The sequence below is a fragment of the Dermacentor variabilis genome, chromosome 9, assembly GCF_050947875.1.
Source record: "Dermacentor variabilis isolate Ectoservices chromosome 9, ASM5094787v1, whole genome shotgun sequence".
NCBI classification, from domain to species: domain Eukaryota; kingdom Metazoa; phylum Arthropoda; class Arachnida; order Ixodida; family Ixodidae; genus Dermacentor; species Dermacentor variabilis.
The window spans coordinates 62,813,251-63,039,755 of record NC_134576.1 but is presented as its reverse complement, the minus strand read 5'-3'; the positions used below and the strand labels follow the sequence as shown (position 1 = coordinate 63,039,755).

General features: G+C 48.3%; 3 protein-coding genes across 9 annotated transcripts; 1 reads left to right on the top strand and 2 right to left on the bottom strand.

Moving 5' to 3' along the window:
* The first annotated feature begins 13,924 nt into the window (after positions 1–13,924).
* On the top strand, positions 13,925–54,890 carry LOC142592747 (sentrin-specific protease 1-like). Of its 4 annotated transcripts, XM_075704397.1 has the most exons (8): positions 13,925–14,155; positions 14,469–14,602; positions 15,916–16,054; positions 18,701–18,849; positions 20,242–20,365; positions 23,083–23,270; positions 28,737–28,857; positions 54,522–54,839. In XM_075704397.1, exons 3-8 carry the CDS (start codon positions 15,972–15,974, stop codon positions 54,706–54,708), a joined length of 852 nt encoding a protein of 283 aa, XP_075560512.1. In that variant the 5' UTR covers positions 13,925–14,155; positions 14,469–14,602; positions 15,916–15,971; the 3' UTR covers positions 54,709–54,839. The 4 variants fall into 4 exon arrangements, with proteins under 4 accessions (XP_075560512.1, XP_075560510.1, XP_075560511.1 ...); XM_075704395.1 differs by lacking the exons at positions 13,925–14,155; positions 14,469–14,602 and having other exon boundaries at positions 15,505–16,054; XM_075704396.1 differs by lacking the exons at positions 13,925–14,155; positions 14,469–14,602; positions 23,083–23,270 and having other exon boundaries at positions 15,505–16,054; positions 54,522–54,890.
* An 8,482-nt stretch (positions 54,891–63,372) lies between these two features.
* On the bottom strand, positions 63,373–93,053 carry LOC142558031 (uncharacterized). Of its 3 annotated transcripts, none has more exons than XM_075670199.1 (7): positions 92,847–93,053; positions 91,603–91,825; positions 85,857–85,926; positions 81,046–81,179; positions 75,466–75,528; positions 69,702–69,915; positions 63,373–63,508 (listed from the first exon to the last, which is right to left on the bottom strand). In XM_075670199.1, the coding sequence occupies exons 1-6, from the start codon at positions 92,847–92,849 to the stop codon at positions 69,737–69,739; spliced, it is 672 nt and encodes a 223-aa protein (XP_075526314.1). In that variant the 5' UTR covers positions 92,850–93,053; the 3' UTR covers positions 63,373–63,508; positions 69,702–69,736. The 3 variants fall into 3 exon arrangements, with proteins under 3 accessions (XP_075526314.1, XP_075526313.1, XP_075526315.1); XM_075670198.1 differs by having other exon boundaries at positions 63,373–63,511; positions 92,847–93,046; XM_075670200.1 differs by lacking the exon at positions 92,847–93,053 and adding an exon at positions 92,693–92,839 and having other exon boundaries at positions 63,373–63,511.
* Positions 93,054–97,931: 4,878 nt separating this feature from the next.
* On the bottom strand, positions 97,932–196,377 carry LOC142592742 (ATP-binding cassette sub-family C member 4-like). Of its 2 annotated transcripts, XM_075704359.1 has the most exons (27): positions 196,050–196,375; positions 191,601–191,750; positions 187,854–187,988; positions 184,583–184,726; positions 182,024–182,164; positions 179,359–179,426; positions 176,013–176,135; positions 173,213–173,341; positions 167,937–168,093; positions 165,114–165,371; positions 162,180–162,383; positions 161,139–161,285; positions 158,026–158,119; positions 145,831–146,024; positions 143,743–143,919; positions 136,025–136,192; positions 134,422–134,609; positions 132,097–132,172; positions 128,246–128,462; positions 125,335–125,645; positions 121,124–121,456; positions 120,171–120,272; positions 118,155–118,346; positions 115,068–115,226; positions 111,810–111,976; positions 109,346–109,540; positions 97,932–99,512 (listed from the first exon to the last, which is right to left on the bottom strand). In XM_075704359.1, the coding sequence occupies exons 1-27, from the start codon at positions 196,068–196,070 to the stop codon at positions 99,281–99,283; spliced, it is 4,482 nt and encodes a 1,493-aa protein (XP_075560474.1). In that variant the 5' UTR covers positions 196,071–196,375; the 3' UTR covers positions 97,932–99,280. The 2 variants fall into 2 exon arrangements, 1 of the variants encoding a protein (XP_075560474.1); XR_012830793.1 differs by lacking the exon at positions 97,932–99,512 and having other exon boundaries at positions 109,405–109,540; positions 115,064–115,226; positions 196,050–196,377.
* Between the last annotated feature and the right edge of the window lie 30,128 nt (positions 196,378–226,505).

The window sequence follows — 226,505 nt, the reverse complement described above, 5'->3', positions numbered from 1 at the left end:
TGGTGGTCCCGTTTCTTCCTGGCTTTGCCAAGTATTCTTCACAAGAACAAATCACAACATATAAAGTCACCGCTTCGTTGAAACACAGATAAATGCGTGTGCGCGACACAATCTAGAGATCAGCTCAATACTTTTTTATCCACAAGCTTTAGCATCACAGTAAAGAAATTCAATATCTCGGACATCTATGAATAACTGTAAAGCGCTAATGACACGGAGGGGGGGTTGCTTTATCTATTGGCGCATTGTCTTCGTATCTGCGATTTCATTTCTATTATTATATAAGTGTCCTCTAACGAACGTCGTTGAAAACATCTACCATGCTAACTTTTCGCCGGCATTTTTTTGGAGTCGCCATTTTGGTGGTAGATGCGCCACTACTAAGCTGCACTCTCCCATGCGGCGATGTTCACAGCAGTGAAACGACGCCGTCAACAGCAGCAGCCGTGCAGGAAAACGGGGCACGCCGGCTGCCGATTCAGGCAATTCCGTGCCCGACACCCCGCCGCATCGACCATCTGCCTCTCCTCCTTTCCATCGCACCACCACCATGATTGTGTTTATTTAACCGGCCGGGGTTGCCCTTTCACTCACATTCTGCAGGCCAAAGGCTCGCTTTCAATGGCGGGAGAGGGCTGCCACCGAGCCCCGCCTATTTCCGGACGTGGAGAGGGGACCCGACGCCGCCCGGAGATTGTCGCAGGGGTACTGTGAGGCAAAACGGAGCGGCCGTACACCGGATTAAGCCTAAAATGAAAACACAGCACATATAACCCTCACAAACATGCTATAACCGCTTTCACACCACTAATTCAACGCTCAACATGCAATTCGCGCTGAACATCGCCTGTATATACTATATATGACCGAAAAAAATTATATTGCGGCGTTCTTTGTTGCGAGAACGGCAATGTTTACGTCGTGTGACAGCACAGGCACGCGTGCCATGAGTCATCCGAATTCGTCGTTGCGTCCGTAAATGTACACAGTTGCGACAAAACGCACACAGTTGCGTGTTCTCAGGTTACTGCTGATTGTGAGAAACGAAAAATCGCCCGCAAGAAAGCCGAGTGTTGTGCGGACAAAATTTGCAAACAAAGTGTTGTCTTAGGCGTAGCCGGGTGTGAAAAGCTTGGTGCAGCTCCGTTTGCGCGCGTCACCGCAGTCGCGGAGGGTTGACGTCACCATCCGCGAAGCGTCCCCTCCCTCGAATCCTCGCCCACATACAGCGCCATACCGTGCGTTGAATGGTCCCTAAATTCTTTAAAAAACGGGTTTTTCAAACTGCATTGTAACGTTAAGCAATATGTCAAGGTATGCTTATAAATTAAACTGATCATTGCATAAATTACGAGCGTGTGCTGAAATGATTGTTTTAAATAAGACCACGGGTATCACCAATTTGGAGGATCGTGGCAACCTGGCGGCATCTATCGCGAGGACTCACAACCACTTTCACATTGCTGCTTGGCGGCACTTGGTCGCGTGTCTTGAACCCGTGCAGAATCGGCATAAATTTCTTGGCACATTACTGGGCCCTCTTGATTTGTTCCCGCGCTTTCACACTGGAAACAGGTTCTCAAGAACTCTGTTATCGAGAGCTAGCGGTCGAAATCCAGCGCTTACTTCCGGAGACAGCGCGTACGCCTCTGTCGTTCCCGTGATGCACAACTCGCATGTTGCCACGTCCCCATCTATGCTTCTTCACCTCCGTTTTTATAGGATGCTGTTCGACGTTATTTCGCCATTTAGGATACACGTACGCGATGAATTAGGTGCCGTAGAGATGGAAAACATGAAGGGAGAATGTTGAACATGTGATAACTCAATAACTTCGTAATTACATCGCATTTCCCGGCCTATATATACTCCTCACCAGGTGTGCAGACCTTTCACTGAGACACTACATGGGTGTGCCATCTTTATACATTTGTCCGCACTGCCATTGAGCGCCTTCTGGCTTCCCCTTCCCGATAGCGGCAGGAGTTGCTGGGTAAAGTGCGCTGTTCTCCCTTTCTGGGTCAATTTGATAAAAATGCAACGCTTCGAACTGAGAGCGGGGAGGGGGGGGGGGGCAGACGGAGCGTTAGAGCTGGCGATAATTTACGTGCAGCCTTATTATAGCCTAACATTGGTGTGAGAATGTTCCCATGACGAAGCGAGACGACAAACACGGCGTGTTCACCCCACTGATCTTGTTCTTGTTCCCTAGTGAAATGGCGCAACCCACTGTAGGGGAATGGCCATGAGTCGTCCGGTGAAAATAACTGCCATCAAATTTTGTTTTTAGACTAAATTAAGGTGAAATGAAATAACCATCTTGCAAATGGGATTTAAAGTATCTACTGTTACAGATAATTACCTAATTATTACATAAAAAAGAATTATGTGAGCATAATAAGTATCAAGAGGAATATATGCTAGCATGCATTTCTTCTTGTTTCACGGAAAAAAATGCAGAGGGCTTCACAGACGTTCCTGTGGCTGTAACCCAGTACGGTAGCCCCAAAGCAAAGAATTACATGAAGAGCCAAAGTCAAGCCATGCTTTCGGAAGGATTCTCATAAAAATGTTTTCCTTTGAATAATGAAAGGACGGCATGTCAAAAAGAAGTGTTCCAGATATTCATTCTCATTGCATAACAAACGTGATATGGTCAGACCAGACCTGTGGAGGTAAGTGTTCAGTTGAGGGACTCGGCACCGTATACTCTCGTAATCGATACTTCAATTTTTCTAGTGGAGCGCCATTTGATCCAAGGAAAATTGCGACGCTGGAAATCAGACGTTGACAAGGATGATTTCGCGAAGTTATTTGCAGTAGTATGTTTTCTGAATCGCGCCGCAGTGATGAAAGCTAATGTAGGTAAAATGTGGATTATAGCAGCATCGCGGCGTGCTATACTTCGAATGCATCTGCACATTCGTTTAAGCCTAGACCATTGTGGCCTGGCACCCACACTAAACGAACGAGACGCAAGTGTCTTGAGAGAAGAGCATAGACAGTTTCTAATCAATCTGATATTTTGGGTGTGGTTAGTGAAGAGCAGACAGACACACAGTCAGTGAAGATTACGGCTGATGACAGAGATGATGGTAAAGCTGAAGCGATACCCGATTGCGCGTACTTCTTTTTCTTTAAGAAAACAGTAGTCTCGCCTGGTTAGTTTATTGCTCTCAAAAACCGTTTGAGAAAAAAGTTGGCGTCGGTCTGTGTTTTCTGTGTGATTCCTGTTACTCCTGTCCTCTTTGTTCCGCGTCGTTTACGTATTCATTAGTTCCTTTCTTCTATTTTCTGGTAACAACAAATAACAGTTACCACCTCAGCACTGTGTAATCGGGGATGACGGTGGCTGCGTGCGAGCAATCTGTCCACATATTTCTTTCAGTGCCAACAAAAATGTCTTTCCGTCGTTTTCGTGGCCTCTCGCAACCAAATTGGTTGTGTGAACACGCAAGAAACTGATAGTAGTCCTCGGCGATGCATAATCAGCAAGAACACTTAATCAGCGCTACACATACGTGAAGGTTCGCCCGCTCACCTACGCTTTTGTTTATTGGTTTATCAGCCACCGAGCTAGTCACTCCGTTAAAAAATAAAACGACAGATATGATTAAAGTTTGAAGTTCAGTCGGTTTTGAGGACGTTTCGTAACGCTTTACGAGCTCAAACTAACATTTGCAGCGAGACCCTTTTTACCTCCTAGTTGTACTTGCCACACTGTAGGAAAATGCATTCACATGGATGACGTTCCCGGTTTGTCATCGTAACTGATACGAAGATCTCGGCACTTTCACGATCATCTTAGCTTCAGACCCAATTTTGGATGCATCAGCGCTTTCAGTTCATCAGTCTTGCTGAAAATGAGTTTACCGTCCGTGACCCTGTAAGCTACGATACGAATTAACTGGTATGCTCTCATGAGAACTTGTTCTTATTCTTGTTTTATATTGTTACTTGTTTATCCCGTACTTTCCGCTCGCTAACTGCAGTTATAAGCTCGCTGCTTTCGTATATCGATTCGCATATTATAACCATTTGTTTACGTCTGCGTGCAGGCTTTGTTATTATGTAACTGTATAACGCGTCTACTTTTAAATATATACATTGTACTCACGTAAATACTGCTGCTGGGCCTACGAGGCTTACGAAACGATAAATAAATAAATAAATAAATAAATAAATAAATAAATAAATAAATAAATAAATAAATAAATAAATCTTTGCTGCACAGTCACGAACATTATTCCTCCCTCCCTCTCTCCTATTGAGCATGCAGTACTGGCTTGTTTCGCGATGTCTAACGGGCAGCACCCAACGATTCCGCGAGACATGCAAACACATGGCAGAGGCGTGTCTACCTACCGGAAGAGGTTTTGCTAACCCTGCCCTGTGTAACTCTCTTTGCCGATTCAACTAGTCTGCGCTATAGGTAACTGAGGGACGAACCATGCCAAGATGGCCTCTCTCACAACTTGGAAAAATCTGGTCGCACAGGTCGCACAGATGCCTTAGAACGGCAGAAATCTGAGCTAGTCGGTAAGGATTCATAGTGCAAAAAAAGAAGTGAAGCGTGCAGACAGGACACAAGAGTATAGAGAAGTGGCATTCGTGTTGGTCCACTTCGCTACTCTTGTGTCCTGTCTGCACGCCTCACTTCTTTTTTGCAAGATGCCTTGTGTACACATGAGCCTTTGCCTTAATATAGGGCAATTACATCGGCTTCGTCCAAAAGAGATTCAGAGCCTTATTGCCATGCAATGCGCCTGTCGCCGGAGACCTATCCGCGATTATCTGGATCCACGTGAGCGTCTGGCAAGTATAGAAGATTGTGTGAAATTTTCAGAGGTGGGTTCAACGGCGTAGCCCCTTTTTTTGTGAGGCCTTCGAGAGGCTGATGCATTGACGATTTCTAGGCAAGGGTTGCCAGGCCCAGCATATCCGACTCTATCTCGCTTGTCATATTTCTAGAATGTATACAATTGTCGCGAGATGACTCATGTGTTTTGTATTTTCTGTGGAAGTGCTGGACGCTTTCAGTTGCTGCGTGACAGAGCTCTTCAACGCAATGAACCCGATGATCGAAGTCACGCATTCCGCGCTTGGAAACCTTGGTACGAAGGTCCGAAATTACCGTCTCGACATCAAAGCGCGAACCATTGTTCCCTCGTGAAGGAAATAACAAGCCTACTTGTTTGACTTCTCAAGCCTAGCGCGTCTCCATTGGAACCAACATCCCAGTAATGCCCAGTCGCATCGACCGGATGTGTTGTAAATGAGATGATGTCAAAATATATCCGTGACTACACGCTGTTTGAATCCCACCGATGGCAACGGTTGTTGTGGTCGCACCGATGGTACGACCTGTTGGGAACTCGGCGCTGACGCCCGTTGTTGCACCTGGGTCGCAAGCCCCAAGGGTAGCGTTGGCCTGGCGGCCTGGGGTACAACTGGAAGCATCCGAAGGTCCCGGCAAAGCATGAGTCGACTGGTAACAACAAAACAACTTGTTTATTTTAACATCGCAAAGAGTTGGCGGTCAGGTTGACCGAAGTAGAGAGACGGGAGAGCACTTTACTCAACAGAAGAAATCGGAGCCCTCCTTTTGCGTCCGGGGGCAGCTGTTTTTATACTCTCGCAGTTGAGGGCAAGAAGGAACCCCTCAATAGACGAGCACGTGATTGTACAATGAGATAAGGTGACGCATACTGTCGTGGCGCCGCCGGTCGGGCACAAAGAGGAGAAGGTAACTCCTACTGTCGTATCGCCGCCGGTCGGGCACAATGGCTGGGAGGAGAAGGTAACTCCTACTGTCGTATCGCCTCCGGTCGGGCACAATGGCTGGGAGGAGAAGGTGACCCCTACTGTCGTATCGCCGCCGGTCGGGCACAATGGCACATACACTCACACACGCACATGAAGACACGTGGCATCGGAACATGCCTGGACGCGCTTGGCGGGGAGCGTAGCGGCGACGCCGAACGGGCCAAAATGTCTGCCGCTTTGTTGCAGTCGCGCCGGCTAAACCGCGCGTCGTAGGCGAAACGTAAAAACGCGTACAATACCTAGAAAGCTACAACGGCGATGCAGAAGCTCTGGCTAGCTTTTGACACGGTCAGGTCCATTGGCAATGTACTATAACCAATATTTCGACGAATGTGCAACACCGGAAGTGCCACCCGAAACGACCCACCACGGCACTCTTTCCACCCGTGGAGTGCGTACATGGCTTCGATACTCAACAGGCCAAATTGTACCCATTGGGAGCTGGAGCCATTGGCGGCTACACGTGTCTTGTGATACGCACCTACTGAAAGTTTGAAAGTTTATTTGGCATATAAGTAAGTTGCACGATTACAAAGTGAACGCTTTTGGGACATAACAAATTTGTTAAAGGGTCCCTACCAATCGTTATTAAAATAACGAACACTTCATGACATCTAGCTGCTATTTCTAAAGCTTCTATTTCTAAAGCACAAAACAAAATCAGGTAAGGTAAGTAAAACGAAAAAGGCACAGTAGCAGAAAACATTTTGCACACAATTTTTCTTGATGGTGCGAGAGGACTCTGGCTATGAAATTGAACTGTCTCCTACTATGAGGTCTTGTAAGTACTCACAGAAGGCCGCCACTTCCGTGAACAATTCTTCCAGGTCACACGAAGTTTCTTGAAGTGCAACTGTTATTGAAGATTATATATATATATATATGGGGTTAGAAAAGCTGGTCGCTCCCCCCCCCCCCCGGAAAAATGAGAACTTTCCGCCCATGGCAGACGGTGCGCCGCAACAAAGCTTCAAGTTTTATATCTACCGGACTGTGTTGCTGTGGATACTACACTGCTTCATTTTCATTCACACAGATCTGGTTCGGGTTCTTCCATTCAATCTTATTATCGCGGGGAACCTGAAGCTGCGGAGATCTTTTTTTAAACCTAACCGGTTTAGAGTTGAAAGGAAACGACTTTTAGGGACCCGCTTCGCCATCTTGCACGGCTGAGCCTTACGCTTGCCTTACTATACTCACTCTATCGGGGCGTCGGCACTGTAGGTGGCTGCAACAGCAACGTATGAGACGCCATATTTGTTTCCATAAGCGAAACAAACAGGTGGCCACGCTAATTTTCCTTATTTACTTCACTACAAATGACTAAATAGGTAAAGTATCTCCTCTCTAATATATCCCTTTAAGTTGCTATAACAGAAACCATAGAATTGAGCTCCTTTACTGTGATTACTCGTTAATGTATATTATCAATATTTCAATATCAATATCACTAAATATCAATTTAACCACTATCTAATTCATAAAATTACTTTTTTTTTTTTACTACTGCCCGATTGGTGGCATATCGCCCGCAGTGGGACCGGGCCATATCACTTACGATCGACCAAAGCTAGGATCGACCAACCAACCAGAAGAAGAAGTGAAAGAAAGCGACCATTTTCAGTCGCCAGGTACGGAGTGCTTATAGCAGAAGCGTTCTCCGGCGCGTCTGATCGTGTTTTGCTCTTTCTTCCGCAGATCGAACGACACCGGAACGCCATCGCGACGAGACGATGAAGGCTCTGCTGTGTCAACTCTGCATCTTAACGGCACTCCTGGCTTTGCCGTGCGCAGGTAAACGAGCGCGTGGATTCCTTAACACCGCGTAGTAAAAAAAATAATAAAAAACATAAAACCTCATCAAAGAGACTCGAGCTCTCGTAACACTTAAATGCAGTCATTCCATACGCTTTAGGGCAATATATATATATATATATATATATGGGGGGATGTTTACACAGCAACACTTATGTATGATATAGGAGTTATGCGAGGCATGAATGCGATAGGCAGGCCATCATCGGCTGCGCGAACTACATTTCTCGATGTGAAGCATTTTAAACGCCACGGAGACACGACTGGGGATGCATTTATTCTGTGTGTGCTGAACAGGCATGTTAATGAAATCATCTATGAAGAAAATTTCATCGAATTTATTGACGCAGCTATAGTAGATGCCCTTTTTTGATTGCCACTGAAGCAAGCTAAAGGTGCGACAATGACCGCAGATCGTGTGACAGTGCAAGCTATACTGGCTCCATCGAGCCGCTGACTACCGTATTCGCGGTCACTATCGCTGCCGTTTAACTATTTTTGATCACTTTGTGAGCATAGTATACACCCAACAAAACAGTTTGTCTTCTTTCAAGTTCGTGGCCTCTCTTAGGGCTCGGCTGTCTGCATGTCTGCCGTTGCAATGTCGTGAATGTGTATTTTTAGGCTGAGGAATTACAGCTTCACGTAAGCTACCTCACCCCGTCCTTAACACATGCGTAGTTGCGCTGACGGCGCCATGATGCCGGTTCTCGTCGCATTTTGGATTGGATTGCATTGGATTTCCTTCTTCTATGGCGCGTGCCCACTGCGGGGGATCGGCCAACATTTGGATGGTATTAGGAACATTTTGGTGTTACAAAAACTGGTTATAGTGTCATGTGGAAACGGATAAAAATAATGTTTGAAGAACCTAAGGAAAACATCTTGAAACAACTATGGATTCCTCCAAGGCTGAGCAGACATCCCTGAGCTAGTTGCCAAGAGAGATGGCTCCTAGAGAAAGGATATTTAAAATGGATAAATTTAAACCAAGTTGCGTGGATTCTGTGCACTTATATTCCTCCTCCTCCTCCTCCTCCCCCTCCCCCTCCTCCTCCTCCTCCTCCTCCTCCTCCTCCTCATCATCATCATCATCATCATCATCATCATCATCATCCTATATTAATATCCCAGTGCAGGACAAAGGCCTCTTCCAGCAATCACGATCATCATCACCATTCATTAGAACCTTAAAAAGCGCCTTGAGGGGCATTACATAAGGGGGCGGTGGGCCATCGGCGATCTTCACTTATCCCTGTCTTGCTCTAGCTGATTCCAACTTGCGCCTGGAAATTTCCTCATTTCATCACCCCACCCAAAATTCCGCCGTCCTTGACTGCGCTTCCCTTCTCGTGGCGCCCATTCTGTAATGTTGACGGACCACCGGTTATCTTCCCAGCGCATTACGTAACCTGCCCAGTTCCATTATTTACTGTTAATGTCAACTACAGTATATCAGCTAACCCGTTTACTCTTTTATCTATACCGTTATCTTCCTGTTTCCTAAAGTTATTCCTAACGTCTTAAAGTTATGCCCTGCGTCTTACCGCACTTCGCACTCCCTCAAATTAAGAAGAAGAAAACAAACTTAAAAGAGCTGTGAAACATGCACGGTTGCTGCGGCTCCTCCAAGGATAACGCTATCGGCATCCTTGGCGGCAATGGTGACCTAGTAAAACTGACCTTGAGATCGGTTAGGTTTATGTAAGCTGTGTTCATGCGATTGAGTAAGCTATTAGTAACGACAGTTCGTTTGTGAGTAAAACAGTTGTATTTACATGGTGTGGGCGGTGTGCTCTGTCGCGCGGTAATGATTCACCCATTGAATTTGTTCGCCGGTTTTTGGTCTCGCAGGATTTCTTTGTAACGGCGAAAGTTATCCAGGACTGAGGAGACAGTGCTTGAAAGGCCTGCAACAAAAGGTCAAAGCGGTGCTGGGCGACCTTACGGAAAACTGCAAGTAAGTGATCACCCAGTGAAGCTAACTGCAAAAGTATATATTCTGTATGTTTTACTTCCATCTGTAAGCTAGCTTACACATTAAACTTAAAAGGCGGTGGCGACATGTGAATTTCCAGCCGCTGACCAAAACGTTTTGACGGCCTACAGGCAGCGTCACCCGAACACCGATAACCGCTACATTTAACAAGTGGTGCGCTGGGACAATGTTTAGCGCGATCAGGTTTTTGAAACGGGAGTAGGAACCATTTTTTTTTTCTCTAGTGGTGCAGCTGGAGTAGTAACTTTGAGGGTGGCTCATGCGTGTTTACAAGCTCAAATGTGCTACGACGGCGCCCAGGGACGACTTTACCATTGCTAGTAAGTACAGCGGGGCGTGGAATTTCCGGAGGCGCCGGACGTTTGTACGCATGCGCGAGTAAGAGCGTGTGCAAGAGAGAAAACGTGGGAGTTTTTGCTCCTTGAATATCTGACTCTGCCTACGTGCACTATGGAGAAGTTTCTTTGCTCGTGCTGTGTGCGTTTGTCCCCAGCCAATGTGGAGTGGAGTCGAGTTTGTTTACACTCCGACACTGGCTGCTGGCGCAGTGAAGCAGGTGAAGCAAAAGAAGCAGTGAGCACCCTTTGGTGATCGCTGTGTCTAAAGGTACAGCGGACGTACGCGACTCCCAGAAGCTAAATGTACGTCGGACAGACTTTCTCGCGCCTACGGCGCTGGTGCTGAGTTATTCATGCAGGATTAAACCTATGTCGCGCCTTACGGCCCTCTACCAAAAAAAAAAAAAAAAAAAAAGAGAGACGTCACCGATTTTCTCGAGAGAGCAGCGGGGGCCTTAGTAGAGGCCGGGCCGCATATTTAGCAAATCTAGAAGGCACAGCTACCGCGCCTTAGCAACCGCGGCTGAACGCGACTGGCTGAAAGGCCGCCGCTGACGCTCGACGTCCTTGCCTTTTACGCTAACCTATATATATATATATATGTATATAGCCTACTAACGTGGGGCAGGATGCAATGCAATAATCACGGCGTAACGGCTACACTCTAAGAAGAAAAGGAGGAAATGGGGTATTGAGGTTACTCCTTTAGGGGAGCAACTGATCCGCCACAACCATTCCTCCCTTTAGGGGGTAAGTGCGAGGGGATGAACTGTTACTCCCCATGCCGTTACTCCTCCGAGGACCAACAGTCGCTCTTTTCCGATGCTCCTCAAAGGAGTAACGGTCATTATTTCCGATGCTCCGCAAAGGTGGAATTAATGAAATTAGGCATTTATACGCTAATAAAAAAGATTACTGAGCTAAAAAAAAACAAAAAAAAGGGGGCCCGAAAGCAGGATTCGAACTCACGTCCTCGCGCTCCCACGTTAGCTACTCTAACCACTGCACCACGGCAGATTGCTTGACGAGACTAGGAAATTGAGACAGGTTAAGCATCGGAACGCAGGTGCGGCAATGTAAAAGCGACTGGGCATATTGTGTATGTTCTGCGGGGAGAGTGTAACGTTGAGTGTACTTGCAACCATCAGTGAGTGCGAAAAGAAATATGCCCGAGTATTCTTAGGGTGCTTTAAACTGAGGCACTACACGATGTAAACGTGTAGCGAGCTCAAACGGGGCACCTAAGACGACAGAGACGGACAATTGCTCTGTGGCTTAGTGTGTCCCGTTTGAGCTACACATCGCTTCACTCAAGTTCGTAATCTCCGTGGAACGGAAGGAACGTAGGTACTATTGACCAGCAAAATCTGGCAGTCTATCAATGACTTGCGCGTTTAATTTCTATCGCTCACTTATGGGGTGCGCACGAAGGGCATGGCTCTTCAATTCCAACTTTAACTTTCACGCAATTTTCTCACGAAGAGGCAAAGTGCTGCTTTGCATATAGTTCAATGGACAGTGCACGAACTTCGAACTATTCACGATTTATAGACAATACAGTTTTTGCCGCATCACTGCACGACACGGACGAAAACAGCGGAGCGCATGGGGAGTAACTGTTGCCGTTCGTCCTCCCGTTCCTCTCTTTCCGACCAGGGACTAAACACTTACTCTCCAAAATTTGCACACGGCACGCACATCCATGCAGTTACTCCCTTGAGGGACGAAAGCGCCCTTTTTGGGACGAACTGCGCAGTTACTCCCGTTTTCCCCGGAATTCTTCTTAGAGTGTATGAGAGTACCTAACCTAACCCAACCTAACGTGTGTGAGACTCAAAGCGAATAATCCTCACGGCGTGACATAAAGGCGTCGCCTGCGGCGTTTCAGCCAGTCGCGTTCAACCGTGGTTGCTAAGGCGCTGTGCGGTTTCTTCACTGGAAAGGGACCACTTAAAGATGCTACTGAAATGTAGCGGACAGCAGCATACAAAAAGCCTGCCAAGAGCGAAGATACTGCTCCAGGAGAGCAGGCCCGGCCTCTACTAGTGCCTCTGCTGCCCCGGGGAAACCAGTGATGTTTTTTCGAAGGTAGAGCGCCATAAGCCACGAGAAATGTTCAATCCGGCATGACTGACTCAGCACAACCGCGCAAGCGCAGGAAAGTCTGTCCGACATACATTTAGCTTCTGGTAATCGCGTACGTCAGACGTAGCTTTAAACACACGGATCACCGAATGGGGCGTCCGTGCCCACTGCTTAACGTGCTTCAAAGCGCCGGCAGGCAGCGTCGCAGAGTAACTCGACCCCCCTCCTCAATGCCACCACGCCTACACTCTTAAACAAATGTACACCCCTTGGGTTGAATCTTGCCACACAACGATAATCGTCATCTGTCATCTGTCAACGACACGAGCAAAGAAACTTCCCCTCGGTAGTGCCTAGTGTTGTGCCACACTACGTGCACCACGTGCCTATCATCGAGGCGACGGGAGCTCCCACTTCTCCGCGACGAATCAAGAATCGACGCGAGTCGCCCAGTCGGTCTGTTGCGCTTTTACTGCTGCATGTACGCTATCATCCACTATCTGTAAATATTGTAAAAAATTTTTCGTTTCTTCTTCGTCTGCGGAAAGAGTCAGTCTTTCGTCATCCACCCCGAAGTCACAACACTATGCAAAGTCAGATATTCAAGGAGCAAAATCTCCCAGATTTTCTCTCTCGCAGCGTCCCTTCCTCGCGCCCGCGCATAAACATCGGGCGCCTCGAGAAATGCCACGCCTCGCTATACTTGCTAGCAATTGTAAATACGCCGCTCAGGGAATACCATTGGGAATGTTCATAGATAGAGTATAGGATAGCAAGATGATATGGACACGGTGTAAATATCGTATGCAAGACAATATCGTGAGTCACGTTATATATAGCATGGTACAGGTTTTGTTTTAGGGTATAGGTAAGCTCTTATCTTGAGGACATGTTTGTCATTGTCACGTTTTAGTAGTGCGACGCGACTTCCACATAGCCACGAAGTACAGACTGCACAGTGCCTCAAGGCACCAGCGAGCATGCGTGGCAGGAAAGGATGGCGTCTCGAGCCCGAAAGTGTCAGAGAAGAAAGACCAGGCGCGACCGCTAACGGCCCAAGTGGGTTGGGGTCGACGGAGAAACATGCCCGCTCCGCTTCCGTTCCAAAGGGTAATCACCACGTGACCACGACGTCACATCTTCGTCAGGCGGTGCGGCTCCGGGGATTTCCCCGCGGGGACCGGATAGCGTTTCTGCGAGTTCCTACCGCGCTGGAAGTACTCGTCGACGGCCGGGCAAGGAGAAGCGCCGAACCTTCGGGCGTGTATCTGATCAGCTGCGGTTATAACCCTTCCACCAACGCGCCACCGCCGCGTCGAGCGACCTTGGCGCTCGCGGGGGGGAGAGAGCTGGCTCGCCGGAAACGGATGTCACAGATGATCCTGTGCCTCGTCTCGAGGAGATATAGTCCCCTATGTGAATAACCCTCTACGGGCACGCCGAGGTACGCACTTGGCGAGCCGACGGAGTTATCCAATATCCGCAACGATGTGCAGGCCTGCCTCGCCTATCGAACGCTCTAGCTGTGTGCGCACGCGATCAGTCCGCCCCGACCCGTGACCCGGCAGGCAAGTGTACTGAGCCCTTTCTTCCCAGAGTGCCTTCCGTGAGGAGGGTTCCCTTCAGGACGTCGTCATCTACGCGGACGACGTCGCGCTGTATAGCACTAGGTGCGAGGTGCCACGCGGCGCATCAGTGACGTTTGTGACCGCGTGTAAGCTGCCCTCGATGCCGTCTCCACTTGACCTCGGACTGATGATATTGCCTATGTAAACGAGGAGCTTGCGATGCACCCCCCACCCCTCGACGCGCCAGCCGCGGAACGGCGGGACGGGGAGGACGGCATTGGTGGCGTTGCGGGAAGGACTCGCCGAGACTTTGCCCACTTCCCTCCTGGTCACGACCCATCCCGGCCACGCTCCGGACAGCGGCGTCAAGTCGCCCCTTCGGCCGCGCTTCGAAGGCCCCAGCAGATTCGTCCCCATGACGACCCGACACTTAACGACGCTTCAAGTATAGTTTGGACTTTCTTTCATGTCCTTAAACATTAGTGCAATGGAGTGCAATGCTTATTCACCTGTCAACTCAGACAGTAAGTGTCCAGTTTGTGGTTTGTACTTTTGATTTCTGTGTGTCCTTAAGTCTATAAGCCAAGTATTAAAAGTTGTTTTGTGTTTGCTACGGATGTGCATCTGCCTAGCCTAATTCACTGTGTGGACGTAAGGTAACCACTACTACATTTAAACGACGGTAACCATGGTCACGGCGATCCCTGTCAAGAAGCGAGCCTCTGTAGTCTCCGAGGGGATCGCTTTCTGTTGTGCAGCTTGCTCTTGCCTACTAACATTAGCTCTTGACGTCACTATACCGCGACCTACATGCGTCATGCTGCCCTTTTCTCGCAGAGACTTCGCCGATTTCGCGACCTGCCTGAGAGACAGCTGGAAGTACTCGCACTGTGGTAACGTGGCGGGGGCAGCTCGGCACAACGATACGCTGCTGAAGAGAATTGAGAAGACGTACTTCCCCGACTGCCTCAGTGAGCAATCACTTTTGAGATCGCGCGCACACACACACACACACACACACACACACACGCACGCACACACACACACACACACACACACACACACACACACACACACACACACACACACACACACACACACACACACACACACACACACACACACACACACACACACACACACACACACACACACACACGACCAGCTAAATGTTTCGCACAAAAAACAATATTGTTCAACAACGTGTGCCCATTGCTCAACCAGTGCATTCTCGGCATATCAACGGTCTAGTTAAAACATGTTAGTTTCGAACTGTCACCCAAACACACGACAAAGAGACAGCGAGCACTGGCTAACTGCCACGCCTTCGCTAACTGCAGAACACACACACACACACACACACACACACACACACACACACACACACACACACACACACACACACACACACACACACACACACACACACACACACACACACACACACACAGACACACACACACACACACACACGACCAGCTAAATGTTTCGCACAAAAAACAATATTGTTCAACAACGTGTGCCCATTGCTCAACCAGTGCATTCTCGACATCAACGGTCTAGTCAGAACACGTTAGTTTCGAACTGTCACCCAAACACACGACAAAGATACAGCGAGCACTGGCTAACTGCCACGCCTTCGCTAACTGCAGAACACACACACACACACACACACACACACACACACACACACACACACACACACACACACACACACACACACACACACACACACACACACACACACACACACACACACAATTCAATTGACTCAAAATTAGCATTAATAGTATTAATGAGAATTTTCTCGCTATTACGAAATCAGCCAATAACTGTGGGTGGGCTTAGCTGCTTGCGACTAGCTGCAAGACATTGCGATCAAAGGATCAAGCGGTTTCTCACTGTTCTAGAGCTGAGGCTGTAGATTCCCTGCTGCATGTAGTGAAATAATAGTGGGCTGACATGTTCACGGGAGCCTAGTTTACAGACCGGCAACGTTTACAGGCTATGCTAAAAAAAAAGTGTTTCAGTGGCCCTTTGAGTGAACTGATACAGCTAATAAATTGTACCCTGGTAATAAAACGTCATGACGGGATCTTAATTCAACACTGACCCAACTTAAGCTTTATATGGCATGTACGTAGCAACAACTCTGATAACCAGGAGGCGCGTGAGCGTAACTTTCGGGGAAGCAAGCGCACGTCCAATCTCGGAGGACATGCTATGATCCGGAGTCTAGGCCTCGTTGGGGGGTACCTCCTTTCGAGAATGCATCCACCTGCAGACAGTTCTGGTGGACCCGAAAAGGACTGCCACCCGGGCAAGGCCCTCCAGAAATTCATGAGCTGCGGAAACCGGTTCTACGACAGCGCGGTGCGCGTGTTCCGGAACCACGCCACCGTGTCTCTCACCTCCATTTGCCCGTAAGTTGAGCACCGTCGTGTCTCTGTTAAATCAAGATTAAATTACGGGGTTTTACTTGCCAAAACTACGATCTCATTATGAGGCACACCGTAGCGGGGGACTACGGAAATTTGGACCACATTGAGTGTTTTAACGTGCACCTAAATCTAAGTACTACATGGGTGTTCTCGCATTTCGATCGGCCTCTTCCCGGCCCGGCCACGGCGGCCCAACGAAATGCGGCCGCGGTGGCCGGGATTCGATCTCGCGACCTCGAGCTTAGCAACGCAACAGCATAGCTACTAAACAACCGCGATGGGTCATTGTGTCTCTGTACAATCACTGTACTACAGGGAGGCAATTCTCACTTGCAGTCATTCTGATAGAGCAGTATTCAAGGCCGCCTATAGAATCCGTTAAGAACTGCCGCGATATGCACGGTTAGTACCCGTCGCGAAAAAAAAAAAGATTACCGAAAAAAAAGTTCGTCAACGATCACGATACTCTACGACGCTTGAGCGCAGCTCTATACGTGTTTTTATTTCTGCGATATATTGGCGCGGACAATCTGTCTCCTGCGGCACGCTGCAAACGGAGCGAAGCGTCGCAAAGCAAATAACACTCAAGCACAACGGTAGCGGCGAGCAAAGTCGGCGATCGTCGAAAGAGTCTGATCTGCGCGGCATAGCGCGTCGGTTTTTTTTATACGACTCGTCGAAGGTTCCAGTTTAATCGCTGGTGCCCGCGTAGCTTCCAGAAAGTATTACACAGTTCGCGTCGCGCATACAATCAGATTACAAATGCTATGGCGCCATCTCGTAGTCTCGTGCAGCACTCTTCTTTCCTCCTTCCTCTTTCGCCATCCTCCGCTTTCCGCCTCACGCTTTTACTGCAGCCTCCTCCTCCGCTTTCCTCATCGCGCTCACTTCTTTCATCTCCCACTGCGCTCCGCGTTCGCTTTCATCTTTCGCTGTGTTCCTTCGCTCGGTTACGCCGAGGGACGCCGACGCTCGCCGCAGCAACGGGCGCCCAAGAGCTGCGCTATCAAAAAAAAAAAGACGGAATATATCAACAAGGAAGGACAACACAACAAGGAAGGACGCAGGACCAGCGCTGTCTAACCGCTGAAGCCTTTCTTCGATAGAACTACGATAATCGTCAAGCACAAATACGAAAAAAAAAGCTCGTGAACTTGGCAGAAGCCTTTCATATATTACAAAAGATGCGCGATAATTGCGTATCGGAGCCGTCTATCTCTTTGTCACATTGCGAGGCGCGAATGCTTGGCGATCGTGTGACCTAATGACACGCGCACGCAGATGATGCGTTCCTTTTTTTTTGCGCTTTTTTCTTTTTCTCAATAAACTTCATTTGCTAGACAGCGCTCGTCCCGCGCCCTTCCTTTGGGCGCTGCCGCAGCTTTCCGCGCCGATTCAAAGAATGCATCAATTGCAATCGCCCAGCTTCGACATTACTGCATAAATACTCAAGAAACTATAGAAAGGATTATCTGAAGCACCAAATCTCTATGGTATATGATATCTGCCGGCGTCGACGGCAAACCACTTACATTAAATAATGATAACATAATCCGTTACTTCATGGAGCAGAACGTACTAAAAAAAAATTCTCTCTGATGCCGTCTTTCACCATAACGTGCACGCGATATATAGAACAACAAACGCACCTCAACTACGTCTTCTTCATTCTCCTGCTCCAATGTTATGATCACTGTACTACGGTCTCCCTCAGCGACCTACAATTATCCCTGTCCGGAGTCAGCCTACCCTTTCCACTATCGGCAAATTTGCTATTGTAGACATCGCTTAATCATTTGCAAGCACGTACTACGTTTTCCATCCGTGAAGACGAGTATATTGGTTACCTGCCTTATGCATATCTGTCCTGCACCGAACTCCCTTATTTCTATAAAGACATTTAGAAAATCTGCCATACCTGCGTCTTATTTCTAATCCACACCGTCACGTTCATAGAGATTAACAGCGCGAACACAGCGCCATATCGCGCCTATTGTCACGGTGTAGGGACAATAGGCGCGATATGACAAGTGAAAAGTGTGGGAAGACTACCAGAATGATTGATCAGATGATCGGCCATTTTATTGAGCTAACTTGTACCTAGACAGCAAAAGCGACACGAAGGTATATTATTGGCTGTTGACCAATGAATTACGATAAGCTTTCTTTTTTGTTGTAACATATCCATTTGGAGGTCATACGGAAGTTCATGTTCGTGTTTGGGCGGAGCTACGAGGAGCGGACCCTTAGGGAACGCACCGTATAAAGGGCTTCTCTTTAAACGAAGTCATTGAACACACTTGCGGGACTTCAACGACCTGTCTCGTATCATGTATGACCTGCCGTGGTGGCCAACGCGTTGGCGCTGCTAAGCCCGAGGTCGTGAGATCACATCGCAGCCGTGGCGGCCGCATTTCTACGGGGGCGAAATGAAGAAAAAATAAGAAGAAACAAAGAAGGAAATACGCCAGTGTGCCGTGGTTGCAGAAAATAGCGCCAGCCTTTTCTCCTTCCCCACAAGAACCACTTCTCTCCAAGGTGGTCGAAATTAATCCGAGTCCCCCACAATGTATGGCGCGCCTCATAACCAGAATTTATAATTTAAAATTTACCTCACTCTGCACACAGCGAGGTCGACGCGTACGACCAGTGTGCGCACGACACCCAGCAGGAGGCGCGATGTTCGTCGGGCTACGAGGTGGCGCCCCACATCAAGTTCATCGCGGACGGTGTCACGCAGAGGTACCACCTCCTGTGCAGCGCGCTGAAGAAAGCAGGTGAGCTTGCACGGCGGCGGAACGTGGCGAATGTGGCTCACGAGTGTCGACACGGACGAGGCTTTCGGTGGCTTTATTATAGGGAGTTATTTTGGCATACTGTGATTACCTGAGAATCGTGAGCGGAGATTAAAGCGCGGAGACAAACCGGACGAGCGCGCGCGCGCATTGGTATTCAATTCAGAAATATTTCTCTACAGAAATTATCAGAGGGAACTAACACACTATTACTGAGTCACCATGGGAATAATGTGCGTAAGGGGTAAAAGGATTGGTCCAATGTTCGCGCTTGTGGCTTCAAATGTTCATGTCGCGTTATTATGTTTCTGCACTCTAAAGTTCCGACTGATTATAAATTTCCACACTCATGACGCCAATTAGTTTATGTGCTCATAGTCACCGCGAATTATTGCGTTTAGAAATAGATATTTTGGTGAACATTAGCAATTTGAAAAGTCGCGAAGCCGTTAGAAGCCAGAAGGATTAAGTGTAGGCAAATCCATCTAATCGCTATGGCATGAATAGCCGTCATGACAGCGACAGAACTTCTCGCACAAATATGGTACCGCGAGCGTTTCACATCTCCGGAGCGTCAACAAAGAAAAAAAAAGTTCGCTAGTGGCGCTTATCAGAACCAGAATGCTTTGTGAAGCATGTTAACAGTGCTAAGAAGGACTAAGCATGATTTGCATAGGATGGGCGCTGTTAACATGCTTCATAAGGTTATACTAACCAATTCACAAAGTTTTCCGCAGCAATAACCGGAAAGCTCTTTTTTTTTTGACAATTCGTGTTTTCAGGCAGCTCCTTGTTAATTTATTGAAGGTTGGTCCTCTTCGTACCTTCTTCTATAATAGATTGATGTGTACTATTGCCTTCGTGAGCTGTTTCTTTTGTTTTTAGCTTACCTGGGATGTCCGTTTAAATACATATACGTGCATTCAGCCAGCCAGAAAGCGGTCACGAGTTGTTGGTGCAATAATATAGTGTTTTCTTGCATGCTTGTTGTCTGTGTATACCCAAGGAATTGCCTTGTCTTTGAAAAGATGCATGCGCAGTTCAGAGATAAAGACCATATCTTCACTCAGAGTGCGCCGTGTGTTCAAACGAATTATCCAGCTGTGACTGCTGGCTCGTTTTCGGCTGCATGTGTAGTGCGCCGAACCGCCGTTAGGGCTTGTATTGAGATGGCTATCAGCTTGGCAGCCCGACTTACTCTGGGCACTCTGAAATGAGCTGTAATTTGTCCACGGGTTCTAAAGCACCCGCGCTGGTGATATCACGCGAGTCCAAATGTTGCCAAAAACAGCGGCTGCGACCGCGCGCGTTTTGTGCTTCGCGAGATTAACGACTGAATAATAATAATAATAATAAACGCGGCTGTTGGTTCAGCTTTCCAGAAGAGCACGACAGCCTGCAACCGTCAGAGGTTCATCAACGACATGTTCCTGTGCGGATTCCACTTCGCCAACATCATGGACATCGCCCGAAAGGATTCCGGCATAAATCCGTGCACGTAAGTGTCCCATGCGAGATTACTCCTTATCGGCATTTGTAAAGAATTTAACTTGGAGCCAAGTGCGCCGCTGTCTCGGATGCGTCCAAATCTACTCTGCATGGTACGAAAGATTATTTCCTCATCAGTGCTCACATACCGCGACGCTGTCAGACTCTGCGCCCTAAGCTTGCATCTATATACGGACGATGCTTCGGTTCACGGACGCCGACTCACGGACGACGATTGGAGCGGTGTACTCGGATTTAGGTGCACGTTAATATAATCAACGCCTGGGCACGTAAACTCATTCTGAAGCCTTATAACCACTGAATCTGTCACTGTCTAGCGCAGTGTAAACTTTTGGCGCGACGAAATAAATAAATAAATAAATAAATAAATAAATAAATAATCTCAATCCTAGCTAGGCGGTCGCGAACAAATTAAACCAGAGCAGTCCAACACCGCACTTGTGCCGCTTTTGTAACAATATTATTTTTGTGCACAATGCACGTTAAGGAACCTCAGCTGGTCAAAATTAATCCGGGGTCCCTCACTACGGCGTGCCTCATAATCATATCGTGGTTTTCGCACGTAAAACCCCAGAACTTAATTTTTTTATCAACTTACTTCCTTGGTTATACGATTCTCTTACCATCGGTTGCACCGAATGGCTTTGGGTAGCTATAGATATATCGTTTACTCTGTGCTTCGAAATTACACAACGTGGGAGGTTAAGGCCGACAAATCATCTCGCATCGGGGCCACAACGTCGCACTTTGAGAACGCGCTGTCTTGGCGCTTTCGCAACAAAGCCCATGCTGGTGGCGTCTGTTAGCGTCTGACAAAACTGCCTACTATAGAACATGGCAGTGTAGTCTTGAATGTATTCTAATGTCGTGTGTTAGCGCTGACTAAAGAACAAGATGGAGCCTCTCTCTATATATATGTTCTCGCTGAGCAACAAAAAACGCGGTGCCAGCTTGCGCACTCCTCGGCGCTCACCTATCGCGCTATCTCCCACCCCCAGCACTCTATCGATCCCACCCTCAACTTCCGGTATCGAACGCAACTTCCGGGAACGCGTATATATGGCAGCCAACGGCGCAGCCCTCGCTTACGGATGACATTGCATACGGACGCGCACGGAACCGACGCGAGTCGCGAATTACGAGACGCACGCCAAGGTTTGGGTGGGTGCACTTTGCAGAAGCGAAGCTAGCGCCTGGTGTGAGCGCGTTCAGATATGTTGGTGATGGTCCGAGAACTTGGACGCGCGTTGAGGGTCGCCCTTGTTGGTATACGACACAAACACTTAAGAATGACTGAGCGCGTGGAAAGCCGGGGACAACAGGACGCACGGAAGCGTTTGTGCGTGTCCACTTGATTGTGCCCCTCTGTCATTGCAATGAAATTACATTATTACTCCAGTATGGCCAAGAATTGTTATTACATGCATAACAGCTATTGGGTGTGCGCTGAAAATTACCAGTGGTTCATAGCGTTTGGGAACGCAGCGCGACTCTGACGAATGGTGCAGAAACCTAATACATAGGACTCTAGCGCTGTCTTACAGATTCTTGCCCGTCAAACTCCTAATAAAAAAATAAAAACATGAAAAAAGGACGTTGAAAGTGTTGGAATTGTTGCACTTGGCAGAAATTGCTGCTGTAAACATAAACCAGTGGATTGTACTGGTGGCCCAGCGCTGTGGAGGATGTAGGGTTCCGACCTCTCCCTTTTCGAGACACGCCGGCACTTCTTTTGACACGTGGCTTTGTTTTGGTGCATATGCGGTGCAGAAAACTCATGTGGTGGCAAAACCGAGCGTGCGTCAACGGCAGCGTATACGAAGCTCCCCTCTCCCTTTATTCTACCCAGAACCGACCCCGTGTGCATGTGTGATTTTATGGCAGAAATGCATCTCGGGCCATGCTGCGCAATCGTCGCATCCGTTCTTCAATCGCTTGTTTCGCGTTCTCTTCAAATGCAGTACACAAAAATTGGAGGACGCTTAAGCTTCGCCTTCAAGAGTGGAACGCGACAGCGTTCCCGTCGACCCGCCAAGGGGTGGAAGACAATGGGCTACGGCGCAGCGACTACGCGCCCCGCATCGGACGCGGTGAGCGTCGGGCAACGCAGCGTTCGGCGCGACAACGAAATGTGCGCCTGAGCAAGCGACGCACGCCTGAGCCTTAGAAACAGCTCGTTTCTAAGGCAACATCGCGTTCACTAGAGGCGCTTTTGTACCGCTTTGAAGCATCGAACTCGTGGCTCAGTGGTAACGTCTCCGTCTCACACTCCGGAGACCCTTGTTTGATTCCCACCCAGCCCATCTTGGAAGTTGCTTTTTATTTATTAAGTGCCTGCCGTGATTTATCGCTCACGGCCAACGCCGCGGCCGCCGACGCCGACACCGACGCCGACGACACCGGCTTTTCTGCGACACGAGCTCCTTAACGCTATCGCGTTAATACCAGTGCATTGGTATCAGCAGGGCAGCCAGGCAGGCTGAGTATGGAGCATAGCCTTTATAGCGTCTCCTTCCAAGAGCGGCCGTCCCGTTAGCTTGGCGCTATAGTGACAAAGCATTACGGACTGCGCCACGGCGAGTGCGATTGTTACAACGGTCATTCTGTGGGACACTTACAACTTATATGGAATTAAGGGCGATCTCTCCGACGCTTTGCAAGGAGTCGCTGCGGATTCCCATAGAAATGATTTCGCCACGCCGACAGGTACATCGAGAGGTACAGGAAGTGTCAAAACACGTCCCTGGATACGTACGGCTGCGCTCCACCCGACCAGCTGTACAAGGACGCGGAGAAGTTCTTCGAGTTCCTCACGCAGAAGTTCACGGAAAAGTGCAGGGCGGACTCCAAGGCGGGTGGCGTCGCCATGGTGTCGCGCCTCACCGACAAGGACGGTGAGCTAGCACTCTCCATAAGCGCGAACAAGAGAAACGTTCGCAAGACGTCGAGTTTTGAGCCGGTCGAACAAGGAACGTCGCTGGTAGCCAACGTTGCGGCAAGGGGGCGCTTGTCCTCGCTCTGACAATCTCTCCTTTTGAAGGCGTTGGTTACAGCGACATTCTTTGTTCGAACACTGCTGACCACTCTATGTATGATCTATAAACACGGCAACCTTTATTAAAGCGGCACGTTTGAACTAGTCATCGCTATGGCAATTAATTGGACACTACAGGCGAATTTTCGTCGAAAGTGCAATAAGTAGTGCACCGCGCGCTCCCGTTGTGAGGGGAAGCGTGAGAGGGTGGCCAGAGAAGGATGGTGACTTCATCGATCTCGTGACTTCCAACAGAGGGCGCGCGGGAAGACCGTGCGCGTCAAGCCGGCACTCCCGTACACAGCTGTGTCCTGCGAGGTGTTGGCGAGGGTGTCGGCGAGGGTGCCGGCTTGACGCGCACCCGCTTTGGTCGCGCCCATTGTTGGAAGTCACGCGACCAAGAACGCGCCAGTGGGGAGTGGGCGTTTGCTCCTCTATCCCCGCCTTGGCTGCGCATGGCGGTCCGCGCGGCTGAGCGCATAGGTGGCTCGCGCCCCGTATTTTGGAGCTGATGTGCGGTGGGGGGCGCAAAAGCTTATAGGCCGAGCAGAGACGCCCGATGGCTTTGTAAGTTTGGGAAAGGCGGTGAAATATAGAAATGCATGGGCTCGGGCCTGCACGCGGGGCCCGAGCCCATGACCTTTGTGCTGCCTCTCGCTCCAGCACGAACTAAACGCACAGGTAGATATATATCAGCCCTCGGTGCGAATAGACTCTGTCTCCCGTCGCAGATCGCTTTCAAGAGAAAGCCCACATGGCAGTGCTCAGCCGCCGCCGGAGTAGAAACACCTTCGGTGCCTTGCGCGCAATGGAAGACGCGCTTCCTGATCCCCGCCTTGCTCCTTTCAGCGCGCGAGGTGTGCGCGCTTTCAGTCGCAAGCGCAGCACGGCGCGCGGCCACGATGTTGTCGCACTTGGATTTTATGCGGAACATTACACCGACGCCGACGGCGAAAATTCGTCTGGAGCGTCCGCATAACTGCTATCGCAATAAAACGAAAGGGATGCGCGGAGTCTCATGACGTAGATTCACCAGATAAACACTTTTTCTTTGTCCAGTGCTCTTATCACGTTTGCCAGGTGTCGTGTGACGCGCGATGGACACGCAGAGCTTGCTTCCGTGCGTGGTAAAGGCTGTGTGTGCGGAGAGGGGGGGAGGGGAGGCGCTACACTCCGTATGGGGCTACTCTCACGTGGCACATAATAAATTAGCGCTCTGCAGGGCTTCCTTGCTTCGAACATGAAATAGCTAACCGAGTGCACGTACAAGTGAGAAAACGTATGATCACTAGAAGGACGTGTGTCATGCTCGGGCGTCTACGCGCGCAACGCTGTTTTCGGGCAGCGTTACAACAACTAGGCCTTTATGAGCTTCAGTGAACACCGATCACGGATTGTGTTTCACGGAAATCGCAGTTCCCCATATCCAAGTTCCAAATGTATCGGCAACGAAGTCAACAAATGTGGCTTTCATCCTCTGCTTCTCTTGCTATGGCATACCCGCTACTAAAGTGAGAACAGGTACTATAACTCATTTTGCCTCCTACAAAATCTTCTCCAGGATGTCCTCTACGATTCCAACCGCCGTATTTGCAGAAAAATGAGTACAGTATATGCCGCAGCTCCTGGTACCCTGTATGTGTGGTCGTCTTTCTCCGTCCTCTTATTTAAAATAAACTAGTGAAGGTTAGAGTGGTAGTTAGCGACGCATGCGTCCACAGAATATCGATCGTCGCTATTTGAAGCACCTCGCTCTCTGTACTTTGCGGCCACGCGGTCGGGCCTTATTTGCGGTCCGACTGGGCTGGGTCGGCTGGTGAAATTTTCGGGTGGGCTTGAGATGGGCCGGGGTATTGCTTTGAGGCACTGGAACGGGCCTGGGCGGGCGAACATGCGCAATTTCCGGGCCCGGCCCGGGCCCGGACCTAGAGTCACGGCCCGTGCTGTGCTCCACGAGGAGGCAAGAGGCAACAATAAGAGCTTGCTACGCATTGCCGCCACTCAGCGTTGCGATAGCCAGTGAGATTGAATCTCGTTTGCTTGTGCGCGCGTGACACTACGCTCGGTAATGTAACTGGTAAGCGAGTGCTTACGGTAACTTATGCATGGTTGCTAAGATTAGGATCCTTAGTTCGTGCGGTTGTCTAATACATAATATAATAGTAAGCACAGCACAGTATCGCTATCTGTGCGTTGCCTTTCGGGCGAAAGTGCGATATTCTTTTTTCATATTTGTACGAGGTCTCCCACGTAGCTTGAGCCCGACCTTTAAAATATGCAAATGTCACATGTCTCGACAGAACCAAGGTAATGTTGTTTGCTGACAATTTTCCCATTGATACTTTTCATGGAATTATTAAAATTAAATTATTGCGTTTTACGTGCCAAAAGCACTTTATTCGATCCCGCGACCACGTACTCAGCAGCCCAACAACATAGCTTCATCGAATTATAATATTTGACAAGTTGATTAAATAATGAAGAATAATTATGACGTAGGTGAAATTTGGCGGAACGCTAGAAATGATTGGAGTATCTCCAATCGAGGGCAAACATCAGCTTGGTTCTGTCCAGTTACGTGTCATTTGCATAGATTTCAAGCGTGGCTGAAGTTACGTGGGACACCCTGAATAGGTAAGTGGCGTTTCTTTTCTTTTCTTTTATTTACCAGAAACAACCGCATGAACCGCGCGCATGGATAGTTTCGTCAGTTCTGGTTAGGTCCGAAAACAGGATAGACATTATTAAATAATGCTTGACATTATTGTCAGACGTCATGCCATACACGCTGTAACGGGACATCTGATGTTGCAGCCACACACTGTTATGTACTCACGTTAGCATTATAGCGCGGTTAAAATACTATAACTTAGGGCATACGACTAATATTTACAGCCGAGAGCGCCAGTTACCTCGAAAAATGTTAAAGCGGGGACACAATTATTTAGTTGCCCTGTTAGAGTAGGTTGGGAGCTGGCTATATTAGATGTACTCCGTTCTCGATAGTTCGCCTCGTACCGCACCGCAGCCTCCGGGATCGGGCGGCGCGCGTCGCCCAAGCTCGGAGGCCGTGACCGCACCGTTGAACGTCTTACAGAAATTACTTGAAAGCACTATATGGCGCTAGTGATAGCGCCATACAGTGATATGCAACGTCTGGCTAATATCTGTGGACAGGAAGGCGAGAATTTAGGATCGATATTTAGCGTTAAAGGATAAGGTTTTATGGTATTCAATTAAAACAGTGAATAGGCAGTGTCAACACATGGGCACGAAGTAGGACTTCGTGCCCCTGTGTTGACACTGTCTATTCGGGTTGACACACTATTCGGGTGAAAGAATGCAATTACCTTGGTTTTGGTAAAGTAATACCAGTGAATTTGGTAATAGTAGTGACATCGGTAAGCGAAGGCAATATATATAATGAAACAGGAAAAAACAATAATAGCTAAGGGGAAGATAATTGCGGCCATAATGAAACACATAGCGCTATGGGGATACAATAGGTACGAGTGGCTCTGAGGTGTCTGGGAAAGGGTAATGGTTTCAGGACTTACATTTGGAAACGCCATTGTTTGCTTGAAGTTAGGGGCACAACCAAGACTCGATGGCAACCAAAGGTCTGTGGGACGCCTCGCATTGGGCGCTCACGGGAAGACTACAAAGGAAGTTGTACCGGGTGGTATGGGCTGGACAAGTTCTGAAGTGACGGAAGCTCAGATTAAAATTGACTTCGAAGAAGGACTGAGGAATATGAAAGAAAGTTGCGAGAGTGTTGAGGTATTTGTACAGGAAAAACATTGACTCACTGTAGAGGAAAATAAATAGGAAGCTTACTAGCAAGAATGCGACCGCTATAGTAAGCAACATGGCAACAAAGAACGACGAACGCTAAGTCAGAGAGGTGCAGACAATCTCCTGAGTTGTGGAAATGCAAATGAGACCTGCCATGAGTAACTACCTAAGAGGAAAAAACAAACTCAAAAGGAAGCTCTTTACTTTTCGAAGTGGAGTGGATGCCTTATAGAACGCGTGCTTATTTATAATCTACAGCAATGAAGAAGAGGCATGTGCTTGCTGCGGTAAATTTAGGGAAACGATGGAACATGTTTCATTAGAATGTGAAAATATCTACCCAGCTTTCGGTTTAGGCTCCTCTGGCCTCCTTGAAGCCCTCAAGTTCAGGGACAGCAGGGGGAACGTAAACGTGTCCGCAGTAGAGATTAGTAAAATGCAACTAGAGGTTTGGTGCCAGAAAAGTAATGAGACCACAAACAACGGAGGCAAACAAAAACAAAGTTATCAGTAGGGGTTCAGAAAGTTTGATGCTAGAAATATTTTGTCTGTTAAGAAAAAGAAATGATAGGCAAAGCATTAGGCTAAAAAAAATTAAGGAAAGAAAAAGGCTGGTGGCGCAACGCACCGCGCCTTTTGAAAGGGAACGCTCAGAGCATCCATCCATCCATTCGTCTACGGGAAGTTCAAGGCGGTTCAATCAGCATGAAAACCATGGGCTAGATGGACTGTATACATCCATGCGATTTGCCTAAAGAAAACTATAATTGCCCGGAAATTAATAAATGTACACGTTCTTGCTAGCCTAACATTGGCCTCTAGAGCGGTCTTCGATTTATATTTAATTGTATTCTTAAATGAACTATTACAATGCGTATACGTTGCAACGAAGTGTTGTGCTGATGCATGATGCGGATGTACGTAAATGCATGACGCTCTGTGTAGGGCAGTATCTAGTGATGTATTTAATTTCATGGTTGCGTCAAAGTGCCTGAAAATGTTGTGTTTAATTTGACGTTTTTTTTTTAAGTGTACGACAATGCAAACAAAATGCTTGCGCCTCTGCTGCTGTCTCTGGCAGTATGGGGGCTAAGGACTCCCTCAAGCCATCCTTGAGAATGGCTTTTCCCTTCGCCTCCCATCACATGTATTGTGATAAACAAATAAGTGATCAATCAATCAATCAATCAATCAATCAATCAATCAATCAATCAATCAATCAATCAATCAATCAATCAATCAATCAATCAATCAATCAATCAATCAATCAATCAAGCACGTATGAAGCACAATAAATAACGCCACAAAGACGTTTCAGATCACAAACACCAAATCCATGTCCTAACCGAGAGACGGAGTTCCCTCTAGTAAACTTAGCAGGAAATCTCAACGTTGTAAAAGGGCAAGTGACCGCGGTTGCGTCAAGGTGCTTTCGTTTTCGGGTTATAGGTGGCCGCGCTCAAAAGTGACAGTTACGACTGATTTCATGCCAAGTGTATAGCACATGACACTTTTGTGTACCTTGTTCCAGGTCTCTCGGATGCGGAGAAGAGTTGCGACGGGTACAGGTTTATCGGACAGTTCTTCCGTTGCGCCAAAGCTTTCATGAATACGACGAGCGGCAGCCGCCAGGACACCGCTCACATTTGCAGGTAAATGGTGAACATTGAAAAAAAAAAAGTATGCAGAAGCGATCGACGAATATCCCGAACAAACGGACGAGCAAGTGAGCTCCGGTCCCTCTTCTTACCTCTGCCCGCCGTGGTTGCTCAGTGGCTACGGTGTTGGGCTGCTGAGCACGAGGTCGCGGGATCGAATCCCGGCTCTAGGTGCGATGCCTCGCTATATACCGCTAAATGAAAACACGTATCTCAAATTTCGCATTAAGGAGTATCGTCGGTGAACTTTTTTTGGCCACCCTAAATGAAAACTTGGAAATATATGCAAGAAACAATCACGAACGCGTTAAAAAAATGGACATGCGAAAGGACAGGACGGCACAGAGAAATTAACCAACTAGCCCAAATCGTATTTATTATTTACAGACGTCTGGTAACACCGCCAGAGCATCAAAATGTCTCGTGTTTCTTCCATGGAGGGAGAAAAAAAAAAAAAGCTAGGGGAGAACGTCACGTGACAAAAAAGAAATAGAAAAACAGGAGCAGTGAGGGAGAAAAAAGAAACTGAGAGGGCCCGACGTCACTTATTGCGAAGCTCAGTGACGCCGGAAGTTGGCGTTACTCCGCCATTTTGTCGGGGCAGATTCCTCCCTTTGCATTCTTCGGGGATTCGACTTGGGGGATTCTTTGCATTCCGGGGGACGAACGACCGAAGTCGTGGCCGGACCCCCTCGGGGTGATTTTGTGCGCGACGGCGACGAGCGACGAAACGGGCCGTCGCGCGACCAGATCGCTCGTTCTTGTCGCTCGATCGCTCGGTTCCGGAAATCTAGAATTCGTCGCCCGGTAGTGATATGAGCGACTGGACAATAGCGCGAAGGTGGAACTGGATACACAGTCTTGGTCGAAAGTTCCCAGGCCGCAGTGGCCGCGTACGGAGCAGCCGGGCTCCCCTATCGCGGCGCTAGGCGACGCTTGCCAGTTGCGGGAATAAACGGGTTTCAGAGGGAATATCGTTCTCGCTGTCATGCTGTGGTGCGGCAACAACTAGTGAGCTGTTCCGCATGCCCCTTTACGAGTCTTGCCCTCACTGAGGGCGCTCCGCGCGTTAGAGAGGAGCTTTACCAGGAGCGTTTTCTCAATATCTTCGTGCTCCCGACGGAGGGCTCCAAAGCCCACGTTCTTGGGTTCGAGGGTACATGAACAGCAAATTTCGATGCTTACATGATTCGGTAAACAAAATTTCAATTTTGGATGGTTAACGCACCAAGGCTACACCTGGGCTATGAGGCATGCCGTAGCGGAGGGCTACAAATTCAAATATCCGAGGATCCTGCCAGGATCATCCTGATGATCCTTAACGTGCGATGAAATCTCAACAAAATGGCGTTTTCGTTTTTCGCCTCCATCAGAAGAGCAGCCGCCGCAACCGGGATTGAATCCACGTCCTCGGGCTTACATCTCAACATCTTAGCCAACGAGCCACCGCGGCGGGTGCTTCGGTAAACAAATCCACGCGCTTTCAGGAGAACTAAAAAAAATAAATCCTGGGCACCACTACCTCACACGCGACGGGAACAGGCAGATGGACACAAACGCGGATGTTGGTTACCGTAACAATTGCGATTGCGTTTTAAACCCGAGACTTTACCTCGCCAGAACACCTGGTCGTTTGGCTAAGCTTCGCGGTATGAGACAGTATAGTTTACGGAGCATCGCGTCATAACCTTGGCGGCAGCTCTGGCTTCAGTTCCTTCTTGTCCGCAGCTCACTCGCGCGGCGGGAGCACGAAAGGTAAAAGCGCAGCTCAATGCCACACTAGCTGACGGGCCGCTCTATGATCACGGAGCGTATGACAGCGATAAAGCGAGAACGATGTTCCTTCTCGCTCGCTTTTAGCCCCGCAACCAGCGAGCGTCTGCGAGCGCCGTTGACGGCAGCGTCGCGATAGCTGAGCGTGGCTGCTCCGCGCACGGTCGCCGCGGCCTGGGAACTTTTAACGAAGACTGTACACCATACAAGTGCTACCGATTGTCGCACGGAACGAGCAAACGACTAAATGTTGACACGCGCACGGGTAACTTACTGCGAGACCCTTCGCCTGTTACAGACGAATACATACCCCTCCCTCACACGCTATCACACTACATACCCCGACATCTACCCGAGCCAGACGTGCAAGGTCTGTAAAACTGAATCAGCAACACTCCCCCACATGCTATGGGAGTGCAAACATCAATACCCAGACCTTAATTCAATTCACTGGTTTCCCGCTCACGTAGGATCGGTCGAGGGTGCTACCACGAACCTCAATGAGACTGCCCACGAGGCTGCGCGTGGCCTCACCGACCGCGCTTCCTCTTGTTACGACTTTGAGGTGGTCCCGTAGCGCTCGTCACCCGTTTCGTGACAGAGCGTTGGTAGCGAAGACTCCGAGTCAGGCGTCGGTGAGAATAACAAAAGGGACTTTATACACTATATACAGGTCATTATACAGGACATGAAGGGATCGGCACTGGGGCCGAGAGCTCACAGCAAACGCGACTGTTCCCGCACGGCGACGTCCGGCGAAAACGCGTGACACATCTCACTCCAGTCGAGAGCGGCACTCTGCTCCCGGTGGGTCGGCGGATCCGGTTTTCCAGGCGGCGCGCCGCGGCTTATAAGCCCCCAGAAACCATTGTCACTCAAACGGCCCAATACAAAGTGAGCACTCGACGGTCGTCGGAGAGGTCCAACCAGCGACCACGCTGGCCACCCCGTTCAAAGTTGGCGGGCGCGGTGACCTCCAGGCAAGGGGAGGTACGGCGCCGGGCTGTCTGGCACTTGGCGACACGTTTGAACATGTTGCCCGCCGATGCTTCTCCGGAGGACACCACTGCCTGACGGCTCAGCATCTTGACTTGTCAAGGGAGAATTAGGGCGCTGTGCCTTTCGGCGCAGCCCCGGGTTTGTCCAAAGGGCGCTCGCAGGATAAATTCTGCATCTTGCAGATTCGGAATCCGGGCTTGTGGTAATGGCACAACAGCATCCCCGCCCTCAGATAAGGCGCCGGGAAGACGAGCTGCCTCCACGTGGCTCGGATGCCAGGCGCGCACGTTCGTCAGGCTCGTCCAAGTTTACGTCCAGTGTCGGGACGCCAGGTCACTTCACGTGCCCAGGTCCCACTCGCCAGGACAGGAGCTCGGTTCACCGCGTTGTCGCCAAGGCACCTCAACCAGCTCCGCTCGGGTCGTTCCTAAGCCCTTGCTTCTCGCCACTGGTCCCGATTGGTCGTTCTGCAGCTTGCAAAACCGACCGGCAAAAGGCAACACCCAACACGAACAAGTGCCCTCTGTCTCCAGTCAAACACCAGACAAGGCTATAATCCAAATCAACCTAACTGAATTGCTATCCCCCTTTTTGCTCCCGCTGCAACAAGAGGCAGGTGTACGATCTAGTATACAAGGCTCAAACAACCCTTTTTCAAATGAACACACCAAAAGATCAGGAACAATTAATAATCAGCAATAACAATGACAAATAGAATGGTCCCCTTGAAATCACTTGGACCGAAAACATACTACTGAGGAAGCAAATGAGGTCATTCATTTTTCCCGGCGATATTTTCGCGGAATCCGAAGCGGCTTATATTTGCGACCCTGCTTATCCGGGTAGCGGCGGTACAATAAGCCAGATTCCTTGCCAAATGAAACCCACTTTTTTTTCACTCCCCGTTTGACGCTCTTCCTCAGATCGGCTAGTGAACAGTCTTCCTGTTGCTCGCGAATCAGAGTTTCTCTTTCAACTGCCGCCTGCTCCTGCCAGCTGGCGGAAACCGGAGCGAGTGTGGAGCCCGCGTCGCCTAATTGCGGCGTCGCGTCTATATCGCGGCTAGCACTGCACGCGTCACTCCCACTCACTTCCAGGACCCGCTCGCCTAGGCCAGCCTCCGAGCTCTGCCTCGCCCGTGACTGCTCGCCACTCATGTTACCTTGATCAGTCCGTGTGCCGCACCGCCTTTCGCTCACCGACGCAAAGTCAAGTTCCCTCGACAGCGGGAGCGCTTTGGATCGCGTGAGCGCCATGTACGCCACGTCGGCAAAGAATGATTTGCCCTGATCCTTCAGCAGCTGCTCCGAGTTATTTGAGAAGAGGTAGGAAAAGTGCTCCGGGAGGGCGGCTGACACAGCGGCTTCGGTGTTAAGTTTCCCAAACTCTCCTTCAATGATAACCGTTGCGATCGGTAAACAGACACTCTCCTCCTCGGCCACTTGCCGTATCCTAGCACACTCTCCCGTAAAATCACTCGAGGAGACGAAAGACGGGTGAACAACGTCCATAGTTGCTGCAGAGTCCCGAAGTGCACGGCACTTCTTACCGTTTATCTTAATTTCCTGCACATAGGGCTCCAATAGACGTATGTTTTTGTGAGTTTCCTGTATTGTTGCAAAAGCAATTCTCTCTGGGCAGCTTGCAGCGATGTGCCCTTGCTTTTTGCAATTGTAGCAGGTTAACGGTTTCCGTTTTTCAAAAGAACGCGTCGTATCGTTTCGCTGTTTTGTTGCAAAAGCAACTTTCTCTGGGCAGTTCGCAGCGATGTGCCCTTGCTTTTTGCTATTGTAACATTTCCGTTTTTCGGGCTTCCCGGAAAACCCATCTCTCCTATCTGCTTTTTCTACGCGCACTGCCTTGCTGTGCAATCTGCGGCGGGTGTAATACTCTTCCGCTAACTCTGCTGCCTTGTTTAGCTTAACCTCCTTTAGCCTATCTTACAGCCAGAGCCTGACATCCTCATCAATGCAACGGTAGAACTGCTCCAACGCGATGCATTCGACGATTTTGTCGCGGTCGTCGTAAACCTCTTCGCCCTTCAGCCATTCCACCAGATCGGCTTTTAGACGAAACGCGAAGTCAACATTCGACTCCTTGCCCTTTTTTGCATACCGGAACCTCTGCCGGAAAGCTTCGGGCGACAATTTGTACTTCCGCAGTAGCGCTTCCTTCACATCACTGTAGCTCTCAAACGCCTCTTTCGATAAGCAAGTTATTACGTCTGATGCCTCCCCAGGAAGCAAGGCTAACAGATTCTGTGCCCAGAGGGATCGCTCAATGCTATTCCGTTCGCACACGTGCTCAAATTTCACGAGGTATTTGGCCATATCCTCTCCGACGACAAAGGGTGGAAGTTGATCGCGTATTCTTGGAACGTTAGAAGTGAGACTAGGCGCCGGCGAGCTGTTTCGAGTCTCCAACTCTTTCATTTTAAGCTCGTGCTCGCGACGTTCCCTTTCTGCCTGCAACTCCCGACGTTCCTTTTCTTTCCTTTCCTCTTCGCAACGTTCCTTCTCCCTCTTTTCCTCCTCGCGACGTTCCTTTTCTTTCCTTTCCTCCTCGCAACGTTCCTTCTCCTCCCTTTCCCGACGTTCATTGATACCCGCCAAGGCCTTTGCGGCTTCCTCAGCCGTTACGTCCCCAGTCCTCATGACCTCAAGGATCGCATTCTTTCTTTTGGTTGAGCCCAACTCAATGCCCAACTCCTCACAATTAAATTTCGAGAAGTTCCTTCACCTTGTACTTCTCCATCGTTCACACTGTCCTCCTGCTGTTTACCCTTTTTGAATATACCTGCCGTACGCTACTATAATGCTACTAGTAAGACATATGCAAGTATTTCACACACTGCCCTGTTTACCCCCTCAGCATCCCCTGGTTTTCAAAACACTCTTACTAGGCTTGAAACACACAAGGTTATCACAATGCAATACCAAATCCTTCCCTAAGCTACTATAACCTGTGTCAGAGAAAGTCTGGTGTTTGAGGTAAACTTCAGGCACTCACCGCGCCGAGGTAGCTGATGCCGGTCAATCCCGTAGCTGCCATCCACTGTTACGACTTTGAGGTGGTCCCGTAGCGCTCGTCACCCGTTTCGTGACAGAGCGTTGGTAGCGAAGACTCCGAGTCAGGCGTCGGTGAGAATAACAAAAGGGACTTTATACACTATATACAGGTCATTATACAGGACATGAAGGGATCGGCACTGGGGCCGAGAGCTCACAGCAAACGCGACTGTTCCCGCACGGCGACGTCCGGCGAAAACGCGTGACACATCTCACTCCAGTCGAGAGCGGCACTCTGCTCCCGGTGGGTCGGCGGATCCGGTTTTCCAGGCGGCGCGCCGCGGCTTATAAGCCCCCAGAAACCATTGTCACTCAAACGGCCCAATACAAAGTGAGCACTCGACGGTCGTCGGAGAGGTCCAACCAGCGACCACGCTGGCCACCCCGTTCAAAGTTGGCGGGCGCGGTGACCTCCAGGCAAGGGGAGGTACGGCGCCGGGCTGTCTGGCACTTGGCGACACGTTTGAACATGTTGCCCGCCGATGCTTCTCCGGAGGACACCACTGCCTGACGGCTCACCATCTTGACTTGTCAAGGGAGAATTAGGGCGCTGTGCCTTTCGGCGCAGCCCCGGGTTTGTCCAAAGGACGCTCGCAGGATAAATTCTGCATCTTGCAGATTCGGAATCCGGGCTTGTGGTAATGGCACAACACTCTATAAGGAGCACTGACTCCCCTTCTCTCTACGGTCACAGGGACGCTCCCGCTACTCACAACGAGATTATTAAATATTTCTACATGTCCAGAAGGGTCTTTCCACCCCCTCACCCCAAGTTGAATAGGCCGCAAGCCGTTTCGCTTAGGCTTCTACAGACCAGCACATATCCGTGTCTGTCCGCTCTCCACGAGGCTTAGCCCTACGTGTATCGCGACGACGCCTGCCCGTCCTGTGCGGGCAGACCTCTACTCCAGACCTCTACTCACCTCACATGCTCTGGGAGTGCGGGTCGACATACCCCAAGTTCATCAAGGAGGAGTGGGACTCGCTTCTGCGTAGCCCCGGTCTAGAAAAGTAAACCCTGGCCGTCCGGCGTGCCCGCGACCCGGCCGGTGGGCTAGACCTGCCGGTCCCGACGTGGGACTAGCCGGTGTTTGGATCCGGACTGCTGGTACGATCTGTTGGGAACTCGGCGCTGACGCCCGTGGTTGTACCTGGGTCGCAAGCCCCAAGGGTAGCGTTGGCCTGGCGGCCTGGGGTACAACTGGAAGCATCCGAAGGTCCCGGCAAAGCATGAGTCGACTGGTAACAACGAAACAACTTGTTTATTTTAACATCGCAAAGAGTTGGCGGTCAGGTTTGACCGAAGTAGAGAGACGGGAGAGCACTTCACTCAACAGAAGAAATCGGAGCCCTCCTTTTGGCGTCCGGGGGCAGCTGTTTTTATACTCTCGCAGTTGAGGGCAAGAAGGAACCCCTCAAAAGACGAGCACGTGAATGTACAATGGGCTAATGGTGACGCACACTGTCGTAGCGATGCCGTAGCACCATGTCGAGCACGATCTCGTAGCACCCTGTCGTGGCGCTGCCGGTTGGACACAATGACTGTAATGAGAGGATGGTCCCTGCTTTGGCATCGCCTGTTTCGGGCACAATGACTGGAACGAGATCCCTGCTTTGGCATCGCCTGTTTCGGGCACAATGACTGGAATGAGATCCCTGCTTTGGCATCGCCTGTTTCGGGCACAATGACTGGAATGCGAGGATGATCCCTAGGCGGTCGCATCGCCGCAGTCGCGCCTGGAAACACCTGGCGATGAGTGTTGCGGCGACGACGATCGGGCCAAAATGTCTGCCGCCCCGCCGCAGTCGCGCCGGCAAAACCACGTGTCGCAGGCGAAACGCAACAGACCGCCCCGCCGGGGGAAGGAGATCCCGATGGACAGGGGACTGCATCCGCTGTCCGGAGGGATGTCGCTCGATGATGCTCATAACCGAAGTCGGGCGTCCCTCGACGTTTCTTGAGCGCAGCGCACAGAGAAGGCCTCGTTCTCTTGTTCAGGTTCGCACGGGACACTGCAAAGTGACTTCGGGAGAGTTCACATTTTTGTTCTCGTTCCCGGCAAGCGTTAGAACTACGCTGAAACTCAACCGCTCAGTCAGCAAGCACGGCACAACCCTCACTAAGCCCTGCCAGGCTCTTTCCCCTTTTTATACCACTGCCTAGTTCCTTACAGTAGTCTAGCATCACTCAGAACGCGTCCACAAATTGAAAAATTGCACTAGAAAGCATATCATCACTTTGAAACACTAAACAAAAGCAATATGTTAAAAAAAAAATCCTGCCTCAGGAAGAAAACATCAGTAACAAACAATTTTGAGGCTGATTCCTACGTTAGGGGCTTCGACTTAAGCCATCGGCGTTACCGTTGAGACTCCCCTTTTTGTAACGCACCTCAAAGGAATATTGTTGTAAAGCGAGGCTCCAGCGCAGGAGGCGGCCATTTTTGGGAGAGATGGTCTGCAGCCATTGGAGAGGGCAGTGATCCGTCTCAATGATAAACCTCGAGCCGGCTAGATAGCATGACAATTTCTGAACGGCCCACACGAGACATGCACACTCTTTCTCGGTGGCGCTATACGCCTGCTCACGACTGGTCAGCTTACGACTAGCATACAGGACGGGGTGTTCTACTTCTCCATTTTCCCGTTGGCACAGTACAACGCCCATGCCTCGCTCACTAGCATCGCACTGAACAACGAACCCTTTTGTATAGTCTGGCGATCGTAGCACAGGCTGGTTTGTTAGGGCACTCTTTAGGGCGCTAAAAGCTCTTTCCTTTGTCTCGTCCCAGACGACTGTTTGAGGCTCTGTTTTTCTTAGAGCATCCGTCAGGGGAGCCGCGATATCAGAGTACCTAGGGATGTACCTCTGATAGTAGCCGGCGACACCCAAGAACGACCGAATATCGGTCTTGGTGCGCGGTTGCGGAAAGTCTCGCACAGCGGCCACTTTTATTTCAGAGGGGCGGCGACGACCCTGACCAATCACGTGACCGAGGTAGACAACCTCGGCCTGTGCTAACTGGCACTTAGGAGCCTTGACTGTCAAGCCCGCTTCGCGCAGGCGGGTTAGCACTGCCCGCAAGTGTGCCATATGCTCAGACCAGGATGCGGAGAATATCGCTACGTCGTCTAGATACGGTAAAGCGAATTCTTGCTGTCCCCGCAACACTTTATCCATGAGACTTGAAAAACAGTATGGCGCGTTCCTCAAACCAAAACTCAACACTTTAGGACGGAATGTTCCCATTGGTGAAATGAACGCCGCATACCTACTAGCCTCTTCTGTAAGTGGAACCTGCCAATAACCCCTGACAAGATCTAGGGTGGAAATAAACTGAGCGTTACTAACTTTCTCAAGGCGCTCCTCGATGTTAGGGATCGGATAAATTTGATCCTTAGTGATGGAATTAAGCCTGCGGTAGTCGACGCAAGGACGAGGTTCCTTGCCCGGTACCTCAACTAAAATCAAAGGGGAGGTATAATCACTCTCACCTGCCTCAATAACACCGAGCTGTAGCATTTTCTTTACCTCAGCCTCCATAATATCGCTCTGGCGGGGTGACACCCGATACGCCTTGGATCGTACTGGCTCTGGGGAGGTAAGTTCTATATCATGAGTAAGTACAGAAGTCCTACCAGGCCTCTCAGAGAACAGACCTTGAAACTCTTGTAATAGCTGGTGTAGTTCGGTTTTCTGCTCGGGCGACAGCGGTGCTTTCCTGATAAGGTCACTAATGACTTGACCGGTGTCTTCCCTGTTCGTCACTGAGCCTAGTCCCGGAAGCTCGACCGGAAGCTCTTCAGGAACGTTTACCATCATGCACACCACTGCTTCCCTTTGTCTATAAGGTTTGAGCAGATTACAGTGGTAAACTTGCTGTGCTTTCCGCTTTCCTGGCAGACTTACCACGTAGTTAACGTCCGACAGTTTCTGAACAATTCGCGCTGGGCCCTCCCACTGCACGTCTAGTTTGTTGTTTAGCGATGTGCGCAATATCATGACCTCATCGCCAACCTCAAAACGACGGGCCCTGGCTGTCCGATCATAATAAACCTTGGCCCTCTGCTGGGCCTTTGTCATTGCTTCACCTGACAACTCCTGTGCCCTTCTTAAGCGTTCGAGGAGCTTAAGCACGTACTCCACCACGACTGGGTCGTCGCCCCTACCTTCCCATGATTCTCGAAGCATGCGAAGCGGAGATCGAAGCGAGCGACCGTACACCAGTTCAGCTGGCGAAAACCCCGTAGCCGCATGCGGCGCGGTCCTTAAAGCAAACATCACCCCAGGCAGACACAGCTCCCAGTCAGTTCGATGTTCAAAACACAACGCTCTCAACACGCGCTTCATGACGGAGTGGAGCTTCTCAACGGAATTCGACTGTGGGTGGTACACTGAGCTGTGTAACAGCTTTACCCCACACCTTTCGAGAAAAGTTGTCGTCAAAGCGCTAGTAAACACTGTGCCCTGATCTGATTGGATTTCCGCAGGAAAACCAACTCGCGCAAATATGGACAGTAGTGCATTAACTATCTCAACTGAGCTGAGTTCTTTAAGCGGCACTGCTTCAGGGAACTTTGTCGCTGGGCAGATCACAGTCAAAATGTGTCTGTACCCCGTGGCTGTTACCGGCAGAGGTCCCACTGTATCAATAACGAGCCGTCTAAAAGGCTCCGTAATGATAGGTACCAATTTCAACGGCGCCCTCGATTTGTCCCCTGGTTTGCCCACCCGCTGACAAGTGTCACATGTCCTCACGAAATGGTCTGCGTCCCGAAAACACCCTGGCCAATAGTACTCTTGCAAGAGACGGTCCTTAGTTTTCTTAACTCCTAGGTGTCCGGACCACGAACCCCCGTGTGACAAGCGCAACAGATCCTGACGATAGCATTGAGGCACGACCAGCTGATCGAACTCCACTCCTCTGCGGTCTAGATACTTCCGGTACAGGACTCCACCTCTTTCCACAAAACGCGCAGTTTTCCTGGCGATACCTTCTTTGACATTGCAGCGCACGTTTTCCAGGCTGCCATCCTTTTTTTGCTCGGCTATCAAAGCCGACCGGCTGACTTTTAGCAACCTATCAAGTCCATCTGACGTAGGCGCGATGAGCAAATCAGTAGATAGCTCTTCTAACTTTCCCGCGTCGGGCGTTTCCTCTCCAGTATCTGGCGCCTTTAACGTTACAGACTCAAGTTTATTCAGTTCGGGCGTGCTCTGAATATCAGCTTGCTGCGCCTCTGACCCTTTTTCGTTGTTTGATAACGTCGGCCCCGCAACTACCGCCTTTGCAGCGAGCTCCCGAACCTTCGATCTGGTTAAGGCCTGAACACTAGCTTCACCAAACAAAAGCCCCTTCTCGCGCAGGAGGTGATCGGACCTGTTTGAAAATAGGTACGGGTACTGGGGTGGCAGCATAGATGACACTGCCGCCTCTGTCTCAAGCGCTCCGAAAGGTCCTTCAATAAGCACCCTTGCTACTGGCAGACACACGCTATGAGCTTCCACGGCTTGCTTGATCCATGCGCTCTCGCCCGTGAACATATGGGGTTCTACGTAAGATGGGTGAACTACATCCATCGTTGCTGCGGAATCGCGAAGCACTCGGCACTCTTTCCCGTTCACGAGGAGGTCTCGCATGTAAGGCTCGAGAAGCTTCATGTTCTCGTCCGTGCTGCCTATTGAAAAAAACACAACTTTTGGTGTTGTTTCCGGACACTGCGCCGAAAAGTGACCCGGCTTCTGGCACGTATAACAAACGCCCGCTCGCCTCATCTCGAACCGCTTTCTGCGTTCGGCTTCGGCTGCCGTCTCTTTACGTTTGGTCGGATTGCTTTCACTCGCATCCTCACTACGCGTGTCCCCCTTAAATCTCATGGGCGTGAACCTTGGCCTCTCAGACTTGGAGCCAAATTCACCCTTTTGACCGTCCTTAGCTCCGCGAGCTCGACGCGTCACAAACTCCTCGGCTAGCTCAGCGGCTCTAGCCACCGTACTCACGTCTGGCCTATCCAAGACCCAGTATCGCACGTTCTCCGGTAACCGACTATAAAACTGTTCTAGCCCGAAGCACTGCAGAACTTTATCGTGGTCACCAAACGCTTTCTCTTCTTTGAGCCACTCCTGCATGTTCGACATAAGCCTATACGCAAACTCTGTATATGACTCACTTCTGCCTTTCTCATTTTCCCGAAACTTCCGACGGAACGCCTCCGCAGACAGCCGGTACTTTTTTAGCAGACTCGATTTTACTTTGTCGAAATCCTCTGCTTCCTCTCTATCCAAGCGAGCGACTACGTCGGCCGCCTCGCCGGGTAACAAAGTGAGCAAGCGCTGTGGCCACGTTTCCCGAGAGAACCCCTGCTTCTCGCACGTTCGCTCAAAGTTAACCAGGAACAAACAAATGTCCTCTCCAAGCTTAAACGGCCGCATCAGGTCAGTCATTTTGAACAATACGCGTTCTCCTGCACCGTGTGCCTGACTTCCATTACGAGCGCGTTCCATCTCTACCTCAAGACGCTTCATTTCCAAAGCGTGTTGACGGTCACGCTCTTGTTGCTCTCGCTCTTTCTGTTCTTTACGTTCACGCTCTTCTTTTTCTTTTTGCTCTTTAAGTTCGCGCTCCTGTCTTTTTGCAGTCTCTCTCTCTTCAATGGTCTCAAGGCATTCCGACAGCTCGTCATCCTCAGCCTCTAACTCAAGAATAGCCTTTATCAGTTCTGGTTTTCTGAGTTTGTCCGAGACATCCAGACCCAACTCTCTTGCAAGCTCCAACAATTTCGGTTTGCGCAACGACTTCAAATCCATGGCTGCTCTGAATGCTGCTTTCTCTACTGCTTACTATTGTCTTGCCGCAAACTAACCCGGCAGCAACGACAACCACAATTACCAGCTCTGTTTCTAACACTAACAAAAGCCTGGCAAAGCTCAGAAGAAGAAAGTCCCGCACTCACCAAACCTCGCAGGCAGGAATTCCGCGCAGTCGTTCCGCTGCAGGCAACCAGTCGTCACACAGGGCTCGTTGCACTGCTCCCGGATCGTCGTTGAGCTGCTCAGCATACAGTCAACTGCATCTCTTCGCTGCTGGCCTCCGTTGTCGCGATCTCACCGCTGGCAGACAGTTGTTTGAAGTCGGAGGCGATCTCACCGCTGGCAACCAGATGTTTGGGATCCGGACTGCTGGTACGATCTGTTGGGAACTCGGCGCTGACGCCCGTGGTTGTACCTGGGTCGCAAGCCCCAAGGGTAGCGTTGGCCTGGCGGCCTGGGGTACAACTGGAAGCATCCGAAGGTCCCGGCAAAGCATGAGTCGACTGGTAACAACGAAACAACTTGTTTATTTTAACATCGCAAAGAGTTGGCGGTCAGGTTTGACCGAAGTAGAGAGACGGGAGAGCACTTCACTCAACAGAAGAAATCGGAGCCCTCCTTTTGGCGTCCGGGGGCAGCTGTTTTTATACTCTCGCAGTTGAGGGCAAGAAGGAACCCCTCAAAAGACGAGCACGTGAATGTACAATGGGCTAATGGTGACGCACACTGTCGTAGCGATGCCGTAGCACCATGTCGAGCACGATCTCGTAGCACCCTGTCGTGGCGCTGCCGGTTGGACACAATGACTGTAATGAGAGGATGGTCCCTGCTTTGGCATCGCCTGTTTCGGGCACAATGACTGGAACGAGATCCCTGCTTTGGCATCGCCTGTTTCGGGCACAATGACTGGAATGAGATCCCTGCTTTGGCATCGCCTGTTTCGGGCACAATGACTGGAATGCGAGGATGATCCCTAGGCGGTCGCATCGCCGCAGTCGCGCCTGGAAACACCTGGCGATGAGTGTTGCGGCGACGACGATCGGGCCAAAATGTCTGCCGCCCCGCCGCAGTCGCGCCGGCAAAACCACGTGTCGCAGGCGAAACGCAACACCGGGTGCGCGACGAGTTCGCGTCCTCGCCGGACCTGCAATAAAGTTTATTCACTCACTCACTCACTCACTCACTCACTCACTCACTCACTTAATCCCATGACCCTCTCGTCGAGATGGCACGCCGCCCTACGCAGCTCCCATCTCGACGACCAACTCTGGGCGACTCAGTAGGCCTACCAAGCGGCGAAGAGGCAAGACCTCGACGTCCCATCGTGGGAGGCCTAGGCCCAGCCGACTGAACTGCTGGTGCTCATTAAAGTTCACTCTCTCTCTCTCTCTCTCCCTTACAGTAAAACACGTAAACTTAACAAGGCACGCGTCATACCAGTTTCGGCGCGTATTTGCTGCCATCATACCGGCAACACCGGGGAGTCGTCGCTCACATGGGGTACGACTCGGAGGCGACGAGCCATCTCGATCGCGTTGCTGTCGCGCGCAAGATCCCTGGCATGGGGTTTGTACTTGAACCCGCTACAAAGCTTCGTGCATGGCTCGATTCAGACCGTGAATCAGACATCGAGTGCAACGCTATGGAGGCTAGAGGTGCTTTTTGCGGTGGCTGCGTTCGCACTTGGAAATAGCTCGTTGTTTTGTACCACAATAGTCTGAAATTGTTCTATATATGGGCTCAGTATTGAACGAAAAACGCTGTAGCCCTTCGAAAAAAAAAAAAAAACTGCGGTACACGGCTGCTAATGCTTTCTTTTATATCTATTTGCTTTTCAGTATTTTTTTTCGTTCCTTTTTAGATATTATTTATTCGCAGCCCGTGGCGGCAGCCTCGCGTGCATGCTCACGCGAAATAACGCCGTTGGCGCACAGCAAAGCATGGACAGAACGCGCGGAGTGATGTATGAGTCTTACCGAACTTGCGTAGCTTCCACAGCGTTGCATCTGCAGCAGCGCGCCACGACTGACGGCCGGCGCTACTAAAAGCTACCTAGAACCAAAGAAGGTTCAGCTCCCAGCATGCAACGCACTGAACGGCCAGCGGGAAAGGAGAAAAGAGTGAGCGGCTGCGGAGGAGGTTGGCTTGTGGACGCAAGGCGCGCGCTCTCTTTTTTTCTTTCCTCCGTGGTTCTCTGTTTTCTTTCGATGTTTGTTCGCGTCTCGCCGTTTAGCCAATCACACATGCTGCAAAGCGCCGAAGTTGTCCACTGGCCTCGACCGTTGCGCGAGATCTGAGAGGAAGGACCGCTTGCTTGATGGTGCCACGAGTGGAAACGCTGCCTGCCGGAACGTCAGCTCGGGATGCGCTGGCGGGAACGCGCGGCGCGTACTACGAAAGTGCAGTGAAACTACGGCACGATCTTGGCTTTGTCGGCGCGGGTCGCGAAGACGTTCAAGAAGACAAGCACGTTGACTGGCAAGAATGGATCTCGAGCGTGACGGTGCGATACCGTACAGAAGCTTTGTACAGACGTAGCCGGCCCACTCGGCGCAATGAGAGCTGTCGCGGTAGGCCTTGCTTTCCGTGGAGGAAAGAGTGCGCGGGTTTGGTGACGGAGTTTGTGGATGAAAATCCGCGCGCCCCAAAGATGCGGACGAGGCAAAACGAGTGCTACGAGTATCTAGACTTCGAAACAAACGTCGGCGGCTGCCGTCGCATCACCCGGTCACTCAGCGGACGTGTGCTCCGGCGATCAACCCGGGAGAAAACCCTGAAGTCGATCCACGCTTCCGAACTCCCAGAGTCTGCAGCGTCGCGTCGCCACTCGGTTGGATCTGCGGACTGGTTCGTTGCCCTGAAAAAGCTGCTAACCGAGAAGTCTTGCGTTCCGAAACGCCAAACAAAATCGAACCTCGTTCACGATGTCGTCGAGACGCCCGGCATCACGCGGGCAATGCAGCTCGAGGTGGAGGCGGCCTTGGTGCCGACGCCGGCGGATGAGGTGCTCGTGTCGGCCTTCCGAATCCACATCCGCAGGGCCGACATGCGCACGCTCGCCGACGGCGAGTGGTTGAACGACGAAGTGATCAACTTCTACATGAATCTCCTCGCGGAGCGCTCCACGAAAGAAGGCTATCCCCGCGTGTACGCGTTCAACACGTTCTTCTATCCCAAGCTGATCGCCAGCGGCTACGCCGGCGTCAAGCGATGGACGCGCACCGTCGATTTGTTCTCCTTCGACATCGTGCTGGTGCCCCTGCATCTCGGCAACACGCACTGGTGTCTCGCTGCCGTGGACTTCCGCAAGCGCCACATCGCCTACTACGACAGCCTCGGCGCGGCGTCCAGCAGTCCGCCCTGCTTGTCCGTGCTGCGGCAGTACCTGGAGTGCGAGAGTCGGCAGAGGCGCGACCACGGGCTCGTCGGGTGCGACTGGGCCCTGAAAGTGGTGGACGTTCCTCTGCAGCAGAACGGCAACGACTGCGGCATGTTCGCCTGCCAGTACGCGGAGTGCGTCTCCCGGGACGCGCCCATCTCGTTCGGGCAGCACAACATGCCGTACTTCCGGAAACGCGTCGCCTACGAGATTCTGCACAAGACCATGCTCTCGGCGTGAGGCAGGTGCGGAGGCGTGCCTTTGTTTCCGTTTGCGATTCCCCCAACTTTATGCGTTCGAGTAACTTGCGCACTCCAGGATGATATGAACCGCCTTTCATTGCGGATGTGGTCATCTTACTTTGATAATGTCAACTGACTGAAGGATCATTGTGGACTGTACTGAAATTTGTTCCAAGAAGTGGCAATAATCACAGTTCCGTTGTCACAGGAGTACATAAATATTGCGTAAGGGGCTACATTCTTTCTTTTTTTTAGGCGTTACGTTTTGCCGCACAAAATTTTAAACAGTGCAAAAAGCAGCTAGACAGTGATGAAGCTTCTCACTCGTACCACTTGTATCAGTTCTTGATTTTGCTGTTCCTGCGTAAAAGAGAAGATCATTCACATTCTTACGATGATGTTTGGCACAATGCACACTGCCAAGTAACTGTTATTTGGAAACCAGTGATATTTTTAATTTGTTCTTCTTAGTGAAATAAGCTGTTTTTAACTAATTGTTTAAAATGGCAAAGGTATAGTAATGCAAAGCAGAAACACAATTCGTAAACGCACATTACTTAGTATATACCTGCAGTACGTGTTGAGGCTTTCTACATTTACCCATCTAATTATATACCCATTTGTTTGTGTGAAAGTGCGCCCCTTTGTCAACGTTCACATATTTTAACTGGGAATGTGTGAACAGTGAAATTTCCTAATCTAGTCGAATGCGAATATTCGAGGGGAACAGCTTTGAATATTGAATATCTTCACATTTATAAACAAACTGAAATGTAATGTTAACATAACTTTATCCCATATGAATAACGTCCCTTTAGTAAAAAAAGGGCTGGGCTAACTTATGTTATATTATACGTTGGGTGTAATGCCATCGATAACTGAACATTCGATGCTGCAAATATTGTAAACTATGAGCAACTTTTTTCGATTTATCTGGTGCACCACGCTGGTGACAGGAATAAAGCAAGAGAACAAGATGTCACAACATGTGCACAGAGTGTTGTACTTGTTGAAGGAGCCAAGTGTTGTGCTACAGTCCCACAGATTGTTCTAAAGGGATGGAAACACGGTGCGACTGGCCAGAAATGTATTTTTTGGTAGCCTTATTGGCTACCAAAAGAAAAGAACATTCATATGGAGGCTGCCTAAATACACCGAAACTCTTATTGAATGACTGTAAATTATTTATGAGGAAGTTAACTGGCCCCTTAAGTTCTCTTGCAAATTCCTGCCTCTGCGCACAACCGTGGATCTTGTGCATCAGAATAATTCTGAAGGGCTCTCACATCCACCATTCCTCCTTCCGTGAGACTGCAATGAGTGGTTTTGTTTCTTATATAGTATCTTGAATGTTTTGTGCTATTCTTAAATCGAGTAGCACAAAACTAGGAGACTCATGTTTGAAGTTTCAAATATTCGCACGCTCCTAGTTGTAACCTTCGCTTCACATAGGTGTCAAGTGTGATAGCACGGTCCGCAAACGCCATCTGGCATTTTGCTTTTGTGGCTGCATGTGAAGGAAACTAAAGGGGTTGAAATTATTCTCGAGTTTCCCATTAAAGTGTTTCTCATACCCTGTGTGTTCCTAAAACATCACGGTAAAACCCGTAGTTGGATTTTAATTAATTTATTCATTTATGTGCAAAGCTGTTAAACTGTTATGATCAAGAAGGCTTAAAAGGAATGGATAAATAATGGGCTGGGAATGGAGCGTGCAAAGCTACACGTGAATGAAGCCAACAAATTGCGTCCAACTCGGTTGTTCAGTGAGGACATGTTCTAGCATTTGTTTCAAGTAAGCGCTATATGTCATAGTTTAAATAGAGGAAGCACAATTTAGTTATTTTGCTCACCTACAGAGCACTTTGTTTTCTGCATTAAGTATTGTAATTGACCTATAATGTTGTTAGTAGCCAATACTTTTTCCTGGCACATTCACTGCCTGCCCATGCAGTAATATAGCACAAGTAATGTTTTATGAGGTAGCATAAATTTATCTGTATGCTTGGTATTTTCTGTGCACCTTGTGTTTATACTGAAATGAATACTGTGTTAACTGTAGTGTTAATTGCCTGTGCATGATGGAGATACAAGTTTTGTGCTAACTTTACATGTGCATTTTTTCAGAAACATGGATTCAAAAGCCACCTCTGTAACTGGCATCATTTTATTCTGATGTTGTTTGTGTTAATTTAAGATGTAATGAATCGGATGGATGGTATGTGTGTTCTTGGTATTACGTTCAAGAAAATGAAAATGAGCCATTTTCTCTTCAACAGTATGTTTGTTTATTTATTCATATACCCTAAGGCCTTTGCAGGCATTACCATTACATGGCGGGGGGGTGTTTATAGTGCAATGGGGTTATTTTCACAGACTAAAAAATTAAAAGCACAGCAAGTTCGCTTGCAGCGTGAACATGAAAATGCAACATAATGCAATGTAATATAAAGTACAATACTTATGTTAGTAAAGGGTTGAAATGAGATTGTGTGATTATACATTACATTACAGTACATTATACACATTGCGAAAACAAGGCATCAAATATTCGGGCTCTTTAAAAGTTGGAAAAAAAATTATTGCAACTCTGCATTGAAGAGGTGCTTCAATGTATTAACAAATGAGTCGTGAACATGCACAGTTGTTGCGCTTGGCAGTTAGTTGCAGTGATAGAGGGCAAGAAACAGTGGTGAGTTACGAAGCAGGTTAGTGCTTGCAAACATGTGCTGGATTTTATGTACATGATCCAAGCATGGAAAAATGAGATAGGCTGGCTGATCTGCAAATGCAGAAGCCACGAATTACTGAAATGAAGTCTGTGAAAGTGCGAGAGGAGCGTGATAAGCCTTCACCTTTCTAGTGCAGGTAGTTTCAATGAGACTTGGATAGCTGTCACACTATGGAAGTGTGAATTAATGCCATTGCAAACAAAACCTTCTTACAAAGTGCAAGCTTCTCACAGTCATCTGTAGAGAGATGGTCTGAGTACTGTAATGAGCTTTGTGGCTCTTGGAAAGAAAATTTTATGTTGATCATATGTATACTGTGTTCTATTAGACTAACTTTCCACATGAATAAGGATTGGTGGCATATTCATCCTTTGGAGATTACTGGCAACATTAATGCGATTAGAAATTGTTCCTATGATGGATGTGTAATTGGTGGGGGATAGGTTTTATATGTTATGATGAATATTGTGATGGTTATGATGATGGAAGTAACAAGATAGAGACAGAGTCGTGAAGTGCGGAAGTGCAGGGCACTTATTAGAGAGCTTGACATGCTTCCTATAATTATTACATACATACATACATACATACATACATACATACATACATGCATACATACATACATACATACATACATACATACATACATACATACATACATACATACATACATACATACATACATACATACATACATACATACATACATACATACATACATTCATTCATTCATGGCACTCATGGCCTTTTCTTTGCACAGTCCCTGTACTGGTAACCCCTTACATTAAGTTGTGGAATGCGCAAGTCAAGCAAGCCAGTATTCACGGTTATATAAGTGTCTGAAGCTTTTGCCCAATCTGCTGAACTGATGTAGCATGTCATTCTGCTATGTGTTTCACTGACGAGCACTTTAGCTGTGTACGTTTTTTACTGTAGCTGTTAGCTACGAGTAGAAGCATAGACTTGAGGACCTCTGACCCCTAACAGCAGATTTCTGTGCTATCGGGAGCTGCTCCATATTAACTCTTTCATTACTGCCAGAAATGTTCTCACTTTCAGTGCTTTTATGTGACAGCTAGTCAAGCTTTAATCGAAGGTCGGTTTGTAATCGACTGCGTGCTCTCGTGTGGGTGGAAACCCTACATAACAGGACGTATAGCTCATAATAATTTGTGCATACGCTGTCAAAGCGATGACTGATAAAAGCAACCCACGGGGGGTAAAATAAAGCTTCACTTGATATTTCTTGAACACAATTACCAAATTAATATGCACTCAATCATGAGTATCTACAGTTGTTTTAGACATCGTGAAAACAGCGTATACGTCTGACCAGAAAAGTGACAACCTGAATGAAGATTGTGTGTCTTTCTTCATGGCGGCTGTCATTTTAAAAGCTAGCCTGCCAAATCAACCGAAGCGCAAATTTCGAGTCTCTTTATTGAAGAAGGGCTAGTAGCACTGGAGGCCAATCTTGAGGATACTTTCAGTCGAAGTTTTTTTCCCGACTCCCCAATCTACCGAAAACGGCCAAACCTGACAAATAGCTAAAGTGCGGTTCTCATTTCAGAGGGTGCATGATGTTGCTAGTAGAAGAATTCCAAAAGAAGTATATAACAATGTGTAGAAAAGTTGCCGAAGAAATTTTATTTCCATAGGCGTGGTAGTGAAAGAGTTAATGTGGTACTTGGAGTAAGCTGTTATACAAGCAAAGGCTACTTTATTTCGCCAAAATGTTGTGTTTTAGAATGCTGACAAGAATTGCGATGGAATTTTTGAAGATGCAGTTTTCAGTTGATTCCAAATATTAAGATGGCAAAATAAATGATGCAGCACAACTTCATATAGCAAAGGAGAATTCCACTTTCACTGGAAATGCTGAAACTTAAATGATGTAGGGAGGTGTGCTTCCTTAAATAATTCAGGTGTGTTATATATATAAAAAGGAATATAGTCCCCCAAGTACCGTTAAAGACCTTTCATCCTCCGTTTCACCTATGAGGACTGTTTGCTTTTTTCACAAACACCACCTGGTTGTGTTGACATTGATGCTTGCTTTGCTAGCTCAGTCATGACAGGCTGCGCACTCTGAACCTGAAAGGTGAATATGAAAAATTGAAACATCGAAACTTGAAAAAAAAAAAAATATGAAGCATAGCCATGTTTATCTTGATGAGCTCGTCTAGTCACCTGACTTCCTCACTGGCTTGCTGCCTGCCATTCAGTGCTAGCTGTAGGAATTCAGCCAGTAACTCCGGATTCAATACTGAAACTCGGCAAAAAGAAAAGCAATCCTAGTCTGTTGCCTGTAGGCAACAGTTGCCCAAACAGGGTTACACGTGCAGTGCTATTATGTGCACTATTAAAAAAAAAGCACATGTTCTGTGTTCTTTTGCTTCTTGTCAAAAATGCTGCTGTTGAAGATGGATTGGTACTTGCTTGCCCAATTTGCTGTCTGAATAAATGAAAGTGGCCCTAAATGCACTAATTATTGCTAGGAAAAATAAGTGACGTAGCAAATGTCTAGCCAAGTTACGAAGGCTGGTTATCCCCAGTCATTAGTTGTTTGGTTTTAAGCTATCACATCACCATATATGTCTAATAAAATGTCATTCATTGGGTGATAGTGTGTTGATGTCTAGGAAGCGGTAGGCTTATGTCACTAGCGGTCACAAATAAGTCACTTTTCCAAGTTTACAATCAGTAACATTTTATTCTGCCATGTCATAATGGATTCCGTGAAGGTTTCATTAAATTAGTGATGATGTGATCAGTATTGGTAATAGGGCTATGTCACTAGTAATACTAGTGACTGTGCTCAGTTTGATGTACTTGTAATTTGGGGTAATAGATATCAAATTAAGTTTCCTGCAATGGGTGGTTCAATATTTTGCACCATGAAATGAGAGCTATGAGTCATTAGTGATCACAAATCACTCTTTCACGGTGTCATGGATAGCCTTCATCCAACCAAGTAGTCGTGAAATGAGTGAAAAAATGAGCTTAATGTTATCTATTCATTAGGGCCAAGCCAATAGTGATTGTTAGTGAACAGCTCAGTTCACGGAGATTAGGGCACCCTGTCTTGATGGAAAACCGTCATTCATTCTGATCAGTGGTTCTGGAAAATAAAATGCATTAGTCACTAGTGATTATGAATAACCATCTAGGACATGCCGCCTGCAGCTTCGATTATGCTGTCATGGGCCTAAGTAAAGTTTTCATGGAAATAACGATTATTTGACCACTGCTATTAAAGGGACAAACAGCCGCTCAGAACATAAATCGAGATAACTGCACTGATAGGAAGAGTGCCTATAGCATTGGTTAAAACAAGCCATGTTTTTCGCTTCGAACTTGGATTTATATTTTTAATTTTTCACTAAATGCTGCGACAAATAGCCTTTGGCACCCCACTCGGCAAAAACATGAAGATGCATAAGAGGTCTATAACTTTGCCGTCTACAAGTCTATGCAGTTCCTGGTCTTTCTATTAGTATTGAAATGCAGTACAATTTCCAGGCTATAACTTTTTATAACTTAGAATGTGCAGATAGGCCTTCATTTGAAGTGGGCAGAAAAGTGTCGCTGCCTTTGCCTTTTCTTTCAATGAGTTGGCTTGGCTCGTCTATCGACAGAATAACGACGACAGGGGCCAGCCAGCCATGACATAGGTGTACTTGGGGAAAAACGTGGTACAAATATAAGAGAGGTCTGTATAACAACAAAACATTTTTGTACCAGCTTTTTATTTTCAAATCAGGTTGAAAAGGTTGAAATGTAGGGGGTTAATCTCAGTTGCACTAACTCCTCCGAATGCGGAACGATGGGCGGCTTTCACAAATTGCAAGGTGGGCTATTGGTATCGCTCTCATTTTTACCGTTGCTAGAGGAGGGACTCTCTTAGAGGCTGCTCAGATTGAAAAATTCTGCTTACAAGATACTCACACGCTTTTGGAAGTAAACTCTGCAGGTGTAAACACTCCGAACGGTGAGCTTTGCGTTGCACCATAGAAAACTCGGCCCTTAAATATAGGCTGTCAGTCCCTTTTACCGATAAGGCCACATCATTAATAACCACCAGTGACTGTGCTGTAGTGCTTGAAATTTAACACGTCATCATAAATATCAAGCGAAACATAACTCAATGGATGATTCAATGGGTCGCACTAGGAAGCTATAGACTTGGGTAACTAGTGATTGCGAGTCACTTTTATACTACACCATTTAACGCCATCGTTCAGCCGTGTCACTGGTATCGGTGAAAGTGTAATTAAATGTGGGATTAGCTGATAAGCATACACGTGGTTGTTTCTGGCAACTGCTGTGTTAGCACTGCTTTCGATCTCTGTTGTCATTTAGAGCTGTTGCTAGGGCATGCGCTTAACAGCATGCAAACGGAGAGCCGCATTTCTTAACGATCTGTTTTCATTTGCAATTATTTTTGCCCTTCGTCATTGACTCGGTTATCAAAGCGCTGATGTTATCGCCAGAATCGACCTCTTGGTGCGACACATAATAAGACAGAAGAATGGGGACTGTCCGGATTGATGAAATGACACTGTATTGCAAAATAGATGGGGTCCAGTAAACGGTGGCCACATGACTTCACCGGTTCTTTTTGCCTCCCGCAGTACGGCAAAAGTGTAGCTTGTTCGTGGATTTGCTGGTTTTGGGTCATGCTGTAAGCTAACAGTGTGGCGCAGACGAAGACCAATAAGACGGGAAGGCGCCACACAGTGCCCATTTGTCGCTGTCTCGTCTTATTGGTCTTAGTCTGGTCCGCGCTGTTAAACGTTCTCAAATGTTCAGCGGGCATGGGTTTTGAGATTTGTTTTCATTACTCTACGGCCGCTACCTTTCTGTCGATATGCTACCTTGAGACCGGGCAGAACATGCCATCGCGATCACCTCCACTTTTCTCGCCGCGTTCACGACTCGGAACTGTAACGTAGCAGAATAACCATATTTCAGTATACACTCTAATCGAAGCGAAGCCGTGGTTTCAAGCGCAAGCATAACTGACCAGCTCTTCAAATCGGATGTGTTTGAAACCGCGAAGCAAGCGAACGAGGAAGGCGCTTGGAGGGGAAGAAAATCGTACGAGGGAACGCGCTGAGCGCGCGGCCAAGTACCGCCACCTAGAGGAATGTGGCGGTAACGTTGAGCGGAGTGGAGGAGGAAAGTAGGCGAATGCGCGCTGGGTTGACCTTAGCTAGACCTAAAGGTTGACCTCCCCTGGCAGTTGCTAGTGGGTTTCACTAGCAACTGCCAAACGTAGCGGGTTCGCCTCGGGTACTGTGTGTACGAGTGAAAGCGTGCGACGGTGAGGGCCGACGATGGCGGCGCAAGGGGAGGAAGCGCGCCGTATTCCGTCGCGCGGATTGCTCCATGGCACCGAAGTAACGTATGGAGCGGGATCATTGTACGTTGGCCGCGCGCGCTATATCTTGAAAGCGGTCTGCTTTGGGGGCAAAGTTTACGTGGGCCGACGGCTCGTAGCTTCGCGTGTACTGTGTTCTGACCGCTGAGTTTGCGTTGAAGTGATAGAAGCACGAAGGTCACTTCGCTCGCTGCTGCTGCCGCGATTCGTCACGCCAGCGTTTCACAGCGTGCCCGCGGTCAGTGTTTACGACGGGGCGTTCTACTCCGGCGGCTGCCGCGTGTTGCGCGGCCGCGCGAGCTCTGTGTTGAATACGATCTGTAATGCGGACAGCGTAGGCGTCAAGGCGCACCGAGGGCCTATATCGTCGTGCGCGCTACAGCGCCTATACACTTGCGCGTCACCAGCGTTCACGAAGTGAAACGTCACTGTAACTTTTTGATAACGTTTCGTCTCCTAATAAAGCTCGAGTTTCTCTGATGCGCTACACTTCTGGCGAACAAAAGCGCACATTTGCACGCGGAACAGAAACGCCAATAAGCGCGAGGGAGGAAGTTTGGCCACTCGAAAAATAGAGCGAAGTTACGACGACAATGCCAGTTAATGGTGTGTACAGGAGCTGCATCCGTGGAGTTAAAGCAGAGACATTTAGCATAGTGTGAAAGGCGGTGTGTTTCCAGAGCGAGTACGAGCGGGTCTAAAACTACGTATGCGCGGTAGTCCATGCAGAAACCCGTGGCGATAAAGCTCCTTTAACGGCATTCTGCACAATGGTGCCAAGTGCGCCGACAAAAACGGCGGTTAATTTTGTTATAGACAACAGATGGGGGTACACTGCGGTGGTGGAACGGACGCTTAGGCTGACAAGCCGTTAGATAAACGTGTTTTATTGTGGTTTGGTTCCTGTGAGTAAACGCGGCCATTGCGCCTAGTTGCACCCGCGCGGCGTGTGCTATTGAAAAGTTCTGCTTATCCGCATAGCATAGCTGCTAAGCGGGTGAGCTGGCTGCAGCTGGACGCGATGTGAATCTATTCGGGAATAATAATAATAATAATAATAATAATAATAATAATAATAATAATAATAATAATAATAATAATAATAATACTAATAATAATAATAATAATAATAATAATAATAATCGTGTCTCGCGTTATATCTGGAGCGTCGTAGCAAACAAAACTACTCTCTTAAACGTGCAGTTCCAAAAATGAATACATCAGGTCTTGCAAACCTGGCAAATGAAAGTTACGTGATTTCGAATTTGTAGGGCGGTGCGCAAGTACCAGCGATGCATAGACAGAGCCCGACAGGCCAGCCACTGCCAGGATACGGTGGAGCTGAACGGCCACCTGGACTCCATGGAGCAGCTTATGCTGGCGAGTCACGAGTCCCTGTGCTCCGCCAGGGGAAGCGAGGAGTCCGAGGGGAGCGGAAACGAGAAAGGGAGCCGCTAGGCTGGCGCCCTCTCGGCCACTGCTGCTACCTCCCCACGGTTTCCCCATCGAGGAAGAAGGAAGCGCACTGCTCGCATTGTTTACTGTTGGCCAGACACAAATTCTTTGCTGCATTAAAACAACGTCGCCTATGTTCTAAGAGAAAAACGGTCGTCCAATTATTAAGCATGTTGCAGTGAGAAAGAGAGAGAGCTTTATTAAGAAAGCCCGCAGATCCCACGCCCTCTGGGAATCAATGTTATGAGAAGCAGCGTGCTGGGAGCCTAGCAAGTTAACAAAACGACCACGAGAGCATCGAAACGTAGGCGGCTGTTTCATGATCTACACGAGACGCGTGTCATGACATTCATGTCATGACCTATCATTTATGTTCCTCATACACACTTGCCATACTACGAAAACTTCGGTACATAACAAGATGTAGGCGGCTGTTTCATGACCTACATGACGCGCATGTGATGACCTATCATTTATGTTCGTCATGTACTCTTGTCATGCTATATCACTTTTGGTACCTACTAAGTTAACGAAACGATCATCTGATAACCATGACCTAGGCGGCTGTTTCATAACCTGTTCTTGAGCTTGAAAATCAGGGATGTCTGAGGAACCCTTCAATTGACCCCCCACCACAGCCTCACCGACTGTAGCGCTATTCTTGGTCGATAAATTTCAGTGACATCACTTTGAGTGGAGGCTAATTGGCTAAGCGAGAGCACAAAACTCCCGTTGCTTCAGTGGGGCGTCGAGCCGGATGTTACATCACGCAAAAACTGAAAGTATCCCCCCAAATGTGATAGTCCTCGATGTCCGTAGAGTGGTTTCGGAAAATTCGACAAAGGCATATTAGCCTCGTTTACATGATTGCGACAGTAGCGCATCGCATCATGTCTTTATAGCCCCTCTCATTGACGTAAACGTGGACGGCGCGAGCTAAGCCCTAATGCAGCAGACGGAGGCAGTTTACGGAAGTAGAGCCACGTCCAGCGCACTCGTGTAATCGACTACCGTATCTCATGAGAGGGGAGAGAGAGAGAGAGAGCGAAGTCCGGCGTTGTCTCTTTTCCATTCGTAGCCCGAGACGCGTTCACTACGCAAGATCGTTTCGGACCTTTCGCACAAGGTAAGAGAGTGAGCCAAGCAGGCTTCTTCACACAAAGCCTCTTATAGTTGAGAAGCCGACTTTCAGAAACCGCAGTGTTCAAGAACGCAGACAAAAGCGTAGGGAAAAAAAAAAATATGGAGGAGCACGTAAATACGGCCGTATGTCGCCTCTACGTCCACGCGATGCCCATATATTTGCTTTGAACAAGTCTGCAAGACTGCCCGCATTCCGCGAACGGGCCAGATTTTCAAACCTGCCTGGCATTGGGTCTGATGGGAAAATCTGCGATTTTTTCCCGCACCTCTTGCTGACGATGGCACATGTGCCCATTTTGCGTGTGAGGCATGGCCTGGAAAATGCGAATACATTGCAACCGTAGCTGGCATACAAGACTCGCTTGTTTAGCTGGTGGAGGGTGTCGTCAGGAGCTGACAGAATATGAAACAACATTCAAAGAGGGAAGTATGGGATAATCTGCATTCATTTTATTGCTCTGGGCGCTTTTGATTTTTGGGTTACAAAAGGCTCTTTCTCTTGGTTACACATTCACGTTTTGCACTGTAATCTCTGCACTTCTTTTAACTACAGAGATTACATGCACGCTGTCACGAAGAGTTCCTCATTCTGTGCTGCTTTCTGCTCGGGAGTTTCGTTGCAAGGAATGATTTCTTCTCCCCTGGAGAGACTCTACCCGAGACAAAAAAAAAAAAAAAGTTCAGCAAGGTTGTGCCGCAGAATAGTAAATTGCTAAACTATAAGGTGCGGCGTTTGGGTAAACGTGAATGCTGCGGTAATACGGGAAAACGTAGAAGTTTACAGACTTTTGCGTCAGTATTTCTGCTCTTTCATGTTACCCTAGCGCGCACTTTTGCTCAACAGCTCGTGTTGATTTGCGCTCTTGTGAGACGTACCGCGTTTAAGGTCGGCATGCACCGCGCCTGCATTGCGAAGGAACAATCGGCTCCGAGCGTGGTAAGGCCGCACTTCTTGACAATCTAGACAGCTCCGAGATGGCAGGTCGGGGGTCTCGGAATTGTTTGATGAAATTCGCGGCAGTTGATCGAAATATATTGCGGTAGGCGACTCCAGTGGTATTGAGTATAAGCGACGATAGCCAGATAGGGCGGAGATTGGGCCTAACAGGGATGCGACACGAAGCAATGAAAACGAAAACGAGAGGAGTATCTTTAGTGCAATTAGTGAAATAATTTAAAACCGGAACTTCACGTCATAGTTTTCCTACCTCTGACTTCTTCATGATCACCCGTTACTGAATAATTGTATATGGAAAGGTGAGTACGAAAGAAGCGCCACGACAACAGGTAATTCTTCAGTAGAATGGAAGTACTCATTTAACTTTCTGTTGTTGTTGTTCCGCTCGCTGCGGTTTCCGTACGGCTGCCCAACAACCGCGATGTCTAGTTCAAGCTCGGGGAAGCAATGAATGACAACCACGTGTTACATCCGAAAATCATTTATTACGCTGGCTTCAAATCACACTTACAGAAGGCCAGCCAGCTGTAGTTAACATCACTGAGGGATTACCCGAAGAGAAGGCGCTAGGTGGAGAAGTGTCTCGCACTTGCCGACATGGGCGGCTACGCAGTCTGTCGCACGCTAGGATTCTTTCGCGGAGCGTCCAGCTCGGCACTCGAGGATTCTCGCACACTCACTTACAAAATGCGAATTTTGTTTTTCGAAACCATGCGTAACACCTTCAGTCACGGAGCGAGAGAGATACATTTGTCACGATAGAAAAGCCGAGAGATCGTCCTGAATCGAGGTTCTGTCTTCCAACTTTCTTATAGCAGGGGCTGGCCTACACGTCAGGTGTTTGTGACGCCTTTAGCCTGCTCACCCTAGGTTTAGAAAGCTCGTGTATTGGCAACCTGCATTCAAGAAAATAAATTATCAGTTCTAATGTTAACAGTAACCACTTGGGGAATGAAAGTTGGAGTAAAAACAGAGACAGTCTTAAGTGTTGATGATGGGGATGGGATTGAAATGGTGTACGCATGTGTACGTGACTTACTATTGCGTGTTTTGTTGACTGTAGAAAAAAAAAAACAACAGAGAACGCGGGCATTGAGCTGCAGGCCGATGCGCCAGAGTGGGTTGCGCCAGGTCACTAAGGAACAACAAAAACAACAAACACGAAAGTAAACCGAACCTTCTGAGTACGCATTCTGGCTCCATTCCACATCACTGTTCTAAGCATCACTCCGCACGATCACTTTGTTGAAGTCACTATACCACGTCTGACAGGATGTTCGACTTGCCGCTTTCGCTCAGTATAGTCACGAAATAATAATTCCTTTCTCTTGATGACTGCAGCCAATAATTAACCCTTTAACTGTCAGCCCAACAAGATTTTTTGACTTAAAAAAGAACATCTGCAAAAAAGAAGAGAAATCCAAATATTCGTCTATGCTTTTCAATTTACCTTTACTTATGTATACCTGCTGAAGAGTGGTATACTCAAAAAATGTCGACCGTGAGAAGCCGTAGATGTTTTGGGGACAAAACCGGAAGGCGGCCTCGGCCTCTTCTTAGCGCACGTGGTGGTCATATTCTCGCCAATGTTAAATTTTTAATGCGTAAGCAGTCTTTGGCGAGCACCCCTGTCCGTCACGCGAAAAAGTGTAACGTCTTGTATCTGCACGAGAATGCGCAATTTGCGAAGTAAAAAACATTCAATCGCTACAATGGTGTAAATTAATGTAGATGTTGAAAGCTTATCGGCGATACGGCACAATCGACATTAAATAAATAAATAAAAATTGATCAGAGAGAATTATCATAGGCATACATAGGGCTCCATAAAAAATGCGCCGTGATGTCTGAGTAAGGGTGGGCCAAGTGAAATTTGGGGATGGACCAACTGAAATGTGGAGGTGGGCCAACTGAATTGTGGAGATGGGCCAACTGAAATTTGGGGGGTGAACCAATTGAAACTGTTGGCTATGCTTACGCATACTTAGACAGCTGCAGTGGAGTTTCTGCATTCAGACAGACAGACAGCGAACTTTAAGGTTGTTTCACTCACTCACTCACTCACTCACCCTGAGGAGCTGCTGTCAGGACCCCCCAACGGGAGACCGTTGTAGCCGCTGGCCGCGCCCACGTAGAGGACAGAACGCCGTGGCGCTCCGCCCTGGGCCCTCTAGATAGCCTGGGCTTGCTTTTGGAGTACCGCGCTTCTGATGGTCTCCTCCCATTCGGCTTCGCTGGAGAGAAGGTCGTTAGCCGACGCGGGGCATCGCCAGAGCATGCGAGCCATAGAGCAAAAGGTTTCACTGCAGTGGGGACAACCAGGGTCCACAACCGAGTACATCCTACTGAGGAAGCCCCGCGACGGCAAAGATTCCGTCTGCAACTTGATAAGACTAGCTCACTGACCTCTACTGAGTTTCGCGAGAGGAAGAGGATAGACTCTCCTGCCATGTTGGTAATGTTTAGTAATTTCATTGGAGTTTCTGCATGCTTTATTTCATCCACATAGAGGTGCATCTCATCATCACACATTTACCTTGTCAAAGTAAGTACCAAGCACCAGTTTTGGACCAACTGGTCAAAAATATTTTTGACCTACTGCATCTTGCTTAGATTTTAAAGAAATCCATTAATATTTCATTTGAGCATGAATATGTATTTGAGCAGTATAAAGAAGAAATAAAGCAATAAAAGCAATCTAGGCCCAATCTTCTTTATCTTGCCACTTAAAGGTAAAGGTCAAATGAAACGAAATTTTGAATTGCTATATCGGTTATAAGAGAACAGTATATTCCACTGAAGCAGTCATGGCAAAGCCGCAAGGCTGGTAATCATATCATGTTCATATTAACTGCCTCTAAACAGCACGTAAGCAGACGACGCGTGCCCCTGGTGGTTAGCGGCTATGACGTAAGTTCCAGCACGTCACTTGCGATATTTTTTCAGTGCGTGGCGGGCAGCCACGGGCTCTGCCTTATCTCGGAGGTCATGCCGACGACTCACGCGTTCTACGTCATGCGTCACTTCCGGCGATAGGTAAGGGTGGCACTCTTTCTTCTTTTATTGAATTTCGATTAAAAAAAATGGCTGTGGCTTAGCTAAGGTTAAGCCCAGGATGCGAAGCATACTAGCCTTTATTTTAGCTGTTGAACCACTGTTTAGCCTGGTGAACTGCTGTTGCTTGGGTATATTTGGTTCGGCTAGACGAAGAAACAACTCATGCGTTACTCTGCTTCGCCTTCAAGTGTGGAACGCGACAGCGTTCCCGTCGACCCGCCAAGGGGTGTAAGACAATGGGCTACGGCGCAGCGACTACGCGCCCCGCATTGGACGCGGTGAGCGTCGAGCAACGCAGCGTTCGGCGCGGCAACGAAATGTGCGCCTGAGCAAGCGACGCACGCCTGAGCCTTAGAAACAGCTAGTTTCTAAGGCAACACCGCATTCACTAGAGGCGCTTTTGTACCGCTTTGAAGCATCGTACTCGTGGCTCAGTGGTAGCGTCTCCGTCTCACACTCCGGAGACCCTGGTTCTATTCCCACCCAGCCCATCTTGTAAGAGTTGAGCCAAAGCCACCTAGAAACAAGCGCAGCTGCTTATATACCGCCGCGACGCCGCGAGCGACGGCGAGAGTTGGAGCTACGTTTCTCCTCTGTCGTGACGTCACGGTGTCACGTGGTCAGCCTTGAAGGCGACACCGCCGCGCCTGAGGAGCTGGGTTGAGCTCTAGTAATATGCTTCGCATAAAAGGCTATTGAGAGATTTTAGCGACGCTTCCACTCGTATTCCGAGCGTAAACTTTTGCGCGGAGACTCTTCTGTGTTTACGATATCTTAAACTATGCTTTCTTTACTCGATCGAAAATTTCGGTACCGTTCTATTTTAACTCGAGCACCCTTTAACTCGAACATGTGCTCTGAGCAGGTGATTCAATTCTTTGCATTAAAAAGGAAGCGCGACAAGTCTGATCGGTCAACATTCAGGTTATTCTGTAATTGTTACGACTCACTACAAAAATGAACAAAGGATCGACCCACTACATCGATTTCTCTTTCTTTTTTTGTCAATGGAGTCTGCAGTGATTTGGAATAAAATTATGTATCTTTGGTGCATTCATTGATGAGTCATAATTGGTGACCGTAGGCGATAGTCGTCAACATCGGTAAAGTTGGCTTATACAAACGACGATGGAACACTACGGCGCGGGACAAATCGTACTCTACGGGAGACCCTCACGTAGGGGCCTTTAGCAAGAAAAACTGCTTCTTGTGTCAAACTCGTTAAATAGGTCATGCATGAGAACGGGCGCCGTATTGCGGCGGTTTCTCGAGTATTACGAGGATCCCGAATATGTGCCCAACACCTTGCACCGCCTTAAAAAAAAAAAAAAAAAGAAATGCCGCCAATAAATTTACCTTTGACCCTGCTTTTTCCTTCTTCTTTTTTTTGTCTGCACCTCTGAACTTGGAAAGGTGAGTCGTTCCGTTAGCAGAAGAGCCGCAACAAGGAAAAAGTGCAGAAAACCTGGGTGCGAAGTGAAACGCGGAAGCAGCTTTGCGCCTTCCAGATGTGGCGAGCATGTTACAGTACCGCCGTCTCGTGGCAGGCATAGTGTGCGGACCAGAGTGGCTACGCGTTGCTGTGAATGCAGGCACGCTCCAGTACTAACTGACACACCTGTGAAATAAAGTAAGGCGATTGCTTTGAAGCCGTCAGTTCCTCGCACTCCGAACATCGACATCGACGGTATCGTGTGAAAATACTTAGTGGACGTTGGGTGTACAGTTCGTGGACTGTATACCTTTAATGGTACCCAAATGTATGGGATTTCGGGGCATAACGTGCAGGAAGGATAAAAGAAAATTTGCGGGCTGCGAAGGAGCAGAAAATATCATTGCAGTTTTAGCTTGTACAGCTATTAAACCAGTAGGGCACGCTACTGGTCGCGCACGCTTGTAGGTGGTGGTGGTAACAACTTTATTGAGACTCTGCTCAGTGATGACCTGGCAGGCCCGAGTCCTAGAATGGCCCCTCACGAGGAGCGACCCTTTCGGCCCAGGCAAAGCTTGTAGCAGATGCGAAATCCATGCTGAATGCCGCATAGGCTCAGAAAACGCACTTCTAAATAAAGATATCAACGAGATCATTTTGAGTGTGCATGCTTTATTCATCAACGTCGCAACGCTCTTTAAACCATGTGCGCGTACAGTCGCGTCCAATATTTAGCTGCAACGCGCTGCCCGTGGGCGAACACGTCGCGGGACTGCATACGTCCACGCCGACTGAGAAATGTCGCAGAACTGGACGCCGTTCCAATCGATGGTATTTATTATGCAAACTTTTCGAATGTCGGAGCCACCGTGCTGTCTTGGAGACCCTTCGGCCGAAGGCACCGTGTTTTCAGCTCATATTGAACGCGACTGCTACGTGTTGAGAGCACATGTTGCCGACACTATACTTGCCGTACGCCACGCGCTCGGCGTCAGCTTGTCCCTCAGCAGGTCGAATCTGCTCGCTTCCGTGTCGTGGCTCCCACTTCTTTTTCTCGGCTCGGTATTTCCTTCACGCGTTCAGCGAAATGCTGCGTGTCATTTGCGCGCTGCAGTTCAAGATCTTTCTGCTACCTTAGCACGTTCTATAGCCAGGACCTCGTCCCGTGTGTGATCGGAACACAGTTTCAAGTGTACACTGTGCAGGCACGTTGTCCGACCGTGTATTCGGGATCACGTTCGAAACGGCGCCACCTCGCGTACAACGTCGATCGCGCAGCGTACACACGCGTGCTTCCAAAGAGGTGACAGAGCTTCGCAGGAAGGCGGAGCGGCCGAACGAGGGATGCCTCAAGCTGGAGCCACAAAGGGCGCTTGCCCCGCTTCTGTGAGCGTCAGGTCGGCAGGCTCGCTCACTCATAGTCGCTGTGCACAAGTTTCAGAGGCGTGGCGCGCGCGTCAGTGAGTGACGAAATGCGCGATCGGACTGAGCATGCATGAACGGTAACGAGGGGGCCGGTGAGTGTGAATGTGTGCGAACACGAAGAGGGAGCTAATGTTGGTCAACGCGAGTGTCAACGAAAGTCGGTGAAAGTTGGCGTGAGCCTGACTGGGCGAGTGTGGGCATTAGCGAACGCCGGCAAGTGTGAATGAAAGCGATTATGAACGCGAGTGAGTGTTGGCGAGAGTGTGTGGGCGTGCGTAGCAGCGTGAGAGTGAGTGTCGACGAGTGGGAGTACACACGAGTGTGATTACGCACGTAGCATGTGAAACAATTAGTGAGTGTGGGCGAACGAGTATCACGTAACTGTGGCCAACCTACGCATCTGTCCCCTTGTCGAAGTGCTAACCCCTCACTGGGACACCCGTTGTTGGACTAATGCTGATCTCGTGCATACATGTCAATTTTGATTCCGTAGTGAAAAAAAAATAAAAATAAAGGAGTGGGGTAGGGGTTAGAGTCCGTTGTTTGTTTGCGAAGTTATCACGAGCCACTTGACGAGGGCAGAAGGGTTGAGGGTTCAACGTGTCAGCCGGAAGAGAAAGAGAGAGAGAGAGAGACAGAAAATTATGTAGATTTTGGTGAACGTTGTATTTCGTTCGAGTGGCGGGAAAGACCGATCTTTCTTTAGCTTTTTTTTCTTTGGCCGGAATTAGCGTCCTTCCATCTTCTCGACGGGAAATCCGAGGGCTTTCCGAGTCATGCGGCGCCCTCTGCTGCGGGGGAAATAACGAGAAAGAAAAGTGAAGAAGGGCAAATGAGAAAAACAAATGCTTTGACGTCACAGCAAAATAACGCACGCAGGTTCTACGGAGTGTGCAAAGGCGTCGAGACGAACGCGGCAAGTTCTCAGGGTAACAGTCAAGACGCTTCTACAACAAAAGAACCTGTGTAACGAATTACTAATTACGTTCCGGACGGATTCCCGTTTGTCATGCGTACTCTGAATGTCTCTACAACGAAAGCAAATACGACCAATCTGCCTGCACAACGAAGGAATTTCGGCTGCCCGACAGCTGGCGCGTCGCCCTGCAACCAACGCCACGTTCTCTGCCCTCCGCAGACGTCACATAGCTGCGCATCGTGGGCACGCTCTGCGCTAGCACTAATGGCAGCGCTGGTGGCGCTCTTAGCGAGCATGCCGATGTTAGTGAGTGTCACAGGCGCGCTGTACTGCTTCAGATTTTTTTTTAAATTTACGTGAACGGTGCCATCTCAGCGCCAGACATTGCAGGGGTGTACAAAGTTGCTTCTGTAAGTAATGAATCAAACATGACACAGCATAGATAAGCATGAATAAACGCGAAACCGCATGAGTGTGCCAGTAACAGAAGGGCATGTTGTGTATACGCGTAGGTCCTTACAAAAGAATATTACGTAGAAACAAAAAAGCACGTATTGAAGGGTGCATACATCTGAATAGAAAATCAGTGCACAGACCGGTCTTAGAACTAATGAGACAAATGATCATGGATTGTTGATTGATCAGTGCGGGAGGTAATTGCCGAAATGAGCCGTCGGAACCACTCCAGAGTTCAACCGTGGAAAAGGTTTAAGTGGGTGAGTGCTTCGAGTTGCACGGGCAGGGCATTTCACAAATGAAACCGGTCCTAGCAGTAACCGATGACCCGTGTATGATATGATGCAAGGTGACACGGCGTTCACACGTGGTTTGTGCGCAACTGTATCAAGTGATAGGTCATGGGCATATGATGAAGTTTAAAAAGTGATGGTCATATCTGTCATATATAAATTGCTTTCTCTTTGCAGAAATTCCAATTTGTTTAGCGTCACAATGAGCGCAGAGAGACTAGACAACGGACGCACACTGAAAAATTTGCCCGACTAGTGTTTTGTATGCAGTTAGTTTGCAATCCTTAGTAGCGTCCTTTAGCGTTCACTTTAAATATGTTAGTTTGCGGATTTGGTCTGTGTGCTTCTGTCACCCCGAGGTATTCAAACTCGTCTACATGTGCGATGTTAGTCCGGCCGAAACCACAGAAAAACGGAAATGTGAAGTCTTATCCGTGAAGGTCATCGAGGCTGTCTTCGTTAGGTTAGTTGTTAATTGCCAAGAATTACTCCGGGCGCATAACCTTAAAAAAGATACACCATTTTATAGTAACTGGAACTTGCATTCGAGGCTTCATAATACAATACGCAATCGTCGGCGGCTCATTGTACTTTAACTGGCGTGTTTTTAAGCCACCTTCACGACGTCCTTGGGAGGAAGCTTTAGCTCAGGCCCAGCTCCGACGCGGCCGGTTCAATTACGTGTAAAAAGGAAACTTTTTTGAGGTAACCTCGCGACTGATTTTGATGAAATTGGTTGCATTGGAGAGATAAAAGTAAATTCTAGTGTCTGTTGAAAGCGGAATTTCGATTTAGGGCCTCAATTTTGTACAAAGAATTTTCAAAAATTCGGAAGTTCGAAAAAAATAGAAGCACGAAGTTAACAAGTTAATAGTTCTGCATCAAAAACAGATACCGCGGTTCTGTAAACGGCATCCATTAGAGCATTCAAAGCGGAGAAATTTGATATGTCAATTTGTATATTACCTGAATTTTTTACGTTATGTACAAGGGTTCTGCAAAAGCTGTATTTCGATATTACTAAATTTTTTAAGATTTATGTTGAACATATCAGTTTTGTCCGCTTTAGATGTACTATTAGAGCCAATTCAAAGAATTGTGATATCATTTTTTACTGCTGAGTTACAGAGTTGTTAACTTGATAGTATTGGTTACTGAAAATTTTTTAGTGTTGCGAATTTTTAATAAAAAATGGACAACCTAAATAAAAGAGCCGGAACGAACAGTCACTAGATTTAAAGTTTATTTTTTTTTAAATGCGACGAACCTCTTCAAATTTGGTGCTGTGGTTGCCGAGGAAAGCGAATTCTCCTTTTACATGCATTCAGATAAGAGCACCCGAGCTAAAGCTTCCTCTTAATATACATTACAATTAAAGTGAGCCTAACGCAGATCGTCGAGGCACACCGTATTTAACTTTGATGGTATTGGACGTAATTTTGGTAAAGGAAACGTACTGGCTTCTGTAATGCAAGTAATCAGCAATCCAAGTAATTAGTTTGTCGTTTTAATTAACCTCACGAAGATTGAGAACAAGTTTCCTACGACAATTCGAGTCGAAAGCTTTGGCGTAGTCCATAAATATAGCATCCAGTTGGCCTCGACTATTTACCACCGTTGCAATATCATGCGAGAACTCAATGAGTTATGTTATTGTCTAGTAACCAGGCTGAAAACTCTGCTGACACGATGAAATAACGTTATTCTTTGTTAAGTAATTAGGAATGTGTTTGTGAATAATGTGTTCAAGTAATTTACGAGTAGTAGATAACAAGGAAATTGGGCTGTATTTTGTAATTATTTGCTTTTTACCAGGCTTAAAGACTGGGACCACGTAAGCTGTTTTCCAAATGCACGAAACTGTAGATGCCTCAAATGAGTTCCTAAAAATAATTGGTAGGTAACGTGTGTTCAACTCGAAGTATCGCTTAAGAAACGTGTTCGGAATCTCGTCTGGACAACTGCTTTTAGTTGTGTTAATGTTTAGTATATTTTACATGAGCACCTCCGTAAGTTACGGTAATGTCGGGAAGTGCCGGAAGGGCGAGACTGTTGATATGTGGATTAAAGCTGTCGTCAGTGCCAACAATGGATTTAAAGAAATTATTGAAAGCCTCTGAGATGCTGGAAGGTTGAGGGCAGGGGATACTCTCGATAATAAATGACGAATGACTAGAATCATTAGAACTGATTGTTTTCCAACACCGCGAAGTATTTTTTTAGAACAGTTGCTAGTGTCACGTTGTCGTAAAAGTGTTTCGCCTCGTACATTTAAGCTTTTAGTGTAGCCTACAATGAACTTATTAGGCTGACGGAAGAGTGGTCTTTCAACTTGTACGCTGATTGTTGAAACACAGCAGTGCATAGGTGTGATGGCAGACGAATACGTCCCAGTTGATGACGACGTGATGATGTCATCGTGACTGACGACCGACGAAGTCTTCAAATCCCTCTAGCACGGAAATGACGCGAACGCGAGCGAAGGCAAAGTGACGATGAGCCTGTCACCGGACGAAAAGGTTTGACGACAAGGAAGTCGATACAGCTGCGTTCGACTATCTGCAGCTTTGCCTGGGTCCGCTCCCACGCTGCGCCGCGGAGCACGCCGTGAACCTCGGTGTTGGCTGATGTTGCACTTGGCGCCAGACAAAATGTGAAAAAAAAAATGGCTGCTTATTTCGTTAAGTCTTTCTTCGAATTCATGTTAACGGTTTCCTTATACTGAACGTGTCTTGTCGGGCACATACAGAGAGCGGTATGGTGCGCGACCTTTAGAACGAAGTGACCTGTACAACAAAGTATTTTTGAGGTCTAAGCACTTCGTTATAAAGGTGTTTGACCGCATAGGTATGCGAATACCAGAGATCAAACGCCTCTTGTACAGTCCCTCGATGTCCTCCTCGATCGCCGCTCCGTGCAGGGTGGAGACAACCGCGGCGTCCACTACGGCGTTGGGCACACGAATGGCGGATACACACGAGAGCCGGCAACGCGTCCCTATGGCGTCCGCCAAAGGCATCTACTACGGCGCACGCCATTCGCGTGCCCAACGCCGTAGTAGACGCCGCGGTTGTCTCCACTCTGTACGGAGCGGCGGGCGAGGAGGACATCGAGGCATAGCCGTGGGCCAACAGCAGCGCCGTAACAGCGTAGCGAGCGGAGAAAACAGTTTTCGGTGGCACGTGCGGCTATTTTGCATTAGTAACCGAACCGCTTATATTGAGGCGCACGTGCCTGCAGCTCCTGACCTGACTCAGCACCGGCGTGCTAGGACGTCAGAGCGCGCGTGCCTGTAGTAACGCGCATCGCCATGGACAGAACTTGGCTCGACCTATCGAGCTAAAGGAAACGTTGGCACGAAGATACTTTCAACTACTTCAAGGCCACAGAAACCCTACAAGAACTGTAACGCACTTCTTGCTTCTATACTTTTTATTAGGCCTTACACACCAGTCTGTTTATGCTCAATCTCAATTAACTAAGCTATTTCTGCAAACATGTGTCTGACGCGCGATAATAGCCTGCAAGCCGGCCGCCCCATAACATACCACATTGTTCGTTGGCATGACAACACGACGCTGCAAACGGTGCAAGCACAAGACAAAACATTAAGGGAACAAACGACACGCCTGCCTTCTGTTCCCTTAACCTTTTGACCCGTTCTTGTGCTGTTTACCGTATAGGCCGCCGCGGTAGCGCAGTAACTGCGGCGTTGCGCAAGCTTACGCTTGAGGAAGCAGGTTCAATCCCGACCGCGGCGGCCGCATGTCGATGGAAGCTAAATACGAAATCGGTCGTGTACTTAGATTTAGGTGCACGGTGAAGAACCCAAGAGGGTCAAAATTAATCCGGAGTAGCCCACTACGGCATGCCTCATAATTAAATCGTGATTTTGACAAGTGAAAATTGGGAATTGATTATTTTCCCACGCAACACTTACGTATCTAAGGAATAAAAAAATTTTAATTCAGCGATGACTTAGCGGTAAATGCAGTAACATTACCTCGCGCCTCTTTGAGGTCCCGGATCCATGACAGAAACCACGTTCATCACATTGCAAAGTGTTCTTCAGCAGCCTACTCGACACACGTCCTGACTTTTCAAAGAGCGAAGTGCAACTGACGGTGTTCCAGAGCAGACCAATGTCAGTTGCGCTATATATACCCCTGCCACGTGACCGGGTTCCCACACTTTAGATACACTTCTTAGAGCGCAGTACTTAGGCGCCCGTTCCTGCGCCTCGCGCCGGCGTCATCCCTCGGCGTAACTGAGCGAACTACCACAGCGAAGGATGAAAGAGCGAACGGGGAGCACAGCGGGGTATGAAAGACAGTGATAGCAAAGAGAGCGCGCGGAGGAAAGTGGAGGAGGAGGGTATGGTGAAAGCGTGAGAAGAAAAGCGTAGTGCCGCGCAAGGCGGGCTCTGCGGTGACGATCGCTACTAGATGGCGCCAGAGTAGCGCGGCGTCGTCTGTTCACCGATGTCATGCCGCGAGCGCGTCCACCGATATCACGTATGGAAACAAAGAGCTGCATGAGCGGAGGTCTGTCTGCGGCGGCTGCTGCGAATCGCGCTCATGCGATCACCCACGTGCTGCCTCTCGCGACATCCCGATTAACGAGGCAGCTGCGTCACACTTCTCTCCGTTTTCAATGCTGCACGAGAGAGATTATCCGCGCGAGGCAATATACTGCGAAATGAAAACACGTACAGCTGCGGTAAAATTTCGCATTAATGAGTATCGTAATTCGTCGGTGAATTTCTTTTCCCACTTTGACGCTCCTAACGCGCACACCGTAAACCGACAAGCAGTTGGCTTGGCTGAAGCAATATGTCGTAAAAATGAACCTGGAACCGTCGAGACTAGCAAACGACGGCATAGAAGACTGGTGGGGTTCAGGAAGGGACAACATGCAATGAAGCGAACTTACAGTGAATACCGTAGCATAGTGCACGTACGATATTTGTAGACTGACATCAATAGTTAAAGTTTTAAAGAACGAGCCTGGTGACCTGTGTCACCACTCCACTCTTAAAAGCTTCGTCGTCAACATCAGCCCAGAGGGGAGCGTAGAGTGTAGGAAAATGCAAGAATACGTGCAGTTAGTGTGGCAACGGAAAGGCGCGCACATGACTGCTTGTCTCGGCTCTTGACGAGCCCTTTAGCAATAACGTCATCCAATGCGAGAAATCAAACCTGCGACCCCATGCGTGCCTCAGGAATATGCCTTCAGTCCGGTACATTTCTGAGATCACTGCGAGCACATGACCAGAATGTTTTCGATAAGTTGTTGCGTTATTGTGCTCGTTACCTCGGAAATGGTCGGTGCTGTGCCTCGCAGGGACGCTATCCCTGCGTGCGGTTTTTGACGTGCTTGGCCGTCTCCGGATCCTTGGGTCCGTGCTTAGAGCCGTGCTTAGAGCCGTGCTTGGCACCGGTAGAGTTGAGCTTGGACGATGTCTGCTCGGCCTTGGCTCCTGCACTCACCTGGGGTGCGTTGAAGGACGATAGCTCGGCATCGGCCACTGCGAATCCCGTGAAGACAGGTCAGTCGATATACACTTGGCTTCATTTCATTCAAATTTTCATGCCTATAAAATACATCGGAGTTTCTCCTCGTCGAGAAATAACGCCCAGACCTTTTATGTATAGATGCGACTAGCATTCTTAGAGTACTTTCCGGGGGCTCACTATGTATATATGTACCTAACCGTTTTTCCGCCAACTTCGGTCACTGGGTAGTCCATGGCCTAATGCGCAGAGCATAGGGCTACTTTGCTGAGAAAACCGGGTTCGGAACACCAAGCGTCCGGCCATCTTGGGTCGTGGCTATGTGACATTGGGTTGTGCATGTGCTGCTCTTCAACGAATTTCGTTCACCCCATATTGGGTCACTGGGCGTGAGCCGCTAGGTGCACGCAGATCTTTAATGGACCCCTCTCACGTCAACTTGTGTCGCTAGGTGCGTGCAACCGGGTGTATGTGTGACGTTCTGTAGAATCCAACACGTCACATGGCACAACTCACAAGTTAACCTCGGCAGCGACCATTACATCATTACCATCACACTACAATTCAAACACAAACCCTTTGCACCCAAACGCCTCAGCCTTACCAATTGGGACAATTTTCGACAGGCCCGCCAGATATCAGCTCCCACAAACATTCAAGACATTTCAGAATGGGTTCAGCAACTACACGCAGACACCCAGACGCACACTACCACTCTGCCCCCCGAAACCGCTCTCACTACGGTTGATTCCAAGCTTCTACACATGTGGGAAGCCAAACAGTCTCTTCTCAAACGGTGGAAGAGGCAACGGTTCAACCGAAAACTAAGACTCAGAATTGCCAAATTAGACCTCCAGATCCAGGAGTACGCCACACAACTGGCCTGCCAGCAGTGGGGCCAGGTATGTGAAAGCATGCATGACAACCTCGATAACAAGCGCACATGGCAACTCTTGCGACACTTATTAGACCCTACCACATCGCGCACACACCACAACCATAGCATAAACAAACTGCTACATGCACACAAAAACAATCTCAACGGATTCTTCGACGACCTCCGCCATAAACATCTGCCTCCCGCTCAGAAGTATGACATGCCAAAATATACTGGCGAACCAAACGACCTACTTAGCGCCGCTATCACGGAAGCAGAGGTTCGCCATGCCCTCGCCACCCTGCGCACAATGTCAGCACCAGGCCCCGACCTTATTAACAATAAAATACTCCGCAATCTAGACGACAACTCTGTCACAGCCATCACGGCATACTTCAATCACTGCTTTGACACTGGCACCCTCCCTAGTTCGTGGAAAGATGCCAGGGTAATTTTTATCCCAAAGCCTAACAAACCCCTCAACACTTCTAATCTCAGGCCTATATCACTAACCTCTTGTCTAGGTAAAACACTCGAACACGTCATCCTCAACCGACTCAGTAAATACATGGAGGACAACAATCTTTATCCATCAGAAATGGTAGGTTTTCGAAAATCTCTCTCATGCCAAGATATCATGCTTCGAATGAAGCATGACATCATTACACCCAATAACAGTCTAGATACGCAAGCAATTCTCAGTCTGGACCTCCACGGCGCCTTCAATAACGTTTCACATTCCGCCATCCTCAGAGAGCTTAATCTCATTGGGGTTGGCGGAAAGACATATGACTACATATGTACCTTCTTATCCAACCGTACCGCAACGATACACATAGGCACAGAGCAATCCCTTTCATACGCTTTAGGTAGCTACGGCACGCCCCAAGGCTCAGTGCTGTCCCCTTTTCTTTTTAATCTTTCTATGATGCCGATGGCGCAAGCATTGCGGTCTATTCCCGATCTCAAGTTTTCACTCTACGCCGATGACATCACTCTTTGGACGACTGGCGGCTCCGACGGAAAGATTCAAGACACTCTACAGGCCGCAGCAGACACCGTCGTGGCTCATGCCGGGGCTATGAATCTCACATGCTCCCCTCAAAAATCCGAGCTGCTACTTCTGCCATCCCACCGGGGGACCGGAAAACACATGTCTAGCATAGAGGTAATCCTAAACCACATCCCCGTTACTAGAGTGGACAGGCTCCGGGTGCTCGGTTTACACATTCAAAGCAACCGGCTCAACACATATACTCTACATACACTCCAGACCACAGTCGATCACACCCTGCGTCTTCTAGGGCGAGTCTCCAATAAACATGGCGGACTAAAGGAGGCCGAACTTCTCCGCTTGATTCAGGCCTTCGTTATCAGTAAGATTACATTCGCAACACCATATCTACATTTCCTTAAATCAGAATCAGATAAGATCGACACTCTTTTACGCAAAATATATAAATTCGCTCTCGGAGTCCCCATACGTACCTCCACTGAAAGGCTAATGCTTACTGGAACTTTCAACACACTTTCTGAACTCACAGAAGCCCACCTCACATCCCAATATAGCAGACTTTCTAACACCGCAACAGGTCGACACATTCTACAAACTCTTTCTATCACTCCGGCATCCATCATCAAGACTAAATACACCATTCCACATCACATACACGAGAACCTCTGCATCCCCCCACTTCCTAAAAACATGCACCCTGTGCATCACAAACAGCGCAGGAGGCAGCGAGCAAAGGCTCTCCAAAAACAATTCTCCACCTCTAAAGACGTGCTGTATGTTGATGCAGCCGAATATGGGAACAGAAATCATTATGCAATATCAGTCATTAACTCTCACGGGCAGGTCGCTGCGGCCGCCTCCATTCCTGGCTCTTCCTCGGAGGAGGCGGAGGAAGCGGCCATAGCCCTGGCCCTCACAATTCCAAATTCATCAGTTATCGTTAGCGACTCCAAAGCAGCCATACATAACTTCGGAGCGGGTAGGGTCTCTAAGCCAGCTTTTTCTCTCCTCTTGGCTCATCCTTTCAATCAAACTGTGGCATTAATCTGGACTCCCGCGCATGCGGGCCTTGCCGGAAACGAGGCGGCTCATGCCAGTGCCCGAGGATTTACAGTCCGGGCTCAGGCATCAGATGCGTCGGACCTCGCCACGGAGGAGGCGCCGTTTACAGCGCGGGATCGACTTATTACTTACCACGAAATCTGCACACACTACCGATTAGACCGCTTAACCTTTCCGCCACTCATGGGCAAATCCCCGCGTAGGTGTGAAGTTCTGTGGCGACAGCTGCAGACTCGCACCTTTCCGTCCCCTTACCTCCTCCACCGCATTCATCCCGCCATTTACCTTTCTCCCTCTTGTAAATTCTGTGTATCTCCCAGAGCAGACTTAAACCATATCATGTGGGGGTGCCCTAAGCACCCCCTTCCCCCTTTCCTCAAGCAATTAATATCTAGTGAGGAGCAGTGGGAGGCTGCCTTGCGCAGCTCCAGGCCCAATCTTCAGGAGGCCATCCTGGAGTGGGCTGAGAGGATAAAGGAGGCCTACTTCAAGTAGTTCCTCCCCCACCCTCTATTCCATTGCCCCCTTCCCTTTAAAGAGGGATAAATAAAGTTTTTCATCATCACACCAACTTGAGTCACCGGTCGTGACTCGTGGGCGTGGGCCACCGGACATGCGCGCCGTTTTTCAGTGACAACAAAAATCCTTTAAAATTTCTGTGCTGCTGGGCGCTATCGAACCCACGTCGTACATATATGATGCGACACTTTAGCGTGAACATATATATTTACGCATGCGGCCACGAGCGTACTTCCTGAAAGCGCCGATAGATGGCACGGCGCGTGTCCAGTGGGAAGCGCGAAGCGGGAGCCCATATGCATATACACGCCTCATACATGACGAATTTCGGCGGGGATACCGTAGTGTGTTTCTGCGCTCCTTTAATGCTAATCGCGTTAACGTCGACAGTCATCGTGAGATGGGTTCTGCCGGATTTCTTTCCCAATAAGAAGTGCTCGAAACCACTTGTAAATGAAAAAAACAACAACAACACAGTAACGATGCACATCCAACGCACACATCGGAATGCATGTGAAGAGAAGCTTTCGTAAAGCGGGTAATTAGATGCTACAAAACTGCTCAGCTTCTGCACAGTGCTTTGCAGCGCAGTTACAGCGTGCCTGTAACGGACGTCCATTATACGTTGTTCAGCGTGTGCGGTATTCGTCCAGACGGCGGCAGCACAGAGCAGAAGCAGCCGCGTCTCGTCAGAAGAGTCCGGTATGGTTCACAAGAAAGCTTCGTTTCGAAACGGTCAAGAGACTGTCAATGGTGATCGTGTCAACCTCTACGGCAATTTTGAGCAGATCACTTGTTTGATGTGTTGCGTTAATGGCTTCGCGTGTTTTACGCCATGGACAAATTTGTATTTTTTTTTGTTGTTGATCCAAAGCCCTGCTGCCCACATTGTACCTACAAAAGCTGACCTAGAAATTATTTCTTGTTCGTACAAACTTTATTGCCTCTCATTGCCTGTTTTGTTTAACGGAACATTTAAGGGGGACAGCATGCAAGCTGGTTTAGGCCTGATTTAGCGTTCACACAAAACTCAATCTTTATTACTTTCTCGGTAAGAGGTTGATTACTAGGAGTAAAAACTAAGGTTAGACTTCCTGCTTTTTTAAAGATTCCTTACCGAAACTTCAGCGCCACAACGTGAAGAGACGTCATGGATTTCAAAGCATTCTCTTCTATTCGGCACAGCTTAAGTTTTTGAAACGGGCCAAGTTCATTATTTGGAACCTACAGAATACGATGTACCGCCATTTTACCGATGCACTGTTACTTCTGCCCAATCAGACGCTGCCAAAATTTGTGGCGTCGTGGCGAACTGGTGCGAGAACCTCAAGGCGACGTCGCCACCCGGCCGTTTTGTGCCTCTGCGTCTTCCTGCGCACCAAGCCTCCTTTCATGTCAAGAGTGGCTTTCTGGTATTGCAGAAGCATAATTTACCAACGCAGCTGCATTATTTTTTTCGTCCGTGTGCGTTTGACAATGTGAGAGATCGGGCTATAGTTGGTTTTCAATGACCAAACATCTTTAGTGCGCACGATTGTGTGGCAATACGTCTAAAATGGTGGACTGCGTGAACACTGCGTCCGCGGCGTCCTTCTTAGCAATTGTTCAAAAGACACGAAGAAGCAACTTATGAACCCTACACTATAATAGAACTGTTCGTCCTGTGAATTTCTGTTAATGTTGCTCGCAATTTTTGTACACCTAGTTAGTTATTTTGGTTTGGGACCCTTATCCTCGTTTTCATAAATGCATCTTGACTTCGAGCTCATGCTTGACTTGATTTAAATGACGCCTGACGTGAACGTGCCCAGCAAGATGCTCATTGTGTTTCTCTCTGCGTGTTCACGACAGGCGTCGTTCAGGCCAAGGAAAGCATGGGCTTGTCGAGTTAAGATGCATTTATGAATACGGGGGAGGGGTTAAGCAATATTGTTGGGTCCTGGAAGATGTCCATGTGAATGAATGTACATTGAAACTGAAATGAACTTGAAACATGAAAATCGAACGCAACGGCAAGGCCAAGAGGCCTACCGTCATCATGTAGCCGGCAGGGCGGCTACGCATGCGCTCTGAAAGAGGGGGAATACTCACCGTTCTCTTGCTCCAAAGCGAATTCGTGCAGCTTCTTGTGACCCGATTTGTGCTTCCTCGTAACTGCGAGCGAGAGACAGACGTTGCTTGTGATCAAATAAGAATCGTCTAGCAGCTGCCGATCTTAAGGGGACACTGCAGGGAAATATTAAGTCGAGCTAGACTGAACGATTAGGCTTCTGCGATAACGAATTCGTCATTCTCAGCGAGAAGAGAGCTTATGCAAGCGAGAAAAGGGCGAAAAGGGAAAAAAGCGAGGAGTGGGCGCCACCTGCTGGGGACTATGGTACCTCTCGAGTGACGTCGGTACACTGACCAATTTACAGAGCGAGGTTTAGAGGGATGTCACGTGGAGATGGAATAAATTGTACCCGTTTTGTAGTGTGACTTCTTGGTGGGCTAGTTGGTATTTACTTAACGACATATTGTGGGCGCAAAGGCAAGATCAGAAAGATGACACAAAGAAGAAGATGTGTCTTCTTTGTGTCAAGAAGCCTCTGTGTCTTCATTGTGATTGTGCCTTCGAGCTACAATATGTCAAGTCTTCTGTTGTGGCGCGGAAGGTTCGAATTCAGGAGCAGCGCAGAATTACCTTCGGCAGCAATTTTCTGCGCAACGAAGTTATATATAACTTCGTTGCGCAGAAAATTGCTGCCGAAGGAAAACACAGAAAACGGTGATAGACGTCTAGAAGTACAAAATATCGAGCTAGCTCGACTTAATATTTTCCGACAGTGTCTCTTTTAAGCCGTTCATTATGCTCCGTGTTTGCACGGGGAATTGGTTTTGTTTTTACTTTCAGATTTTCGAAGTATGCTTTTAAGACTCGTCATCACCATCTTCACCACCATTAGTCTACTTTGATGTCCTCTGGGAAGACGAATGCCTCTCCCAGCAACGTCCGATTATCCTTGTCTTGCGCTTGCTGGTTGCTAATTGCGCCTGCAGATATTCTAATTTTATCACCCCACCTAATTTTCTACCGCCCTAAACTGCAATTCCCTTTCCATGTGTGTAACTCTACTGGTGCACCGTCTATCTGCCCTACACCTTCCATGGCCTGCGCAGCTCCAATTCTTAACACCTTATTACCAACTAGAATATCGGCTATCCCCGTTCGCTCTCTGATCCAGACCGTTCTCTTCCTATTTCTTAGTATAACTCCTAAGGTAACGCTTATAAGACTATCTGCATTTATTTCGCAAAAGTTGACTACTACATAGCGAAGGACGTGAGAACCGAAGTTTCTCTTCACGGACTTGGCGACCAAATTATAACACTGTAACGTCAGTTAGCTGTTGTTAATTTCGAAGTGTTTCATCACATTACGTCCAACTTTATGCAGGAAAAGTTAACAGGATTTGCAAGGCTGGGCTATGGCTCTTCTGAAAGAAGAAAATTTCATAATGCGGACCGAAAGCATTGGGCACCCTGTTCACATCTCTACTTTCACTCTACTGCTACACCCTTTCCAGACGTATACATGAGAGGAAGCATATCCAGCTGCGCGGCGAACATGATACGGCGGCACGGCTTTAAAGGAGTACCAACGCACAGGATGTGTTCCAACTCTGACCAGCAGTTTACGTTGGTTTAAGAACACAGCTTCCAGGCCAAATAATGGAACGCATCTGGAAAACGTTTGTACGACTTGACGCCACCTCGCGTCGACAAGGAAAAAAAAAAGGCACATACTGTCTCTATTACTTTCTTAGTCTTTTTGCGTGCGAACCCACGAAGGATAGAGCACGTACAACTTACATTAAGCGCATAGGATAGTGCGACATTTTCTTGCGCGCCAACGGCCTTCCCTTCGAGTTTACAGATGAAGGAAGGACGAAAACTAGGAAGTAACACGACGTCACATAGGTAGCTTTGGCAAGCCAACTACCTCTGACGCCATCTTTCTTTCCGGGGCCCAGCCTCAAGTGCGTGGTGGCTCTCGGGCCCACAAAGTTGCCGGAGCATTTAAGAGACTGCTTGTTTCGTGCTAACTTTTACGCATGCTTTTACGAGGCGACTACCTGCCGCTTCGGATGTATCAAGTCGACATCCCGCGCTCTTTTGACCTATCGTTCCCAATAGATACTATTTCTTTTAGAATTGAGTCATGATGCTTGGATAGCAAATTATTGGTGACAAGAAACGCTGTTTTCAATATGCGAGCTCGGTTTAGTGGCCCATTAGGCTTAACAAGAGCGGCCGTATTAGCTGGACATGATCTCCCGGATCTTACGGCGCCCGCAGGAAGTCAGGTGCATTGCCAGATCTCAGAGGCCGTACATTACGAATGTTTCATTGCGCGATAGGTGGCGCTAAAGCTCTTCGCATTTAAAGGTAGTCGGCTAAATGCTACCGCTTGCCTAGCACGTGACGAGGGCCTACTGCTTCACAGTTTTTTATGACTACGCGTTAAGATTGTCAAGTGACGATCACTTCTCGTTTTTCCCTTCCTCCATGAGTTCCCAAGCCTTCTGCTCAGCATCTTTTTTTGGACAGCGAAGTATCCTGCATCGTTTTCGACCTCAATGCTAGCTTCGCGAAGCTGTCTTTTTTTGCGAACTTCGTCAGAATTCGAACAAGGCTTAATATTTACGCTGTCCGTTTAGCCGTCTATTTAGCCGTCTACACGATGAGTATTGGGACAGACACGTATTTTCGAAGTTGCAGATAACTCCACCACGTGCTTCTTGCACATGAAATGATGACACTTACCAAGAATGAAGGCTGAGAAACGCTCACATATTAATTTGGTTGCTATTGAAATACCGGACCTGTCGTCATGACACAGAGCAAAATTTGCTGACGCCATGTAGCAATACGACTGGGTATGATATCTTTGCTCACGTATAAAACGAACAAGAGCACTGCGCGTATTTCTTCGGGCTGCGCTAAGATGTGGCAGCCACACTGATTCCAAGAACAGAGCGAGCCGTGACGTGACGTCACGACAAACCTACCTGATGGGTATCAGCGACGAAGACGATTCGTAGAAAGAAGAATTGTAGTAAATAACTTTGGGCCGCTCTCACGCTTGCGAGCATCTTCTCTAGCGTTTACGGCATGTTTACGCTCGAGCCGTAAGCCGCACCGCACGCGTGCGGTAGCGCGAGCTATTGCACATACCGAACACTTGTGCACAAATTGCCATTTACACTGTGTACACAATGTAAACCGTACACATTGCAAACCGAAATTTGTGCACAAGTGTTCGATACGTGCAATTTCTCGCGCTACCGCACGCGTGCGGTGCGGCTTACGGCAATGGGCGGCTCGAGCGTAAACAGGCCCTTGGGGAGGGGGGGGGGGCTGAATCCTCATATACTGCCGCACACTAATAAATAATAAGTTGGGAGGTGATTCAACCTCTAGTTGACGTCGATGAAAGACAATGTCTTCGTGAGCAAGCTTAATGCGACAACGAGGTGTATGAAGCGTATAATTTATTGCGAGAGGTTCGCAGCTTCTCAAACGACAGCGTTTGTAAGGGCTAGCTGACGCGAGGGAAGAATGCGAGAAAGCTCTCCTTATACCACCGCTACCGATGCCACCGGCACCGGCCCACATTTTTTAGACTGCACATACCTACGGGATCGGGCCTTAAAGTGCACTTCCTTCGGGATCGACCCGAGTTTTTTAGACTACTGCACCGTCTCCGGGATCGGCCCACGGAAGAGGCAAGAAATACACAAACCCGATATAGAAAGCTGGGGGGGGGGGGGGTAACGTACTGTTTAAGAAAGAAATTGTCTTTAAAGAAGTCGACCAGGAGACGTCAGTAGTCCGTTAACTATTTAAGCTGGGAAGCTCAATTTAGGCGAGAATGTGGCTTGTCGAGATATGTGAGGTGAAGCTGTCAGTCAGAAGTTAGTTTGTGGACTTGGAACACAGTTATCGTATCTTAGCGTCATTTAAAAAAAATACAGCTCCAAGACAGGCAGAAACGTTCCGAATATTTTTGATATTTCGTTATGAGCCCTGGAATTTATACTAATCCTGAACTCCAACAATTATTTTCGCTACTATACAAACACGTAAAAAGCTGCCCAACCATTTCAGAAATACGCTCCATGTGAGCAATTGCTGTCGAAAGGTATTTCAGTAAAACACGTTGTGGGGGCTAGTTGGTGCATAGCTTTCAATAGGTGAAGCGCCAATAGTGGCGCCTAGTCCTGTCTGTATTCCTTCTTGTGCGTCCTCACTATTGGCGCTTCACCTATTGAATGCTGTAGAGACAACGACAGATGATAACCCAGGGCCGGATTTGCGCACTGTCGACCAGTGGCAGACACGCCGACTCGGTATATGCACCTTCCGGCGCTTCTTTTCTATCACAGTTGCTGCATAGGACCGTATATTGAAGTGCATGTCTAATGTTAAGCGACGTCATAAAACGCACGAGACGCATATTGGACGTCATAGTTTTCGCTTGTTCTTGTGATTATGAGGTGTCGTTTCGGCACGTGCAACTTTAAACACGGTGCCGCAGCGGCATAATTAGGGTGACATACGGTCAGGATTAAAAAGACATCTGATTATACCCCGTGCTCGCTGAGCTTTTCTCTGACTGTCGCGTTCAAGCGGCTTTACGTGACGCCTTTTTTTGTGCGCCAAGCGCAAGCGTTAGGGTCAGTGGGGAGGCGCGAAGTTTCCAGTATCCGCGTTTTCTCCTGGCGCCGGGTAGTATAGGCCAATGCTCACCCCTTTTGTCGGTACCCATATCTCGTTGCAATTTTTTTTTTCTTGAGAAAATTTGTACTAGTATGGTGCGGTGCCGTTGTGTCTTCAGCGGTGATGAAATCGCATTTCAAGTGGCATGAGATGACGGTTCACCAAGAATCGCTACAAGCAACCGCAACACAATATGTTAGACGTAAAGGAAGATTTCCGGAAAAACCATCGAATATCATTGTCAAAGTCAAGCTGCTGGCGCATTTACAGCCTGCTTAAAAAAGAAGGTCAACGTTTGTGAAAGTCAGCGACACCAATCCGGTTACACTGCTGCGCTTCTCACGTGGAGGATGCGGCCTCCTACTTCTCCTCCACCTACGTGCGTGACTTCACCTGCAACGATCCAATCACGCGCCTCCTGCTCTGCTCCAAATCCACACTTGTGCTAGCTCTCCCCTCCTTACGGTAAAGTAGCCGTCCCTCAAACCCGAAAATCAAGAGAAGTAGCTAAACGAGGCTATCAATTTAACCTGAGGGAACACAAACATTGGACATTGTTGGTCACTTTGACCGCTAACGTTACACACACACACACACACACACACACACACACACACACACACACACACACACACACACACACACACACACACACACACACACACACACACACACACACACACACATATATATATATATATATATATATATATATATATATATATATATATATATATATATATATAGAAAAGGCGGTGATAAGAAGCGGCTGTAACAGTGCGCCGCTGTGTCACAAGGCTTTCGAGGAAGTCGAGGAGTGCGTGAGCTACACTTGTGTACGTGAACACGAGCATCGGCGGTGATGTGGTGCTGCAAGCAGGAACACCGCGCGTGCGAAGCGGCACTCACGCCTGGGAACGACGACGGTGACGATGAGCAGCATGGCGAGCAGCACGAGGAACAGCGTGCCGGCCACGATGAGCACGGTGAGGATGCTGTCCGTGCTGAAGGTGCCCCTGCTCCTCGCCGGGGCTTGGATCACGCTGCGACGAAGGGGGGGAGGGAGGGAGGCGTCTCAAGCGTCTATAGACTTGTGTCCTCTCCTCGCCGTTAAAGCCGCTTCGTATATAGGCTGCCATCGTTACGAAATAAGGAAGAAGGCCTCGATGGCATACACGAAGGCTTGACAATACTTTGTATACTATTAATGACATATATCGAGGCTTGTTTAATATCGCGTGTAATGCACTCTAAAAAAGTTCACGCCATTTAGGGCTTATATTGTCCCGCAACGATAATCGTCATCTTCCTTGCTTGCGTTCCCTTTCCTGAAAACACAGCGCTCGCTGCAAGACAGATGACGGTTCTTGTTGTGGGACAAGATACGACCCAAAGGGTGTAAACGTTTTAAAGAGTGTATTGTAGCCTTTTCGAGACTCGCGTCTGTTAAATACCGGGGGGGGGGGGGGGGGGAATTCACTAAGCGAACGTACGAACAAATTTTGGCGTAAGAAAAATCTTACGAAGAAAAAAGCGCATTCACTGAGCTAAAATTGTTGGTAAGATCAGCAAGCTTGCGATGCCCGCCGCTGCAAAGACGAGGCTGTACTAGAAAAAAGAAAGGCGTGTGTGTAATGGCGGCGCAGGTGCCAACTTCGGTACTTTTGCAAAATCTAAACAGGCGTCACAACTGCCGACGTAAGAAGAAATTTCTACGATAGCTGCCACTTCAGTTGCACTCTTATCACAGCGTAAGAACATTTTGGCTCAGAAATTGCGTAAGAAGAGCGCAGCTTAGTGAATTCCGCCCTTGTTGTTCCCCAGTGGCGCCCCTGTTATTCCCCATCGTAGCGCAAACGGAACACAAGAGCCGTTGAAAGAAAGACAAAGACATGAAGCTCCGAGCTACTGAGGGTTTCATTGCACATGATTGGTGCAATGACATGACAATGACATGATATATATATATATATATATATATATATATATATACATGCAGTCTTAAAACCTGCGATATTCGGTAGTCAGACCTATGACAACCGAACACCGGAGCTCCTATAATTGTGTGTTGCGTGTCTGGCACCGCGTTATTAAATTGTTTTTGGTTGTTTCTGTTGAACAGCTTGGCTATCCCTAGCTGAGACACGCGGTTTAAGCTGTCACCCACCAAAACAAAAGGAAATAGAGCACAAACGGAACAACCCGCCAGTCCCCAACCGTCACAAATCACTAATGAGAAAAAAAAAAGACAGGATTTTTGTTTCTGTCAAGGATATAGGCGGGCAGCTGTCACCTTTTATTGCGGCTTCTGGATTTCGCTAGTCAGCTGACCAACGCCGCTGGCTAGCGCTTGTGCGTCACCGAACAACAGCTTGCAGCTGTAAGGCGTCAATGTGTTTTGGCCAACTTGTCATGACTGGTCATACTGCCCTGCCGCACATGATACCATACCAACCAGCTCATCAGTCTACCCTTTCTTTGTTTTTTTGCTCCAGCCTGGGTAGATTGAATGCAATATAGAGAACTATGAGGCGTTTCAAATATCGTGCTTTTGTTAGATAATCGAACGCCGGCACAATTGGCCGTTGTTCAGTTTTCAGAAGCCGCACGCGGTTTCTCAGTCTTTCATAACACCTTATGTATCAGGGGCCCCATAGCTTCTTAAAACTATTCCAATGTGTTTTTATTCCAATCTCCTGACGTCAAATTTGCGTAACTGCCAACGCATGCATCGGGCAGTGACCCGCATTGTTGCCTTCACAGACCTGTCAAACGCTCTGCTCGTTCATAGGGGATCACTTTTGTTTGCTTTCAAAACGAATAGCTTTGCCTACATTGACCGCTTCTTATCTAATTGGTGGCCAGCAGGCGAGGAGCACGCTCAAGTGGAGAGGGTTTCGATGGGTCAGAGCCAGCGTACTGAAAATACATAAGCGTATGAAGAGGGAGGTGCCCCCGTCTGCCATTGGTCCGCTTTCCCTTACTTAGCTTGCCGTGGCTTGTCTAAAATCGCGGCGGCATGCAACGGAAGGATAAAAATGCCACTAAAAAGGATTCTCAGCAAAGAAGAGTTGGAAGAACGAGGTCGCAAGCATGCCGATAGTGCTCGAAAACGTTACTCGGCCACGCAGAAAGCTTTATTATACGCAAATAAGACCACGTTCTCCGGCAGCTGCGAGTAGTGCCTGAGCGATCGGCGGCGGGCATCTTTTATTCCTTTCGGAACGGGGCAGCCTGTCACTATTCAGAGGAAAATAAAGTTTTGTTCGGCATACTAATGCATCTTTGACGCGTACACGACACTTTGACGCGACAAGGTTTCGCGGTTTGATGACGTCGCGTGATAAGCAGGTGAAGCGGGTGCCGCCTTAAACTTTTTACCAATAGCAGAAGGCTAATGGCGAAAAGGCGCCGAATAAGAAATATCTATTTTTTTGTGTTCTGTCGAATCATGCATAATCAATGCAAACACGTCGTGTCGATGGGGAGATATCGCAGTTTTCGTGACGTTGCGTGACAGACAGGCGAAGTAGCGGTGGTCCTAAAAACTTTTTGACCAATCTTGGAGGGCTAATTGCAGAATTGGAATAGAAAAGTTTACGTTATAGCGTACCAGGTGACGAACGAAGAAGTGTTTATGGCTGCGTTTATCGTTTTGTCGTATTTTGAAAACAAGCACGCGAACTTGGGCAATATTGACCTTGTTAACGCTAGATCACACATTAAAAGAATATCACATCCCTCAGCATTGAACTACTTGTTCTGTGAACTACACATTGTCATCTGCAGTACTGTCCTCCCCCTCGGTCGCTTGGTACTCGATTGATTATTCCTTACCTTTCTACATTACCTTTAATCCTTTTAAAAATTACCTCAGAGGCAATTTCTTAGCACATACGTCCCGGAAACAAACTCCCTTGCATGCAGAGCTGAATGAAAGTGGCTCAATCCTGTTGTTTTCATCAGCTATCGTGAAAATTGACACTAATTTCAACTAGACTGTTGTTTCAACACGGGTGGGGAAAATCAGCCATGTAAAGCGCGCTTCCAGTACCGCGAATTTACATAAAAATTAAGGCGTCAACGTTCTAACCTATACCGCACGATACTGTGCCTTCATCTCTGTAGTTAGGCAAAAGAAGGCAGTTTCTGCTTCGTGCAACATGAACAGATGGAAAGTCACGTACTACGATCACAGATTCAAGCGCGCACGATTCCGAAACTATGTGTCACTGCGTTGTTCTGTTTCCAGGTTCACCAGCAGCTTTAACGGCGGCTTAATTCAGGCTCTAATACATACCATTTGGACTACTCAAGGCTTGGAAACCAGCTGCATAATGATTACACGTTGCATTTCCGTGCTTTATGCGTAACTGCAGGGCGTTCAGATCAGTAATTTCCTGTTCGCATGTCAAATGGTGCTGCAGAAACTATTGTATTTAAACAAGAAAAGGAACAAGAACGACCTCTCGTAGCGGTCTCTCTGGCTTTAGTAGTGCAGTTTGCTTATCGTTGTTTGCTTGGTATGGGAACACGTACAGGTGCATACAGGCACTGAAGCAAGTTCATGCTTCCATATTAGGTGAAAAGATGTGCGTGCAAATGCATTTATTCTTCTTTTTAAAGTTTTTTTGACTTATCAGTCAGCCAAGACAGCAGTTTTAGGTATTGGCGTGGTTAATAAATCTTGACTTTTCTCTAGAGCGTGAGCATACACAAAGCAGCGGTAAGCTCGAATTCATTCATCGCTTAGCGTTGCCGAAATCAAAACTCACGTATCTTTGCAAAGCTCACTCGATCACCGACTTAGGGGGCAGTACCTCAAACACAAGAAACCTTGTCGCTTCGAAATCTATTCCGTGAAGGAGACGGGAGAATGCACAAGGAAACGCTACTACTATAGACACGACAGCGCTTGCGGGCAAACGGGATAAATTGAAGTACAAGGCACGGCGCGGTACGTTTCTGCTATTTCGGAAAAATAAACACCATGCAAATATGTCAAGCGGAAAACGTATGCAGGGCGTGCAGAAGCAGAACCGCAATAATTGAAGCGCGCCGCAGGGTCTAGGCGACAGTACGGAAGTGGTCGCACGTCAGATCAACAGTTGTGTGCCCCCGCGTTAGCTTTGCGGCTATGTCACTGCTCCAGGTCGTGGATTCTATGCCGACCGCGGCAGCCGCATTTCGACAGGGACGAAATAGGATACGCTCTTGAACTTAAATTTACGAACAGGTTCAGAGAATACAAGATGCCAAAATCAATTTGGAGTCCACCACTACGGCGTGCGTCGTAATCCGAGTGTAGTTTTGGCACGTACCGCCCCATAATTCAATTAAAGTTTAATACTTCTGCCACAACGCGATGCGCCACGTGAGGCAATTAATAGGCTCAAACCTCTCACAGGTTATGAAATATGGCGCGCAACACCGCCTCAAGCAAACGCCTCTCCCCGTGTGTGTGTACTACGCAGACAAACAGCAGTGGCGCACGCGATGCAACGTCTAACATCGACTCACCACTCTCGTGTTGGACTGTACGTTGAATAAATAAAAGATTAGTAGTCAACTTCACCACTACTTATCGTCAATCAAAGCAAACAGCACAGAAAGCTTCGCTTACTTGGATTCCCACAGACAGACAGAAAGACAAGACAGGACAGACAGACAGAAGACTTGCATGCGTGTGCGTTGAGACAGAAAGTCGTGAATCAACTCACTATCGCCTGGGACTCCGAGCCGCCTGCATTCCATACATGTAGTTGACGTACCCCGGATCGTACGACATGGCTGCAACAGATGGGAGAAAGCATTGGCAAAATTCTACCAAGCTCACCGTTACCGTTGCCACACCAGCAACGTTACAGGTCCAGACCACTTGCGTTCCTGTATACGAACACCACTAGCCGCGCGCGCCCCTGGCGTGAACGACTCGGATTAGATAGCAGACCTGGCAAGTATCTGTGGCGGCAAATTTAAGCAGTAATGTTGTTGCAGAAGCTTATCTATGACACATTTTGTCACCTGTCGCTGTGAAAGTTTGAGCGCCGGTAGTGCCAAGCCGCACTTTTCGTCCATGCAGGGCGTTTAAAATATATTCGTAACGCAATAGCAGGGGAAAAAAGTTGTATAGACGCACGCAGCCGGGGAGCAGTGCGATGTTTATGTGGTGCAATGACCGTGCCTGTATGGCACTGTGGAGACCTTTCCCTAAGCCCATGCATACACTATCCTAACGTACGTTTCTCGAGTAGTGCGGCGTCGTAGGCTATGTGGCGGCGCATAATGGCTGAAGGGCCTGCTTCGCATAGCGTAACCAAGACCGTGTTAACCACAAGGCGACAACCGGCAAGATGGCGTGCCTTGTTTGCGTCGCATTGTCGTTAACCTTCCTCTGTTATGCTACAAAGTGTTACGATTGGCGTTTAGCACCCAGTGCAAATAGGATTATTGAAAAACCCTGCCGTGCCGAATCGGAAAGCTCAGGGTATATGTCCCTATTTCATATGGGTCTCTCAGGTGGTTCCCGGTCTGGCTGGCGCTCCGCTGTGATTACGAGTCCATTTTCCACGAACCGTCGTAACTCAACGTGTCAGTCACCGTGGAGAGCTCGACGACCCGGAGAAAGAACAGGACTCAGCGCTTAACGCCAGCGGAGGCAAGCACATGCAACTCGCCAATGAGAGAGAGAAAAAGTGAGAGAGGGGCAGCCGCCAATCAACCGGACTGGACTACATACATAACACGTGACGCGGGCGTGAGGAAACGCCCGCCTCCTGTTTTAGCGGGCTTATCAAGCGGCTCCGCAATGTAGAACTCGGGAGTAACGCCGGTCGAGGTTCAAGTAACCGGTGTCGCAACAAAAGCAGCGCTTGCAACTATGAGTCGGCTCTTATTTTTTCCCCCTATAAAGGATCTTGAGCTTTTTTCTTGCTCAAATTCCTCAATCGGATCGCATTTTACGGTCTGGTTCGTTCGATATAACACCTGGAACAGTTACTTGGCTCGTTTGGCAAAAACGAAAAATTCGAGTTTGTCTTTGGCTGCACCCTTCGTGGTGTCCATATTGCAGCCGCCGGCGATTAATGTAAATTTATCCCGAAAGCTAGGCGCCGAAAGCGACCAGGCAAGGTCATAACAGCCATGTTCTGGACATCATGCACCCATTGTTGTTGGCAAGTCTCCTGTATTTTTCTCTCTATTGACAAAGCAGTCATGTAACAGTGGCAAGTTTTATATTGAACGATTCGGACCAGGAAATTGAACCTTTTGTTTTCAAAGCAGAAATAAGCGGGAATACGTAATTTAATGTTAAGGGGGCAACATATATGTTGCTATGTGCAAAATTAGTAGAGGAAACTTGCGCTGTGATCGTTAGCCTACATACACGGGCATGACGGTTAGTACGTGGATTTGTGCAATGGTAAATTCGATTGGTCGATTTCGAGCGCTCGAGAGGGCTCTCGCGGTGCAGTTTACGTCCAGCTAGTCGTAACGGACAACTCGCGGAACACATTGACCTGGTTCATCGAGAGCGCCGTGGAGTGCGCTCTCATCCTAATTGGCAGCGCGCACGAGATACGATAAAAACTCGATGGCGCGGTCACTCCGATTATTCTGGGAGCGCCTAGCACGTTCGCTTGGGGGCACGCCTTCTCTGGCTCCAACGTCGAGAGGCGTCGCGCTTGTGGCTTCAGGCGGTCTTCCTACGCCTTATTCTTCAGATCTTCTCCAGCAATCCTAGTTTTCAAAGCACAGCAAGGCCGCAAGGTTCTGCGCAAGTGCGCCATCATTATGAACTGTCACATGTAACGCAATATTTCCTTCGGAGTCATTCGAAGGTCACTTCATGTGCGAAGTCGCAAAGCAGTCTGAAGCCAGGACAAAGTTTAGGCAAGTCGGTGCACTAATAATCTTCGTTCCCATGCTCGCGGATCCATCACACATGCAGCTCCCGTGGACACTACAGTTCAGCCTACAGAGTCGCGGTATCCCAGTTATACGCGGTATCCATGCGGTATCCGCGTCGCGGTATCCCAATTATCCGCGGTATTCCCGCCGCGATATCGCAGTTATCCGCGCACGGTACCCACGCGGTATCCAAGTTATCCGCGGTATCCACGCGGTATTCCCGTCGCGGAATATCAGTTGCTATGGTGTTGCCCTCCATGAGCTTAAACTCCCGGGTTCAAACCAAGCCGTGGCGACCGTATGGGGGCGAAATGCAAGAACGCTCGTATACGTACTTTGGTTTGCACGCAGGGGCCCTATAACCTAAAACTATTCCAATATGATTTATTCCAATCTGCTGACGTCAAATTTGCGTAACTGCCGACAGACGCACCGTGCGGTCACCCGCAGTCTTGTCTGAACAGATCAATCAAACACTCTCCTCGTTCATAGGAGGTCACTTTTGTTTGCTTGAAAAACGAATAAAATTGCCTACACTGAGCGGCTTGTCTTATCTAATTGGCTGAAAAGAGGTGAAGAGCACGCTCAAGTGGAGAGGGATTCGATGGGCCGAGCCACTGCACTGAAAATCGATAACCGTATGAAGAGGGTAGTGCCGGCGTCTGCGATTGGTCCGATTTCCCTTACTTAGCTTGCGGTGGCTGCTGGAAAATCGCGACGGCGTGCAACGGGAGCTTAAGAATGACGCTAAAACGGATCCTCAGCAGAGAGTTGGCAGAACGAGGTCGCAAACATTTTTTTCGCCCTAGTAATTTTTGCAGGGAAGTCTATGCACATATACTAGCAAAAGCGCGCACTGGCAATACAAGCCGGTGGTACGGTCACATTCACCGGCGTGCTCACACGGTCATTCCACCGCAGTAGTAAGGCGATTCCTTTCATATACTTCCCGCTTTTTCTTTTTTTTTTTTGCCATGGCGATTGGCGCTATAATTTCGAGCTAAGTAGACAGGGGGGTGACAGTTCCGCGAGCCGCTTGTCCACATAGTGAAACGTACAGTTTTACATTGGTCCTCGGTGTCACGGTTCCGCGGCATGGGACAATTCGCGAAAATTATATCTGTGCCAGACGGATCCGTCGCGCGGCAGAAAAAAACGATGCCGCTCTCCAGATATCGCTGCGCGCTCATTCTGCTGCCGGTCGCGACATCGCGGGCGTTTTTCGCCGCTAGTGTGAACGCAGCTTGATATAGGGAGAAAAGCACGCGGCACGCAGCCAGCGACAATGCGCTTACAAGGAGATTTGGACAGCGGCAACGCTTCCATGCTGCGCCTCGAATGGACCTCGGGAGCTATTTCTAGCGGAATGCCGCCCGCCTCGAGACAAGTTAAACGACGTAAATACAGTTTATGAGTCACGTCGATAAATACCTCGAGGTATACTCGAGCTTTAAGTCGGTCCCGCTAATTCTCCAAAAGTTATAATCAATATAATGAAGCTGCCGCCTCTGTCACTGCTGAGGCTGCGTAAGCAGCCATGTCGGTCACAGACGGACGCACTGCTGGCTCCTGTAATGACAGCATTCAGATTAGATCTCTTTACGTTCTAAGAATAATGTATGGCTTTGGGGGTTTAGTTTGTCCTCAAACACTATGCACTCGAAACCCTCATGCCAAGTAGAAGAACTGCCATTATTCATGGTAAACCTGTAGCGCTGTGGTTTTCTATCAAACTGCGATTCAGTTTGCACATGAAATGCGCTAAACGTCAAATAACTGAGGCCTTCCGCATCGGAAAGCGCGCAGACATGTGCGTGAGCGAGCCATCCGTTGTACTGACTGGCAAAGATTTCACCTTTTTGAATAAAATGGAACCTTTTGATGTTTGTTGCTGTTTCTGTTCATGTTCTGCACATGTTCATTGTAGTTAGAAGGGGTGCACCAAGTGTTTTAATTTAACTTTAACAGAATTTAAAAAAAAGGACCATGTGGCAATTCGAGCAAATCTAGTTATTGAGCTGGAATACTCGAAGAGATGTACATTACTTTTGAACTGACTACTTTAGCACCAGTATTGCAATGCACAAATTGCACGCAGCGATTTCACAAGGCACATAAACGCACAACGAATTTTGAAAGAACCACTAATTTTGAGATATGCGCAGTCAAGCTTGTCGCAAAATTGGACAGCTGTCCCACTTAAGTTTTTAACAAAGCGTATATTTTATGCATTCAAGCTCAAAAGTTTCTTGAACAGCAACGCGCACTTCGGCAACGCATGTGTCGAAACTGGTGTCACCCTCAGTATTCGTTCCGAGTGGATATGACTTTAAAAGTCACCGGCTACATTTCGTGAACAGCAATATGTGGCGCAAAATATTTAGATTAGAATTTAAGTAGGAAAGCTTTGTTAATTAGTCAGACATTCACTTTAACTTTTTGTGCAAATAATGTCTGCCTCTGAGAGTAATCTATAGCTCAACAAGTTGAATTTTGCTAAATGGCACGAGTGATTTACGAATATTCTATTAACGATAAAATAAAACACCCTGTAACTACAAGTTTTTCCAGAAATAACGCGAGTTGGCGAGCCAGCACTTGTTTATAAGGTATCTGTGCCTTTCGTTCTTTGTGCGTGCTACACTTTTCCCATGTCTCATGTCAAGAATGCCACGTCAGGTGATGCGAGGATGCCGTTGGTGACCTGAACGTACTGGGCGGGCGACGCTAAAGAAGTGCTGTCCAGAGAACTTTGCACAATTTGGGGCTCGCCTTGTCCCCAAGGAATGATAGTCTATCTTGCGCGCCTGTCCTTTCACGCTGTGGCCCCGCGGTGCTCTCAGGTCACGAATGGCATGCGCGCATCAGCGTGACAAAGCGTTCTTGGTGGGAAAGCAGCGAGCGCAGAGTTTGGAAGAAAGGAAACTCAAGCAATGGCGGATGTCGATTGTTGTTTTGGCACGAGATACACTCAAATACCGGGCTATCAGCGCTCGCGCCTTTTCCACCATGAACGCTTTGTCACGCAGACGCCTGCATGACATTCGTGACTTGAAAGCACCCGGCCCACAGCGTGAAAGGACAGGCACGCAAGCTAATATATATATATATATATATATATATATATATATATATATATATATATATATATATATATATATATATATATATATATATATATATATATATATATATATATATATATTGAGCACGCACACACACACACACACACACACACACACACACACACACACACACATATATATATATATATATATCGAGAGAGAGAGACTGACGAAGAGGCAAGATGTCCGTTGAATGAGCTCCTGAACACCTTGCAGTTAGGTGAGCGCGGTCTAAATTACGTATCCGCAACCTAACGGATCCTAACGTAATTTACGCATTTCTCGCATTTACTGCCAAGTCGCCACTTTATTTTCTGTAGACTGCAAACAGCCCGCGTGCGATAGATAAGCGCCAAAGGGCACACATTTTCCCTCGTTTCCAGAGTGTGCACAAGCGCTCGTCTGTAGCGTAGCGCATCCGCTCACTCACGTGACAAGGCCGCGCTGGAGGGAACGGGCATGACCGGCTGGCCGTAGGCATCAGTGGCGTACGGCTGCGGTCCGTACATGGCGGGCTGCGGCGGAGGCGCCGCGTACGCCGGGTCCACGTACGGTCCCTGTGGCGCGTACGTGCCGCCGGGTGAGTAGACGCCGGGCCCGTACGGCGACTGCTGTGCGTACGCATCCTGCTGGCCGTACTGCATGGGCACCGCCTGCGCCAAAGGGCCGGGCGAGGCTCGAGCATGAGCGAAGATGGCGCGAAACTTATCCGCAGCTGACGACGAGAGCCCGGAGTTTTACAAGTGTGAAAGGGAAACGTCGCCGTCCACGTTAAGAGTATCGTGCACGAAGCTATATACAGAGGAAGTGCATACGGGCTTCTGAGGAAGGAAGCCTTACAGTTGAGGGTGTGGCTCGCGGCCGAGGACGATTTCACGACGACTTTCACTACGCCAGCGCTGCCGCAAAGCATCTGGGTAGTAGCGCGGGCCGGGGGGCAGGGGAGGGCAGCTTTAGTAAGCAGCGTGTTGTCTGTGTCGTGACAAAGACTCGCCGCTATATCGATCGAAATGCAGGGAGATTAGATTAGTAATAATAGTAAAACAAGATTCCAATAGGAGTGAGGTTGACGACACGCACCACTAAATTTCCCCCAGAAATTTTCCGAAAGAGTCCGCCAGTGGCATTCTCCTCAGCGTTCCCCTCAAGGTTGCCTTGAGCCCAAGTATATACAGCGAGGAAGCGGCGAGAAATGCTGTCATCCTGGCACTCGGAGGGCCCGGGTCGAATTTCTGCTCTGTTGGTACGACATCGTTTCTACTGCTTAGCGCAGGAACTCGAGACAAGAGGGACAGAAAAGGGACAGAAGGGGAGGCACTCGAGAGACACGGCAAGCGCCGTGTCTCTCGTCTTCTGTCCCTCTTGTCTCGAGTTCCTGCGCTAAGCACTAGAAAAGAGCTCGAAGGACCTGATGCGCGTGCATTCTGAACGCGGCGAAATTGGTCTATTCCTTATAGAACGCCGTTAACACTACGCGACGATGTCGGTGACCGCTGACGAGGCAGTCCGAGATGCCTTACCGAACCAGCGGGCGGCGGGCGTGCAGAACCGTAGGCTCTCGCTCGGCTTCAGCGGGGAAGCCAGCAAGGCGCGACGACCCTCCCGACGCGTCTTGCGCTCAGAGCGCAAGTGGGAATTTCCCAGTCGCGGCTGTCAGAGGGAACGTTCACTCACCATCGGAACGCCACGACCTGCCGGCCAGCTCAGCCCCTGGACCGCGCGCTGCGCTTCGTCGTCGTCGGCGGGCGAGCACGAGACGACGTGCTTCCGCGAGCGCGTTCGCTTGACGCCGAACGTGCTTCGTCTTTATCCTCTCTCTTCGGGCCGTAAAATGAAGATTCGTGCAAGAACTGTTAGAGTCGCTTACAGATAGTTGCAGACTCGAACATACATCACACCAAGGACGCTAAGCAGGATCAATCCAGACCTTTCTGCTGAATGCCCACGCTGCGGCCACGAATGCAACAACTTCGAACACATGCTCCGGCTGTGCCCTGCCAACGCGGGCACGGACTTTCCTGACCAGTCCTCCTGGGACTCGGCGCTCGGAAGCACAGAGCTCATCGCTCAGCTCAAGGCTGTCCAGAGGGCCGTCGCCGAAGGACTCTGTCTACCGGCCCCGACCTGGGTGGAGCCGCCGGAATGATTGAATTCTTTCTCCTCAGGACCTAAGTAGAGTTCGCACTCGCTCACTCGGGAGACTCTGGCGGTATCGTCTACAGGGCAAATTAAGGAAGCGCGCAAAACGAGACGGAGAAGACGAGGAAAACGCGCGAAGGCTCGCTAACAACTGATTAAAAAATACAAAATTCCAGGGTATTAAGTGCCAATAACATGAACTGCATGCTTATGAGGCACGGCGCAGTAGGGCACTGCGGAATAATATTGACCACGTGGGCTTTTTTTAACGCTTGCCAAAATCCAAGTACAGGAGCGTTCTCTCTCTCTTTTTTTTTTCATGTCTCCGCCCCATCGAAATGCGGTGGCCGAGGTCGAACCGACGACCTCGATCTCAGCAGCGCAACGCCATAGGCGCTGGGCTTCCGCGCTGCGTGTGTAACAACTGATGCATTTCAGGAGGTAAAAGGGGCGTAAAGCCCCATATTTTTTTAGGAAGTAAAAGGACAATTTATGCTGCTCACATGCATTTGATAACCGTTGTTGGCGCATGTTTTCGCGCATGTGCGCTGACCACGAACTGTCTTTTACAGCGGAGCTATGGTACCGTAGAATTTTCGTGTCCGCACACAAAAATTATCATCGTCAATGACTCACGCCCGCGTAAGCAAGAAAAAGATGCAATGCCGCATAGCCCCGTAAGGCAGACGCTACGAGCACTCAGCAAAATGAAGCGAGCAGTGCTTATATCCTTTCTAATCACGCATACAACATCCAGAACTTCATGTCAAAAACTGTCACTATCAATAACTCGTACCTCCGTAAGCAATGGCTCATACCGCCGTGAGCAAGCAAACAATGCGATGGTTCACAGCCCCGCAAGGTTCACGGTCAGTCACTTTGCGCGGCTTAGTTGCGATGACGCTTTTGTTATTGTGACTTCAGTGTGGATTTCTCAGGAACGAAAAGGGAGCGGTTTACGCGTTTCGTGCTGCATACACATCGTTGCGATGCCCCACCCATCCGGCCCAGTCGACCACCCAGCTGCGGAGGTGCATCGGTTTGGCATTATCAAAGAACGTGTTTGCAATTACGACTATGCCGATCACCGTATATCATCGCGACCACAAAGCCATTGTGGCCTTCGTTACTAAGTGACAATGAGTGATGTAAATAAAGTGTTCACCGCAAGTTTTTTTTTTACCGCGATGTTTGCAGCTTCGCTGGTCACCCGCCTTCGCCGGGCAGAATGGCGTAGATTTTTTTTTAGTCGCTCCTTACGTGCATCGTTTGTTTGCGAGCGCTTCTGCTGTTCCCTGCCTGGCTAGCTAGCGTGTTTCTTTGTGCTCTATTATTTTATATCGTATCATGAACCAACTCGCTCAACAACGCGTCTTGTTAAGCTGTATATATATACGGGAGCTGCGATTAATGGCGGTCCAGGAAACACGGGAATGATGGATAGTGCATGATGATGAGGACTATGAGCCTTTAAAACACGGCACGCAATGAGAGATGGCCCAGTAAGGGGGGGGGGGGGGTGTTGTACGTTAACCTAAGAAAAAGAACCTGAAAAAGGTAAAACTGGGAATAGAATATTCTTGTGTAATTGAGAAGGGAGATCAGATGAATGGGCGATTAAATTCAAAGAAAGAGAGCAAAGATTCATTCCACAATTTAGAACAGAAGGCATTTAGACTAAGTATAGTAGGTGTAGTAAACAAAGTATGAATAAACCTGGTGTACGTTTCGTTCCATGAATGAAATAACTCGCTGCGTCACTCACGTCCCTGCAGTGACTGGAACCCAATACCAAGACCCCGAAAGAGAGCAATATTTTAGCACTTGAATTCAAACCGACTTTACAAAGCGGTGCTTGAAGAAATATTTTCTTCGTAGTAAAATATTTAGCGAGGACAATTGACAAGGACACAGTGAAGGGGGACACACGAGCGCTCGTGTGTCACCCTTCACTGTGTCCTTGTCAATTGTCCTCGCTAAATATTTTACTATGAATTCGTACCAACTCGCCCAACTATCAGTTCTTCTGAAATATTTTCTTTTTGTATTAAAAGCCGGTGAAAGACCGAAAACAATTAATAATCACTGTTAGACTCTATTTCTTGCGTGAGTTTGCCCAAACTTCGTCCCTTTCGAGTCAGACGGCTTTGTAATTTTGCAGATGACCATTTTTCAATGCATTATTGCGTTATATATGCAACGATTCGCAATGACTATGCATATGCACGTAATCCTATTGCCTGGCTGTCTTTCGGAATGAAGCTATACGATTGCTTGAAAATTTAGAAAGACAAAGCGTAATGAATAGCACCACAGGAACGTCTCCACTCACGCGCACAAAGATTAAACAAGTTCAATGACTGTCAATCACTCCCGTTGCTGCTTAACGCTTGCTGTGGTAGAGTTCCCTTTAGTAAATATTGCGGGAAGGTGTACGCCCTTCAGACCGTAGTTAGGAGACGTTAGGAGATGTCTATAGGGCTCGCCTGCTTACAAAAAAAAAAATAGTTTTGGCAGCTTTACGAGCACGCTCAAATCTGGGCTTGTAATGTCTCACGTGACCTCGGTAGTTAAATCAAATCTAAGAGCGTGGTGGCAAATACACTGGAGTCCAACAGGAACACTTGTACAGTCGCGACAGCAGATTACGTTCGCTCGCTTTGATGACGTCAAGGCGTTGGCGAAATGCTTCAATATATCGGTGATTGCAGAGGGTTATTGTTCTTCGAAAGTATTCAATTTCACGTTTTCCTTTCCCTCCTGACAAATTTCATCGGGAATTTCGGGTGCAACAGGGGTTCTATAGAAAACTGTGGCGCTGAGATCTCTCACATGCCACCGGAGTGGTTGGCAATGGATGAATTTGTCTATAACGTTCGTGCGTGTGGCTTCAGAAGTTCTTGCGTCGCCATATATTACGTTTTATCCTTCTACATTTACAAGCAATCGTATGGCACCTCTTCCCGTCCACAAGGGCAGATGATACGCTGCGACCTCGTCCGGCATGGAGCCTGCACAGTTTCAAACGGAACAGCGAGATGCTCCATCCAGCAGCGGTGAGAAGCTGGGAATATGCTGAACTACTGAAGCAAGTGGACGCGAGTTGAGTGGACAGTGAACATTTTACAGGCTCCCGCTGATACCAGAAGTGATGGCAACGTAGCCGTCTTCCCATTAAATTTAGCGGTCTTCCGCAGCGTTTAAGTGGGAAGAAATGTTAAAGCGTAAATGAAAAGCGCACCATACAAAGCGATGCGACGAGAACAGCCCTTGGCTGCCAACTCGTGTCTAGTTTTATTGCTAACGATACATTTGCTTCTTATACTTGTACCTTTTACTTGTACCATGAAAGTAGAAAAAAAAACACAAATCTCATTCTCAGCGGTTTGAGCTAAGTAATTGTTCGAGGGCGTCATATGGTCACAGCATGCTACGGATGTAAACCTGCTAGTGGTGTAGGGGAAAGACATAGCCTTTTCTTTGATTTTCTACCTTGCCTTTCGCTTACTACCACTGGCTTCATTCAAGTTGTTTCAGCTCAGTGTCGTGTTATAGATCAACTGCCGATCGCCAGCAAATGATGGCGTGTCAACCAATCGTAGTTCTTCAGGCGCATGAGGGGGCTTTGATGGGGCATTGCCACATGATATGGGAGAGATACGCTATCGGTACGAGGCAAAAGCGACACTTGGGTGTCGGGTATGTGGCGGGAATGAATAAGTGCAAAGTGCGCGGGGTAAGAACAATGCGAGTTTCTAGTTGGCGCCACAGTATTTCTCTCTCCATGGTGCGTTCTAGGCACAGAGAGAGGTGGATACGTTAGGCGTTGGCGTCTGTAATGCGTGTAACTTTCATGGAATGTCACGAGTGTGTCTTTATTGGCGTGTTGTTGGGAGTCATGGGTTCCACAGTTAGACCCATATTTGCGGCCACTCGGTCCGTGAATACTCGAGCAGCGGCATGAACCATTTCGTTGCCGTGGAGTCCTTGACGTGCTGGAGTCCCGACGAGAACGATGTCTTTTTCTGGCGGTTGAGCGACAAGTAGAGAGTGCGCGAGGTTGTTAATGTCGCCGTTACTGAAGTTCCGGATAGCAGTCTTAGAGTCACTAATGATGACGTCGCAATCGGGTAGCCGCGATGCCAGTGCAATGGCGGCCTCTTCCGCGTCGCCCACCGAGGTGGTCTTTACTGGTGCTGAACAAACAGTGTTGCCCTGGTTGTATACGACCGCTAGAGCATAACGTCGTCTAGTGGTGCAGGCTGCGGCGTCCACATAGTAGACTCCTTCAGCCTGTCCATAGCTGCGTCGTAGCGCCTTGGCTCGAAGTTCGCGGCGTTTGACGTGAAATTCGGGGCGCAAGTTTCAGGGTAGGGGCTGGATGTGGCATTGGGAGTGTATGTTCGGAGGAAGCAAACTGTTTAATTTATACTCGTGTGGCTTGTGCAACTTTTATATTGCGTACATTTTACTTATCGCATTTCATTTTTGTTTCACATTTAGCATGTTGCCTGTATGCATTGGTTATCCTACGAAGATGCCCTTCACGTTGCTGTCCCTGATGGAGCTGACCAGTATTTGCAAATAAATAATTAAACGTTTAGTTTTGACATTTGTCCACAGCAGAGAGTGACTTCAACGCACGAGCTTTTTTTTTTATTATGCATTTCATCCATCACTCAGTGCACTAATCCGGATCGTCTTCTGCAATGGGCACGCTTTCCACGTGCCAACCATCAAGACATCGGCACTTCCTTCAGGCTTATTGAAACATGAGCGCCGCTTTGCGTCGCAAAGCATCGCCATGCTACATGCGGCCGCGGCCGCAGGCATCGTGGGATTCTAGCGATGTCTGACAGACCGGCAGGTCATTCACCGTCCGCCTCAAAATTTGGCTCCTGGACGACGATTTCACACTCTGGCCAGCACCGAGACCACAGCCGACAATCCTGCTTAATTGCGTCCATATCGTTAAATTTAGAGGCAGGGCACGTCGAAGCGATTCCATGTACGCTAGGGGTGGCACGCATAGTAATTTTTCCGGTCGAATGGAATACGGATCGAATAGCGCGAGGATTAAGCGAACGTGAATGGAATGTCGAATAATTTTTGAACGAGAAAAACCGGCGTTTTCACAATTAATCCAAAACGGTGTTCGTACCGTAGAGTACTCACAACGTTAGCAAGTTTTTACGATAGCGTTGCACGTTATGAAGGACTGCTTTCTTTTTAATTTTGACACGCTCTGTTTTTCGATAAACTACACGTAAATATAGCATTACTGAATGAAATTTACTTAGGAAGGGGTTGGGGCAGTTGGATTAACTAAGCAATTTCTTTTCACACCCAGGACCCTTCGGCGATTAAAAACGGTCGTGCAATTAGAAGGGAACCCCCAAGGGTTCCCTGAGCAATGGATAGCGTAATTCGCTCCACGACGCAACTTCTCGTGTCCAAGATTTGCTATGGCAGCCGGGACTAAATTTGTCGCGATTTGGCTTCAGTTTTACGTTTTACAGCGTACGTTTGGGCGTATAAACTGCTCTAAAACTATTCCTTTCTTTTTTTTTTTGAAATGCTGACTCACAGACTGAATCAGGTGAATTGTATAGCGGCAGCGCCCTCGGCTCGACGCAGACGCTCTCTCGTCCCCAAGTCACACCGATGCGCTGCCGCTACACATTTATAAGGTTTAAAGTGCCGAAATAACGCCGGGTCTATTGGAGACGCCGTGCACTGTAGGTGTCTCCGGATTAACTTTGAGCACCCGGGTTCTCTGACGTACACCCCAACTCTTAATACGCTGCGGCGTATACCGAATCGCGAAATACGACACCGTTCGATTCCTTATTCGATATTTCTTTTTCCCAAATATTCGCACACCCCTAACGCACACCTTCGCCGGCACCCTCCGAGAAAAAAAAACAAAAGTAAAAAAAAACGTGGCAGTCGGTGCACGGCTGCGGCCGTCAGGCCTGCGGTACACTGCTCAGGATGCGCGCCGCGACGAAACTGGAACGCGGTCGCGGCACCGAGACGGCGGGCTCGGCGGCGACGGCGTTGGTGACGGCGTTGGTGACGCCGTTCGGTGGTATGGCGCCGGCGTCCCTGGCGATGCCGTGGAAGAGCGAGGCCGGATCTTCCAGCAGCGCCTTGGTGGGACCGAACTCGGCCACCTCGCCGCCCGCCATCACCAGGATTCTGGAACGGAAAGCGAGACGGGAAGGGAAGACGCGTAATGGCCCTGTTTGGTTTCCGAAGAACGAACGGATCGGATCAGAACAATGCGTTTGAATGGTGAATCGAGGCTTGCTTATTTGAGGAAGAGGGCACAGGAAAAGGGTGATCAGGCAAAGTATAGGGCTCGGTATGGAAACTTCAAGTGGTAAGTATTTTAACGAGCAAAATGTCATTAATTTTAGCGGGTCGCTTCACTCAGATTTAGAATTGCCAGTTAACGCAATAGAAGTCTCACAAGCTGTGACATCATAGAAGACTCACTTCGCACACTTTGCGGTGCAGTTGTTTTTGATCCGAGACGCTGTCTACATATTGACTGCTTCATACTTACAAAGCACGTAAGGTAAAGAGAATGAAGACGGAGGGAGGGTGGTAGGGCGCTCTCAGTGAATGCGCCTTAACCGCGGGCACGGAAACATGTTAGAACAGGTAGAGGGATAATAAACACGGGCATTAAGTTGAGCTGCCGTAATGACTTACTCTTTCGTAATAACAAAACTGCTAATATTGCCGTGAGAGGTAGTTTGGTGAGCCAGAAATGACGCGTACACGAAAGACTGGTAGAACCTAACCGCCTCAAACATCTCGAAGCAGCTCGCTCTTATGTCACTTGCTTTCCCAGCTTCAATTCAGGCTGTATAGGTGTTTGCGTATCTGCAAGTACGGATCGCATTGCTGTGTAAAGGGATTTAATACTAAACCTACCAACCTAGCCTCCTCTGCAGACATTGCCTGTTTACGACAAAATGCATTGGTATCCGTGACGTCACATTTGCGCACGCACCGGGGCTGAGGTTCTAGCCGGTTGTAAAAATAAAAAATACGTCAGAACTCGCCTCACGATTACTGTCGACGGTAATGCGAATATCATTCGACAAATGTAACGATATACCGTATACCTGAAATGACGTTTATTTAATACGTGTATAGTGGTAGTAATCCTTAGACTTTCGTTGCTTCGAATATGTGACCATATACTCAGATATGGTCCCACTTTGCTGTGACACTCGAGTGCTTGCCAAGGTCACTCATGAACATGGCGACACGACGACGACTGTATGACGCCGACGCAGTGACGATGGAATGATTAGGAAGGAATGATATCGATGGGACGACAAAGGAGGTAAAGCGACGACGACTACACGAAGACAATCAGATGTTGATTCTTAATTCAACGAGGCGGTGTAACGACAAGAGCGTGACAACGACTGTATGAGGACAATGAGATGATGATGACTGTACGACGATGATGGTGTGCGACGACAGTACGACGACAACCGGATGAAGGATGTAGGAATTGCGAAGATGGCAGGATCACGGTGGCATGACGATGACGGTAGGACAACGGATGCATGATAGCGTCTGTCTGACGACGACGCAAGCGTGACAACGGCAGTATATAATCACGTCTGAATGGCGACAGCATGATTACGATAGAATGACGAGCAAGGAATGACGTCGATAGATCGATGAAGGTGCCATGACAACAAAGGCATGACGCCACTGAAGTGATGATGATGATGAAACGACAGCGCGACGACGGTGTCATGATGACAATGGTTTGAGGACAATGACACAGGTCGACGGCATGACGACAGTCGAACGTCGAAGTTAAAATGACGACGATGTAATGACAACGACAGCATTACGACGAAGGTACAACAACGAATGCAAGACGACGACCGTATGACGACGATGACGTGACAATGGCGTGAGTACAATGAGATGATGACAAGTGCACGATGACAATGGCGTAACGATGACTGGACTATGAAACCTGCGTGGCGACGTTGGTATGACGACGATTGTCTGACAATTCGCATGCACAATAGCGACTGTCCGACGATGACGGCTTGACAAGGGCGTGTTACGTTTCGCCTACGACGCGCGGTAAAGCCGGCGAGGATACAACAGACGCCAGGGCTTCGTTCAAAGCGGCAGACATTTTGGCCCGTTCGGCGCCGCCGCTACGCCTCCCTGCCAAGCGCGTCCAGACATGTTCCAATGCCACGTGTCTTCATGTGCGTGTGTGAGTGTATGTGCATATTGGTGCCCACGCTTGTCGAAGCGCGGCAGCCGGGGAGAGGAGCTCCCAACAACTGTGAAGCGAGGGGGTCCGAGCGGCGCCGACACGACGGCTGCTCCACCTTCTCTTCCCATTGTGCCCGAGTGGCGCCGACACGACGCTGCGCCACCTTATCCCATTGTGCCCGAGCGGCACAGTCACGTGCTCGTCTATAGAGGGGTTCCTTCTTGCCCTCAACTGCGAGAGTATAAAAGCAGCTGCCCCCGGACGCCAAGAGGGCTCCGATTTCTTCTGTTGAGTAAAGTGCACTCCCGTCTCTCTACTTCGGTCAACATGACCGCCAACTCTTTGCGATGTTAGAATAAACAAGTTGTTTTGTTGTTACCAGTCGACTCATGCTTTGCCGGGACCTTCGGATGCTTCCAGTTGTACCCCAGGCCGCCAGGCCAACGCTACCCTTGGGGCTTGCGACCCAGGTGCAACAACGGGCGTCAGCGCCGAGTTCCCAACAACTCGCGCCAGCGGTGCGATTACAACAACTGTCTGCCAGCGGTGAGATCGCGACAACGGAGGCCAGCAGCGAAGAGATGCAGTTGACTGTATGCTGAGCAGCTCAACGACCATCCGGGAGCAGTGCAACGAGCCCTGTGTGATGACTGGTTGCCTGCAGCGGAACGACTGCGCTGAATTCTTGGCTACGAGGTTTGGTGAGTTCGGGACTTTCTTCTTCTGAGCTTTGCCAGGCTTTTGTTAGTGTCAGAAACAGAGCTGGTAGTTGTGGTTGTCGTTGCTGCCGGGTTAGTTTGCGGCAAGACAATAATAGGCAGTAGAGAAAGCAGCATTCAGAGCAGCCATGGATTTGAAGTCGTTGCGCAAACCGAAATTGCTGGAGCTTGCAAGAGAGTTGGGTCTGGATGTCTCAGACAAACTCAGAAAACCAGAACTGCTAAAGGCTATTCTTGAGTTAGAGGCTGAGGATGACGAGCTGTCGGAATGCCTTGAGACTATTGAGGAGAGGTCAAAAAGACAGGAGCGCGAAATTAAAGAACAGAAAGAGCGAGAGCAACAAGAGCGCGACCGTCAACACGCTTTGGAAATGAAGCGTCTTGAGGTAGAGATGGAACGCGCTCGTAATGGAAGTCGGGCACACGGTGCAGGAGAACGCGTATTGTTCAAAATGACTGACCTGATGCGGCCGTTTAAGCTTGGAGAGGACATTGGTTTGTTCCTGGTTAACTTTGAGCGAACGTGCGAGAAGCAGGGGTTCTCTCGGGAAACGTGGCCACAGCGCTTGCTCACTTTGTTACCCGGCGAGGCGGCCGACGTAGTCGCTCGCTTGGATAGAGAGGAGGCAGAGGATTTCGACAAAGTGAAATCGAGTCTGCTAAAAAAGTACAGGCTGTCAGCAGAGGCGTTCCGTCGGAAGTTTCGGGAAAGTGAGAAAGGCAAGAGTGAGTCATATACAGAGTTTGCCTACAAGCTTATGTCAAACATGCAGGAGTGGCTCAAAGAAGAGAAAGCGTTCGGTGACCACGATAAAGTTCTGCAGTGTTTCGGGCTAGAACAGTTTTATAGTCGGTTACCTGAGAACGTGCGGTACTGGGTCTTGGATAGGCCAGACGTTTGTACGGTGGCTAAAGCCGCTGAGCTAGCCGAGGAGTTTGTGACGCGTCGGGCTCGCGGGGCTAAGGACGGTCAAAAGGGTGTATTTGGCTCGAAGTTTGAGAGGCCGAGGTTCACGCCCATGAGATTAAAGGGGGACACGCGTAGTGAGGATGCGAGTGAAAGCAGTCCGACCAAACGTAAAGAGACGGCGGCAGCCGAAGCCGAACGCAGAAAGCGGTTCGAGACGAGGCAAGCGCGCGTGTGTTATACGTGCCAGAAGCCGGGTCACTTTTCGGCGCAGTGTCCGGAAACAAAAACAAAAGTTGTGTTTTTGTCATTATGCAGCACTGACGAGAACATGAAGCTTCTCGAGCCTTACATGCGAGACCTCCTCGTGAACGGGAAAGAGTGCCGAGTGCTTCACGATTCCGCAGCTACGATGGATGTAGTTCACCCCTCTTACGTAGAACCCCATATGTTCACGGGCAAGTGCGCATGGATCAAGCAAGCCGTGGAAGCTCATAGCGTGTGTCTGCCGGTAGCAAAAGTGCTTATTGAAGGACCATTCGGAGCGCTTGAGACGGAGGCCGCAGTGTCATCTATGCTGCCCCCCCAGTACCCGTACCTATTTTCAAACAGGTCCGATCACCTCCTGCGCGAGAAGGGGCTTTTGTTTGGTGAGGCTAGCGTTCAGGCCTTAACCAGATCGAAGGTTCGGGAGCTCGCTGCAAAGGCGGTAGTTGCGGGGCCGACGTTATCAAACAATGAAAAAGGGTCAGAGGCGCAGCAAGCCGATATTCAGAGCACGCCCGAACTGAATAAAATTGAGTCTGTAACGTTAAAGGCACCAGATACTGGAGAGGAAATTCCCGATGCGGGAAAGTTAGAAGAGCTATCTGCAGATTTGCTCATCGCGCCTACGTCAGACGGACTTAATAGGTTGCTAAAAGTCAGCTGGTCGGCTTTGATAGCCGAGCAAAAAAAGGATGGCAGCCTAGAAAACGTACGCTGCATTGTCAAGGAAGGTATCGCCAAGAAAAATGCTCGTATTGTGGAAAGAGGTGGAGTCCTGTACCGGAAGTATCTAGATCGCAGAGGAGTGGAGTTCGATCAGCTGATCGTGCCTCAATGCTATCGTCAGGATCTGTTGCGCTTGTCGCACGGGGGTTCGTGGTCCGGACACCTAGGAGTTAAGAAAACTAAGGACCGTCTCTTGCAAGAGTACTATTGGCCAGGGTGTTTTCGGGACACGGACCATTTCGTGAGGACATGTGACACCTGTCAGCGGGTGGGCAAACCAGGGGACAAATCAAGGGCGCCGTTGAGATTGGTACCTATCATTACGGAGCCTTTTAGACGGCTCGTTATTGATACAGTGGGACCTCTGCCGGTAACAGCCACGGGGTACACACACATTTTGACTGTGATCTGCCCAGCGACAAAGTTCCCTGAAGCAGTGCCGCTTAAAGAACTCAGCTCAGTTGAGATAGTCAATGCACTACTGTCCATATTTGCGCGAGTTGGTTTTCCTGCGGAAATCCAATCGGATCAGGGCACAGTGTTTACTAGCGCTTTGACGACAACTTTTCTCGAAAGGTGTGGGGTAAAGCTGTTACACAGCTCAGTGTACCACCCACAGTCGAATTCCATTGAGAAGCTCCACTCCGTCATGAAGCGCGTGTTGAGAGCATTATGTTTTAAACATCAAACTGACTGGGAGCTGTGTCTGCCTGGGGTGATGTTTGCATTACGGACCGCGCCGCATGCGGCTACGGGGTTTTCGCCAGCTGAGCTGGTGTACGGTCGCTCGCTTCGGTCTCCGCTTCGCATGCTTCGAGAATCGTGGGAAGGCAGGGGCGACGACCCAGTCGTGGTGGAGTACATGCTTAAGCTCCTCGAACGCTTAAGAAGGGCACAGGAGTTGTCAGGTGAAGCAATGGCAAAGGCCCAGCAGAGGGCCAAGGTTTATTATGATCGGACCGCCAGGGCCCGTCGTTTTGAGGTGGGCGATGAGGTCATGATATTGCGCACATCGCTAAACAACAAACTAGACGTGCAGTGGGAGGGCCCAGCACGAATTGTTCAGAAACTGTCGGACGTTAACTACGTGGTGAGTCTGCCAGGAAAGCGGAAAGCACAGCAAGTTTACCACTGTAATCTGCTCAAACCTTATAGACAAAGGGAAGCAGTAGTGTGCATGATGGTAAACGTTCCTGAAGAGCTTCCGGTCGAGCTTCCGGGACTAAACTCAGTGACGAACAGAAAAGACACCGATCAGGTCATTAGTGACTTAGTCAGTGGAGCATCGCTGTCGCCTGAGCAGAAAACCGAACTACACCAGCTCTTACAAGAGTTTCAAGGTCTGTTCTCTGAAAGGCCTGGTAGGACTTCTGTCCTTACTCATGATATAGAACTTACCTCCCCAGAGCCAGTACAATCCAAGGCATATCGGGTGTCACCCCGCCAGAGCGATATTATGGAGGCTGAGGTAAAGAAAATGCTACAGCTCGGTGTTATTGAGGCAGGTGACAGTGATTATACCTCCCCTTTGATTTTAGTTGAGGTACCGGGCAAGGAACCTCGTCCTTGCGTCGACTACCGCAGGCTTAATTCCATCACTAAGGATCAAATTTATCCGATCCCTAACATCGAGGAGCGCCTTGAGAAAGTTAGTAGCGCTCAGTTTATTTCCACCCTAGATCTTGTCAGGGGTTATTGGCAGGTTCCACTTACAGAAGAGGCTAGTAGGTATGCGGCGTTCATTTCACCAATGGGAACATTCCGTCCTAAAGTGTTGAGTTTTGGTTTGAAGAACGCGCCATACTGTTTTTCAAGCCTCATGGATAAAGTGTTGCGGGGACAGCAAGAATTCGCTTTACCGTATCTAGACGACGTAGCGATATTCTCCGCATCCTGGTCTGAGCATATGGCACACTTGCGGGCAGTGCTAACCCACCTGCGCGAAGCGGGCTTGACAGTCAAGGCTCCCAAGTGCCAGTTAGCACAGGCCGAGGTTGTCTACCTCGGTCACGTGATTGGTCAGGGTCGTCGCCGCCCCTCTGAAATAAAGGTGGCCGCTGTGCGAGACTTCCCGCAACCGCGCACGAAGACCGATATTCGGTCGTTCTTAGGTGTCGCCGGCTACTATCAGAGGTACATCCCCAGGTACTCTGATATCGCGGCTCCCCTGACGGATGCTCTAAGAAAAACAGAGCCCCAAACAGTCGTATGGGACGAGACAAAGGAAAGAGCTTTTAGCGCCCTAAAGAGCGCCCTAACAAGCCAGCCTGTGCTACGATCGCCAGACTACACAAAAGGGTTCGTAGTTCAGTGCGATGCTAGTGAGCGAGGCATGGGCGTTGTACTGTGCCAACGGGAAAATGGAGAAGTAGAACACCCCGTCCTGTATGCTAGTCGTAAGCTGACCAGTCGTGAGCAGGCGTACAGCGCCACCGAGAAAGAGTGTGCGTGTCTCGTGTGGGCCGTTCAGAAATTGTCATGCTATCTAGCCGGCTCGAGGTTTATCATTGAGACGGATCACTGCCCTCTCCAATGGCTGCAGACCATCTCTCCCAAAAATGGCCGCCTCCTGCGCTGGAGCCTCGCTTTGCAACAATATTCCTTTGAGGTGCGTTACAAAAAGGGGAGTCTCAACGGTAACGCCGATGGCTTAAGTCGAAGCCCCTAACGTAGGAATCAGCCTCAAAATTGTTTGTTACTGATGTTTTTCTTCCTGAGGCAGGATTTTTAACATATTGCTTTTGTTTAGTGTTTCAAAGTGATGATATGCTTTCTAGTGCAATTTTCCAATTTGTGGACGCGTTCTGAGTGCTGCTAGACTACTGTAAGGAACTAGGCAGTGGTATAAAAGGGGAAGAGCCTGGCAGGGCTTAGTGAGGGTTGTGCCGTGCTTGCTGACTGAGCGGTTGAGTTTCAGCGTAGTTCTAACGCTTGCCGGGAACGAGAACAAAAATGTGAACTCTCCCGAAGTCACTTTGCAGTGTCCCGTGCGAACCTGAACGAGAGAACGAGGCCTTCTCTGTGCGCTGCGCTCAAGAAACGTCGAGGGACGCCCGACTTCGGTTATGAGCATCATCGAGCGACATCCCTCCGGACAGCGGATTCAGTCCCCTGTCCATCGGGATCTCCTTCCCCCGGCGGGGCGGTCTGTTACGTTTCGCCTACGACGCCCGGTAAAGCCGGCGAGGATACAACAGACGCCAGGGCTTCGTTCAAAGCGGCAGACATTTTGGCCCGTTCGGCGCCGCCGCTACGCCTCCCTGCCAAGCGCGTCCAGGCATGTTCCAATGCCACGTGTCTTCATGTGCGTGTGTGAGTGTATGTGCATATTGGCGCCCACGCTTGTCGAAGCGCGGCAGCCGGGGAGAGGAGCTCCCAACAACTGTGAAGCGAGGGGGTCCGAGCGGCGCCGACACGACGGCTGCTCCACCTTCTCTTCCCATTGTGCCCGAGTGGCGCCGACACGACGCTGCGCCACCTTATCCCATTGTGCCCGAGCGGCACAGTCACGTGCTCGTCTATAGAGGGGTTCCTTCTTGCCCTCAACTGCGAGAGTATAAAAGCAGCTGCCCCCGGACGCCAAGAGGGCTCCGATTTCTTCTGTTGAGTAAAGTGCACTCCCGTCTCTCTACTTCGGTCAACATGACCGCCAACTCTTTGTGATGTTAGAATAAACAAGTTGTTTTGTTGTTACCAGTCGACTCATGCTTTGCCGGGACCTTCGGATGCTTCCAGTTGTACCCCAGGCCGCCAGGCCAACGCTACCCTTGGGGCTTGCGACCCAGGTGCAACAACGGGCGTCAGCGCCGAGTTCCCAACAACTCGCGCCAGCGGTGCGATTACAACAGGCGGCATAATCACGATTGAGTGGCGACCGTATGATTACGATATAATGACGCTGAAGGATCGACGTTGATGGAACGACGAAGTCGGCATGACGACGACGACGGCATGTCGGCCATGAGAAGACGTTACTGAAATGATGACAACGATAAAATGACAGCGTGACAACGACGGCACGACGACGACCGCGTGGCGGTGATGGCGTGGTGCCGATGACATTACGAGAGCCGGATGACAAACTTGGAATGGCCACGATGCAGCGACTACGATGGCATCACGACACATACCTAGTGGCCCAAGCAATCAGACAACTTCTACCACTGGGTTGGAGTAGAAGGAATGACGATGACAGCATTACGATATTAAGGTCATGAGGCTGGATGCCGACGACTGAGCCCCACAACGGCATTACATGGTGGTGTGACAAGCAATGCTTTGCGACTATATGACACCTTGCTTCAGAATATGACGACAATCGTGTGACGACGACGGCTGACGAGAGTCGGATGACAAAGCTGGAATGACGATAATGCAACGACCACGGCGGCCTCACGATGGCATCCCCACCACGAGCCCACACATAGTGGCCAAAGCTATTAGAAAACTCAGGCCACTGGGCGTGGGGTAGAAGGCGAGACGGCGACGGCATGACAGGAGGAAGATCACGAAGCCGAATTGACGGCGGCGTCACGACCAGCAGCACACACCCAGTGGCCCAAGCACGGGAGGACAGTGAGCGCCTGTGCGTTACCTTTGCCCTGTGTCCTTGCTTGGTGTGTGCGCGTTGCAGTATCACAATAAGTAGACTACTTTTGCCACAGGGTTGGCGTAAGAGGACGGATAGATAGTATCTCTATGAAACGGCCCTGCATGCTTTATTTAGTTACACACTGACGTTATGCCGCGTGGCAACCCAAGCGGAAAAGAAAGAAAATAGATAGATAGATAGATAGATAGATAGATAGATAGATAGATAGATAGATAGATAGATAGATAGATAGATAGATAGATAGATAGATAGATAGATAGATAGATAGATAGATAGATAGATAGATAGATAGATCTTAGTCGTCAAATGGATGAAAGTACATACTTTTGAAAGTATACGGCTAGTTGAAAGAACATAATTTCTGAAAGAACAGGCTCAACCGATAAGGCAAAGAATTGCTACGAAACCGCAGGTCTGCGAGTTCGTTGCTTCGCGTCTACCAGCTACGAAGTTTGTACTACGAATTGACTATAGCTACGAAGCTTGTACCCATCACAGGGATTCGTGGGGTTGCATGCGTGCACGACGTACTTGTCGTAGTCCAGCACGGTGTTCACCCGGTGCGCGATGGCCAGCAGCGTGCAGCCGGCGAAGCACTGGCGCAGCGTGCTCTGTATGAGCCGGTCCGTGTCGCCGTCCATCTGCGACGTGGCCTCGTCCAGCACCAGGATCTTGGGACGCCGCAAGAGGGCGCGCGCCAGGCACACCAGCTGACGTTGGCCCACGCTGCGACGCCGAGGAGAACCGATTGCAAACACACGCACGCTGAACGGACACTACAGGGAGCATATTGCCACATTAAACTTAATTTTACCGGCTCAACTTATGGACGAAGTGCTGCTTAGCACCAGCCCGAACGTGCAGCTCCGAGCAGTGGAGCGAACCGAAGAAGCCGCCGTCACGCATCGCCTGGCGGCCATCTGGCCTTCCTGACGGGCCCATGAATTAGCGCCCCACTCTGACGAATAAAGCTCTCTCTCTCTCTTTTATGTTCCTAGATTACGTTACAGCGCGGCTTCATTAGCTGCCACAAGGGCGAGATACACGTTAGACGAACTCTGAGAGAACATTAGGCAGCAGTCTATTCTACGCATCTGAATTTTTTCGCAGTTGCATGAAATGTGGATCAGTGGAGTAAATATTCGTTGTCTCAGCGCGCTGGGCAAGACGAAGCTATGATAGTTGTTTTTATTGTTCGATTGTTCGCATTACCTTGAGCAGGTAAGGATTAGCAGGTGTAGGGCCGTGTCAACCCTGTCTTGTGCCTCAAGATTCTCATTTGAGAGCGGTAAACCGCAGAGCCTACAGTAGCCTTTTTGGTACGATGGAGAGAGTTTTCCGGTCGCGGATAGTTAAACAAATCAATTACTATATAAATAATTACTGTGCTAATTAGATCACCCCTGAACAAAAATATTACTTTTTTTTTTACGAATGTGCTTTCCACGGTCAGAAATGCAGCTGGGGAAGTTCTCATTTTCCTCGGTGTGGAGCTGTGTTCGGGCATTACAGGCGTCAGGTTGCTTTCGACAACGCGCGGTCTATCTTTCGAGTTCGCCAGGCTCTTTCGCGTAAGCCATTCTGGAACCACTTCGTACTTCGCGCCTGATACAAGTATCCCAAAGGCAGATTGCACTTTATGCTCGGAACCGTAAGTATGGCTCGTTGAAATGCGTGGATGCGACAGAAAACGGGTCAAGGTTCTCAGGAACCTTGTTGAATTTCACGTTGGCCCTTTTCCTGTTGATCCTCCGACATCTTTCCTCTACATACTTTGCAGGTTAAAGTATTCAAGTCATTTCCACCACTGCTAAACTCGACGGTAACATCTGCCAAGCGCAAGTTGCTCAAACAGACACGCAAAATAGTCTATTAAGTACTATAAAGAGTACTCACAGTTTGCAAATACATTTATCGTTCGGATGTAGCCTACAGGTTCGGCTGACATTATTGTGCACTATTTATTGATCTCATCAACCTGCGATAGTATGTTGGGTTCCTGGGCATAGAGAAATAGAGGGGCAATGGGCGTGCCGACGAAATCATTGACCTTGAATCATTGAAATCTGCCTTGACCGACGAAATCGCTACATCAATTGCATCGGAAGCTGTTAATCCTGCCGCGGCTGTCCCTGCCGAAGATCCTAAGCCTTTCTTACCCGTAAAAAGCTAAACAATCATTCGCAACGCTTGTGGGATTCTGAAACGAAATAACCCGACGTCATAAAACCACAGCTAGGCATTTGTACCTCCACAACAAAAACACGATACATTGATGTCCCGCTCTGTCGACTCAGGGGAGGGCACACATACGGCACCCACAATTTTCTGCTGACTAGTGAAGAGCATCCAATCTGTGGCGGATGTGGTGAGAGGCTCAGCGTCCTTCATGTTTTGCTAGAGTGCCAGGAAGTAGAACTTCTACCTAAATAGTACTTCCGTTTAGCTTACAGAGAGCACATATTGCTCGCCAGCCGGCAATGTTCCTTAGACCAGAGCTGCTTTTTGATAGTAAATAAGTTTTAAGCTTTGCATTGATCTTATGTATTTGAAAGGAATAAGCAGTAGAGATTCGTAGCGCATCTTCTTGCAAGAGGCTGCCTCTGTGATAGCGTCGCTTTGTATCGCGCATGCTCCCAGGCCCTTGCGTTTCGTTCTGGAAATGCAGCAGTGCTTCTTGGAAATTTTCACCAATGACATATTGTAGATCGTATTACCATCCCTTCGCAATATATATTTTCCTTTTATAGTACACTTCATCGGTCATTTGCATAATTTTATTACGAATACATTTTACTGGCTTTACAGCGACCGTTTCTTTAGGGCGCACTACAGCCATGTCACAGCCAACTGTCGTAATTCATTACACCATTGCCAAGTCGTTGACTGTGACCCGGCGCTCTTTTGCCATACTTGGCGCTTGCGCCACAAAACACCAAATTCACCGTCATCGTTCGGCTGGCCGCAAGTTACGTGTTTTGAGACCACAGCTCACCTGAGGTTTGCGCCGCCCTCTCCGGCGGCGAGGTCGAGGCCGTGCGGGTTCCGGGACACGAACTCGCCCAGGTGGGACTTCCTCAGCGCGTCCCAGATCTCGGCATCAGTGTGGCTGCGCGTGGGGTCCAGGTTGTCCCGTAGGCTTCCCGTGACCAGCGTGGGGTCCTGACAGCGGGCGCGTCGAGGGGAAACGTTATGGCGTCGCGAAGGGCGCGCACAGATATAGTGGAAAAAAGCATTAACGCACTTATTGAAATGTGGAAAATGGGTTATGTCGAAATCAGCTAGGCGGAGGAAGATCCCCGAAAGGGAAACAACTTCACCAACCCGAAAGGTGACGTTTGAAAAAGAAAGAAAAATTCGCCCTGGTCCGGCAGTTAAAGCCCCCGGTCAATTCTCGCGCAAACTTTTCTTTAACTGCGCAGCTGTATTCTCGAGAACCGCTCCCTGCTTTTCCTTTGCAGCTTCGTGCTGCTGTCAACTTGGCGACAATGTTTTTCGTTCACGTTGGAAAGGTACGTTAAGCGGAGCTTTTTTTCGAATTGTTTCGATGCCGTCTCTTACAGTCGCCGCCACCTCGGCCCAGTCTCCTCGGCCACAGATACAACACTGGCCAGTCACGTGGCCAAACCCCGGGATTGCAAATGAAGGAGACTTCGCTTTAAAAGTGTGCCTGCGTCTACCGTATAACAACAACGTTCTTTGGACAAGATAAACTAAACGAATATACGAATTGAAATATTCATTTAAAAAGAAGCAACTCCAGTAAGAATTTCCCTTCTTGATTTATAGTGTAGCCTCTCCTTGGACCGTTCTGCCGTCGACTGTGTGCGCGTGCGCCTGGATATTTTCGCCTTATATATTTTTTTACATTACGTGCTTTTGCTATTTTTACTTAACGGATATCACAGATAATTTATCAGATACCAGATATTTTGGAGCCTATACGGCTCCTTCTTGATGGTAAACAAGAACGCAGCCAGCGCCGCTGTTGAAAAGGACACGCAGGCTCTCATCCTGTGCCCTCTGTCTTCCGCGGTACAGAACATCATGTTCAGCCAATATGAACTAGCCCACTTTTTTTTGTTCTGATAATAATTACTGTAACGAATTCACAAATATTGTGCATCTGGAACAGCAATGACGTCAGTCTTGCTGTGAGCGGAGGCGAAGTGTGCGCGTTCAAACGGACCATCAAATCTGTCACGAACCTTTCTAGCAACTCCAGCGACAGGCTTCGCGACACTGACAGAGGACGTGGTGAAAGTTTCACACCGCAAACAGATCAACAACAAGACGAGTAGGTGACATAGACGGACGTTGAGCTTTAATTATTTTATGTCCGCGCAGTTGCACGAAACGTGTGCCATAAATTGGACACGCGAAAATAACGAAATAAAGAGATACAACTCTAGCATGCAAGTGGTCGCGCGGTTTAATCACAACAGCATTTTCTCTAAAGTATACTTGAAAGTCAACGGCCGTGTGTGCCGACTTCGCGTCTTGTTCTTCGTCCGTTCGCGCTGTCAAACGTTCACCTCGATGAAAAACCGACGAGCCCACCAACAATCTGTAACTGACGGGGAAGGGGCCTTGAGACACGGCGTGCAGCACGCCTGGTGGGTCGATACGTCAAACTGCAGTAGACGGGAATTTCGGGATAGCGTTTGGTTATTCAAGATCATCTCATAAAGATACGGAAACATGGACAAACATGGACAAGTCTCTTCTGTGTCATCCTCTGTCACGTTCCTGGTTTTTTTCGGGCGGTTATTAGGTGAACACCAAACTACGTCATTTCCTTTTCGCCCATGCGGCGCCATTTCGATTGCACGACCCTTCGCGAAGAATGCGCTGCCGCGGCGGGTGACGAGAGAGATAAACTTCATTTTTTTTAGCGACTCTGTCCGAGACGTCGTTGTTGAATGGCATCCTAGTGCCATGGTCTTAGCGGCGAGCGCATTTGTCCGCACCTCTCGATAAGCTTGGTGTGGGCTGCCAGCAATTACCATAGTGTTGGGCGCAGCTCTTCCGATGGAGAAGCCCAGCTCTCCCAGGTTTAGGGAAGGGAGGGAGTGATGTCCGAGCGAACTAAAGGCTTATTAATAAAGCGAAGTTTTCTTCGGCTGTTTTCCCCCGCACTTTGCGTAGACGGCTGTGCGACCGAGTGAACTGTGGGCCCGTCCCGGCGACGTTGTGACCAAAGGCGGCGACTCGGTGGGCCTGTTCTTGTATTGTTACGGAAAGGAAGAAGCGTCACTGCACATGCACACTGCACATCAATGCACAATGCCCGTTCTCGTGAGCGTCTTAATGTGCTTCGTAACGACGGCCGATGCCGCAGGCACCGCAAACCTCACAGCACTCACACGTCTGGTAGCATTTACCCGTAACCATAGCTATTAGGTCTCCCCTGCAGCACATCTCGGCAAGGCTCCAGGGAAGTTATCGCTTCACTTTGACAATGATTGTCCGATGCTTTGTGCCCAATCTTTGCCAATTAATAGATCTCGATTAATAGACCCGATTTAATCGAGTGGGAGTCATTAATGTGAATGCTTTAGAGGTATGTCCTTTAGTCAGCAGACATGATTCACGACGCCTGCGCAGATAAACCGCTAACGATCGATATATACATAGTTTGGAGGCCCGATAGCGTTAGCTATCACTCCACGTCGCACGTCTTTGTTTCGCGGGTTTCGGAAGGCCACCCGTAGCGGAAGCCCATTGGCTATGGCATTGTGTTTCAACCTCCGCCGCGGTGACTACACTCCGAGGGGGCGGGTTGAATGCGAAAACACTCGTCTACCGCGCATCGAGTGCACGTTAAAGAGCCTCAGGTGGTGAAAATTATACAGTAGTCTCCGGCTGCGGCGTGCCTCATGGTCAAATTGTACACGGCTCTGACACGTAAAGCCCCTCAAGCTAATATATTTTTTTAAAGGACACTGCGGTTCCACCCAACGGCTCTTCTTGCGCATTTGCTGGAGCGCACTGAGCTTGAGTGCGTAAGAAGCCTTGCGTAAGAAGGCCAAGAAGCCTCGAACTTCTTGCGCTGCCTGGAAGAGTAATTAGAAAAATGCTGCCCCAGTTTCCTTTTTTTTTTTTGTACGACTTGTATACACAGGAACTCAACACGTGTTGAGGACATGCAACTCCTTACTCTGACGACCACGTGCGCGAAAACGGGTAAATTTGTTGACCCCTCGCACGTGGTACGAACTGGCAATGTGATTGACGTTTGCGTGTTACCAACTTGCGGTATGACGGTGACGGCGGAGCGCAGCTTCTTGAGCTTCAGCGAGGAGATGTCGACGCCGTCCACGAGGATGCGCCCTTCGGTGGGCACCAGCACCCGGAGCAGCGCCTGCACCAGCGACGACTTGCCGGCTCCCGTGCGACCCACCACGCCCACCTGCGGGGAGGACTTGCGTTTGAAGCGGGCACTGTGACGTGGGCAGCGCTATAAGGGGTCATACATCAAATCCGCGTTACGCGAAGGCAACGCTTCACTGTCTCTCGTTTTACAACGAAGCTGTAAACCTCTACAGTCCAAGGAGATTTTCGTGTCGCTGTAAGCAAAAAACTCCTCCCCATACGTGGGCCGATACCGAAGATAGTGCAATGCCGGGCCGACCCGCGGCGGAGGTGAAGCAGGCGTGAAGCACTCCCCATACGTGGGCCGATCCCCGGCCGATACCGAAGATAGTGCAATGCCGGGCCGACCCGCGGCGGAGGTGAAGCAGGCGTGAAGCACTCCCCATACGTGGGCCGATCCCCGGCCGATACCGAAGATAGTGCAATGCCGGGCCGACCCGCGGCGGAGGTGAAGCAGGCGTGAAGCACTCCCCATACGTGGGCCGATCCCCGGCCGATACCGAAGATAGTGCAATGCCGGGCCGACCCGCGGCGGAGGTGAAGCAGGCGTGAAGCACTCCCCATACGTGGGCCGATCCCCGGCCGATACCGAAGATAGTGCAATGCCGGGCCGACCCGCGGGAGGTGCAGTTCGCCATTAAGGGCCTCCATACACAGCTTCGCTGGTCATCCTGCTTCACAAAGTGGAAGGGCACTGAGATTTTTTTGCACACATATTTACTTACGATTGTCTTTTTTTTTTCTTTTTTCCCCCAGCTCTTGGACTACCCTTGTGAGCACTTCCTTCTGCATTTCTGTCACGATCTCAAGCCTGACGATGACGCGTTCTGGCTCCGCACACAGGTGAAACTGTACGGGTAGAGTCCTCGTGTAACCTGATATACACTCTCGATAAAGGCTGGTCCTCCGGCTGAAACATTGAGTCCAGGAACATCTCAATGGACTATGCTCTCTACCTTTACAGTTAAAACTCGATCTAACGACACCCGATTCTACGAAGCTCGCGATATAAAGAAGAAATTACATTCCCCGGCAGGTACCCATAGGGTGCAATCTTATCATCAACCCGAATTACCGAAACTAACTTGGCCGAACTCGACCCACCGACATTTTTCCTGAAAGAAATGAGTAAAAAAAGCGGTGACTTCTAATTTTGACACAGACGGGCCTGTCTTCGAGCGTGCGCTCTAAAGTTGTCGCGTTAAAATATCTTGGGGCCACGGTCACGGCCCTAGCCTTATTTTGACGTGGCTGCACGCCACGCCCATGCACGGAACAGCGGCTTCAACACCGCATCGGTAGGGGCGGTGGTGGTTGCTTTCGTTATTTCATGGTTTATGCGACAGATGGCTGGATTAGCGGAAAAAGCAATGTGCCGCGGTTGCCTTTGCTTGTCGCTACGTAATAATTTTAGATTTCGAAGGACCAAAAAAAAGATTCCTTTCTCGATTTCACGAACTTCCGGATTTTCCTAAATAATTCGAGCGTGGTCATCACTTCGTTAAATCGAGTTTAAACTATATATATATATATATATATATATATATATATATATATATATATATATCATAACAAGCCAACAAACAATGACACCAAAGACAGTACACGGGGAAATTATTTGCAGTTCTTAACTGAATTAGAGAAATCGTGAATAAATGGAAATGAAAGTGGGTGCAAAAACAATTGGCCGGATGTGGGATACGAACCCACGTCGTTGAATTATGGGAGCGATGCTCTTACCAACTGACCGACCACGGCGCCTTTTCCCGTTAACTTTCCGGAGTTCTTATGTTTAGCTATAGAACTAACCCTGGGAGTGTTAGTCAACGCCATCACTCAGGTCGTCGTGGGTTTGTATCTCAGCTACGTCCAGTTGTTTCTTTTTTTCATCCACTTTTATTTCACATTTATTTATCATGTGTTTATTTTATATTAAGAACTGCTCGTTCACACACACACATGCTCGTTCGCACACGCACGCAGGCATGCGTGTGCGCATGCACGCGCACACACACAAGAGAGCCGAAGCAGCAAGGAATCAAAATTCTGCGTTTGCTTCATATGTAGATACAAGACTGAGATTACAGTAGTTAGAGTGGCCTTAGAATGCCCGAACAAAAGAAAGAACTATAAATCGAATTTCCAAATACGGAGGACAATCTGCCCCCGTCCTGTGAACTTTAACTTCTTTTGCATATTTACAGTGCTGCTAGTATATTCTAGATTACCATTTGCTAACGGCAGTTTTGTATGCCTTTTATATTTAATTTTATTTGAAACGTCAAAATGCAATTTATGTACAGGCGCCGACAAAAGTGGTATACTCCACGCAGTCCACGCAGCGGGAGCCGGAGCAGCGGCACACTGCATTGCGACGCCACTACATGCGGCATCTGGGATCGAGACAGCCAATGGGTGCCCTTTATTATCGGCAGCCATGATCCCAGATGCTGCCTGTAGATGGCGCTGCGATGCAGTTTGCCGTTGCTCCGGCTCCCGCTGCGTGGACTGCGTGGACTATACCACTTTTGTCGGCGCCTGTACATGTCAGAGCGCACGCACAACGCGACCCCCCCCCCAACACACACACGAGCGCGGAAATACACGAGCATGTGCAGAAAAAAAAAACATTAAGAAAAACGAAATGTCACATATCCCAATAAACGAGCATGTGTACAAAAATACATTAAAAAACAAAATCTCACATATCCCAATAAACGAGCATGTGTAGAAAAAGACATTAAAAAACAGAATGTCACATATTCCAGACCGGCATCAAGCGGCTCCACCTTTGGAAGGAAGTAATTGCTGTATTTAGTGCTGTAGTCCATCATGAGGTTTTTCGGTGTTCCGTGATTTCAAGACACAGGACGAAGGAGAGAGAGAGAGACGAGGACAGGACATTAATTCTGCTCGTTTATTCCTCAAACAGGGCTTCGCTTCGCGTCGCGTGATTCGCGCTTACCCTTTCGCTGCCTTCGATGACGAAGTTGACCCTGATCAGCACATTTGGCAGCACGCCTGGCCGATAGGAGGCCGTGTAGCGCTGAAACTCAATTCTGCCTTTCGTTGGCCAGAGTTCTTCGAGGATAATCGTGTTACTGTAGCGGCGCCGGAATTGTAGCGAGGGCCTTTTGTGGGGTTCTGGATCATTCTCCTACAAAAACAAAACAAAAGAGAGAAAATACACGGATTGCATAGTCTGTACCCATTCTAAAGATAATTCAACATTTCCAGCGCAAATGTTGAATGACCGCACGTTTGGGCGCTGAAGTTAAAAACTTCGAAAGCGAGTTTAACGCGACGCTGGTTTTACGCGATGTGGGAAAGACGGATTGGGGGTTTGAAGAAAAGCGAATTGTCCTCGTCAGTGGCGTAGCTAGGTCGTCTGGCACCCGGGGCCCTTAGGTCTTCTGTCAGCCCCCCCCCCCCCCCCCCGGGTGTAGCCGGCGGAAAGAGGGGTGTCTTCAGACGTATATGACACCTTCCCCCCCCCCCCCCACTGGCCCCTTGGACTCGGGGCCCCCGGCCGCCCCTGTTGCTGCGCCACTGGGCTTCGCTTTTGGGTAGCGATCAGCGCTCGCAGTGAACGTGTGAGCCCCTGTTGTTTGCACGTTAGCTTTAAATATGGCTCGCCGTCATCGCTGAGCGGGCTGCATAATGCATGAGACGGAGTTTGATATAAGGGCCGTGGATACAATGGCCACATAACGTCAATGGCTCCTTCTCACCTGATCGACAGGGCATATTTACGTCCTGAAATGCATCCGTATAGAAGCCGCGTCACCCTCCGACCGCGGGTCGCACCCGCAACGAACTCCGCAGTAACCGCCAGTTGCGTAAGTTTCGTAATTGCCCCCACTGGCTGCCAGGCGTCCGGCTCGCAACTGAACGCTGCCTCTGTGGCTAACTCTCGTAATTTGCAACATTCCTCGACTCGAAGCTCTTCCTGAACTCCAGTGAGCTGAGCACAGTGCCGCCCCGCTACCGAAAAAGACACTACGCTTCTCGAGTAATGTTTTGGAATATCCATGTACTGTAATCACATGGATCACGGCAATCTTTTGTCGAAAGGCAGTGCTGCCATCGGTTTTCCTGAGTCGAGGAGAAGTGGTGAGTGGAGGAACGTTCCATAACACGGTGGCAAGTTTCTATCCTCAGTGGCATAAGTGGGCACAGTTTTGCTTCGTCGTGAGGACGAGGCTAGTGGTGAAGATGACGACGTAACGTAACATCACAACGTAACGACGCCACAACGTAACGGAACAAAATGGAGTGACGGACGCAGTAAGCCCTGTTTTGAGCTCTTCTAAATGTTAGCGCATGTAAAAGAATAGGTACAGCCTATTGCTAAAATAAAGAACGGAAAGCAAGGAGAAAAACAAAGGAAAGAAAAGGAACAGCAGCCTGTTGTTTCGGGCAACAACTGACTAGCCGTTAGTTTATTTTGACAGGCGACACCTTAAGAATTAGTTGTCGATCCATTTGCCTGCCCACTTCTTGCGTGCGCGATCGGATCGATACGAATAGCATATTTGCTCGTCATGAACCTCTATGTTTACCTCACTACCCTCCCGGCTTTTTTCTAGCAAGTAGAGGGTTCATTATATTCCCCGTACTGCTCAAGTTCTTATCGAGGGCATAGGAGACAGGGCGGTTGGACAGAATGCACCATTGTGACTCCCGGCCGTTGGCCACGCAACCAAACAAATGAACAGTGACACAGACAACAGCAGGCCCGCCGTGATTGATCAGTGGCTATGGTGTTGGGCTGCTGAGCACGAGGTCGCGGAATCGAATCCCGGCCACGGCGGGCGCATTCCGATGGGGGCGAAATGCGAAAACACCCGTATACTTGGTGCACGTTAAAGGACCCCAGATGGTCCAAATTTCCGGAGTCCTCCACTACGGCGTGCCTCATAATCAGAAAGTGGTTTTGGCACGCAAAACCCCATAATTTTAAGAGAAGACAGGCACTGACCTCTTGCGGCAGTTCCGTGTATTCCAGAGCCCTCTGAAACTGCACCAGCAGCTGCAGGACGGCGAACAATGACAGCGTGATGGACATCATCAGGATCGGTATCTGCGATTGAAGAATGGTCGTTATCCTCAGTAACGACGAATCGTTCCCATAAAAGACGACTCTGGAAGGGGTCATGTCCGTAATACACTGCCATCACTTCCTCTTGGTAGTCACGGTACACGAGCAAAAACGCACACCGTGTACCTTCATATCGAGTGGCTGTGACAATAGCGTATAAACAGTTACGGAGGCGTGGTAGCTGTTACTTACAGGCTATCTTTCTGTCTCTCTCTTCAAATATTAGGTCAAGAGTTACTATCTCTGCTAGTGTACAAAAAGTAACTGTGTAGTGAGAAAACAAACAAAAATATGATAATAATTGTGAATGACATTGCAATCTCGCGTGTTATATGATGGCGCAAGACATGTCGTCCCTGTGACGACGTCCGTGGGGTTCAAAGGACGGGTGCACGAGAACTATCCTCTCACACTGCAGGAGCCACAGACAGCTACAGTCCAGCACAATAAATTCTGCGACTGTCCACCGAGTGTTCAACAATATTAAGCCTCTCGTGTGCAGGCACGTCTTGGAGACAGCGGCGTACATTTTCAGTATTTCCGGTAGTGATCGCTACAATGCCGTTAGCAAAGGTTCGAATATTAAAAGCGCAACTTTCACTGCACAGTTTGTTCTCGGCCGCCCGGTATGTTGTTGAAGTGATTAGCGCAAGAGTAGGCACGGAGCGCAAAAGGGCGACAAGGACAAGCGCAGTCCCTGTCCTTGTCATCCTTCTGTGCCCCGTGTCTACTTTTGCGCTAGTCACTTCAGCATGGATTACCAACTAGCCCGGTCTCGCACCCTGCTTCAGTGTATCGTACCGGCCTTCGACCGCTACAGCGAGCGCCCGTACCGACAGCGCCGAGCTGAGGGCCAGTCCGACGTTGCTGCTTCCGGCGCCGTCGCCGCCGCTGGCGGCCAGCGTGAAGCCCAGGGTGGCCAGCACCACCCCGAGTCCCGCCAGGGCGGCCAGGCAGCGGGTGACCCGGTACGAGGCGAGGTACGAGCCGAACGCCCTGGCCTCGGCGTCCAGCAGGCGGCAGTAGAGGCGGCAGAAGCGCCCCACGGCGCCGAAACTGCGCACGGTGCTCAGAGTGTCCCGGGTCTCGACCACGTGCTGCATGGCCCGGGCCACCAGCGCCGCCTCCGTGTACAGAACCAGCGACGCGGCGCGGACGCTGTACACCTGCCGGAGGGCGAAGGCCGCACAGTGCACTGGGCGGTACACACTTTGCGTGCTTGTATTCTTTAAAGCTTTTGTTTTATTTTGCAGAATACGGAGGAACGCCACAATGATGTCGCCACGGAAGAGAATGCAAGAAAAAAATATATACATTGCGTAGTTTGTTATTGCTTACGAAGCAGAAAGACAAGCAGTCAAGCGTGAACCCACTGAAGATGGTACGGACTGAACACTGACAACGGTGTCTCTGAAATTGAACCCCAGCAGATAGTGTAGTTGTGCCTACGTTATTTATTTATTTATTTATTTATCATTGGATACTGCGAACCACAGTGGACCCAGATAGGAGAGGGCACACAAGTACATAGAACAGCGACTGTTACAAAAAAATAATCATAAAATCGGTAAATAGAACAACTCTTCATATATTAGGGAAAGAGTACAATGCATGAAGATCATGAAAAAATATTAGAAAATGAATTAACCACTCCACCTAACCAAGCGACACCTAATTATGGTATATGCAAGGAATTCCAGTCATCTATTGTTCTTGGAAAGAAGGAATGATGTCTGTAACAATTTGTGCGGGAAAGAACTGGTTTCGCACTCTCGTTGTGCTTGTAACCACAGGCTCCAGCCGTGTCCTTCTTTACGCGATCTTTTGTATTTAAAGATTGTTTTGGAAAAAAGAGTTATTAAAAAAAAACTCTTGCTCATTTACATTTATCGTTCGACGAATCTAATTTATCTGCGAAGAGCGCCTGGGACAGATAATCTCGGCGCCTGAAGCGGTTTTAGGGAACGCGAGTGGCCAGGCGTTAAATATTTTGCTAGCTCGTTTTACTCGGTTCCTGTGTAGGGGTCCCAGATGATGGTGGCGTATTCAAGGGAGGGCCTCAGTAAACATTTGTACGCCTTTATTCTTAACTCTCAGGTGGAGCTGCCTAATTTGTAGTTGTCGCCTTGCGTTAGAACGCGCATTAGAGTATGTCCTGACCATTTTAAGCGAGATGTTACCATGGCATCCAACCACTTATGCTGCTCTACCTGTGCCAGGACCTTGCTACGGATATCTTATGTAAACTCGGGCTTATTAATTTCACAAGGAATCCTAAGGCTTGAATCAATTTCGAGATATGTGCTACGACATACATAGGCGTTTTAGTTCCCAGTTTCCTAAAAGCATTTTTTCCGGCAGTTCTGGATGATCTTAGCTGGAACGCCAGTTCATTTTATAGCAGATTTTTGGGGATGAAGTTCGGGGACGGAATGTGGCACGTCTGTTATCCCTATTAAGGAAGCACTCCTGAGAGTTAGCTTTTTCGCAATAAATGTATTTAAGCGGAGCAGCAAGCTTCACAAAGTCCTATCGTTATGTAGTAACAGTAGAAACGTCCTCATTGTTGGGGATGACCTCAAGGCCTGCGAGGGGTTCTACAGCCACGTCTGTAGGACGTCTTCGCGTTGCATGCTGACTTTGGCTTCTGTGGCGCAAAGAAGCCTAATATTGGTTCTAGCCGTGCAAGTGTACAGTAAGTGAGATGTGCCCGCGGACTCAACATATCGATCGCAGAGGGGGCAGCTGTAGGGCCGATTTGTTGGGTTGGCCGGTACTGTCCTTGCGTTATCAATGCACCAGTTTTTCACTCTAAAACTGCGTACCCGCGCATGAGTGTGCGTAACCGAGTGCACTATCGTGACAGCTCGGTTTCGTTACAAACAGATTAGTAAATCATGAGTACATAATGAAAAGCGCGAACCTTGTTATCGAACGCAGGGCTTCTCGATACCAACACCGTCGCTGAACCGTTTACGCCGCCGGGACGCTATGTACCTCTGCGCGTTGAAAGCATCTGCACCCGCCGTGGTTGCTCAGTGGCTATGGTGTTGGGCTGCTGAACTCGAGGTCGCGGGATCGAATCCCGGCCACGGCGGCCGCATTTCGATGGGGGCGAAATGCGTAAACACCCGCGTACTTAGATTTAGGTGCACGTTAAAGAACCCCAGGTGGTCGAAATTTCAGGAGTCCTCCACTACGGCGTGCCTCATAAAGTGGTTTTGGCACGTTAAACTGCATTATCTAATCGAAGCATCTACGGCTTCACGACGCAGTTTGCTGTGCGGGCGTCGCGGCGAAATGAACGGTACGCGATGGCACTGCCCCGCCACTCTTACCCTCCCCCCCCTCACTCAAAAAAAGAAATAGAGAAGAAGCACATACTCCTAGGAGTGGGGCACAACCTGGAGGAAGCACAAAAGGAAATGCACGATACGAGCGCAGACTAACAACTTGTTTATTTTTTCAAACAATTGATTAAATATACAGAGAGTGTGATCATGTGATGAAGTGACGCTTGCAAGTGGCGAAGAAGAAAGAAAGAAAGAGAAACGCACTTGCGGAGAACACGAACTCACGTCGCCTTTTAGGGTTTTAGTTTGTTTTTTCTACTTAGACCATTGACCTACGGAAGTTGCAGGTCTCCACAAGTACGAACTCTGCATCATGTCGTACCACGAACACTTTTCGCGGCATCCCGAGGTCACAAATTCTCAAAAACAACTTAGGTGTTTAGTTTCGTTTTTGTTCACCTTGCGACGGGAATTGCACCGTTAGTCGCAATCGCACTGCCACGGAATAGCATTCGAATGTTAACAATTGTTTGCGTGATACTGTCCAAAGTAGCGTCTTAAAATTTTTTTTGTTCTTCTTTGCCCGAATATACGAGTTATATTTTTTGCACTTTAAAGCGTTAGAACCACTCATAGACATCGAAAAGTGGTGCAGCTCACACAGTTACTGTACTGGATGTTTCATGGCCCTTATATAGGCTTCAATTCACTGAGAGATAGACAGATACACGTAGCTAGAGAAAAATAGAGAGAAACGAGGAAAGCAAGGGAGGCGAACCAGAAACCGTCCCGTTGGCTGTCACGCACAAACTTATGGGCACGAGCACCGAGTCACACATTTCTTATCGTGTATGAAGGCGAGTTATTCGGAATAGGGAAAAACTTCACCGCCTTCCCTATTACATCGTTTCCTTTCCTCTACAGTGGCGGACGGCGTTCACAGAATTTGTTTCTTTTTGGAAAACCTGCCCAGACCAGCGACACCATGACGTCTTAATTCGTGAGTAAACAACCTCGCTGTGAGCTTACTTAGGAATGAGCCAGGACGAGCACCGTGCTTGGCTAGCCTTTTAGGCTATCAGTGTATGCGCTCGCTTGGGTTCAATTTTTGGGCTTCGTGGTTGCCGACGTGCAGCTTTTGGTGCTGTGCCCACGCTCTTTGAGTAACCGCATTTGACTCTACCTACTCTCAGCGGTTCCCATTCTTAATCTCAGATCCCTTGTCATCTCTTTAAGTTCCACAGTTTCATTTTCTTATGAACTTTTCCATTTTATATTCGGCTTTCACACCACGTGCTTTGTAGAGTGTTGTGCGCCGCGCACGAATCAAGAGTAAAAAAAAAAACTGCTGACACCGCGTACGACGCTGCGACTGCCACACAGAATACGCAACCACCGGTGACCGACTGGCCTGAGGATGTTTCCTTCAGCATACGTTGTCACTTTGACTGTAATCTATGTTCAGCTTCACCTGCTCCGTAGACGTATCAACGCGGGGAGTCAATGGGCGAAATAGTTCTTCGCCTCACATGTCGTGAACTTCAGAGTTGGGGTCCGGAGCAGGATGAGTACTTACCACGAAACGGCACCACGAAACGGCACCACGAAACGGCACCACGAAACGGCACCGCGAAACGGCTAGCGCTAAAGCCTTGAAGACCAGGCCGTGGCTCTAATAGGAACCTACTGCGCACAAAATTACCACAGAGCCTCAGCCTTACTTGAGCGGCGCCTACGAGAGACTCGCTCACCAGCGCCACGAGCGTGGCGAGAGCGCCGACGGCCCCGACGAGGACGACGACCGACGCCTGGCTGGCGACCACGCAGAGCTTGCCCACCGCGACGAGCACGTTCTGGACGCACTGCTTGCCGCTCAGGAAGAGCCGCAGGTCGACGGCGTACAGGTCGAGCGAGAACCGCGTCACGATGCGGCCCCGCGGAGTGGCGTCGAAGAAGGACGTCGGGCTCGACAGGAGCCGGCTCAGCATGTTCGCGTGGAGGCGGTGCGAGAGCCGCCGGTTGCCCCACGCCATCGCCACGACGCCCAGGCAGCGGAACGTCACTGCAGTGGCGGGGGCACGGCGGCGCGGTGTTAAATGTTGGGGCGCTGGCTCAGGTATCGTCATCACCATCACACCTGCACCACTACCATCATCATCATGAGCAGCAGCGGCAGCAGCTAACTTATGTCCACTGCTGCACGACGAAGATCTCTCCCGACGAACACCGCGGTTACCGCTGTCTTGCCTCAGCTGACCCCATCTGCAAAGTTACTCATTTAAGCACACCACCTAATTCTCTGCTCTCCTCGGCTGCGTTTTTTTACCCATTGGCAGCGCTTCCGCAGCTCTAATAAATCTAGTAATAAATCTCTAATAAATAGCTCTTAATCTCAACTAGAATGCCGGCTACCCCCGTCTACTCTCTAATAGCACGCTGCTGTCTCCCTGCTGTGTGGCTTGGGAAGAGAGAGAGAGAGAATAAACATCTTTATAATGTAAATGTAACTTTGGGAAGACAGCGGCGTGGTTTACAGAGAAAACGGAACGAGGTGGTGCCGTAGGCCCCATAACGTCCAGCACAAAGCAGATTGACCAGCTTCTGACTTCTCTCGCTCTCTGTCACGGGTAGGAGTAAATAAAAACGTATTACTCGCTGTTACAGAGAAAGGCGGCGGTACGAACTCGAGTGCCGCGTCACCGATAGCAACCTTCATCGTAAAGCGCTCTTAAGAAAAGTAGATCATTTAGGACGCATGGGCTTCTAGCAGTGAAATAAGTGCTTCCTATAGCGTGCTTTACGTGCACGATAGGCTAGGATAGGATAGGTCCTTGGCTCGGAGCTTCAGACCGGCGCGCGTACAGCTACCACGGTAGCAGTCAATTCACGTTGCACTGTTAGCAAATGTAATAGTGAAACTTGCGTATCTATTGTTTTCTGCGCTTCAGCGATATGAATGTAAAATAGCAAATGTCTCACTTTTACATAGTCCACGGTAATCTACCGCAGCGCTCATAATAACATGTGCATACAGCACATTCCTATACCGTGCGGTGTGTTGTCGCTATTTGTGCAGCTGCATGTGCTGTCGCTTTCCTGCCGTTTTTTTTTCTGTCTGGTTTTACAAGTAGATTCTGCTATCTTGTGCCTTGGTAGTTCGACTGATGTGGATTTCGCCTGCTTAGAGCGCAAGGATTTTTAACGATACAGCACGCGGGGGCTTGATGTGGAAGAACGAACAATGCTACAGTACACTTCGCCTCGCCGCTTCTCAATAGAGTACCGTTTGTAAGGCATCCCTGTTATGATCTGCTTACATTTATGGCGCGCAATTTCCTCGTTTATTGGAAAAAGAGCGTATGCATAGAGCGTGCACATAGGGTAAAGTGCACCCTGCACTTTGGTTGCTGGGTTTGTCTTTCTTTAAATGTTAGGGCGTGACATCCGAAACCAGTCGACAGTGTTCGTTGATAGTCAGCGAATTGTTTTCCTTTTTTCATTCAAAGAGCGGAAAAGGCTTTATTTGTTATAATGATTAAAATGCTTGTCACAGTTTGGTACGTAAAGTTGTTGCAGCAAAATGAAATCCGTAGCGACAAAATTTTTCGTGGGGTCGTCACATTAACGCTGATTCCTGCTTAACGACAAAGCTTCTGGTATGCCCGACCATTCCTGGCACGACAGCAGAAAAAAGAAATGTCATATTACTAAAAGACGACAGGCTCACGAACGACAAAAGAAAAAGCATCTTGCCACATTCTCCGTGGATTTTTTTTTTTTGTGAACTGGGTTATCCCATCGTCACCCGTGCCACTTTTTCGCAGGGAAAGCAGTTATAAGCTAGAAAGTGGGTTTGTTGTGTGTGTCCGTTACGGCGTCGTGAGGCCACCTTCACATTACTAAGCCTCAATCAAGCCCATTGCGAGGCGAAGATACGTTTGCGATTAAGGCGGGCGTCGTTTTCCGAACATTGACTGCTGTCTTTCTGATTTTATTGCTTTTTCTCCGTTTTCTTCCCCTTCAAAAGCTTATAAGACTGCTTTGACGTAATAAACCTTTCATTCGGTAGTCAGTGCACTGTCTTTTGTCCTTTGCCCGTTCTTAGCACTGTTTTCTTCGAAATCATGTACCGGATAGCTCCCTGACTCACATAAAAAAGAAAGGATTTCGCACCACTGGTATTCGAACACATGCTTTTGAAGCTATATGATGTTGACAGAATGCTTTGCTGGGCTAGTTGGCTCATATTTGCAGGTTTTACGAGCACGCACCCTAGACAGGACGATACCGCGTCACCGCGTTAGCGGACTTACCGCGCATCTCCGTCTCTACCTCTCTCTCTTGTCTAAAGTGTGCGCTTGTAAAACCTGCGCATACGATGTTGGTATAGCTGGTCGCGCTAACCACTGCGATCTATCCTTCATTTCCGGCACGCGGCACTTTCTGCGGAGTCTTGCCCGCCACGCCAATTGCTCTTGAGAGCTGCGGTGCACGTGGACGTATACGTCGGTCTAGTATATACGTCGATGTATGCACCGTAAAGAACTCAAGGCGATCGCCGCGTTTGCTGCTGTAACAGCAAACCATTTCCGAGCCGGTGTATAGTCGTTGAAGTGTGCGGCTGTGTTTTCCACGCAGCGCGCATCGCGGCCGCTCGCCTACCGTCGCACAGCGAGACCAGGACGAGACCGGCCACCCAGGCGGCGTCCGCGCGGCTCCCGTCCTCGTCCGCACCCCTCCTCGCCACGGCGTCGGTCCAGCCGCGGATGAGGAACTGCTGGCCGGCGACTGCGCCGGCGCACGCCACGAACAGCAGTATGGCCACCCAGCTCCACGTGCCCGAGAAGGCCAGCAGGCGGCGCACCACCTCCAGCGAGCTCTGTCGCGCGCGACAGTGCAGTGAGCAGGAGCACGTGTGATCTGTTTATCTTCCAGTAGAGATAGCTAGCTCACGCTTTCCGAGAGCACTAGCTCTCGAAGCACGTGAGTGGATAACACGTCCTGAATGCCAGTGACCAAGACGCGGACATACCAAATTGTACTTCGAAGGGTGATGGCTTGGCTAGGTGGTTCTCCATTTTAGACTGTCTGGTAGAGCGGACACAGGGGACACAGTGTCTCCTGTGTCCCCTCTCCGGCTTCGCGCTGTACCGCACAGTCTAAAAAGACAAGTTGTACTGTTCGTGGTTGGGCGTCGCATTTTACCAACTGCTACGCCTCTTTCATTAGAACTGCCGGCAGACACACCCACGCGATACACGCAACTGTGCCGGTACAGTCATATACCTTCTCTGCATATGCCCACGATATAGTGCCGACAGGCTAGTAGTTTATGTAAAGCTTGATAGACCGGCCGTCGCAACAAAGTTTATTCCTATACGGGGTATGCACCGACGTCACCAAGGTCGCCATATTGTAGTACAGCGAGCACAGTGAAAGCCTGCGTGTAATCTCAATCCGCTTATCTCCAGCAGCACAGTGGAAGCTGTGAATAGGACTACAGTGTGGCGTACGCCACGTCACTTGAATATTCCCTATACTAGTGACCGAATCTCCTGAAGTATGCCTGATCATTCTTAATTTTAATTTTTTAATATATGGGGTTTTACGTGCCAAAACCACTTTCTGATTATGAGGCACGCCGTAGTGGAGGACTCCGGAAATTTAGACCACCTGGGGTTCTTTAACGTGCACCTAAATCTAAGTACACGGGTGTTTTCGCATTTCGCCCCCATCGAAATGCGGCCGCCGTGGCCGGGATTCGATCCCGCGACCTCGTGCTCAGCAGCCTAACACCATAGCCACTGAGCAACCACGGCGGGTGCCTGATCATTCTTGACAAGACGACGGAAATAAATGTAAACAGTATAAAAAATATTTGATCTACGATATCAGAACAGAAAGTTACAGGCGAGCGTTCCCAACGCAAGTCGATCCGCGAAGAAGCCTGCGTATGCGCTGCTCAAGTTTTTAGGCTCTACGGGGACTGCACAACAGATTTCGAGAACGCTGCGTGCTATCGCTTGATGGCGCATGCCGTTTACTTCCCATTTTATCCTCTTTCTTTCTATTCCTTTATTATCTCCATTTTTATCCCCTTACCGCATTCCCGCGCGCAGCGTAAACTACCTCCTGGTTAACCTCGCTGCCTTTTGGTACACATTCTTTCTGTCTCGTGGATGCCACTGAGTTGAGTTTCATAGTAAGCAGAGGTTACGTATAGGCTACCAAAGACAAGGAAACTAAGTAAAGCCAGCTACGCCATCTTGAAATTTATGAAGTAGCTTCTTGTGTAATTGATTGGTTCGGCCAGGACAGCGTAACACAGGGACGACAGAAGAGAAAACAAGAACATCGCTGTCTTAATTCTTTCTTCTTTTTATCATTCGCTTGGATTGCCACGTGGCATCATTTCAGGATGAAATCAAATGTAAGCATCAACGCTGTTTTATGCACCTACAACAAAAGCGAATTATAGAGCGTGTTGTTCGTGATCCACCTTTCATAGTCTTCAGGTTAGTCAGTTTTTAATTTCATACCTCTAATTACTCTTTCGCAGACTGTTCTTGTCCCAGGGCAGTTAAGTTTTGCTGGCCGAAGCAGTCGATGTGCACCAAGCAGCTTAGCAAAATGCCTTGTTAAAATGTTTCTGTCACGTCATGAACTTTGACAGCGTCTGTTCGGGGCTGCTTAAGCACTGACAAGTAATGAAGCATGAGCTTGCTTTAGGAGTAAGGATCATCCTGGTAGCCCCTGGGAAGGCTTCCTCTGCAGAAACGGTTATAATGCAAAAAAAAGTTCCGCGAGACAGGTGACGGCGGTGATTTCATGAAATCCACGGTACCAGCGATAAATCTAAAAAGTGAATTCGGTTCAATTTTCATGCGCTCATTTATTTATTTATTCATGTTACCCCTAAAGGCCCTCACGGGGAGGGTATTACATGGGGGCGGGGGGCGATACAATTATTAATAACACTGTATATATTAAAAAAAGCAACAACAATACATAGAGCAATAATGAAAAACAACAATCAAAACCTAAAGCATAATACGAAAGGAAAGGATGAGCAAAAGAACAATGAAAAAAATATTATTACACATTTCCATCACAGCGAAGTAAGTGTTGGGATATTTTTGTGTCACTTTCTGTGACGACGTGCGATGTCGAATTGTACCACTGAATGATCGTGCGAGGAAGATTTGGCCTGAGAGGATGAATGGCACTTTACGCGTTTAACTTTGAAATAATGATCACGTCGTTGAAAGATGGCATGGTGTGACTGAAAGAAATCGTCGTGCAGAGATGGATGGTGATAAAACTTATGGAAAAGTGTTAAACGAGCAAGTTTACGGCGATGCGATAGGTCTTCCAGTTGGGCGCACTTTTTTAGTTCTGAGACGCTTGTATAGGATGAGTAGTTCGAAAAAATAAAACGAACAGCAACGGCTCTGCAAGGATTCGATGTTAGAGATAACGTAGGCCTGATCGGGGTCCTAAATCGACGCTGCATATTCAATTTTAGGGCGTATTAGAGTAGCATGAGCAACCTTTTTTACGTGGATATGAGCAGGTTTGAGACATTTTTTTTTTTTGCAAAGATATGTAGCTGAAGCTTCGAAGCAATGCTCTAGCCGTCTGAACCTATTTAACGTTGCCTGTAGGAGCCGTTTTAGAGATAAGCGTAAATGACGGGAAGCTAGAAATACATAGTTCATGTAGTCAGTGCACAAACATGCCAGTTGCTTTTCGATGATATTAAAATGCGAAAATAAACAGTTCAGTCTGTTCATTGCTCATTTCAATTACGAAATAATCACGAGTGGGAGGTGCAAATTTCCAATCTCTGCTTCGATTCGCTTCCATTAACTGCACTGCAGACACGAATTCCCGTGCCGCACAGCCACAGAAATCGGAACGAGAAGAGCTTCGCGGCTAAGATGTGAGGAAATTTAATGTTATTCAATAGCAATCTAACGGCAACATTGTATAAAAGTTATTCCGCATCCAAAGAAGTCGAAACCGATCAACCGCAACTTTCTGTCACACCAAAAAGTGCCATTAGCTGTAATGAAGAGCGAATCCATGCCTGCTGTGCTAGAGTAGTGGCTTTGGCGTTGTACCGCTAAGCCCGAGGGAGCGCGATCAAATCCCGGCCACGGCGGCCGCATTTTGATGGTAGCGAAATGCAAAAGGAGGCCGTGTGTAACGTGGAACGGGTGCGCATTAAAGAACCTCAGGTGGTCAAAAACAAAAAGTACCTCAGGTGGTCAAAATTAACCCCGAGTCCCCAACTACGCCGAGTATCATAATCTTATGTTGTTTTTGGCATGTAAAACCCCAGAATTTATTATTATTATTATTATTATTATTATTATTATTATTATTATTATTATTATTATTATTATTATTATTATTATTATTTTAAGCTATGCGCAGCAGCCGGCGTTACAGTATGCATGTAAGGTTGTTTTTCATGATGCTGCTCCCACATGAAACAGAGAAATTCTCACCTTTTGCGGTTGTAAGCTTTCATCGATGGTAACCTTTCCTCGGTGTATTTCTTGACCGGGATCAGCACGGTTCTTTCTATGAGAAAAAGAAAATCAAGGTGAACTGCAACACGCATTGAATACGAGAGCCATTGGTCAGCTTCATAGCTTAAAGTATGTAAAAGGCTTAGGTTCTGCAAGCGCGCTTGGGTCCCAGCAAAACGCAAGTAGAGGTTTGGACCTCGTGTAAGGAAGCGGCTCACGTCCTTTTATCTCAATCTGTCTATCGCATCAAAATCGACTACGCCTTTAGGATGGTCACCTGCGATAACTTTTTCTCACCCTATTCCAAGCCATTCAGTTCTTATAATAATTCGCCATTTTTAAGTTCCCAGATTAACCGGGACGCCGGCTTGGGCAGTGGATAAGATCTTCCAGTGTGTTACGCGCAACGTCTCTGATCTCATTAGGACGACATATTTCAACGAGACGTGCTCTTTCTCCGCCGTTGTGAGTGCGTGTACATGAAATGGATGTCACCGACGTTTTGTGCCCTTATTTCATTTGAAGTGGTACGTGAATTCTGCGGGCAGATTGACCTCTTGAATTAGACTTTACTTCGCGCTGGTTGTTTAATCCTTAGACTCCAGAAGGAGCTGCACAAAAAGGGAGAAAAGAAAGACAATGTGGGGAGAAACCGTAGGAGGATGAACGGCATAGTCAGGCGATAGCTTCTCGGTAGACCTGTTGAGACATATGCAACTGGAGAGGATTATTCATTAGCTATACTGGTTAACTGCTGGGAGGCGTCTGGGTGGTGTGACGTTGTGCCACGTACAGGGTCGGCCCTCATTACAAAACCCGTTAAAACCATTCAGAAGACACTATTCGTGGACTGGCATCAGGGTCAGCCGGCCACGTCAACCCATTCGTTTACGTTGACTCCGGGATCGGCACGATTTATTCGGTCACTCAGCCGTCGACGCAAATTGGAAAAGGAATAAACAATAATAATAATAACGATTTTGATATATACAGGGTGTTCAAAATTAAGCTTTATGGTTTTCTTAAAATTAGGCACTGGGAGGCACGCGAAGACCACCTGTGCAAATGACTTATGTGGCCAGGGGGACACAAAATGCGATGACAATTATCGCTGTCAGCAGCCCAATTAACTAAAATTGAATAATTAACTCTTTGTTGACTGCAGTAAGTGGGTATGTGCGTATTGAAAAGTTAGGGGCAGTCGTGTTTCTACACAGTATCAGTTGTAAGAATTCTTCTAGCGTGTCGGTACTCCGATATACCCGTCTCCAACTTTTAATTGTCGTTCGCATGATTACACATGTAAGAGAGTGAGGGTCGGCGCAAAGCTCCTCCCTGATGTTACGCCACGGTTTCATACGGAGTTTAAACTGACAACGGGGCGGAGGCATTACAACACCCAGTATATGAAGAAACACGAACACGACTGAGCAGCACAAATACCATGACCGCTTGTGGTGTTCAACCCTGTCTGTGTCTCTTTTTTTGCGCTCTTTTAAATGGGTATGGACATAATAATTTCGATTATTGATGTCTTTGCGTTAAAGGAAGCTCTAAACCTGGAGCTCTAAATCCGAGAAAATATAGTGACAAGTCTCAGATCGCCGTAAATAATTTAATGTAACAGCTTTTCTACAGACAGTTTTGGTATCGTTTTCCAGAAGGAATACTGGGTCGTGTCGTCAAGATACAGTATGTGATAGCTTGGGAGCAGCAGAGTGCGACGTTTCGGCACTCGCTGCGGCCCGCATGCTGCTACATCGGCGATCAGAATGAGTAGCAGCATAGGAGGCGACCGAGTGAGTCGTCAGAACGAGTATCAAAATGTCGTCGGTGTCCTGATCCCGCATACCGTGTCTTGACATCACGACACAGTACCATCTCGGAAATTTAAGCCAAACTGGCTCTGTAACACCTGTTATATTAAATTACTAACGGCGGTCTGAGGTTTTTCAATATTTTGTCTAGAGTTTAGAGGGCATAGGATTTTCATTTAACGCAATAAATGGATAGTCGAAAACAGCATGTCAGTACCCCTTTAATTTCTATTTATACCATTTCTAGTGGCACGTGTTCCTTTCTCCGTCTGCGTTTTTTAATATCGTATTTTCTCTTGCGCGGCCGTAATCGTAATCGCGACCTATCTTCCTTCCGTTTAAGCCCGCATCTCATGTCTCAGCTCCCCGCTCCCTTCGGAAGTACTGCTGAGCCAGGGCCCCCGAGATCGAGCGCCGCGCTCCCTGCTTGCTTAATATCTCGGAGGCCACGATCTCCGTTTCAACGGACGTTCACCAGACGTACCGGGTACTTTTCGTCGTCTGCACGGGCATCGTCTGCTGGACCTGACTGGTTCGCAGCGTCCGCGGGGCGTTCGGGTCGAGCAGCAGCGAGCTCAGGTTCGAAAAGCTGAAGACGCGCCTGTCGTGCACCAGCAGGATCCGTTCCACGTGCTTCAGCAGGTTCCCTTGACTGCAGACAAGGACGCGAGTCTGTGGAGGCAAAAATGAGTGCGAGGCGCTTCACGGCTGTCATATTTTTTTAGGGGGGGGGGTGCATTTTATACGACAGTCGTGCGTCGTTGTTATGACCCTCGCTAACACCGAACAGTTGAATTGTTGAAGAAGATTCCCATCGTAAGGCTGACCTTTTGACGTTACGGCGGACAGCTCCATCGTCAGGACGGTACTAGCGTTGTCATCACTACAGGATGTCAGGCTCTCGATAAAAAAAAAGTACTGATACTAACGCAGGCTTGGCTTTCATCTCGCGACATAATGTCAACTCGCACTCGTGAAGTTTGGGTCGCTGCAACCGATTATGACTCGACGCGTTGGGTGTGCAACGGTGGCGTCCTGATGTTCGAGGTCGTGGGCGGCGATTCTCAACCGTAACGGCCACATTTGGACGGCGGCCTAATGCAGTAACACACACGTGTCGCTGCATTATGGTTTAAAGTGTACGGCTGTATGGTTGTAAGTACACGGTTTACGGTACAGCACACGGCTTCAAGTGTAGGGTAAATAGTACTAGCTCGAAAAAAATGAATCCGCAGCCTTGCATTATGGCGTTTCTCTTGGTTCCCGTGTTGTTTTGGTATTTTAATCAATCAACCGAACAGTGAGTGGCCCTTCTAATAAGAAATACTTTCGATATTACGGTGAAAATTTAAACATTACGACAACTTATTTCTTTTCGAGTGTGTTGGACAGTTTCAGTGCGCACTGAACTGCTAGAGATATATTTACGCCTCGTCAATATTAACAGTCGATACCTGGAGGATGGGCCGAGAAAATGAGTGAGACTTGTTATACCTACGCATGCATTTTGTATTGCCAAGATTGCCAGCACTTGTGTGAACGGAACTTCATCTACTCTAAGCAAAAACCATGCACTTTTTGCTTTTGTATTGTGTACAGAACAGTTTTTGGCGAGAACGCTTACTTATAGCTAAGGAGGGATGAATAAAAGGGAACGGCCGGTCGCCTGTAAGCTTCTTGTGCAGCAGAGCTCAGCCCACTTTTTGAGTGAAACGTAAAATACCCAAGTTTAAGACGTAGCTCCCCATCTGGCCCTATCCTACTAAGATGAAACTCAATCTTTAGTTTTATTTGCAAAGTTATTCTTGAACAGTCTGTTTTTCTTTGACATTTAATATTAGGAAAGGCTTGTTTCACTGAAATCTCCAAGAAGTTAAGTGTACATATTAAATACGCGCGATCGTAATACATGTAAGCACAGCAGAAAAGCGTAATCGTAAACGAGTTTGTACAGACGCGACCTGCCAAGAACATTAAACTATAAAGAACAATGATTGTTCCAAAGTGGAATAGGAACGATTCCGATTAATGACTGCCTGTCGCTATCCTTCTAGGACCTGGTACACATATTGTTTACCAATACTGACCTTCCTGCGGAGCAATCCCTGCGGTCCCATGACCTGCCTGAACACCCTGGATGCCACCTGAGCGTCGAGCCCGCTCAGGGGGTCGTCGAAGAGGTACACGTCGGAGTCGCTGTACACAGCCCTGGCCAGGGCGACACGCTGCCGTTGGCCTCCGCTCAGGGTTGTACCCTGAAAACAGCAGCCGCATTCCGGAACGTTGAACCCAGAGCGCGCATGGATGAAGCGGTAGCTCTGGTTAGTACACTTGAAGCCGTGCTACCGTGAAATCAAGCAGAGCCGTGCTTGAGTTGACACGAAATTTGCGCGGCGGACTCTGCAGGTTTGTTCCTTGGTCCCGGTATGCACTCCTCCCACAGCGTTGTCTCTAACTTGTTAATTTTGTTCATCTTCTATGTCCTATTCTATAGGCCTGCCGCCAAGCAAACCTCTCCAGTATTCATTAAAGAACTCCCTCTCAATGTATCTCTCTCTCTGTTTCTCTCTCTCTCTCTGTCTCTCTCTCTCTTCTACGTCCCATAGCGATGCACGAGCCTTCAGATTCATGCATTCTATCTGTTGCCGAGTATGTATTTATTTCAAGAATTACACATGTATATGTCTGCCGAGTATCATATATTTTTTATGAGACAACTGCCCCGCGATATGGATTTACACTTTCCCGAAGGCATAGAAACTCCAATGCAGTCGGTGATTTACAGGGCTTCGTTTCACCGAGAGGCGTACTAGACCAGCTAAAAAACCAGCTCCACGACCTGCGACTCGTGTCACCAGCGTTTGGAATAGTCTGTATTACTGGCTGATGATCGTGCATAAGTTACGTTGTGTCGAGCTCTACAGCTGTCCTGTGCGTCTGCAGCTCTGCGCCAAGGTTTTAAATAGCACTGCAGCTGTAGTGATCGGCGCTTTCGTCATTGTTCCTCTTAATGTGGTCCCGATGGCAGAAGACACCAAGTGGGAAGCACTGATATCTGAACGCGCGCATAGAGTGATGTCACAAGAAGCCCGTGTGCAGTTATATTTGTGCGAATTCACGTACCGTGCACAGGATTTTACAGTTCTTCTGCTATACGTGGGTCGCAGGTTAAATGTGAAGGCCTCGCGGCATAAGAAGATAAGCACTTCGCGTTGTTTTATTCATGAAGCGTCGAATGCGAGTGCAGTTAATACTTAAACGTTAGTTTTGACTGTAGGGCAGCAGATATTCTAGCGGCAATATTGGGTGGGCGTTTCAGCACTGGTACTAAAACGGGGATGCCTATCGAGAAAATAGTAATAGATAGGCTAGATTAATCAGTGACGTTCGTAAGACGGCGAAGTGTAACATCAGAAAGTTATTTCGTACCGCGTCGCAGTGAACATCACCTTACTTTCCGAAAATGCGTTCACCATGATCAAAAACTAATTGCCTAGCCCACAAACAAATCATTACGAAGTGCGACGCCAGAGAAGTTTCTGGCTGTGCTGTATGTGCTACCCCTCCTCCATTTATTTCTTACCTTTGTTATTATACCGATAGAATGACAGGCCTGCTGTCTTGTCTAAACTATCCAAATGACGTTTTCAAAGAACAACTGGTCAGGAATAACGCTGCAATGCTTTGCAATTCCACATCACTTCTTTGCGAATTCTACAAACGATGGCAGACTTTTAGGCCAAATTCATGACGCTAATGACATACTTTAGATTACTTTCAAAATGACATTAGCATTGAGCACTGTTATCCTTAATTAAAACGAGTTAGAATTTCCTATGAAGCTTCCTACCCTCATAGCTGCCTATCATCAGTTGCTCTTGTGCATCATTCCTGGTTACATGTTTAACATCTACTGCCACAAATAGGGCGAAAAAAAATCAAGTCATTGCAACTTAAGGGCTTCACAACAACAAGAATCTTACTGTGAAAGAACACGCTTTACAGGCGCATTTGACCTGCGTTTGTAATGTTGTGGTCGGCGTACTCTGAGGGCGGCTTCGCACCTTTAAATGGAAGCTGAAAGGTTTTCCAGAAAAAAATGAGTGACCATGTGTACATAATGATTTTCAACCCTCCGAATTCGAATATCATATCGAAATTGAGCGAAAGAAAGCGCAAATATATTTTATTTCGACGAAAAGTGCAGCAGCTGACACGCCCAGCTCGCGCGTCTCGTTTCCGCCTGTGATTGGTCGGGCGCCTCGTGACGTCAACTCTAGTGACCGACCACTGCCGCTACACATGAAGTGCGGTGCCAGGTAGTTTGGTGCTGTAATGAAAAATTAAGAGGTAATGGAAAATTTAGAGAGACTGCGTTTTTCTTATGAGTTCGGCGTTACTCCCTACATGTGCGAGCCGATTGCGAAGAGCCGGCCTCAAGAAGAAGCAAACGATGCTGGTGCGAGCAGTGCTTTGGACGCGAACGAAAGCGAAGTCTTGGGATCTCCTCGTGTTGGAAATGCTCTTTGGTGAGTATGTTTTTTGCAAAGCGATCTAGGGATCTCGCCGATCTTTCGCCGATCTAGTGAGCTCGTTTCCGGTCAAACAACTGTAGTGTTGTGTTCCTGCATGCCTCCTCGTGGAACGTAAGCGGGGATACGATCGTCGGCATTTGTGCGCTGTCCAAAGCTGTCGGCAATCTACAAAGACGGTTTAAACGCGTGAAAAGCTTCCGGGTTCATGCAGTACGTGTAGTGACCTTCATCTGTGCGCCATCCGCACACTACTCGTAACCGAAGTCGTAAAGGCGGCGAATTCCGTCGGCTACGTGAGACGGTCGGTTTCTCGCTGTGCGCGAGAGAAGGGGAGAGCGTAGCGTCCTGGCGTGCGCCGGTTTTCCAGCACATGCAACCTCTACATTTGCCCTGCGTTATGGTAGCTGCATGCAGGCTGTTTTACAACACACGTGCAAATAGAAAATTCGCGGCGCTTTGCGACGAAACCTGCGTCAAAGGCGGGAGATAAACATGCACCTTCCGTTCAGCGTGCTAACACGAAGAAGCTCGCAGTAAATCAAAATCCAGGTTTGGGCGAGTTCGTGTATTCATAAGGCCTTCCAACACCAGTTATCATCACTCAGTCCGCACTCGTGCCGTCTTTGTTTTCGTTGCTCCGATCTTTTCGCGCTGCGTTTAGAAAGCCCGCTAGTGGCAAGTAGTCCTCTCTCATTCTGTGGCCATATACAGCAACTGCGCAGGCCGAATTGCAGGGCTGGCCGTATACTACCACTCTACATACACGCAGACGCACCAACAAAGGAATGCAGGGTCGATCGAAGCAGATTACGATGGCACGCACGCAGAAACAAGCACAGTCAGGCATGGTCGCGCAGGCTGCGAAGGAACAAAACACTAGAGTTGACGTCACAACACCGCGGTTTCCGGTCTCCGCTCGCATCGTCAGCGTCAGCAGCAGCGCGCGGCATTCGACGGGGGGCGGAGCTACAGCGCAATTTTAACCGACGATTACGTCGCTCCTAATTGAAAAAAAAAACCCAAATTTTACCTACACGGTTTATAAGGTTCCCGCATCCGTATATGAGCGTCTTACTGAATTCGACAGACTCTTCAGCTTCCCTTTAAGATACACTCATTGTAACTTAAGGGCTTCACAACAATAAGGATTTTAGTGTGGTAGAGCACGCTTCACAGGCGCATTCGACCCGCGTTTGTAATATTGTGGTCGGCGTACCCCGAGAGCGGCTTCGCACCTTTAAGATACACTCATTGTAACTTAAGGGCTTCACAACAATAAGAACCTTAGTGTGGCAGAGCACGCTTCACAGGCGCATTTGACCCACGTTTGTAACGTGGTGGTCGGCGTACTCCGCACCTTTAAGACACACTCACTGTAACTTAAGGGCTTCACAACAATAAGAGGCTTAGTGTGGCAGAGCACGCTTTACAGGTGCATTTGACTTGCATTTGTAACATTGTGGTCTGCGTACTCCGAGAGCGGCTTAGAACCTTTATTATACACTACATGTAGAAATCTCAGATGATAGGTTGAACGAGACAGTCGTAATGGCCTCTGTAGAGCTGAATTGTGCACATTGACCCAGATCACATCTATCGAAAACGGATCACACTGCTGACATCGACCGATTTCTGCGATTTGGTCTGTTTTAACGCGATAGCGTTAAGGGCCGCGGCGTGTCGCAGTAAATGCGGCGTCAAATGTCGTTTTGGCAAAATATATTCGAATGACCTATATCCAGGGCCTCCATGTGGCGGAAGGAAGCTACTGAACCAATTGGAATTCTCAAGCTAAAATATGCAGGAAAATCACAAAGTACGACTTACACGCAACCTACAGACATGATAACGTACGATTGTAATTTGACTATACGCGAAAGCTCAAAGAAACCCCTTTTCCAGCGTTTCTACCATACATAGACCGGCCATGGTGTCCGCCATATGCGCGCGCCGGCGCGTGAGTATCTCAGGGCCACAGATTTGTGCGCCCAGTTCCTTGCAGTACCTCCGTATGGAGCTCACCTCCGCCGCATCGCGGCCCGCGCAAGAGGCCGCGTTTCTATCAGAAAGCCCGCCTTCCAGCATAGCGTTCGCGGCCAGCGTTTCCCGGTAACCATTACGGTTACATACGCTTCAGTTGCCCGGAAGCGTGAGAAGTAGTCGGGGATTTTTGAATGCTATCGCGTTTCACTCTTGGAGGCGAAGCTTCAGCGTCATCCATCTTTCTTCATCCATATCCCAAGGTAAATATCTAAAACGTATTGACAAGCAACTAATGGAATGTACTTTCTGCATTAAATTTTTCAGAGTTAAAAATTATTCTGCGGCTATCTACAAAAAATAAATAAATACGCAGATCCTGCACACAGTGGCAATTGATATTATGCGAAGCGTTTTGCATGAAGATAGCTATCCTTCATCGCGTAGGTTTCTGCACAACGTTACAACGATGATCAAATATGTTTCTGTAAGGCGCGGAATTGTCTGTGTGTGGCGACAACAGCAAGGCGACGACGACGGTGGCGTCGATTGCATGATGGAGACAGCGATGACACGACGACTGACTTGTACAGTCGCTATCAGTTTCAAGGTGATCGCTCGAGCGGCGACCATAACTAGGAGCAGCGCCACGTTACGTCATCACCGTCGTTTAAGAGGGAAACATCAGATAGCTCCCCTCTCTCTCTTTTGGTGTTCCCTGAAAAGCTGTCACTCCCGTCACCGTTCACGGCATAACCCACGAATTCATTTCGATTGCGCTATGAGCTTTTGCACAGAGGCGTCATTGTTAGAAAATGCATGCATGAGGAAGCGACGCACACCGATGATTGCCATGAAAGGGAAACAAACACAAAAATGTGGCAAATTGGTCTTGGGGGTGATGGTTGCAGCCTGGAAGAGCATAATAGGGGAAGAAGGCAGCGCAATTTTTATCTTCGCAGTTCCGAAATCGGCTGCTATGCTGCTTGGAAGGCCCGCCGGTCGATGCTCGCGCGATCACCTTCAAATTGATCGCAACTGTACTGTGGCCAAGAAGTGTTATAGCATTGTGCCGCACGGGTGACAACGTTAATTTAATGCAATGTTTACGTTTACTCAAGCAGACAGTCGCAGTGTCGCTCGAATGGCGAAGCATTGATTGCGATCACAAATTCTTAGACAGCTATGAGAAACAAGGCTAGTAGTTTTGACAGCTGTATAAACTCCTGCAACCGACCGCTTGCTAACTGAATTAACAAGCACGGTGTCACACGTGCACAGGCAGACACGAGCACATCTCGCTCGACAACCGCGGACACACGCTGCCAGAACGGTGTCGTGATGGAGAGCGGCAGCAGCGGCAACCGAATTCCCGTTCCTGCTGCCTCAATTGCTTCGAGGCGAACTAGGCGCGCGAGAGCATAGCGCACACGAAGCCATCAGCCATCTCGAGTCGCCTAGCCTTCGAACCCACTGCAGATAACCTGCAAGATAGGGCGTATGCGGCCGCGCTCAACTATATAATTGCTATCGCAAAGAAACCAGAGAGGTTTATCAGGCCGCACGCCTAGCTTGAAGCTCGCCCCATTCACAAGCTATGCCGAAATGCAAACACTAAATCAGGCGGATGCACTGTGCGAGATGTCGACGCGTGGGAAGTCGTAAGTGCGAAGGCGATGTATGATGCTTTTCGAAGGCAGAACGATATTGAAAGGTGCAAGCACAGAGAAATACGTACGACATATATATGAATAGGTTTAAGTTTTCTGTGCTCCTTCTGTCACAGTTGCACGTAGCTCTTCTGGAGGGCTGGCCGAGAACGAGCAAATTGTTAGGTAGTATGTGAAATTAGGAGGAGGCAAAGTGGCTAAAAAACGCTCGTATGCTACCTCAAGGCATCGAGGCTATACCTCGCCAATGGTAGCGCGTAGCACGCGTAATGGCGAGTGTGTGGATTCAGCTCCCACTGGCGTCAAGTTGTTTTGTCGTGCACTTTCGCTTCCATTTACCTTGTAATTTCTACATTTCTATTAGGAACCGCAAGTAATTTACCATACGCTTTCACTGACGTCATCTTTTGTTCGTCTCATGTGGCTGTGTACAGGAAGCAAACCAGCACATGTCTCACAGATGGGCAATGAGTGACGAGCACTTAGTTGCGCATAAAAAAAATAAAATAACATAAAGCAATCTGCAGTAGCGGCGATAACTGACTAGTTGATTGACACGGATAATCAAGCGACAGCACCCACAGATGCAGCAGTGGAGCGAGAACTATACCAGGTGCTTTCTCTCTTTCTTTTTTTAGCTGCACTAAATTTTTAAACATTGCGTGTGGCAGATAGCCTCATTCTAACTCTCGATCTGAGTTACTCGATGAGGCGGCCATTACTTCTGCGAGAAATTCAAATGCTTACTCGAATAAGTAACCTAAGTGCGCTAGTTAACTTTGTAAATAATTACTTATTGGCTCATATTTCAATTTACGAATTGTAGGCGGTGAGTTCGCAAGGCGTAATCCACTTGGAACGAATTATTAAGACTAAACTGTTTTGAGATAATAGTTTTCAATGTTTGCGACGAAATACATCGGCGTTCCAGTTAATTGTGTGCTTCAATGCATAAAACAGCGTTTTCATAAAATTGTAAGTGGAACAACAGTGCATTTTTACCGTAATTTCGACGACGTATATCTCGAAACCGCTGCCGTCCGAAGAATTCGTTCCAATTGTATATGCCTTGAAAACTCACCTGCTACAATTCGTAGACTGAAATATGTGCCGCAATGTAATTTCTGTTTGAACGGTGCGAGGAATGGAGGGCACGAGGAATGGTCCCCATGTTGGTAACTTGTCCGCACGCTGACACTTTAACTGTTATTTAACCCGCGGTGCGCCATCTTGGTTAGCTAAAACGAGGTATGCGAAATGTGTGATTAAGCGCACTTGCAGGTTTTGCATATCGTCCGGGAGAAGAATAAAAAAGGAAGTGAAAGCGAAGATGGAAGAAGTCACTCTACAGCACAGTGCATCCCACACAGACAGAGGAGTAGGGCTACAGGCAAGACTCAAGCCACGCAGCTGGAAAGTCCACATAAGTCCACATAAGTCCCACATAAGTGTTCTTTCTGCGAATAAATTCACTTGGACGCCAGTTGTCTGTCATCGCTTTGCATTTTTAGCCTGGTGTTGTAAGCATATTTAGCGAGAACTTTTCGGGGACTTAAATAGTCGTGGTGGTGGAGGCGGTGCAAGCATATGCGGACAAATGCCCATGTCCAATAGACTGACCTTCTCCCCCACCTCGGTGAGGTCACCCGCGGGGAAAGAGGCGAGGTCAGTCTGCAGCTCGCACGCATTGAGGACGGTCAGGTAACGCAGGGGCTCCAGCTTGAGGCCGAACAGGATGTTGTCCCGCACGCTCATGTTGTAGATGCTCGGGGTCTGCGAGGCGTACGCGACCTTTCCCTGCGAGAGCGTCGAGTGACGTAAGCACAACAGACGTCAAGCGTCTCGATGCCGTCTAAACTCTAGCTGACACTGTCACGTTGCAGTGGCGGCGAAACAACAAACAGTGACGAAACTGTCCGTTAACGATCTAACTCTTTATTAGGCGAGCTTGTGGCCATGCAGTGTAGCAAACAGGAATTTTCTTCTGGTTGGCCTCCTTGTCTTTTTTCTTTCATTTATCTCTCTCTCTATCTCTCTCTTTTTTTAGCTGCATCTACTTTGTAAATATTGCATGTGGCAGATCGCCTGGTTCTAACCCTTGATCTAAGTTACTCCATGAGGCGGCCATTACTTCTACGAGAAATCCAAATGCTTAGTCGAATAAATAACATAACTGCACTAATTATTTTTTAAATAATTACTTGCTCTTTGTAGGAGTAGCATTCATTAACGCCTACACATATCGCATTGGAATGGCGGACTCACCGATGTGCGACAAGTGCAAATGTGAAAAGACCATCAGTCATCTTCTGTGCCACTGTTCTCGCTTTGATAACCAACCTCAAACTCTCCAGTGTGCCTTGAATAGACTGGACGATAGGCCATTCACAGAAGTAAAGATCTTGGAAGCCTGGCCTTACAGTTGATTAGCCCAGAAAGCAATTCGAGCGCTTCTTCGCTACAAGGACTTGAGTGCCCGACTGTAGACATCCAGCACCTTAATGCACTTGAAAGTGCGATATAGACTCATGCACTATCTATCTATCTATCTATCTATCTATCTATCTATCTATCTATCTATCTATCTATCTGTCTATCTATCTATCTGTCTATCTATCTATCTATCTATCTATCTATCTATCTATCTATCTATCTATCTATCTATCTATCTATCTATCTATCTATCTATCTATCTATCTATCTATCTATCTATCTATCTATCTATCTATCTATCTATCTATCTATCTATCTATCTATCTATCTATCTATCTATCTATCTATCTATCTATCTATCTATCTATCTATCTATCTATCCACGTGTAGGGTAGCAAAATGGACTCAATCTGGTTAAACTCCTTGCCTTTCCTTCCTTCCTTCCTTCTCTGTCTCTCTCTCTCTCTTGTGCCCAGAAAAGCAAGCGTTACTCAAATCGCAACGATGGCGGCGAGCACGGGCGTCGGTGGTTCCCCTATTCACAAAGCTTTTCGTTTGTAAGTGTATATTGCATTGGCCTGTCTCCTTCGCTAAGGATATGTCCAGGTTCGGGATTGGTTGGAATTTACCCTTATGAATAATTCTAGTGTAAGAAGTTTTTTTGTGCATACGTGTCCTGATCTCGCGGGCCAAGTCCTTCTGCTGTTTATGCATGCATCGCCGTACATGTCAGCGTAAGCGCTGGCGTTCGCGTAGTAGAATAGAGAATCTATTCAACGCCATTCACGCCGCAATCGTGATACAATTAGACAGGTCTCCTTCTGTTGAAGAATCAGCAGCAACACTAAACAAACTTTTGGATAGAGTCGGCTCTTCTTACGTCAGTGACAATCCAGTGAAAAACAGTCAACATCAAAGAGCAAAACAATGTACGCGTGATAATATTGTGCACGCTATACTGCTATGAATGCGAAAGTGTTGATCTATTTTTCTAGTCATTCCTACCAGTGTGTGAGAGAGGACCAGGGGCGGATCCAGGGTGGGGGGGGGGGGGTGCTACGCTTAGCTATATACGGGCACAGAAGTGCAGGCACGTCTCGGGTGGATCCGAGGGCCTCAAAGCACCCCAACCCCTCTCCCTCTCTCTCTCTCTCGATGCGCGAGCGGTATGAACGTCAGCCATTGCTATTTACCGCGTAGAGCTAAAGAATCCTGTGCATAAAGCATTTTGTTTTTTCATGGCAGAAACAAAAAGAAACGTGTATTTTCCCTCACGCCGACGTCGAGCCACCCTCGGGTGCGCATCATGTCCCCCAAGATGGCGGCCAGCAGCGATGACTTGCCGGAACCTACGAATCCAACCACGCCCACCAGGGAGCCTGGCTCGATCTCCACTGAGATGCCACGGAGGCCGAATCCCTGCTTGTCCGGGTCCCAGCTGAAGTTGCACTTCTCGATGAACACCTCGCCTGTTCAACAGAAGACGACGTTGTGACTGCACTATAGGTCGAAATGATATAACTATTTCATTTTAACGTTATTCCTTTCCGTGCTTCGTTAGTGGTGGTAGCATCCCTCCGCCCACGTTATCATTGTGATCGGGCAGAAGTGAACGATTGGTGAGAGGAAATGAACAGAGAATCTAGCGAAAGGAATCCCCACGTTATACCGGCCGTGGCCTCGTTAAACAGCGGTTACCTCGTACACAGGACCCGTATTAAACATTCGGCCCGCGGCAGTAGTGTAGCCAGAATGTGGCACATCGTACACGTGCCCCCTGCATCTGCCCGAGAGGGAGAGCAAATGATAAAGGAAAGGCAGGGAGGTTAACCAGGACTGAGCCCGGTTGGCTACCCTACACTGGGGAAAGGGAAAAGGGGACGGAAAGATTAAAAGAAGAAGAGAAAGTCTGCTGGGGATATCGTTCGGTCACTCAGTCGGGATCACAGACGCCGACTCAATCCAGTAGCTTTCAAATATCGCAGCAGAGCTTTTGTGGCCTTTTGCAGCTGCAATATGCGAGGCCATGGTCCCAAGATCTTGTTCAAGGTGAACGGTTCTATCTAGCTGATTGAGAGCTGTGAAGAGGTCATGTCTTTCGTTTTCTAAAGATGGGCAGCATCACAGTAGATGTTCTATAGTTTCCTCGACACCGCAGGCATTGCGCATTGCAGTCGGCGCTATCGGTCATTCCACTCAAAAACGTATATGCATTGGTAAATGCGACACCCAAGCGTAAGCGGCACAGCATTGTTTCCTCATTTCGCAGAAGTCCTGGTAACAGCCGCAGTTGCATAGAGGGGTCGAGGGAATGCAATCGTTCTTGGGTGAATTCAGGTGTGTGCCACTTCTCTAATGTCATACGGTGTGCTACCTTGCTTAAGTGTTGGGCTGCGTCGGTCCGCGATAAAGGTACAGAAACAAGGGTTGCTCCTTCGTGTGCTTTCCTAGCAGCTTCGTCAGCGAGGTCGTTGCCGGAGATACCGCAATGGCCAGGCAGCCATGAAACACGACGTCGTGTCCTTTCGCTATCATACGATGGTGCATTTCTCTTATCTCCGACACTAGTTGTTCACAGGACCCGCGACGAATAGATGACAGAAGACCTTGTAAGGCAGCCTTCGAATCGCAGAATATTGCCCACAGATTAGCGGGTTGGTTGTTAATGTAATCAACGGCACCTCGGAGGGCAACAAGCTCCGACCCGGTCGATGTTGTCAAATGAGAAATCTTGTATCGGATGCTAATTGATCGTGATGGTATAACCACTGCGCCGGTGGAGCTGGTCTGAGTGGAAGAGCCATCCGTATATATGTGGACTCGGTCAAAGTAGAAAGTGTTCAAACAATCCAGAGCTGCTTGCTTCTGGGCCAAGGTAAGCAGGTCGGTCTTCTTCCTTATCCCTGGAACCGTAAGACGTACTTGAGGTTGTTTTAAACACCACAAAGCTGAAGTTGAACGTGCTGAGGGTGTGAAGCCCGATGGTAGACAGGCACGATGGATGCTGACCTCGTTTGAGAAGGACGCCTGTGGTCGTCGTTCTGGCAGGCAGGCAAGAGAGTTTGATTGCATGCGTGAAACATGAGGAACCTGGGCCCTAAGCGTGTCGGTGCTAAAATAAGTCGTGATCGGATGGTCTCGAGCCATTATAATGGTTTCTGCTGTTGAGGCGCTCAGCGGAAGGCCTAGGAAAACATGTAGCGCCTGTGCTTACAGGCTCTGAAGTTCTCGAAGATTTGACTTGCATGTTTTGGCAAGCACGGGAGAACTATAACGTAGCAATCCGATAAAAAGTGCTTGATATAACTGTTGTATGGAGCCCACTGACGATCCCCATGTTTTCCCGGCGATGAACTTGAAGACATGAACAACAGATGTGAGTTTCTTCTTCAAGTGGGCAACGTGAGGGCTCCAAGAGAGGTCCCGATCCACAATGACACCCAAAAACCGATGATTTCTCTTGTAGGAGATAGGCTGGCCATTGATGCATACTGGATAACGATACATGCGCTTTCGTGTAAAAGCCACTAACGCACATTTTTTCTGTTGAGATGGTAAGGCCTTGTGTGTGAAGATAGTGAGATGCCTGTGTTGCTGCTTTCTGTAGCCTTGCGCGAACCTGCAGACGAGTGACCGCTGATGACCAGATGCAGATGTCGTCGGCGTAGACTGAGACACTCACTGTTTCCGGTAGGGATTCGGCCAGCCTAAGATGCGCGAGGTAGCAAAGAATAGGTGTTAGAACACCACCTTGGGGAACTCCTCGGCATATGTAGTGGTCGGTAGTCGGACCATCTTCCGTACGTACGAACAAGGACCTTTGTGTCAAGTAGTTTCTGATCCATTGATAAACTCGCCCTCCTAGTTCAATTGTCAAAAGTGCATCTAGAATGGGTTGATGGGAAACGCTGTCGTAAGCGCCTTTCACGTCCAGAAAGAGTGCTACTGATAATCGTTTCCAAGATTTTTGCTGTTCTACAAATGACACTAGATCGATGACACTGTCAATCGATGAACGGCATCATCGAAATCCCGCCATAGAATCAGGGTAAATTTTGTGGTGTTCTAGGCACCATTCGAGACACATGAGGATCATGCGTTTCATGAGCTTCCCGATGCAGCTGGCAAGTGCTATAGGCCGATACGATGCCAGTTCGAGCGGCGACTTTCCTGCGTTTAGTAGCGGTACCAGGCGGCTGCGTTTCCACTCCTGTTGGACGACACCATCTTGCCATGAACTATTAAAAAGGCTGAGGACTTCTCTTCGTGCTTCTCGGCCTATGTAGCGCAAAGCAGTATATGTTATGCCGCCGGGCCCTGGTGAAGACGAACACCTACAGAGCGCCATAGCAGCTTCTAACTCTTCCATAGAGAATGGAGCCTCCATACTGGTATCTCGTGGACCGGGGATGTCGCTTAAAGCCATGTCGGGGACTAAAACTGTGCCGCCGGCGATGTTCGCGCAAAATTCCTCTGCAACGTCTATCTCACGGCGGTTTTGATAGAGAGCAAGGGCGTTAAAAAAGGGTGTCGTTGCTTGGGTCTTAATCAAAGACCCCGTAGGGTACGCCACACACGGGACAATGGCTTGAGGGGGTCTAGTGACTCGCAAAAGCATTTCCACCTTTGATCCGCTAGCTTACCCATTCGGCGTATCAACTTCTTTTGCATGCGCCGAGCTTCTCTGAGGTCAAGAATTGACTTTGTGCGCCTGTACCTCCTTTCAGCATGGCGACGTATTGTACGAAGCCTTTTCAATTCAATGTCATTCTCTATACGCTTTGACGAATGTGGGAAGCAACGCGTGCAATCTTGCATTGAGTCTGCAATTATGTCTTCTAATCTGTGTGTGGCATGTTTCTTGCAGGTGTCTTCTACTCGATCTTGAAAGACTGACCAGTCGATTTGGCGAAATACATACGGTAATGCGGTGTCTAGTCCATCGATTCTCAAATATGTCTGAATATGATCACTTCCATGGGTTTCAATATCAGTGAACCACTGCACGCTCGAAATCAGGCAACGTGAGACCAAAGTCAAATCAGGGCAGCTGCTGTACGTTGTTCCCCGCAGAAATGTCGGACATCCGTCATTTAGAAGACACAGGTTGTGACCTGATGCAAAAGTGACCTGCCCCTCGAATTTATCCTGGAGCTTTCCCATATATGGTGGTGAGCGTTGAAGTCCCCTGTTATTATCTAATGATCGGGAGTAGCAGCCATAATACCTTCTAGTCGTTTGCCGTCAAACTGACTTGTTGGGGATTGGTAGACGCCAATAACAGTAAAAGACAGCCTGTTCTTTTTCACACTAACACAGACGTATTGGTTACCGTCGTGTGGCGGTACGGGTTGCGAAAAATACGTTAGGTCCTTGCGAATGTAAACCATAACCTTACTACTACGGACACACATTGTTGAAACAAAAGGTTCATTTCCTGATAGTCTTATGGAGGATGATAAGTTCGGTTCACAGATCACCAGTATAGGAAAGTAGTAGTCAAACACGAACTGTCGAAAATCCGAAATACGTGACCATCCCGGAACTATCGCTGTTGCTGTCGATGAGCCATGGTTCTGCTGTAGAAGTTCTCAAGCACTGGATTTCTGAAGGTTCGCTAGAACCGGATTGATGGCATCCAGCACTTGCAGCGCACTTTGAGCTGTTCGTGTCTGTAGCTTGTCCAGAAGAACACGAATAGCACTCACCAGAGAGCTGATCATGACAACAATTTGTTGATCTCAGTCCGTCAGTTTATTAGTAACAGTCGAAGTGTCCCTTGCTGTAGAAGTCTGATTTCGCTGAGTAGGAGCATGTAGCCTCGGGAGTGCAGGCCAAGCGTCAGCAGCAGGGTTGTTCGTTGCACCTTTATCCTTTGAGCTGACTGCGTTTGGCCTGGGCGGAAGAGTGGGTGGTAATGTACGTGGCTGGCGCTCTGCAGATGCTTTGGAGGTTCGTGATCGACTTCGGCCACGCGATCGGCGACGCCTAATAGATGTTGCTGCTTCTCGGTGAGACGAGTGATCTCTAACCATTTTCCTCAATATTGCCATTTCCTTGCGAATCAAAGGGCATTCCTTCGAGGATGCATCGTGAGGGCCGCTGCAGTTTGTGCGCTTCAGCACACTGGCCTCGCACGTGTTAGTGGTGTGGGGCCCAGTGCAGTGAGAACAGACGGTAGTGTTCTTGCACATACTACTTGCATGCCCAAACTTCATGCACTTCCAGCACTGCAGCGGTTTTGGTATGAAGGGCCGAACTGCGTGTCGGAAGTGGCCCACTTTTACATGCGATGGTAGGGATTCGCCTTTAAATATGATTTTGACACACCGTGACGTGCCGAGACGAAACGTCTTTGTGATGATGGTGTTTTCTGTAGCCGGCTTGATTAAAATCGACAGATCGGAGTCTACAATGGTCTCGTCAACATCGTAAATTACGCCAATACTGACTTGTTTGCCCAGCGGAATATGAAGGCGGACGTTCATCCCGTCAAGTTCCGTGACATTGCGCAAAGAATTCGACGCAGCCGCGTGTTCTACGTCAATCGCTAGGACGTTCTTACGGGTGTTCACTCTGATGTTTGATTTCATTCGGAACCAGTGCCTCTAGATGTGAACACGCGGCTTGCGTGTTGAGGCGTCTCAGGTTGTCAGTAGCGAGAACTGGTGCGAACAGGATGGTGAGCTCCTCGGTATTCCGCGAAGATCTCACGGTGGACTCACTCGAATTCTAGGATGCGCTGAGAAACCTTCGCTTTGCTTTACGACTCCGCACCGGCTCGAAGGTGTCGTCACAGGAATCTTCACTGCTGACATAGTACTGCATGGTGTCGTCGCTGTCAGTGTCGCTCTCGGTGCCGTTGCGCTTCCTGGAGGCAGCCGCCGCGGGCACTGCTGAGTCCGGCGGACGCGCGTGAGACTCCATCTCCATCGCAGTTAAGGTGGAAACAACAGTTCACTGGCAAAGTCTAAGAAATCCACAAAATAAGTAGAGCTGGAAGACTCGGCGTTCTGCTGCTGCTGATGATGATGATGGCTTCATGTTATGGCTCATACCCACACTGGGGGATTGGCCAAGAATCGGGTGCTGAAACGTTCACCTATTCTTTTGAAGTGCCACTTATTCGATGAGAAAAAAAAAATTTAACGAAAGTTCTGCCTGAAAGGCACTTCGTCTTCTTCTCCACAGAATATCTGTCGTTCCCCGAAATTTCTGTGTTAGTATGCGGCCAGAACACGCCCCCTTCTCCCCCTACTCCCCCTTCTCTAAACAAATATGTCTGGCTACGCCACTGGTCCGCTGGACACTCGTCTTAACTTTTTGTTAACTCTGCCTTTCTGTAAATCTCTCTCTCTCTCTCTCTCTCTCTCTCTATATATATATATATATATATATATATATATATATATATATATATATATATATATATATATATATATCTTTTGATAACTGCGTAAACGCTTCGGCAATCGTTCAATGCACACGCGAAACCATGGCGCACACGGTGTTATGCACTGCCTGTGCGCTTCTATGACCGATTTAGGCTTCAGAACCTTGATTTAAATAGACTCTAAGGGCGAACAGTAACCTAAGCTAGACTTGCACCCCACTCGTTCTTGGAAAATATTTTTTTTAGGATAGTGTCCTGTTTCGCGAGTTATGCCCGCTTTCTCGTATCGAGTATGCGTATTTCAAGCCTCTTTCGTGGATCGATCCCGGAGATTGCATTGTCCAAAAAAAACATGGGCCTATCGCAAAAAGTAGTGCAGCGAAATAATTTAACCAGTCTGACGCTCCTCCCTTCACGCGAGGGGTGACGTCACGGTTGGTGACGCGATGCTGTGTTGTGCTCGACGACTCCGCCCCATTTTCACGCCTAACCCACTTAGGAAGACATTGTGTTTCACGGCGTCAACCAGAGGTTGAATTGCCTTTCAATTTTTTTTTTGCTAGCTGACTCAAAAATAAATTTTAAACACTCAATAAACCTCCCGAATGATCCCTACAATTCACCCACGGCCTTCAGTCTCCAGCAGCTGCGCAGCACCTCACCAAGGCGGCGGTCAGACCTGTAACGCAGCAGAGGGTGCTAAGAAGCTCTAGGTCCGGACAGGCCGCCAATGGAAACTGACCCTGTCAACGTTTAATTTCCGAACCCTGTCGAGTGAGGCTAGCTTAGCAGGTCTCTTTAAGGAACTATCAGACATTGCTTGGGACATCATCGGCCTTAGTGAGATTAGAAGAACTGGTGAGGCGTATACATTGCTGGATAACGGACATGTCCTCTGCTATAGAGGTCTCCCAGATGAGAAGCAATACGGAGTAGGATTCCTAATCCATAAGGACATAGCGGGCAACATTGACGAATTCTACAGCATTAATGAGAGGGTAGCTGTGGTCGCAATCAAACTTAATAGGAGATGTAGATTAAAGGTAGTACAAGCCTACGCTCCAACATGCAGTCACGATGATGATGAAGTAGATCAGTTTTATGAAGATGTTGAATTAGCGATGAGAAAAGCGCAAACTCAATATACTATAGTAATGGGCGACTTCAATGCAAAAGTGGGGAAAAAGCAGGCTAGTCAAAAAGCGACTGGCAACTACGACGTGGACTCTAGGAACGCTAGAGGAGAGATGCTGGTAGAATTCGCAGAAAGGAATAAGCTTCGCATAATGAACACCTTTTTCAGGAAGCGTAGCAACAGAAAGTGGACCTGAAAGAGCACTAATGGTGAAACAAGAAATGAAATTCATTTCATACTTTCTGCTGAGCAGGATGTGAAAGTTATAGGTAGGGTAAAGTGCAGTGATCATAAGTTAGTGAGGGCTAGGATTCAGCTCAATTTGAAGAGAGGAAGGGTAAAATTGGTCAAGAAGAAATAGGTCAATATAGAAGCAGTAAGGGTAAAAGCAGACAAATTCAGGCTGGTACTTGCAAACAAATATGCAGCCTTAGAACAGAGAGATGAAGATGACATAGACGCAATGAATGAAACCGTAACTAGGCTGGCTTCGCAGGCAGCCATTGAAGTGGGAGGCAAGGCTCCAAGGCAAGCAGTAGGCAAACTCTCACAAGTAACAAAGGGCCTAATAAAGAAACAACAAAGAATGAGAGTGGCCAACTCAAGAGCTAAGATACAATTCGCGGAACCGTCAAAACTGATCAAAAAGGCGAAAATAACTGATATTCGAAACTATAACGTGAGAAAGGCTGAAGAAGCCGTAAAAAATGGACGCAGCTTGAAATCAGTGAGAAAGAAACTTGGAATAGGACAAACCAAGATGTATGCACTGAAACATAAGCAGGGTAATACCATCAGCAACCTCGAAGATATAGTAAAAGCAGCGGAAGAATTCTATACTGACCTGTACAGTACCCAGAGGAGTCAGGATACCTCAATTAGAAACAGTAATGAACAGGATACAGAAATTCCTCTTATAACTAGCGATGAGGTCAGAAGGGTCTTGCAAAATATGAAACGAAGAGCGGCAGGAAAAGATGGAATAACAGTCGACTTAATCAAAGATGTAGGAGACATAATGCTTGGAAAACTGGCGGCTCTTTATACGAAGTGTCTATCGACCGCAATGTCACAGAAAACTGGAAGAATGCAAACACTATATTAATCCGCAAAAAGGGATACGTTAAAGAATTGGAAAATTATAGAGCCATTACCTTACTCCGAGTATTATATAAAATATTTACCAAAATAATCTTTAATATAATAAGGGCAACACTGGAATTTAGTCAACCAAGGGACCAAGCTGGCTTCAGGAAGGGATACTCTACAATGGACCACATCCATGTCATTAATCAGGTTATCGAGAAATTTGCAGAGTACAATAAGTCTCTCTAAATGGCTTTCATAGATTACGGAATGGCATTTGATTCAGTAGAGATACCAGCAGTCATAGAGGCATTACGTAATCAAGGAGTAAAGAACGCTTACGTAAATACCTTGGAAAATATCTACAGAGGTTCCGCAGCTACCTTAATTGTACACAAGAAAAGCATGAGGATACCTATAAAGAAAGAGGTCAGACAGGGAGACACAATCTCTCCAATGCTATTCACTGCGTGCTTGGAAGGAGTATTCAAGCTCTTAAACTGGCAAGGCTTAGAGTAAGCATCGACGGCGAATATCTCAGCAACCTTCCATTTGCCGATGTCATTGTTCTATTCAGCAACAATGCAGACGAGTTACAACAAATGATTGAAGACCTAAAAAGAGAGAGTGGAAGAGTGGGGTTGTAGATTAATACGCAAAAGACAAAGATAATGATGCATAGCCGGGCAAGGAAACAAGGATTTAGGATCGCCAATCAGCCTCTAGAGTCTGTGAAGGAGTACGTTTACCTAGGTCAATTAACCACTGAAAACCCTGATCATAACAAGGAAATTCATAAAGAATAAAAATGGGTTGGATCGCATACGGCAGACATTGTAATCTCCTCACTGGAAGCTTACCATTATCATTGAAAAGGAAGGTGTACAATGAGTGCATTTTAGCGGTGATGACATATGGGGCAGAGACTTGAGGACTGACAAAGAAGCATAAGAACAAGTTAAGGACCGCGCAAAGAGCGATGGAACGAAGATTGCTAGGCATAACGTTAAGAGACAGAAAGAGAGCGGTTTGAATCAGAGAACAAACGGGCATAGACGATATTCTGATTGACATCAAGAGAAAAAAATGGAGCTTGGCAGGTCATGTAATGCGCAGGTTAGATAACCGTTGGACAATTAGGGTTACGGAAAGGGCTCCAAGAGAAGGGAAATGCTGTCGAGGACGGCAGAAGACTAGGTGGAGCGATGAAATCAGGAAATTCGCGGGCGCTAGTTGGAATAGGTTGGCGCAGGAGAGGGGTAATTGGAGACCGCAGGGAAGAGGCCTTCGTCCTGCAGTGAACATAAAGCAGGCTGCTGCTGCTGCTGCTGCTGCTGCTGATGATATTGACGATGAAAAAGAGAAAGAAAGAAGGAAAGAAAGAAAGACTTCTCGGTGGCGAGAATGTACATATTAGCGACACGATAATCCTTATCAGAAGCACTCGTTTTAATATATTATTGAACATTTTATTTAAGATTTATATTCAACATTTAGGTGCACGTAGAATTTATAAGTTGCGCGGAACTTCGGTTATTGCACAGTTTATGCGACAAAAAGGAAACGAAGATGGCCGTAAATTCCAATTCCAACCTCTGCAACAATGGAGCGAGAAATTGTGCACCCCTGTAGATGTTACCACCGTGAAAATGCGTGCACAGGAGAGCCACGTGGATCGCATGTTTGAGACTTCTAACGCTAACAGAGATGCGCCGGTGTTTAGGGTTTGCTGCGAGTTGGTACGTCGTAAAGATAACGCGAAGGTAGCTTTCAAGACAGCTTCGTTTTTCTGGGTAACCAAGCATTTTGAAGAAAATCCTCTTTTTCCGTTTTCCAGCTGTTTTAGCGGGAGTGTTCCAACTCCCTTGACGACAGGCCAGTTCAGACGTTCTTTCCTGGCCTGCCGTTACTACTACTGTTATTATTATTGTTGTTATTATTATTATTATTATTATTATTATTATTATTATTATTATTATTAAATAAACATGAAAACATGATTTATCTATCTATTTATATATTTATATTAATATTCGCTGCTGCTGAACTGTTCCTCGTTTTTTATGTTGCAACGGCAGAAGCGTAGGATGTAGCGTAGGCAGAAGTTAAGGCTCAAACTATTGCACCGAATATATAAAAGTCAAACAGGTATTAATCGCTACAACTATCTCCTGGAACCAGATTACATATCGACTCGCTGTGATAACAAGAAAAAGATCTCAGCCTATAACTGCAGAACAAGGACTTTTTACTACTCTTTTATCCGCAAATCAATTAGACAATGGAACAGTTTATCAAATGATATAGTAAACGTGTCAAATAGCGAACTATTCTATTCTATGCTGTGACCGCGCTCTTGTCAAACAAATGTTTGCGTTATTTTTCTTGAAACCTGTTTGTTTCACATTACTTGTACCCCTTTCTCTAAAGGCTATTGCAGTGCTTCTGTTTGTGAGTATATCTGTCCAAAAGCTTTTCTGTATTACTGGTTATATTTTGTTACCCCTACGTAATGCCTTTATGGCGATGTAGGTACTCTGTAAATAAATAAATAAATAAATAATTAAGTAAAGAAGTAACACGGCTGCCCTTTCTTTCTTTCTTTCTTTCTTTCTTTCTTTCTTTCTTTCTTTCTTTCTTTCTTTCTTTGTTTCTTCCTTTCTTTCTTTCTTTCTTTCTTTCTTTCTTTATTGGCAAGACCTTTTTAGCTGCAGCAGACATCAGTGAACGCGAAATAATCACTAATTAGCCAAGTCAATTTCGCGGTGATTGCGGAATTGGAGCCGGCCTCAGACTGACAGACGCTTGCTCACGAGGAGCCCAGCCATTACCACAGAAATATTCGTCAGCTAAATTTACGGAGAAATTCCTTAGTTTAGATGTAACTTTATTCCGCAATACGCAACAAAAGCTATGCAAAAAACTAAAGAAGTCTTGAGCTAACGCATTTTAATTAAATTAAATTACAGGGTTTACGTAACAAAATCTCGATCTTTATGAGGCACGCCGTAGTGGCGAACTCCGGATTATATTTTGACCACCTGGGTATCTTTAACGTGCGCCTAAATCTAAGTGCAGAGGTGTTCTTGCATTTCGCCCCCATCGAAATACGGCCGCCGTGGCCGGGATTTCAACCCGCGACCTCGTGCGTAGCAGCGCAACAGCAGAGCCATTAAGCAACCACGGCGGGGTCTAATGCATTTTGTTGCTACATTATGAATTCTTTTTTTTCTCTCTTTTGCAGCATTTCGAGATTTGCAGAGCATTTGAGGATAGTTGTTTCGCAAGTGATGGGAATATACCAATACGTACTAAATGGACATATTTCAAACAATTACTCGCTTCGATATCGCAATTTAGCATGTTCCCTAAACTAATGAACGAATTATTTGAGAGAACAGCAAGCAAATATTTCAGCGATGTGGCACATCTTGTAAATAATTACCTTCTGCTCGACTATATCACACATTTGCTGACTCGCATTGCCATTATAAATTATTTAGGTGCTGGAGTTTTACGTGACGAAACCACGATTTGATTATGAGTCATGGCGTAGTGAAGGCCTCCGGATTAATTTTGACCAGCTGGAGTTCTTTAACGTGTACCCACTGCACGGTACGTGGGTACTATTTGCATCTCACGCTCATCGAAATTCGCCCGCCGCGGCCGGGATTCGATCCCGCGCCCTTTGACTCTGTAGCAGCGCGACGTCGAAGCCGCTACGTTACCGCGGCCGGTGTTTCTGTTACCAGTATGATACCGAAATAATATCAAACAGTGGCGTCGATACTGAACAGTACTAAAGAAACTGCATCATCTTGCTTCCGTTGAAAAAGAAGGCGGCGTATTTACTCACCTTTGGCGGCTTTCGTCTCGAGAAAACAGGGCGGCCTGTCTCGTTGCTCTTCTTCGCTGAAGAATGTGCAGTACCTTAGCATCGCCAAGCCTACCTGCATTAGCACAACAAGATGGGCGAAGCCAGAAACTCTCAGCTTCAGGTTCGCTGCTACCTTCCGTTACTCTGTGCAGGAAGGAAGAAAGATAACGTTGAAAGGATGACCATGTGAATAGACCGTGGCTGCGATTTTATGGCGATGTCTTTTCTGATGCTGTTCCTTTTCGCGCTTTCTCAGGGGTCAGAGCGACGTTCCTCGCGCTTTGCTAACAGAATCAGCCGGCCGTCAACGGCGAATGACAGGAGTGCCATGGAATCGAGCCGAAGGCACCGGCACAAAATGGCGACCCATTTCGCATTTTTTACAACCGGAAGCCTTGGGAAGCTTCCGGTTTCGTCTATAAAAAAGCGTTTCTGCAAATAACGATACGAAAATTGCGAGGCACAACAATGAGATTACATATGTCAGCAGGAGAGAGAGGAAGAGAGAGAGAGAGAGAGAGAGAGAGAGGAAAAGGGAAAGGCAGGGAGGTTAACCAGAGGGGTAATGCGGTTTGCTACTCTACGCTGGAGAGAGAGAGGGGAGGCGAAGGCAAAGGAACAGGATGTGATACAATAGTAGCTAATGGACACCTTGTATCCTGTCCGCCAGAGAAGTCTACGGGACAGGGGATTCCCCTGCCAAGCCTGGACCCCTGTGCCAGTATTTAAAAAAAAAAATTCAAGGGGTACTTGGATGAATGCGAAAGCATTGCGACCACCGTGCGATGCTTAGACATTATGCCACAGCGCAAGTTCGTGGGTTTGACTGCCAACAAAGGGCGTGGGTTCGAGTGCTCTAAGTAACTCTACCTTAATTCACTGTGCCGCAATTTACTTCGACTGAATTAACACCAAAGGTCGTGGGTTCGACTTCCGCGAAAGGTCGAGGATTCATAGGCTTAATTAACACCAGAGGTCGTGGGTTGGACCCCCGCCAAAGGTCGAAGGTTCGTAACCTTTTTTGTACCAGCGTGTTGTGACGCCACCGACGCCGGATTTCCCGCCTCACGAGCCATTTATGCCTTTGCAATTAAAATAAAGGCTTTGCGCTAATTTTTTTCTTGAGAGAAAATTTCACCCAATCTTGATGATAGACTTATGATCAGCGAATGCGGCCATCCGATAACACTGAACGAAAAACTTTGAATTTCAGTCTAGCAGCCGAATACACACACTTTTAGCCTCTAGTAGTTCTTGCCGCCTTACACAGTGCTCCACTAAATTCGAAGTGGCTTGCCTTAACAGAGCACAAATTTTTATTGGTCGAGAAACACGTGTGCGGCAACTTTTGCGGGCGACTGTATGCATGACTGACGCCATATTCTACAGAAATGTTAATGTTCAGGTGCTCTATACAGATTTTTGGTTAGACAAACAACGGAGAACATTAGTAGACTAGCACCTAACCTAATATTGGCCGTTTATGGGGCGATCATTTTTGAAATTTTCCGGAAATGTTTTTTTAAATCGTCTGTGGCAGTTTGCATCATTCTTGTCCTTGAACTCGATTATTCTAAAAGGCGGACATTAGTAGCACGAGAAATCGACACACATGTTCAACCAACGACTCACTAATTAACGTTTTAACAAATTATATTATGGTGCATATTGTAATTTACGAATTGTAGCCAGTGAGATCGCAAGACGTAACTCTCGGAAATGAATCTCCAGGATGACACCAGTTTCGATATATTATTTCCCAAAATTTAGGACGAAATACGTGGACATTCCGGTTACTTTTGTGCTTCAATGCATGAAGGAACGTTAAAGAAGCAAGGGGAACAACACAGTATTTTTACTACAACTTTATTGGCGCACATCTCCAAACTAGTGTCATTGTGGAATTTCATTCCAGGCGGACACGCCTTGCAAGCTACAGGTCGTAAATTGCATATATGCGCCGTAAAGTAAGTATTAGGAAAGCTAATTAGTGATTTCACCAATTAGTTTAATATGTGTTTTCATTTCTCGTGCATGTACGCCTTAAGGACTATAGCTATATGCTATCTGCAGGAGGCGATTAAAAAAAATTCCGCTAAACTTGACAATGATCACCTCGTACATGCGCGATGTTGATTTCTTAGGAACCAAGTGGATCTGTACAATTCGTGATGTACGCAGTGACGGCACGGGGTGGCGGCGTGTCTCACATTAACACGGTCCACGCACACACTGAAATTGAGAGTAGAAATCCACGGTTACAGTGCACCCGGACATTCAATAAAAAGTACATTCGGTGTCTGGGTTACAATACCAACTGAAATAGCCTGTAACGATCAACAAAGACTACGGCAAGCCGCAGTAGGGCGCCGATACAGAAGCACGATGATGTCCAGCACTTCCTGTTTGCTGATATAGAGTTTATAAATTTTAGTGGTGGTTTATAAAGCCAGAAATTATTACAAGCCGGCCGTGGGGCGAGGATATGGGAAGTGGAGAGAAGGATTGCCTGGGTCGCCGACGGCAAACGACATGGACAACCTCGGAGTGCGACGGGGCCATAACAGCCGATCATTGTGCAATCATTTGACATTTAATTCTTGTATTGCTTTTCAAAGTGCTTACGCTTGGGCGTTGCTTTCAGCATTGCATATACCTTTTTGATTGGAATGGCTGATAGCGGCGAGTGCAATGCCTGCGGTGTCGAGGAAACTATCGAACATCTACTGTGCTACTGCCCATCTTTTGAAAATGAAGGACATAACCTCTGCACAGCTCTCAATCAGCTATATAGATAGCCGTTCAACTTGAACAAGATCTTCGGACCATGGGCTCGCATATCGCAGCTACAAAAGGCCACAAAAGCGCTGCTGCGATATTTGAAAGCTACTGGGTTGAGTTAGCGTCTGTGATCCAAACTGAATGACCAAACGATATCCCCAGTAGACCTTCTCTTCTTCTTTTATTCTTTCCGTCGCCCTTTCCCTTTCCCCAGTGTAGGGTAGCTAACCGGGCTCAGCCCTGGTTAACCTCTCTGCCTTTCAATTATCATTTGCTATCCCTCTGTCTCTCAAAGGGTGAAAGACACTCACAACGCTTCGGCTTCGAAGCAGCTGCGACGTTGAACTGGTGACGAGGTCGGTGGCCGAGATCAGGTACAGGCAGCAGAAGGCCACCGCCGGAGTGAGAGCGGGCGCCTCGCCAAGGAAGGCCACGGAGGAGAACAGCAGGATCGTCATCTCGTAGAGAGGGAGAGAGAGAGAGAGATACAATATTGCCTAAACAACGACTTAGTGAGTAACGGAGCAATAATTTATCGAGCACGAGAAGCTTTTTCTATGAGCATGGTGTCCTGGGTCTACAAAAATATTCGCCCCAGTCTAAACTATAATTGAACAATTACATTCAAAGTAATGAGCAATTTCCGACATTGTTAGCATACATTGGAGGATATAGCTATGAGGCGCATTTCTGAGTGGCTATCGGTAGACAACATACACAGTGCAACAATCTTTTCCAAGCACTTAGCTCACATCCGAAGTAAGCATCGCTACAGAAAAGGCCTCGGCGTACAAGGGCCAGCTGAAAAAAAAAAACAGAAGAAGATTGTGTGGGCACCTGTTGCAAGAAGGCATCTTTAAATGCACGAGAAGCCGTCGTCAACATCGCATCGTTGATACGTAGCAGCGTAGTAACGCCCACTCGACTTTCAGCTTTTAACTTTGAGGGAGAGTCGCACATTTCGACACCCTGGAAGCACTTTCGACGACCACCACTCAAGTATTTCGACATTCTGCCGCGTTCCAAGTACGCCGTACTAAAGATAGCAGAAGTGATCGGCTTTTCCAGAGCACTTCGAATTTTGAATATCGTCTATTCATCTATTATGTATATATATATATATATATATATATATATATATATATATATATATATATATATATATATATATATATATATATATATATATATATATATATATATATATATATATATATATATATATATATATATATATATATATATATGTGTGTGTGTGTGTGTGTAGGGTGGTTTTAGGGTTGCTCATACAGACCCGGACTCTGCGCGCCGAAAGAGAACAATTTACGGAAAACACTAGTGAACGGACGTACCAGTGATGCCGAGGAGGTGTAGATGGAGTCGATGAGCCCGTCGAGCACGTTGACCTTGTGGCTGGCCGCTTCTTCCTTGGCCCGCAGCCGGCTGATGGCCGACGAGAAGGCGTCCTCCCACGCGTACATCTTCACCAGCCGCACCGAGCTCAGCAGGTCGGAGGTCTGCCTGAGCCGTTCGTCGCGCAGGCTCAGCACGTTGTCCTGCGCACGTAGTACGCCGGAAGATGTCTGGAGTCTTCGAGGGTGTGCAACGCAACCGTAACGATAGGGACGAAGAAAAGTGAAGCATTGCTGATACAGTCGTCCCTGCCGCAATGCACACGTGCGGCTCTCAAGAAACGCGAGCTCGCGCAGTCGCCTTAGCGCTACAGCTTTGCGCACTGCGGACCGGCTCTTGCACCGCCTGCCGGTGACCCTTGGTGCAACACAGTTCGCGTTTCGACATGCACGGCCAGACTCGGCAGAGGGCAGCCAACTTCTCTTTTTGGTTGTGCACCGTAGGAGCCATGCTAATCAAGTGTTAGACGGAAGGCCTCCTGCATGGCGGGGTAAATCCGAGATGTTGACGAAAACCAGTGTTGCACTGTGTTAAATGAAGTGTTTACCTCATTCTTTTGTGATGATAACTTTGCCGATTTACCAAATATTCCTGATTCCTTTTTCTGTGCTATGGATCCCATATTATTTGATTGGGTTGGTATTAACTGTTTGATTGATAATCAAAAGATCTCAGCTTCTGCAGGTCCTGATCTTATTAATTCAAAAATGTTAAAATGTACTGCATTATTTTCATCTATTATTCTATCTAAACTGTATACTCAGTCAGTACAGTGCTCATCGCTTCCTTCAGACTGGAAAACGGTGAGGGTGGTTCCAGTCCATAAATCAGGTAACGCATTATGTCCCGAGAACTACCGACCCATCTCATTAACCAGCATTCCATGCAAACTCTTAGAACACGTAATCTATTCTCACCTCATCGATTTCCTGGAAAGCAACTCGTTCTTCCATCCATCTCAACACGGTTTTAGAAAAACTTTTTCATGCGATACTCAACTTCTTTGTTTCACTAACAATTTGTTTGCCGCCTTAGATCAAGGATTCGATATTGACTGTATTTTTTTAGATTTTGCCAAAGCTTTCGATACCGTATGTCATAACCTACTTATCCATAAGCTTAATCAGCTTAATATTGACCCAAATGTGTTGTCTTGGATTAAACAGTTTCTTTCTAATCGAACTCAGTATGCACAACCAATAACTCTTCATCTGCATTGTTAACCGTTACATCCGGAGTGCCACAAGGCTCCGTCTTGGGGCCTCTACTCTTCTTGATTTATATTAATGATCTCCCTAACTGTGTAAAGTCATCATCAATTAATCTGTTCGCAGACGATTGCGTAATATACCGAAATATTACTAACCCTGATGATTCAGATAAACTGCAAGGAGATCTTCACAATATATCACTCTGGTCTAAAAGATGGCTCATTAAACTTAACGCTAACAAGTGTAAATCAATGCGCATATCACGTAAAACCAGCAATAGCAATCAGTGTCGATATGTACTGAATGACACTTCATTAGCATCCGTTAACGCTTACAAATATCTTGGCCTTCACATAACTAATGATCTTTCATGGAATTTGCATACTAATTATATTACTGCTAATGCTAATCGTATGTTAGGATATCTTCGTCGTAACTTTTCTACCGTTCCTACTTCGGTTAAATTGACGCCCTACAAAACCCTAGTTCGCTCAAAACTTGAATACGCATCTGCCATTTGGTATAACAATCAAGCATCACTAACCGTAACGCTTGAAGCAATTCAAAATCGAGCAGCTCGCTTTATTTTATCTAACTATTCCCGCCATTCCAGTGTTACATGTATGAAAATAACCCTGAATCTGCCAGATCTTTATTTACGCCGCAAATGTGCTCGTCTTTGCCTATTTCACAAGGTTTATCACTCAAACCAGATGCTCAAGAATCAACTTATCACCCCACCTTCCTACACTTCATCCCGTTCAAACCACAAATATAAAGTTGCCGTCCCATCCTCCCGAACGAACAAGTATCATGATTCTTTTTTACCCCGCACAAGTGTCGACTGGAACCACCTTCCTGCTTCCATCATTCAGATCACAGATGTAACTTCATTCAAAACAGCAGTCTACCACGCTATCGCTTAACGTTGCCTGCATACCATTGTCTGCATATTACATTGCTTGTTATGTACCACTCCTTTCTGTAGTGCCTTAGGGCCTTGAAAGTATGTATAATAAATAAATAAATAAATAAATAAATAAACAAATAAATAAATAAATAAATACATAAATAAACAAACAAATAAATAAATAAATAAATAAATAAATAAGAACATTAAATCGTCAAGAGAGAAAAAGAGAGAAACTATACTTTCGAAATAATGACACTTCTGAGTCCATGTAGACCCCTTGCGCGCAGTAAAATTTGAAGACCGATTTTCGATTAACGCAGGCTAGACGACGCGCTGTACGTGTAAGGTGTCTCAGTAACACGCTAGGGCTTTGGAATCGTGGCACCTTAGCGTAAGTTTTGGGTGGATTAGCACAAGCGGTTTATCTCTTGTTATAAACATATACCTTAGAGTGACACATGTTCGCGCTATTTCGGTGTGATTATCTAGTCTGTAGGTGAGCACGTACAAATGAAAGGAGAACACTGTGGTAATCCACCAGGCTGTTCGCATCAACAGCTTCCCGCTGAACGAATCCCGCGGTATGCAACGCATCTTTGCCCATCGCCCGGCGATCCTACGACTCATTCTCCGGACCGACAAACCTCACAAAGCCCAGTATCCGAACCTCGCGACGTATACCTGAAGTCCCGCGTGTACTTCGATGCTAGGGACCTACGCGCTTGCCGCGTCTTCGTGCGTCCGCTCACCCAGAGCTGGTCCTGGAGCACGGTCGCTGGCCAGACGAGTGTCAGGGCCACCACGGGCCACAGAGCCGTGAACAGAGCCGCCACCGCTCCCACTCGCAGTCCGAGCAGGTAGATGATGACGGGCAGGAGCAGGGTGCCGGTCATGGGGAGCGGGAACTGGGTGCAGGCGATGCAGATCTGCAGGCAGTCGCCTCCGAGCAGGGCGAGCACGTAGCCGGAAGAGTTGCGAGATAGGGCGCGGGGCGAGAGCCGCACCATCTGCAACGTCCCACGGGCAGAATCCTCGACATACGTGACATATTTGTTCGTAATTCGTCTACTATAGTCAAACGAGACATCGCAGTAGCGGCAATAACTGCCAGAAAAATTGCCAGAGCAAAACTGACAAGCCCTAATCATGATGCAGTGACTACTTGACGCTATTCGCATGTTTCTTGTTAAGCCTTTTACAGACACTGTCAGCTCGAAGCTCCTAACTAGCACTGGACGCTATGCATTTACTGCTTTCAAGACTTCATTCCGCAGGCGACGTGGGCCGATGGCTGTCAGCACTTCGGACAAAAGTGAAAAGCGCTTTGATATTCCAGTGGAATGCTAAAGGCTTCAAGTCTCATATTTCATCCTTACGTCAGTACCTTTACACAAATTTGCTTCCAACTTAACTTATTAAGTTCATTAGAATATCTGGCTACGAATCTGTCAAGTCCAAAGCGTGCAGCAAGCACAGCAAAGTGGTCGCTTATATCCGCGCAGAGCTATGGGGCTGCAGCCCCATAGGGGCCGTCGTATGGGGCCGCCGATATATCTACACAGAAGCATAGTGTATTGTCCTTGTTAACTAACATGACAGGGGACGCCCATGGACTTATGGACGGCTGAATCACGTCATCATTGATAATGTCTTTAACCTGACGCTTTATCATCTCCCTTTCCGTAGGCGAATGGCGATACGGATGTTGACGAACAGGACATGCCGACTCGTCTGTAGGAATGCGATGTTTCGCAAAGGAGGTGCACCGTACTTTAGGCTCTGTAGAGAAGCAGGCAGAGAAGTCTTTGACAAGGTCGAGTAGTTGCAGTTTTTCTCCTTCCGATAAGTCGGAGTTAATCTGAATGCGATCACTGAGGTTGACCGCTTCCGATGAATTAGGCGAAACAGTTCCGAGAGAGGCGACATCCGTGAGGGCAGCAATTTCCTGGAGGAAAGCGACAGCTGTGCCATGCGGTAAGTGCTGATATTCGTTGCTGAAGTTGGTCGGTAGGACTAATGAGCGTCTGATCTGAAGCTGGACGAGTCCCCGTGCAATGGAGATTTTCCGTTCAAGCATTAACGGAATGTTTGCCTCGGCGATGCCCTCATAGCCGTCGAATGCGTCGCGCGTTACCAGGGTCAGTAGGCTGCTTCTTGGCGGTACCGTTATGCTGTCATCGACGATGCACAAGGCGTTTTCGGTGCGGTTCTCGTTGCCAGCGTCGCTTGCTATGGCTTTCGCCGTAGGGAATGTCACACTCGATTTTTCCAGGTTAATTATGACTCCATTCACCTGCAGGAAGTCCATGCCAAATATCAAGTCCCTCGACCAACTGGACAGAATAATGAAGAGCCCGACGCACGTAAATCTGGGAATGTTTACTTCAGCAGTGCATCTGCCCACGGAAAGTAGTAGATGACCTCCAGTAGTATGGATATGCGACCCAGTACACAGTGTAAAAACTTTAACTTTGACGCAAGCTCTCTGTTCATAACCGAGCTGTCTGCACCAGTGTCAAAGTGGTGACTTCGTCTATGGTAACCAGTATGTCCAACATTACAACTTGTCGTTGATCACCGGAAAGCACCTGAATGTCGGTTCACCTGAATGTTATTTTATCCCCTTTTATCCCTTAACGCGCTTTTTTCAGCACAGGGTGGCAAAAAAAACCTTGCCTTGCCTTTCTATATCATCTATCCCTCTAGTGGCCACGAGAAGAATGAACTGCAGATAAGCCCCTTTTGCGGAATAAACTGCTTGTCACATATTCCGTTTTCAACCGTTCTCGCACTTCCCTATGGCTTACGTTTACAGTACATATGATCAATTGGAGATGGTGGACTGTTTCAGTACAAGGGCTGCAGTAGACCTTGGATAGGGGTATACAACGACCAGGACGGCATGCTGGAGATTGTGCGATTGCTTGAGAACTCCCTAAATATCTCGGTTCGGAAGTGTAGCCCATGTATATCTAAATTTTGCGCATGCTTTCTTCTTGCTTTTTATTGAGCTCTCAATCGGCTCACTCGGACGCACTAAACGGGAATCAGAAGCAGACACGGTCATCGTATACGGTCTGACAAAGACCGAATGCATTCATCGTTATCGAAAACTCTGCAATCATTGCAACTCTGCAAGCTCTGCAACCTGTTCTAGGTTCAATGCATGTGGTGAAACGCTGCGTAGAAAAGGACGTGGATGTGGCCTTCCCCCTGCCTCGCAAAACGTGGTTAAAATTTATGTTGCGTGGAACTAACAGATCGCTGGACGAAATAAAGGCAATTCCAAACAGCGTCACGTGTATTGACAACGTTCAAAGGCACGGAATATTGAGCGCAGGTTTCATGGTTCTTCATTTTTGGTGAAACATTCTTGAATGACACCATCTTAGACCATTAAAAGCTTCGCAGTTTGCCGCGTACGAAGTCAACATAAACCCGAGAACATGGGAGGGAAGAGTGCTTCCCCCTCTCCCTATTCGGCAGCCCTTCGCACGCCTACGTCACGTGTGTGAAAATATTCCGTTCGGCCAGGTCAGCTCGCGACAGGTATAGTGCGAGCACGCACTCACCTTCCTGAAGATGGCGCCCAGGAGGAGACAGCGGACGCGGTTGCCGAGGCGGAAGCAGGTGTGCATCTGGTAGCAGGCTAGCAGCGTGTCCGCAATGCAGGATGACACGAAGAGCCACGTGGTCACCGTCACCTCTTCACCGCCCTCCACCAGACGCCTGGGTTGGCAGTACAGAATGAGTTCATAAATGAAAGTTACCGGTAAAGGAGGTGCGGGCTCATACCTGGAGCCACAACACATCGCATTGTAGTGGCGAGGCTAATGCCGTCTTGCCAGAATACTACGAAGTGGATCAGCACTAACGAGGGGTCGCCCTCTCAATATGGTACGCCAGCCAGCAAGGTAATCAGTGATGAAATTTTTAACGCGGATGGGTTAGGTCTTGTGCCAGCTTTCTATTAAACACGTGTTAATAAATTCATGTCACCGTTCGTGCGCGTTTGAGCGAGCTATACTCGTGCTGAATGAATGGCCCGAGAACGCCTGTCTGCATGCATTGTGCTCAATGTGTGCACTCACGCAAACCAATATTTAAATACCGCACGGCCCTCAAATGTATCTTTTTATTCTTGTTGTTTGATGCATTTCGCTCTCGTCTGTGTCTTCGTTGTTCAATAAAGTCTGTTCAAGAGTTTGGTTTTGTACTTAGACACGAAACGCTGTGAAATTTAATCTCTCCATCTCCCCTACATGTTAAGGATACCTGACAGCCCTTACGTCACCAGTGGCACGTCTATTGTTTCGGCGCCACTCTCCTTTGCGCCGCGCCAACTGAAAACAAGAAGGCTATGCATTTATCGATTGTATTTAATACGGGATATGAAACGGTGTTGCGTGGCGCCCCTGAATAATATTGACTCACTGGAGTTCTTTGACGTGCACGCAAACCTGCGTATATGAGCGTTACAGGAGTTCACCGACATAGAAAGATGGCCGTCGCAGCCAGGGATAGGATTTGCGACCTGGTCCTTAGCAGCAGAAGGCTATAGCAGAGTCTTGCAATACATCATCATCATCATCATCATCATCATCATCATCATCATCATCATCATCATCATCATCATCATCATCATCATCATCATCATCATCATCATCTTTAAGTTCACTGCACGACGAAGGCCGCCCCCAACGATCTCCAATTAACTCTGTCTTGCGCTAGCTGATTCTAACTTGCGCCTCCAAATTTCCTACTTTCATCACCCCACGTAATTTTCTGACATCCTCGAATGCGCTTCCATTCCCTTGGCACTCATTCTGCAACTCTAATGGTCCACCGGTTGTCTACCCTACGCATTACATGAGCTGCCTAGTTCCATTTTCTTTCTTAATGTCAGCTGTAATATCGGGTATTCCCGCGTGCTCTCTGATTCACACCGCTCTCTTCCTGCCTTTTAACGTTAAGTCAAACATTTTTCGTTCCATATATCTTTGCGTGGTCCTTAACTCGTTCTCGAGTTTCCATGTTAATCTCCAAGCTTCTGTCCCATATGTTAGCACCGGTAGAATGCAATGTTTGTACACTTTTCAGCCACAGTGGTAAGCTCCCACTCAGTATTTGGTAATGCCTGCCGTATGCACTTTAACTTATTTTTATTCTTCTGTATATTTCCTTCTCACGGTCCGGGCCTGACCCCTTCCCTGATAAGTAATCTTCCACTTTTCTTGCGGAGAACCAAGGTAGCTGTGAAATATTTCTAGATATTTCCGAAGCCATTCACGTATTCCTCTTGCACTCCTTCATTACGCAATGCCTTCATGACTGCTGGTATCTCTACTGAACCCAATGCCTTTTTATGTTCTATGGAAGTCATTTGTGTCCAGAGGTTGATTGTACTCCGCATATTTCTCAATTACCTGGTTGATGAAGTGGATGTAATCCATTGTAGAATATTCCTTTCTGAAGCCAGCCTGTTCTCTACGTTGATTGAAGTCAAGTGTTGCCGTGATTCTATTGTAAATTATCTTGGTGAATATTTTGTACAATACTGAAAGAAGCTAATGGAAAATTCTTTAACGTCCCCCTTCTTATGGATTAGCATAATGTTCGCGTTCTTCCAGCTGCCTGGTACACTTAAAGTCGTGAGGCATTGCGTAAGGGCCGCAAGCTTTTAACGCTACTCCTGCCCCATTTCCACGGTTCATGTGTTGCAAGGCCCATCTAACTTCATCGCTAGTTATAGAAGGAACCTCTGTAACCTGTTCATTACTACCTCGAATGGAGGTATCGCGGCTGTTCTGGCTACTGTACAGGTCAGTATAGAACTCTCCTGCTGCTTTTCCTACATGTTCGGGATTCCTGATGATATTACCCTACTTATATTTCAGTGCATACATCTTGGTTAGTCCTACGCCAAGTTTAGTTCTGAGCGCTTTCATGCTGCTTCCATTTTTTAGTGCTTCCTCAATCTTTCTCCCATTATAACTTCGAATATCACTTATTTCGTCCTTGTTGATCGGTTTTGACACTTCCGCGAATTCTATCTGATCTCTCATGTTCACTTTTATTCTTCAGACACTTTCATTCTTGTCGTTTCTTTACTAGGTCCTTTGTTACTTGGGAGAGCTTACCCACTGGTTGCCTTGGTGCCTTACCTCCCACTTCAATTGCTGTTTCTGAAATCAGCCTAGTTACGGTTTAATTCATTACTTCTATATATGTCATCTTCATCTCTCTGTTCTAAAGCTGCATATTTGTTTGCAAGCACCAGCATGAATTGGTTTGCTTTTACCCTTACTGTACCTAGGTTGGCCTCTTTATTCTTGACTAATTTCACTCTTTCTCTCTTCAATTTGAGAGAAATCCTAGACCTCATTAACCTATGGTCACTGCCCTGTGCCCTACTTAACACTTCTTCATCCTGCCTCAGAAATTCGACACATGTGTAATCGCAGCCATGACAAGGGATACAACATAATCTTTCAATGGCTTCCATGACATTGCAGCATCAGCGGGAATGACCACGCCGACGAAGCCGCCCGATCTGCCAATGAAAGTGACCAAAGTGTCTTGATTTCGCTTTCGCGAACAGACGCTGCGGCTGGGCTGCGACCGATGTCCCGTGAATGTACTTTGCCTGTGTGGGACTCGAACGCTTTGACCATGTGTCGTTTGCGTTCGTTGTCTCCGGACATACGGATGCACCTCCCACCTGGGTTACCACGACGCGAACAGACCATGCTGTACCGTCTGTGGCTAGGCGTTGCATTTACGAACTCGTATGCTTTCCTTATTGGAATGGCCAACAGCCCCAAGTGCGCCACGTGCAACATCGATGAGACACTCGCACATATTATCTGTGTCTGCCCGCGATATAGTGCCCAGAGACAAGTGCTGTGCAGAGTACTGGACCAGTTGGACAATCGTCCACTATCAGAACTCAAAGCTTTAGGTCAGTACTCCCACAGAACATCCACGCTAAAGGCCTTATTCGCATTATTAAGATTCCTGCGGTCTGCGGGCTTCACGATATACTGTAAGAAGGCCGCACTCTACCGCTCTGTAGTGCACGCGGTTTGTTCGTGCTCGTCTCTATTTCTCTCTATCTCCCCCTTCCGCTCTCGTTTTCTTTTTATCCCCCTTCACCCTTCCCCTCGTGCTGGGTAGCCAACCGGAACTGCCTCTGCTTAACCTCCCTGCCTTTCTATGCATCCTTTTCTCTCTCTCTGTCTCTCCATCCTGAACGACGCTGGAATCGGCATAGCGTATGAAATCTATTTCATTTCTTGTTTCTCCATTAGGGATTTTCCACGTCCACGTCCTGTTACTACGCACATTTCCTGAAGAAGGTATTTGGCCAAACCTGGTCCTTGCGCTATAAAACACCACACATCATCATCAGTATTCGGAGCCTCATCCTTTACGCGAATTCGACCAACATCTATCCTCTAGTGTTCCTACAAACGATGCCATAGTTGCCAATTGCTTGTTCCCCAGCCTCTTTTACCCTCACTTTTGCACTGAAGTCGCCCACCGCTACAGTATACACAGTTAGTTAGTCAGACAGACAGACAGACAGACAGACAGACAGACAGACAGACAGACAGACAGACAGACAGACAGACAGACAGACAGACAGACAGACAGACAGACAGACAGACACAGACAGACAGACAGACAGACAGACAGACAGACAGACAGACAGACAGATAGATAGATAGATAGATAGATAGATAGATAGATAGATAGATAGATAGATAGATAGATAGATAGATAGATAGATAGATAGATAGATAGATAGATAGATAGATAGATAGATAGATAGATGAAGTGAGTAGTTATATGGGGCTCAGCGCTACCCTACTAATGTTCCCTATGATGTCCGACACGAGCGATTTAGAATACCGTTATTCAGAACCATATACGAAAATCAAACATTGCTCTACCTAACACCTAACCTTCTCCGCAACAATAATTATATACACCAACTTAGTGAAAAATGTACTTCCATACACAGTTTAAAGAAAAATGTTACAATGTAGTTACTGTCTGGTACTGTGTCCTAAATAAGTTCTTGAGTTATAAAAAAAAACTTAAAACTTTTTTATTGTTCTGTAACCTTTGTACTCTGCTGCATTCTTTAACAGTTATACATTGCTAGGAATGGTTATGTTATATTTTGTATAACGCTTGCATAATCTCGTAGTCTTTAATATGTTGCCAGTTATGTACGCGTTTGTTCTTGTTATGGTTTATTCCTGTTGCATTATTGTGTGATTCTGTTACTCAATTAAAATGCCTAATCGCGACTTTACTACCGTTTTCGAACAATTTTTTTTGTGGTGCTATAATGTACAAAGCCATTGTTCTTCTTCGTTTTTTATTCTCGCTGCTTCTGAGCAAATGTGTGGGACCTTAGTCAGGCAGAGTTCATCTGCTTTTAGTCCTTTCAACCCAGGCAATGTATGTCTGAATAAACTGAAACTGAAAACGAGGAAGTGCAATAGCATAGAACATCTAAAACCAAGTGTGTTTTTTTCTCTATGCTGTGTATACCTTCCGTATTTGCGGACGCAGAAAAGTCCTCACCTCACACTTTGTGTAGGGTGGTTACGCTAATCAGTAGCAACTTTGCCTGCGGTCTCCTAGACTTCCTCCCAGATCGTAAATCCCGACTGCACATTAAGTCGGAAACGGCTGTGGCGCATGTCTCCTACGGGCTACTCGATTTCGGCAACTATGTTACGAGCGCGCCTTCGCGACCATAACCGGCAACGAAACAGAGCGGCGTCGCTTGGCTGTTCAAACTGCACAACATACGAAGCGTGACGTGTCTTACTCCAGAAGCGGGACCTTTCCCAACACGTTGACGTAGTAAGCGATCGTGGTCAGCATGGTCCAGAACAGGTCGTCCCAAACAGTTCGCATGACGGCGTAGAAGAGCCGCCACCTCGTGAGCCTCTGTGTGCTGCGATAACCGGGAAAAATAGATGGCAGTGCGTGACCAAGTTAAATAACAGCTCGAAGTGTCCCTTACATATTACAATTACAAATTACAGTTGCACATCGTTGTGACCCTCATTAACGTGGAAGACTAGAACTACGGACCATTTTTGCGGGCGCCAATGTTTTGCGATGCATTTGCGCTTCATAAATAAAGCAACTCGCTGTCTGGACAAAGGACAGGGCGGAAACTCATAAACCCATAAAAAACTGAGTATTATTGTCTCGGTAATACCAACAGCGTTGGTATAAACAAGAGCACTTCTAAATTAAAGAAGCCGAAAGGCTCGATCACACAGGTGAAAAAACACAAATAGGCACCGCTGTCGGCCGAGTACGCCAGCCAACGTCTTTACCGCAGCAACAACCGCGTGGCACCATCAGTACTCGCGAGCTCTCTGAAGCCTACGTGCTCTCTCAGACGAAAACTGGGCCTTCCGGGTCTCTCAGCTGTTCTTATAGCGAACTCGCGCAGAGAAGACAGCGGAGAGAAAGACGCTTTATCTTCTACGTGCTACTTTCGTCAGCAAGCTGCAGCTGTCCCTCCTGCACTCATCTTGTGTTGTACTTGCTTTTTTTAAATGCAATTAGCCTTATTGGGAAATTTCACCCGCTTTGCAATATAATGTCCGTATCTAACCTCATGCCAACTTGGGTCACTGGGTGAGTGCCACTGGGTATGGCGAATGCACAGTGACCCAAATTTTGCAAGAAATAGGTAGATACGGACATCATGCAGATCCTATAAAAACTGCCTGGTGCCGGGCATAATCGAACCAGCGTCCCACGGATTCCTCAAGCACAGCATCCCGATGCTTAAGCGAGCTGCACCACGAATGCGCGCGGCCAGCGATGGCTCCATTAAAGTAACAGAAATAAATCTCAAAGACCATGCTTTTTCGGACTACATCCGCCGGAAGCGATTATGGAGCCGGAAACAGGTCATAGACACAATCTATTAGCGTTCGCGCGCACCGGCGCGCCCCGAATCTCGGAGGTCACGCGTGGACTTGGCGGCGGCGTCTCCAGATGGCGCAGCGCGTCCTAGTGAAGCGCGAGAGAGGAGTCCGCCCGCTCTGTATGCTTCGTCCACCTCTTTAATAAAGACTCTGCATTTGTACACCACAACGCTGCCTTTGTTTCGTCACTCCCATCGTTACATTCAGCACAATAACAATAATAATATTCCTGATAACACACAAAACAAGTCCACACTCATTGTTGGGCTAGCTGGTTCATTACAGCGGCAAACAGCGCCAGAGAACATTAGGCACAAGGAAAGGAGACGGGGACAATCAAAAGGCCAAATAAAAACTGACGGTTTATTTCTTGCCACTGCGATAAAACAAATCATCACCAATTACTCTCACATCATAAAAAATATTGCTAATCGCATTAACGTCCCTGATCATCTCCAGGAGACAGATGCGCCGCCAATTTTTTCAGTGAAAGCTCCGTCCTTGGGAGCTCTGTCAACGAGAAGTTTACCGTCACTACCCTCATGGCCCGCGAGGTGCTTTCAATTGCACGGAGTTCTTTTTTTTTAGATAGTAGCAACAAGAGTGGAGATAATGTTATGACGCTATTCTAGTGATATTTCTTTTTTTTTTTTTCGTCGGTGGTCCAAGCCCCGCTCAGTCTAATTTATCACCAGGATCGGACGCCTCTGAATGATGCGCGATAAGACAGGACTGTGATCGAGTGAAATGAGCCCATACGTTACAGCCGGCACAGCATAATGCACACAACTTATTCAAATTTTGTCGAATTTTACAGGACTTCCGATAGAATGCAGAAGCAAACTCTCATTACAGCGCTTTCTCTCAATAATCATTGTTGAACTGCAGTGCGTGCAGTTCAATGATTATTCATCAACAACTCGGCGAACTTTCAGTTGTATTGCAATTCCTATAATATATATATATATATATATATATATATATATATATATATATATATATATATATATCCATGAAGACTTGATAGTGCGGATGACCTTGGTCGGAAACCGAAGTGTCTAAAATTAATAAGGCCCACGACTGTGGTTAGAAACAAAAGTGGCGCTGTAGTGCTGTTGTGCGAACGATGAATGTCGGAAACGTGCACTTTCAGTGTGGCATCCTCCTCGGACACTTGCAAGACGTGTCCAGCTAACGTTCCGTCTGTCACAACGATTGAGCCTCTACTAATCCAGCGTGTAAAATAGTGTTTGTATTATTATGAAATACCACTATTTATAGTCGAACGCCTTTATAACGACGTGTTTGGAGTCTCCGAAATCATTCGTTATAGGCGTCACTTCGTTGTAAAGGCCGCGCACCGCACAAATAGAAGCTGGACGTATTTATTCCTTCGTTATACCGGTAGTTTCGTTGCAGAGCCGTTCGACTGCATTATAAAATTCGCACCCGAGTTGTGGCGTGCGGTTATAACCGACCTGTACAGTAACCGTTGGTCGCTTAAATTGGGGGTAGGCATCAATTGGACGTTTTCGGTTTACTTCATTTACTTGTGCTGTGTGGGAGCAAACATTTTCAGGATTTTAGGATGACAGAGCAAAGGTGTTTGAAGCAAGGAAAGGAGCAAAAAAAAAAAAAAGGCGTGCCAGCGGCCTTGTAGAGGCGAGGGACACTCACATCTGTACGCGCGACAATCGCCCGCAGACATCCCGGGCGAGAGGAGCGCACTTCATGCGTGGACTCGCAATCGGCAGGTCCCGGTAGACGGCCTTGCCCAGCAGGACGACGTTCTTCAGGTGCCTGGCGAGGGTAAATAAACACGATACACACACACGATTTCGCGAAAAAACAAAGTGGGCGCTTTGTGATTATTTGATACGTTTAAGGGATACAAACGAGAAATAATTGAGAGTCGCTTAAGTATCCTTACGTGATTTTATTGCGAAAGCATTGTGACTTCTTTAGGGTATTATCATTTTAACTACTAGGGCGTGTTTGCGTTCCGCTCTTCGCTTTGCGATCTCTGCGTACATTATTCATCAGATTGCAATCATTCAGAATTCATCGCCAAGTAGCTACGAGTTCATATCGTGACTGTTTCACTACATGCTTCATGATGTCATACGCGATGTGACGTCATACGTGAGCATCTTGGGGCCAATTTCACTGCCAATTATCAGTGACCGTAATACATGACGTCCTACATTGTCACGTGTCGTTAACAGCTCTCCCTTAATCCAGCTTAATCTGCCTTGCTCTAATTCGCACCAACGTTAATCCACCTTAATCTACCTTAATCCGATTGAATCAACCTCGATCCGCTTTAATTCACCTTCATTCAATTTATTGCACCTTAATTTACATTGCTCCGCCTTGCGCCGCCTTACTCTAACTTAAGCCACTTTATTCTAACTGGCTGTGGCGTGACGTGTGCAATGACGCACGCACTATGCACACCTTTAGTGAGTCTGAACCGCGGAGCAGCCATGGCATCGGGGAAGCGTGGTCGTGACGTCGTATCCCGGATATCCGGGCTCGATTTCCACCCAGACGAAAATGTGCCGAATATTTTTTTTTTCAAGGTCATTAATTTACTTTATTTACGGGAACATGCCCGAGTAATTTGACGTCAATCCGAGCATTTTCAGACGCGTTTTTACTCTATGCGCCGTCGGTCATTTTTCGTACCGCCACTTGATCACGTCGGATTTTCTGCCTCAGGGGAGATATAATGCTTTCGCATTAATAATTACTTCACTTGTATTAGTAGATTGCCCTTCTAGAATAACAGACGATACATTTACAGCGAGATAGGCGCGAAAAAAAAAACGAACAGGTGGCGACGCTGCCTTTAAGTTACCGCACCAGCTCGCCATGACGTCATGGTTATAGGTGGCGTCTGCTCGAACCACCAGTTAATTGTTTACCGGTAAGAATAGGCTACACTGGGCTCTAAGGGAAACGAAAATTGCGCGTGACTTGTTTCGGGAACTTTTACTGAGGCAACGTGGCCCAAATACGAAATAAAAAATTTGCGTTGAAATCCGTGACGTCACAATGGGGTACCAGTGCTGGAGTTTGAAATTTCGCCTTCATATCTTAATCTACTAATCAAGCTACTATGGCGAATTAAAAAAAATTACGTTTTGAAGGAATACCTTATCAGTTTATGCTGATTTAGTGTTCCTCACTAGTCTCCCTTTAAGTGAGTGAAATTAGGTTAGATTCTTATTTCGTAGCGCTATGTGTACTTGAAGCGCGTGCTTGGGCCTCTGCTTCCCACAAAAAACGTATACACATCCCGTCATTACCCTGACTTATTCACAGTGATAGTGATCTTTGCTGTGTTTCATGTTTTAATAAGAGGCACGTTAACAGTGCTATTTACGAAACTAATCATAGGTGAAAAACACTGGTATGTGAATATAATGTGAGACGAGTGCATGCCTGTTCGGTTTCTTGCAGATTTGAATACCTTTTCTTCGTTTTTTTCACTTTTTCTTTCGCAAAGACGACAATGTAAATCGAGTAGTTTCTTTATTTTGCTGCTACGGTTGGTGCAGCGTGTGCGCGTTCTGGCGCGGCAAACATATTGGCAGTCATTTAAGTACGTCTTGCGAAGGCATGAAAACTATTTACACCATCTTTTCTTCTTATATTTTCATGTATGTCTCTCCGACTTCACTATGTGCTGTCTTGGGATTAGATGAGTGTGAGGCGCGTCCCTCGGAGGCGAACACCTGCTTGAACGGGGGGCCGTTGGCCCCGCGTGCAAGGGGCCAGTGGGGGGGGGGGGGGGGGGGCTCATATACGTCTGGAGATACCCGGAAATTGTCGACATCCTCGCCTTCCTCTAAAGCAGTGATTTGGCCTTGTTGGTAAGACATTGTGAGACTTATAGCGCGTTAAAAAGACAAGGACGAAAGTGAGACGTGCCACACAGAGGCGCTAACTTGCAACAATCTTTATTTCGAGCGGAGGGTGCCTCAACGAGCGTTTAAAGCAACACCGGTATAATGTAGCGGAAAAGCGGGTTGGGTTCCTTGACGCCCACTGCAGGCATTGCAGCTGCCCTGTTGCCGGGGTGGATGATGGTGACCACTCGACGTGTGCTCCAGCATACAGAGACTGCTCCATTGTGGGAAAAGCCCGAGGTAGGATAACTCGCGAAATTATAAAAGCAGAAATGATTGATAGGCTTGGGGATAACTGTGTGTCTAAACCATCAATTGCCCTTTCCCGCAAAGAGTTATCGTACCTGCGCACTAGTGTGTAAGGGTTTTTTTGCAAACAGCGCATGTATGATGTACGCGAAAAAGTTGTATACATGTATGGGTCCCTTGTTCGAAATAAAGATTGTTGCAAGTTAGCGCCTGTGTGTTTCACGTCCCACTTTCGTCCTTGTCTTTTTAACGCGCTATAAGCCTCACCTCGCCTTCCTCGACTACACCCCGGGGGGTGACAGAACGCTTATGGGCCCCGGGTGCCAGACGACCTAGCTACGCCGCTGTGTAAAATACGCTCTGTGTGGTGTTCCCGCGTAAAAAGAAGGCTCGTGGACAGACGATTGCACTGGCTGCTACGTGGTTTGTATTGTTAATTCACTCTTTGTAATGCACCGAATTCATGTTCCTATGTGCTTCATGTCTCTGCACTCTGTGCCGCTGTCGCCTCTGCAACCAAGACAAGGCTAGTGTCTCCCATGGACAGTGTATGGTGCCGGCTGGCATACCGACTGCTCACTACTTGTTCCTGGGGTATTTGGTTCGTATTTACTGCGGTGAGAAGTCATGAAGTAAAAACAGGCCAGCAAAGAGCGTTACTCGCCAAACGCAACTAAGGTTTTCTTTCTTTAACTTACTTCGGAGTGATGCTGTTTCTAGCCCCCACTCGCGTGTGGCAACTACGTATCTATTAAAACGTACTTGGGACTCGGTATTGACGCTCACCCCTGTTCTGTTTTCATTCCGTATTATTGCGCGTCCTCTTACAGAATAAGTACCAACATCTGTAGTTACACTACCTGAACAACACCGAGCATACGAAGACTCCCAGTGGCGACCTTGTGTCCTCGTTCATCGATTTCTGGAGCTGAAAGGAACGAACGCACCGGGAAATGAAAAAAAGAAATACGATTTACGCTACATTTTGTTCGACGCTTATGACACTCGTCGCTCATTGCACTATTGAGCAGCATGCCGACGCATACGTTGGACTGAGTATGACATGTTGTATGTTCATGTTACAGAAGGACGCAGAAACGAAACCTGGGATGGTGTAGTGGATGGATTTTTTTCGCTCTATGTTATACTTTGCTTATCACCTGGCAATCACAACCGACCGATCGTGCTGATTAGTATAGGCTGGGTGTCGCTAGAACCACCGATTAAGCTTAATTCAAAGAGAAAAGTGTCGGAATGGAATAGTTATAACATACCCTCACTTTGCGAGTCACGCGAAAGTGAGTTAAGCGAAGCGTATATCGTGCTGCGGCGCAACTTTGTCAGTAAGTTATCTCGCAACTTTTAGTATTTCGCTGCCTCCATGGATTCCACGACGCGGTCAACTCCCGTGAATGCAGGTTTACTTGGTACTGAACAAGTTAACCTTTTTCGGCGGGACATTAGCGAGTAATTTTGACTGCTGAAATGTATTAGTAATTAGGTTCATGACTCACGTGAGCAATTGACGCGCTTACTCTGCCTTTTTCCGGTAACCGCGTTTCGCCGGGTGAGACGCCGCCTGCACGTATTAGGAGATTCTTAATTACTGTAGCCGATTCTATCTGTTGCCTGTGTTGTCGCCGAACCTTGTGATGAGATTGTACGCACAAGGTGAACAGTGCTTTACTTTCTGAAAGGCACGCGGGCACCAGCGATCACGCTGGAACCTCCCACGAGTCACGTATAAGAGCCGACGCGCTTGACGCCTCGATCAGATTCTCACGATCGACGACTTTTCTCGCCGCTATGTTGTGCTCGAGCGTTACTTGTTTTGCTGCACGCAAGTTCCTCCAACAAAGGGCCAAATTCGTAACTCACGCTTTCGACACTGCGTCGTTCTTCACCACCGCTACAACGTGACACTACCATGAACCACAGGGCGTTCTTCGAGCCGATCGAAATGGCTGTTCTTCCCGTATTTGAGTGCAGGGTGTTACTCCACCAATTTCAGGAATGAACGCTGCAGCTGCGCTTCGGTGACTAAGCGGACTTGCTACAGATATTCAACTTTCTTCCCTGAATCCTTCCAGGCAGCATCTCCTCCAATGGGAATTGTCCCCGCGATGCGAGTCAACTATTTTGTGCCTTTAATCACTATGCATGACATTCACAAACGCATATGCCTTTTGCATGAAAACAAGGGTCAGCATTGCTTGTGAGACGTATGGTTGCGACAGAGCAAATAGAAATACCTGACCTCCGGCTGAAATTGTTTTAAAGGACCCCTCACCAGGTTTGGCCATGTTGAGCTGACAATTGCAGAGCATACATTGGGCGATAACGATCGTGTCTGCAAAGCGTAGCATCGCTACGTGCCGCGGAAAGACCTGAAATTTCAAATCGGACGCCGTTTTCCCTTCTCCTCGTGGCGGCCGCGCTCCAAGCTGGAGGATGACGGACACGTGCCAGTGTTTGCACAGTGACGTCGCTCGTGGTGACAGGTGACTTCGAGAATTATTAATGGCAACATCTATTCGCAATATGTTGCTTGATTAGGTGAATTAAAGCTTAGAGAAATAATAAAACACACAAACCGAATGTCTGCATGTTTTTGTTTTACTTCGCACCGCAGCAGGATAAATGTACTTCCGTTTCGTCTGCTTGTTCCCACGTTGTGCAGTCGCGCGCACATACCGAAAGTATGTCATTTTCTCCCATGTTCCAGCGCGGGATCATGCTCTATGATCCGCTTGCGTCTGCCTCAGTATTCGTGTAGGACTCACTTACAGCACTAGTCAGGTGTCCTCGTACACAGCGCGCAAAATCGTGCGCTGCGCGAAACGAGACAATACAGAGTTTTAGTTTAGGGGACGCAAGCGGCTTGCGTACGCAAGAACTAGGGGCGACGGTACTGCGCATGCGCAGGCCGTCTGTGTCCCCTAAACTAAAACTCTCTAATCACAACAGCTCGTGCGCGACGCCGTTAGCGGAAGTGCGCCGCGCCGAAAAAAAAAAGCGAGGAGAAAAAAAAAAGAAGAAGGCGTGGCCCGTGGCGTGTGCGTCAGGTGATCCTCGAGGTCCGGTATGGGAGAACGCAGGGAATGAATTTCGATCGCGGAGGCTAGACGGGGTAAGTGGAGAGGGTGTCTAGCTTGGCAGTGGAGCTCACCCCCTTAAACCATGGGTTCGTGGCACTGAAATATTTCTATCTCGGCTATTAATGAGCCGACATGAAACATTTTTGCGGCAGAACGCTCCCTAGAGAACACATAACAACTTCCGGAGTATAACAAAAATTTGCTATGGGGCCTGGTGAGGGGCCTTTTAAAAGCACTTTGATTTGCGTTGCTACGTTATGCCGGCCCCCTGGCGTGCCGAATTGTTCGAAGTTTGATAACAGCGAACCATATTATTATTATTATTATTATTATTATTATTATTATTATTATTATTATTATTATTATTATTATTATTATTATTATTATTATTATTACCACAGAGCAATCGACGCGTCGACGTTCTTACCGTGCCCCTGAACTTGTTGTAATAGACCTTGCCGCGTACTCCCATGATGCAGAAGGTGCCCAGGAAGAAGAACATCGACACTGCCTCCGTCACCACCAGAGAAGGAGCGTAGCTGGCGTCGGACAGGACGATGCCGTGGTGCTGGACGAGGTGGAAAGAGCGAAAACCCCTGTTACGTGTCAGCACGACCAATGAATTTAATTAGACGATTACCGAGAGGCAACCCCCCTCCTCCCTCCCATTCGTCAGCGCCTATCCCGAAGTCAACGCAGCGTTGACAACGACGGTTGACGGGTCCACAAAATGTCCCTCTACCTGTACCTGACAGCCCTAACTAATGGTGAAAAGGGCCAACGTCGAATGCTACCGCGGGAACGGCTTCAACCTCGGATTCCCAGATTGCTACGCGCTTGCTAAGCATGCGTGGGCGAAGGTACAACATAGGAGGCGGAGTTCGGCGGAATGGTGCGATATCATGGGCGGGATATTGCGACCGATTCGACGATTGTGATTGGCCGAGATTCAGTCATCAGATTTCCTAGTCCAGTCGCCTGGGGAAGGCGACGATCTTTATGTGGAGACCTTTCGTGCAGAGTCTCGAGACGCTGACGTGTCCTGATGTGAACTCAGACGTTTGATATGCTGCTGCATGGAGTGGGCTTCCGTGTCTGGAACCAGTGTAATTAATGTAAAATAAACCCTTTTTCCTTCGTTTCTACTACCGGACGTAATTGTCAATGGGTATGGTGGATTCCTGGCCTAAACGCCACCTCGAAGCAGCAGCACCCCGTAAAAAAGAGAAAGAAAGAAAGAAACGACAAAGAAGAGGAAGAAAAAGAAACGCGTCGACGGCATGTAATAAAAACACTTACTATTTTCAACCAGATGGAACAAAGCTAAAAGCGAAGCTTATGCGAGCGACGCAATCGTTTCGAAAGCTGGCTAGGCTTCACTCGCCAAGACTAACTGAATACGGAACCAACGGTTTCTTATTTTTAAGTCAATGAAGAGCCTTAAAGACAGAGAGAGTGAGAGAGAGATTTGATAGGAAACGACAATGTTTCTGCTTCCCAGGGGAAAGCAGGATTCAGCGCCCCAATATTTATGAATGACTCACCGTAATGCTTGAGTGTGCCTACAGGGCGTTGCGCTGCTGATAACAAGGTCGTGGGTTCGATTGCCGGGCGTGGCGGCCGCGTTTTCATGGGAACGAAATGCAGACACGCTCAGGTGGTCGGGATATATTTAGCGCCCTTTACTGCGGCGTCCCTCACATGCCACACGATGTAGTTTACGTAATTTCGTTTTACATCTATAAATAATAAATCTCGCGAAGATTGACTTGTGCAACAAGCTATCAAGAGCGCCGTAAAATAAACACCGCTGCAGCTAGACCGCTGAGGTCCTGACTAATTGAAGTACGTATTTATAGCCTTTTCTCTCAAAGAAGCTCGGCGCCTTCAGAGCCAAACTGACAACTATAGTAATGGAGCTGTGGTCGCAACGCCTGGTATACGCTCCTTGTACTTCGCAATAACGTATCAAAAGGTTAAGGTAAGCAGTAAATACACGGCACATTCCGGAACACTTTTCAACTGCGCGCGGCTTTGATCGCGTTTCAGTTACGCCTGCGTGTGCTTATCACAGCCGGCTGCTGCTGAAAATGACATTTCTCCTTCGCTACTCTCGTGTTTGGAAGCGTTCGATAAATCCACGACATCGCACTCAATATCAGAAACTAACTGTCACTAAGCCCCAATGTTGTGTTATAACTACTTGTAACCTTAGATTTTATTGCAAAGATGGGATTCTACAATGCACGCTCGAGGAGCCTCGCCGAGTCCAGAAATTGGGCAGATTTTGAAGTAGTTGACCCAAAAGTTAGCGCACAGTTTCCACGACTCATACGAAGGTAGCTGGTCAGCGTTTAGTCCGGCCACAAAAGAGCGACTCGTCGAAAGTGCTCACGGCCGACGGTTCACTGCAATCAGGTTTTGGGAGCGCGAACTCCGCCATCGAGTCAGGCGTTGCATAATGATGCGGCCGAAAGCACGCGCCAGTCTTCTTCGCTGAACTAAGGAAAGAGTGGAGTCAGCTTCCCCACTGCTTCTGACACTGCTTCTTGGGGTGCACTAAATAGCTACCGCTCGCTGTTTACAAAATCTCTCTGCTATCACATTGATTGTGCACCAACGTAGCAAACGGGATTGGACGAACAAAAGCGTTGAACCAACCAAAACTGCGCGGCCAACTCGCCGAAGCCCTTACACCATATATTTTACTATATCGTCATCGCCATTGCGCACGCGCGCGCACAGAACCCGAATGTGACTTGGGTCGCCTTTACACGCGATGTATGTCTTCCCGTTCCGCGCTGTTTCTTACAGAAGTTACGCAGACCCATCTCGCCCAAAAGTGCTCGGTCGAGACCTCCTATAGACAGGTTTTGGGCGAGTTCCATTCATTTGTTTGGAGGGCGTCCGCTGACCTCAGACCTGCTGCTTCTAACACCATCCCCTCCACCCGCCTATTAGCAATTATTGTCTACGCACCGCTTACCTGGTCGACGAAGTACAGCGCCCGGTAGCGTCCTGCGAAGTCTGCCACGCTTGCGGTGCTGAGCATCCCCAGCACGGCCCAGACGAATCCGGAGACCGACTGGCCGTTCTTGAAGCGGACGAGCGAGATGAAGCCGAGGCCCAGCTAAAAGACGGTCGGCGAGATTAAAGGAAAGAGGGAGGCGAGATTTAGAAAAGAAAAGAAGAATAGAGAGAAGCTCACTTGTAATTAAAGAGTTAGTTAATCGATTTCTTCTAGTATTTAGCTTTAGCAGCGCGACTTGCAGTGACAGGCCATACTCAATGCTCAATTTATGTCCTTGTTCTGCTTTATTCTTTCAGATCTGCGACCTTCTTCTTTCATTCCTTCCCTTCTTTCCCCATGTGAGGCTTTGAGCGACGTGGATGACACTGGCTTCTTTTTGGACACATTGTAAGTCTTCCGGCCGCATTTGTCGACTCATGAGGTACTACTCCCATTGATGGAAGAAGTGCCGAACCATGTCACCACATATAGAAAATGCACACTCGCACTGGACCCTAAAGGAGCATTTGACAACGTAGCTCATGAGGCAACCCTAAAAAGAAAAACTTATCCCAACTAAATTGCGGCCAACGAATCTACAATCATGTTCGAGCTTTCTTAACGGACCGCACGGCAACGGTGGTTGCGGACACCCTGACAACAGAAGAGAACAAAGTCCCAATAGAGGCGCTCCTCGGGGATCGGTCTTATCAGCTTTTCCGTTCAACGTCGTCATGAAAAGCCTCCCAGAACGTCGAGAGAAGATCCCGCGCGTTCGTCACGCAATATGTGCGGACGACATTGCCATTTGGACAACTCGAGGCTCAGATGGAGAATGGGAGGACGCCCTACAAGCGGCAGCGGACCCTGTCACCAAGTACGCCACAGAGTGAGGCCTGGAATTCCCGGCAGGAAATCGGAGCTCCTCGTCCCCAAACAGAAATCCAGAAGGAAAAACACTGGTATATAGAGAGCGCGTTCAAATACACCTAAACCAAAAACATTAACCCGCAGTCCAAACACTCCGCATATTAGATGTCCATAAGCAAGATAATGGTTGCAATAACCACACTATAAACGCACTAAGACAAACTGCCTACAGCGCAGCTCGCATGATCGACAGAGTCCCCAGTCGCAGACATTGCATGAAGGAGGAAGATCTACGCGTATACTACGGTTGGTTCAGGCCCTTATCGTCAGAAAGGTCACGTATGCGACACGTTACCTTAACCTAACGTCAACAGAAAAACGCCCAAATAAACGTATTAAACGTATTTCACTACGAACTAGCCCTCGGTTTTCCTCCGGGCATGGAAACAAGGAAACTTCCTGAGCATTAACAACATCTTAGACAAACTAATTGAAGCACATAGATATGCGCAAATCACGAGCCTCAACATCACTAGAACAGGCAGAACAACTCTTCGAAGATAGCAATACCCCGTGACGACAACTAACAGTCAGCAAGCACTCATCAAGTCCCTACTTGAGCAATAACGGTGGCCCCTATCCCGAGTAGCATGCACCCGGAATATCACTTGGGCACGAGAAAAGCACGAACCAAAGCAACAGAGAGAGGATACGGCACTCTCTCCACTGGTCGCTGAGCAGATGTGGCCAAGTACCCCAATGGGGAGGGCATGGTAAACAGTGTGGCAGGAGACGGAAAGCAGGAGCAACTAGCATCCACCTCCTTTCGCACGCACAACGTGGCCTCATCAGAAAAGGCCGCCATCGCCATCTCGGCATCGAGGCGGGTTGAGGAAATGTATGTTGTTACAGACTGTCAGTCAGCATGTCGAGGCTGCGCGAACGCCCATCTGCATAGAGTGGCATACGATACCATCAACTGCCTCAACGAAATACTTCGCATCTGGGTAATGTCGACAACGGGACACGAATCTGTCAGAGGAAACCGTCGTGCACACGCGATAGATCGAGGTCACTGCGACCGGGCACTGCAAGAGACGGCAGGAGACCCCGTTCAACAAGCACTTCACACATACTACGAAATACATCAACGCTACCGCCTTTAGTGAAGAACGATGCTGCCACCACACTCATCTCTCAGTAGAGCTGAAACCACGGCCTCTAGGCCACTCCAGACGAACACCTATACTCACCTCACGCTCCTCCACGCCATGTACGCCACCCCTTATCAACCGCTTTGTCTTTTCTGTACAGAACGAGATGTACCCTATACCATAACACATGGGCCTGTCAGAAAATCCCCAATACCCTCTGCCCCCTCCCCTCCAACCGAAATGCAACGCACGGGCAGTGGAAAATGGTGCTGACCAGTTTGGCCTTGGAGGATCAGCGAGAGTTGATCACCAGAGCCGAAAGGGCTGCTATCGCCGTTGGGGCTCTGAACTGAAGGTGCCACACACTACGGTTATCCACCCCTCTCAGTGCCCTATCAAAATAAACTTTGTCTCTCTCTCTTCCTTTCTTCGTACCTTTCATTTCTATGTTTCTGTCCCCTCTTTTCTGAAGACTAGGCCGGCGCTGGGCGCCTTACAGTGGCATTTGCCATCATGCTTCTTGCCTTGTCTTTATCTTTTTCAAGCGTATATATATTTTCACACCAAATAAATAATAAGTACTGAAGGGACGAGTAGAAAGAGATGCATAGCGCAATAAGTTAGAGCCGCGCGTTCGCCATGCTTGCAGGTTTAATAAAAGTGCACACCTTAGAGGCGCGCCACCGAAACAGACACAAGACAAGCGCTAACGACAGATCCTGTTGGGATGCCCGACCGAGGGCTTAACGTGTCCAAAGAAGTGAATAATTTCCGCTGGGATAAAATCCTTGCACAGGCAGAAACGACAGATGTCTAGCACGACAAGATGACACCATGATGCGACCATATGATTGCAAAAGGTTGAATAGAAGCAGAAAACATACAAATAGCGGGGCCGCCTCCATGCACTGTAAAATAATTTACACCCTACAAAGTGAAAAAGGGCGTAAATGTGTCTATAACTCACACCCTTAGGGTTTCCAGTATATAGATAACACCCTAAGGGTGTGAGTTATAGACACATTTACACCCTTTTTCACTTTTAAGGGTGTAAATTATTTTACAGGCACGCCGGAGAAATAATGTACCATAATGAAACTAGGGGCTGGGCTAGTTGATACGAACCCAGTCACCGATCGCGACGTTCCACAGCCGGCCAATACGACAAATATAGCTCTTGCGAACGAAGAACTCTATGAAATACGTCAGGCACGTATACGTACCAGGGCAGCAGCGGCTGCGATGCCGGACAAGACGTCCTGCGACGAGTGCTTGGCCGAGTGCGCGGTCCCGTCGTCAACGGATGCCACTTGGCCGCTCCGCGTCAGTGCAGCCAGCGAGGAGAGGCCCACGAGGCTCTGGGAGGAAGTCACACAACGCCCGGCAACATACGTTAATCGCAGGCGTGCGCTGACAAACAAATGTTCGACTCTCGCTTCGAAGGTGCACGGGGCACCCGCGGCGTTAGCCCAGTGGTGATGGCGTTGCGCTGCTTAGCCTGAGGTCGCGCGTTCGATCCCCGCCGTGGCGGCTGCATTTCGATGGAGCTGAAATGCGCAAACGCTCGCGTAGTCAGATTTAGGCGCACGCGTTGAAGGACCCACGAGATTATGACCGGAGTCCCCTTGGCACGCCTTACACGAGAATTCTTTTATTTTTATTTTTATTCCTTTTTTTTCGCAGCTGAGGCTTCGCAGCATTGTCGCAAAAGTGAATGTTTAAAGTCTGGCTAAATCCTAGAACAAACATTTTCAGCCTCACATGCGACCCTTGTCAGTATTTGAAGACAGTCCTTATATTACATTAACACGCTTGGGTAAATTGTACATAAGTTATATTTGCAAACGCCGCGCGATAAGTAACGTCTGATTAGTTTTCCGTGCATGTAAGTCTTCACCGTCCGCGGTCAGCTTCGCGCTCGTGTCGTCTACCGTATGGGCCGCCATTCCTAGACAGTCTGCGCTTTGAGCATGCGCTGTCACATGGGCCGGCCCGCAATTGGCTTTCGCGGTTTTCCTCTACCAGCCACTCCCTTTTATACCCGGCGACATGCGCAGTCGCCAGACTGTACTGCCGTAGCGCGCCTTATCGCTTCGAAGAAGAGATAACGCATCGATAACGCCCGTCTTCGTGTTATCCTTTTTCCCACCCAACCTGTATTTGCCGTCATACCACATTATTATCGATTCCTCTCCTTTATGTTAAACTGCAAATTCGAGCCGTATGTTGTACACTGACAAGTTACTTTGTACTTTTTATTACCCCCTTTACTCAATGCCCTGTCCAGGGGTCTGTAAGGTATGTTCAATAAATAAATAAATAAATAAGCACGCGAAGACGACCGAACCGATAAGCGATGCCGCTCATCGAGTCGGTCGTATTCGCTGCACAGAGGGCAGCAGGCAGTACGCCCTCCCCTCCCCCCCCCCCCCCCCCCCCCCCCACATTCGCAAATGAAGAAGTCTCCAGGCAGCGTGGTCGCACAGGTTTAGTGGGTGCGAGCCCCGACATAGAATCACCATCATCATCATCATGCGTGTTGTGTACGGCAGTACGGATTGCGAGATTGTGTCTCCCGTGCATTTGTCCGCACAAGGTTCAGTGCCGCAACAACCTGGAAAGCGCAAAAGGCGGGCACCCGCCCGTGCGCCCCTGCTGTTTTGGCAGAGTCAAGCAGGTCGCGATTGTTCGCTTACGCATGCCAAATACGTGTTGTGCGCCGTTATTGACCAACAACCGAAAGCCAAAGTGATTCAAACCGCCACTGCCCTCCTCCTGGAACACAACTCGCGGAGTCGAAACAGTTCGCATTGTTTTGACAAATAGGCTACGTATTCATACGCCCGTGCTAAAGCGCTCAACATGCTATACCACAGAAATGTTACCGACTGGGACGTCCTGTCCGAGACAGCCCGCGCGCGCGCTGCCAAACAAACACGAGAAAGCGCAATGTACGTCACACGCGTAAACAGGCCGGCACTCAATGCGTCACTCAAAGCACGTCGAAGTAGAGCTGCAGCTATGTTCTCGTCTTCACGAGCAAAACTGTCATGACTGAGCTACAAGGCGAAACGACAACGCTACCGCATTCACGAAAACGGCAAACGTTGACATTCCGATTAACTTTATTCTGCGCACGGCGGTTATCCATGCCTGCTCCGGGAAACTGTAGAGGACTGTAGAGGAAACAGGTGGCTGCAGGTCCCGGGTGCCTTTGTCACTGTTGTGGCAGTTCACCACGCAACAGTACCGGGCTCCATGGTGTTGCGTACTCCAGGGTAGCGTGTCGTACTGCTGCCGAGTAGTAGCGACGCCTGCCTATCGAAGCTCGAACGACGTTACTATTGGGTAGCGTGGCGTTGTCGGCGGGCTGCAGGCATCCGGTAGACCATGGCGACCAAGCAAGGGCGAGACGATTTCTAGTGCGAAACTTGCACGGTTTATTCAAAGGTAGATGAAAGAAAATGAGAAGAGCATGAAGTGATCAAAAGTACATTTTGGAGCTACATAGGCTCTCTAAAATCGCGGCAGGGATCTCGCTTCCGTCGACGTCACGTGACCGGCACTGAAAGAGTGCCCCTCCTCCTCTGGTTATACCGAGCCTGCTGCAAGGAGGAGGCCGTCCCACCTCCTGGAATTGTAGACGCTTGTCCGTCTGTTTTACGCGTTGCTGGTTCGTGGGAGCTCTCCTGCAGACTTTGGCCGTTCGAGGAAAAAGTCTCTCTAAAGTCGCGCGCGCGCGCACACACACACACACACACACACACACACACACACACACACACACACACACACACACACACACACACACACACACACACACAAAAGAGGCCTGTAAACACTGCGGAGCTTCCGCCAGATCGGCAGACACTCGAAATGGTCATGGCGAATTAGGAAGTCACGCTTCATTTCGGCGAGGCAAGGTGCGTGAATGTCGGGTGAGAGAAGTCCCTTTCTGCACGTGGTGCGGGACGCCAACCGTAGCAGGAGCAGTCACGCCTCATTTCGACGAGGCAAGGCGAGAGAAGGTCGGGTGAAATTCCTTTCTGTACGTGGTGCCAGACGCCAACCGTAACAATGGCTACCCGGCCGTCGAGCGTTCGCGAAACAACGGCCAGAGGGAGGACGCTTGCTTAAGACCGCGAGCATCGCGAGCGCCTGGCGGCGCCGGCGAACTGATAAACGTCGATGCTCTCCGCTAGGGGAAGGGGAAGTTGACGTTGGGAGTGCTAGGGCTGCGCGATCCGCCGGTAGGACGCGTTCGCTGAGAAAGCAATTTGCTTCGATTATAGAGAACCAGAATACTATAGCTTCGACCAAGCGGCTTCTGGCAAGATGGCACAAAACCGTTGGGCCAGGCCACGGAGTAAGGAAATAAACTGGTAAGGGAACATCACGTCCCGCAGCTAGCCTTGGCAAGCCGGCTCCTAGCGAAGCCATTCGCTTTATTCCTCGAAAAGTCGGCCCAACAGCTGAACTGGTCTCAGCATAGTGCCCAAGAACGTTTACTTTACGGTACTTTTTAACCGAGGTGTACTTGCTCGGTGCTCTGTCTGAAGAGCCTGCAGAGCGCAGACGGAGCGGGAACACTAAAACCTTCCACGCTCTCTGAGGTGACGATCACATGTTGCACCTACTCGGTTGACTTCAATCATGTTACGCTGTGCTCCCGCCTAGTCCTTAACTTCCATACAACGTTCCCGTGTTGTGCGAAGCTCAGTATACACAGAAAACAAAGCAGCCTGATGCAATGCGACCTCAGTTTGAGCTTAGTGGCAAATAAGCTTTACGGCAATCCGCAAGATGGCGGAAGTTTAACGAAAGAAAGAAAGTTTTCATACGTCCGACAACAGCACGGAGACGCAGAGAAAATATACGTGAGTTTCTCACAAATGAATATTCGCAACTAAAAAAAAAAAAGAAGATATGCGTCCTGACCAGCTTTCAGCTCAGTCGCAAGACGGCTTTACCAGGTACGCAATGTCCAGCAGCGTGTAACACTTGATCCTGGTAGAAGCCAGGGTCCTCTGGTGTAGCTCGGGCCAGCCAAGCAGGAGCGATGCCAACGACATCCATTTAAGCACTACGGAGATAACCACCCGCGGGGAGCTGTAATGTGCCTGCGAAAGAAAAAGAAAGTAAATAAATTTGAATAAAAGTTTAGCACTTCCTTTTTTTCTCTATTTTTTTCCCTATTAGAGGGAAAATGTGCACTGCTGCCTTTATAAAAAGCAGAAAAAGAAAAGAGCGGAAACTGCACTATCAAGGTTCAGCGCTTATTTAAGGACGCTTCATTAGAGAGAGACAACAAAGAAAGGCCAGGGATTGTGAAGCGAAGCAAATCAAGAGCACAAATATTGCTGCTGGCAGAGTAGGCTGTCTATGTTTTAGTTAAAGCTGTGGCGCAAAGCGGCGAAGGGACGGGAATTAAGCGATAAAACAAAACACGACACCTGAGCGCAAGGTGTAGTGCTATGTTTTCTCGCTTAATTCCCATCACTTTGTTTTAATTACGTCTAGCCAACTAGCCTTCTGCGGAGTTTTCCCCAAATTTCACTGCCTATGTTTATTTAAGTAAGTATGTGTGTGGATGAGCAGGGTGAAATTGTTCAAAGAAGGCTAAAACTACGCGAGTAAACATGGTACGTTATTTTTTTTTTCCTTTTCGGTGTCTCTCCTATATGTGTCTGCGGACTCCAAATGCAGCTGTTACTTCAGCTACTTAATGCCTAGAAGACGGCATCCTTATTTGATGTGTCACTCTAGGAGCACCCTCAGTTTATACGGATAATGACTTTCGTATTAACACTGCTGTAGACTTCGGTCACCCTATTACGTCGCAACGCCGCAGGTTTATCAATGTAGAGAACTACGCTGCTCGACCAGAGACTTCTCACAAAACTAGACACTCTTTAGGCTAGGCTGCTGTTTGAGAAGTTTGAGAAGGCTTGAATGTTTAGCATTTCGTTCGATGTGCGCCTGCCTCCCTGTGAATGAACGAACGGCTATGACAAGGTTGGAGACAGACACATTTTTAAAATATATTGCAAACATTTCCCTGGCTACATCCCCACGATGGTACCCGAGATGATAAGGAACGCACTATAAGCGACATATCCGTACGTATGTCACACTCACATAAGCACGAACGATAGAAGGCAGAGTGCTCGTTTAGCAGAGAGCTAAACATGCTCTGCTACCCTTTTTGATAACTCTTGCTTCAGTAACACATACTCTACGCGCCCTATTATTCACCTCCTCTATTGGAAGAGTGGCAGAGCAAATTAAATAAACGCTGCCTGGAAAAACAGCTGTTGCGCTGATGAAACATCGGCTGCAGCGACATATGCTGAAGCAAAAAAAAAAACGCTGCAGTGTCCCCCGAAAGGCCGAACATCGATTGCGATAGCAAATTAGTGGATACGAAGTCAGGATACTAGTTTGCGTACTAACTAAATTAACAAGCATCACGTCACGCGCACACAACCAAACATGAACACATCTCACTCGATGGCCGCGGAAACTCGCTGTCAGAACGCTGGAGTGAGAAAGCCTGGCAGCAGCAGCGAGCGAAATGACTTTCGCGCTGCCTCTCGCATCAACGCGAACAAAGCCGCAAGAACCGCAGTGCATGGCGGACTTTGTGCCCGTCGCAGAGGGCTTTCAAGATACAGCGGCCTGGGCGCGCGCATGCGGCCGCCCGGGCCACCTGGAGTAGAACGTTCCCCCCCCCCCTTCCTCTAACCGACCCCCTCCCCCCCAGAGCCTTGCGCATGACGGAAGATGGCGCGCTTCTTCCCCACTTTCCTCCCTTTCGTGCGCGAGATTGAACCGCGATCGCCGGCTCACCTTCGCACGCTTTCATTCGCGAATGCAGCATATGGCGCGCGGCGACAATTTTACCTCCCTTGGACTTTACACGACACCTCACGGGGACGTCGACGCGACACCGACAGCAGAACTGCGCTCGGAGTGTCCATATAGTTAATTGCTAACGCAATAAAAAAGCATGGCAGTCATGGTACATAACTAAAGCATCTGGACAAGGTCAGTTTGTTTGCTCTAAGCAGAGCACCTTCGTTGTGTTTGGAGCACTAGCGAAATTTCGACTGTAAGGTCCGAGTGCACATTGCAGCCCAAGTGACCAATACCACGTAAGCTCCAAGTTCATTTCTGAGTGGCTCTCCAAGTCGCAAAATGTGTGCTCAAAGTCTCATAACGTATCGATACGGATCATGATTGATATCCGGACAAGGTAGAGTACGGATAGACTTGGGACTTTTGAACGAAATTCGAATCCGGGACAGCTGGTAGCGCGACGTCGTACGTAGAGGAAATAAACCTGCTCGCGCGCGAACAGTGCCCGTGCCCTCCGACCCGCTATTTTGTTGACTACGAAATGAATGGAATGGCGCGCCACGAAAAGTGCATTCACTCACGTTTTTGTCGGTGGTCACGCGACAGCTACACAAAATGTCCAGTCGTAAAATGAAAAGGATGAGCCATTCCACTCTGTGAAGGCAGATGACCAGCGAAGCCTGTTTAGCACACGACACAGCGGTGACGTAGAATTTTGAACAAAGGTACGAACATATTTATTGTCCCGATCGGTGGTCAGCGTGACGACAGGTAAGCGCACACATTCTCGCATGATCTGTCAATAAATGCGTCCGTCACCTAACGCGGCACACCCATTAGGACGATAGAAGAGAAATGAAATCCTACGCCGGAATGATGTGCGGCAACGGAGCCAGCTGTGGAAGAAGACGACGATGCTGAGCAATTGCTGATGATGATAGTTGTTATGATGATGATGACGATAGTTTCGTGTTGCCAATGAACGGCTGACAACCCCTTAAGCAATGAGTGGCAACAGAGCCAGCTGTGCAAGGGAGACGACGACGACGGACGCGTGAGGAGTGGCAAGAACGTGTTCGCGCGGTTGCCCCGAGAGGCGCCAACGAGCTAGTTCACGGGTTCTTCGCGCGCGACGGAAATGCCCTAGACCACATACAGCTTCGCCGCGAAAAAACGAAAGGCAATGTCTGCCTTTGGAGCATGTTTCAGGCTTTCCACTGATTTAGCTCTCGGGAGGTTTCGGAATTCATAAGAATCGTCATTAAACCAGCCATGTTCACCGCAGGGTGAAGGTCTCGTCGCGGCGACGTCCAACTACCACTTTCTTTCATTGGCTAACCGACCCGTTAACATCTTAGCATGGCAATTACAAGTATACAGAAGGAAACGAAAAGGGAAAGGCAGGGAGGTTAACCAAGGGCGTGCCCAGTCGGCTACCCTACGCTTGGGAGAGGGAAAAAGGGAAATAAATATTGAGGAAAGAGAAGAAAAATGAAAAAGAGTCAGTTATTGTGAACGCATTTGCAGAGGAATGTACGCTGTGATCACCATCGTTCGAACAGTCCGGTCGCCTTCAACAAGTGCAAAAAGGCTCTTGTGGCCTTGTACGTGCAAGAATGCACAAGTATAAAGCAAAAAATAGGGGAAGGAGGTGAACTTTACTCAGAGAAGAGAGGTCAGCTTTATTTATAAACAAATGAAGTAAATAACCGTGAATTTATTTGAACATGGCTACAAAATCTGCTATATGAATAGAGTAACTATGCATACTAAGCACGGAAGAAACAGCAAAAAACATAATAATAATTCATAAACAACGCATACGAGGTGCTGAAAATGTCTTACCCATTAAAATGATTGCACTTTTACGAACCAGAGCCCAGATCACACAGTTAGTCAAGTCCAGAGAGGCTTGTTACGTTAACCATGAAAGTCTATGCTTAAGTGATATTTGAGGAGGAAATAGTCGGTGTCCTTGAGGCTAAAGCATAGATTTGAAGACTTTATTTTTTTCTTGTTCTATGTCATCACATTCACACGGTAGCATTGTAACGGCCTGAGGGACGCTGCAGCGCCAACAGAAAAAAAAATTATGAAGATGAAATGCTGACCAAATTGATCGCCAAGTCGCTGCAGCTGTCCACAAGCTTACATAGATTACATAATTTCTAAAGAATCGTCATGGGACGTCATTTATAAAAAAGGCGAACTAAGGTTTAAGGAATGTTATTGCTTACAGGAAAATACTACAAAGAAAGAAATAAATGTGTCCCGAAGAGACTTAGTATTATTAAAGCTGGCGCTTCAAGTTGCCAAATTCGTCTCGTATGCAGCAGCTACCTGGTCACGTATAATTTTAGAGCTTTAGAAGTATGGGCGCTCTAGTTCTCCTAGATTTCATTACAGGATCCCTTTCTTTTCGCGTTGAGCCATGTTTTCTGATTTCGGGGCAGTCGAAATGGCACGCAATCACGCGTGAGGCAACTTTTCATTTCCCAAAGAACTGGCCGCCACCTTCATTATCTCCGCACAACAGACGTGGTCAAATTCCGCTGACTCACAGTTTCCCCTGGAACGTCCATTGTTCTCCGGTCGCAGCCTCCGCGTCGACGAAAGCTCGGGAGGAACGTTGCCGTGTCTCCTCTACGTGCGCAGGCAGACGCGGTCAGCCTCGTCGACACTGCAATGCGTCACATGCTTGGAGCCATTCCGTAGTCGTCGCTTGGCACACGCGCTTTGGTCTAGCGGATGCATTTCGTGTCTTCTGCGTAGTGTTCTTGCACTAAAACGCACGCTACTCGTTTCCTTCACCCAGGGGGACCTTCCTGCGACGCACAGCACCGAGATTCGTTTGCGAATGCGGCTGCGCGAACGCGCCAACTCCGTCACAGGCGCAGATGTCGAGGCTTGACGGGTCCTGCCAGGCCCCCTCATAGTTTTCTTTTTTTTATGTCGTTTTTTTTTATTTCTTCCGTCACTTTTAATTCCGCGTTGCGTACATGTGGTCGTTGCGTACAGCGCAGCGTCAATTTGCGAATCCCAGCCGGCTGTGCGTGTGCACTGTGAGACGGCAAGAGTTGAATAAACGTTTTCGGCTGTGAGTGTGGCACGTCTCATGTTGCGAGGTAATGTCCTTTTTCCTCTCTCTCTCTTTCTCTTTCGTTTGTACATTTGCAGACGTTAGTTAGACCGCGCCCTAGGCACACGATGATTTCGAAACACATCGTCGAGCGATCGAAGGTGCGGTCACCGTTCGCTCGCTCTCTCCGTGTCCGCAAGAGCAAAACGCGTCAGCTTTTGTTCGAATGCCGAGAAACGATGTCATTGCCATCGCTCGTGTTCGCGTCTTCTACGCCCGGCTGCCCTGAAACTCATTTGAGGGCTTCGGAAGGCTACGATGCGAGGCTGAAGGCAGCGTACGTACGCGGAGGCCACGAAAAATCAGAGCTGACGTTTTTTTTTTTTTTTTCTGAATGATTTGGACAAGCTCCGCTTCAACAGGTATAACTAGGCCCGGACGTTAAGGTCGCGTATTCTTGCGCAGCAACACCTGTACGTTACGGCTTCTTTTTCTTTCTTTTTTTTTTCTTTTTAAGGCGATCGTTCCCGAAAAACTCAGGTGGGCGCCTCGGGCCGAGTCCTCTTACACTGCAGTTGGCTTTGGCTCTAATCTGGCTCGAGCAAGTAAACGCAACGAATAATCCAAAACGACAAGACGGATGGAGCAGCACATTTAAATTATGTGTCCAGGCCTTTTTGAGAAAATTTTAAGGGTAAGGAAGATCGCATTAGGACAGGCTCAATATATGTAAGGTTCGCATGTAAATTGAGATATCAAGAGCTTGATGTTTCGTCACTTTAGTCCGTAGTCAGACCCAGTCCTCTAATGACGTCCCCGCCTCGTACCAGTATATTTCCCGGAATGGCTTCAGTTCTTCGCGTTGCCACAAGACTTGGTGAACCACTCGAAGATACAAGAACTCAATCTTTTCGTTGACTTATTCCGTTTTGGGTGGCACTTGAGAATTCAATCCGAGTGGTCGTTACGGGAGTACTGAAGCGTATTTTAGCGTGACAGCGTTAAAGGCCCCGCGTCGCAGAAAAACCCGGTGTCGTCGGCGTTGTCCGTTGGAGAAAAATCATCCCGAATCACGTGCGATCTCTGCGTGGCGCAGAGGTGTTACTGAAACTAATTGAATTTCTCAAAGTAGAGTACGTCAGAAAATTCGTGAAGTACGACTTACGCACGACCTGTAGACGTGATAGCGTCAGACTGTAATTTTTAATGAGAGAACGCGTAATTCTGTTACGCGGGAACTCATACACAAACCCCTCTTCCAGCTACCGTTCGAGGTCCGTCTTAGTGGGCACGGAGGCTATAGGTGTGGATACTGGGGAGACCTAGTGAGTGGGTTGTTGTCTTTAACTTAATGAAGTTTGTCAGGGACATGTACTGATGCATACGTGACTAATTATGAATATCCTAATTATGAAGGAGGTAAATATGCGAAATTAATGTCGATTGTGATAGTACTTGAACAATCGGATGCGTTTGCATCGCATAAAACGATTTTGGAAGGAAAAGCGATGTGACTGTCTCGCTTCTCGGTGGACACCTCAACCGTGCCGTGAGGGAAGGAACGTCTGTGCACGTGACGTTGAGACAGAAAAGGAATGCGTCCACTGTTCGCGAGGCCGTGACGAGGAGTGATGACGTCAGCGCTAGGGGCATACAGCGCCTGAGCGCGCGCTCGTTACGCAGTTATGTGACTCAAGCCCATTCCAGGCGAATGAGAAGCCGATGTGAACAGTGCCCGATAACGCTGTCGCGTTCCGCTATTAAAGGCGAAGCTTAAGCGTCCTCCAAGTTTTCGATGTCGTAGAACCTCTACCCGCGCCTCTCTGGCGTAAAGGGAAAGGGTGGTATGACGCTATGGAAACACGGGATATTTTACTTTGATACAAGTTGGTCTTGCAATGCCGGATCTGGCGCCATTGACATTATCGTGATGTCATGATGCAATAAGGCCAGATATCATGGTGTGGCTCACGAAAATAAGAGACAGGAGTGCTGCGCCCATTCCCTGGGTGCCGAAACCGAAGCTGGTTCGCAGAAACAAGTAGTATAATGTGTTATTCAGGGAGCTCTGATGATTGCCAATATTTTGTTTTATGGTTCAGAGGGTTTGCACCGTCACTTGACGCAGGAAAGTGTACAAATAAAATGTCGTGTCAGTACCTACATAGCTTTTTTTTTTTAACCTCCGCCAAAATTATAAGCACACCAGACATGTGTCAGGGGAGCGTCCACGCATCCTCCCTCATCCCTTCAATTCGGTATTAAAGTCAATTCAATTACCTTTATTTTTCTGCCCGTGTAGGGAGGGAAAAATTCACTAAGCGCGCTGCTACATTTAGAAGCTTGACGAGGTAAATGCTCCCTCGACGCGACGGAAACGGACCATATGCAGACAGTTGGATGTATTATATATTCGTACAACTATACAGTATAACGAAGGTGTAAAGCAGAATGGTAAAAATGAAGGGAAACAATAAAAAGAAGAAGTAAGCAGAATTACTGTAAGGTTACGATAATATGTACCACTTTATGAGCTTTCAAGTAAAGCAAACAGAGGCAAACGAAGATCGTATATCGTAAGCACAATACCCAACACGTCACACGCATACCAGACGGATCACCTGAAACTCTTCATCGTGTTCATTATTCGTGACAAGCAGGGTTAAAACGTCTCATAGAGGTCTGGTGCCTGAAGGAGTAAGTGATCTTTTCGGGGGTTCCTGGATGACATGTTCCTCGCATTGGGAAAATCATCAAATCAGTACTGTGGCAACAATGTCGACTCTCCTAGCACTGGGTGAAAGTGCTAATTTCCGCGTACGAGATCCAGAGTGGCTCGCTGTCAGAAAGCTGTGGGTGATAGGCTGGCTAACAGCGTAGACGATTAAACTTTGGCGGCAAGAAACACTCAACAATGTGCTCAAAGAGCCGGCGCGTAACACGGACAAAGAGGCGAAGGGGAGGAGACTTGGTCATCCTGGAAGACTTCGATGTACCAGGCCGAATAGCTTCTGTCTTAACGAAAACAGCGCACTTACTCGGTAAAGGTATTACACTGCATCAGTAGGCTTTGGAATGTCAGGTCGCTAGGAAAGCTAGCGAGTAAACTGAAGAGAGGCGTCTTCTTGAATATGTTGATTGCCTGCTCAAGAATACCTACAAGAACCCGGCAGGCAACCTTAACCATGGCTTTTACAGATTGGTGGATGTGTCAACCGCTATGATCTTCGTTTGCCACAAGTTAACCATGATGGCGGCTTTGCATTTGCGCCCGGCCAGCACCAGGAACATAATTCAATCTTTCAATGAGTGCGCAAATTGAAGTTAGAACATGTGCCGGGTTCGGTCATGCGTGTAAAGAACAGTAAAAAAAAACTGTTCTCTTAGGACATACTTTTAAAGCAAGACGCAGAGGGTAAGCATCACCCTGTGGCCTGTTGTTGGTTAGGCTGATACTTTGTTAACAGAGTTTAGCAAGTCCCCTTCTAGCCAGTTGAAAGGATTGCAAGTAAATAACTTCAATCTAGTGAAGAACTCAAATAAGTTCCATTACTGTTATTTTCTCTATTCGACTTTTTTATTGCTGGTTTTGGTTTATTTTTAAGGACACGAATGGGGCGGGGTGGGGGGGAGTAAAGTGCAGCTTTACCGCTGACATCGAGAATTTGTTTACGTGGTCCATCACGAGGGACCGGGTAAAATAAGAAAATAGTATTCTTTGGGGTCACGCATTGAAAAGAGCGGTAAACTTGCCTCTGTTAACAAACCACCGCTTTATTACATTACAGACACTTGGTAAGTTTCCTATTTTATCCGTGCATCGTATTCCGCACGGCCGGTAACTTCCTTACCTTCTCTAACAGTCGCAAGAATCTTTAAAGTACAAAACAACGTCAATGTCCTCGTCGACTTCAACTTAGTTCAACAGAAATGCTTGGTCATTCCAGAAGAAAACACTTTTCTAGCTTCACTTGTGCAAACACTGCGTATACTACGCTCGCGCTGAGCGAGCGAATCAAAAACCTGCCTACGAGAAAACAGTACCATCAGTAAAATGACAAGAAGCTAATTTGGGCAGTGAAACTAAAACAAAGCACCATGGCACACATGCGTATACTTTGGGAGCTTAAACGAACGCTAAAAAGAACAAACAGACATTTTTGCTGTATTAGCGCGAATCCCTCTTCTACAACACCAAGAAATCCAGTCTTGCAGTATAAGCGGAGGCTTGGTAAACGGGGAAATACACAATAAAGAATGACAAGTGGCGACGCCGGTTTGACGCTGCCGCAACCGCTCGCTGTGACGTCACAGATATTTACGGCTTCTGCTCGGGACTACGAAATATTTTATGGGTAAAAACAGACTACGTTGTATTTTAATAGAGTCCAACATTGAACTTAATATCTTAAACAACTTTTACTAGGCCGCAATGGTCCCAATTGAAAAAAATGCTTTGAAATCCGTGACGTCATGCTGACGCATGGCACTGGAGTAACGGCGCGAAAAAAAAAAGAACTTTGACCGTAAACATTATCTTCTAATAACCAACCTCTTATCGCATGAAACTAATGAAAATAAAGTTTAGAAATCATAATTTACTAGTCCGAATTTACTTAGCCTTGTCCTTCGTCCATGGGTCCGCCTAACGGGAGGATCTTACAGCGATTCGTCGCTTTTCCTTTCCATGCAGAGCTCACAACCAAGGAGCGTAATTCCAGGCGCGGGATTCACGGAGGAAGGAAACTCAGGAGAGGCCCTGACGTCACTCTTTGTGAAGCTAAAGTGAAGCCGGAAGTTGGCGTTGCTCGTGGCGTTGCTCCGCCTATCGGGCCAGCTCTCCTCTCTTGTTTACATTTCTCGCGAAACCACGCCGCGCTGTTCGCAACCGTGCTGCTCGGACGCGCGAGCTCCGCAGCAATACTACACAATCGTTAGCACGTTAGCATGATTCCGCCAAAGAGGGCAAAATTCCCCGCGGATATTCCTTCGTCCGTTGCCATTGCCGTGGCGCGGTACATTGCGTACAGCGTTGCATGCGCGTTCATTCCACGAATTTTAGTTCCTCCTGTCCCACCTGGCCACAGCAACATACGGTAGAGCACGGTCCAGATAACGCAGCGCAACAAAACACGGAGACCAACGCAAACCTGCCCGCACGGCGCCTTTGCCACGGTACGAAACCTACGGAGCAACACGTGTGAGCGCACAGAACCAAAACAAAGCCGCCATTGTGGCCCGAAAGGCGTGGCTGCTACGGCAAAGAATAAAAAAAGCAGGAAAAATGTGGAGAACCTACTACGTCATTTCCTCCACACTTTTCTCCAAGCGCGCGGACGGGATAGGGCCTCTCCTCAGTTTCCTTCCTCCATGCGCGGGATTAGTTTGGACCGGTGGTACATTCATGCGGCGGCGCCACGAATGTAATGGCATGTGACGGCCGAGCCGGACTCAGCAGGCGCTGCCGCCAGCTACGTTGATTTAATATGCCCCGTGTTTTTTTTTTTCTGTTTTGCACTGCCGAAATACGGCGTGGAAGCAAATCTCATCAAACATGCGTTTTTGGGTCCACGAACACTTACTGAAGCATGTCTGAAGCTGGTTAAATCATTCACTTCAATCGTTTTTCATCGCGGCATGACCAGATGGCAGGGGGAAAGACTGGATACGCGCGGCCTGTAGGCAGCAGTACGTACAGTGCTCATCAATTGAGACGGGATACTCGAAGCACGTGGTTGCCGGCCCTTTTCGCGCCGACTGTATGCGCTGGGGACACCTAGTGTTATATACAGGGACACTAGGGACACCGAGTCGATGCATTGCGGTACACAGTGAGAGCGAGAACCTTTGTGACGCATTGCGGCTGCATTCTTTACTCGTGAGACGAAAGTATGCTGACAGCGCAAAAGTGACATAAGTTCAATGTGACAAAAGTGACAAAGCTTTCTCCGCATAATCGAATACCTTTATTAGAAAGCCTTCCCTCTAAGAGAAGCTAAAAGAAGCAAGAAGTAAAGGGAACCATCCATGGGTTGACACCGCGCTTCTAAAACGAATAAAGGAATGAGACAGACTTTTTGCTACGTTTATAAAGACAAGGCAACCAGAGTACTTAACAAAATGCGATAAGGTCAGGAATACATCAGGCCATGATATAAAGCTGGTAAGGGAGAGGTATTATGAGAATTAGTTCACTCATATTCTTATTGATAGAAAAAAAAAGTTTGGGAAACATTGAATGATCTGCTTCCGAACAGCTAGTGAACAAAGTTCTGTTTTCGAAGTTACGGATAAAGGCGTATCTTTCCCAGGGACTGCAGTGGCGGATAAGCTTAATCAGCATTTCTTACAATGTGGTGCGTGTGATGCGTTTGACGCTGATAACCCAACTTATAGGTCTCATATTCCATGTAGTATGAGCAGGTCGTTATCCCTTGCACCAACAGTTGAGGCTGAAATAAGTGGTTTATTTCTGAAGTTAAAAAATTCCACAGCATGCGGTGTGGATGGCACAAAGGCAGAGCCAATAAAAGCTGTGGCGCTGCATATCTCTAAAGCGATGTCACACATATACAATTTATTATTTTTGTACTGGCGCATTCCCCGATGTATTAAAGATTGCACAGCTATCGGTAGTTTTTAAAGGTGGAGACAGGAATGACGTGAACGCCTATTGACCGATTTCAGTTCTCCCAATCTTTTCAAAAATAGTAGAGTAGGTACTTAACGGAAGAACTGTAAAGTTCAGTACCCAAAATAATATTGTGACAGAAAAGCGATACGGTTTCAGAAAACACCAGTGTACTGAAATGACGCTGCTACGCACCATAGAAAAAATAAATACTAAGTAACTTTGAGGACAAGCTGTACACAATAGGAATATTTCTTGACTTTAAAAAGGCATTCGGTTCCATTAAGCACGATATCTTGTTACAAAAGTTAATTGAGTACGGCATTAGGGGAACTGTCTTAGCCAAATCAAAAATTATTTAACAAAACAACTGCAGCATACAAATATTTGCCATTGCACATCAGCAATGGGTGAAATCAAATGCGGTGTTCCGCAGTGGTCCATCCAATAGGGCCACATCTTTTTTTGTTATACACTAATGACATCACAAACGTTCTTCTAAGACCTGACATAATCATGTATACTGATGACACTAATATCTTTTTTTATTTGTGGTGGAAACTTGATTACTCTCGAGCAGGAAACAAATATTTGGCTCAGTAATCTTTCAGACTGGCGAGCAAATAAGTTGGAAGTAAACACTAAAAAGACAAAATACATTACTTTTCGGCCTCGTAACAACGGTATGGATGATAACTTACTATTACAATTCCGTGGTGAAGTCATTATACGTTCTACGTCCCACAGGTCTCTTGGTGTTACGTTTGAAGAAAATTTAAACTGGTCCAGTCATGTCGGCAGCATTAAAACCGGCACTGCAAGATTCATCGGTGTTAATAATAAATGAAAGCGTCTATTACCTTCCAAATTAAAAAAAAGAAACCGTTTATACTATAGCCCAGTGCATTCGTGCCTCCAATATTATTTATCTGTCTGTTGTACCACGGCGGAAACCAACATCCACAGTTTACTAACCTCGCAGAAACGCATGACTCGTGCAATTGAGAATGCGCCCTGTAGAAGCCACTCCGCTCCGCTTATCAAGAAGAATTCTATTTTAACAATAGAAACCCTTATTAAGAAAAAAACAGCCATTGAAATATTTAGAGGGGGTAAGACTTAATGAAAGCGCCTTTTTCAGAGCATACCTTCCGAATGAACATACATACAAAACAAGGCACATAGCTTACAACAAAGGCAAGATCCGGACAAATTACGGCATGCAAAAGCAGGAATTCGTAGTTGTTGATTTTCTGAATCATCACCCTGGCTAACTCGCCATGATAAATGAATCACCGTCCCTAAACATATTAAGAAAAAGTGTACATGTATTTGTTGTCGCTTCAGGTATGACTGTTCATTCTTTCGTATACAAATCGCATTCAATGTTTCCGTTACGTATTTCATGCGCTTTCCATTTTTTCGTATATGTATTCACTGTGTGTACCATGCTTACCCTGGGTACTTGAGTGTTTTTCGCACCGGGAACTGGTTGGGGAAGGGAACTGATACTTAGACATTCGTGCCTTTTTGTCAGCCTCTTCGACAGAGATTTTTTGCATTGTTCGGTCGAAATAAATATTCATTCATTCAAACATTCATTCATTTGGTCCCACGGCAATCACCTAGAGCTCGCCTGTAGCACAGAAAAAATAAAGATGGTGGCAGCCACGCGTTCCAAATATGGCGTTTCAATCGCTGAGCACTGTAGACTTCCGCCGCTGCTTTGCCATGGTCTAGTACTTATAGTAGTTATATATTGATATATTCCTACGCACGACCATCGTGTCCCATGGGAATTGCCTGTCTTCGCCTCCGCAGCTGTAACGGCTCCGGAGCTTGGCCTACGAAGGCGAACACTCAGATTTGTATAGTCGCCATTTTGCCGTCTTATCCGTGCATCGGTCTTCCTTTTAGGGTATAGTTTCTTCCCTCGCGCTTCCCACCTCTAGTTGCGTACATTACATGACTATATTTGCTGTGCATCGACGGCGAACGCGAACGGACCGGCGTGTTCACACTTGCCGTCACCGACGACTTTCGTCGCGCTAAGCTGTGTGAAATGCACCACGACTGAAGATTGGGCTAGTTTCTAAGACATCAAGAATAACGAAGCATTGCGAAGATGTAAATAATTGCAACCGAGAGAGAACGGTAACTTATATACCGCCACATGTGCGATCGGTGGAGCAGCTCAAGAAATAAAAAAGGGAGACCTTCGTCTCCTTTTTTTGTCCATATTTTTGGAGCGCAGTTCTTAGGCAACCATTCCTGCATTGACCGTCGGCGTAGGCGTAACCGAGTGAACGAGCACAGCGAAGGATGAAAGAGCGAACGCGGAGCGCAGCGGAGCATGAAAGACGGCGAAACCGAATAGAGCTCGAGGAGGAAAGCGGACGAGGAGGGTGTAGCGGAACCATGCGGTGGAAAACGGAGGAGGAGGGTGTGTCGAAAGCGTGAAAAGAAGAGCGTAGTGCCGCAAGACGGGCTCGGCGGCGACAACAGCCACGAGATGGCGCCAGAGTAGTGCGTCGTCGTCTGTGCAGGTCTGTCTGCTGCGGCTGCTGTGAATCGCGCCCGTGATTCACACAGGCGTTACCTCTTGCGATCTCTCGATTAGCGAGGCAGTCACGCCACACTTTGCTCCGTTTGCAATGGGCCGCTCGAGACAGATTGTCCGAACCAGCCAATAAATAGATCGCGCAATAAAAACACGCGTAGATTTCGCATTTGGGAGCATCGTAATCGTCGGCGATTTTTTTTTTACCCCAGAAAGAAACGACACAACCTGGGACGAACCCGAGGGCAGTACCATGCCTCGAAGTATCTGCGCAGCGTTCAGCTACGAGGAAAGGACTGAGCAATGAGAGCCGACCCCGAAGGCGGGGGTGCAGTTTAACACAGTGTCCGAAAGCGTTAACTGCCACGAGGCGAGAATGGGACAAACAGACACGCTCCCGGTCTTGACGCAAGAAAGTAAGTCAATAATTCCAGCAGCCGAATGGAAGCTAGAGCGGACACTAGTCCTCTAGCTCGTGCTGTGGGACGCGACGTATTCGTGCCAGTCGTGTCAAAGAAGTGTAGTAAAGCTGGAACCGCGTGGCGCGTTTTTCGCGCCCAAAAACACGACGCGCGGCGAACGCCCGCGCCACCGCCACCGCTGATGCGTCGGCAAACATTTCCTCCATGGTCGGTACCTACGTGCACGAACCGTTGTCAGATGGGAAGAGGAAGATGGGAAGATGCGTCCATGAGCGTTCATGTACTCATCAACCCAGCATCATCCGATACATTGACCCCGGTTCTCCCCCTCAAACCAGGGCTGACTGGGTGGGGGGACTTGGTTCGCGCCAACAGTCCTTCCCGGACAAGGGTGCTGTTGTGGTGCAGCAACACAGAGTTACCGCACTCAACACACAAACAGCCATGTCGGTCTTACAGGACTCAAGCCTGACTGACCCTCGGACTGCCTCGGCGCAAAACAGGCCAAGGCATACAACCATGGAGAGCACCAAAGCCGTCCGCGGAGCAGCGCGACCAACCAAGGGTGCGCCACCACCGGTTCCAGCTCTGGGTTCCACTGAACCAAACAAAACCCCGTAGATCGACTGGCGCACACGCCGAGTCGAGCGACCTTAGGAGCATGCATCATAACAATGGATAGCTTTCCACCTGACTCAGCACGGCTAGAATAGCAGCTTGGGCTTGTTGGTTTTCCATCCTGCTAGTAACAGCGCAAAATATAGACAAGGGACGAGAGAAGAAGACACCACAAGCGCTGACTTTCAACAACGTTTATTCTGAAAGAAACACGGCTTCTTATAAACATTGCCCTCACGTGTCGCAGTCACGTGATCTCACATCATGTGAAACAAGCACTTTTTTTTTTCTTCTTTTCTTTTATACACTCAAGATAGCGGTTGCACGTGCAAAAGCTCAAGTTCTTTTTTTGTCAGTAACAAGGACGGCGTGCTAACGCATTGGTCACGAAGTCTGGTAATCTCGACCGCCTCAATTATCTCCCGGACCAGCTGGTCATTGTGCTTCTTCAGCACTTTACAGCGTCTAAATTCTGCGGCGCAATCTTTTGAGGGGCAATCCCTGATATGTATGCCTAGATTCCTATTAGCCTGCTCGACGCTAAGTTTGTGTTCCTTCAGTCTCTCATTTGTGCATCTAGAAGTTTGCCCTACATACCTTTTTCCACATTTCAGAGGTATTGAATACACAACGGCTTCCGTGCACTCCACAAAACGATTCTGGTGATTAGTCGTGCACCCTTCCTGGTTTGTCGGCTCTTCAGCATTGACGCGTCGGCAGAGGCTTTTTAGTTTTTTCGGGGCAGTAAGCACTACATTGACACCAGCTTTGCGCCCAATCTTTTTCAGGCGGTGAGATACGTTGTGCACGTATGGCAGGGCCACGGTCCGTCGTTTTTCTTTTGGCTTCTCGCTACCTGGCTCGCCATGGGCACGCTTGACTTTTAGGTTCTTGCTCATTTTTTCCGCAACGGACACAAGAAGGTGCGACGGGTAACCAGCCCTAGTAAGCCGGTCAACCTGCCGTCGAAAACTTTGTTCTGGATGCACGATTTTTTGAGCGCATTTGCTAGACAAAGGTTTGCAATTGCTCTCTTCACTATTTTTGAATGCGCTGATTCGAATGGCAGTGGCGCCTTGTCGCCTCTGGGTTCATAGGCCCAGCAGACCTTCCCTTTGGAGAGCTCGAGTCGGAGATCAAGGAATCTCAAAGACCCTTGCGTGGGGACCTCGTGGGTAACAGCAAGCGGCTGAAGCACATAACTAAAGCATGTTAGTGCCTCCGAAACTGCGTCATCTGAATTCGTGCCAGAGCCATCACATAGAACCAAGTAATCGTCAACATACCGAAAGACTCCCCGGACGTTTGTTCTGGTTAGAGCGTTCTGAAGTAATCTCCGGGGTTTCAACTGGTGGGTTCCTGGAACTCCTTTCTGTATATTTGAAATCCACTTATGTTACGTGGGAAGGGAATGTGTACCTCCAGAAACGCGGCGTCTGTATAGGGTCATGTTTTGCGCCAGTACTTAGCGATTTGTTTCTTGCCCAGAAAGATAGATTACTTCAGAACGCTCTAACCAGAACAAACGTCCGGGGAGTCTTTCGGTATGTTGACGATTACTTGGTTCTATGTGATGGCTCTGGCACGAATTCAGATGACGCAGTTTCGGAGGCACTAACATGCTTTAGTTATGTGCTTCAGCCGCTTGCTGTTACCCACGAGGTCCCCACGCAAGGGTCTTTGAGATTCCTTGATCTCCGACTCGAGCTCTCCAAAGGGAAGGTCTGCTGGGCCTATGAACCCAGAGGCGACAAGGCGCCACTGCCATTCGAATCAGCGCATTCAAAAATAGTGAAGAGAGCAATTGCAAACCTTTGTCTAGCAAATGCGCTCAAAAAATCGTGCATCCACGCAATGGAACAAAGTTTTCGACGGCAGGTTGACCGGCTTACTAGGGCTGGTTACCCGTCACACCTTCTTGTGTCCGTTGCGGAAAAAATGAGCAAGAACCTAAAAGTCAAGCGTGCCCATGGCGAGCCAGGTAGCGAGAAGCCAAAAGAAAAACGACGGACCGTGGCCCTGCCATACGTGCACAACGTATCTCACCGCCTGAAAAAGATTGGGCGCAAAGCTGGTGTCAATGTAGTGCTTACTGCCCCGAAAAAACTAAAAAGCCTCTGCCGACGCGTCAATGCTGAAGAGCCGACAAACCAGGAAGGGTGCACGACTAATCACCAGAATCGTTTTGTGGAGTGCACGGAAGCCGTTGTGTATTCAATACCTCTGAAATGTGGAAAAAGGTATGTAGGGCAAACTTCTAGATGCACAAATGAGAGACTGAAGGAACACAAACTTAGCGTCGAGCAGGCTAATAGGAATCTAGGCATACATATCAGGGATTGCCCCTCAAAAGATTGCGCCGCAGAATTTAGACGCTGTAAAGTGCTGAAGAAGCACAATGACCAGCTGGTCCGGGAGATAATTGAGGCGGTCGAGATTACCAGACTTCGTGACCAATGCGTTAGCACGCCGTCCTTGTTACTGACAAAAAAAGAACTTGAGCTTTTGCACGTGCAACCGCTATCTTGAGTGTATAAAAGAAAAGAAGAAAAAAAAAGTGCTTGTTTCACATGATGTGAGATCACGTGACTGCGACACGTGAGGGCAATGTTTATAAGAAGCCGTGTTTCTTTCAGAATAAACGTTGTTGAAAGTCAGCGCTTGTGGTGTCTTCTTCTCTCGTCCCTTGTCTATATTTTGCGCTGTTACTAGCAGGATCAGCACGGCTGGTGCGCGCAGGCCACGCCACGTTTGTCGGGTGTTCCGCCGAGCTGTTCCGCCAAGATGCGTAATAAGATGCGCGGAGAGCAACACCATCTGATGACATTGAGGGAACTAAAGCGTGACGTATGGCGTGACGTACCACTCGCGCTGCACACTCGTTGGCGGACGCGGGCGCAGCAACGCTCCGCGTTCTGTTCTACTCCCAGCACCGAGCAAGAATTCTTGGTTCTCCGTGCCCAACAGTGCCACGCGGCTACACGATTTCCGTGGGTGCGTTCGTAGAAACGACGCCCGCTCCCCTCCGCCACGCGTCAATCGCGCCAAAAATTGCGCCATGCGGTTTCGGACGCCTTTATGACGAAGTGCTTGGGGCGTCCGAAATCCTTCGTTATACAGGTCACTTCATTGCAAAGGTCGCGCAGCGCACAGCTCACATAAGAACAGGCCATTCCGTTCAATTAAACAGCGCTCGACTGCAGTTCGCGTCGGCATGAGAGAAGCATGCGCGAGGGTTTCGATCCCACCGTCCATGACCTTATCTACGACACTTTGCCAACTTTCCCACTGTCATTGGAGCTCAGATAAGAACAGGTCATTCCGTTCTATTAAGCTGTGCTCGCTCGACTGTAGCAACCGTAGTTCGCGTCAGCATGAGAGAAGAGAAGACCTTGCTAAGTGTAAATGAAGCCAAACAATACGTATACGCGCAAGCCTACATGTTATCGCTCATAACCGCCGCACTAACTCTGGTAACCTTTGTAGTCTGCTGACAAATACTTTGTCACTGCATGATTAGCGAGATAATCAGAACAGTGAAAACCTTTTAGCTCGATATCTCCCTCGCAAGGCTTATAATAGAGAGTTTTAGAATAGGGGCCCCAATAGTTTGGGGCCCCAAAGTGCTTTGCGGGTGTTAGCGTTGGGGCACGTCGGAGTGAAGAGATTTAGAATAGGGTTTTACGTTTGCGGATAGCGTCTTACGCTGACAGCGCCACTACGGCGTCGGAAAGCCATTAGAAATAATTGAATAAAATATACCATTTTATGATAGCAATAATAATTTTCACTTGCGTGTATTCGCATTTAATTACAATTTAGAGGTTATCCTGTAAGCAGCAAACAATTAGTTGCGCTTAGTTTTGAGCAAACGAACGTTACTAGCCTTCACCAGCCAAGCTTAGCCGTGTTACGCCTACGAGCCATAAAATCCACAATCTAATTCAAAATCAGCCGCGTCTAATGAGTCAATCTTCATAACACACGCTAGTTGAGAGAAAGCGATAACCGCAGTTACTTCTCCTAGCTTGCGAACTTCACGCGTTACCGCGAATCGAACCCAGTTTTGTGCTAGGTTAGAGCCGTCGCTACGATGGGTGCCGCCATGTTTGCCGACGCAAAGCTTTTGGGACCGCTATTTGGGCTCCCGCTAAATCGGTGAAATAGCGGTCCCAACGCAAAACCCAAACGCAGTTTGCGTCGTGCGCATGCGCTGTGGCTTCGACGCTATTTCTTTGGGGCCCCAGAACGTTTGGGACCCCTATTCTAAAATTCTCTAATGAGCACAAACGCGATGTTGAAGGTCATATTTAGCAAGAACGTGCTTTTACAGCGAAAGCTATACGTAACATAAGCGGGAGACACACGGTCCGATTCGGTGTCCGATGCGGCGTCCGACGCGCCGGGACAGCAGCCGGAATCGAGGTGTTTTGCCGTGCCGAAGCGCCGGATCGGACGTCCGGCGTGCGACAAACCTGGCAGATTTTCATCGTCCGACGCGTCCGACAACCGCACCGTCGTTTAGCCGCAGCCAATGACAGCGCGGATGGCATGTGACCTTCTCTGACATTTCCTCCACAGAGGCGGCCGGTTTCTCTAGGTTTCTCACCGTCTTTATTTTTCTTCTTTTTTTCCTTGCCGGCTGCAGTTTGTTTACGACACGAAATCACGTACTCAGGATTTTCTTCCGGCAGGGGGGGGGGGGGGCAAGGGGCGGGGGGGCCTAAGCCAAGTTAACTTTTCTATGAAAATAGGGTGGGGGGGGGGGTACTTTTACTAGTATAAACGTGAATAATGCCTACCGTTCGCTATAAAAACGCGTAAAACCGCAAAAGAGAAATGAAATAATCTCGCAGGTACGCCCGGTTAGATACACCTCTCCTTTAGCTGACAAACAAGGAGCAACATCAAATGGACTCGCGCAGGAAAGAAGCGCAGGAAGAACAGTCAAGAACAAGTAAACGAGCGAATGTCTAAAATAAATATTTCGAGTAGCGTTTTTTTAAATTAGTACTGGAAGAATTATAGAGAAATATATTTTTGCGGAACAGCCACAGTTCTTTTGAATCCCTCGTTTACTACTCTACCAAGTGCCAAAACCGCCTCGTATTTTGGGATAGACGTACTGCGCCCACCGAGAAAGGTTAGAAAAACACCCACATAAGCACACCAGAGAAGTGGCTACGTCAGGCGGTTTTATTGATAACTGTAGAAGCGTCATTCAAAACACAGGGAATCATTCTCCATTTCCGGCGGCGTTTTTTCTACTTCCTTTTTAAACAAAAAGAAAAAAATTATGGGGTTTTACGTGCCAAAACCACTTTCTGATTATGAGGCACGCCGTAGTGGGGGACTCCGGAAATTTCGACCACCTGGGGTTCTTTAACGTGCACCTAAATCTAAGTACACGGGTGTTTTCGCAATTCGCCCCCACTTAAACAAAAAGATGTTGACCCATAAATATTTTCACAAACAATATTTAAATTTGTTAATTTTCGCTTTTCCTTTCTGTTTAGCTGTTTCCTCGGCTATCTCCCATAGTACATCGCGTAATTTCTAAACTCCTTGCGACTCTTGTTTCCAGTTGCCAATTTTGCACGAGAAGTGCTGTACAATTAGGGAAAAACCAGACGAGGTAACGTGTGACGTTCATATTGCTTATGGGTTTAAGGGCTATTACAGGGTTTGATGACGGACGTTGTTTCGCATGATATTATTTTCCACTTTTCTACACCATATCACGGGTATATGGTTTCGAGGATCTGCCAGCGTCGCGGCGAGCCGTCACTCGAGGAAATAATGAGGCAAAAGGAAAAATTAAACACAGCTGGCGTTTTCTCCGGCTGCAACTCGTTCCAAGAGCACAAAGACCAGCTTACAGCGAACTGAATCCATTTCCTGGTCCCTGGATGAGTGTAAACAAAGAAGGTTGAACTAACGAAGGAACAGCGATGCGCGTGAACGTTGCGATAGCTGGTGACAACTGAACGCATCTCGGGTTAATCGCGTGGGCACCGAATCGATGAGAAAACTGGCCTGGAAAAATCCCGGGAGATGCCTGTACTACCGCCATCCAAAAGGAGTGAAAGAGGCAGCAAAATGTTGACAGCCGAATAGCTGTCAAGTCTCAAGATTCATTTGGCGGTGCTTTAGGAATGTGGGTGAGGAGTGGTGGCGAGGGCGGGGGAGGAGGTATGCCACTTAATTTCGGGGAGGGGGGGGGCACCCTTGGGTACGTGCCTGCACGAAATAGTTACCAGTTCCTTAATTAGCCAGGTCAGGCAGGCGGCAGAGGCCAGTGGGGCCCTGGACTGAGAGGCTCCGACCACCCCTCCTTCAAATCTTTACAATTGCAATAAAGTTTCTCTCTCTCTCTCAGTAAAATTATCTCGAACGTGTGCCTGTTTTGCAAAGCAGCGCCAAGTACACTAGTACTAAGCTACTGGCGAGATCGGGAGCCGCGATGCGAGCTCATTTCGCAGACAGACAGCACACACCTTCGGTCTGAGGGAGGGTGCTCGCTTCGCTCGCACGTTTGCCCTTCGCAACGACTGCGTCGAGTAAACCAATTGTATTTAATTACGGGCGACCTAAGTGTACAGTGTTAATCGTTTTGGCAAAAATAACCGCTCTTCGACGAGATCGGGTTGGATCGCAAGCGCCGTCGGCCGCGGCGTCCGCCTAGCTAGGCCTACCGGCCCTATCGCTGGCTGTCGGCGGAGCTGTCAGTGGACAACGCGCCGTCGTGAAGTGTGCTGTCACTGGCAGGAGCATAACTTTATTGACAGTGTTCGCGTAAAGCGAAGCAGTGTGGCGCAGAGTTGTTTATATTGCGTTTCTCGACGTGGATATGAAGTCTTCTGAGCGTACAAGCAGGGGGGGGGAGGGGGGGCAGGGTCTGAGTGGAGAGAGCTTATGGATGGATGGAAACAACTTTATTTTGAATCCGGCAAATTTGACGACCCGGGCTCAGGTCTCCCATGAGGGGACTTCGAGGCCTTGCCTCGGCGCCGCCTCTAGGGCTTGCTGGACAGCCCACTCCTGTGTCTTGAGGTTGGAGCTGCGCAGAGCGGCGGCCCACTTCGACGCAAGAGCCTCCGGAGCTACTGCCATTGTAGCTGATGTAACCCGACACTCCCACAACATGTGTGACAGCGTCGCTCTAGTTTCCTGACATAATTTGCAAAGAGCAGTCGGGTATTGCACGGGGGAAATGTGCTGCATTCGCACCGGACTGAGGAATGTTTGTGTTTGCAATTGTCGCCAGATGACTGCCTGGCGACGTTTCAACATGGGATGAGGTGGGGGCAGCAACCGCCTGCCTAGCTGGTAGTGCTTGGTGATGTCATTGTACCTGACCAGGCGTTCTCGCGTGCTTTGAGCCAGCAGTTCCGAACTCGAAGAGGCGGTCTCCGATTCTGCGCGGCGGGTCAGTTCTCGCGCAGAGCGGTGTGCTACCTCGTTCAAATTAATGAGGCCCTCATCGGTGCGGGTGGCGACGTGCGCTGGAAACCATATGATCGCGGTGTTATCGAAGTGCTGTCGACCAGCTTTCCTTAGAATCTGGAGAGCTTCGGAGGAAATGCGCCCCCGCGCCTAGTTGCGAACTGCGGATTGTGAGTCGCTAAAAACTACGTCGCAGAGGGGGTCGGTAAGCGCAAGCGCAATCGCTACCTCTTCTGCTGTTTCGGGGTATTCCGTTGCGACACTACACGCGTGCGTAAGCCGGGAGCTAACGTCTACGACTACCGCCGTGAACCGGTGTTCTCGTGTGTATTCTGCGGCGTCTACAAAGCGCGTAGTCCTCTTTCCACGCAAGGAGCGCAGCAGTGCCTTGACACGGGCCTGGCGTCGGCTCCGATTAAATTCGGGGTGCATGTTTCGAGGTATAGGGGCGACAATCAGCGTGTCGCTTAGGTCAGGTGAAATGACCTGTTTCTGACCGTGTTGGACGTGGTAGTTGAAGCCGAGTTTCTGCAGGATGTACCAGCCCGTGGCTGTCAGAGACATGCGTTCGAGTTGAGAGGTTCTTTGCGCATCCACGATTTCCTCAAGCGTGTTGTATACCCCCAGCTGTAGCAGACGAGCAGTGCTTGTGGACTCCGGTAGGCCAAGGGCGATCTTCCAGTGACATTGCAGTTGTGGAAGGCAGCCACATAAGTGATGTGACTGATTGCGAAAGAGTGTATGAGGCGCATGACACTGTCCTCCTTCATGCCCGTGTGCTTGTTTGTAATGCGTTTGATCAGGCGGTATAGCCGGTGTAACCTTGCCTTCGATTTTGCGAATAGCTTCTATGTTTGACCCGTTGGCTGTTATATGCATGCCTACGATGCGTATCTTCGGGACTCGGGGGATGCAGGAGCCGTCTTGCGTATAGAGCATTATGTCGTCACATTGGCGCGATTCGGCTGTAGGCTTGGGCCGGCGGCGTGGGCGGTAGGCGAGCAGCTCCGATTTCAGTGGAGATAGTCGGAGACCTCTGTCTTGTAGGTACGTTTCGACTGCAGAGACTGCTGCTTGTAAGGTGCATTCTATCTGACCATCACTGCCCTTGTTGACCCACAGGCTGATGTCATCTGCATACAAGGCGTGATGGAGGCCATCGATCTCGTCGAGGTAGGCCGGGAGACCCAGCATCACGAGGTTGAAAAGGAGCGGGGATATGACCGATCCTTGAGGAGCGCCGGTGCTTCCTAGTGTATGTTCGTCGGATGTCATGCTGCCGACCGCGAGGGTGACTGTGCGGCGCGACAGGAAGTCTCTGACGTAGTTGTAGCTTCGCTCACCCAAGTTGAGCTTGTTTATGCGGCTCAGGATTGCTGCATGTGCTACATTGTCAAATACCTTTTCCAGATCTAGGCTGAGGATGGCCCGGTTGCCACTAGTTGGGTCATTGATAATCTGGTGGTAGAGCTGGAGCATGACGTCTTGAGTGGAGAGGTGTGACCGGAAGCCCACCATAGTGTGTGGGTAGGCTCCAGTGTCCTCGAGGTGGTGTTGATGCTTACGCGCCGCTCGCTCGTTGGGATGCACGCATACCGTGTGGCCTGAATCGTCGTATGCCGCATGCCGGAGCATGCAGCGCCGCACATCGGATCGTAGGCCGAATCGTACCGTGTGTCTCCTGTTTAGCCTTCCGTAGTTTTTTCGGCGTCCGGCAACAGAAATGTGGGCCGATCCTGGTGAGAGTGCAGAAAGGCTCCAAGTTAAATGGCACATACCCCTGTGGGCTCGGGAAACCGTGACGCGCCCTCGAACTATTCTTGTCGCCCGTGGCTGCCCACGAGGCTGCGCGTGACCTAACCGACCGCGCTTCCTCTGTAAGGAGCGCCGACTCCCCTATTCCTTACGGCCACAGGGACACGGCTACGGCCACAGTACTCCCGCTACTCACAACGATGTTATGAAATTCTTCATGTCTAGAAGGGTCTTTCTGCCCCGTCACCTCAAGTTGAATAGGACGCAAGCCGTTTCTCCTAGTCTGTTACGGACCGGCACGTATCCGTGTCTCGCCGTTCTGCACGAAGTTTACCCCGACGTATCGCGACGACGCCTGCCGGCCCTTCGGGCAGACCTCCACTTTAGCACATATGCTCTGGGACTGCGGGTCGAGATACTCCCAGTTGAGCAAGGAGGAGTGGGACTCGCTTCTGCGTAGCCCCGCTCTAGACAAGCAAACCCTGGCTGTCCGGCGTGACCGCGACTGGGCCGGTGGACTAGACCTGCCGGCCCCGTCGTGGGACTAGCCGGGTGCGCGACGAGTTCGCGTCCTCGCCGGACCTCCAATAAAGTTATTTTACTCACTCACTTGTCACACGGGGGACCCAAAGAGGTCCCAGGCACACGGGTAAGAACAAATATTTTTGAAAAAAAAATGTTTCGTACGATTTTTCTAAAAGGACTTAAAAATTCTCGGCGCCAACCGCGCAAACACGCTATAGTGCCACTGCTGGCGCGTTCGTCGCCGTCTTCTTCCACAGCTGACTCCGTTGTGCAAAAAGCTTTCATTAGAGTGTTTTAGTTAAGCGTCTTTACGGTGCGCTCCGCTCCGAGTTGCGCCGCTAAGCCACAGCGGAGCGGCGGGTGGGTGTTAATGAGTGTCCCCTTTGGAACGGGGCGTTGAGTTGCGCCACCAAGCTCTTGCGATTATACAGCTTAATGTCCTATATACCTCGGTTAAAGAAGAAAAAAGAAAAAAAACCCACTATGAACTGCCACAACCAAATATTCTGACCCCCTATTGCGAAATTTGCTATTGTACTTCTCCGTTTTTTTTGTCGTTTCCCTGCTTTTCTTCCACCAATCTTCCAATCGCCACTTACTGATCTCTATTGCGGACATGTTTTCTTTTACCCTGCTCTCGCCGAACCAATGGGCTTGAAGGATGTCAGCGGCGCCTAAATCGACCATTGGGCACACGTCTTCTCATTCTAATAAAACATGCTCCATCATTTCCCTAGCTTAAATTTACCGCAGCAAGCACATGATTCTTCTTCCTTCTTATATCTCGCTTTATATGTGCGTGTTCTAAGGCATCCCGATCTCGCTTCGAAAAGTAATGAGCTTCCCTTTGAGTTATCATAAATTCTTTCTTTCCTGATTTCGTTTTTTTCCTCTTAAGTAGTTACTCATGGCAGGTTTCTTTTCCATTGCCGCCACCCATGAGATTACTTCAGCCTCTATGACTTTCCGCTTGACCTTCTTTGTAGCTGTGTTGCCCACCCTACAGGCCGCATACTTGCTGGTAAGCTTCCTAGTTCTTTTCCTACACTGTGAATCGATGTTTTTCCTGTACAGATGCCTGAACACTCTCCCAGCCATTTATTTTCTTCCATATTCCTCAGTCGTTCTTCGTAATCAATTTTACTTTGGGCTTCCCTCACTTCAAAACTAGGCCAGCCCATATCAGCCCGCACAGCTTCATTTGTAGTCTTGCGAGTGCTCCACCGCCGCATCTTAACCTACACACACTTTAAAGCTGACACGAATTAACACGTACGCCTCAAAGAATTATGATGCTGTCATTTGGCGGCGAACGCGGTTTCGGGAGAGCACGCACACTTTTCCTTTGTATCGCAAGTCCACCGGGCGACCGCCAATGACTAACACGAACAAAAGAGGCAAACAAAGATATTCGCTCTAAAGAAGGCTAGTTACAAACAAGAAGATGCAGAGAGTTGCTTTCCTAAGATGAGTTCCACGTTCGAAACTCAAATTTTGTCAAAAGGAATACGCTGAATAAACAAAGTGCGTATATAAACAAAGTACACGTCGTGTAGGACTACACTATGAGAGACTCGCAACTAGCTCGTGTGGATAATGTTGGTCTGAAGTTCTCCCTCGCAATTCGATGAATCCATGTGTTCCTTCTTAACCCGTAGCGCTTATACCGGACGGTATCGAGAAGAGCTTCTTGTCTTTGCTGAAACTATTTTGGCACACGAAGGCGCAGCAGGTTAGGGTGATCGAAAATGCCGTGAAGCGACGTCGCACTTGCCAGAAACGTTCAAGGCGTTCGCAAACCATAACAACGCAGAAGAGCAACGGCGCCAACATGTGCTCCCGGCCACTCCGTAGACGCTTCTCAAGCGAAAATGACGCTAAAGCGCGACTGTAAACAAACGAAGCCGGCGCAAGGGCCCACGTGATGCCATTAGGCCAATAGCGACGCAACGTCGGCCTCCACCAGAGCGCGCGAGGAGGGGGCCGCATTCTTCAAAGCTTGGCGCTACGTTACGAAGTTTAAGGACTTGCGTCCCAGTGCGCCAAATTGTCCACTAGCGTGGGCTACTGGGTATGTGCTGGCTGCCGCGTTGCCGAGCAGACAGGGTGTACGATTAGCACTCGTAGCCAACTCGAACCACGTTGAGTCTGTAGCCGGTGTTAGCAGCTGCAGATTCACCGCGCAGCGCTAGACGCGCCAGCCTCCGACAAAGACGACGAAGTCGATATGCTGAACCCCGATTCTAAAACAAATATTAATATGAAAGAAATAAATTTTAACGTAACACAGCAATTACAAAATTCTATTTAAGTATTCTTCCCTTCTTGCCTATTGCCGCCCATTTCATGGCCGATCCCCCGTAGTCGGTCGAGCCATATCCGTATACAGGCACCAAATCAAACAAAACCCTATTCTACTTGACTGTAACCTCTTTTAACATTCACCTGACTGCTCGCTCGCATATTAGTCTACTTATTGTAACATCTCCTCTTGTTTTTGTTTTCTTTCACACTGCGTTTCTCGTTTTTGAATAAGAATTTCCTTGAACTACCTCCTGCCGCCCGATTCTTGGCCTATCTGTGTGTGTGTGTGCTGCGTGTGTGTGTGTGTGTGTGTGTGTGTGTGTGTGTGTGTGTGTGTGTGTGTGTGTGTGTGCGTGCGTGCGTGCGTGCGTGCGTGCGTGCGTGCGTGCGTGCGTGCGTGCGTGCGTGCGTGCGTGAACTGATTTTAAAGAGAATGAAAGAGATAAGTGCAGTGCCGTAACTGTCTCTCACAGGAGGACACCTCAACAGCACTGCACGGGGAAATGGTAGAGGGGAGAAAAAGAAAAAGAGTAAAAATACCAACGATTACGTTACTTCCTAATGCGAAATTTGAGCGCAGCAAATAAGCTGTTTCACCTTTTGGATAGATTGAGGCAAAGAAATCGAGCAACACATGTATGCGCTATCACAGAATTTTTTTTTTATTTTTCACACGTATTCCTTTAACAAAGACTCCACTAACAGTTCTTGACAGTCATGAAGGAAGCTTTGTGGTCGGAGAAATAGAGTGATATATGTTCGACTTGGTACACCAATGCTTGATTCTCAAAGACGAGATCTATACAAGTGCCTCGCGAGGTTGTCACAGCCGTGGGGGAAGCAGAGGCTAAGCGCCGCCGCCGAGAAGACCCTGCCGTTCGCGCCGCCGAAGCGGAGGCTCATTGCCGCCGTCGAGAGCAACCAGCAGTAAGCAAGGCTGAAGCAGAAGCTCATCGCCGCCGCCGAGAAGACCCTGCAGTTCGCGCCGCCGAAGCGGAGGCTCATCGCCGCCGTCGAGAGCAACCAGCAGTAAGCGGAAGCGGAGGGGGGCGGCGTGTACACCCAGCGGCAAACGATGGGGGCAGAAGCGCGCGCAGCAAGCGGACAACACGATAAAGGGAGGAGGGAAGAGATAGCAGCGACTGACTGATGCCTTTGACTGATACTCTTTCTGCATGGCGGCGACGGTGTTCTATGCAGTCACGTTATCTTGACTCTCTAGCGGCGTCAGCGGCATCCAGCGGTATCAGTCGGTCGCTGCTAGCGCTGGGGGGATGAAAGGGGGGCGGAGCTGGTTACGAGGCCGACGACAACGCCGACGACAACGCCGACGACGACGCGAAACCCAGGAACGGACGCCAAAGAGCTGCGCTCTAAAAGAGAGGAAAGAAGGCGGGAGGGGCCAACCCTCGTGTGCTCGGGTACGTGGCGTCGCAACAGACCAAACGCCTGCTGACGCAGACGCGCCTGCGGGGTCGGCCTATCTCCCTTCGAGAGTGCGAGCCGTGACGGTGGTTCATCATCATCATTATAGTGCGAGCGGGACGAAAGTGGCCGCGGTTGCATGGTATAGGCCGCTTTTAATGATGCATTTTCTTGTGGCGTCCGAAGGTGTAGATGCTGTGGCGTGAGGATGTATATTTATTTACCCTGAGGGCCTTTGGGGGGTTATAGAGGGGGTGAGTACATGGTTGAACAAGAACAGAATCTAAACATGCGAACTAACAGGATTAGCATTCTCAGCCTACTTCCCCCCATTTACAGATGCTAATAAGGGTGATTTCACCAAGTTGTGTTGCTACATTGCTTGGATGCTAATCGCGTTAGCGTCGAGAGTCATCGAAAGATGGTTTCTGTCAGAAATGTTCTCGGACGCAGACGGGCGAAGACCACAAAACCGATTACTACGAGGATATAACTTCGTTTATTAGAAATCGTTTACAATCATTCACAAGATGAGCAAATAAGCTCCTGCCAGTCGCTGCCGAAACCAATGGCAAGAAAGGTTTTCCTAGAAATCGCGGGCACTAAAAGCAATTATATTACAAGTTATATAAGTCTATAGGACCACCATATGCTAGCGGAATGCGCAAACTTATAATGATCCTCTAATAAAGCAAATACACAAAATAAAAATACGTCTTTGTCTCTCCTAAACTAAGTCTATTCTCTGATAGGACAAATAAGCTAAAACCTATGACTACATACAAATGAGCGCTGCAGTGAAGGACAAAACAAAACAGCCCAACCTAGCAGCGCCCAATTAAAACAATGCAGTACCTATTCTACGGGGTATCGCGAGATTATCACGAAGTCATAAGACACGTCCAGTGCGTGCCAGTTTTCCAATATGTCACCGGTGATTCAATGCCTAACCGTTCATCAAGATACCTACTGGTTTTACGCTGAGACACACAGCGTGAGTTAAACGTTAAGGCTCGCTCCGCTTTTAGAAAGCTTCACAAAAACATGACTCCGCACCACAATTACGTTGTAACCCGCTAAATGCAGCGGCGTGATTTTATAATATACAAAATCAGCGCGCCAGCGTCACTCGATCTCGAGCGCGACGCAGATGGCCCCGCTGGAGACGAACCCGCGGGCCGCGAGCTCCTTCAGCTGGAGCTCGGTCGTGGGCGACCAGAAGTCCCAGCGCCCCGGCTGCTGTGCCGCCCCCTTGGTCACGGCCACGGCGTCGGGGTTCAGGCAGAGCGGCAGCCGCCTGTTCAGCACCTGGTCCCACGGGTGCACCAGCAGCAGGCTGATCTTGTTGGCCAGCGCCCAGTCGGCCACCTGGTGCCACGTGCCTCCGCACAGGCACAGCGTGAAGCACACCAGCACGCTGCCTTCGGCGTCGCGCCGCAGCCTGGCGTGCACCCGGAACGTGAAGTCGGCCAGCGTCGAGCTGTCGCTGCGAAGCACCAGCTCCTCGCCGCACGCGATCCGCGACTCGGCCCCGACGATGCCCGTGATGTAGCAGCAGGCGAAGCCGGGCGGCGAGGAGGCACCGACGCGGGCGACGCCCTTGGCCCTCCTGGAGGCGTCGTGCTTGCGCGCGCGGCGTCGAGCCGACGGCGATGACGCCGACTTCTTGCTGGAATCGGAACCGGAGGAGGACGACTTCGACGCCTCCCCTTCGGCTGCCGACGTCGATGCTGCCGCTGCCGCATCTGCGGTCTCCATCGCCTTCGCGAGCATCGAGTCAACCTTCTCAAGCAGCTCCCTCTCCGGGGGCGCCTTATCAATCTCCTGGACACCCTCGGCGCTTTTCGACACATTTGCGGTCGTGCTCTTTGAGCTCTGGAGGTCACGTTTTGACGAGGCGCCGCCCTTGCGGCCGCTTTTTATGAGCGAGGTTTCGATCGAGGGCGTCCGGCTGGCACTGCGGGTTGCCGAGCGAATGGAACCTCCGTGGCTTTCCTGGAGCAATGACCTGATGGCGGCCACGATTTGAGGCTTCTCCGCTGCCGCGTTCTCCGTCGAAGTGGACTTGCGAGCTCCGCTGGAGACGCCTCCCGAACGCTTGATATTGTCCACATTCTTTGCCAATTGAGACATGCGGCTGGATCTACGAGAGGTGTCCTCCTCGGATAGGTCGGCCGATGCCACGCTAGAAGTCTCCGACGTGACCGGCGATGCAACCTTACGCGCGCCGCCGCACTCCTCGAGGTAGTGGTGGAGTGCCGTGCTCTGGAGGACGGTCGCTCCGCACCGCGGGCACTGCACCTCGTTGTGGTCACAGCGACCCGCCACGTGCTCCTTGAGATCTGGCAGGGCGCCGACGAACGGGCATCCGCTGGACGCGTTAGGGCAGCGAGCCCGCAGTCGATTGACGCCGCCGCGGACAGAGTCCAGCGTCTCGACCCCGTCGTCCGCGAAAGGGGCTTGGTCCAGGGGACAGCGGCGTTCTAGTTCGGCGAGCTTCTCCAAGCACTTCTGGCAGAACACGTGACAACAGGGCTTCAGCCGCTTCGGAAACGCCGGCAGGACTCCGCACAAGGTGCAGCAGAACACGTTGGGCACCGTGTCGGCGAAGTCCAGCGGCCGCCAGTCCAGGAGCTCGCCGAAGCCCGTCAGCTGTCGCTTGGAGGTATGACGGCTCATCGCGGCCTATACGCTGATGCCGCGACAACCGGGTACACGCGGCAAAGGCGCCTATACAGCCAACGGACTTGTGCGCAGTTCTCCTCCAAGCAAAGAGCCCTGCTACCGTTCCGTCGTAACGATGGCGGCGACACGAGCGCGTTTCGCGCGTTCTATGCCGCCTCGTGCAAAACCATTTCTTCTTCTTTCTCCCTTTCATGCAGAAGCGCGTGTGCTGCTCTGGTCATTATAGCTGAATCTGAGGGCAGCTAATAAACATGCAGATAGCGCTACAAGTCGTCGTTTACCCTTTCTCTATGGTTTAACCAGGGGCGCGATCGGAGATATTTTGTTCGATACGCGTTCTGTTCAGTTGCTGCAACGTCACAGAGTTGCAGTATGCAAAATTTGTGACAGCGGGGCGGAGAGAGCAGCCAATCAGAAAGCGGTGACCTCCCCGGAAGTTTACTTGCGTCGTTTGTCGTCTGCTTGCAAACAGTGTACTACAAAACCAAATGTTTCTCGTCTTCCAAGTGAATTAAATCTTTATCTAAAGAAATGTATTTTTTTCTTCTCAAGCCCAAACACGTTTTCAAATAGTAGTACGTGTGACTACTGCAATTTATAACTATTAGGTTCTTTGCGTCGTCCCTAGGTGGTGTCGCGCACAGCGAGAAGGAAAAAGAAAAAAAACGACGGGAAGAGTGGCGCACTTTTCAAGAGGCAGCGACAACATCCCAGTGGCTCGCTGGCACCGATGATCTTGTCGATTTCTCTGTACAACCAACGAATTATTTGTTTCGAGAAACAAAAACGACGCCGGAATTCACTTTCTGCCATCTCTTCAAACGCGTTTCGCACCGCCACCCGCTCTCCTCCTTCCTCTAGAAAAGCCAGCGCAACAACCTAAGTTTCCAACGGAAGCGCCATTTTCTAGAATTAAACTATGAATTGGATTCAAACCTGCCATTCCGCAGCCGAAAAGGCCGCCTGTTGGATCCAATCCAATCCACCAGACGCGCCATGCGAAGCCGTATGATCGCTCCAAACTTCTCAACTCCCGTCGCGTTCGGACGAAATGCTCGGTGGGCGGATGATTGACAGGAGCGTGTCGTCATTTTGACGTCACCAAAAACGGGGCGGCACCCCGCGGCTGGCGACGTCGGCGCGGAGTAGGCCAATCGCGCGCGCCGGTAACCGAACGAACGCGCCGAACAACCATCTCCGATCGCACCCCAGCACTCGGAAAGCGAGTGCTAGTTTCGGTTTCAAGGAACATGCGCGCTCCAAACGGTTGCTGGACATCCTAACTGAATTTTTCTATTTCTATTTTTCTCAATTTTCATTCGGGCGAAGCGCGGGAAGTGGTTGTCTTCCTGCGTCCGTCCAGCTTATACCTGCGCTCACCCTTGCACTCGCGCAACGATATCACAAGTCGGATCGCGCTTGGTCATCTGCTTCGACTGTCGTCCCAAGTATGAACATGGGAAAGATAAGACAGAGAAGTTCGATCAGGCGTGCAGTGAACGGATGACGCAGGAAACCAGAGGCGCGATCGGAGATAATTTGTTCGATACGCGTTCTGTTAGGTTGCTGCAACGTCACAATGTAGCAGTATGCAAAATTTGTGACAACGGGGCGGAGAGACCAGCCACTCAGGAAGCGGTGACCACCCCGGATGTGTACTTCCGTCGTTTGTCGTCTGCTTGCGGACAGTATACTGCAAAACGAAATGTTTCTCGTCTTCCAAATGAATTAAATCTTTACCTAAAAAATGTATTTTTTCTTCTCAAGCCCAAACACGTTTTCAAATAGTAGTACGTGTGACTACTGCAATTTATAACTACTAGCTTTCTTGCGTCGTCCCTAGGTGGTGTCGCGCACAGCGAGAAAAAGAAAGAAAAAGAAACGACGGGAAGAGTGGCGCACTTTTCAAGAGGCAGCGACAACATTCCAGTGGCTCGCTGGCACCGATGATGGGGTCGATTTCGCTGTACAACCAACGAATTGTTTGTTTCTAGAAACGAGAACGACGCCGGAATTCACTTTCTGCCATTTCTTCAAACGCGTTTCGCATCGCCACCCGCTCTCCTCCTTCCTCTAGAAACGCCAGCGTAACAACCTAAGTTCCCAACGGAAGCGCCATTTTCTCGAATTAAACTATGGATTGGATCCAAACGTGCTATGCCGCAGCCGCCGGTTGTATCCGATCCAATCCACCAGACGCGCCATTCGAAGCCGTATGATCGCTCCAAACTTCCCAGCTCCCGTCGGGTTCGGCGCCTAGCAGACGAAATGCTCGGTGGGAGGATGATTGACAGGAGCGTGTCGTCATTTTAACGTCACCAAAAACGTGGCCGCGCCCCGCGGCTGGCGACGTCGGCGCGGAGTAGGCCAATCGCGCGCGCCCGTAACCGAACGAACGCGCCTAACAGCCATCTCCGATCGCATCCCAGGTCAAGCGAGCCAATCATTAGACGAAGATGGCTAAATCGAGGCATCGCTTGTGTTGCGCGGCTCTGTAGTGTTCTAACACCGGGAATTCCAGTTGTGCAAAGTTTTTCGTGTTTCTTAATGACAGCAAGTAAGCGTAAGTATTTCACTTTATTATCTGAGCAAGTATTCATTTTGCATGAGTAAACCAGTTCTGTGCAAGCCTGAGTGGACTGGCATATGAGCAGCGTCGCTCGACCCATTCGTAATGAAGGCAGCCCATCTGCTGTCGGTGAAATACGTGTACTGAAGGGCTTGAGTGCGTGTTTGTTTTGTTTTTATTTACCTTGTTTTAATATCAGCTTCGGTGTGTGCAAGTTTTTGAGCACCTGTATTACAGACGAGGCGCAACGTTGTTCTGCCGCCAAAAATGTGTATGTATACCAGTAATACAAGTATACATTATTTAATGCTAATTAAATACGAACTGATAATTTCGCTTGCGATGAACAGTGCTAGTAGGTTTTTTTAATGAATGGTTGGTTCCTTAATTGTGTTGCTGTTGTGTCAAAATAGTGTACTAATAGTCGCCGTGCTTTTCTGTATGTAGGAATATGACTCAAGGTATGATGACAGGCAGATTATAGGCACAAAAGTGCTATAGAAATATATGTTCCCTCATTCGGCATGTAGTTAAAATAATGAGAACAAGTATAGGCTACTTCCTGTTCGTGCAGATGCATGCGGCCGGTTAGAAATTCTGTGGGTCCTTACTTCTCATACTGTCAAATACATGTATTGTATACTGTACCTTCCTTCTGTAAGCCACAAAATGTGTTGCGGTCATAACGTACGTGATATTCAAGTCCCGTGCGACAAGTCCGTGATGGTTAATTTTCGCATTGGTTTGGATCTTCTGGAATCTATGTTCGCTCATTATGTACGAATTTCAGTTGCGAATGAAAATTGATTCTGCAGATTGACACTGTCACACTGTGTGGAGGTCAGTTTATTATTTTTTTTTTCAGACGGAACATGTGAATAAAAACAAAAACCTTCAACTTTTACTTGTTTCGAATTTTGACTGACTGAAAAATCGGCCACCTTTAGTTGATCCACTTCCCAACACACGAACAAAATTAATGATTGATAGTGTCAGGA

Bases quoted from the DNA above. Each gene is read 5' to 3' on its own strand.
- LOC142592742 (XM_075704359.1), bottom strand. From the start codon at position 196,070: ATGGACGTTCCAGGGGAAACT. The intron at 187,989-191,600 runs GTAAAGCCGTCT...ACTTCCTCCCAG, and splicing joins TGCTGGACATTGCGTACCTG to AGCCTCGTGGGCCTCTCCTC. The intron at 120,273-121,123 runs GTACGGGCGCTC...CTTCAATCGCAG, and splicing joins CCCTCAGCTCGGCGCTGTCG to ATACCGATCCTGATGATGTC.
- LOC142592747 (XM_075704394.1), top strand. From the start codon at position 43,832: ATGGTGCCACGAGTGGAAACGCTGCCTGCCGGAACGTCAGCTCGGGAT.
- LOC142558031 (XM_075670199.1), bottom strand. The intron at 81,180-85,856 runs GTGAGTTGATTC...CCTTCGTCGCAG, and splicing joins GCTCGGAGTCCCAGGCGATA to CGTGATCCAAGCCCCGGCGA. The intron at 75,529-81,045 runs GTGAGTGCCGCT...TCTCGCTCGCAG, and splicing joins CACCGTCGTCGTTCCCAGGC to TTACGAGGAAGCACAAATCG.